Raw genomic sequence first — 288,358 nt, 5'->3', positions numbered from 1 at the left:
TTGGTTTGGTGTCCCTCCAATTCTCGTGGTTTCGCTGAGGATTTTGGAGAATGCATTTACTCCTTTGCTAACTGCAAGAACAGATTTATCCTGCAGCCATGTGCTGAATGATTATACAGGCCTAGAGGGAGTCTGAAAGCATAAACATTTACTTCATAAAAGAGATTCTGCAGACAGGAGGCCAGAGACAGTTGACTCTGGGTAAGCATTTTGTGCACCGTTTTAAAGAAAAAAAAAAAAGCCCTTGTTTGCCAGCAGCCAGAAGGGAGACATGCGCACACTTCACGAACCAGCCTTTGTCACAGTGGACAGAGAAGAGATCCAGAGGGGCCTGGAAAGAGGCTGCCTGTTGACTGAGCTCTTAGTGTGGCACTTACAGCGCTGCCATCTTTACTGCAGATGGGAAACCAGCCCCAGCTCCACCTCTCCTCACGCAGTGCTTCGCCTTTACTTGGGATGGGGAAATAAACAAATAGCTCCATAGCCAGGGAAAACCCTGGAGCTTTGTGTCTCCCATCCAGATGCTGTAATCAGATACAAGCTCCTACTTTAGCCTTTCCCACAGTAGGAGTATCAATGAGGACTTGTCTCCTCTTTACCTGGCTGTTTATTTTCACAAAACTTGTAAGAACATAAAGTTTGTGAGATCTCCACCCTACTGACAAATTTGATTGAAATCCACCAAATGTTGAAAGATGTTTGTCAGTGACTTTCTTTCACACACATGCGAAGCAAGACCCCACAAGCCTTCCTCTCTTGGGAAGCTAGGCTACAAGAGCAGCAGAAGGGAAACACTATACGAGGGGGACACTGCTGCGTTGGCAGTCTGAGAGGGGCTCACCAGCCACCCTGCAACCTGTGGATTTTTAGGAGTGACCTGTACCCCGCTAGTTTTGTGTGACCTGCAACATTTTCCAATAAAGTGGGAATGCCAAGGGAAACCTTGGGATTTTTCATTACAACACCGAATCCCAACATGGAGCAAAGGACCAAAGCAAGAGTCACGCACAAAACAAAACATCCTGTGGCAGTGTCTTGCCATTGCATGCAAATTATTTTTTTCCTCCAAAATGAGTAGTTAGGAGGCTCGGCCCTATCTGCCAGAAAAACTAAGCACAGGTGAAGTTGAAAGAGGGTGTAGCAATCACTTCTGCAGCATCCTCCCAGCCAGGAGCTTGCCCAGGATGGAGGGGCCTGAACCACAGCTGGGCAGCACACCACCGGGATCCCTGCACCACGCGGCTCCTCGGCCGACAACAATCCCCAAGCAGAGTGTCATGCTTGCATGTGAACGGACAATGCTGGGGAAGCTTCTGGTATTTTTTTCTCATGGTGTGGTGAAGATGTGATGGAGTTGTGCTTGGTCTGGACAACCGCCAATTTTTTGCCTTTCTCTATCTACTGTCATTGCTGCTTGACTGTTCAGACTACAGCTTCTGGTGCTGAGGAAGGGGGTTTAGGAGCCTTCCCACCTAGAACCCTTCTCCTCTGCTACCCACCAAGGTCTGACTATGTGGGGATCAGGGGCATAGCATAGCAAGTCTTTTAACTGATCACCAGTCCGCTTTTCCTTTGACGTGTGGATGCATCTGATGGACTGTTTTGAGATTTTAACTACCAATACATTTGTATTTGTAGAGGAGAGCCACCAGGTGTAAAGGCAGTAGATTTGGTTTGGGATTTTTGCCACGAGATCCCTTACAGGACTGAGACTTTTGAGCTCCCAGGTGATGAAAAACAGTGGTTGATCGCAAATACTGCTCTATCTTAATAAATTCCCAAGTCTGTTGAAGGACAGTCACAACCTATGCACAGGACGAGGAGCTGAAGGGCTGGCGGATCATCGGCATTATCATTACTGTATACGAATCCAAGCTGTTGAATCACTGCCCTTCAGTGGCACCTTTCTCCCCATTGCCTTTCCAGATCTCCTTAGTTTTCTGTCCAGATGAAGAAAAAAGGATGCAAATTTCAGGCTTAGTGGTAGAAAGGCTCATGCTCAGAGGATGCACCTAGGAAGCAGAGGGGAAGCTAATCTTCCTACATGCCTGTCGTTATCAGTAAAGATAGACCAGCACTTCCTAAGGGCATTTCAAAAGAAAAGCTTCAGAGAGGTGCTCTGAACCGTTCCCTGCAGGAGCCTCTTTCCCTCTGCCAGGTAGCCTAAGGCTCGCCTTTGTGGAAACCTCTTTAGATCGAGTTTCTTGGGGCTGATGCTGAGGTTTGCTGTCAGGCCAAGAAAATCTTCCTTCACCTGCTTCTACTCAAACAGCCCAAACCTGCCCCAAAGGCGATGAATAGCATCCTCTGTTGTAAAGGCCTAAAACCTGGATCAGAACCAATCATTTAAAGTCATAAAGAAGGATCATCCTACTTGATGAAGCAGGCCTACAGCCCAGGGAAGTTGGGAAATCTCCATCCTTGGAGTTGTGCAGAATATGCCTGAGCAAGGCCCTGAAAAACCTGATCTCCCTGTGCAGCTAGCCTTGCTCTGAGCAGGGATTTAGACAAGAGACCTCCAGAGCTTTCAGTGTGTCCCATGGTGTAGACTTAAGCAAGAAACTCTACTGAAACACAGTACTATATGGTACACATTCCTCCCTGTGGAGAGAGGACTAGAAAAAAATAGCACAGGACAGATAGTGGTGGTATGTAAGTCACCTAAGGAAAGCATCAATTAGGTAGCGCAGAGATGTGTGCAATGTAAAACCTATCCAAAGCAGAGCCAGTGACCAAACATCCCGTTGCCACCAGCACTTCCTGCAGCCTCCATGACTGCAGTTTAAATGACGGCTGCTATCTCGGCTAACTACTGCTTGACAAGACATTATACAGCCAGCAGTGAGTCTGAGGACTTAAAATAGGCAAGGATATGCAGGACCTGAAAAGTAAATGGTCTTCATGGGGCTGTCACTCTCCAACAGTTAACTCTGAAAATTATTAATTTCAGGATTCCCAGGTTTACAAGCTCCAGGCTTCATGGTTATTTTCAGTCACCGCCAAAAAAAACCTCAGTTTCCACATGCATACATTTTCCTCAGACTCTCCCCATTATTGGCCTCATCAACATTTTCTATCAGGAAACCCATTATTTATACTTTTCTGGCAAGAACATTATATTTCATCAGTGTTGCCAGCAATGCCAATTTCCCCTCCTTATGGTTCTATCCTAAACTGTTTTCATTTCTCTCGCCTAGTATTTCTCAGTAAACCAATCAAGCACAAATTCTAAGCCTTTCAGTATCCCTCTTTTCCCTCCCACAATAGTCATTGATGTCTAACCACAGACGTCTGTGATTCTTTTCAATAACTGTAGATGCAGTTGCCTATAAAGTATGCACATGATAGCACAGGGAAATTCCACACACGTTTTCTCCATCTGAAGATATACTGGTTCATATGTTACATTTATATTGGGTCTGGATCGTGTCCTGCCATCATTCTGCAAGAAGAAATCCCAAGGCAGTCAACAGAGGCTTTGCAAGCAGATAGATGACAGAACTTGGCCCTACAAGCGGAATATTGTATGATATATTTCCCTTTCTGTTTGCCAAATTGATGTTAAGAAGGGGTTATGCACTAAGACAGTCATCATAAGTTTCAGAAATAATCAGCAGCCATTTTTACTGAAACCTCAGAAAACACAGCAATTAATCAGAATATCACTGCTTTTTCTGTGAAGTTACAGTTGGTTCTATTTTACTGGCATTGCATCACATAGCAGTTTTTCCACCATGGGAGCTTTGAGGTCGCTATTAATTTATGGAGAAAAACCTTTTTTACTCTTCTTTTCTTATATTCTTTTATCTGGGTTTTCTAAAAATACACAAACAAGCACCACTCAGACATGACATAACTGAACAGCAGATCCAGGCCCCTCTTAGGTTCCAGTGTCCCCTGTGGTCACCAGATGTGCTGCATTACGGACTCAGTCATCCCCGTGGAGGGTGACCAGGGAGCGTGCAAGCGCATTGAACAAGCTGTTCCGTAGGGGCGGGCAGGCTGAACCGAAAGGCGGATAAGATTGACGCTTTGATTTAAGTGTGCTCCGTGGAGGAGCAAAGTCAAAGTAACAGTCCGAGCTCTCCAACAGCAACTGCATTGAAGGGGAATATCAATGCAGTTACCACATCTGCATCTCATTTTCCTTCAGCGTTTCCTGGTCGTACTGAGTTCACCCACTGGAGAGTGACATAACAGCATGAGCCGATGGGAAAGTGTCTTGAGTTGGAGTATGAGGAAAAAACATGCAGAATACACAAATACAGCAAGGAGAGAGTGAGGTGAGATGACTAGCCCCTGCATTTTCCACTTATGAAAGATGATAGGAGACATTTTTAGGACAACTCCTGTCTCCCACACACCTGGAACCACGGCACCGCCAAGCTCGGTCCTTAGCCACGCTCCTCCATCATGGTCTGGCATTGCTTCTGAGGGCTTGCTGTGGCACAGAGATACCTCCTGCTATGGTGTTAAAGTGCTAAAGCACACCCTTCTCCCCTGTGGAGGGTCCCAAAGCGGGCACTGCACACATGTCTGCACAGGACCCAAGCGGGTGTCCCTGCATAGTACCGCACCAGCACAGCAGCTCCTTCAGCTCCCTTGGGCATCTCCAGCAAGACACCCACCTAGACAAGCTCTGTGCCTTCAGGTAGGATGAAAATACAGAGGGCTAAAGCCATCTTATTCTAAATGACTGTTTGGAGTTCAGTGCTCGTTAGATTCATGATGATAGCTGAATTGCCTTTACTTGCTTGAGGGCATCCATGTTATCAGGCCATAAGTCTGTGTGTGTCAAAAGTTCACAAGTGGTGACCTAATTACCTGTCTCTAACAGCGGGGGCTGTGGTATCTGGCAGGCAGCTCATGCAATACCTTAGCACTTAGGTCAAGGCACTAAGCCTTCTTGAATTGCATGTTTTAGTTGTATCTGGTTTCGCAGAGAAGTCATGGACAAAAAATTAACTGCAGCAATGGAGGTAATCTGGGGAGTTTTAAAGATTTCTGTTGGATTTTATCACACTCAGCAACGTGTCTGCTTGAGTTGCAAACTCCCGCTGAGTTTGACATGGCAGGTCCATGGGAATGTGAAAAAAGTGACAGGCCATATTCCCCTCCCACTTAGAGATACATTGAAAGAAACCCCACTGCATCTGAGGGAATTGTGAGATCATGGTCCCAGTGCAAGTGAGAGGGGTACTGGACATTCTCCCCCCAGGGGACCACCGTAACAGCCCACCAGAGATACCTGCCTGTGTCGGGAATGAGCCCCAACAGGAACCCCATATCTCGCCCCACCTTGCCATTTCCCCTGAGCTGTGGGAAATCTCAGTCAGATCTAATCGGTGCTTGAGCATGCTGGCATGGGTCCACCTACAGATACAGCATTTGGGAAGCAATGTCTTGAGGAAACCGCGTCTTCCGCCCTCAGGAAGTGGCACATCACACCGTCCTCCACTACCCGCATCCTTCACCTGGCAGCTCCAGCTCCCCCAAAAGGTAGACCATCAAGGAATTCTCCAAGAGCAGATACAGCCAGTGCTGCTTTGCAGCCTGCCTGTGTCACCAGCAGAAGACACCACTGATAAGATGGGACATCCCAAGGAAACATGCAGACTGACGTATTTCTTTGCTTCTCAACCTGCAAGTGCCACTCGTACATTTGTTCAAATCGTGGCTGCAGACCTGCCTCCCCCCCAGCATTTTGCCCTCGAGAAACAGCGCGCAGCCTGTTAGCTGCTGCCTGGGTCAGGGTGCAGCTGCCAGGGCTGGGTGGGGGCCATGCTCAGAAGTGCTACCTGGTGCTGCAGCTCTGAGTGTGAGGTAAGGTACGGGCTCCACGCCGGCAAGAGTCGAAGCCTATGCCACTGTAGGAGAAAAAACATTTGGGTAAAGAGCTCAGTCTAAAACGTCTTTGGTTTTAATAGATGTGTTAGTAGTTAAGTAAAATTGGAAGCTTTGCAGCATGCTTTTGGGTTTTTCCGTACTTTGCTAGCTCAGTCTATATAGGGAGTGAAGAGGTGCAGCATAAAGATTATGAGGGGTAGGTCGATACAATGATTAAATGCCTTCAGCTTATTTTCATTGTTAGACCAACTAAGCATAGCTAGCAGGTAATAAATCTGAGCTGCAATTAAAAGTCTGCAGCATTTTTGCTGGGTGGAAGTTCAAATTCCCAGACCTCGGTATCACATTAGAGGTGCGAGATTTTACTCTTGCTGTTTTCATCAGCGATGACAGAAACCACACTGGAGGCAGTGATCAGATGGCTGTCCTGCCACATGGCAGCATGAACCTCAGCAGCAGCAGCAGCAGCTCTGTCATTTGAGTTGTCTGTATGTTTTGATCCTGGTGGCTCCAAACACAAACTTTATCCTAAGTCTGAAGGCTGGTCTAAGCTCTGTCTGGAGATCAGCAACTTTGTCTTTCAAACGACAAACTCCCCCTTAGCGCTGTTCCTCGGCATTTATTCAAAGGCGCTCGAGTAGCTTTTTGTAACTTCTAAATCCTGATACAAGGGAAATTAGCCATTGTTCTCCTTCAGGATCCCAGATTCGCTACTATTAGCATTCAAAAATAAAATAAAGTTATGACCAGCTGTGAAAATACTAGCTAAAGAAGTTGCAGATGTTCCTAGGGGAGCTACTGAAATATTTTGGCACCTTTGCTCTGTCATTAAAAACAAAACACGATAGTCGGTTAGGGCTGCAGTGTGAGTTCAAGGGGACAGAGAAAAACAGGAAAGCATTTAACAGTGCTAATAGCGAATGTGGGTTCAGCCCTACAAAAAGTTTTCAAAGCACTGACATGACTCCAGCTCCCAAACCTCATGCTCTACCCTGACTCTGGCATTTAGGTCCTTGAGCCTCAGCAGGCGGCTGCAGAGAAGCCAGGATTGCAGCAAAAGCCTTTGCTGCACAGATGGTCCCGAGTGTGAGCTAGAGACAGCTTTAAACAGGACTTGGCACAGGATAAGGTATGGCAGCAGGCAGGTATAATGCGCTGACAAATGCACTGCTGTGGGTAAACTACTTCTAGCAGCTAAACTTCTTCAGCCTAGCCCAGGTATCTCCACAAGACGCTACCTCACTTCAAGCTAGCTGCGATACTGGCAATGGGGATATAGCCTGAGACTCAAAGGAGACCAAGTAGCTTATAAAAATACAAATAGGGGGCCCCTCAGGCACCTTTGAAATGTTTACTCCTAAGATCAGGGGCTGGGCCATTCTGCATGTTGCAGAAAAGAGTAAATTGCTCTGCCTTAGGCCAGCCAGGAGGAAGCTTCATTCCAAGAGCGAATACTTCCCGCCTCCAAATTCTTTCATCTTTCTCTGCCTGCCTTTTTCTGGCCCATCTCTGGTTTTCCTCTTCTTTCCAGATGCTGCGGGAAACTCTAAGGATTCAAGGATTCTGCCCTAATTCACCCTCGGGGAAAGAAACAAGATACATAGCCAAGTTGGTGAGGAAGATGCAATCAAAGTAAGTCATATGGCCCAGAGATAAGGAGGTGAGTGAATCAGTCATTATGTGACAAGGTAGCACTGGAAAAAAAAATGGGGCTTACCCATTCATAAAAGCCTGCCTTGGAAAAGGAGGCAGAGCCAAGAAGCAGCAGGTGGTCCAGTGCACAGGAATGCTTTACCTGGGAACAAGGAACTTGTGCAACGCTCTGTGCAGAAGGCTACAGGTCCAGGTTGCAATATACACGTGAACTGTAATCACAGAAATATCTGAAGGACTTGCCTTGTGCTACCACTTACTGATACTCCCCAAGTTAACAGCTAGGCTGACATTAATTAGAAACCCTTTCCCCCTTTTCTAATCTCTAATAGGTCATCTAATCCATGTCAAATGAATTGCAGGGGTTTTGAGCAAAACAGATTGTCAAAAGCTCTTTCGTCTACTGGAGAGGTTTGAATAATTGGACATTTTTAGTGGAAAATTAATCTCTGATCTAATAGATGTCACATAGCTGAGATTTTCTTCAACGTTCATTTCTGCCCAGACAACTGAGCACCATGCTGTATTCTCCACAAACAAAATGTCCATCCAAGAAAAAGAGGTTACTGCACTCAGTACAGTACTCAAAATCTTGATATGACACCAACTATGCATGACAAATGCTGGAGAGGAACAAAGTCTACAGGAAGAGAAGAGCGTGCGTGCTCCAGAGAGGCAGAAGGGGCCCAGCCCACAATGTTTAAGCCCAGCTCCAAATTTTCTCAGCGTTACTGCCTTTTTGGATGGGAGTTCGGGTCTGTGTGCATTTCTGTGAAGAAGGCAAGGAAGAAGGCAGGGAGCCTTTTCTTCTTTCCCAAACAACATCTCAGCCCGTCTCAGGCTCACCCGCCAACATCTAACAAGCAAAGACAAACAACATCACAGCTCCACAATGCTTAAGCTTGATTGAATGACGACAATTCCACGTTAAAAAAAAAAAGAACATCAGAGCCTTCCACAGCTGCATCAACATTATCTACAAAAAAAAAAGCATGACACTACATGAAGCTTTGGCTGTGCAAGCCAAGAACCTAAATCAGCCATGGTTTGGAACGAGGCCATTGCTGAATTCTCGTGTAAAGAGATGCTGCCATATTGCTTACTTTCCACTGAGGTTTTCCACAAATTAACAGCTGTAGCAGACTCCCAGAAAACAGCAACTCTTTCCAAGTCTTTCTTCTCTGAAAATGTTGTTTCTTCACTTTATTCTTCCTCATATGGAAGGGGAGAGGAGGGTAAAAAAACAGAACAGCCCTATGAAACAATCCTCCCCCCCCCCCCAAAAAAAAAAAAGACAGACTGTGAGAAAAATTAATCACAAAGATTGCCTGGAAAGAGACCGGCTATCTGTAAAATTAAACCAGTGGTGGGCTCAATTTTTCTTTTCATTATACCAGCATGGTGGGATGGAGAATCAAACTCAGGGAAAATATTTCTGGAGCAGCCCTTCTGATTTATGACCATCTCAGCCGCTCTGACAAGATCAGAAGAGTGCTGGATTCTTTCCAGCTGAGCACCACCAAAGGCCAAATCATTCCTATTTAGGGAAAAACAAAACTTCCCTCTGCTTCAGTGAGAATAGTGTTTGGCACCAAGCACAGAGAAAACTGCCTCGTTTCAGCTGGCTTGCTGAAGTGCAGCTGAGATGGAAAGGTGATACCAGGCTGCTGTGGGTGGCTTCAGATGATACTCTTTCTTCCTGATTTCTTCTTGGACATCACTAGGTACCACATAGTGTGATGCAGAGGGATTCATTATAAATGACAAAAAGCTCTCTTAAAGCAGAACTTACTTGATTTTCAGCATGCACAGATGGCTGTTGACTCACTTGAGAGGGGAGTGATGGAACTAGCAGACTGGCAGGACTGTGGGGACTCTCAGCATTAGAAAACACTGATTCACAGAGTGGATCGCCTTCTGAAGATCTGTGAGCTACAGTGTAGTAATAAGCAATACTTGTGCACAGAGATGGGGCTTTCCAGCTGGTGGACTTGTGGGTATTACCTCCTTGTGACTACCAGCGTGATGCAAAGATGCGGCTTGTTATGGGTACTTGGGTGTGACAGCTGACAATAACACAGGGTGCTTTACAGAGAACAGCAATATAAGGCAATATATGGCACCGTGCCCTTCAGAGACTGCTGACCCCAGGGTCACATCTGTGCAGCTGTGCTACAGACAGACACCTCAAGACCTCTACCAAATGCAAGTCTGCTTTGGGGAGGGCTGAGAGTGTGATAGCAGCATGAGCTATGGTTAAGAGGAGCTTGGCACCTTGGAAAGTCAACTGAGATGAGCCTGTGCCTTTGGTTGATGGTGTTACAAACTCCTGGGTAACTTGCCCTGGGTGTCAGAGGCACGAGCAGCCCCAAGCCCGAGGGCCATCACAGGGCTGTGCTGGCTCCTCTACCCCATCTGCTGCCGGCGTGCTCTGCAGCCACAGGAGCTGCTCATCACAGTCAGGAAACAGGTACCGCAAAGCCAAACTTCCTAATTCCAGCCAGCATAGGATGTGACGGCTTTGGGTCAAACAGCAAACTACACCACATGGCACCCAAAGGCACTGCAACCCGGGGCGGGTACTCAGGTTGCTGCAAGTCCTCTTCCCCAAGAAGCCCTTCTCTCCCCGTTTTGCTCAGCTCGGCAGCTGAAGGCTTGCAAGTTGGACTTCCAACGTGGACCAGGTACAAAAGGAGCTATCAACAGCCGATTCTCTATTCAGGGAAATTTTTCTTCAGGGAAATCTTTTCCAAAAGTATCAGCCTACTGACAGACCAGTAGACCACCGGACCACAGGACTGCTTCTTCAGCTTTGAGTTCAGAAGCCTCTGCAGTCCAGATTAGTACTGACCGCAGTTGCTCAAATTTTGATGGCCATCTCACACCTCTACGACCTCGTAGTGTTAATCAGGTCTCATGTGATCAGTGCTCGCTTCACACAACAAGCTGGAGAAATAAACACATCTATCTCATCTTTCAAGTACAGCCACTGCCTAGGAGTTAAAAAAAACCCCACCAAACCTACAAGTAACGCCAGAGAACAAAGGACCTGATCATTTCTCCTGACCCAGATAAAAAAGGGTTAAAACATCAGTTTACTAGTGAGGGGTTCTGTCCTCGGTGTGCTCTCCAGCCTGAGAGATGTTCTGTCATACCGTTCGCTAATTGTTTCCAGTGTTTGATGTGAGTATTTTTGGCAGTTAGTTTGTTGTGAACTGACACTTATTTTGTCAACCTATCTTCAGCAAAACTGCACCCCCTCCCTCCTTGTAGACCTGTCAGAAACATAAAGATTACTCATTGCAGGTTTCCAAGAAGCTCCTGAAGCCAGCATTCGGAGTTTGCATAACAACCATTGTCGACAATCCACCTACAGCAGCTTAAAAATACAGATTTGAATGGGTGAAGAGGGGCTGGGAGTTCTCAGAAGGACGAGTCAGATTCAGGATTTTATTAATAGAACTGGAGGCGTTCTCATGAAGACAAAAAAAAAAAAAACCCACCCTCTTGTTATCTTAGCTGTCATCAGCAGTCACCTTTTCAAAAACATGCAGGCTAGATGCAGAGTATTCCTGTAGATGAGCAAACAGAAAGCTGCTGCAGAAAAACAAGAGAGCAAGACGGAGAGCAGCAAGCGCCAAGGATCGTTGCTCGGGTCCTCCTTGGGAAGTGCTGGGCGTGCAGCTGCCTGCTTCATGCCTGCTGGCCTTGCTGAAGGGACTTCATTTATTTTTTCTAATATGGTGCCACGCATTTCACCCCTGGAGAGCTAATTGCCAAACAAAGGGAGCCCACCAGAAGAACGCGCACAAAGCTATTTGTGGCACGGGCTCCGGCACTCTCTCCAGCAAAATAAAGCAATTACATTAATTGGAGTGCACAATAGGCATTCCCCAAAATAGCAGATTAATAGATGTGGATCAGCGATGGCTCTTGGTGAGGGCAGGGAGTACCAGGGCACGTGGCGGAGAGGGCGACGGGCGGGCTGGCGGGCGTTTCTGCCACGCTGCTGCAGGAGCACCCTGCCCAGCCCTGCCTCCGCAGCCAGGGACGGGGCGGTGGGGCAGCGTGGCCACCTCCTACCCTGCGGCTTGCTCCTCGGCGGAGAAGGAGGTCCAGCCTCCCCGAGAGACGACAAGCTGCGGCACAGCGGAGAAGGGGCTGCCCCGGCTGGAGGGTTTCCCATGCGCTTGTGCCACCTCTTCCCAGGTTTCGGGAGGAAGGAGGGACACGGGAGGCTGTGGGGGAGATCACGAGAGGGAGGGGCACGGGCAGGAGAGCCCAGAGAACAACAGGGACATCAGAGGCATCATCTGGCCATGTTAAAGACCTCCACTCTGAATAAACATCAACACTCACCATCTTTTCCGAGCGAAATCCCCAGCCTGTTAGGTTCACCATTAACAACAACCCCTGCAACTTTCTCAGCCTTGCTGTTTACACAAGCTAGAGCTTTCATACATAAAACTCTTAAATGAAAACATTAAAGAGCAGCTGGCGCCTCTTGGAAAACTCATAAAAAGTCTGTTTCCAAACAGCATCGCTTCTATACCATAAATTTCTGTATTTCTCACTCCCCTCATTCCTTATTTCTAAAGACATTTGCATGAAAACAGGAACTTTGTTTATTAAAGAGTTCATCTGCTCCTGCTGTTAATTTCCCACCTGAAGCCAGAGTCCCCCGGGTATGACATCATTAGCACAGGCTCTGGAAATGATCATGAAGTCACAAACAGCGGGTTAGGGCTCCACTTGGAGAATAAACAGCGAGAAGACAGAACCTCTCCCACTGCCAAATCCCCAGATCCTTATCCAGTTTTTCCTGGAGCAATATCCCATTGACTTCAGCAGGATGTTGACCAAAATAAGGCTGTCAGCAGTTGGTGTTTCAGCCATTCCTCCTGTCCTGCTCCTACCTCCAGGGCATCAGGGACTCGCCCTGTGCAGCAGGTCTGGGACACGAGAAGCCCTGTCCTGGCATGATGCCGATCCTCTCAGCACCACATCCTCCCCTGCTCCCTGCAACCAGGGGGACACCACCTCATTCCTTATCAGTTCCTATAAGCTTTCCGACTAAGCACCATGATATGTCCCTTTTGCATGGAGGCCATCGCATGGGGATCTCACGCAGTCCAGGAGAGCAGCCGGTGGGATGAGGGAGCCCAGCTGGAGCTGCCCCACACTGCACGGGGGGCTGGCTATGGGGGAGTGGGGCTGCCCCATGCACAGCCATAGACAGGAACAGCAGTGCTGGAGACTGACCGCGGGCACCTGAAGGTCAAGGATAAATACCTTTACAGACAGACCTATAGGAGGGAAAGATCCGTTTCATGTGCAGAGGTAAAGAAACATAGGAGCTAAAATGTCTGCTCGTGTGAGGATGGGAAGACATAGCAAAGACAGCTTTTATTAGAACAGATCCAGCAACACTAATCAAATCTACGTTTTTTACCTCCCGCTCCGCAAAAAGGACAAGAAAATGACTGTGAGTTTAGAGAGCTTCATTAAATCTCTTTTCACATATAAAATCTCTGGTACAGTTGAAGCCCTCCCCTCCCATCACCAGGCATGCACAGCTAACTCAAAGTGTATAGGCCAAATACTACTCTTTTTTAAACTCATACCTATGCATGCAAGTGCTGTATCTGCCATGTGATGGCTCTCTGCATGATGCATGACATATTTGTGACGGGTGTCTGCATGAGTGCCATGATGCTGCGTTGTTGCAGCAAAGAATATATAATCTGGCCCTACAGGACCAGCACTCTCCATGCAGCAGCCTGTGGTCAGCAGGCTGCTTGCCTCCCTGCCTTCCCACCCTGGGCCAAGTCAGCATCTTGTCTGGGCTGCTAAATACTAATACTATTAAGCAGACATCTGAGGATAGATGTCTAAAGATCTACATACCTGTGAGAGTGGGATGTGGCCAAGTGGGACGGAGACACTCTGGTTAGAAACAGGGTTATTAATACTACATGGGAAAGGTGGAGGCAGAATATGGGATTGATCAGATACCGTCGTTAAAGGATTTCTTCAGTTCATCCTTGTACTCCAAGCTTTAAAGCTTTACATACATAGTGCTACATCTTTATCTGGTGTTGGGATCATGAACAGTGTTTCAGAAATACTATTTGTCGAATACAAGCTGGCAATATTTGGTATAGCAGAGGGGAAAGAAAAAGAAAAAAGAGACGTATTTACTCTTGCAAATAAAATCTAAATTCTTCCCTCAGTGAAATCACTGTGATTTGATTGATCACCACCAACCTGCTGCACGGTGACGGTGCTCTGCTTGCATGACCTGAATTGGGCTTGGCCGCTGGGAGACACCATCTGGGGGAGAGCGAGCTGGCAAACGCTCCAGATGCACGGCACGACTGCTGCACGCCCGTCCTCCACTGGGACCGCCACCGGTCCCGCTTCCCCCCGCTCCCCCCAGCACAGCCCATAGGCACCACAGCCTCCAGTTTCCTTTGGTTTGGTCCATTGTTAGAGGCCAAGCAAGTCCAAGTGTTTTCCTTGGCATGAGCCGGCGGTCCCATCGTGCCGTACTTCCTCCGCACAGAATAAGTGTTATTTAACAGCTCTGATTATCTTGGAAAGATGTTCAGGGTTTTTTTGAGAAGAGGAGAATATATTGAAACTGATTGTATTGGCTGCTTGCGCCTGTTTTTTCTGGATGGCCCTCGATCTCTTTGTATAAAATGTGAGATACAGACCTGGGCAACTTTTCAAGAGGGGCACAGTGCCACTGTCACATGCGCCTTGCATAATGGAGTTGTCACCTCTGTCAAGTTAAGCATGCAAAAAAAGGAAATGCAGGCACACTGGGGAGAGGTGTCCAGGCTCTGCGCTAGGTCACCCCAGCGCACGCCCAACCAAGTCAATAAGAATTTGGTCCAAAGCAAGTAACAGCGGGAAGAGCTGATAAAGCTCCTCTGGCTGCTGCTATTTATCCCCTTAGCACACCACCTGATAGCGTAACTCTAACCTGTCAAAGAAGGGTTGCCCTCGTTTCTTGATGTGGGCTTTGAGGATACAGGCAGACGAAGAGTAAATATTTCAGTGCAACCGAAAGTGTCTCTGACTCATCATATCATCATCATTTCTCTGGGAGCCACTGGCTTCATCCTCTTTCTTCAGCTCTTCCCTTAGGACAGTTCACTCCAGGAGCTCTGCATTTTCTTAGAAAATCCCTAATGTTCTCTACAAGAGTCAGTATTGTTCATCTGAAAGAGTGAGCAGGAGACGAGCCCTCCCTTGCTCTGCCTTCCAACCCTTGTTTTTCCATTTCCTTACTTTCAAGTCACAGTGTAGCAAATGTTCAAGGTCTTCCTCCCACCTGCTTCTCCAAGGCAGTTTTAAATTAGCCATGATTTCCTTCTCTTCTCAGCATCTCATTTTTTCCGAAGTCTGTACTATCAAATCCTAACGCCCTGCTTCCCTCTTTGTTATTCGAGGCAGCCCCGCATCGTGCTGCTCATTCATGAGGACACTTCCACCCACTCGGCAGAGCCAATATTCTCCACCTCTGCTCTGCATAAATGCTTTCATCTCCACATTAGCCTAGCTCTTACTTCCAGCAGCTGCTTTTCACTTCAGGGTGTTTTGGTTTGGGGTTTTTTGTGTGTGCGTGTGTCTTTTTTGTGAGCAGCCCTTCACACTCCGCAGGGCTGCCGAGTCTTTCCGAAGCGAGTGCTTTCCTGGGAGGAGGACAGACCATGGCAACAGAAGCGAAGTTTGCTTGCTGGAAAGACCATTTGTTCCTTTCAGTGTGAAAAAAAAAATAAATTGCCGCTAATTCCAAGGGGGCCTGCCCTCTGCTCCGGGCATCTTTACAGCCACGAAAATTACAATGTCACTGGTATTAACAGCGAGAAACAGCAATGGCTCATCCCACTACAATTCCCTTGTTCCCGCAGTGCTCCGAAAAACAACTGAAACTTCAGATTAAATTGAGACGCTCCCTCCCCAGCCAATCCCTCAGGCAACCTCCCCCAGAGGGAAGCTGGGCTGTAGGGCATGACCAGAGATGTGGTGAACCCCCGGGGTGCTGGAGGCCGTGGGGGAGTGAGTCCCAGACCAGCAGCTCCCCCTCCGTGCAGGGGAGGCCTCTGGGTGGATCAGATCTGATGACTGCCAAGTCATTTGACAACATAAATTTGGCCCAACAGAAGCTCATAGACACAATCTTCCACCTGCATATTCTGGCAAACTGGTAACAATGGACAAGGAGAAGGCTGAGGTACCTAACAACATTTGTGTTTCGGTCTTCACTGGCAACCTCTTTTCCCACACCTCTCGAGTGGGTGGACCACAAGATGGGGACTGGGAGTGCAATGTCCCTCCCACTGTAAGAGAAGATCAGGTTCACGACCACCTGAGGAACCTGAACATACATAAGTCTACGGGACCTGATAAGATGCAGCCCAGAGTCCTGAGGGAATTGGCTAATGGCATTGCCAAGCCACTCTCCATGATATTTGAAAAGTCATGGCAGTCAGGTGAAGTCCCTGGTGACTGGAAAAAGGGAAACATTGCACCCATTTTTAAAAAGGGTAAAAAGGAGGACCCTGGGAACTACTGACCTGCCAGCCTCACCTCTGTGCCTGGGAAGATCATGAAACAGATCCTCCTAGAAGCTATGCTAAGGCAAGTGAAGGACAGGGGGGGTGATTCAAGACACCCAGCATGGCTTCACCAAGGGCAAGTCCTGCCTGACCAACATAGTGGCCTTCTATGATGGAGTGACTACATCAGTAGACAAGGGAAGAGCTATGGATGTTATCTATCTGTCCTTCTGTAAGGCCTTTGACACGGTCCCCCACAACATCCTTTTCTCTAAACTGGAGCAACATGGATTTGATGGGTGGACTGTTTGGTGGATGAGGAATTGGTTGGATGGTCCCATTCAGAGGGTGGTGGTCAACGGCTCAATGTCCCGATGGAGACTGGTGACAAGTGGTGTCCCTCGGGAGTCCATACTGGGACCAGTACTGTTTAATATCTTCATCAGTGACATAGAGAGTGGGATCAAGTGCACCCTCAGCAAGTTTGCAGATGACACCAAGCCAAGTGGTGCGGTTGACGTGCCTGAGGGACAGGATGCCATCCAGAAACACCAGGACAAGCTCAAGAAGTGGGCCCATGTGTGCCTCATGAGGTTCAACAAGGACAAGTGCAAGGTCTTGCACCTGGGTCGGGGCAACCCCCAGTATCAGTACAGGCTGGAGGATGAAGGGATTGAGAGCACCCTGCGGAGAAGTACTTGGGGGTACTGGTGGATGAAAAGCTGGAGATGAGCCAGCAGTGTGTGCTCACAGCCCAGAAAGCCAGCTGTATCCTGGGCTGCATCAAAAGCAGTGTGACCAGCAGGTGGAGGGAGGGGATTCTGCCCCTCTACTCCACTCTGGTGAGACCCCACCTGCAGTACTGCGTTCAGCTCTGGGGTCCTCAGCACAGGAAAGACATGGACCTGTTGGAGCGAGTCCAGAGGAGGGCCACAAAGATGATCAGAGGGCTGGAGCACCTCTCCTGTGAGGACAGGCTGAGAGAGTTGAGGTTGTTCAGCCTGGAGAAGAGAAGGCTCCTGGGAGACCTTATTGCAGCCTTCCAGTACCTAAAAGGGGGCCTACATGAAAGATGGGGACAAACTTTTTAGTAGGGCCTGTTGTGATAGGACAAGGAGTAATGGTTTTAAACTAAAAGAGGGTAGATTTAGACTAGATATAAGGAAGAAATTTTTTACCATGAGGGTGGCGAAACACTGGCACAGGTTGCCCACAGAGGTGGTAGATGCCCCATCACTGGAAACATTCAAGGTCAGGTTCGACGGGGCTCGGAGCAACCTGATCTTGTTGAAGATGTCCCTGTTCATTGCAGGGGGGTTGGACTAGATGACCTTTAAGGTCCCTTCCAACCCAAACCATTCTATGATTCTATGGTTCTAGGAAATCTGGCAAGCATCTCCATGGGCAGAGCAGGCTGTGGCCCCAACCTAAAGGATATTGACCCATGGAGAGCTGGCAAAGACCAAATAAACCCCCAGGAGATAGCGGCGGGAGGGCTGGTCAGCCAGGCCACAGGCACACCACACCAACACAGGCCAAAGCTACCTCCACAAAGCAGCTTGGGGCTGGCACAGCGTGCCAGGGCTGGGCAGGCACTGGGCTCAGTCATGGCTTTTCTATTCATGGCCTGGACGCGTCTCATCAATTTGACAATGTCACCTTGCCACAGCCTTGTGGTTTCTCTCCCACTGCCCTGAATTGCTCTCCACCACCATGAAGACCCACAGACACCTCTCACCTCCTGCTCCCGCTCGCCCATCTCTGGGCTTTCACTCTCCAGACTCTTCTTGGCTCCTCTTTTCATTTATTCTGCTCCCACAAAAGGATCCAGGAGCTATAAGTGGATCAACCTGTGGCAAGACCTAAAACTGTCCCATCTTTAAAAAGCCACAAACATACTGCAACCTGTGAGAGCTACCCAGTCCAGCCACAACAGTGACAGGTCTAGCCCTCAGGTGTAAGGGTTAAACTTGCTTGGCTTTTAAAATCCTGTAATACGTGTGTGCACAGAGCTGTTACACTGCATTTTACTCCAAATTGATGCTCCATTTATCTATCCATAGCCTTGGCATCTTGCTGCCCCTACACTCCTAAATCACTCTCTTAGATTCTCCTCATTTAATTTTCCAGCTCTTCAAGCAAACTCTCCCACTAATGGTCTCTGTGTATCTCTGCCTTCTCACTTTTCAAAATGCTGCCCCTGTCTCACCATGCAAACATGTTAAGGCATGGAGCTGAAATGCCATGCCAGAAAAAGCAACCAAGGTTGTTTTGGTACATGCAGTGGTCAGCATGCCCTGCTGGAGAGCCTACCAATATGTAATAATATCCTGAGTTTCTGAGCCAGATGAGTCCTGTTCCTTCTCTTGTCCAAACCGCAGAGACAAGAACATCCAGCCTCTCCGACGTCTCACAAATCCTGGGATCAACGTGGAGATACAGAGAAGGAAAGGGAAAAGCTGAAAATCCACCACACTGCCCAGCAATGCTGGCATTACGATCTGGGACTTTCCCATGCTTGTTGAAGCAGTGATGCCCCTTACTGGAGTGGGCAGGCTGTGACATTTGACTGAAGGCATCTTATCCAGATGCAGTACTTGAGATCTCCTTCTTGAACGTACTGATGAGCCTGACCCACATCTGCTGAGATGAAGAAATCAGAGGAAGGCCTGGGGAAAACAGAATCTGAACACAGCAAAAAGAGACATTTACATACAACAAATAGCTGTAATACCGCAATCCCCTTCTTTTTTTCTGCTTGCTTGCCACACCACTTTGAAAAATCCTTCTCACTCTGCAGGCTTTTGTCCTCCGGGTCAGGGGAGCAAAGGCACGCAGCACTGCATGCTAATTCTCCTCCAATGCTCCAGCGGTGACTGTACATTTCAAACCTACAGCATGAAAGCCCCCCCCGAGTCCCCCAGCCAAACCTTGCTCTGCTGCTCTCCTGCATGGGCACCAGAATCAGCACAGAAACACATCTGCCCAGGGCTGGCATCTTTGATTTATTGATTTATTTTGAATACATTGTGCTTCTCGCACATCTACCTCTCCCCTCCGAGGACACAAGACCTTTGCACTTTTCTGATGACTTCATCCGTCGTACTCCACTCCCACAAGCTATAGGTCGGGGATTGGATGACAGACTTGACCCAAACTGGCTGACAAAGGCTTCTCATCTGCTTGGCATGGCATTCAGAGAAATCGATTCACTGAAGTGTCAATGCTGCATTACATTCAGCAGTGGTTTCCAGGCATGCCGTGAAAGGCACCATCACATCAGTGGGCTTATTGACCCATTCAGTAGCAACTCTGGTACTGAGCATCCTTCTCAGTTCCCCACGGTCTGAAGGCAAACCTTCCCCTGGCCATGTGTGTGATACCGAGTATAAAGAATAAAGGTTTCAGTTTTGCAGAGTTGCCTTCCCAACACTTTTCATAGGCAAAAAAATCACCCCTGAGTTCCGTCCTGAATGACAGCAGTGCCACCTCTTCCCAATACCAAGGGATATTTCAGACTTTTTGCTCTGCAGGCTAGCTGTGTTTTTGCTAGCTACACCAATGGGGTACCGGTAAACACGCAGACAGGAGCAGATACACGTAGAAATGTGCCACTGCTGTTCTTAAAAGGCAAAGCACAAGAAATGACCAGCTCCCTGAATGAGCACCCTCAGATGATGTCACCTTTCCCTCCAGGTCCTTTCATCTTCAGGCAAGCAGGCCACCCCTGGACTTTCTTTTTAATCTTGCTCCATCCTGCCATTGAGCCAGCCTTGTTAATAATTGTCCATTCCTCTCCTCTTACTCACTTGTCTCCAAGCAAGAGGAGAGAATATGCCCTCCCAGCGTTAGCAGCCCCTGTCCAGGAGCGTGTCTCATCAGTGGGCGAGTGTTAATGTCCTGCTGGTGCCCTGACCCCTCCGCCCTCACATACCAGCCACTGGGTAAGGGGGCACTTAATAAGACAACCTCACAGCGGAAACCAGGTCCCATAAATTTTCCCAGTTCCTAAAAGCTGCAAAGGACTATGCCCCAGTTTTTTTCCCCACCTGCCCTGGGCGATAAGGTTGAAGACCCATTCAGGATAGATGACAGTAGATTAACAGTGCTAAAATGGAAGTTAACAGATGTTTTTGCTACTTGTGTCTGAATAAAACAGAGACTCCAACAAGGCTAGACATAGTTTGGCTAAGGATCAGACCAAAGATATCAGAACTTTTCAAGTGCTTTGAATGTTTTAAGGTACATCCATCACTACCTGAAGACAGAGTTGGTTCATTTCTTGAGATACATTGGAAGTGATTTGCAAAAGTGAGCATGAAAACTGAAAGCACCATGAAAATGTGCTCTGAATGGCTGTACTACCCTTGCTATGGAGGGAATTCAGCACAGGGGAGGGAATTTATATACACACACACACATGTATATAAATAAAGAAAAATTCAGTTTAGAGCTGGCTGGCTGGCTGGTTCTGGCTCAGCTCTGGTGCCCCAAAATGCCACATTCTGGGACATTCTGAAATGACAGGCTCTCTGATATGAAAATTGCTTTGTACTTTCATATTTCTGGTCCACAAAGTCTGTCTCTATAACATTTCTCCTATGTATTAACTGCTTTTGCATATGATAACTGTTTTCAAAGCTGAGTTGCATATTCAGCACATCTTCCCGTCGTCGTTTCACTATGCAAATTGCCTGTGTCTTTCTCTTCTAGGTACTGTGTTTGAAACATCCCCCTTCCTTTTTACCTGGTCGGGGGCCCCGGCAGGGCTTGCCTCCCAGCTCCCAGAGCACGGCTGAACACCAGCCCAGCCACTGAACGGGCTGCTTGCATGGAGAAATGCCTCAACATTTTGAGATGGAGCCTTGTCAGGTTGCCGAATAAAAAAAAAAAAAAAACCCTACATTCATTTCTCTCGCTCGCAGGCTCGCTGCTTAGTCAGCTGTTACGCCGCCGTGTAAAACCTTTGCTAAAAGAGCTGTGGTAGAAAATAGCTAATCAGTAAGCCTGAAGTGTCAGAGCTGTCTGGGTAGGTGGAGGCACTAACAGGAAGGCAGGAAACCCAGTCTGTAAGCTCAGGGCTGGGGGAGAGGAAACCGTTTCCATTCAGCACAGAGATTGCAGGGCAACACTGACGGGAGGGCTTGGGCGCAGCCAAAAGCCATTTTTCCTCCCCCGGTTTAATGATTCCTGGTTGCTGGAGCTCGGCACCCCAGGGGAGGAAGCATGGGCCAGCCTACGCTGAACGCTGCTCCTCGCTCCTACCCTTGCAGCTGCGGGGAAGGGAGGCAGAGGATCTATAAACGTATTTCACATAAGCGTGTGCGAAATAACCCACATAAATCACCCTGCGAGGCTTTTGTTAACAGCCTGCTACCTGTAACACCGGCCACAATTAGCACACTAACAACTTATTTACATGTCGTAAATCCACAGCTCACAAAGACCTGTTGTACTGACTTTTCACCACAAACCCAGGAGCTTTGGTAAATTTGTTAAATCAGACTCACCCCTTTCTTATAAAGGGTTTCAGCAGCTCACAGCAGCGTGAAGGTAAATCACACAAGGGCTGCCTTCTCCTCCCCGAGTCAGATCACGGCTCTAGTATTCACCCCTTTGCAAGCGCAAATCCTGATTAGGTCTGGGAATAGATCCTCCACGTGGATCTGAGCGGGGAAAAACAATGCACCGAGGACTTGGATTTAACTAACCCCCTCGGAGCCCCCACCGACACCCCCCAGCCTGGCAGCTGCTTCAAGGCAGCTTTCAGTTTTAATCACAAAATTATTTTCCTGACAGCCCACAGTAAAATTAAAACAAGCATCACAAGACAAAGAGGCCTGACTTTGGTTTACAAGTTTCATGCAACATCCTTTGGGGGTTCTAGTTCGATTCCAGGAAAAGCAAATCAGCAGCTCAGATGAAGCAGATGCACCCCGGAGCGCGCCGAGGCAGCGGTGTCATTGGCTCCTTGCGCCCTGCGGTATGTGCAAGCGGTTACGGCACGTGTCGGTGCCTCTGCCGAGTACCGCCGGTGGGTTACGTTTTGCTGTGTCCGTGTACGCACTGCTAGAGACGTCACTGCGTGTCGTACGTCCCTCCTCCTCGCTGACCAATCCCTACAGGGAAATAAATCTCTTCCAAACGGCTTGCACCACACTCTGTCATACCAGGTGAGCATTATGTGAGGGAAACCAAAAGCAAGTTGTGTCTGAACCTGCAGTATCCACATAGCTTGACCAAGGCAAAAATGTACAGATATATCCGTATACGGACGCCCAGAAGCATGCATTTGCTCCCGTATGTGCAGGCACGTGCTTGCAGAGTGGTCTGAGCACTGCCTGGCACACCAAAGTCTCACTGCAGATTAGGGATGCGGGATTATTTTTCAGTTTCCCAATTGCTAAACTAAGGATTTACCCATCCCTCCATCCCTCCCACAGAGGTCCTGTAAGGATAAACTGAGTTATTTGAACATTTTGAAGGCTGGAAGTACTAAGAGCCAGACAGGAGGGAGTGGTCCGGAGGAGCGAGGGAGCCGAGTGTACATTCAGCAGAGGAGTTGTTCCAGCTAATGCACAGAGAGCTCCCCAAAAAGCCACTCCAGACAATGCCTGACAGAGTGCACATTTCGCGGAGACTCACATATTCCATTTTTCCTGGAAAAGCACAGAGCAGTGGTGGTTTCAGCAGTGAGTACGCCACGTATTGTGCACATTGCATTGGGCTTTGCCTGGGCTCTGACCGCTCAGAGCATCGCAACCCCTCCAACGCTTGTCAATTAACAGAATTTAGGTCCCACCTTTCTCATCCCTTTTCATGCTCTGTTCATGGTAGCTGCCAAGGGTGGATGTTTCCACATCCATCTCCAAAATAAGGCAGGAGCATTCCTTGTGCTTCGTGGGACTCACTGCACATCACGATTGGCATCTTGCGTCAGTGGGACAGAGACCAGACAAACCCCAATGGCAACATGGCATCAGCAGGCAAAACCCCTCAAGAAGCACAGCAATTAATTCGTCTGGCCAGCATCCTACTACCAAAGGGGATGGCAGGAAGAAAATGACCGGTGGGCACCCGCAGCACCCACCAGACTAAACAGCGTGTAGGGATCAAAATACCGAGTACCATCGGGCTCAGCACGGCAGGGCAGAGGGGGCCAGTGGCAGGGAGGAGCGAAAGGGATGGATTTTTCACCCCCATGGCGCTGCCGGCTGAATGGGTGAACGATCCCTCCGTCACGCATGGCCCTCACCTCCACACAGGCTGGAGGAGGGAAAAATCTATGTACTGCAGCCTGAAGAAAATAACCTGCAGTTGAAATCATGCTACCTTTTAGCCCAGAAAGGTGGTTGAGTGGAAGAAGCAAAGAGGGCTGTTCTGGACACTCCAGCAAGCTTTCCATCTCTTCCCTGGTAGAGAAGGACAGGAAGGCTGCAGAGTAGACCACCAGTATATTTGCATTTTTCCCGCTAATTGAAGTTTCCACTCACATAAAACTATATCCTACATTAATACACTGCACTTTCATTAAAATCACGTCACTGTAATTCTTTATGTTTTTATTATGGAATATAAATTAGACTGTCCAAACCAAAAAAGTCATTACAAAATGAAATTCTGGAATGTTCTCCATTCCAACAAGATAAAAAGAGAACGTTTTGAACAAAATAATTTAGTCTGTATATTTTTCTAAACAAAACTGTGTGGCAACCAATGCAATCCTATAAAGACCATTTGTATTAATAAAATGGTATTTTTGCAATAAAAAAAATATTCGTTGGCAGAGTGTTCAGCTGGGTTTATTAGTGTCATTAAGAAACCTCCCGCATTCCCTTATTTTTCAGCAGCTAGAGAGGAGGTACGCTCAGAATTTCATTATTTGAAAATGAGGCAATAAATAAAATAAAAAATAAAGAGCAATTTGTACTCCTATAATGGCTTCCTCTCCAAAGCAGTTTACAAAAAACCTCCATGATTTAACCTTCCCTCCTGTAACGTAGCTATTCCCCCTTTTTATAGCTGGGAAAAATATCTCTTGAGAGAGCCTCTGCTCATTTCAAACGTCTGTATTCTGAGTGCCAAGAGCCTGATTTACCACAGTTTATTGTGCTCCGAATCAGTGACTAGGATAGGTACTCAGTATTTCTAGCAAAAAAGACCACAGGCATCCCACAACAGCTATCCCAGACTCCAGAAATCTGTTGGGGAGCTGGAGTGAATTTGGGACAGTGGGAAACTCAACCCCTGTTCCTCAGCTCCGGGCTTCTCCTCAGTTTCCAGGCTCCAGGACGCAAGAAGCAGTGCCTTTCACCTTGTTCTAGCCTTCTCCAAAAACACACAGGATATTTCAGATGTTTTGTTAAGGGTGAATAAGCGCTCTCTGCAGAAGCACATTAACTGTTTGACTGGCTCAATTCTCTTTTGTCCATTTTACAGCCTCTGCATTCCTGTTGGGCGACATTTAAAGATGCAGAATTCCCGGTATTTAAAAAACTTCTTATTTTTAATGTTTTCTGGTGCCAAAATTGACAGACGTCTATGCACTTATGGAAAAGGCAGGAAAGCAGGGCTGTTTCTGGGGAAGAAATGTTTCTTTCATTTCCTTCCCTCTTCAACGTCGGTTGATATTAATTTTAAACCTGGCTGGCACTCCACAGAAAGGAGAGTGAAAGATCTTGTTCTTTCATCCAAAAAAGTATCAAATAGATGTAGCTCCAATTTTAAAGCAACCCCGCCAAGCCATTTAGTTCCCAAAAGGACGGTGGCTTTCCTAGCAGCACAGGGTTTGCCATATCAGATGCAGCAGACTACCGGATCACAAAGCCTTACTGCTTTATTCTAGCAGTGACCCATATTTCATCTTGTGCTTCAGAGGAAGATGAAAGGCCTCCATAATGCATCCTAAACATAACCATATGGAAAACTCTTGCAGCATTTAAAAAGGATAAGCAAATAGGGTCCCATAGAAATACACTATAGCATTCATTTCTAAAATCCCATAGGGATTAACAGGGCAATTATAATGTCTTTAATTTTCTACAGCAGGGAAGTGTTTTCCTGCCATATTCTACACGCAGTGATGATGAGAGCTTTTCTGCACAATAAGCACAGGAGAGAATGCAACAATATCCTGATGCCCAAACGTGTGAAAAATTGAATCTCTAAACTCTACTGTTTTCAATGCAGGTAGGCCAGGATCCGGTCTGTACCTTCAGAATTGTATAATGACAGTAACTATAAAGATTCGGAACTAGCACAAGGACCGGTGAGGCCATTAATAATAGTAATAAACGCAGTTCTGCATGAGGAAAACACTTACCCAAGGAATAAAAAAAGTCATTTTAGAACATATTATGTCCTCTGTAAAATTCCCACTGCATTTGTACAATGCAGTAGCAATTAAGCAGCAATTCCCCGTCTCAGAAAACAGGCTGCAATCCACCTTGTGTTATCAGATGTTGCTTAGGACATCAGGAATGCTCCAAATGGTGCTGCTCCTCCCGGGCTGCCCCTTGCCCTTGGGGCGCAGGTACCAGCCGGGCGGGCAAGAGCCCGCAGGGCAGGGTCTGCCAGGACATCCCTTGCTCACAGTGGGATGGGGAGAGTCCACAGCCCTGCCCCGGCTGCGCGAGGAGAGCGGGAGGAGCAAAAGCATGACCCCTCTTGCAGGAGTGCACACCACGGTGTTATCTGCAGCATCGCTGCTTTCCCCAGAGAAATGGTCTGCGTGGGAATGGGGGAGATGCAGCCACCCCGGCTGCTACGGCATGAGTCCTGCCTCGCTGAGCACTGCTGATAGTCAGTAACCTTTCAGTCACCCTCCTTCCCATGTACCTCCAGCTGCCATAGGTCTGCAGACGTATAGCTGCATTACGAACAAATATACCAAACATTTCCTTTCCTTTTTTTTTTTTTTCCCCCCTTTTTCTTCTGGGTAACTCTGGACAGTAAACTGCACGGAAAAGGATTTCACGAGTCACCATGTTGCTTCTTGGTTGCACAGCTTCAATGCTCAAATCCTCTCCCCCACAGGTCGTAAATGCAGCTATTGTTTTGCCAGTTGGTGGGGTTACTCCTTTTTTGGAGAGCCTCATGGACCTGCGTGTTGCTGCCAAGGTAATGCATGATGTTACACAGTGTAGAAACCAGCCCCGGTTGTGTAATGATACCCTACCATCGCCAAACAACTTAGGACTGTGTCAGGCCAGGGAGAAAACAAGCCTGGAAGCTAAAGGAGTGAAGATTAAAGCAAAGAAGCAGCATGTTTTTTAATTGTGCCTTAGAATTTCTAATCTAGTTAATGGCCCTTCCAGCCCATCTTGTGTAAAGAAACGAGCATGTGGCATGTACTGAAGGAGGATCAACACTGACACACCGACAGATGCGCGTATTGGCACAAGAGACTAGATTAGGTTTTGGACTGGGTTTTTTCACTTGTTAGCTAGCCAGCAGCAACTTGCTTTTTTGGAGGGGAAGGGAGGGATCAAACAATTGCTGCAGAGGGATATTAGTTCCCTGGCACTTCATCTTCTTCCATTAGAGATTCTTTGCTTAAACAAGAGACAATGCTGCCATTCCTTCCCCCTGACTCACTGGCAGTTCTTTATCCATCTCTGGTTTGCTGCTTTGGAGATTTTTTTTGGCTGGAGTTTGATCAGCCCAGCCTGCCCTTTTATTCTCTCTCTCTCCATATTTTCCAACACTTCTGTCTCCTTCATCACTTCCAAAAGCTCTTCCATGTAGTGGAAGTCTGCAAGTTAACCAAAAGTTAAATTTATTCAGCTTGATACCATGCAATTTTGCTTGCCCGTTTGAGGAGCGCAAGGAGTGAGCGCCTTGTACCGCAAGCACCCCGGCGCACGTGGTGAAGCGCACAGCGACAAAGGTGGCAAGTGGCTGCCTGCCAAGAGGGATGCAGATGATGTTTAAAAGCACGCGGATGAAAGCCAGCTCTGTTCCCTTTCCTTGGGAGGGTCATCCCACAGTTTGACAGAGGGCTGCTCACAGGAGCGGGGCAAGGAGTCATTTAGGACAACCAAATTCTAGCTGGTTGGAGGTGGTGGATTGCAAAAGCCCCCAGAGCCTGGCCAGGATGCTGGCGGTAATGCCTCCCTGAGCTGGGTTAGAGATGCCACGGCAGTTCTCGTTCTGATGGTAGACCGCTGCTGGAGGTGTCGTTCCCTCCTGCCAGCCTCACAGTTTTTCGGAATCCGACTCGCACACGTACACCTCCCGTCCAGCCCACGAGCGCCCAGGCCAGCCCCCCTTTGCCATCTCGCCGCATCCCTGCAACACAGGCACATGAACTGGAGTAAGGGTTTGGGGCAATGCTGGCCACGTCCAACGCTGTAACTGGGCTGCACTTTTTTTTAAACCTTTTGTCTTCTTTCGCTCTTCCCTCCTTTCCCTTCTGCCATGTGTTGCACCTCTGTGCGTGGTCCCCAGCCCGTGGGATCCCGGGCCCCGCAGGGAGAAGCCGCTGCTCGGACACCACATCACCGCTTCGGGGGTGGCAGGAGCGGGGACGGCGACTTTCACCCAGCGAAGCAGAGACACCACAGCCAGGGCTACTCGCAGGGGGACGCCCACGTCCAGCTGGGTCGGTGACGCTCCTGCGGCCGCCCAGCTGCAAGGCTGCGCCTCTTGGGGACGCTATTCGCGGAGCAAAGGGTCGGGCTGGGGAACCATCCCTGCTCGTGGCAGCAGCCCAGGCGATGCCGAGGGACGCGCTTCCAGAAAACGGCAGCGGTCTGAGGAGCCCTTGCGAACACCTGGCTCCGAAAGTGGCCGCTGCAGGGATCAGGGGCACGCCGGCTGCCGTGCCTGCACCCTCCCCGCAGTAGGTGAATGCACACCACTTTCCTAGAGCAAACAAACGGGAGCACCCCAGCCAAAACCCTCCTAGCCTGCAGGAGCAGCGCCAGGCGAGGAAGAGAACAATTCACCCACCTACAGATGAGATCGCCATGAAAACAACCGCATAGGGAAGAGGCTAGCCACTTGAAGGGGCCAGTTAAGCAGGCAATAATGAGGCCTGCCCCACTTCCACCCTCGGGAGAGCCACCAGCCCCCAGCCTGGGGGCTTGCGTGTCCCACGAAGGAGCCAGACCAGCCACAAGGAGCCTCTCCACCCCCTCTGAGGGCTCAAATAGCTCAAATAGCTAACACGCCTCTTGCATGCCCACGCCGAGGGGTCTCGCTGCTTCATCCGGCCAAGCTGCTCCTTCAATGGTTTTCCAGGCACAGTGTATTTATTTTTTAATCGGATGAGCAGTAATGACCAAGACGAAAGATGGTGAGGAGCAGGAGGGGTCTCATCCAGCCACACGTCTCCCTTGGGCCAGCATTAGCATCCCTGCAGTCAGCTGTGCTGAGGGAGGGCTGGGGGTCCCGGCCTGCCCCCAGGGCACAGCAGGCGTGCAGTGGAAAGCTAGTCCGTGCCCACAAAAACTACAGCCTACAGCCAGGTTTGTGCTGCAGGCTTTTGCTGGCACAACAGCGTCGCTGAGGTGTGCGCGGGGATGCAGCCGACGAACTTGCCAAGGCAGGATACACCCGCAGCCCTGGGAGCGCTGCTGCAGCTCCGTGAGGAAGACAGGCAGGCAGTTTTCGGTCTCATGTCTCAAATGTCATCACATGGGTTTTGCTGAGCGTGGAGGTCTGAGCAGAGAGATGGCTGGCCCCTGGAAGAGGCGGCTGGCAGTGGTTCCTCCATCCAAAACTGCAGGTTGTTGGCTCAGGGCGTGAATGGCAGCAAAAGCATCAATCTTTCTGCAGCGAGAGCAGAGGGACACCAGCTGTCAGCTCTCGACCTGACCTGCGGTCCTGAACCCCTGGTTCGCTCCCCATGTGGAGGCAGGACAACCTGTCCTCAGTCACAGCCCTGCTTGAATCTGTGCCCTTCGGGTCCAAAACAAATAACAACCGGTTCCTGGTGGGGCTGAGGAGAAAACAGCAGGGCCATGAGCAAGAGCCGGGTAGGAGCTTCTGGCTCCAAGTCTGAGCAGGCTGGGGAGGAGGAGGAGGAGGAGGCAGCACAGTGACGGGAACACAGCTATACAGAGAAGGGGGGCAGAGAGTGCACAAGCCAGTTTGTAACTGCCAGTTAGGGAACAAGCTATGCATTTAGGAGATGTTTCCTTGTGGCGGCCATAGCTAGGAACCTAAAGGATTAGCAGCATGACAGCGGGAGCAGTAGGCTTCCATCTTCTCCTGGTGACCCACGGCGTTCACCCATAGGTACACTTGCACTCACACACGTGGACAAGCCCGGGGACAGCCACTCCCCTCAAGACTGCAAAATGATGTGGTTTGAAAAGCCCCAGAATGCTGATTCCTCCCTCAGCAGGGACGCAGTTTTCCAGAAATACAAAAATATTCCTTCCAAAACCTCCCTACCAAACATGAGTCCATTGGGGAAAAAGGATACGCTGGACAGTAAAATACTGTAACCGTCTGTTAATGCCATTTGGGATGCTGTTGAAAGAATTTTGGAACAACCGTGAGACTTTTTGGATGCTCAAACACTGAATGAGTCAAAAAATCATCTGTGTCCTACAGAGAAACATTTTAGAAAACAAAGCAATTGGCTTCTAGCAACATGATGTAACCTTGGTTTTTCCTCCCCTTATTGTAAGTGCATCTCTTGGTGTTTGCTTTTAAAGCTGTATCCATTAATAATGTGCCTCTATATTTATTTAGAGATATGTCAAACAAGGAGCGCTTATCCGTAGCTCCCGGCAACCCAACAATTTTAATACATAAACAGCTATATAAATGAGTCTCATAATCATCCAACAAAAGCTTCGGCAACAAAGAACCCCATATGCACACCGTCTCTTCTCAGGATGCTCGAAATTCGGCATCCACTTCAGCAGCCAAGGAGAACAAATAAGCTTTCCAGGGGAACCAGCTCAGGTTATTACAGAACAAATGGAGGAATAAGTTGTTTGCCTTTTCTTAACTTAAAAAAGCAACCCACAAATGGGAAAACATGGGCCAGATTTTCAAGCAAGCTCGGCACGTTGCCTGCCTGAATTACACTTACATGCAAGTGCATGCAAATGCGTCGTTTCCCTCGTCATTTGCCTGAACTGCATCCACATTTTCCTCAAATGCCTCCTTGAGCATGACAGGACACGCATGAGCAGCCTCCCCGGCCTTTCAGAAATCAGAGCATGGGCACGCTGGTGGGAACAGAGGAAACACCTGCATTCCTCTGCAGCACAAATGCAGCCAAAATAATGATGAGTCTGAAAAAAGCCCAACTGAAGGCAAAGGTCAGGGTGCCGGGCCTTTGCAGAGCTGAGGGGGCTCGGCTTGACGCTTGGCAGGAGGGAGCCTTATCCCCTTGTGCTTTTACACATATTTTACTGTGCGAGGTGGGGAAAAAAAAGCCGAATAAAAATAAGCAAACATTTTCAGCTTCTGCTGCAGCCCGTAGATGGGTGACTAAACGCTGCTGGCGATAGCTCAGCCCCCATCAAAGCCTGCTGCCGTTAGCTTTATCCCTTCCAGAGAGACGAGGGTCTGCAGGGGCACTTCAGGGCTGTCTGCCACGGAGGCGAAGGGAGATGCACAGCGGGGCACGACGTGACGCCCCGCTTTCACGGGCAAGCAACCGTGCCCCTGCGCAGTGCCAGCCGCTGCTTTGGGCCAAACCTTGCTCTCGGCCCCACCGGTGAAAAGCTAAAAAACGTGCTTGCCGAAACCTTGCCGGCCTTTTCGCGCGCACCCCATCCCATGAAATATGGATGGTGATGTTTGGGCTGGCCGGGCTGGAGCTGGGGAGATCCTGGTTTCCTCTGGGGAGATGCAGCTGGTCTCCCAGCGGGGCATCACCCACGCCGTGTCCGGGAGAGCTGTGACCGAGGGACCGCACCGGAGGCAGCAAGGAGGCTCTGCCTCCAAGCTGAAACTCTCTTTTCTCTTCCTGGCTGGGAGTTACATGCAAAAAAATTATAACAAAGCACCACAAGAAAGAAGGGGAAGAAAACCCTCAGGAGTTCAGTTTAGACGTCTTTATTTTTTAATCCTCCTCCCTCCGTCTGTCTGATGCCCAAAGGAAAAAATAAAGTGCTTGGACAGGCCCGTTCGGTGCAAGTCCCCGTCCCTCCCTTCCTGCTCCCCCTCGCCGCATCGCAAGAGGAAAAGCACTTGAAAGGCTCTCGGGGGGCGGCAGCGAGTATGTCTGCTTTGCCTCCACTCGTGCCGCTCTTCCTCTTGTAGGTTTTCTGACATCCAAAGAGGAAAAAGGCAGGACCGTCTCCTGCACCCAGGTGCCTCTCACACACACACACAGACAAGCACATTCCCATTCAAAACAAGACTGCAGTGCATTGAACTCGTCCCTGAATGTAACCCTTCCAGCTTGAACAGCCCTGCTGGCTCCTGCCTTGGGCAAGGTTTCAGTTTCCCTGTGGCTTGATGACGTGATTTCGGCAGGATTTATGAGGCTTACAAAAAAGCACAATTAAATCTAAGGGGCAATGGAGGGGATTTTTTTCTTTCTTTTTTTCTCTCTTTTCATTGCTAGCTGCTAGGACCAAGGCAATGAGTTGGCAAAAGTCTGCTGTGTTGGCTGGAGCCTGAAATTCTAGCCAAAAAACTTTGCTCCAAGTCTAGTTAAATTAATTTCCTAAAGTTTTTCAAACATTTTCTTTGCTGTAAGCTGACTGAGAAGCCATTGATATTTCAGTTGAAGAGCAATCAAAATACAGGACCTGATGGGCCAAAGCCATGTCTGCTGTAACTCCCATGAGGCCGGCACCCCAGCTGCCACCAGTAAGGAAACCAGCTGAGGTGGACATCCTGGAAAGTAAGGCAGGTAGGGAGAAGAAGCCAGGGTGGGACCGCAATATCCCATCTGCTTCCATGAGGAGAAGAGCCATCCCTTTGGGAAGGGACCCACTCAGGTCCCTGCCCAACCCCAGGCGCTCAAAGAACGGACGTACCCAAACCCAACGGGAACGAGCACAACCTCTGCTGGAAACCACGCACGCTGGGAAAGAGAAAGCCTGTATCCCAGCTTTGCGCTTTGACTTCTGTTTAATAAATAATAACAGAGTGTGTTGGAACTGTGTCAGCTATGTCATTTCGGGTAAGAAAGACTTGTGTTTTCTAGGTATCAGCTCTGTAAATCCCCAAGGAGCGTGCTGCCAACGCAAGCAGGGGTCACACTGTGTTCAGCAAGGCACGTGCGCGTCGACAGTCACGTGCGCCCAGGCATATGCATTTCTCTCTCCTGTGGAAACTTAACTTCAGATCTCGTGGGCTGATTTTTCTTAATCCAAAACAAAGGTCAAACAGAGAGTACGTGGCTTTGGTTGATCTATGGAGAAATGTAGCCATCAAGCTTTCCAAAAGCATCAGCAAATTCTGCATGTCCACGTTTACACCCCTCAGAAAAGCACTGCGCCCTGCCCTCCCGAAGGGACCCGTTTGGGTGCTGGGCTGGCAGCGCCAGGAGCCAGGCAGCCGGCACAGCACCGGCCATCCCAGCATGGCGCGTGGCAGGGCCACAGCCCGTGGGAGCCGGGGACGGGGTGAGCTCAGAAACAGAGCATCCTCTGAGGATCTCAGCCCCCTTGGATTATCTACTTATTTCTTGCTACATTACTGAAAAAGAGAGTGAGAAACAAAACCCTCCTGACACTTCCAAAGAGGAAATGAAAAGGGAAACTTTGAGATTTCTCATCCCTCCAGAAAGCCCCTTGGCCGGGTGCAAACGTGGTCATCGCAGCCGCCCCACTCGCCACCCGCAGCACCGCCGTCCCGTCAGGCCTTGCACCACCTCAATCCTGATATCAATAAGGAAGTACAATCACTTAACCGCAAAGCCAGTTTCTTTTCTAAGCCCTCGGGTTGCCTCAGAAGGTTTTTAAACAAGACGCTTTCCTGTTTTTGAAACCTGTGCATCCGTATGGTTTGCAGGTTACTCAAATAACCTTATCACTTGAAGCAACGCTGGCATGAATTTCAAAACTGCTTACTGCGGTGCTCCCCTCCCCTCTCCACACATATCTATTTACTCACAGGGAGCCTTATTTACAGTATCTTCTTGCCAACTGCTGACAGAGAAGGAAAAAAAGCCCTCGGTTACACATTAAGCTTTATCGTTGAAGTATTCATGCCAGACGGTGTCCAAACAGAGTTAACTCACTGACCTTAGCTTGGGGTAAGCCACACAAGAGGGAAATTTCTATTGCAATCTGCTTGCACGGGCAGGGCTCACTTCGCACCACCAGCCTTTTCATCTCCTCCTCACCTTCATCTGGGCTAAATAGGCTTTTCAAAGAAAACACGGTTTTGTTTTCAGAAAGCCAAGTGATGCAGAGCTGGTTCCTTGTAAGATCATTAAAGGAGGAATTACCAGAAGGAGAGGTTTGCTGGTAAATGTAAGGCATGGAGAGGGCTGCCTGTAGTATAAATCCTGACCTAAAATCCATGTGGCCTGCAAGTCAAACCTAATTCTTCTGCCGAAAAGGGGAAAACGAAGAAGACTGCCGTACAAGAATATGCTGTACAGAGGGTCTGGAAAATCCAGAGATCAGCTTCAGTATGCCTGTTTTGCACAGCAGCTTTGGAAAGATCTGCCAAACGTAACAGTTTCATTTGACAGTCATCTTCTGGCTTAACTTCTGAGCTGGCCGGTGGCCATCTCGCATTGCACAATAAATGCCTGCAAAATTAATCATAAACTCCCTGCCTGGAACTCCCAGTGCTGCTCTCCTGAAGGGTACCTGCAGCCTGCTCCGAAACCGTGCCAGCAGCTCAACTTCTGTTCTCATTAATGGCCCAGCCGGCGAGGGAGGACAAACCGTCACAAAAACAACCCATGAACTTTATTCTTCCACTCCTGATTCTGCAATCTGCTGGCTGAGCCGTTTACCTTTGTGTACCCTTCATGACAGCCACATGATAGCAAGGCACACAGGCACTTATCTAAACCTCACACTTTGCAGCCTTTCTTCCCACAGTTAACACTTCGCTTGTGAAGAAAGTCATATGGTCAGGACCAGAGAAAGAAGAACCGAGAGCTGCTCTCAGATTAGCACGCCCCGATCCTCTCCCTCCAGTAAATTTACCACCGCTGATTCGGTAGGGGTGCGGTAAGGTCCCCGTGCTGCAACACTGTCCACATACGTTGGTTTTGTCAGAGGGGACTAAGAGGGAAGGTAAAGAGATGGAGTGGATTTGTTGTTTGTGAAAAGCGCTGGCTGGCCGGCCCTGCCTGGGGAGCGTGGTGGGTGCACGGGGCACGGAGCGGGACATCCCTGCGCTAGTCCCGTTCCTGCCACTCCCTGCAGAAACCACATCCCGCCTCCCTGCTCCAGTGTCCCCCTCTGTAAAATGACTTTCTCCTGCCAAGCAAGCTGCTGTGCAGCTGGGAGGGAAAGCCTCCGTGCCCTATTTCTTATCCCCAGCACGCGGTGCCGGCACTCGGGGGATGCCTTTCCCCGCCGCCCCTGCCCCACCACTGCGCAGCCCGTGCTCGGGCAACCTCGTTAATGGCTTTGCACCTCGTTTGCGATGGGGATCTCTCCCTCCGAGAACTCGCTGGGAGCTCAGGCAGCCCCCAGACCCTCTGAGCACACCTGGCTCTCGCCCAGCGTGCACCGGGCAGCCGCCGTCGCACTGCCAGCTCCGGGCTCTCCCGCAAGGAAGCGGCCACCGAATCCAGGGTGCCATCTCTTTTCCCTGCAACCCGAACTGAATTGTTCTTTTAATAAAAAAAGTGAATTGCATTCCTGCTATGTTAATTAGTTCTTCCTATATAATGCTCTTCTTCCAATAGACTGAACGGAATTAATCGTACAAACACCCCAGCAAAGTAACAAAAAAAAACCCAAGCAGGATTTAAGCATCTCCAGAAGAGAGAAAGAATGTATTTTCCTAACATCTCTAATAACAAAACACAAAGAAATAAAATAAATGTGATTAAAACCAGAGATAGCAAGCAGCACACATTTTATTGCTATGTTTTCACTTCTTATTTCTTTTTAACAAGGATAAAAACTAACTTGTGCAACCTCCGCCAGGAAGTGAGTGGATCTTTGAACTCTGCCATCTGGCTAGTGGAATCTGTATTTTCGTCGCCTCGGGTTACAGGTTAATCCTGCCAATTTTTATTATTTGTAGAGGTAGCTGGCCTCTTGGAAGCTTTTATAGTCTCAGTCACAGAGAAGATTGCTGCCGAGCAAAACACAGGCACAAAATACTGGGGTCAGTGTGGTGAGGACATTAAGCAGGGAGGAAAAGAGAGAAGAAGGGAAAAAAAAAAAAAAGATGACAGTTCTGGCTAATCTAAAATTATCCTTTTTATTACAAGAGAAGACGTTGCAACATGTGCTGGCGAATTTGCCTCGCGTTGCAAGTCAGCACAGACAGGAAGGCTGAGCGCTCCCTGCTCATGGTGGAAGTCGAGCCCGAGCATGCCCAGCAGCTGGGGAGCCCCATGTGATGACAACAGCATCCAGCTCCATCTGGTGATGTGCTCCCGGCCCCCCCGGGCACTTTTCCATCTAGTCTTGCAAGCAGCTGGATCAATTTACTCTAGCCTACGGTGCGCTGCACAGGCACAGACTGAAATTATTACTCATGGAAATCCCCTCTGCCTCAGTGCTTTGAACAAGGAATCAGGTAGCTTTCAAGCTCCTGACAATTAATAGCCTTTGGTCGAGGGAGAACAGTGCAAACACGCTGGAAGCGATGGGTTTCAAAACAGCTTGCTTAGTTTCTAGTAAATTAAAGGGAGTGGGCGGTTGAGGTACACAGTAATATTATCCAGTACAGTGTGGTCTTCATTGACGTCAGCAGGATATTTTTTTTTCCTCTCTTTCTCTCTGTCTGCCTGCCTCCCGAAAAGAGGCACATGGAGGTTAACTCTGTGACAGAAGCATGGCTCATACCACCCGGAGAACCTCCAGCTTTCCATCAACAAAGCCAGAGCGCAGATGCTACCATATTGCGAATGAGCAGCACCAAAATATATGCAAGTCATTTCAGAGGAGGAAAAAAGCTGTTGGAAACAGAAATCATGAGGACTTACAGTACGTATTTCTCTTCGTGTTGCATGATTAACCGTTCTGACTAAGACAACACTTTTCCTGTGGCTAAGAACACATCCTCATCTCAGATTTGACTTGAAATAGCGTATTTGACCATGACCCTCCCCACAACTGCTGTGCCCATCCCAGCATAGCTCTGTGGTGTCTGTGACTGTGTTTTCTCAGTCTCACCGAACACATCATTTTCTCTGAGGCCCCCGTACTGGAGGCTGGAGGCATTATAAAATAGCTGCCAGCTTTGCATTGAAAATATGCCAAGAAGTTCAGCAGAAAAATTTTGCTATGCTTTCAGCAAACTCTTCAAAATGCAGTTTCTGCATATGAGCATAAGCAGGTGTACACTTGCAACCTTTTCATACACCGTTATTTGTATACTAAATAAAAGGCGGTTGGACAGCAAATAAAAGGATGCACAAGGCTGAAGTGTTGCAGGTAGGAAAATGGACTCACCCTAGGCCCGAAGATACCACCTTCCAGGCGAAATGTAACACTACAGTGCCCACACTTTCTGTGTAAAAAACATGAAACATAGAAAGTGTTTGGCCCAGAACTTTCGGGGGGTTGCAAAAGACAAAGGGGACTTTTTTATAACAAAAATGTGTACTGAAGCCACTGTGCCAGGTTCTGACTCAACACAGACACATGCATACTTCTCAAAGTGGAAAATTTTTCCAGTAATCGAGTGGACTGAATGAGCTCATCATGACCCACTGAGCAAGTTTTCTTAGTATTCGTTTTGAGCAAGAGAACTGCTTTGATCGGTGTTTGCACTCATTTGACTTTTCCCCTCTTCCCAAACTTTTGTTCCTTTCATGAAATGCCCTTTCCATTAGGCTCCTCTTGGTAAAAGGAGCAATTTTTTCCCCAGTGTGGACACAGGACTTAAATAAATATCACTGAAGCATTAAAAATCAGATGTGTTAATGAAACGATACTGCAGGCATTGTCGCGTTGCAGGATCACCAAGGCAGGCAAGGGAAAAGAGGACTGTCCAGGAAAGCCGAGAGACATGGTCGTTTCACAAAACACCACAAAGACAGACAGTACATTGTTGTGCAGGAGGCTCAGGGGAATGTGTGAAAGTGGAAGACCGTGACTCACTGCAAACAAATTATGTGATCACCAACTTTGGCACACTCCTCTTGTCCTTCCATACCCTGATCTCCTGATTTCCTTACGGTCATCCATGCAATTTGGCAGCATTCTGCCTGCTGTTCTGAGGGGCATTTTGTGCTTCTTGTTTAAAGTTAAGCTATGAAACTTAACATGCTGCTGTAAAGGTTAAGGAAAAAGGTCTTGAACCAAGTCGTATTTGGCAGGAGTAACTATGATTCCCTCGGGGCCATAGCTACGGACTGGGCTTTGCTGCAAACACCGCACCTCGCACTTCCTCGTGTGCTCGCCTTCAGGGAACGAGTCACAGATTTTTACAGACGCACAATGTTAGCCTTTTCTGCAGAGTTGCCTGCTGAGGTCCCTTTGACAACCGTGTCTTTCAGGATTCATTTGCAACCTTCACCAGTGCGTTTTGGAGAAAAATAGTGGAAGGAATTAATAGCGATCCATAATTACGACTCAGCGTGGCAGTGCCCACAGGTTAATGGAGCTCATATCTCCAAGTTGCCACTCCTGAGTTTTAGCCACCAACCTATGCTCCCTTATTCCTGCAAATGGGAAGTCCCTATCGCTTTACACAGTAGACAAAGACAATTACCCTCTGGACTTTGAAAGAAAAGGAGCGTTGGTGAATACGTAACTCTGCTAAGCAGCACTTTCATTTAAAAGAAAACCCTCTCCCATTTTCACGCCCAAGAGACACAGCCCAGGCGGTAGCCTACTTTCTTCCATGGTCTCACCAAAGCATAGGAAAGGCACCCCAGAGCCTTGCCTACACAGCTTCAGGCTCTCTGACTGGGCATTTTAACAGCTCAGCTGTGGCCGCTACAGTCTGCAGCGCGATGTGCCCAGCAGTGGCAGATGAGGTTGAAAGGAAATCCACAGGCTTCTCCTGTTCTCTTTTTCAGCTATGTTTGGAGATGTGGTCGAGCCCTGGCTACATCGATCTGCAGAGCTATCTTCGGACAGCCTTTGGCCACGCCACCACCTGAGAGCAGATCTTGAGCCCAGGTTTTAAGTTCCAGGCAAGGAGGTCCTGGCGGTGAGAAACCTAGCCTGGCTTGCTCAGCTTGGGCTGAGGTTGCCAACGTACACTGGTTTCGTGGCACAGGATCCGACAGCAGTTGCCAAGTCCTGTCGCCCCGGCCACCAAACAGCCACGGGCTGGTCGTGAGTCTGAGCCACCCACGCTGTGGGCAAGGCTGCACCACTTGCCTGAAGGTGGGAACAAGGCCACAAGGCAGAGCAACGCCCTGTCACCTCCAGACAAACGCAAGCAAAAATGTTAACCATTCCATGAGCCAGGCCCCTTGAAAAACATCTTTTGTGATTGCCTCTGACCAACCCTGGTGACAGGCATGCGGAGGGAGAGGGCTGCGCATCTCGGCCAGCAAGCAAAGGGTCCTTTACAGGGACGCCCCTGAGCTATTATTACTACCATGCTCCTTCTTTACAAAGCCTTCAGAGAGCTTTCCAAGATGGTATTTTTGTGACCAAACAAAGGTCAGAGTCCCTGCTATGATAAAACAGGGCTGGTTTGGGGGCAGGTTCAGCCCAGAGAGTCATCTGACCGGCGCAGCTGTGCACAAACCCTGAACCGGTTCCCTTCTTGTGTCTCTGTCAGGCTGGGCACGAAGCTCAGACATCTGCTAGTTCCTGAATTACAGCGTGCATGCAATAACGGACGTGCCCTGCTCAGGGAAGCTTGTGTTTATTATTTTCCAAGCTTTGCATCGACTACACACATAACCGGACCGCAGCATCCGGTCACCGAATCTGATGTGTGCAGCTGCCTTGGCTGCTAAAATGAATGGTGACTTCGTAAGGCTGTGGCTTCCCTAGCAAAACAATAAAAATAAAGGAAAAAATTTGCATTTCCTCTTTTCCGTCTTGCCAAATCCTTCCCTTTGAGAAACTCTGCAAAGTCCTGCTAAGTAGCATCGTACCTGTAAGGAGGGCAGCAGGCGCAGCCGTATTGCCCGCAGCCTACAGCTCTGCTCGCACCCGGCAGAAACACTTGGGGATGGTTCACAGCCACCCGATGGGGGCCAGCGCGTCCAAGGGCTCGTGGGTTTTGGGGGGATTGACGTAAACCCTGAGCCAGCGCAAGGACAACCGGCCCCACGCCGCTTCCCATGGCACCTCCCAAGTGTCGTGTTGAGCACCGGCATAACTGGTGATCTGGCGTGCCTTTCCACCCGCGCTGCTGCGCCAGCCCGGGTCCCGGCATGTTCCCCACCCCTGCTCCCACCCGCCCGCGCCTGCCTGCTGAGGGGCTATTTGCGCTTCCCCAGGAGAAAGCTGCTGCCCTGCTGAGCGGCTCCGAATCGTGCCCTGCAATGGCTGCCTGCCCTGGCAGGAACCGCAGCTGCCAGACCCCGCGCGAGCCGCGCGGCGTGCCGGGGTGTCCCTCCAGACCCGCAGATGCCACCGCCGGGGCGGGCGGCAGCCGGGGTCCCCCCACAACCAGCGCCAGGGGCCAGGGTGAGCTCCCACCCCACAGCTCTTGTCCCAGGAACGAGCCCGAAATCCGCGCTCCGCCGTTCCCTTGCCAGCACCACCAAGCTGCGCTACTTTGACCTTTTCAGAGAAATCTGCCTGGACATTTCGGCTCTGCCCGCTTCGCAGCCTCAGCAGAGGGAGCTGGGCTGACCCATCAGGGCTGAGCCCACTGTAAAGGTCAGAGAGGCACAGCCTGCCCCTGCCGCTCTGGGGGCTGCCGGACCTGCAAACTCGGCTGTCCTCTTCCTATGACAACGGCTGCCATCGCTGCTTGGAAAGGGTACAAATGCGATCCTGTTAATACAACGGGGTTTTTTTCTGTGGTGTCAGATGGGCTCACAGTGACAGGCAGGGTGCTTTGTGCCCGCTCCTTCCCAGAGAAAACTGAGAAGGGTCCACATAAGAAGCTGCTTTTAGGGCTGACCACTTCTCGGAGCTACCTACTCCTGCACTCAAAGGCCCAAAGCCTTGTGCTCCTCATAAGCCGTTTGGATCTGCTTGAAAGAAACAGTAAAAAGCCCCAGGGACTCAGAAATTGTAAAGACACAGCAAAAAAAACAAAACTTCAAGCATGTGAGCACCTCTCCCAACCATACACAAATTGCTTCCCTATTTGACAAGTTTTGAAGAGCAGGTGCATATGCTTTGTAAATCAGCGAGCCTGACCCTGAAGCCATCCAAAACTCATGATCAAAAACTTCTAAGTATTTGAGGCGCAGGTGACATCATTCTCCAAAGGGTTCCTTCATCTAAGTCAACAAAAAGGTAGGAATTTTTGAAGCAGAACAACAGAAGCCCTGAAAGCTTGCTCTGTGTGCCGGGAAATGCGATGCATAATGGGGACACGCACGCATAATCCCCTCAGTATAAATGACAAGCAAAACAGCCCACATTTTCTGTACTTACGGGGTTTAAATGACCTGCAGACAAAAACTCCACCACCTCTGATGTACGAGTGCTCAGAAACAAAATCTATCCCTTGGCCTCTGTGCCTTTTGCCTGCCCTCTTGCACCTCTGCATCCCATCTGGGGACCACAGGCACGGCACGGGGACGTGGCTGAGGGGGTGCTGCCAGCCAAGTGCTTCTGCAGTGCCCCTCACTGTAGTGCCCCACGGTCTTTCAAGGACTGCAAGATCCCTCTGACCCCCATCACACCCCTGTCAGGTACAGAAATGTTGCGACTCCCCATTTGCAGCAGAGAACTGAAGACAAAGACCTCGGGGTCTCGCTTTGGGACAAGTGCGGTGGTTCCCATCACACCTATCATCTGCCTTGCCCAGGCACCGTGGGTTTCTGCCAGCACTGCTGAACTGCTACAGTTCACACTTCGGTGTGTCAAAGTTGCCTGGTACCAATTTCAGTGTACCATAACGTCCCAGAAGGCTGGACTGTGGCCACCACTGGGAGACCTCAGGTTTGCTCACTTATCCCAGCAGCGGTCACAAGGGCTGTGGCTGCAAGAGCAAGTCATGCAGCCAAACAGGACCAGATCGGTAGGGCAAAGCACTCGGGCCTGAGGATATGGCATCCACGTAACACACATTTTAGACGAGCTGCAGTCTGGCCCTAGGGACTGATCCGGGAAGCGGATGGGGTGCTCCTGGAGAGCATCTTCCAGTCTAGTCTCCTCCACAAGGAACCCAGCCTACGCACTCTGAGGCCACTCCACAAGGTGGACAGAAACAGAGTGCGTGGGAGCAGCCAGGTTTGCTCCAAAGGACATCCCCAGCCTGAACTGAGCTGGTAACGCAGGCACTTCCAGCTCATCCATCTGCCCTGGGCATGGAATTGGAAGAGCCCCAGCACCACTGCTCACCAGATACTGACTGACTTGTACAAGTAGCCCAGGTGGATCCAGGCGCCCTGACACGAGGCACAAGCACAGGGGGCACTGGCTGAGAAGGGGAAGGAGAGGGAGCATGTGTTTAGGACAACGTGCTCGCCAGTGCTGCAGAGGAGGATGGACACAGAGGGACGGTCCCTGCCTGTGCACACTGGGATCCCGCAGGACAGCACAGGGCTTTCCCTTCCACCCCATCCCCGTCTCTGTCCCCAGCCCACATCGTGCTCCCGCAGGCTGCTGCGACGGGGGAGGGAGTCGCTCCTCAAACACGAGCACTCGCCCCACAGCCGTGCGAAGGCCTGGCCGTGGGGGCGGACACGGTGCGGCAGGAGCATCCAGCTCAGCCCCAGCCTCCGCCAGGGGAAGGCGGTTGGACGGGCTGGCCTGCAGCGCAGGCAGATCCAGAAAAGAGCTGCTGTAAGAAGGATACGGAATCTCGTCATTGCGAAAGCAGGAGGTGACGGTTCATGCTAAGGCAAGGGGCTCTGGGGTGATTTCACTGCTGGCGTGGGATGCAGTTTGCTGCATGCCGCCCGGGAGGGCTGCGCCGTGGGCAGGCAGCCTGCCCGCCCCGCTGCACCTCCGCAGAGCTCTCCCCCCGGCACAGCGGCCACGGCCACGGAGCGTTGGCCATCACCAGCCAGAGCAGCTAACAGCGTGGCCAAGGCTGTCTCCAGGACCCAGCACCTAACCCACCGCTGCAAGAAAACTCCCTCCGGGCTGGGGTGGTTTGGGGTTGAGATCTCTCCTTGTAGTAGTGTGTTAGGGTTAACTTTAAGGCGGTATCAGTACCTGGTCTAAAGCATTGCTGTAGCTGCAAGAGCGGACACCCTGTGGTTAGACAACCGCCTTAAAATCACTCTCAGATGAGGCTCAGATAAAAACAGAAGTACTAGTTTACAAAAATCTAAACTAGACGGTGGTTACAGAAGTTTATCGGACTTGTCCATGAAGAATAGCAAGGATCCTGATGCCTCTGCCTGCCTGGCACCCACAGCCTGCAGTGCCCACGCACAAATAGATGATGCTTGTCTGACTGTGGCCCCGTCCACGTCACCTGGTTTCCTAAGTGTGCATTCAGGAAGAGAGGATTTGGGATGATGCCCACACTTTTTCTTCTACCTAACACAGCCTTTAGGACTTCTTTGTACTCCAAACTCCCTTCCCCTTTCTTCCTGGGACTTCTCAGTATCCAGTGCAATCAGTAAGGAGCTGGACTTTTCTACCCTTGCTGACCCCCTCTGCTGTGGGGTAAGAACGTTTCCCCTTCCCCCAGGGAATGGGTCAACTCTTGGGCCATGGATTAACAAGATCCCACATTGGCATTGCTGCTGAAGTTCCCACATCACCAAGCCACAGGCTGAGCGTGAAGCATCTCCCCACCAGCACACCTACGGGCACATGGAGAGCCGTAAAGACCACAGTCCAGCATGACAGTAACCAGCCACTTGCTTACCACTGAAGAGGTGGGCTGGGGTGAGCTGGCTGCCCTCAACCCCATTTCAGAGGCGGTGGGGTTCGGTTGCCCTCTCCCACTGCCTGCATATAACACACACGGGCATGTGAAAGTCTGCACTGTTAGACACGAAAGGTTTTTCTTTTCCATTGCACAACTCTCTGCCTCCTTGAACCCAGCAGCTGTTTAGTCACCCCCATCAATGCTTGAACAGGCCAAGTTGCGAAGAAAAATATCTTGGACTAAAACAGTGGAGGAAATATCAATCAGTCAAGGGGCATAAATATTTAAGAAAATGCATCAAAGCAATGGAATGAGAATGAAAGGGGTTAATGCTTGTTTTTAGAGACTTACAGGACTTAACTTGTCATATCTTTGGCTTTATAGGGAAGAACAAAGACAGGAAGATAAAGGCAAACACTTGTGACAAGAAAGGTGGTGTAAAATCAGGAAGGTGCCAGGTAGCACTAGTTTTGTGTTTCATGAAAAAGCAGAGCCATCTCAAACAGCCAGATGCCCATGAAATGTTATTTTTGGACACCACTTCAGAACTGACTTGGAGGGAAGTGTGACATTTACTGAGTCACCTCCACCACTTCCTGCAACACCTGGAGCTTACTTCAAGGGCTCTCATTTAGATACTGAGAACTTGCTCACTGTTCAGGCTGAAAATAACACCATTTACTTTCATTTTTTTTTTCTGCAAAGCTCTGCTGAGAGCATGATCTGTGATGCAACAGCCTTTGGTGCAGCTCCAGTCTCCATGTGCAGTTCACATGGCACAATGAAAGAGCAATTTAAAAGTTGTCAGTCATCTGCTACTTCTCCCAGGAGGTAATCAGCAACACGTAGCTGCTTTCTCCTTTGATCCAGTAACCGGCAATAAGACTTTCTTTTTCCAAGCCGCCCAAACCATGCTGCATCCTGAACACTGAAGAAGCTTTTCACTGTTTCCTCTGACTGCACCAATAAGCTGTGGCCTCCTCAGCCTCAACCACACGCCACAGCGGCTGCAGCATGAACTGAAATCATTTTGAAGGACAGCTCTGAATCTCTGCCTTTGTGAAGAGTCATTCGGGGCTCCCGTGTCCCTGCCTGCTCCTGCCAGAGCCCTCCGGGCGTCAGGATGCACAGCCCTGAAGCGCAAGCAACTTCAGAGACGAGGAGTTGAAAAGAAAAGCTAGATCTAGTTTAAAAAAAAACAACAAAACCCACCAAACACACACAAATGTTTCTTTAGTTTCATATTTAATTTATTTTTACACATTTCTTCTGTTTTTAAATACTCCCCTTGCCGGGGATGTAAAAGTCTGATGAATTCGTAGTGTATAAAACCATTTAGGCTTTAACCCTCCCTGTTTTGGTATACAGTCTATTAATAAGGAAAGGACAGATTTTCCACCTTGTTATAACAGAATTTATACAACATTTCACATCCAATCCAAAAATATTTGCAGTGTTTCTTTCAAAAGCCAAAGCTGGATAAAGAAGATTTTGGCCTTATGAAGACAAAACCCTTCATTAAAAGCCGTTACGGTCACAAAGGATCAGCCACTTAAACCCAAGTGTCTTTGTTGGCAGCGCATCCATTAAAACAACTGCTCGTACAGGATATGACATGTGAATGTTTAGTCTGTGCAAAAAAAAAGAAAAAAGCAAAAAAAGTATCAAATACTAACTTTTTGGGGAATGACTGAGAGCTTTTCGTATCGTGTAGAAATGTCAAAGGAGAAAGAGGAACCGAGTTGTTTGCTGTTAGAAATGTCTCCTCCTGCACCACGCCAGCCTGTGAGAGCCGTACACGCAGAAGGACCATGGAGGTGCTAGGAGAGGATGAAAAACATTCCTTTCTTATGAAATACACCGTTTTCTCAGGGGCCATTCCACTTCAGAGTCAGGCGGGAGTAAAAGTGCAAAGCTGTCTGAAGAGAGTTGCAAAACCATGTTGCTCAGCCCATGCATTTTGATGACAATACCCCCGAGACCTGCCGAGCAGCGGCTCTGCAGCGCAGCAGTGCAATGGGAGAGCGGTGCTCGCCGAGCAAACAGCAAACCTGCTGGTGCAGAGACTGTGTCAATGCTCCAGTTGCTCCGGTGCTTTGGGCAGACTCTAAATTTAAGGGGAGAGTTCATTTGTTTTCGATCTCTCCTTGGTTTCTCTAGTCTGGGATATTGACCAAAAGGCACAGAAAAATGTAATGTGGACAATAAGCTGCCTATTAAAAAAAGAAATATTGCTGCATTAAGCCTCCAGGGTCTTGGAGGTTTCGCACAGGTATGCGACTGGACATTCAGCTCTGAAAAATGAGGCTGGGCAGAGTAAGACAAAATGATCTTCTTTCCAGCTGGACGTATTTTACAGCCTGTCAGTCTGCCACGTTAAGTGGAAGAGAGGAAAGACCAGTTGTGATGTGTACCCAAGCTGAGATTTTCTGATCAACCCTTTTTTTCTCTTTCTACTGGTAAACCTGGGGACTTGTTCAGCCAGCCTTTGAAAACCCAGTGCAGGCTGAGGCTGGTTGTGAACCAAAACAAGGAGAGGGCTGTTGTGGATGACCGTGCTTCCTTTCTTGTGGGACTTGTCAGAAGAAGAGGCATGCTGAATTCTTACTGGAAGGGGAGATTAATCATCTAGGAGATGCAAACACAAAAGAAAAGAAATGGAGTCTATTGAGACACTTCCAGCTGCATGTCCATCCTGCTGTTTGCCCGGCATCTGCCTGGCCTCATGGGCAGGCTCAGCACCCGAAGGTCTCCAGGGCTCTGAAACATGTGAAGCTGCAGGGGAACGGCTTGGTGCCAGAGACAGGCACCTCCCACGCCACCGCCAAGGCAGCAAGATCCTGCGCACCGCCACGTTCTTTACAAAATTACAAAAAAATGGTAATTTAGAGTAAATCCTTCCCAATTAAAGACCATAAAGCTCTGCAGTTAATCAAGTTTATTAAATGAATCAAATTTGTTAAGAACACTTTTATCAAAACGTTTACATTTCTGCTGAGCAGAGATTCATGTGACTTTGAACTGCAGAGTACACAGGTTGCCATGAGAGGACTAAAAAGAGGATTGTGAACATTAACCATGTGAAAAATCAAGCCTCCTCCCGCCTCTCCCAGCATTCGTTTAAACAAAGGAGCTCCCCAGCCCATTAATTTCATCACCCTGTCAGGTATCTTCTACTTTCTGGAAAGAGAGGCATCGCTTACCCACAGCGGGAGGCTTTCCTGACACATGGGTCCAAAGGTGGGGACTTCACCTCCCTCCCACCTTACGAAACATCTCCAAGCCAAAGTGCTGCAAGAGGTCCTGGGAGAGCAGCACCCCTCGCCCAAGCCATGGTCTATCTCCATGGCACATGTCCAGGTAAAATGATGGCCTCCTCTCTCGGCTCTGAGGGTGCCTATAGAAGAAACACGTCTGTGAGAGTACACAACGCAAACATTTCCATAGCTGTCTGGAAGATGAAAGTAACTCAGCAGGGGATTTTTTTCCTTTTATATAAGTCTGCACAGCTTCAGTCGCTGCAGAGATAGGTCCAATAAAGGCCTTAGATGCCTAACTTCTTAATTTAGACACTCAAACCTCCTCTTCAGCTGTCACCCAACCGTGGAGAGGCGTACTGCTAAGAGGCGCTTAAATTACAGTTCCTCCGGCATCCTACGTCCTTCAGAAGAGAGCCGAGCAGGTTGGTGGCGAGGTCCTATTTACTTGTGCCCCATCAGGACCCACCAGCAACATGTCCTCCCAGAGCCTCACTTGATGGGGCTGAGTTGGGAGCAGAGAGACCTGTAATGGCTGGCCACAGGCTGAGCTGGCACTGAGGGTTTTCTCTGAGCTTATGGAGAGAGAGAGGCACCTTCTCACAGTGCTCCACACCTATTTTAGGATAAATAACCTAAAACTATAACCAGTGGGGGTGGCTGTCTGTCCGCTCACTGTAGAGCAAGTCATCATGGTGGGACTTAGACTGAACGCCTCACTTCTGGACAGCTCAAATACAACCTTCGCCTCATATATTCCCAGCAACATAAACACCAACTGGATAACTAACCATGGCCAGGAACAGGGTGTCTGAACCACACGGCAGCAGGCGTGCCTGCTTGCCAAAACGGCAGTCATCACAGCTAGTTAGCACACATGCACACAGAAGGCAGGTTAGTGTGGGCTTCAGATCCCTCTCAAATATTTAGTCCCCCTCACTGATGGGTTTTCTTTGCTGCTGCCACATGCACTGCTATCCACGGCAACTAGTTTGAACGTAGTACCGTGTGTCTGCCCAGCGCTGCAGCCACAATAATGTCCTACCCACTGAGGATTTAAACAGTGAGAGCGCACAAGCCCAGCTAAAAAGGTGGTGGGAATATGCCTGCCCCTTTCTCTTGAAGAGCGTATTCCGGGAGAAGATCTGCAGATTCAGCATTTTGCAGCGAGTTCTGCTAAGGCAAAGACAAACTTGGCATCGGTGCTCCATCTTCTGTGCCATATGCTTTATTCATCTGAGAGTTGTTTTTCCTGCAGGGGAGGGTGGATTGGCAGGTATGGAAAGAAATTCATTAAAATTACTTTGGTTGGTTCTTTGTGCTGGCCACCATCTCCATTTTGATTTTTATTTCTCATGCCCAGAACAATCCTGAAACAAAGACATCCTCACCTGGAGCACAACAAATACTCGCGAAAGGAGTGTCTGAAAGGCCATGCTCCTCGGATGAGCCTGTAAAGGTTAGAAGTTGTGGCTGTAATATTTCTAAAGAGAGCAGTAGAAACCAAGAGGCTGATAATAAAAGTAATATGTGATATGAAACTAAAGATACTGACATGCCGTGCAACAACCTGGGTATTGGTAAAGGTACCTTATCTGCTCATGTGCAAGCCACTTGCCTGGTTTTGCAACAACAGGTTTCTCAGGGGATGCTTGTACTGAGCTACCTATTCTGTTTTGCACTGCTTGTCAGATAAATGGCAGCCTTTTTAACAGAAAGACAGACGTTTGATTATTTTAGGTTCAGGGATTCTGGCCAAATCCTTCCCAAAAGTGGCTGGGGTTGAATAGCCAAAGAAAATTTATGCACTTAAACTTAATGGGGCTTAAACACTGCAAGTAACAACATAGAAATGGACAGAAGCCTGAGGGATAGCAGAAATCTCAAAGACAAGGACTTTTCTGCTCAGAGAAACTGCCAGCAGCTCCTGATAGCGGCCATTATGAATGTATTTGCATGTTCTGCTCTTTAAATGTATGTATTCTTTTCAGTTAAAAAGAAGTCTGCATTCATTCCCAGAGTCCTGTGATCTTTCTGCACCAAATGGTTTCCAGGTCTCTCCATAGGCTGTAGCTAGGTTTTTTTTACCCGTACAAAACAAAGCTTTGAAGGGTTCAGACCTCAAAAGGAGAAAAATTAACCCGGCAGCCACAGGCAAACAGGGTGGGACATTTGGCTCCCACAGCTTTGAAGAAGCTTCCAGTTCACTGCTGGTTTAACGTAATGGTACTGGGGAGCTACCCGGACAAAGCCCTTTGCCTCTCCCCTTTCCCTGATTGTGAGGTTAGGTCCAAAACCTATCCTATTTCCACCTCTAATCCTGCAGGGAAGAAAAAGGTTTCTTAAGAAAAATGAAATCTGCATAGACATCCTAGTAAATGCCCTTCAGGTAACGCATGTTTCACAGGCTGGGCTTAGGTGTCGTTTGCAGACTAGGTTGAAATTGGCTCCTTTCATGTCCTGATGCACTTTGAATATAAAAATGAAGCATCGCCTCCACATACAAAGTGCATATATCATTCCAAAGCTTTTACCTGTCCAAACAATCAGCTCTTAAAACCTCTGCCCGAGTTTCCGCAGAATGCATTAGTGCCCAGAATAACCAAGGGCTGGACTGAGACAGCTCTGGCCCATCCTTCTCCAGAACAGCCTTGCTCACTATTTTAATGCCCCTTCCTTTCCATGCAACCAAACTGCCCCTGTCAGCCTGCCCAGTCCCCAGGAGTGCACAGTGTGGATGTGAATGGGAAGGAATTGTTTCCCAGGCTGGAGAAAGACAAATCTGTAAAGCATTTCTTCTTTTTGAAAGGATCAGTTTGGATTTAGTAATGAGGAAGAGAAGAGTGCACGAGCTTCGGTTTCTCTTTATGATTTCAAGCTCACAGAAGATGTTTCTGAGATGGGGGAGTGGGAAGGAAAACAGCATCTAACAGCTCCTGCCTGGGACTTGGGCAATTCAAGGAAACATACTTGGAAAAACAATCTGTAGCAGCTGCTGAAAAGGGCCTAACATAGGGATAGGAGTGAGTAGCAAACTAGATGCTGATTTATAAAATAAGAGGGCCTGATTTTGACCTGCAGAGAGGTGAAGAGCATCATATAAGAGAGCAGAAGGAAGATGGCTTCTCTCTGCAGCGTGCTGCTAGGACTGAGCTGTCCTCCAAACAGAAAAGGCAATTGCAGGCGCTCGTGTGCCAAAGAGATGTTGGCATATTGGAAAGAATTCAGTAACGAACAACAATCAAATAACTAAAGGGAAGATTAAATAACTAAATAGTACAGTTTGGGTAAAAAAATCTCTAAGAGGGAGATAAAATCATTTGAAGGTGTCAACATCAAGGAGGGAGTGCTGTTTACACAGCTCGAGATGAAGCGTAACAAGAAAGGAAAATGCCTCTTCCTGCAGAAAAGGAAAATGCAGACTGGCAGTAAGAGCTGCTAGCCTCCTGCCACTAATCTTCGCAGCCCTCTCAGCCCCCTACCAAAACTTCTGTCAGTGTAGAGGTTGTCAAGCGAGCAGGGAGGAGTCCCCAGGACCGCTCACAGCTGCAATGACAAGACCTTCCCGCAAAGCAACCTGCCACACACGCCATGCGTGCCACGCACCAGCAGGGTCGGGTCCGGCATCCCCGTCCCCCTGCGCCTCCTCCTCCCACAGGGAAAGAGAAATCCGACGTGTTTCTCTTCATGCTTCACCATTCCTAGAATACCATTTCTCCTCAGCATTTGGTTCAACAGCAAACCACAAAGTAACCGGTAAGTCTGCAAAACAGCAAGTCCACCCCTGGAGCCTGCAAATGCTGTACTACAAACGCAGGTCAGTATTCGTCTGTAGGGATCGGCTAACCGAATGCATTGCAGCAGGATTTCACGTGTACACATACGACTTTTCTCGTGGGGCCATCCACAGAGCCAAAGTTTCTCATGTTCCCTTGTGAGCGCTGTCTGATGTTGAAGTCACTTAACACTTCCCATTAATGACTGCTTTCCGCTACGCACAGCTTTGCCAAAGTTCAGCTGCTCGAGCTCAAATACTCCGTGCTGGATGTCTGCCTCGGGCAGACTCTTCTGGTAATTTTTAGCTAAAATAATTCAACTGTCTCCTAGAATAAGATTAGCAAGATATATGTTAGCTTGCTCTGTTCAAATCGAGAGATTAAGCGCCTCTGTCTTCAGAGGCTGGCACTGATACTCAGCCAGGGAAGGGGAATGTGCCTTCGCAAGGGTCTTAAGTTTTCCCACCTGCGGTCAAGTTACAAGTTATACAAAACTTCACTCTACACGTGCCTGATGGGGACTTGTTTGAGTTTGGCAGATAATTTATCTGAGTACTCCATCTGTTTTGGTCTTGCTGCAGGCCAGGCACGCAGACGCTGGCTGCCGTCTCCACCGCCGCCGAGGGCTGGAGTCTGCTCTGGCATGAAGGCAGAGCAGGGATCCTCTTGTCCTGCACAGCTGCAACGAGGCAGGACGAGGACCCTTCCCCACACACCCTCCACTCACCCGCTGAGAACCGTCCACCCTGGGCATTAAAAGAGGTAGAGTTTTTGTGGGGAAAAAAAATATTTACATATGCATTTGATCCTGCAGCTAAAAGCAACACTATCACGCTGCCTGTGCAGATGGGAGCCACACTCAAATGGCAAGGGCAGTGTTAACTGCCGAGTGCTCGACCCTACAGACTTCCCATACTTCCAATCTACGTTGGGTTTGTGTCATTTCCTTGATTTGCAGACGGCAAACTGAAACAAAAATGCAGGAATCCCATCATGCGGCATCACCGGGCCACCACATGACTCACCGGCAGGACTGGCTTTTATTCTCGGATGTTAATTCCATTGTGCTTGAAAAGCAGAATAACTGGGAATACTGATAGCCCATCAACCTCTGCTGAGGGAGCAGGCAGGAATGAGTCACAGCCTGTGCCAATGGCTTCCCCAAATATTTGCTGACAACAGACAACTACTGCACAGCAGAAATCTCTGGGTCCGCTGCATCCCAGGTTCTGCAGGAGGTATGATCTGGTGGGGAGAGATACTCCCAAACCTGGCTCCTCCTGCTCCTCCTGCTCCTTCCAACCTATCTTCTGCCTTGGTCCTGCTCCCACGTCCAGCTCCACATCTGACATCAGTCCCCCTCTCTGGGGTGGGGGGGTGGTCCTCAGCCTTTGCACTGCAGTAGGGCTCCCTCTCTCCCTGCCTCCCTCCCTCGGCCAGGTCCTGGCCCTAGTCAACATCAGCCTTCCCGCGTGTTCGCCTAAGTATCAGCAAAGGAGCACATCCGAGAGCATCTCCGGGCTCCGGTCCCCAGTACCACAGCGACCCTGTCAGTACGGAAAAACAATTTCAAAGAGCTGCTGCTCTGCACCTGCAGCAGGAGGCTGCAGTGTGCCTGCCGCACTCTCATCTGTGATTTAGCTGCCAGACTTCAACAAGTCTCCACTGAGCAAGTGCCTTCAGAGAATTCAGCTTCTAACTCTTAAGAAGTTTCTGTTGAGTGTCTGAGATCTGAGGCTTTTTTTTTCCTAAGGTTTCTTAGTTCAATTTTTTTTCCCCCCATGAAGAACAACCAAAGGCGCATTCCTGATATCTGCCAAATTTCAAGCCTCTCCTCCAAAGGCAGAAAGTGCTAGAGTTTCTCAACAGATCACTTTAAGAACATAAGAACTTGTTTGCATACGAAGGAAAAAAATTGTTTCTCGTCTCTTTCTTGTAAGCAAGCAAAAACATTTTTTGCTGAAGCTTCCCAGATGCATTCAGCCTGAGACAGATACCCAGCACAGAAAAAAACAGCGAAGCGGTAAACAGTTAAAGTTTTCAGGGGTTTACAGGCAACTAAACATTTGGTCTTATAGGAAATGTTGGATAGCCTTAAAAACAGACAGAGGCACCGAAGTCATCAATTACATGTAATTTAAACTGAGCTTCTGCTGAGCCAGGAGTGGAGATGAACAGAATTGCATGAATTCGATGGTAAATTCCCCAAATTTGGGACTGCTTTTGCACTTTCTAAGAAGACCATGGTGAAGGCACTGGTTACTTTTGGAGGTGCCTGTGCTCTGCCACAAGCTGCCTAGGCAAAGACTGTTTGGGATCTAGACGAGCTTGGCGGGTCACTCTCCCCGGGACCTCCACTGGCTCCCCACGAGCCCACTCTGGGACCCGGAGCCGTATCTCCCCATCTCCCCAGCACTCGGGGACCTCCAGGCAAAGCTACTCGTCCTGGGGGGACACCAGTGGGACGCAGGTGCCAAGCAGACATGTCACCTTGCTCAGCGCTCGGCTGGGAGCTAGACGCAGAGTGCCGCTGAGCTAGGCAGGGGAGCAAGGGCCCTGGCTTCTTGGATTTACCATGTATTGGTGGATGATTTAGAGCCTGGAGTAATGGGGACCTTTACTCAGAGAAGGGTGCTGCCAAACAGAGGGAAAGCTGTGGGTTGTTGTTATTTCAGATCAGGCCAGGAAGGTTGCATCACTTCGCAATGATGCTATGCCATGACTAACCGAGCCGAGCGTTACCCCATTTCCCAGTCTGTCCCACTGCTGAGCATTTCCACTCCCCGCTGGCTCTCTCTATCATCCCATCATCCTAAAAATATATTCTACACACATGCACAGTGCTCGTGCCTGCCCCGTAGCCCCCCCACCCCTCCGGCAGAGCCCGCCAGGCCAGTGCAGCAGCTCTCCCTGCACAGGGCCATCCCACCAACACCCATCCCGGCACCACTCTTGCTCAGGAAGAATCTGCGCAGCATGCACCATCCTCTCCCACCTCATTTTCAAAGCACAGGCAAAGCCTGTTCCTTGTTTGTTTGTGCAGACGTGAGCAGGAGGCAGGTAGCTGGTCTGCAGGCAGACGGGCTCAGCCTGTCCTTCCTCCCTTCCTCTCACCTCCTGCCTTTTTTCCAAGGATGCTCCCAGCACGCTCGCACTTGCAGCAGAGCCGTGGCACCTGCCGGAACACCTCTCTCCCTGCTCCAGGGACAGCTTCGCCTGTGATCGACAAGCAGGCGCCTGCGTCTCACGGTGCTGCTCATCAAACCCCTCTTTCGTAGCCACACCATGATGTCTGGTCCTTGAGAATGGGAACCCGCTTATTTATTAATTTTAGCTGACAGCAACAGAAAGCAGTAGAGGGGGGGAGCGCAGGCAGGAAGAGAGAAGTGTGTTTTCATTTCTGTGCTTTTGATTTTGCCTGGGCAATACAGAAAAGCTGCCCTACTCAGAGAAGGCAGTAGGGCCACTGCTGGGGCAGCAAGGGGGTGAGCAAGCGGGCCCGTGAGCCCAGCAGTGCAGCATAAGGTGCTGTGGCATCGCTCCATGCAGGGAACCAATGCACAAGTTTTCATGTGAATAATTAAAACCCAAGCCTCCTCGTTCTTCTCCGCTCTCCAGGCCCTCCCTGTGTTTCTTCTATAATTCCATTTTCAGCTCTCTCGCTTCTTTCCCATTTTACAGAAATTTTCAGTCCTTAGGCGGGGAGCATCCCTATGCGGAGATGATGAGTTTATAAGGCAGAGGGCTGCAGCAAACGCCTCGCGAAGCCCAGCCAGCGGCCCCTGGCCCCCTTCCTCCCCTCCTCAAAGTTCACACGGTTTAGTATGCAAGCTTCCTGCCGCCTGCCCAGCCAGCTCACTATTCACAGGCAAACTGCGCTCCTCCGCTTGGCTCCCGAAGAAGAATAAGTATAAAAAGCCCTGAAAGTCTTGCTGCTGAGCCAGCAGGAAACTCAAACTGCTCTGAGCATGGGAACCAAGAGAACCACTGTGGCCAGCACAACAGGTATTGTTTGGGAGGAAATCCCAGCAGCAGACACAACTGCCTACGCACACACATATATTATATATATATATATATATATGCTTAGTGAGGGTTTGGAAAAGGGGAAGGTTGGGGAAGTGTACGAGGAGGGAAGAATAGATTAGCAGCTATATCCAAGAAAGAATAAGAGAGCTGCTCAGCCAAGCTAAACAGCTGTTTCACTAGCCAAAGAACTGACCTGTCTGCCACACATTCGAGCCATGTGGGACCTTAGGGTAAAGCGATGTCTTGGGGATTGGTCTCTTGACCTTGGTCTCTTGACCGGTCTTTCTATGTGCCTGTTTTTGTTCGCATCAGGAGTGAGTTTATGAGGCAAATCTCCCATTTGTACCACTTGCCATCTTTCAATTTACATCAGGCAGCAATTTTTTTAACTGGATTCCCTTTGAGTAAAAGAAAACCAGGCGATGGCCTCCAGGAGTGCACCTCCTGCGCTCCAACCTGTAATGAGAGTCCGGTCCCTGGGAACCAGAACGGAGGCAGTCTGATGTAAATCCCCTGACATATCAAGCCTTCAGCACCAAACAGCCACCTCTGTGGATCTGCTCCCGCTGCACCACACCAGCTGCTAACACAGGCACCGTCTCTCTGCAAATATGGTAATTTTAAGAGCAAAAAAGAGAAGAAAGAAGGAAAAGCTTGAATTATGTAACTTCCTTTTTCACCAAAAAGAGAATAAAAGCTGTGGTAAAACAGCTCACAAACCCCACATTCACAAGGAGTCATAATATTTGAGTTTGATAACACTATGGTAGTCTAGAAGTATTGGAATTATATGTCTTACCATCTTTCTTGATAGAGATGCTATAAAGAAATAAACCTGAGAGCAACAGGTCATCCCACCCAACTCAGCATCCCTTGCAACCATTTCAAGGAGCAGCAGCTGTGAAAACCCCAGATAAGAGAATGCATGACCCCAAATCTCATGACCATAAGGATATGGCTAGAAGAGCAACACACATGCCTTGGAAAGTGAGAAAGCTAGCAGAATGAAAGTGCCAAAATTCAAGTCAACATGAAGACATGCAAGTGACAGATTGTCCTTGTGGGATTGATCTTTGTTCCCCAAATACTCCAGACTGAACAGCATTATGAGCACTACCAGCCAAACACCCAATATTTATGGACTGCCACATTTCTGAACTGCTTTAAAGCTTTCTGCATTAGGATTTTACTCACTGCATAGAGAGGGGTCCGCTGTGAAAGTCAGATCTGGACTGAGCTCCAACATCCTCAAATAGCTCCTTTTTGGGGAGAAGAGGGGAGTTGAGCTGGGGTTGTGTCCTGGCCCCACTCTAGTTGTAGGACCAGATGGAGGAGCATCTGTGTAACTGAGGTCATTCCTTTCATTTGGTTAGACAATTTTGGGGTAGGAAACCTCAATGCACAGGCTTGTTTTGGATAAACACCAAAAAGCAGTTTGGGAACCTGGCCGAAACAAGCTAATTCTCCAGAGTCTGTAACACCAGTGGAAAATGCGGGTAAGAGCTTACCTCTGCTATTAGCAGCTTTCCCGTAATAGGTTTTTCCTGTGCTATATGGGAGCTCCAGGGCACTCAGGACTTCTGCAGTGCTCCTACCTCTGAAAAGTCCACTGCAGGGTCAGGAGCCTGCTGAGGGAGGGAGGATCTGAACTCTCACCTCCCGGGCTCCCAAAAGAAAAGCCCTCCAAAAATGAATGTATCTTAACACTGTGCTAGCTGCCTTAATGACGCTGGCATGCAGGCCCTGAGCAGCGATGAAGGCCTGGTGAGCTGTCAAGAGCCGAGCAGTGGGAAAGGCAGCTGGTTAGCGCACAGATAACCTGGGATGTTCAGAGCACAGCCACACAGAGTCAAGAATGGAAAACGTGACCAGTCCTTCATGGCAGAAGAGACAGAGCCACGTGCAGATTATAGTCAGGAGTGTGAAGCTCAGAGCTTCCCACCAGCACTCCTCCCTGCTACGGCCACGTGGAAGAAAACAAACCAGTGCCCCGGGGAGCAGCAGCCCCTTGCCCCCAACTCCCCGCAGCTGCCCGGTTTCCAGTCTGCAGGGTGATGACATGAAGCAGAGGCACTCGCTCCTCTCCTCACCCGTCTCCACTCAAAGAGCACTCTGAGGAAAGGGAATTAAATTGCAGCATCACATTCCAGTGCAGCAGACGGGCTGCATCACGGACCGCTCCTGCCCCGGGTAGCGTTGCATGCCCACTGCACCGCAGGCACAGTTGCATGGCTTCCCCTTGCCTTTGCAGATGTGTAAGTGCAGTGCTGGTCACGGGGAGCAAAGGAGCAGCCCAAGCCTCCCAGGTCTCCACGGGATGAGCAGAGAACAGCCCGTGCCACTGCAAGCGCAGCGGTCGCTGTGTCATCCATGTCCTCCCACGCAAAGCGTAGGGACTGAGGGAGCAGGACCTGCGTCGGGGCTGGAAAGAGGACCCACCTCCCCAGGGCTCCGGAGCAGAGGGAAAGGGGTGAAACCCCCCCGCAGCAGCAGGCTGCACAGGCTCTCACACACAGCCTTGGCACCGCGCCTCCGTGTTGACCAGGAAAATTGGTCGCCGTTGCGTAGAGCCAGATTCCGTCTCCCAGGCCCATTGAGCGCACTGCCGGTGGGTGGACTGCCAGCGAGGCGGACACCCATTAACAGACACGGTGAGCGTTGCACAGCCAGTCCCTCGTATTCACCACCCGCCAGGTGGGATATCCGTCAGTGGCTTCAGGGAGAAAGGCCCTGCGTGTTCGCCGGTGTTTGTTACAGGAGCCCAAAGAGGAGAACAAAACTGTGAAGCAAGACAATACTTCTAATTTGAAGGGGAACATTTCTTCCTCTATTAATTATTTCCCATGCTATTCCTGGCGGTGACCTTCACTGGGAAGGAAAAAAAAATTCAGATTTGTTTTTATATCTTTTCTCCGACTTCCTATACTTAAGCCTCTGGCTAGAATGAGTCACATTTGTATCAGCCATCGCATTATATTATGCTGTATCAGTGCTGCTACCTGTCTTGTCTTCCTCACTATTAGGGTTTGTTAGCATTAAACTAGGCAATTTGCAGCTATATTTAAAGATTACCTGCCTCAGTGGCGGTGCCCATAATACCCTTGTTTCATCTTTGGAAGTAATACCGTGAGGATTACGTTTGAGACTGCTGGCAATCTGCCCTGGACTGAAGGGAAATTATCCTGGTTCTGTGCAGAGAAGTGTTTGCCTCTTGCAGAGCAGGCATCTCTTCTCCAACCGCTTACGATGAAATCCCTTATGTGCACTGCTGGCCTTTTATGTACCCACTCACCCCTTTAGAGATTCCTAGCATTATTTCTGCTCCCTCTGTGCAAAAGAGCTGCATGCTGAAATCATGGCCTCGAGAGGCAGGGAGTGTTACCTCTCTGGGTGGGGGGATGACCTTCATGGTTCCTCATCAGCCATCGGCCCAGCTTCCCCTGCCCAACAACTTAAAGAGTTCAGAAGAAACTCCACCAGGGAAGTCTTAGAGGCTCGCGCCCCTCCGAAAGGACTTCCCATGGAAGGCGGCGGGCTGGTCCTTGGTCTCTCATTTCATTCACACTTGCTTTCTTCCTCTGCTTCATAAACACAGTGCTCGCAAAGCATCATCTTTCGCATGAAAGGGGCACTTGCAAGCAGGTTCCAGACATTTCAGGGTTTTTTTTAAAACGTGCATTTGGATTGCAGCAATGGCCTAAGTCCCCTGCCAGAACTGAAGCCATACCTTGCCAGGAGCTGTGTGAGCGCCCAGGAAAAGCCCTAGCCCTTCGCTACTTCCAGCCTAAAAGTGTAGCAGTCAAAAGTTTAAAAGAAAAATGGTATATTAGAGGTTATAACATAATAACGTGCCTGAAAAAGAGTTTGATCTTCATCCTACAGAATCCCAAGGAATCCTAGTCAAAATGTGGGCATCCCCCAGAGACTGAACATTTTTGCCCCCCACGCAAATGCTGTTGTTATGTGTCCTCCACTGCTGAGGGACTCCTGACATGCAGTATGAGGATGGAACAAATGCTGGCTGCTGGCTGTGCAGAGGACCTGTTCCACCTCTGAGCCATGGCTCATGGCATGCCAGCTGGGCCAGTGCAGAACATACAAACCTCTTTTTTTAAGCAAAACAGCATCATGTGCCTCCGTGTGAAGGCAACTAATTTAAGGCAAATTGCAACAAGTGTGACAAACAGCAGGAGATAAGGAAGACTTAGGGGTACTTCATAAAAGTATGTTTACTTTGCTGACATCCCCAGAAGAGGTCATAGTCTGGAAAGGGCAAAATGTTTTCAACAGCCATTGTTCTTCCTAGTGCAGGTCTACTTGATTTTCCATGACATGAGAACTAATCACTGGGCTTGAGGTTGTATTGCAGGATTTTAGTTTTAAAAAAAGCCCAAGAGAGCCACTTTCAATATATATATTGGGGTCTATAAATAAATAAATGAGACACATGAAAATAAATAATATTTTTCTTTACATTTACTGCCGCTTTCATTACACCATCAGAAATAGGCATGGAATATTTTCAGTGGCTTATTCTCATCCTGAAATAATAGGTATGCATTAACATCCATTGCAAAACCATCTCTTGACATTTGTAAGCTTTGTTGATAGAGGAAAGGAGGCACACAGGCCCTCCCAAGCAAGCTCTTATTCACAGGTACAAACCTTTGTTCAGTGATGAATGAATCCTTTCAGAAATGCTAATATCAGCACTTATACAAGGTGGCCAATGTAAACAGTAACTGCTGGTTCATTATTCTTTTTGGATCCTTTGCCAATTTACAGATCTTCAGAGTTAGTGTTGAAATAGGCAGCATTTTGCTGGAAAAGAACGAAAGTGCATTTCTGAACCAAAATCTACTGATGGGAATAGATGACATAACAACCTCAAGAAAGGGCTTCCCTGTGAACCCCACCAGTGTGAGAGAGGAGGAGAGACAGTGAGAAGATGGGGATTTTGATACTTGGACCATATCTCACTGCTTGCATTCCCCCAGGAGATTTAGTACTACCTCTGAAGGCAGAAGCCAAAAATATGCTTTGATGTATCTTTCATCTAAAGCTATCTATATTGATAAATTACATTTCTGCGGTTGAAGCACTGAACCAGAGATAGGGCTTTTGTTCCCCCTTCTACCACAGGCTCTCGGTGTGTCCTTGGAGAAGCAATGGGAGTTTGTGTGCCTCACCTGGGCCTCTCTCAGCCAAGCAGAGGAGAGACCACTTTCCCACACAGCTGGCATGGAAGAAAGCTCTGTGCATCATGAGATGGACAGGTCCCACCATACTGAGTCCTCCTGAAATCAGTGAAAACAAATTGACACTGGTCAGATTCAAGCTGCCCTAAAATTAATCATATGATTCATTAGGAAACAAATTCTTCAGTTCAGAAATTACCAGCAACAATCTTCTCTTCTGGGCTTACTGCTCCCACAGATGAGCCAAATAAAGGACCATTTGAAAGGTTGTGATTCATTTCAGTGCAAAGCAACCAGCTTTGCTTTGATTGCAGGGGAATGTGACTTAAATTAGGCCAGCTGACTTTGTCCTGAAGAGGACTACAGTGTCTCACATGATCCTTAGCATAGCCCAACCACGGATGGTGACCTCTCTGGCTAAAGCCACAGGACATTCAACTCTGCCCTAGGACATTTGCCCCGATAAAGAGAAAATAGACTGGATAGAAATGGAGTTGCCAGAAGAAACTGTTGAGGGCAACAATAGGATTCCAGAAAAAAGCACTTCCTCAGATCACAGGGGACAATCATCTCTCATTACTTGCACTCTTCTCCCCCCAGGTAACTGAGCACTGCTGGATTAAGCTGAGGGAGATGGGGGGGATGGAGGAGCAAGAAGCAGTCTTTTTTGGTAAGGGAACATGCACAGTAAATAACAGCTGCAAAGGCTCCCTCGTGTATTGAAGACGTTATAATTTGGGGTTTTTCTTCCCAAAATCAGGCTTTAATGGGAAGCAAGTTTCACCCTTTCTAAAGAAGTACTCTACAATAGGCTTGTTAAGCTTGGAAAGTGCTTTGGGAGCCCCTGGGATGAAAGGCGCTCTAGGAATGAAAGCTGATATTTATGATTATTGCTTGAAAGGAACAGAGAGGAACACTAATGTAAAATATGAATGGCTGCTCATGCTAAAAAACATATCGTTAACTTGGTGCCAAAGAAGATAGTCCCAGCTCTCAAACCTGGATGACAAGGATTTAGGAGGTGCAAGCAGTGGAAGAGATTCCTACAAATAACGGCAAAAGCCAACCTGCTATGCAGGGCAAATAGGTGTCTTGTGGGTTTTTCTTTTCTTCCTCCTGAAGTGCAGGCTATATGATCTCTCTCACCCCAGCTCTGCCAGCCAAAACAGACGCCCATTAACCACAGTAAGTACTGCTGGTTTGTACTCCTCTTAAAAGAGGAATCTACAGATCCCTTAGGACAGGAGGGGAGAACAATATCCTTGGTAAGTGGTCAAATGTTATGGATTGGCCTGGGTAGATTCATCTTACCTCAATCAACAGACTAAGAAGCAGAAGCACTCCAGGCTAATGTAAATTAAACTTCTTTATTTTAGAAAGCTATGAGAGAAGAGAATTGGGCTAACAGATTCTGCTCCTGCGAGCACCTACCTGTATACTCACAGCTTGCATAAATCTCTTCTGTTGATTTTACACTGGGCATCTGGCCCCTAATCTGGCACTCCACAGCTCCTAGAGAGGATGTTTTTCCATCCAGACCTGGTATCGAGACATCTTCACCTTAGTCTCCCAGTCTTTCACTTTTCCCTGAGAAGAGCTAAAAGAAAACCCTTTGAGAGAAAGAATTCTGCTGCTTCAGTTCTTCAAAAACAAGCTCAAAAGCGACTCTAGTGCATAAGAAACCTTCACAATAAAAACCCACAGGGTCTCAAGAAGTGATAAATTTTTTTTTAAATATAGCAGAGAGGAACACAGCATGCACCAGAGGCTGAACGCTAATACCATACACATTTAAATTAGATATGAGGTGCAATTATTTTTTTTAACAAGCAAGTGTGATAAACCACTGCAATGAATTAACAAAAAGGGCTGCGTTCTCCAGTTCTCAGGCTCCACATGAAGATGGGATACCTTTCAGAGGCATGCTTCAAGTAGGTTAGTGGGCTAGAAGAATTGGAATGGTTCTAGGGACAGGGAGTTCGCCAATTAACATCCCACCCAGGCTAGCAGCCCTCTCTGTCACTTGGGGCAAGCCTTGCAACCTCTCTGCAGACCAGTCCCCCACTTTCTAATGTGGCTGTGCCCCGCATCAGCCAGGAGCGCGCTGTGACTGTGCTCTCTGGGTCGCTGAAGGCCGAGCAGTGCCCTGGCCTCGCCTCCCACTCTGGAGAGGTGCCATTTCACCAAATCAACACGAACGGGACTGGTCTGTACTAATAGGCCCTCCCTGGAGTGCAGCTGCCATGCTGGCACGTTGTAAGGGGGCGAAGGTCCCCTCGCAGCGCGGGCTGCTGGTGGTACCCCAGCTGGGGCTGGGGTGCAGACCATGCTCCTCTCCATCAGCGCCACTTCCCTTTCCTGGCACGGTCTAATGCTGATGGATCTGTGCTAGAAATAACAGAAAGTCCTTGGCCTTTTTTTCCCTTTCTTTCTTTTTTGCTTCCCTTCAGCTATTTAGGCCAACTCTGGCTAATCACGTTTTCTAACTTAGTTACTGCCATGGCAACCATTTCAACATGCAGTTCATAGACTACCTCTGAGATGTACAGCCCCTTTGAGAAACACGTACACCTTGATGCTTCAGGAGAGGCACTAAGAGAGGAGAACTCTCATCTGCTACACTGACACATTTTTCTACAGTCTTACCTCTGGCAGCATGAATCTCTTCTTTTAGCTCTGAATAGCTCACCACTTGTTCTGTCCCCTTTCCCTCCCCCCAAAACAGGTTTTTTTAAAAACTGACACAGATTTATGGAGATGAAAAAGCAAAGGTGTAGGAAGGAAAATGCATTTGGAAATTCCACTCTCTGGCATCTAAATTCACCCTTGTAAGAATGCTGCAAAGCCTGTCCTGTTACTGCTTCAAAGGAAATCCTGTTTTGTTCTGTTGTGTCACTGTGGAAAAGGAGAAAGCTTTGGGGGCTTGCTTTCTGGTTTTCTTGAACCCCAGGAGAGAGATGGCAGCTCGGGAGTAGGGTAGGTGCTGCTCCTTCCTCCTTTGCAAAATGGCTTCTGTTCAGAATTGCAACTGCCCTGCAACATGTAAAACCACATCTGTGTTTGTCCAAGTGTAGACAGCAAGATTTGAACAGCGCTGAAAAAAAGATCTATCTGGAACACGTAGGTGCATTTTTCCAACAGTCGTCTCTGAGGATCTCGCTCAAGATCTACTGCAACTAGGTTTGTTTTTGACTAGTCGTGATGCCTGCCCCTGACACCCAACCGGCATAGGAAGGTGCTGCAGTGAGGTGCTACACAGGTGTCTGCCATGCTGGTTACAAACGAATCATTTATTCTGCTCACACTTAACACATTCTTCTCTCAGGCGCAGTCAGAGGGGAGGCTCTGGCTGCCAGCACCACAGTATAAAAAATCCTTTTTTGTTTCTTTATGTAATTGTGGCTGTTCTGTGGAAGAACCTGATTGCACACCTTGAATGATTTCTTTTATGTGTTTATGTGTGTAGGTTTCAAATATGTATATAGCACATGTAGTGTCGTGCTGATCCTTATCAGGTGTAATTACACTATCTGTTCCTTTTTTCCCATCTTTTTCTGTGTTTTTAACACTGTCCACTGTCAGCTGGCCAGTAGCCACAAACAAGACCTACTCCCACCACTACCAGCTACTTGCCATCAATAAGAAAAATGCTTCTGCTACTGACCAAGGGAGAGGAGAAATCCACATGCACCCACAAGCAAGCAAATGTCGGCACACCCAAAATAACCCGAGTGGAACATTTGATTTCAGTTTAAATGTACCACTCAGTCCCGCAATGCAAGCTGTAGGAGAGCACCCTCAAACACAGTTCTTCGCACTGAAATTTTCTCTAGGAACAAAATCAGAGAGACAAGCGCCAGGAGTCACTAAGGCAGGCAGATAAATCTGAGCCAGCAGGTAAATAATATATTGCAGTCACCTTTGCCCTGTTATTTTAATGCACGCACATGCAGACACGCACACTGTTTCATAAGCCCTGCATACGCACTTCCCAATCAAGTATCATTTATATATACTATCTTCCACTGAAATCAAACCTCTGAGACTGCTGAAGTTAGGAAACATGTCTTGTGCTCAGAAAGAAACATCACATATAGTCTATCAATTCTCTGGGACTTCTTGACTGTGTATAGACTGCTTGGGGGGACCCAGATCCTCAGCTGTCCTTTCTAATCTGCAACCTAAAGTCAAGACAAAGGCTGGCAGGAGGAAAATATAGGACACAACTGACTGCTTTCAGCCCACATATTTTAATGCTAATGCATTTCTGTAACTGTATAATAAGGATGGACCAAATTACAATAGGTCTGTGAACTGGGAATACCATCTTTATGGCATGTGTATACCATAGGCCCAACTCTTCACTGAATCGAATTTCTATAAACTGCTGCAGTGAATTTGGACTTTCACCTATACCACACCCCGGTTTCCCAATGTATCCAATTCTGGCAGTCTCACTACTCTGTAGGTAAGCATGCACTCTTACCCCCATGTGAGAGAGGGCACAAAGGGACAAAGGCTAGAAATAAAGCTGGAAGAGTCCTCTCTTTCTTATATCACACATTAGGTAACTTGCCTGACACCAGCCAGACTGGCAGCATCTAGAGCAGAAAATCAAGCCAGTGAATCAGGGCACCAGTGGGGGAGCTCAACCATCCATCCCTCCAGCTCTTAGTGCAGTCCCAGTTACAGTTTTGGCCCAGGCCAACCAGCGCTCTCCCAAACCGTTCCCAAGCACAGTCCAGGAGTTAGCATGGGCCAGGACTGTTCCCAATAGGTAGTCTGTACGTGGCCACATGGTTTTGGAGGGCAAGAGGGTTTATCTGTCACACCATGGCCAGACAGCATTACTCAGCCGCAAAGCAGAGCCACAGCTCCTGCCCCTGCCTGGTTTATTAGCACAGACATAGCTACATGCCACCCAGGCTTGTACCTCAGGCTTTGGCCAGCGACCCAACGTACCTGCCTCTATTTTGATCAGGACACATCTCTGAGCCAGCTGTGCAAGTCCTCTCCTCCACTTTTTTCCAGTGCAAAGTCAAACTAACTTCAGCTACAGGTGGCTTAAACCATCACATCTGACACTGAAGAGGCTGAGCGGAGAAGTGATGCAGCCAGTGCCACCTCCCAGCTGGGAGTTGAACCTGCCCCCAGGAGCAGCTCACCCTGCCTTGCTCCACCAGCCCAAAGCCCAGCAGGTGAGCACCTGGGTGTACCTGAATTGTAGACAGGGGGGAACATGGTGCCATGGTTGCCTGTTTCTCCACTGGAAGGGCTTCATATTGACTTCACACTGCAGCAAGCAGAAGAGGTGCCTCACCGGGCACTGTGGCAGTGGCAGCAGCCCAACCCCTGGCACGTGGCCTCCGCGGGACCTCCCTGCCCCAGCCCCAGCATGATGGCCCTCCCCTCACTGGTCCAGCCAAGGAAGGCCTCAGACGTGACCAACGGGGTGCCGCAGGACAGCCGAGGACTTTAATTGCCCAAACCGGCAGTGTGTGAAGAGAGACTGGGCTCAAACCCGGGCTAAGCATATGCTACAGACATACCCTCAGCGACTATGTGGCACAGCCATGAAATGAAGCTGGATGTCCTGAGTCCACCAGTCCTCCCTTCCTTAGCCTTGTACTCCTGTGAATATAAACCAAACTTTGCAATGGCAGGAGAGCAGCAGCATTCAGTTATTTTGCTTTCATTTGATAAAAATGAAAAGACAAGGGTGCCTGCACAGCTGATCTGCTGCATTTTACCTCCAGCATTGTCCAACAGAGAAACCCGACCTCTTGGGAGGCTGCATTAGCAAGCACCCCACCTCAGAGGCAGCACCCTCTGTTCCTCCTCCACTGCCTTGGCAGCACAGCGTCTTCTCTCCACGGTATTGAGCTGAGGAAAGCTGTTGGTTTACAGACTGTGCAGAAACCTGTACTGTGAACCCTTCTCATTTCCTTTGGAATGCAGTGTTAGGCGTTGTCTTGCTTTCCAATGGGATGTGAAAGAGGTTAGGAAGAAAGTTATATCTACTTAAGAAACGTTCAGGTCCTGTTATGTTCCAAGGGAGGGCACTGGCACAGGAGAGAGATCAGGACTGTTCCAACAGGGCAGTTCCTATGTTCCCAAGCAGGTCAGGAGAGATTGCAGAGAAAAGCAAACATTGCAAAAACCTTTTGCAATGCAAAACTCAACAAACAATTGCAAATTGTTTGAGTTATAGCAGAGAAATTGCTTGAATGGGTTTTGAACCCTTTTTCTTCTTCCTAATAATGAGCATTTTCTTTTTTGCAAGCGTGCTCCTGGAATGAGAAGTCTCATAGTTTGGGGATATGTTCACACTGGGAACATTCACGTGACCTTTCAGATCACATTCCTCCTATTTATAAGAGTATTAGTCATACACTTAGAGAGCAGAACTAATACCATGTTTGTTAAATGACTAAATGTGCACTATGAATAACCAGCGGTGGGTACTTAAAACCACAGTTATATCCAAGAGCACACAGAGAATCCATAGCTAGCACACGCTTAGACAAAGCACAAATAATACTACTGCACATAAAATACATTTGAAAGACAGTTTGAAGACAGTTCACTCATAGGAAGAAAGGGCTAAATTCATCGGATATATTATTTTCCAGAGATAATTCACCTAGTTATTCAGAAATATAGGCTAGCTGGCAAGAGTGCATGACAGCTGAAGACTTAAATTTGAAAAAAGTCCAGGCAGAACCGTAAGACGAAGAGGATGGAGCACAACTCTGCTGGAGCTTGGCCATTACACTACACAGAAAACGTTGGGAGCATTGTACTACAAGTTTGCAACTTTGTCACTGGCAAAACATGAGGTTTGGGAGCTCTGAGTAATGCCTAACTTGTTAACGAACATGTTGCTCAACTTAGCTTCAGGGAAAGCACAATACAAGCCATGTGCGTTATTAGCCCCAACACGTTTGTGAGTCCCAGCCAACATAAGTAAACTTTCCGTGCCTCAGATCTTACCAGTGCCTCCAGCAAACTGCCACAAGCAGTATCAGTTCCTGGGTCAGGAAAAATTGTACTTCCCAGGTGCTGAGGACTTCCCTGCTTTGCATGCAGTAATATTAGTGCTTTGGAAAGTGTAGTCAGTGCATTCAGACCATTTTGGTGAAACCATGTGAGTGCACGTATCTGGCAGGAGAAAATCTGGAGGAGAGGAGAGGAAGACAAAAAGGTGGGTGGAACAGGAAGAAGGAAAGTATAGACAGCAGCATGAGAAATGAAAAGAGACAGGCTATGTGCCCCTCTAAAAGAAAGACAGAAGCAGTCTGGGCTGTGTGAGCTCCACGTTTCTGACAGCGCAAAGAATTTATGAGAGTTTTGAAGAATGATGTGCAAATTACGGGCTGGAGCACAGAGAATTAAAGGACCTTGAGTTCCCACCTGCCCCTCAGTTTAGCATTGAAGTCCAACAACGTGCTTCCACACTGCACAGGATGGCACTGGGGGGACACTGGGATGCCTGGCGGCACTACACTTTTGGCCAAACCCTCTTAGGGTGAGGATGGACATTATCAGCAGGAGGTGCCTGGCCGTAGTCGCATGGCAGCGTCAGGGAGCTGCCCCCCCGCCAGCAAACCTCTCTAGTGTCAGCATGAGCAGAGGGAGACGGGCACCATGCCAGGGGCAGCGGCTGAAAGGTTCGGTGAGAAGGTGGCAGCTAAAGGTGCAAATATCACTTCCTCCTTGCAGCCTCCATGAATGGCCCTGCCTGTGCAATACAGAGGATGTTTTGAATGGCAGAGCACAGGCAGTGAATCATCTTATAATCACTGCTGGTGTGTCCCAGCCTCAGTGTACCATCAAGCCTTCCTTTGGGTCAAGTAATCACTTGAGTCTGAATCATCACTGCACAGGTTTCTCCTAGTGCAGGCTGGCACAGTCAGTGAGCAGAGCGAATTGAATGTGCTCTCACCATTTCACCCGTGATCCGGGAGGGCCTGCAAGGCTGGTGCCTGCAGCTTTGCCGTACAGACCCCGGCAGCACGGAGGGTTCCCACAGATCATGTAGTCTGTTGGGCCCTACACAAGTCAGGCAGCAAACTGTTAACCATGTAAGTTATCACTGTTTCCTTAAAAACTCCTCATGGGTCAAAGGGTTAGCACTTTCCCGGGCTAGAACAATGTCGGTAGTGAGCCAGGGCCTCCAAATCACAGAATAATGGAGGCTGGAAGGGACCTCAGGAGGTCATCTGATCCGAGATGCCTAAAAAGCCAGGTTTGAATGCCCCCCTCCTCGTCCTCAGAGTCTGAGCTGCCAACACAGAGGAAACGGAAATCCCGTGCGAGCCGAGGAGCGCTTGTGCTGGTGGGGCCCAGCTGAGATCCAACGGGTAAGGAGAGAGCACGAAGGGAAAATCCAGCAACATCTGGTAGTACCAGAGGGCCACAGGAGAGAGAGTAAACTGAGGGAGAGACCTGCAAAACCAGTGGGGGACGGAGAGAGACACCATGTTCGCTTCCTCTGCTGCCAAGAGGGAGGCAGGAAGGCTGGTGCGGAGGCATTTCACCTTTCTCCCATTTTGCTGCACGTGCACCAAAGCTCCTGCTGTGCAAAGGAGCCACCTCCTGACACCACGGAGGCAAAGTAAAAGCCAAGGTTGCCACAGCTGGAAGATGGAGCAGAGTCCTGGCTCCACCCTGCCTGCACAGTCCTTCCTTCCCAGGCCTTGAGAGGGGTGGAGGGAAGGGGGCAACCCTCATTCCTCTCCAGGCCAGATGGGGGAAGGACTCACCAGGTCTCACCCCCACCCTGTCACTAATATCAAATAATAATAGTATTTAGCACTTCCATAATTACCTTTGCACTCTGGTATCACAGACACAGCTGAATTGGAAGTCATTAAGATCATTATAACGAGCTTCAGTGGATCCTTTCAGTCAGAGGCATTATTTAGCCAGCCCTCATTTTCGTGGTTACATCTGAATAAGCACTCCTCATTGAGGTGAGGTTCACCGATGAGACACTTTGGCATAAAGGCAGCCTGCTACTTGCAAAGGCAGAGTAAGTGTCATTATGCGTCATGTTTCACCAGACTTCAAAATGCCAGGGAAGGTAAGTCAGGTTATAGCTGACTCCACCTTCAACTTGTAAGAGCTGCAAAACTCTTCCCATGGACTGGCACTCGGGGAAGGTCTGCCATGACCTCCTACACACAGCAGTTGTTTTTCAGCAGCTGCCATTCTGGAGGCCTTCAACGGTCAACACAAGCAGCCACCGCAAGCCCTGACTGCAGACGTCAATTCAGCAAGAATTCTTATTAGAGCGGAGGGGGCAGAAGGCCAGCAGCTCTGGGAGCACCTTGCACCGGGAACAGGAGAACCGTGCTGACCTAGTGAAGGTGCTGGCAAAGACCCAGGCTGCTGGCCTGAGCTCAGGCGGAGAGGCATGTGGACGTATGGCTGTGCTGGACTGGGCATTGCTGGGGCCGGTGAGCAGAACCATCTTCAGAGCTGTCTGCAGAACAGAGGTCTGCTCGTCCTAGGTCTATTTTTAGCCTCGCTGAAGAATTCTTTGTTTGGTCTTTCAATAAGAAGCAATTAAGTGCCCCTTTAATTGTGGTTACCTCAGTTCCCTGTTCATAAATGCAAATAAAGACACTTAATTTCTCCCACTTTTGTTTGTCCTTTATGTTTGGGCTGTGAATCCCTTGGGAAAACACCAAGGGCTTCTAGGTGTACCTGTCTTATTAATAATAAAAGTAATGTGCTGGTTTTGTCATTGAAGTAGGAGGAAATGTAGGCACATGGAACAAACACTTGTATTGCAATTTCTAATGTTTAAAAAAAACAACAAAAAGATAATAGAGTGTGATACTTTGACCAAGAGCAAAGGTAAAATCACGGCAGCTGACTCAGTGTAACAGAAAGGACTTGGCAACGTTTCAGCCTGCCTTCTCGGGAACTTGAACATGGGAATATGTTAAGAGTAGCGTAACATATCCAAAACACTGCCTGAATGAAAAAAAAGTTACTGTTGGGCAAAAGCGTTACTTTCAGCAGCAAGGAAGTTCTTTGAGCAAAGCATGAACACAAACTTGTGTTTATTTCTTGGTGTTCTGCTACTGTCAACATTACAAATAAACCAAATCAAGGCAGAGACTCTAACCCTGCACTGCCACCCCAAATACAGCTAAAACGCTCTCCTAATGTGTTTGTGACCTAACCATTCAATCCATCCTCCAGAAAGAGGTAAAAACACAAGACTTGGACAAGACCCAAACAAGCTTCAGCGCAGTTTAGAAATACGGTTAAGACACAAAGCTGCTTCTCTGCTTCAAGACAAACTGGCTGTTACAAAAAACACTGAGGCGCAAAGACATTTCCTGAGCTCTGGCTCTATCTGCAGTGGAAAGGAGTTTCCCATGCCATTTCCTTCATTAGCACAAATATGCTGACAACCTTCTCCATGCTGAAATCAAGCCACAGGCCACTAAAAAGTTGATCTATCCACGCATCCAAATCTACCACATGCTGAGCCAACACGTTTCAATGCCGTAATCAGTACCCAGATTATAACATGGCTTTGTCATGCATCCAGTTGCTGAAACAGACTTTGATGTCCCAATACGAAACCTATTTGTCCTGCAGTCAGCAAATAGAAAAAGTGCCAATATATACATTCAATGTTTTGCAAGTGCTGGGATTGTGTGCTGGCATTTATTGGATCATTTTGACCACTACATGAATTTATAAATATGACCCAGTTGAATTAAAGAAATAACATGATCTGAAGGCCAGATTCTAAGCTTGTTTAATCTGAAATAAACAGGGAATAGCTCATTTGACATCCAGTAATTTACTCTGGTTTCACCATGGAGCAATCAAGGCCACAGTTATCTCTTTAGGCAGTTTGATCCGAGTTTAGTCCTTGACAACAGGACATGTTATAATACGATCATGCAGCAGTCAAACAGAAAAGACAGCTTGCCAATACAGTAAATATTGTAGTATCAGCCCTAGGGAAAAGTTTAGCAACCTTACAACAGGTAGGGTTTAAGCATGTGAACCTGAGCCTTGTTCCTCAGACAATTTTTGCTTTGTTGGTAATGCAGCTGGCAGGACAAACTCTAAAAGCAATTTATGCCTGGCCAGCTCATAGCTAATTCTGAGTGAAAGCTGTGACAGCTAAGCTGTTTCCTCCTGGCCAAGGCAGCCAATTTTCTGTGACTGGTTCAGTAAGTTTGCTGTCTGCTGTGCGGACAGGACACTGCAACGTGCCAGCATGACTGGTCTGACCCCTCCTCCCACATTTCAGTTGTCCCTACAGTAGTGCATCCCACGGTACGCCACACCATGGGCTGCTGCTCTTGGCAGGCGTCTTCCAGGAATTCACCTCCATCGTTACTGGTCTGTGGCATCACTGCCCGCATTTTCCCAGAATCACTTGGCACTGATGTGGCCGGACAGCATGGCAAGTAGCCCTGCCAGCGTAGCTGCTGCTTGGAAAATCTGCCCTGTGGATGTAAGCTGAGCATCTCACTGGTTACCCGCTATAACTCTTTTAGCTGGATACAAGGTCACAGTTGTGAGAGTAACAAGAATGTATCTTTGATGACATTGACATAAATTACCTGTAGTTTCTTGCAAAAAAAAAAAAAAAAGAATGCCAAAAAGTGATGCCCCATGAAGAACAAATTAGATCCCATTTTGTGTCCCTTCACCTGTAGAGAAAGGTTTGAATATCACTGAATTCTGTGCCTGCACCTGTCACCCGGCCCAAAACGAACGAAACCGGGCTGACGGCTATATTCATAACTTTCCCGTTGAGCTGTTTTCTTTCCTGAATTTTATTTTGGTCCATTTATTTATTCATTACCATAATTGTCCTTCAGTAACACAGAGCAGCTTTAAGACACAAATATGCTGTCTTCCAACACCTCAAATTTTCCTTAGGCATTGTCAGTAAAAGCACATCCTCCAAAATCTATCCCAACTGCACAGAGTTCCTCCTGAGCTGGTGGGCCCAGAGGGAAAACTAAGCTGAGGGCCGGTCCTGGGAGGTCCCAAGCACTTGCAACTGGCCTTGGCCTCCGTTTGAGGTACAGGCAGCTGAACCCTTGTAGGGGCAGCTGGACACTTGAGTGGTTATGTGGGGAAAGGAGACAGCTGTCCCTGCCTGCTTGCAGAAGGACAAGAAACAGCAAAGGTGCTTCCTCCTGCTCAGACTGTACCCTGAACCCTTGCTGCCATTAAACAGCCTTCTCTCCCAGGGAGAAGGGGAGGGATGGAATGAAAGTGGGTCTGACCTTCCTGGAAGAATGGACTTATTGATGCTGCGCTGGGCTGAAACCTGAAACTGCTGAAACTCTGGGCCTAGAGAGAGGGAATTGCCAAACCAAGCCCAGCATGATTCAGTAATGCAAACTAAGCCTTGCACAGCTTCCTTTTCCCAACCCCACTCCTTCTCTCTGAAAGACACTTTGCATGTTTTAACCAAATGGAAGCAGCGATCTAGGCACCAAGAAAGCTTGCCGACGCCAGGCTGTGCGTCAGCACAAGCTAGGTAGACGTAAATCAGACAAGGTGCAGGTAGTCGGCTCGTTCGGGAAGGCTTCCCCGAGGTTCGCCATTGTGCTCAAGCAGCGGCAAAAAACCATCTACCCAAGGACTGACACACCTTTGCCTCCCACTGACCTCAATATAAAACTCATATTTGGAGAACAGAACCCCATGAGCCTGGCCTCATTCACACCAGTTTTACACAGTTGCCTCCTTGGGAAATACCCTATCCTTACATCGGTGTTCCCAAGATCAAACCTGGCCCAGCCAGCGCCTCTGAGCACCAACCTCTAGGTCTTTCTTCACTGACAAAAGGCCAACTTCAACATGGTTAGAAAGCTGCTTTTGCTCTCCCCCAGTTACTTTCCATTGAAGATATAGTTTAAGAAGCTCACGAACACGAGGGCACAGGCAGCTTGGAGCCTGCAGACCCTTCGCTAAATGCATGAGCAAGCACCACACAAGCTTTCCCTGCAGTCCCACAGCTGCTGGGCCCTGACCAGGGGGTACCACCAACACAAGGGAAATTTCCACAGTCCCCTTTCTCAGGAGGGTTTCTGCTGCACTGCCATGGCTGAGCTGCTGGTTTAGGAAGTCGAAGCCCTCCCTGCTGGAAACAAGAGCACCACTCTCAGCATACACCACGCTTGAGCTGGCATTGGTTTCTTCCTGTTCTCTAGCCCTTGCCATGACAGCTTAAAAGAAGTTTTGGCCTATGCCTTGTTCACAAACAGCTCAGAAGAAAAACCAGGTCTTAGTTTGCTGACCAAAGGCCAACAGGCCTGACCCCAGTCATTAGCTGTCCAGGCAATTCACTGAAGAATTAGAGAGTGCTAAAACAGAAAATGCCCAAGACCGATGGCTTGAGAGGAGTCTTGCCCCATTTCTCACCCCACAGACAACACTGTGACCAGTGAACATACAGCTCGCTACACAGAATAGATCTTCTCCATCCCAGACGCTGTAAAACACTGTACTGTGGTACAAGCTGGAGCAAGGATGTGGTGCGGAAGTCCCAGACAGCCTTGGAGGCAGGATTACTCATTTATTTATCACAAAACTCAGATGAAATTGTGCTACTTATATTGCTATAGGGCAAGGAGGGGAGAGAGACAGACTTTTTACATTTCCAGGAGACTTGTTTTAGCAACTGACATATGGCGACAGGATTCTCCAAGCTTCCCTTAGCTCAAGAATACAAAATCCTATTTCCCCATAAATCATTAGCTCACTAGCCACCTAGTCAGGTACTATTTAAAGCCCTAGGCTTTAAATGCTTCTTGGCTAGTTCTCTGCATTGCCCTCTGCCCTGCCATAGGGAACAAGACCCTCATTTTGGGAAATAATTTTCAGTTGGCTGAGCTGGCTCTGCCCCAGAGATTAGGTGTGTCTACGGCCAGGGTCTTGAATTGACAAGATCTCAAAGAAATAAGTAGCTTACGCAGGTGGAATTAGGTAGAGATAATGGAAATAAACACCAGCTTGATATTTGAGGAGTTTCTGTGTGCTGTTTCACTTGTGTCTGCTAGCCCACAGGTGCCCTACAAGCTAAGGATACTTCAGCTGACTTGTTTTTTCATGCCACCCTCGCATGTTTCTAAAAGCATCTCTCCTTTTGATCACATGGCAGCAGGTACTGACTTGCTTGCACACACACCAGTGTTACTAGTGACTGTGCGAAACACATGTTGCACAGGTGAGCCCTGCAATATTGTCTGTGGCTGTAGAGCCATCACCCCACCCACACCATCACGTTTTTCTCAGCATAACCCCAGGTACGGCCCTACGCAACGCCTGGCCACTTTCAGATGAAAGCTTGCTCTTCCTCTCCTCCACCCCTCTGAGCTCAGCAATCAGGAATACAGAGGAAAACTTCTGGCCATTTGCGCTCGGGATGAGCAAACAACCAGCCCACACACTGTCCGGCAGCGTGAACACCAGGTTACGTGAGGACATGCCAGCAGAGCCCACATACCACTGCTGGGTTATGAGCACTTCAGACCCGGCTGACTCTGCTCAGGAGACTCAAATATAAACAGCACTTTTCTGGGAGGAGCAGCTCCCATCCAAATACTCCCCCATCTTAGTCACAGGTTAAAATAAATAAATAAACAAAGCTGTACTAATCTCCCAGTTGGCCTGCTCGCAGCCATGTGACTGGTGTCAGCCTTCACCCCAAGGTGAAATATGGACCCAAAGGCTGGGTCCCGTCTTTGCGGTGCTCCAATGGCACACACGGGACGGACAGCAGCCCCTAACTGGGATGGCGGGGACTTTGGCTTGCGGTGTAAGGGAACACCCACCTGGCAGAGAGCAGAGCCCAGCTGCACGCCACCTGCTCCCGGCTCCATCATGCTTACATAAGGGAAATACTGAGTGGGCCAGGACACATTTAACCCAGAAATCCTCACGTGACCACGTGGATCCAAAGCGAAGCAGGGAAGACCTGGGTCTGCTTTCCATCCCACGTGGAGCCACATCTGGGAAGCAAAGCAAACAGGGGCCACTGCGCAAGCGGGGGCTCAAGGAGGCTGGGGAATAGTAGGACTAAGGCAGTAGTTGCCTCTTCCCCCATCCTTTGGTGAGCGAGAATGGCTGTGCTGGGAGCCAAGAGGGCACACTGGGGCAGGATCAGTCTAGACTTGCTCTGTTTCTTGTCCTCCTTCCCACAGCATCTGCTGCTGGCCCCTGTCAGAGGCAGGATAAAGAGCTAAGTGGACCTCGCATCCGGCGCAGCGCAGCCATTTGTACTCCCCTGCCTTGTGAGCTGCGAGTCTGGCCAAAGCTCCTGTATGTGCATAAAAGACAATCCCAGCATTAAATATATTCCCCCTCTTCATCCAAACTAGAAATGGCTCTTCAGCCTACAACATCACCAGGCTATGTTAAAACATCTAAGTATAATCAGGAATGCAGCTGGAGGTCTAAGCATGGGGTGAGCAGCCACGAGCATATATTTTAACAGGAACTATCCCAATGGGCTCTGAGCTACATACAGTATATCTGCCTGTTGCTAATTATATTTACTGGTGGTGGTTGTTTTTTTTTTCAAGCTGAAGATGAGTCAGAAAAAGAAAAAAGTCCTTTATTGTTGTGGAAGCAGAAGGATGTCTCCTGAGGGTGTATGTAATGCACTACTGTCATGGCATGACAATGGAAAAACTGACTGCTGAGCCAACCAAACCCCCATAAATACCTAATGATATCTCTCTTGGCCCAGATTTTCCACAAGTCGGTGCCTGAACTGCATACGAAATGACAATCGATATGAAAGGATCTCTCTTCTCAACAGAGCCAGAATTTAAGAGCCCAGCTGAGCATTATATTCCAGTTCATACAAAGAGATCCTTTTAAAGGTCTATCACAATAACTTAAAGGTGGTGATCCAGCAAAAAAACTACTAGGCCTCTCCTCACCCTCTCCCCCACACCTCCCGCCATTAGCACAAAGAACAGCTGGCTTCAGCAAACAGGCATCGTTATTAATTACAATATGGTGACACAAACAACGCGCGCTTAGGGACGTTATCGGGTCTGCATTCACATGGGACAAGAACTCATTTTCTTCCTTTTCTTCTTCTCCTTCTTCTCTTCCTCCTGCCTTGGGTAGCTCCACCGCCTCGTGTACTTGGCTGGGGAGGTGACCGTGCCGAGCACCTGGCCCAGTTACAGGTATGCACACAGGGACAGGGAGCCCGCTGTGAGAAAACCCGGCCTTAGCAAATTTCTCTGGCCGTCGGCCAGCCTCCGCGCATTGGGCAAGTGACTCTCCCTGGCCGCGGTTACATCAGTCACCACCACCTCCCTCAATGTCATGGCAGGGGAAGTGGCCGCCAGGGGAGAGAGAGAGAAGGAGAGAGAGAGGCAGTCGCTGGTTTTTGAAACCCGCTGTCCAAAAAACATTACAACACCCTCGCCGGTTTCCAGTGGGTTTGCTTAGTTCCTCCCTTCCCGTGAAGACCACACAGGCTTCGCGAGGGCGTTTCGCCCTGCTGCAGAAAGGCGGTCTCCGGGGCCCGCCGCTCCTGGCAGCCGCTCGGCAGCAGCGCGATTCCCCAACTTCCTCCAGACGCTCTCCCAGTTTACACCGAGGGCCAGAACCAAACTCAAAAGCTGATATTTAGGGGAAAAAAACCTAGGTAATTTCTTATTTTTGTATTTTTTTTTCCAGAGGGAGATTCTCCATGCTGCTCCGCCCCCAGCACAAGGGGGAGGCAGGGCTGGAAGGGTGAGCAGAGCCAGAAGCCCCTCATGGCTCCGCTCCCTCCTCCCACCCTCCTCTCCTCTGCCTGCTCTGCTCCCTCACGCCCTGCCGGACCCGCACACCCTCGGCACAGAGGCTGCCAAGCCGCCAGGTCGCAGGGGCCCAGGCCGGGACTGCCAGCCCCGGGGGCACGGGCCGTGCCCGGCAGGACGCCGGCTGGAGCACCACGGCTGGCAGGGCCGACGGCCACGTCCCGCTCTCGGCTACGGCCCCAGTGTAAATTTAGCAGTGACCGGGGATTTGTTCTGTGGGAGGGGAGAGAGCAGACCCTGGACAAGGGGTGGCACTTCAAGGCGACCATCTGGGGCCCGGCATAAGCACAATCACCTTACAAAAGAGAGCACAACTGGCAAACAAAAATATTGCTCCTGGCATGCGAGTACTTCCATATTGATTCAATGCTTAACAACGCACTGAAGTGAGGATGCCCTTTCTTCAAACCCTGCAGCAAATTCACTTTTGTTCTTGGCGACCTGCTGTCTCCTCACCCCTCAGTTCCTTCACCCTGACGGCAGCAGCACCTTCCTAGAGCGGCGTCTCGGCCCTCCATTGCCGGACCCCGCCAGCCTCTGTGCTCCCTCCGCTGCTTCGCCTCCTGCTTAAACTCATTCTAGAGGAGGACCTGAAATTTCTGCAATGACCGTCCCGCAGCATAACCCACCACGGGCCTGACTACCCTAGCAAAAGCAGGGAGAAACGCCTGCTGAAGTCCACGGGGAAGCCTTCACCCGGGAGGGCAGCCCAGCCGGGCCTCACACTGTGAATCTGCCCCCTCAGCCCTGCCTCTCCCGGGACAGGAGCCCATGCAGGTCCGCAAGCTGGCCAGATCAGGGTAGCTTTTCTCCCGTCAGAGGCTCTGGAAGGATTATTTGGCTGCAACGTATCATATGACTTTGTTCTTAGAGTTACATTTTAACTGAGAAAGTTTAACAAGTATGACTTATGGGCTTCTAAAATTGGCAGCAGAAAAATGAGCCGAGGAAGTCATGGAAAAAAACCACAAGCGAGGCCATTCCATGTTATGCACAATTTCTGGGCTCTTTTTCCAATCGTCTGTTTTTTTGGATGGTGGAAAATATTTTCCAGCTACACAGGCCTGGCCTCACTGGGTACGTATTTGTGCCAAGTTTATAAAAAGCAGCTGCAGACAGGGTTGAATGAAAGGATTACACTGCTGTCTGTCTTCCAGAAGGTGCTTCAGTTCACACCCTGTCCCACAGAGTGAGGCTCGTTTCTCAAATCTCCATGAATTTATGTAAGGAGGGACAAAATTTGAACCGCACAATACAAATGGTTACGGCTGTGCATGCGAATGGGCATGCGTGCACATACATCTAGCTAGCTGGCTAGCTAGCAGCGGTTCCTAGCCACTGCTAACGCTGGCTTTTAGCGCTTGAAGTTTACCACCATTCTTCCAACCTCTCCCCACCCTACAGCCCAGTCCATCTTCCATGCATACAACGACGGGGAGAGAACTTTCAGGGTCAAGACCCTGGTCTCAGTGTACCTCTGCTGCCTGCTTCACATATACCTGCTCTCCAGCTGCTCCCACTGAAATTCAGGCTTCACAAACCTCACGTACTCTCCGGCTGCCAGGTTTAAGGCTAGAAGGGATCGCTGTAAGCGTGCAGCCTGACCTCCTCTGCAGCACACTGCCACTGAATTTCAATCAGGAACCAGGGCAGCAGAGGCATAACCTTAATTTTCAGCCATGTCTTGTCACAGCCTTGGCCTGATACACTAGTCACAAGAGGAGAGTCACAAATAATTCTTCACTCTCCTAAACAGAATAGCTACAGGGGGTGCGGGGAGGACACAAACTGAAAGTAAATGGATATAAAAAGGTAAGGTAGGTGGTAAGCTGCAGATTGTACATTACAGATCTGTACCCTGCTGTTTTTGCAGTTGAGTATCTTAGAATAACAGTACTGAGAACGACAGTGTTACATCAGGAATATCGGTCAAGACAATATTTCCTGGCAATTGTTTGAGAAATGCTTTTCTCACAGCTAATTGCTCCCAAGAGGCTGTGTTTTCTCTGTTTTTAGAAGGAGAGCGATTAAGAAAGAAGGTTTTTAAACCTCTGCACCCTGCTGTGGGACAAAGAACTGGGGGGGAGAGGGGGGGAGGAAAAAAGAAAGAAAAGAAAAAGGCACAACAGCTGTAATGTTCTATGAAATGATTTTGTTCTGTTCTCTTGCCGGGGTGGTGGGTGCAATCATCAGTTTGGCAGAAATAAATACAGAAAAAGCAAGAAATTTTACAGGAAAGAAAAGGGGAGTCCCAGCTGCAGGAGTACCACATTGCCATCTAGTGGCACCGGCCCTGGGAAGCCAAAACAGATGGGGCTCTGCAGGCTCTCCATGCCTTCCCCTCGCCTGGTGCCTGTCTCTGGGCACGCTCCCTGAGCATGGGACCCAGTTTCCTTTCAGTGCTTTACAACGAAGCTTGACGACTGCAAACCCCCTTGGTCTATAAAAGATAGGTGTAGGAAGGCAAGGGGAAAAGGAAAAATTCCACCAGAAGGAAGTTTAAGACAAACTTGGCTTTGCTGGGGAAAGCTGGTGTTTACACTGAGGCCTGCAGATTCCCATCCTTCATTGCTGCTGCACACAAAGCTACCACAGCCTCAGCATGTTCTGCGACTGTCATACGGACGCCTACGGCAACATGATGGGCTGGCAGGAACCGCGAGCGCTACCTTGTCCCAAGGAGACAGGCCTGAATCTAGAGCTGATGCCCTGTTCCCAATCGTGTCGGACCAAGCCTTGGTACCTGTGTGCCCAGATGCTATCTGCAGTGCCACCCCTGAAAATTTCACTCCTCTGTGTGCCTCTGCGATGACACATTTCCTTTGTATTCTGAAAAGAATAAAAATGTTAACCTTTCAACACTGAAAAAAAGAAAAGCGAAAATGCTAAGCCCCTTAGCAAAAGGCAGGCACTCCACCTTTGGAAGACACCCAGCAAAGGGCAGCAAATGAATTCTTTGGTATGACCTTCACACAGTGATTTAAAAAGAAGAGCTTTGGTGTATGTGAATTCTGGCGTTCATTGAAAGATGTTAAATTGGAAGGTCCTGGCTGCAGCAGATTTCTATTTAGCCAGTGTTTTTGCACTCCCAGTGCCCGAAGTCTGCCAGAAAAGACCATCATTTGGGGAAGCAATGGAAGAAGCCTTGCATCAGGCATCCAAGACTGCCCACAAAGCTCTGCCTCGTGGCAAAGTACTTTCTGTTCTTGCACTTCCCACTGGAAATAAATGACCGCTCTCACACCTTATGGGCAATGAAAGGTGATTTGCAGCGGACTACATTTGGCCCTGGTGCAAAGGACGGTATTGTCTAGCTAATCATTAGCTCCGTGTCTTTGGTCCCTGAGTCCTGTGAAGCTTCACAAGAGCACAGCTGTACTGCATGTGCCCTAAATGGCCACGTCAACAACGGTGATACTCTTTGGTATCAGCAAAAATACTGTGGTCTTCCAAGAAGAAAGGAAAATGCATTTAAGTTCCCCAAAATGAAGATAAACTATGCTGCTCCAGTGAATCAGTCTTAGAGCAGCATTTCTTCAAAAGCTCTACAAACACTTTGGTGACTATGAATACTATGATGACTTACAAATACTTTGAATTTACAAAATCCCTGCTGCATCAATCAACAATAAAGCTTATGTTGTCACCCCCTGAGACCAAGCACACAACACCTGCAACATTACCAGGAGCTGGGGAGGCAGAATTTGAATGGTAAGATTAAAAAAGAAGCGAAGGCCATGAAGGATCCCGAGTCTGAGCCATTGCTGGTTCTGTCAGACTGCAATCTGTTTCTTAATTTTTTTCTTTGAAATGAGGGTGAGATCACTGTTTCATTGAAAATGTGTTGCCCAAGGTAGGAGACACCCATCTGTGAAAAGATCTACAGTCTAATGACAAATATTATCCATCAGGCCTGCTGCTGCAATATTTTGAGGGCAACCCAGCAGAGAAAACACTGCTCCCGACCTTGGCAGAGTCTCATAACAAACACAATCCTGAAAACAACTGAAATGAAGGGAGGGATTCTACACAGAAGCCAATTGTTTTCCCTGCTTCACATTTTATGACAAAAAGCATGGGGAGAGCACTGCCCCAATATCAACAGATTCCATCCCAGGGTTTCTGTGCCCTTTAGAAAACCAATTTAAATTACCAGCACTTACTTCCACAGTTGCCCAGAGAAGCCAAGGTGCCCAAGTGGTTAGTTCAAGCTCCCACTAAGAACCAGACGGTCTGTTGGTTCTTGAGGGTGGTAGGACATACCAGTTTGATGACCGGACCTTCTGGATATATGGCTACCACATACCCATCTCCTTCTAGGCATATCCTCCTCTCCTTTCCAGATACTGGCTCCAAAGCAGAAAAAGGAGGATGGAGCCATCCTGGCCAACAGGTAACATCTGCTCTAACCACGAGGACTTTGAGCATCAGAAGCAAGTTTTAGAAGGCTGCATTGTTTTTAAGGATGGGTCAACTGTCCACAACTGGGCTACAACTTTCTCTCAGTAAAGTACCTCTCCAGTTTTCAACCATTTTATCAGGTTGTCATGTATTCAGTTTGCAATCCAACACCTAGGATGGACGCTGACTCACTGCACTGCTAAGCTGTTTGCCTTATTTATGCCTGCTTAATACCTATGTCCCAGCTTTCCTATTTGCATGATGGTGTCACCAAATTTCAGGCACTATGGTGTAGACTGATTACTAAGTTTTGACAGAACAGTCAGAGTTCCTTTTAAAGTTGCTATCAAACAGCAAGTCAGATTTCTGAAAGATTGCTTCTTACATTTACAATGCAGAAGCCACTTATGAACTGCAGGACTGCCAGCAGAGTAATTAACCCAGTGCTCTACAGTTCATGTTATTTGATTTCAGTTGGGGGTGGGTTGTGCTTCCAATATTTTCAATTATAGAGTGCCTTTAATACTTTTCTCCTTTTGGTAGGTTTCATGATTTATAAGCAGGTCTATGGTTGATTGAGGTCTGCTTTTTCCTGACGATACTAGTAACTAGCACTGATTAGCCAACCAGTCTAAAAATAATGCGATGTAGAAGAGGAGCAAGCTTTAGGGCTTCATCCATAATTCAGATAAACAAAACACCCACCCAATAACTACCAAAACAATCATACTACCCTAAACCTTACCTTCTCCCTTCCTGTGTCACTGTCCCAATGTCCTGCTCTTGACTGCTTTGGTTTCCATGAGGAAAGGACCATGCAGAGTAAATTACAGGATCAGGACCGCAGGCTGTGAGCTTGCAGAAGCAGAGACTTCATCTTGACAGATTCTTCAGAGTGCCACACACATCTCTGCTGATACAGAAGTAATAATAATAATTTCATGCTAAGAATTCTGCCAGTGCCAATGGCCAGTAGATAACATCCCTACAGAGAAGTAAAAAAGGGCCCTTAGTTCTATCAGACAACTTCTAACATAAGCCAAGGGACCTGATGTTAAAGCTCAAAACTTCAAATGGAGAGATAAAAACAAATGAAATGTAAATCAAATAGCAACCCCTCATTATCATGCAAATTCAGCTAAGTGTTATTATAGCAAACACCTGAACTAGAACTCAATAAACATGGAGGCTGCAACCTGGGGTCAGATGGGGCTTCTCTTCTTTATATAGGCAAAAACTATAAATTAATAATTCTAGGAGTTGGTAGTCTTCATTGCAGTAACTTGCAGGACCAAGCAATTACATTATACCAGGTCAATGTGTGGTGAAAGTAAATTTCCATTAAAACCAGACTGTTCCCAGCAATAATGAGATACTGCTATGAATTGATTAGGCATGTACTATCAATTTAAAACACCAGAGGAGAGTTTCTCAAAGAACATGCTTGCTCAAGAATCCTTTTTCTCCATTTCTCCATTTAATTAGTCACTGCATTATAATTAACAAATTCATGCAATAATCATTGTCATTTTAATCATCAAAGCTGAATGTACATTCCTTCTCATTAAATAATATTAAATACAACAAAAGATGCTAACCAGGTTGTTTCAGAGCTCCAGGAAATGCACTTTTACATACACGCCAAAACAGGCAAAAAGATTGGTTTGTTACAGTAAATTTCTGTATCTTCCAGGCTATCTTACAGGGTGTAACATATCCAGATTGACCTAAGGAAGGAGAAGCATAGTTTGCAGAGACAGTACCTTTTACTAAACAGCTCTCTTTAGATACTTGCCATGTTTTAAGCAGACTTTGAAAAATTTCTTACTAACAAGGTGAATGTTTGGAAAAATGCTGATCGACAGCTACAAGGGCTGAAAATTTCCATTTATTTGTATTGCATAAACATACACTTTCCCCCCGCAAACAGAGCCCAGGAAGCAGAGAAAAATCCCTCCTGAGGTGCAGGAGTAGTTAAGATTTGGTCTCAAGCCAGGATGCCACTACAATACAAATAGCTGCCTCCAAGGCATGAGAGAGACCCCACCAGCTCACTTCAAGTCAGCTACAGGATTGTAGACTACAATCCAGCTACAGGGTGAGTAGATTTTGCCACTTTAAACCGAAATTCGACCAGCAACGAAACTGCATCCTGTCACCAACATATAACATCTTGCCTTTTTTTTTTTTTTTTTTGGTTGACTCTTCTCACATGGGCCTTCACAGCCAGAGTCCAACTCCAGGCAGTCTCAAGATGCAGATTTCTCTTCCACCCCTACTGCAGTTAACAAGTGCTCTCCTTTCACTCTAGTTAGCAAAACTCATACAGAAAAATCACAGCTGGGCGGGGGAAAACTCTTCTCCTGCATGCCTGGGAATGAGATTCAGTTGCATTTTGTTGCAGAGTTTAAGTCGTACAATGCAGCTGGCTTATCTATATACCTGGTTTATGTTGAGGGATAGAGAGAAAGAAAAGGAAAATCCTTCTAATCATGTCATCACAACAAACCAAAAACACAGGATTTAAAAAGCCAGAACTAGGTGTCAGTAGAAACACATGTCACTGCTGCCCCACTGATCCCATCTTATACACTGTGCCAAATTTGTCTGGACAAAATGCTGCATTGCATCACCTCACCAATCAGGAAGATTCTAAAAATTAGGATTTTGCAGGATGAGCTTGCACAGAACATGTGTGCAAAACTGCCCTCTGCTGTTTAGATTAAGACCTGCTCAAATAAATGATAGTGTGACCAAATCTAGTTTTTAATTTTAAGAGTCCAAGTTGTGAAAAGGCAGAACTATCTGACTTCAGCTGTTTTCTGCCTCCATGCACAGTAGAAATTTCATACACGAAAGCCCCTCATAACCGTCTTGCAGCATGGACCATCCGGACAGATTTGCAGGCTCTAGCAACATTGTGCTAGCTGCAACAACACTCCATTCAGCAACTATCGTGCAGTGGGCGAGCACCAACGGACATCCTCTCACCCCAAAGATGAGTCAAGAACATCCTCAGGGTGTAAGGGAAATAATGGCAATTGTGAGCAAGCGCTGTAGGATGACATGCATCTGACAACCCATTAAATCAAGGCCTGGCCTTTACAAAACAGGAATTGGAACTATGTGTCTGGAGTCAAAAGCTTACAGTGCAGAGGCTTTTAAGAGTTCATGATTATTAGGTTACAGCAGTGATTGGAAAACAAGGGAGTGACCTTATCGAAAGCCGTCCGGTAAATATTCTGTAAAACTAGCACCTTCAAGCTCCTACTGCAGGGAAAGAAGTGAGAACCTGGATTTTCTTTTCAAGAAAATACAGAAACCACTGTACTTTGAAAAAGCTGCCCATTACCTAGTGCCAGTATGCTGGACAGTTTGGTACAGAAACATCACAGAAGGGCCAGCTGTTTTCTATGGCTTCACTCACACATTCATACATGGGACATGGCAAACTCTGCCCTCCAAGAACAGCATCAGATGTCCACATCTTCTTCTTTGGGAAGCTCTGTTTTGGTACAAATGCAGAAAACACCAGAAGCTCAGTTTCCGGAGTGCCTCTGATGAAAGCTAGCCCACTCCTTGTGGATTAAGCACAAGTTTCAGCTCTTTCCAACAGGCTTTTGGTCAGATTTGACTGCTGTGCTGACAGGCTTTTATTGATCACTGCATAAGGGACACCGTAAGGTATACTGGTCAGTGTAAATGCACAAATTAAAAACCAAACCAAGACTTGGGTACAACAGAAGCCTCGAAGAAATTATTTTTTTTCACATCAGCCCTTTTCATAGCCATATTTTAAAAAATGCAGAAGCATGGGTGCATAGTACAACATGCCTTTGAAACACTCACTAAAAGCACTTAGTGACCACTTCAAAGATTCCCTTGAAGTTTAACTCATGTTAATTTTAACACAATGGTCATGTAGGGCCACTGTTCAGCCTAAGGGACTTTAAACACACCATCAACAGATGTACAAATGAAACTTTCTTAGAAAGATTCTTCTGGGTGCATAAATAGCTGGAGCTTTACTTTGATGATGGCTGGCTGGCCTCCTACACAGCAGGGCTGGGACTTCTCCATTTTTCAAGTTAAGGGCAACAATAATATTCTGTCATCCCCCAGGGTAAGGAAATTAGTGCCAGATGATTCAGTGTGTGCCTGATCACTCTGGTTTTGGATTCGATTCCATTATCTAGAAAACTTAATGGTGAGACATCAAAGGTAGTCCTGCATGATCATGAAACTAGCCGGGTTTTTTCCTATGAAAGCTGTCTGAGAAGCTCATAACTGATGATATGAGACTGCCCAACATAAAACAAACAGACGTCTGATTTCCTTTATGAGAAATCCTCTTAGTGCTGAAAACAAGTGCCTTGTTCTTGGAGCACCACAGAAGGGAAGATGGCTCTTTCTGGGAGAAAGATTAGTAGTTTTACCTGCAGTAAAATAAGATTACAGATCTTATTCACCAGCAGCTGTGAGCTCAGCTGCAGCAAATCCACAACTGGAATGGCTCAGTTCCACCTTTTTTAATTCACACAGGTGGAAAGAAATACAGTACTATGCACAGCTAATGCAATGGCATTACTGCTACTGATGCACTAACATCCATCATTACTGCTGCACTTCCAATGACCTGCACTTTGCTTATGTCTGAAACCAGTTCTAAATTACAGCCTCCTACATGTGTGGGCTGTGCATGCTAGCTACAGCAGTGTCAGCCTGCCATTGTTGGAGCAACAGCAAACTCCCACTCTAGACAGTATCTTCAAGTCTTCACAGTTTGTAAGGTATTAGCTTCATAAGGAGATTTTGGGGAAAAAAAAAAAAAAAAAAAATCTTAAGCCTTGTTAAAAGGATTCCTCATTCCCACCCTATTAGCCAAGGCACTCAAAACAGGTATCAGAGCTTGTTCTAGCATACTAACCAGGTACTTCTGGGTTACCAAATATGAGAACAGATTTGTACTTAAGGCTTCATTTAAACCTATGCTATCTAAAATTTTGCTTGCATCTAACTTTGCAAGATCAAGAAAACTAAACAGGGTTAAAGTAGTATGTGTGTCTATGATGTTTCTTAAAGCAATGACCATTTGTAGACATAATCAGACTACCACCCAGCCTTCCACTGAAATCAGAAGATTTGACACCCAAGTTTGCCAAAACATACGTAGCTCAGGAGAGCTTTGCCGTAAGCTAAATTATGAATTCAGATTGTAATCATTATACCAAAGAGTGTAGAAAATTGTTCAGGTTGAAGGAAGGGTGCCACTTTGGTCTTATGCTGTTTGGGTTTGGTTTTTTGAGGCAGGGTGGAAGAGTTTGATTTACCTTAAGACGACATTAAAAGCTGAACCAGAAAGATACTCCACTGAAGCGACCACCACCAGCAAGGACAGCAGGTAAACACGCTAACAGTTCTGTCAGCATAACCTATGAATTCTTACTTTTTACCTTTAAGGGTTAGAAAGGAAAAAAGCCTCACTGTACTCATTAAAAATAGAACCTTCTGCAATTTCACAGTATTTTTATTAAGTATTCTACACGCAGAATAACTTGGTCCCTCTCAAATAAATTAAAAGGAAAAGAGAAGACCAGCCACTATCACCTGAAGATTATGGCTACTAAGTTTTACTTTTACCTTACACTACCCGAACAATTCAAGCACAACAAAAAGACTAAACTACAGCCAGCTGTTCAAGAAATTTTTGTTTGTACCAGCCATTAACTTCAGTATTTGTCACGTTACAGAAAGATTCAATAGCACCTCAAATCTTTGAAAATTGTGTTTTCAAGGTGTTAAGGGGAAATATCTCTTCCATGGCAAACTGTCTAAGCAGACTGACTCAGTAAGAGCCATTTCTACTCCCAAACTCAGGTATTTGACTGCTAGGTGACCATAAACTATCCGCTTAACCTCTCAAAAATTCTGTGTGAGGCAATTTAAGTAATGTTGAGACTCACCATTTGGAAGAATCTGCCCTTACAGAAACTTACACCAGGCTGAAATGAGACAGAGACAGATAGGAATGTTGGCTAAACTGCTCTCAGAGTATCTCACTTCTGCTTGGACTATGCCACCTAGTACCTTACTATTAATGTATTGGCATCATTAGCACAAACTATCAGCTGGTCTGAAAGAGACACCTCAAAGCATTCTCCTCCTTAAGTTAAAACAAGTCACCAAGCCAAAAATATAAAGCTACATTTTTAAGTGGTTCTTCTGCCACCTGAGTGGCAATAGGACAAAACCAGAGAACAGTAGAAGCCAGTCTATTTTGACATTCAGAGCATCCATACCATGGAAAACTTGCTTTCAGAAGTACGCTTCTGCTACTCACTTGAGTCTGTATATTACTTGCCTCCTTTTCACTGGCAACGGAAAACTTACCTAAATTCAAGTTTACAGTATCACACCATACCGAAATTTTACAACATCTTTCTAATTCCACTAGCTAGTTTTGCCTGGGGATATTGTCTTACCTTATCAGTGCAGTTTTTTGTAAGACAAATGCCAAAGACTGTTAAAAGCCATTTTCTATGGTCTTCAAGACTAGAGACTGAAATGCTAGCCGCCTGTCTTGCAAAAAGGTTTCAAGCTTTCCAAAAAAACAACCTTCGTGCTCTTACAATCTGCCCCAGGTTCTATTCCGAACAGCTTTATTTCGGACACCTGCATTAACAGAGCTTTCATGTTTGCCAGATACAGTTTTGACTTGCATCACTTTGGATGTTATTGTTCCTGACAGAAATGGAGTTGTCATTCTTTCTGCAGCCAGTCATCTATTACCATTCCCCGCCATAACGCTAAAAATAAATTTTAATATTAAGTCATTTTTAGATCATTTGCTCTGACACCCAAATGTTCTGAAATTTAAAGTAGTACTATAGGGACACACAAGTGCAGATAAATCTTTATTGCCATAACTTTGTTTTTTCAAAAATGAGCATTGGGTTTTTAATAGGTTGTAGTTTTATGTCTTTATATGTACAACATTACAACTGCATATTTTAATAATAATGAAGTTAGTGATACTTTGATAACTCAACACAGTGTATTTATAAAATGAATTCTTATCAAAATACACTTTTCACTGGGATAATAAATAAAATCCTGCGAAACCCACCTACACAAAGTTAATTTTAACTCTGGTAGAACCCGATGTGGTACACAGTCCATTAACTACTATGTTTGCCCCTTTATCCCCCTAGTGATGCTCATCTTCTGGGGTAAGAAAACATTTTTTTCCCCCTGTTGTGGTGTGACCTCATTCAACATCATCTTCAGCCAAGCACTGTGCACTTACAATTCTCTGTAAGAAGGAGAAAAACTCATTCACAATTACATAAAATTGACAGTAGGCAACTGATTATCAAGCAATGTAATTTTACACTGAACATTAAGCAGTGTAATTACTGAGCAAACTGATCGTTAAAAACAGTAATCTATTTGACATAAGTTTTTGAAGTGAGTTCTGCAGAAATTACGTACTGTGCAACGCCTAACAAAGCCTAAGTCAGATAAATAATATCCTATCAGCCTCAAGCTATTACCTCTGTGTGTGGTTTTGGCACTGTTCTCTAAGGAAACATTTTTGCTCCATTGTTTCCCCAGACGTTTACATCTTGTGTACCTGACACCTTTCAGTGTTTTTACTAACTATATCGACCTTAAACCAAAATGTAACCAGGCCTGAGCTGTAAAGAGAGCTGACTGATGCACAGCACTGAGTCTCTGCTTTATGTGAGGTAACACCGTTAGGCAGCACCCTTGCACTTCCAAGATTGTAAAATGTTTATTTCACAATAGACTCACCTGCTAGCATATTACCAACATTACCTGCACAGTACTCAGGCTAAAAAGGGAGAGCATTTTATACACAGAGCTACAAACACTTTTATCATCAGGGAAACCCCCAATCTTCCAAAATTGTCATGTGTTCTGGTGCTAGTTAACAATTTGTGTTTATAGCTGGCCCAGAAGCAACAGGCTAGCAAAGGCAACAGATTAATTCTAATGGACTTTTATAACACTTACAGACACTTGTAGATATATAATAAAAAAAAAAAAAAACCCACACCAAAAAACCCCCCTCAAGACCCAGTGCAAGACAGTTACCACTTTTCTGATCCCCCAACTTGTACTTGGGAAACAGTGGATCTTGTTATAGTATCAGAGCCGCGGTCAGACGTCTCTACTTTAGAAGAGCTTAGCATACCCTACGCATGAGAGAAGTTTTGTATTTCTATTTTACCCTGTTTGCTATTAATGCTACATGTTGTTTTTCATATATACCTCTTAATGTTTCATGTGAAAAAAAGCTTCTTTTAATCTAACCAAACATACAAAAAACAATACTCAAGACCAATGTAGCGGATAAGAGAAGTAGTTCAATTATTTTCAACCCAAAACAACAGGGAACATTTCACATACCTGGCTTATTGTAGGGAGCTTAGTTAGAAGCATTTGAAACACTGGTGGTGGAAGAGTCTGCTGTAGAACTTGTAGTAGCTGCTGCGGCTGTCCACACACAGCAATGGCATTGGTCAAGTGATCAACACCTTTCTCATATTCACCTGTATGACAAATCATAACGTTTTGAAATCAACCTTCTTCCACACTGTAAAGTATTTACATAAAACATCCATCAACAGTGGATTAAATTCCTGAGACTCAATCCACACTTTTCTTTCCTCCTCCCTTGCTGGATCTTCTGAACACAGGAGGTTAGAAACAAGTGAACAGATTTTCCCAGGTGAATTTGACCCCCCAGAAGATCTTAGTATATAAAAATCATCTTCTAGCAAAGGTAAACAAAAATTATTTTACAACTTACCCTTCCAAAAAAATTATGCTATTACCTTGAGCTAGTAGTTCCTCGCCAAGCTGAATCTCCTCAAGAAAAAACTTCTGAACTGCTTCAGCATCTTTCAGATCAGGCAACTATAACACACAGAGTAAAACTGAAGTTGGCCCTTAAACATCAGTTAATAAACAAGTTAGCAGAAAACATTCTCAACTGAAATCAAACACACACACAACCATTACTATAACATTGAAACTGGCAAAAAAAATTAGAAGTGTCACCACTAAGTTAAATGTACATGGAATGTTTTTGAAAATCAGACTCAGGTCTCATATCATTGCATCACAAACCTGTAGAGACAGAGCCTGAAATACCTCTACTCAGTTTATTAAGTAAACAATTTTGTAGCGAATATAAATTCTAAGGTGTGTTATGTTTATCACAACTGTATTTGTTAAAATTGGTGAAGATAAATCTATTTTTTCTTCCAGGATCCATTGGTGATAAGGAAAGAGAAATCAAATACTTCTAGCGAAAAAAAATCAGGTTCAGTTATAGCTGTATCCCATCAATGATTTTTAAGTCTGAAAAGTCCTTGCACATACTGCAAAGAAGAAAACACCATCAAATCACACAGTAAATGTTGTACTTTCTAGTACAAGGCCTCTATCTGACAGAAAAAAAGGAACAACCATTTCATATGGTTATTTGTGAGCAGTAAAAAAACTAAAGACTGCATATCTGCAGAAGTGTTTGTAATGCTGGAATCAAAACAGATCTTTAAACAAATCTTAGAAATAATACAAATGAAACATCTTTCAAAATAGCACTGCATTATTGAACACTGTATTACCTTGGAAAGCCCTGCTCTCTCTTTGGCAAGCTTCTGTTTCTTCCTTCCTGTAAGGATAAAAACATCTTACATTTTTAATTTGCCTTCAGATTATAGTGAATAAATCAAAGTTATTTTCAAAATAAGACCCTGGGAATATATTCCAAATACTGAAAACTGAACACAAGACTGCAACCCACTCTCTGCAAGAGAGTATCATTTAGAGGCCTAATGAGGGCTGGCAGTAGCACACCAACTCAAAATGGCAATTCTCCTGCGGGCTATGGTAAACACCAACCGTGCAGAGCCTGCAGCAGAGCATACCTCACGCGCTAGAGGCATGAAGAACGAAAGAGAATTAAGAGTAATAATACAGGATTTCTCTACAGGATTTCTAACAATGATTAGCCAAAGAAGAACAGCCTACAAGTCAAGGCTATCTAATTTTGAACTATAATGGTGCACCACCAACAGGAACTTTAGCAGCTCACAGTATGTAAGTGTACTTTCCCAGCTGCTTTATAGCAAAGGCTTGGGAACTAGTTAAATGGGTGGCAGTACCTCATCATCCCACAGCAAGAGCAATACTAAAGCATACATTTCTGAAACCTGAGGAAAGCAAACAAACATTTACAGATTTAACTGCCCAACCTAAAGGCATAAAGTTGCACTGTTCCAGCAAAACTAGTGTAATCAAGGTGACATACAGCTTGCTTTTAACACAATTAGGCAGGTGTAAAGATATTTTATAGTAGCAGCTATTCATACAAGAAAGAATAATTATAGTAATACCAGTTATTTCCTTAGAATAATTGTTTTTGTAAGTCATCAGTTCATCAGCTGAAATAGTTACACCAATGTAACTTTCAAATATAGCCTATGGTTAAACAACTGTACTCTTACTATTTGTCCTCAGCGTCAGCTTGGTGAACATCTGTGTTGACAAAGAACAACTGTCACACAGTCCTGATTTTTCTTTTGAGACAATTTTACAAGTTTTAATGGCAACAAGTTAAAAATCTGCAGTTGTCCACATGATGAAGACATTCAGAAACACTGTTTCCTAGTAGTGATAATGTGACATGTGCAATCTATGGACCAGATCAAGTGTTCTTTATATAAAGGGAGTTCACATTCTAACTACACAGTTCACCCTTTTACTTTCTACAATACCCTAATAACCCTTAGCACCTGAATTTCTACAACTTATTGACCTGTGTACATTATTTTACAGCATCATATACAGAAAAATGTGTCATATAGAACTGTAGCATACTATAATTTTATCATTATGGTTGTTTTCAATATTAAAGAAGAATTTATCTCTTCAAAGTTGGTGCCTTCAATTAGCTCACTCCAAGTTTTCTGAAGCATTAATTTGCACAAAACTTTAAACTGCATTACTATGCAAACCAGTTTTGCTAATACATAAAACCTTAAAGATTAAATAAAAAATGAAAAAAAAAAAAAAAGTAGTATCTGAAATGTTTCACTGTCAAAACAAGCCACGTAGCAACTGTAGTGCATTCAGTGAAAGCATCAGTGAAAAGTACAAAGAGTAATAGCTTAACATTTGTACATCGTTTTCAGGAGAAAACTGTGTTTTCTTGGTGTGACTATGACATCTTTTAAAATACTAGAACAGGTATCACTCACCAGGTTAAGCATTCAGAGATAAAGAAAAAAAGACATGCTGCTAACTCTAACTACCTAATAAAAGCTTTTGACCACTGATCACACCATAGGAAATCATGTACTTTAACCTGAAAATAGTAAAGGAATGTGAAGAATCACCAAGATTTTAAAACTGAACACTGATCTACAGAATCTTTCAAGTCCGATTACCATGTAATTTTTCTTCCTCTTCTTCATACATTTTTACAGATCTCTTTAAAAGTCTACTAGCTAAAACTAGTACAAAAACCAAATAGCTCTAAAGGATATTTAGGAATTCTTCCCATACTGGTTGGCAACACTAGTTTTAAAGTATCTTTGCAACCACAGCCAAAAGTTACATTTGTAATACCACAAGCAAAAAGCAATGGCTTTGTGGGGTGGGGGAACCAACCAAAACCTAAAAAACAAACCCCAAAATGTTTTGTTTTTCCCTTGGGAACCTCCAAAAAAATGAAAAACTTCCCTCTTCTCTAAAGACTTTATCACGTATAAAAAAAGGGAAGGGCAATAATCTTTCATAGAAAGAATCTTAATTAACACAGAAATGCATGTGCATCCATCCAAAACAAAGCTGGACTGGGGCTCTCAAACTGCATGTGACTTGTGGGTCCTTCAGGCACAGCTCTTGTATGCGGGGAGTAAGTTTCAAACGTGAACCAAAGGATAACCTGGCATGCTGGCACGGGTTGCAAAAATCCCCAGGTTGCCCCAGCAGCTTCACAACCAGTCCCACAAAGGAGCAGAATGACCAAAAAGCTGTTTGCATCTTCAGCTCCCATCCGTGAAGTCTGCCTTCTGCTCTCCTCTCACTCAGCTGTCCAGGCAGAAGGTGCTCTGAGGCAAAGTTCAGCACGGTCGAGAAATTCTGGCTGTCTCTGAATGAAGAGATCAGTGTCTATACTTGCATACGCAACAGTTCTGGTTTATACATTCAAGACCATGAATAGTAAACACATCTAAAATCTTATCTTAAAATATAGCTGTGGAAGCTAAGCAGCTCCAGATATTTATAGCTTTGCTACCTTTTGGTCCCGAGATTAAATATGGACATGACCCCTAACTAGCAACCCGAAAAGCTAAAAAAAAAAAAAAAAACCCACAAAACCTGCTAAATAAATAAGACTAGGGCATCTGGAATACCAAAGTCCAGCAGTTCTTTGAGCCTCCCAGGAAATGACAATTTTTTTTTTCCTCAAACCTGAATCTGGCCACCTCATTTTTATGATGGGCCTTTGCAAGGTAAACTTTGGTCCTAACACAGCCCAAAGAGATGTAGAATGTAACGGGGACAGCAAAAAAACCCAACCAGGTTCTTCATTTGCCCGCATATGCTTGACCAAGTATGACAGGCAATCCACTGACACATTGGATCTCCCGTCCTTCCCAAATTTTGGTGACATTGCAACATAGAGGCTGAAAAACAACCTTATCCTAAGAATGTCAGCAGAAAAGATCTGCTGTGAAGGTGGTTTCTACAAGTTTTTCATCAAATACCCCTACTATTGCCTGACAAACAGTATATCTTCATCTAAAGATCTGCAACTGGCTGCTGCATTGGACCTTTTTTTGGTCAAATATTTTACAGTCCAAGCCTTACTATCCAACAGTAGAAACACCGTAATAATCAGATCACTGGCACCACTACAGAAGCATCTGTACTAAAGAATCAGTTACAGTACTAAAAAATAAAAATGAAAACAAATTCCTTAGTATTATCTAAAGCCTTGCAACTAAAAGCAGCCCAGCGTGTCACATCCAAGGATCGCAAGTCATACGGTGATGTCCTCCAAATGACAACAGCCATCTCCTATCAAACCACAATGGATTTTTTCCACTTTAGGGAAAGCCTTAATTCTTAATCAGAGCAAGTCTAAGGTTTATTCAGAACATTACTGGATAGAAACTCAGATAATGAAAGCAATGGGATGCAAAAATAATTTTCAGTGCTTCTGCAAAAATGTTATGTAATACACTATTTTCTCTACTACATATTTATCATCATAAAAAGAACATGGCTGATTATACTGCCAAAAATCAAGTTTGCTTGTGCAAGACAAGCACATACCAGTTTCCTATACTAAAAATTCCCAATGAATGACTTGCACTGCAGGGCAAAAAGTACTTGGAAGACACACACAAGAAATATGCGTTTGAGATCCTACATGCGTGAGCAAGGGCCTGAAGATGAAGTATTCGAAAGACACAATTTGCTGTGGAAGAGCTTACAGAAAGTGGAATTAATACGCTGTTAAGCGTCAACACTGGTCACTCGACAAATTCAATCCATTACAACAGAATCAAAGCGTTTAAGTCACTTTTAAATGTCATCAGGTAAATATTCATTTTTAGCCCATCTAGTTATTGACTCTTCCGTCCGTGAAGCTGCTGATCACGTTACGTTTACTTGCCAGGAAAGTTTACCTTAATGGTAACTTCTTATCTTCGGATTAGTTATCAAAGGCATACTATACATATTCCCGTGATGGAAACAACCCAGCACAACAAGTATCAGCTGATCTCTCATGATTCGAGTACCTTGGAGGAATTTGTGTACTGACGCTTACAGCTGCACTGAAAAACCTTCACTAATTACTAAAACTTATTTAAATAAATGTTGAAGATGTGAAATAATGAAGAGCCACAGGAGAAGAGCTCCACATTTTGGATTAATCAACAGTTTTCTCTGGCATTCGTGCTTATCCTGGAAGCTAATAACAGAGCTGCCAGGAGGGTTAAGAATGCAGCAGATGGAAAACCTGAGGGCTGACAGGGGCTTTTGCCTCACCACGGCAACAATTCCAGTGTAAGAGATCATCGCATCGTTTTACCCGGTCGTCTTCCAAGAGCAAAAAAATAAACGTCACCACGCACATGCAGTGGTGAGAACAGCACGGCTGAGCGTGTGGGATAAGAAGATTTCAATAAAAAAAAAAAAGAGGTGAACCGTTTCCAAGCCCAGCTTCTGGCGCGGAACCCACAAGTTACCCAATAACTACAGAAATGGCAGAAAACAGGCTGCGACGAGGAGACCCGTTCCCTGGTTCAGGTGACGGGACGCCGGGGGGCAACAACCAGCGGGGGCTCGGGGCCCGACTCCCGCGACCGCCCCCGGGCGAAGGCCGCCCGCCGGCCCTGCCGCAGCCTCCCGCTCCCCTCTGCCGTCCTTCCCGCCCGGTAACGGCGGCACGGCGGGCTGAAGCGGAGGCAGAAGGCCGCTCCCCGACGGGGCTGGGGGCGGGGGACCGGGAGGGGACACGGGGACGGTGTCAGAGCGGGGACGGCGGCGGCGGCCGGCCCGGGAGCAGGAGGGCGCTGCGGAGGCGCCACGTGCCGCCCCCCCTCCCCCCCGCCCCGGTGAGGGGGAGGGGAGGCGGCGGCCGTTGGAAGGCGGGGGCGCGCGCGGGAGCCGGCGGCGGCGGCGGCCGCCCGGACACTCACGCTCCCGCAGCCGGTTCTTGAAATTCGGGTCGCTCCGTCTCTTGCGGTCGAAGTAGATGCAGTAACCGATGAAAAGGGCCCCGCAAAGGCCCGCCGCGATGGCGCTGGTCTTGCCCACCATCATCGTGCCCGGCGCCGAGGGGAAGCTCCCGCCGCCCCCTCCCGCCCTCCCGCCGCACGGCCGGCGCCGAGCTCCGCAGGCACCTTGGGGCGAGCGGGCGGCCAGAAAGGACCCCGCTCGGCTTCCGCTGACGTCATCAGCCAGCGGCGGCAGAGGGCGCCTTTCCTAGTGCCTGCGGGGAGGCCGACCGCCGCCGTGGCGCATGCGCGGGCGGGACAGCTGCCTTACCTCAGCCCCCGGGTTCTGCTGGGGGGGGGCGCGCCCCGAAAAGGGGCGTCGGGGGGCTCCGACACGACACGACACGACACACGCAGCCCCCCAAGGAGCGCGGTGGGGGCCAAACCACCCGCTCCGCGGCCGGCCGGGAGAGACCCGCCTGCTGCGAGGTGGGGACAGGCCGGCCTCAGCCCTCAGGCCCGAAAGACCAAATTAAAAAAGAAGAAAAACGAAACACCGCAAAAAACAAACCAAAAAAGCGCCTAGGTAACGGTTTGCATCTCGCCACAGACTCGGTCTGCGCACCAGCCACCTTTTCGGTAGTCGTTTTGAGTAATTCCACACGACTCCAGAAGGAAGACCTGGGGTGACCCCCGCAGCAGCAGGACCTCGGCGGGAGATGGATCCCCGGGACCCGGCAGTAACGGGACATCACCACGACCGGGCTACGGACACAAACCTCCTCCCGCTGCCTTCCAGGAGAAGCCAGAAACCCCGGAGCGAATACTAAGAATGACTACAGCTGTATTAGCAAACAGGATTTATGACAGAACGCTCTTGTATACATCAATCTTTGTAACAATACTGACCGCTTTTATACATTTGATTTTTTATCAGAAAATTGTTTGTTCTTCCCAGCTTTATTCCTAGGAAGAGTTCTTAGTCTTTTCGGTTTAGTGCTCTTCTTTAACGGGACTGCTTTTTCACCAACAAATGAATCATTAGAGCACCTCTTGTTTTTTAATGTGGTATCGACTCTGTCCTTAGGAGCACGAGACTGATCTGCACTTTTCTGTGGTGCTTTCCACTTCTCTCCACAGCGCTTCACTCGTATCTTTCTTCCCATCAGAACAGTCTCGTTGAGTTTCAGAGCAAGATGTACAGCATCCGTATTCTACAAGAACAGACATTCCGTTTAAAAGCAGCGTCACTTCCAATCGCTTGCTTTCAAATAAACAGTCGCCTTTCTTTAATTGTTGTAAGCAAGATTTTACAAAAAAGAGCGTGCAAACTGCTCTATTTATCAAGTGACACAACTGCTGTGCTCTCCTCAGAAACACCAGCACACCCATGTAGCCCATGCACCAAGGCACAGATACCTGAAAACGGGCTACAAAACAGCTTATGTGAGACATGAAAGACAGAGGCAGAGAGGTGAAGGAGAAACTGGGGACAAAAAGGTATTGGGCTGCAGGAAATAAACTAAGGAAGATGAGGCTGGGAGACTGGCATGAGAAAGCAAGCTGTACTGAAACAAAAACAGAGAGCAGCAGTAAGCAAACTGGCTTCAGGGAAGAATTCCACTCATATTTTGACACATAAGAAATGGGAGAACATTGTAGTTATTCCAAGTGAACTCATCTGTCCCTCCTTTAAGCCTTTCCCTTAAAGTTCATTTCTTTCACCCCAACATTTTACAACTTTTCTTTGTACACAACCTAAAATAGCTTGCTTTGTATCTGCTTCCACAGAACTGGTCTTCCAAGCTGCTTTTAGCACACACAACAATGCTACCATTTAATGTCATATGCAAATCCCCAAAAGTGACTAAAAGAAAAAAAAAAAAATTAAAAGGCTATAAAGGAAAATCCCGATTCAGATTTTGAAGAATTCCCAGTGTCCTGAAGCACGCCATTCATACGTACCTCAAAGAGAACGTAGCCGAAGCCTTTACCCAAGCCGGTCTTTCTGTCTCTCACAATTCGCACTGCTACTACACCTCCGCAGACAGAAAAGTGTTCTCGCACAGCATCGTCACTGATGTCTGCAGGCAAGCACAAAGAAACAGATGCCTCTTCAGTCACGACACACAGTTTTAGAAGCCTGGCCCAAATCCAAGTATTTTATATTTACCAGTTCAGGTACACAAACATATATATTTAAAAATATACATTAATACATAAATATGTATAGGTACACAAATATCAGTGGGTCAGAAAAATTCCATCCAGTTAACAATGCAGACTTTATAAAGGGCTATTTACTTTGACAGTTACCGATTCACTAACCTTGAAGAGCACAACATAAATCACAAAGAAGAACAAAGGCAAAGACCAAAATAAATTTTTGAAATAATTTCATTTGTGCTTTGAACATAGTGGACATTAAGGTTCGTGCTACATTTTTGTAGCTCCTCCTTATGCCAGAATCTCTTTCTAAGAATTAATGCTGATGGTAATGAACTTGACCAGGCAGTTCTTGGGGTCCAACGCTCATTGACTGAGCCGTGAATTTTAGCTGAATGGGGGAGAAGGGGTTTACAGTTTCCAGCCACAGTTGCTATATGATTATTTTGATAATAGCCACATCTGTGAGGCTTTCTCAGTCTCAGGCCTCCGTGAACAGACAAGCGTGATGTACCAATACAAAAATAAAGGTTATTCTCTTTTCTGTATAGGTACGCTTCATAATACAGTAAATTCCTTTACACTGATATACTCGCATCTCTTCTAAGGGGAGGGGCTGAATTTAATAGTACAGGTTTAATTACAGCAATAGGACTTAGATATGCTGAGAAAGGTTCGAGCTGCTGACGACGTTTTAAGAGCACCGCAAACATCCAGACTGTTCTTTCTGCAGGACTCACAAAGGAACGTACAGTACTGACACAAGCTCTACCCAACAGGCACCACAATCAGGTTTGTCACCTATCCAGATTATCAGGCAGGTCAAGTTTTAGGCTGAAGTCTAAAGCCTGTTTGTTTCAGCGTTACCGTCAGCAGTACACGATACTGGCTCTGCGTCAGGCCGCAGGCACAGGGCATGCCTTCAGCCTGTATACTGAGGCATCCACACCACCCTCAAGTAAGATGCTCGTCCCAAGCATCCCAACTCCATTAATACCCTCATACAGACCACACCGGATGGCAATCCCTTCATCTACTCTCCAGTCTACTCAGAAGCTGCTGAATATTCATCAAGCACTGATCTCAACTATACAGTAAGCACCTCCACACGGGTAACAACCGATTGCCAATAGCTGCCTGGAGAGAGTCACTCAACTCTGTGGCTCACAGACAGCATCAAAATGAGAAGCCATCACTGTGTTATCACTTGGAAGTTGTTCACAAACAGGCACCAGTACACATTTAACAGTTCAGAAAGCTGTGGCCTATGCAGTTTGGTCATATTTATTTAAAAAACGTCAAGCAACAACAAGAACTAAAAGTGCTTGCAGTTCTAGCTACAATAAAGAAAACGACCTGCAGAACTTGCCAGAAATTTACAAGCCCCTTAGGTGTTTCAGTTAAAAAATAAAACTGCTGTTTAAAAAGTTAATTTCAGCAAGATATTTAGCTACCTAAACATGCTACCCTAAATATCAATAAATAAAAAAACCCTAATGTCAACATATTCCATAAATGTTAAGTAATGATGCATAACAATCCATTTCAGACTTACCATATGAGAGATTTCCCAAGAAAACGGATCGTTTATTATCATGCTAAAGAAAACAAGAGGTACAAGACAGTAAGATATTTGTTACAGAAAAAAAAACAAACAACCCCCCCCCCCCAAAAAAAAACCCCAGAAAACAGGTTTTCTAGTCACGCATCTTACTTACCGAATTGGTTTTTGATGCAATGTCAACTCTGATGTGAAATCCACTAGCAATTTCTGTTCCATTTCTTTTGTAGCCAAAAGCAAAAAGTTTTAAAAATGAAATGGGTAAGCATTAGCTAGTGTACAATACCACTGCATAGCACTATTCCAAAAGCAAATTTACTTTAAGTTTGAAAAAACATTTTCTTCTGATTCGAGCAAAAGAGAGGAGTTGGTTTAAATTTATCTGTAAATCTACCCCTTCAACATGGAATGAGGAACAAAACTGAGACTTACTCATTTAAAGCCTTAATGGCATCACATTCTTCCTTAAATACAACATAAGCGTTAACGAACTTCGCATTAGGGTGCACCTTATGCCTGGAACATGAAAAAGACACATATTGTTTAAATAATTCTGATGGCGTGCAGTGCACAAGCACTTCTTGTTAAGACACATTTATGCCTCCTCTGGTTTTGTGCACAGTAACAACTTCCTTTCTCTTAAAGGTCAAGCCAGCCCCTTACATCTAAGGGAGTCTCACTGTACTTCTTAAACAGCCTGTATCTGCACCCTGATCAAGCCTCCTCAGCTCATAAATATATCCAAAGAAGTTAAAGACCATTAGCATCTTCCTCCTTCCTAAAATAGAAGAAATGCAACCTAAGATAACTAGTACTGGTACTAGTATACCAGGCACATAATTCTTTTTCGCTTGTCAAGAAAACTTAGATATACACAAAGGTAATTACAAAAGTCAAAGAAACACAAAACAAAAAAAATGAATATACCCAAACATGTAACAACCAACACTTAAAAATTATTTTTGCCTTGAAAAATAAAGATGAAATTCACAAGAGGAACCTACTTTATTGCTGCTAACTTTTTGGATAAGGTATCTTCTGCTGGAACCTTTAAGAAAAAAAGAGCTTTAGTTAAGCGGGTCTAGTATCAATTTATCTCAAATATTTGTTCTTGAAGACAAAGAGGAATTTAAACATGTACCATTCCCACCCAAAGCAATGTAGCCAGTACAGTGAGCAAATGAAGGAAGTGGCTATTCCTAGAGATGGTCTAGAAAGACCTCAGAATGAGACAGCTTGCTTTGACTTCATCTGTTACCTTTCTTGAGTTCCCAGACTGTTATCTTCAACTATTTTACAGAGTATGCTGATTTACAATCAACAGGTCTTTGCTACTATGATTTAAAAAGAGGTAAGAAATACCTTAGCTAAACGAGCAATAATAAAGGCATTCTTCTTCCAGAGAAAATACAGCTCTCATACTATCAACTGCTGCTACAGGAAGAGTAAAACGTGATGAAAGGAAAGATGCATCTGCAGTGCCTCTGTGGCAAGATCTCCAAGGCTTCTTCTAATGGCAAAAAATACACACCCAAACCTGCTTCTGAACTAATGAAGATACAAGCCTTATGAATACTACCCTTTAAGATCAAAAAATAATTTTGTCGTATAGCATTAGAGGAAATAACGTACCAAAGACCGGAATCGAATGGATTTTATTTGTCCATACTCTTTAAAAAGAGACTTCAGTGCCTAAACAGAAAATATTACAAATATTCAATACATTTTTGCATCCTGGTAGTAAGAATTATTGTTGAATATTTATTAGTAAGATTGTTTTTACGCTATTTTCATTTTACTTACACAAGGTCCGTTAAAAGGCTACTAAAAATACGCAAGTAATTTGTAACTGTTTCTATGTTTCTTGTGGCAGCTTCTTATTCTACAGATTGCCAAAACTGAATTTGTACCCCTTACTATGGGAGAAAGCATAAATCTAACATATTTTATGCAACAATCTGAAGTATTATTTGCATTCGAAATCAGAAGCAAACTAACTTTGTAATTGTAGTTCTCATTTATTAAGTAATTTTTCACTGAAAAAGAAACTAACCAATTCTACTAAAGAAAGAGCAACTGCATCCACTGCTGTAAAAAGCCTAACTGCGCTAAAACAAAAGAGATTGCCTCTAAAGGTTTCCAGTAACGAACATTATCTCCTACTTTCCCAAAAAGTCATTTTAGTCACAAATATGTGTGACTTCTCAGCTATAAACATCCCCTCAAACTAAGGACTGTTATAATTCTTTTCATTCCTTTAGCTGACAGAATCCAGTCACATACCTGCACAGTACAGTTGACAGGCAAGTTTCCAACAAACACTGTTCTTCTGTTCACCATTTCATCAGTCACCTTTTTTTCCTTTTGTTGTTTCACAGTAGTGCCTGTATCTGAATTAACAACGCTTTTGGTGATGGCATGAGAGGCCCTTTTTTTTTGTTTTGCTTTGTTTTGAAGCAGTTTTTGCTCCTCGTCTTCATCCGCCTGCTCCAAAGCGCTCTCTCTTGTCAGAAAAAGATAAGCAAATTATAGTTGACAGGGAAAAAAACAGAGTTTTTGAGGTCAAAGAATTGAAGCCTCCAAGATAAATATCTAACTTACATTTTAAATTATTATGTTCAACATAAAGTTTCAAACATTATTTTGCTTATTATGCATTAAACAAACATATCTGACCGTTCCGTAACACGGACTTGCTGTCCCCAGGACATTGCATTTGCTATTTAGTAGTGCTAATAAAGAAAGAATTCAGAATTAAATAATTTGATAGCCTCTAAAATTGAAGGGAAAGAAAAACCACGCCACAAAATCTTTGCACGCTAGAACTAAGGGGAGATTTAGTTCTTCCCAGTATCCAGGACACTCAGGACAAACAATCCTTTGGGATCCATCCCTGCCCAAACAAATCTCTACCTATCCAAACCTGCTGTAACAGGACGCGCAACAAGCGGATCTGAAGAAGCCTCTGGAAGGCCACCGACACCAAAACAGCAAACAAGTTTCACCACACAGTGCCAGAGGGAGGACAAGGCGTTAGCCTCGGGCTACACTCAAGCAAACTTCACTGTACAGAGACTAGCTTCCCGCCTGCGCTGACAGCGCGTGCGCCTCGGTTCAACCCCGAGTATTTGGGAGAACGGACAGTGCAACCGAGCAGTTCTGTGTCACGGCGGAGGGCAAGCGCGATACTGACATCTAACTCTGCCCGGCACCTTGCTGCTGCTGAAACCGCCTCTGCTCCTTCCACGGCAGGTCTGCCGGGTAAAGCCAACTGCGGTTAGAAAGCATCACCCCGCGCCAGAGAGAACTTTTTGCCTCGATCTACAACCTCCAGGCCTGCTAGCTCTCTAACAGGGGATTTGCACTTCACGGACCTAGAACTTCAAGAAGTTGGAAGTATTTACTACCTTCCGGAGCAAACTGCAGGAAATTTTCACAATCTTCTTAAAAATAATCTTCTTAAACGCGAGGTTCACAACAAATAGTAGAATAGAACTTTATTGTTTCACTAAGCTCGTAATCTTATGCTTAATCTAGATGTTGGTTTTTTGAATCTTACTATAAAAAGGTATCACCTACCCACCTGTTTGCCAGTTTTTTCTCTGCCTTTGAAAGCTCCTTTTTTCTGGCTTTCTTTACTTTTACAGGGGGTTCTTGTGTGACAGACGAGTTCTGGTCTTCCGACACTTCCTCCGCTTCTTCCGTACGCTTTCTTTTCTTATTTTCCTTTAAAAAGAAAAAAAAACCAAACAACAACTAACTTGAAAAACAAAACTCCAGACCTGCCCGCTCACCGGTGCGCCCACCCCGCTGCCCCCCCGCATTTCCAGCCCTGAGTGGATCACACCCGGCGACAGTACCCCCCCCGCCACTCACCCCCGTCACGGCCACCAGCACCGGCGGGGCGGCGGCGCTGAAGAGGCGGGCGAGCGGCGCGGGGGGGGGCGGCGGCGGCGGCGGCCCTCCCCGCGCAGAGGCTGTCCGCCACCTGCCCCACCACGTACTCCTCCGCCTGCGCCCCCCGCCGGACCCCGCCTCGCCCCCGCGGGCGGGGAGGACGGGGTGGGGGGGCTCCATCGCGCGCCCTTCCCGCCGCCGCCGGTGCGTCCTGCGGCTCCGCGCCCCGCCGGCGGGCGCCCATCCCCGATCGCCGGGCGAGGGGGGGTGGCGGGAAACGGACTCGAGGCGCGTCACTTCCGGCGCGCGGGACCGGAGCGGGGCGGCCCCGCGGAGGAGGGCGGGGTCGGGGCGCCGGGGTCGCCCCCGTGGCGCTCCGTTGGGGGGGGGGGCGGGACGGACGGACGGACGACACGCGGGCGGCGCGGGGGCGTGAGCTTCTGCCCGGCTTCGCGTGGGCGCGGCGGCAATGCGGGAACGCAAGACCGCAGCTAGGGTCGGTGCACGCTGTTTGGTCGGTTTTTTGGTTTGGGTTGGGTTTTTTTTTGACGCGTGATACGTCATGTATTTTCCGAGACCCTCGGCTCCAAGGCTGCTGTGCTCGGTTCCGGCTGAGGAGGGAGACGGGAATTAGGCGGTGACGACCTCCCTTCTGTCGTCGCAAGCCGTTTCTACTTAAAACGGCCTCGGTGGCTGGGAGCGCCGCAAGAGGTTAAAACCCACCGGTGCTGTTGCCTACGGAAAGCGTAACTTTCTTTGGCGGAGGCTGCTGCGGAAGCCCTTCTTACAGCGTCCTTTCTTTTGTCTGTCTTCAGGAGTGCTGTCCAGCCCACATCCAGGATGAAGTTTAGGAAAAACAAAACAAAACCAAAAAAAAAGAACAGAAAAAACGGCCACACAAACCCCCGTTAAAGTCTGGGCAAGATGTTCTCACCGTCCTCGAGGGCAGATGAAATGGAAACGGTCACAAAGTTTGGCCTGCAGCGGCCGCCTCGCTGCCAGACTGAAGGACAGCGTGCGGCAAAGGGCCTGCTCAAACCGTTCCCTTACGGTGCACAATCGCCACGGTGGGTGACTTCACACTGACATTTCTAGGCAGAAAGCATCCTTCTGGTGCTCGTGCAGCCCCTTTTAGAGCAGCTCACCTCGAGACAAACCTGGGAAAGGATTAGAAAAGGGAAAGGGGGGAGGGGTGTGAAAAGCAACCAAAACACAACGGTTTCTGCAACTTGTTGGTCCGAGATAGACTTGGTACGCCCTACAAACAAAATGGGGTTATTACAGTCTTAAGTTATTACACCACCAGAGAGATCATCCCAAAGCATCACCTGGGTGCTCAGTTTCCTTCTGGATTGCTTCATGCATCCCTGGGCTCCACAGCCAGCTTTTAAAGCATGTAAGGATTTTCCTGATGAAAAAAATCCCCGAAACCCAGTACTTGTGGGGGGACTCGAGGACCGTAGCCTGGGGGACAGGAAAAGGAGGAACCAGTCATACCTCCCCCCCCCCACCTTTGCTCTGTAGACAGTAGAGAGGCAAGTGCTCCGGATGAGCCTGCTGCTGCAGCTACATGGATAGGACTGGATAACTGATCCAACTGGAAAAGACCCTTTTTTGTTAGGTTAATTCTCAAACAGACTGTTTTCCATCCCGGGACACAGTGCAGGTGATGCATAAGGAAGTTTGATCTGTTAACTAACTTTCTGAAATTAGGCACCTAACTGGGATCTCCTTTTAGACCTGCCTCTCCTGAATGTAATTTTAAATGCTAGATGATGTGATAATTGGAAAGGCATAGAAAATTACCAGGCACTTAAAGGCTGAAGCAAATACGAACAGCTCTTCTGTTGTAACATTTTACACATTTTCTGAGCTGCCAGCATCAGCAGTTTTGTTGGCACCAATGTCCAACTGAAGGCAAAAACAAATAATCCGGCTATGGAATAAAAGTAAAGCATTAAGTCTTGACATGTGCACCAGGCATCTCGTGTCTGGCCTTCTGGATGCTGGGAAAGGCAGGGACCCTCATTGATGGGGTCAGCCCAAGAGAACACACAAATTCTTAAAAACTGGCAGGTGACTGCTGCACTACTTGTATGGGCTTTTCCAATCTACCTTCACACAACAGAGCGGTTTTGTAGGTGACAGGTGGGGCAGAACAGGCTGCACCATCAAAATACAGCAAAATTACATCGGTCAAGCGTTCCACACTGGCTGATAGCAGAGATTCGCAATTGCTGAAGCTCGACAAAAGGCATGCAGCCTCCAGGAACCCTGCCAGAGAGTGAGTGTGAGCCCTGCGGCGACAGGAAAATTTCACCGCATGATGGAAACTACACAGTAACAAGTACGTACAAGCATTGGTGGAGACTGTAAACAAAGGGAGTCGGGAGCAATGCAGACAGCCTTCAAGCAAGGCATGCTTTCTCTCAGCACATGTGGATAGTCTACACTCAGCTATTCCCAACACGATCAAACATGAGACGTGCAAAACTGATGCTGTCGCTCAGCCAAGGTGTAAAGGATGAAGGAGGGGTAGTTTGTCTCACTTTGCCTTTCGGGTCATGGTCCGAGCAGGGACTCAAGAGCGTGGGCACAGCCCAGCAATCCCTGCAAGTGGGAAACCTTCTCGGCTGTAAGCACAGCATGCATGCCAAGCAGGGAGCATGCCCACATTTAAAAGCTGCATTACAGTATGAACCTGGAAAGCAGCTCAGATTTGACTTGCTGTAACATGGGACCAAATTGCCTGGCTAACAGTTTGCCAAAGGCACCTTCCTCTGTAACCATGGGGACACAAGTAACACGAAGCTGGAGAATACCATTTGCAGACACACTTCACAGAAGAGGTGCAACACAAAACATCCAGAACAGGTTCTTGACTAGTCATTAAACTACATGAGAAGTACAACAAAAATTAAATAATCCCTGTATTAAAGAACAGCAAAAATCCCATTTATGCAAAAACTCAATTTGGGAGTGGGGAAGTGACTAGTGATCCCTGTTTTAAACAAGTAAACAAACAAATCCTCTCGCAGAACATGAGAGTGAACAACTGTCACATCAAAGCAAAAATGCTGGCTCTAAAACTGAGAGCTGATCAAGAACTAGTAGCGAGTGGACAGCTGAGTTTGCTCTTGCTTGCTCAGATGTAGCTGCCAGTTAAATCAATACCAGTTACGCCTTCTGAGACTGAAAGGCAGAACTGAACATTACAACTCTGATTCTGCTAAACTTAAACGTATGTAAATAGCCTCTGAGTAGCCCCACTGAAATTATTAAAATTCCTCCTGTCAGTCTCAGATCACTGGTAATTATTAACACGGTCAATGTTTCCAAAGCTTATTGTCGTTTGTTATTTATCAGTCTCATCAGTAATCTATCATTTCGCAGGTGTAACAGTATTTTGGTCAACTGAACTACAGCCAGACATGAGGTAAACAGATAACACTAAAAGTTTTATTCCAGTTTCACTTCCACGGAATCTGAACTTGAGGCAGTCGGTATTAGAAGTCAGCAAATATCTTCGGGAGCTTGCTTTTACGTTTTCAAACTATCTGAACTAACATGAATCAAAACTCATCTTTTTTTCAAGCGGCGCTGCCTTAACGATGTCAATGGGCCACGCTCTCCCATTCCACTGAAAAAGAGGATGAATTTCAATTAATCACCAAGAGGAAAATTAGGCCAATGTACCTGGTCTAGTTTATCTTTTATATGCCTATTACACCATATTGAAGATCATTTGCTAAACTGATTCTGCAGCTTGATGACATTTTAAATGAACACACTATAGTTGCTTAATTAAACTGTTAGAAACAAAATCAGGGATTCACAAACTATGGCATTTTATTTCAGAGGCCTTTGCTTACATTTGTACAATATATTACATAATTCTCCATTTTCTGCAGAACCTAATATATATTTTATAGCTTTTTTCTATAAGCTTTTCCTTCAATGTTTGTCAACAAATTTTTACAGTCCTGTACAATTCTGAATACTTTGAAACCATTTTCAATAAAATCAGTTAACCTTAAGCACACACTACGAAGACTGAAAATGCTTTTCTTAGAAAAGTCAAATGTAAAGGATTCTGACACTCTAGCATCTACAAACAAAATGCTTTGAATTCTTACATGTTGTATTGCCAGAAAACAAAGAAAAACATGCCAGCCCCTATTTCCCCAGGCAAAAGAAGTACACAGAACTACAATTAAAACAGTAAAACAACCTGTACAATAAAGTACTGTGTATTAACAGTGCCAGGTATTAAATAGCTTGAATGAACACTTCCGCAATATACAAATGTCTTACAAAGGTATATAATTAACAGGAGAGAGCTTGGGATCCATACAACATAAAATCAATACAAGTGAAAACAGTTTGAAGTTGGTTTTGGAATTTGTACAAGGCATTTAAAAAATTAAATGTCTACCACTCAGCTTGCTATGTATTTTAAAAACAACTACCCTTTTGTGGCAGTGTTCATATCAGCAACCACAAATTATAACCTCACACCTTACTCCGTCTTGAAGTCCTCTCCTTGAAGCTCGTAATAAAATAAGCATTACAAATGAAATATTTGTTGCTTTAAGGGAAAAGAAACATTTACAAGAAAACACAAAAATATAACTGTTATAATCCATTATGAATAAATATACACTTTAAACTGGCTAAATACAATCTTTATACATTAAGATTTAATACAGTTTGTTAGCCATTTTCTTTCTTTTTCATAATGTATTTTATCAAAATTAAAAAAAAAATACTGTTTTATAGAAAAATGGCAAAGTACAGTAGTTTCATTCCAATTAATGGGTTCTTAAAACCCAGAGTAACCTATTTAAGCCTAATTCAAACCTGTAAACATTAGTCAGTCTTTTTTTTGTTTTTTTTAAAGGAATCCTCGTATTTGGTTATCAGGACTGATGTCAAACATCCTACTAACTGCAGGTTTTGAATTGAATACATGTGCTTGACGTATACAATTAAAGCCACTATAAGGTGACTTAGCAGTTAAAAAACAATTAGCTTGTACAAATGAAAATAGGTTCAGTATTTGTCATAAATAAATGGAAAAATATCAAATGTTCCAGCTTTAACAAAATACCAGGGAATACAGTAAGCCTTACCACATTTATTTAGATCAACCCAACAACTATATGCTTATTGTACTGTCTCTACAGGCAGTGAACAGCCTCCATTTGCCACAGTGGAAGGCCTTCGAGTCACTAGACTTACAATTCCCAGACAAGTTGGAAACAATTATTGCTTGAGGAAAAGCAGTTTGTTGTACTTTTTCTTCATAAAAGTGCACTTAAGTGCAAAGTTAGCTTGTCAAGAAACAACTTTAAATACAAAATAGTGCTTGTCTGAATTTTGTGCCACTGTGCAGTATAAAAAAAAAAAAAAAAAAACACAAAAACAAAAACAAAAAAGAGTGGCCCTCAGCAGCCATTAAGTGCAAAGTGCTTTGGCAAGTCCTGCTGTCACCTGCACTCAACTGACATTCCATTCTGTGATGAACTTGACATAGATGGTTCTGCTAAAGTTAACATAACTGCAGCCGTAATGGAACTAGAGGAAGGTGATGAGGAGGAAGATGATGTAGTAGCAGCACCTGCACAGGAAGAGGAGAACACAGGTTATAAAAATGTATAAATTAAGCAATAAAAACATTTCCCATTCAACAACAAGCATTGGTATATACTGACTCCAGCAACCAATGCCCAGTAATTAAGAAGAAAAAAGCCTCCATTCCCTAGTTTTTGTGGGAAATACTGAGAGACAGCTTCAGCCCTGTGCAGGACAGCATGGCATTGCCCCTTGCAGCCCTGGTTCATTGGCCACCCAAATCAAGGGCCCAGCCGGAGGACGGCAGAGTTCATTCCTGACCCGCAAGCACAATCAACTCTTCCCTTTCTTTCCTATGGGAGTCAGCACAGGTAGGGCCTTGTCCCAGCACTGAATCTGCACATACACCCTGCTCTGGCAGGCAAGAAGCAACTGCAGTCCCCGTGTGATGGTTGCAGCCACAAAATCTTGCTACACCTGGCATTTCAGTCTTTCTTCTTACACTCAGTGAACTCTTAAATGTGCACATAAACAAGATGGAGAAAATAATCCTTTTAATGCTGTTAGAAGCAGGCACACTAGAACATTCCCTAGAGCAACAGGTAAAGCAGCTTCAGGGAAATAAGAGATTTAACTGATGGTCTCCCTTAAACTCATAAAATAAATCACTTATTCTAAGGAGAAAGTACTAACTAGACACACAAGCGGATTATTGTGTAACTTGAAGAAAAGTCCCAAGTTATTAATAACCTTAGATACTTTGTTCACTGCTTAGTTTATTTTTCTGTACATTTTCTCCTGTATAAAGTACTTCCGCCTAAACAGAATTAAACAGATTGCATGCTTTTTTAATGTTTTTCCCCTTACATAGTCACTGGATATCTGAACTGTACCTTCTAAAGGTCATAAAATAACTGTATACAGTGTTTTTAAAAAAGCAAACAAAACCACACTCCTAATAGCACACAACTCCCTAAAAATTATCCAATTCCTTTTAACCCCTTAATAACATGACATGCAGTTTAGCCCCCTGAAAGCAGAATTTAGTTCCCAGCACTTACTTTCCCGCTCTTTTTTCTTTAAGCGCTTTCTTCTTCGGTCAATGGAAGCCACCTCAGATTTCAAGGACAGGTAATGCTTTCTGATTTCCTGCAATTTTTCTTGGAGAACTGTTATGCGCTCGGCACTAGTCAAATTTTCCAAGTCAGCTGCAAGTTAAACAATCTCTGTTAGTTATTGTATTGCAGCATTTCCAAAACTGTCTGAATTTCAGTGAAGTGGGAAGTACTCAAATCTTAGTGATGTGCTTGGAGGTAGCAGACAGCAAAGCCAAGAAACGCAATAAACAGCAGCTGCTGTTGCTATCACAAACTGTTCGTTTTTTATTATTTTTTAAAATAAATAGATACACTTTTTTTTTAAGGAAGTGGGAGAGGAAGAAAACGGATGCATTCCCCTCCGCATAGGAAGGAAAAAAAAAAGAAAAAAAAAAAAAAAGACAACTGGTAAAAACATAGGAGTCAAAACTAGCTTTGAGCCTGTTGTTTTGAGTCCTTGCTAGAGCTCAGTTTGGCCTAATACACTAAGAGGGTCAGTCTTGCCCAACTTGTCTTGGTTGTTACCAAAGAAGCAGGTTACAACACAAATCTGAATAGTTGTGGGGTGGTTCTAATTGAGTTCACAGCACATGGGCCATAAGGTGTAACTATACAGGACCTCCTCGCTGACATCCCACACAGGGATGTCAATGGACATAGCCGGCACAGGGGCTACCCCTCTGGCTGTTTCCAGCTGGGAGCTCTCCACAGCATGGCACACAGCTCTGAAGGGGCACAGGCAGGAGGGACAATCTCTGTTCAGTCGCTTTCAACCACAGGTAAGTCACACTGGAGACACTCCATTCAAAGACATTTAAGAATCATTTAAACTACCGTGGGGTGCAGAATGCACCTCAACCTATAATGAAGGTAGCACCAAGGACCAAAAGCCACAACTACATTAGGCTGTGGGAAGATGAGGAAAGCTCCGAAACCTTGCAAGTGTCTTAGACCTCTGCAACAGCAGGAAACATGTTAAATAGCACTCCAAAGTCCAACTCCTGCCAAGCAAATTTAGCACATGCAATGTAGCCAAGGTAGAAAGAAAGAAAGGAGCAAAAGCTCTTTAAATACGTTGCATAGGAAATCTGCCCCATGAATCTCAGTAGGCCCGTGAATCTCAGCAGGCCAGTAAATGACAAACACCTATTACATTACACAGTCCTGAAGAGCAGCAGAATGTAACTTGACTGTGGAGAAGTACTAGGAGAAAAATACTTTTAAAGTAGAGTAACACCAAGATTCAGGGCTGGAGAGAAAAAAATGCAGGGTCAGATTCTCTCACTGCAGAAACAGCTGCCTAAGTGGAAAATTCCCTGGGCATGAAAGAACACTGCTGGCAAAATAAAATAAAATAAAAATAAAATAAAATAAAATAAAATAAGAATTCAGTGCACGTGTCTGCACAGCGTGCTGTGCCAGCTCTTCCCTGTTCCCTCTTTATGTGAGGAACAGCAGCCTTCACGCAGCCTGGGACAGAGCACAGAAAAACACACAGCATAATGCTCTGAGAACTTCAGAAACTTGACATACACTAAGGTAATCTGTGAATACTGAATGAGATACTATGGATTACTTTAAGAAGTAATTTAAATCAGTCACACTACACAGTTTCAATTTGACCTTTAAAAGCAAAGAGAAAGCAACTCATGCAATGCTATACACCCATGGTCAGTACTAGGGACAACAATTTGTTGCTGACTATACAATTAAACGCCCAGACGCTGTAAGAGAAGGGGCTAAAAATAACAAGCTTTTGTTTTTAAATAATTATTTTCAATTGTTTACTTATTGTTGTATTGAGGAAGAAGGCTTCAATCACCTAATATTTTATCTTCTCTTTTCTCCCCACTGCAAATAATGGTGCAACAGCACACATGCGGAGGCAATTAAGAAGTCACATTAATATCAAGACATTAATAAGCTACTGAACTGTTTTGCAGATAGGCAAATGCATGAGCCTTTCAATACTGCTCACCCCTAGCTATACGTGTACCTGTAGCTGACTAACACAAACACACTGAAAGTTCTTATTACTAGAAATAGTAAACATGTCCTGGTTCACTAAGGCAAAATGGAAGGGGAAAAAGCTACAAATCAAACATGTGTCTGAACAATAACTAGAGAATGAGGAGTAAAACAGAAAGAATATGTCAACAGAAGAAGCACATATAGTGGGTAACATTCGTGCCAGAATGACAGGTCTGCACAGGATGGTAAGAACAAGTCAGCACAGCAGTCGAATCTACAAACAGTATTAGAAGAGTGCGATACAGGCAGTTTCCTGCACTGCAATTGCAAAAAAAAAAAAAAAAAAAAACCAACAAAAAACCACCACCAACAACAAAAAAGATTTATTTTTTAAATCAGGATTTATCACAAAATTAAGCAAACTGAGGATGGAATAATTTTAGGGAAAAAAAAAACAAAACACACAAAATTCAAAAAGCCTTCTTATACTATACTGCAAGACCACACTAGGCATGTTTTGAAGAAAATACTTACACATTTGAAAACTCCATTTGTAAACTTTGGGTAAACGATTATTCTGTTCTTTGAGATCAGACTCCTTCTCTCCATTTTTCCCGCATTTTCCTGGAGACTGTGTTCTTGCGGGTGATTTGGTTTGGTGAGATTTCATGCCAGTAGAAACCGATTTTGCTGACTGAGACTTGGACACACTTTCACCAGCAGATAGTTCCTCACTGTCACTGCTGTTTGCTGAAGAAACAAGAAGATATATTGTTACAAAACAAAACAACCTTCGTGCCCAAACCAAAGCTTATCAGAAGCTACCCCTATGCTGATTTTCATGTAACAGGAGTTTGTTTGACCAAAATAGTCAGTCTAAAATGCTATAATCCATCCTGGTATAGAAGCCTGGCACACAGCTCTTTGCATCACCAGTGCCTAAATACAGGACCACAAAACAGGTATATAATGGGGCCTCTCTAATGCTGGCATGCTGTGAAAGGGAAACCTTGCACTGGAAACACCATCCAGCTAGTTTCTGTGCAGGCAGATTCATAGCTATTATGTGGACCTATGAGAACCAAAATCCTACAGAGCTAGAGGGTGGATAAAAGTACCAGACTGTGGCTCCACAATCCACCCTGAACACTGCTAAGTATATTGCTGAAAGTGCGTGCAAGAAGGTAAGGGGGTGGTGTAGGGACACATATCTTGTAAGGAGATTCATGAATACAATCCAACTGTTCGAGGTCTGTATAGGGAAGTTGCACTCTACTCTCTGAATGGTTCAAGACAGCATCATACTTGTTATTTTAAAACCATATCCATAAACAAACTGCTTACATTAGAAAATAAGGCAAAGAGGCAGTCCAATGTGTCAATGTAGGTGTAAAAATTAACCACATATTTCTGCTTATGGGGCTATACTTTTTCTAAAACAGTTAGCAAGACTGATTGTTATGTCCTATCTCCTGTTTATCTTTTTTTAATATTAATTTCTAATACAGCATTCAATATAAACAAACCTTTATCGCGTTTTAGAGCTAACTTTTCACTGTACTCCTAGGACGTGTAGCAGAAATGAGAGTGAACAATTGGCCTTTTTCTTAGCCTTATGTCACCTTTATTTATTTTAGGTTTTTTGTGTTAAAATGACTAGCAATAATCTGAATTTGCATGACATCATCTACAAAAATCCTCAGACATGATGATCAAATTCTTTAATTGCAGAAAAACATCTTCGGCTGACCCAAAACAGAAAAACCTCACCTCACACTGAAAAAAACTTTAACTATAAAGCAACAGGCTAAACTGAACGCAGTTTTCTAATCACACAAAGGAGAGTAAAAAAATGATCTAAAGACATGATTTATGAATAATGATTGAAAGAATGAAGCTTGTTTAGTATTACAAAAATAAAACTGAGGTGGAAGCAGGGGCAAGAGATTTTAATTCAACAGAAGTCTAGGGAAGCACTGGAATAAAATGCCATGGGGAGCTGCAGAATCTCCATCATTAGAGTTGTTTTTTAAAACATGTTCAATAAATATTAATCAAGAGAAACTTATGCCTCAGTTGTACCTGCCCTAGGTGTTGACAAAATGAACCCCAAAAGTCTCTTTTGCTTCTGGTCTTTATGATCTGGTGATCTACATTGGAAAAACTGAACACCAAGTTACACATGGTATGACAGAACTCAGCTGGCTGCAGAGCTGCTGTTGCCTGCTGGCTTAATGCAAAGGCAAGAGTCGAAGCTGCCACAAAAGCAGCTTTAACTGGTAAACCTGAATTTCACAAAAAGAATTTTTTGCTCACAACTGACTCCACATTTTTTCTATTTGTTGCCCTTATTACATACAGCAGTGCCTGAAGTCTAACAAAAAGAACGCATACGCACCAAGAACCGTATGTGATACAAGAAACAATTCTAGCTTTGAAGTGCTTGTATCCTGACAAAGACATAGGTTGAGAAAAAGGGATAAATTCACCAAATCAAAGAGAACAATGGCAAGGCTAAAAATCGTGTCTTAGTTCTGCAAATTCAGTTTGTTTTGTTACTTTAATTCCTGGGGTGAGGGAAGGCATAAGGATTATGCAAGGAGAAGATTAGTGAAATAGAGTGAAAAAGGATGAAAGAATGTGAAAAGGAGATCAATGAACATGAAGGATGGGTGGGGTGAAAGCAAATACCAGACCAGAATGTACAGACTTTTACTAAAAGCTGTTAAAAGAAAGAAAAGGTGGCAGGGAGGAGGAAGAGAGAAGAAAAAAGGCAGAGCATATGCTTTCTATCCTTGCTTTAACTACATTTTTTAGAGCTATACTCCCAGCTTCACTTTCTAGCTGACTGTTCCCTGGTATTTTTTATTAACATTGAGATGAGGCAGTAATTGATCTAGCTGTCTCCTGAACACGTGTGCATATGTCTCTCTAATACACCTCTACTTTTATTAAACTTCTCTTCCCCAGTACTGTGGTTTCTATTCCAATTAGCTTCTACAACTACAAAAAAAGCTACAAAAGCTGCCTTATTTACTGAAGATGTAACAGATGATACAGGAAGAAAATAGAGCCTATATTCTTGTGGAATTATGCTCATATTTGCTACTGGAAGAGATATAAACCTCCAAAAACTCATGTTGCAGAAAATACAAAGTATAATTTCATCCAGGTCCCAGTCTTTCCTCTAAAACATGCAGCTATCGTGCCGCAGATTCCTGTCCCGATTCTACCAAGTGTGAAATACTCGCTTTCTTAGTTTTCCCGAGTTACACAATATTAAGGACCTCTTAGAAATAGGCCCAGAAATAACACAAGACATTTAAAAACACTTTGGCATTCAGCAAGAGTAGTTTCTTCATTTAAACAGTATTAAGAACTCCCTGATGAGAACATTTTGCCCTAATACATTTTTTATTTCCAGACTTCATCTCCTACAATCGTTCAAACAAATGAGACAGTACCTTCACACATTCGTTTCACACTGAGCTGCTGTACTTACTAGTTTTACTCTTCTTTTTGTTGTTCACAGATGTTTTGTGGCTTCTTTTCTGCTTTTTTGAGGAGCTTCCTCCTCCCTGAGCATCTTTAAGTCTTTTTTGGCCTGTACAGACTATAATTGGGGAAAGAAAAAAAACAAAAAAACAAAAACCCAAACAAATTAAATAAATACTTGCAGTGCTGTGTGTTTGTCTCAGAAAATACACTTCAGAGCTTAAGTTTGTAGGCAACAATGGAACTGTTCCTGCCTATCCTTACTACGCCTCAGCTTTCTACTTATATTGACAAGAGAAGGTGAAGGAGGATGGAAGGCAGACGAAGTTTGTTGGTTAGAGTGCACGTGTAAGATGACTGCAAGTAACCTTCCCATATGCACCATCAGAATTTCTCTTGAACCACATGGATTTTTAATTTTTTCAATACTGTAAATTAGATAAGAACACATTTATTGGAAAAGCTTATCAAGAACTACTGAAAAATGTTCAAAAATCCTGTCACACTTGGAAGCTGTGAGAAAAAAACTGAAACTATCACTTGTGATCAGTAATTACATTAATTGAAAGTATAAAAAAAAAATCTTAAATAATGTTAAAAAACAAGGCAACAAAAAAAAGGCAAACAAAAAACCAAAGGAAAAAGACTACTGGTATTTGTGACTACAAGAGGAAAAAGTAAAAAAGAAGATTAAAAAAATTCTAGTACACCTGTTAAAAGAACAAATTTTCAGAGTTGTTTAAACATTGTTCCACAGCCACCTGACTTAGATTGAAAATTACTCCTGTAACAAAAGTATTTACATTAAGAAACCTAATTTTCTAAAATAGGCAGCATGCTGACAAAATCAGAGAGGAAGTTAAAGTCTAATGCATGTAAAAGTGATGGTGTGTAACAGTGTAAAACTTTTTTCATGTGGCAATAATTTCCTTTTTAATAAAAGAGCAAACAAATTAAGTTCTAAACCTACGCATCTATAATTAACAAAGCAATACAGGCATATTTATTGAGGGCTACATATTCGCCTGTGCCAAACTCTCTCCTTTGTTTAAGGAAACACATTTTGTTGCATTCTTTCAAATGATAATGCAAACAGAATGATGAAAGTAACACACCTTAAGGGCATTTTGAGAAAATTCAGTTAATTATTAACTGAAAGCTGTTGAGATGCAGAAACCACTTCTGTCATCTCAGGATTATATTCAGACTTTTTTTTTTTTCCTTTGTATTAATAATTTTTTAGGCACTTCAACACAGTGAAAGTAGCTATACTTTTGATGGAACTGTAAAAGAACCAGTGACTTTCACAAAAAAGCTTTTGGATCCAGCTTTGCAAACAGTCAAAAAGCAGACAGCAGTACACTGACATCACATGCACAGGTATTCGCAGTGTTTATTATCCCCTATGCTCTAGTGGCATCAGAATAGGAACTTCAATCTGCAAAATCACATCTGAAAGTGAAACGTAGCTAATAAAGTCAATGTTTGTTATCAGCTTGACCTGTATTTTTTTAAAACATTAATTTCCTAAGATGCAAGCTTGAAATGGTTGCCTAAGCATGCAATAATTGGCACTTTCTCCCCCCAAATAAACAACTTACAGAGAATTAAAATTTTATGTAAGAAACAGCATCTTCTACTTGTAGCAAGGTACTCAAAATGTATCTGTCTTGCTACAATAAATATTCCCTATACAATGTATTACAGTTTGCTCTGGGCTTTTCTTGCCAGGTCAGGTATAAACTTTATTCTTATATACTTTATTCCTTTATTATACTGAAACCATCACAATTCCTAATGAAAGGCCAAGAAACTTCCTGGCAGACTGTATTTTATTCACTAGATGATTATACCATTTCCACACATTTGAAGTAGACAGCAGGCTACTACTTCCTCCAATAACTAATTTTCCAGCAGTGTAACCATAACAGAATGAAAATACATCAGCAATGCTAAAATGAGAGCTGGTAAAGTTGAAGACAGCTCTGTTTACCCTTTCCTTTACCTTTTTCAGTATGCTCTGGCTCTGGTTGATTACTACTGCTGGAGCTGACGCTGGCATCAAAACCTGTTGGAGAAATATTTCCTTCAGACTGGAGGTCTTGCAGCTCCCCTGCAACACTGTCCACCTCTATTGTGCTATCTGTTTCACTTTTAATGCTTCGTATCTCTTCTTGATTTGGTGGCAGCCTCTCAGAGACAGTGACACTGGACTGATGTCTACTGGACTCTGTTACGGTTACAGATGAAGGCGATTCAGGAGTTGTAGGAGGAGTATTTAGCACTGAATTACTGCCACTGCTTGGGAATTCAACTTTCTTTTCACCCACTTCAGTCGTTTTCTCCTCAACAGGTTTAACGTCCACACTAGCTGGCAAAGATTTTTCAAGTTCAGAGCTAGGCAAAGAAATGTCTTCTTCTGCGAGAGTCTGAAGCTGCTCCTCTGCTGCAGCATCCTCAGGAGCAGCGTGTGGAGGGGAGGCAGCAGCTTCAGTGTCAGAGTCCGAGAACAGTTCCTTCAGCGTTTTCTTCGGCCATTGTCCCTGAATACTTGACCAGACATCTTTCCGATCCTTTGCTCTGGTGTTCTGAAGTCTCTCATCAGAGTTATTTAGAAGCTTTATTCTTTTCTCTCCCACTTCAGAAAATCCTGAGTAGAAAGTACTTGTCCGTAAAGACTTCCTTTTCTCTTCTAGTCCATTGTACTTTTTAGTTGGAGTGATTTTCAGTTTAGATTTGTCTTCCTCATCTTCATCCGAGGAGCTGTTACTGCTGTTTTCTAAACTAAGGGAATCTTTGTTTTTGGACTTCTCATCCTTTCTATTGGGCGACACAGTCTTTAAAGATTCCTCTGCAACACAGTGTCTTCGTTTACCACGTTTTACCTGTGGTTTTGCTGTTTTATCCACTACCTCCTTTTTTACATCCTTTCTCTTCTTTGTGGCTTCATCTTCTCCATCGGAGTCAGTATCTCCAGATAACTCTTCCATCTCTTTTCGCAATCTTTCAGGAGACTTGGATCCCAACTTGGGCACTACTACATCTGTCAGAGCTTTAGTTTCTTCTGGAAGGGATGAACTGCTCTGTTCTTCTTTTAGACAGAGTTCGTTTTTATCTTGGCTTACAGCTTCATGTTGAGATTCTTCTTTGCCATCAGCATGTATATTTGGGGCACTTTGGTCATCTTCCTGCTCACTATCATCAGAACTTTCAGAAGCTAATTAAAAATAAATAAATTAAAAAAAAAAAAAAAAAAAAAAAGGGAAAGTTTGTCTTGATTCTGGTTACAAAGAATTCTTAAAAGAAAACAACTAAAGAAAATGGTACAGATACGATATGAACAGATGCTACAGGGATCTCTAGTAGTATGTATTTTAAATGAAACCTCCTGAAGACTTCAAAAATTTACTTCCTGTTCCATTAGAAGGTATAATGGCTAGACTAGAAACTAGGAAAATTCTGTATTAAACAGTACATCTCCAGGAATTTCTGAAGAGGTGGAGAAAGCATGGAGTGCATCAATCCATAAAATACAAACTTCTGCATAATTAACCACAGCAGAAATTGAAAGATGTGCTTAACAAAGACTCTGAATATTTCTTATGGGTTACAAATACTACCATTATCTGCCATTTTTCCAAAGCCCAAAACAGAGACAGTATTTTCCCCGGAGAATCCACAGTCTAAAAGGACAGAACAACAACAAACACACTGGGTAATGTCTAACAAACCAACCTGATGACCAGCCTGGAAAAAGGCAGTGAAAGCAATAATGAAAGGCAGTTGGAAAAATATATGAACAATAAGAGTGTAGGACAATAGTAAGAAAATTCAGGGTCAGGACTAAAGAAACTGAGAAAGGAAGAACAAAGATATAATGGAGAAGGAATCAACAACAAGCCCATTCAATGGGAAAAGATACGGATACAAGGAAAAACAATGATAATTGGCTCAAATATATGGGTAACACCTTGATTTGTAACATCCATTTTTGTTGGCATAGCTAGTTTAACTCTTCTCATCCTACCTCCCATCTGATTCTCAATTCCTCACTAAAACTCATCACCTTTTAAAAGATGATAACGTAACCAATGACAGAGAAGAAAAGCAATACTGTCAATGAAATTCACGGAAACAATCAAGGTTGAATTAACTTTTAAAAAAAGGTTTACTGAAATATGACAAACTTAGAGAAGAGCACACTAACAGAGAGAAGAGGTGTACAGGACAAAATACCTCGAGAAATGTTGCCTCAGGTGTTTCTCTTGGTTTATTTGCTTTAAGATAGGCAGGATCTTAAATGCTACTCTAAGATGCAATCTGAAAGCAAGTTTTACATAACCCTTTCTTTCAGTGTTGTTTGCTTTTTTCTAACTAAACATTCATGGTAAACATTTTTGCCTAAAGTTCCAAGAACTCTATCACTTAAAATGGACTTCTAACACTTGCTTTTCTCATACCTTAGAGGATCAAAACTACACTACTATTATAATATGAGGTATCGAAATTTGTCATTTGAAATAGAAGCCAAGACCACCACATTTAAAAAAATAACCAAAAATAAGGTCCAACCTCTCAACCTATTTACTCTGCTGTGCCCTTCAAAGGAAAGTTGAATACAATAGCATTAATCATTCCAGTTTAGGGGAAAAAAAAAAAAAACAAAAACAAAAACCCCTGTAAAAAGTTTTGAGCAAGCAGCTCTAAAATTGGAGGAAAAAGAAATAGTAAAACATTAGAGCCTTTCACATTTAAAAACAAAAACCTGCAAGTAACAGGAAAAAAAAAGTTAATCCTCCGCATGAATCTGTGGACTTAAATGATAAAAAAATTGCATACAATTAAGAGCATTTCTGGAAATTAATTAGGTAATATGGAAAACATTTAGCTTTCCAAAATATTAGAGGGTGTATGTTGAATTGTGCTGAATTGTGCTTTTGTAATCAGAAGTTAATTACAGATTAATTATAGCACTAATAATAGTGTCATTATCATCACTGCTAATTGCTTTTTTGTTTCTCATTTCCTAAGGAAACGAAGCTTAATAGATTATGTTGACTGTTATTCTACCTACAAATTTGGAACCCAGTGGCCAATGTCATCCAAGTTCAAACAAGTCTGAAAGATTATTAAATTCATACAACTTTCACAAATATTGGTGGTTACCCAAACTGCCTATACCATATAGGATTTCTTCTTCTGGAGACATGCGCTAAACTAATGATGAAGAGAAGCAACCAGTTATTATAATGCTGCTGTAAATGTGTGGGTAGGGGAAAACAATGTTAGGAACAACACACGAGCTAATAGGAAACCTAGCTTTATTAATTCTGTTTTTCAAAGAAAAAAAAAAAATCATGGGTCCTAAAAGTTACATAAATAAAAAATTAAAAATTCAGAAATAATATCGGAAGTAAAAATGCTTTGCTGTGTATCAAACAAAAAAAGGATGGCAAAGCAAAGGACATAATTCTTAAGACCGTTAACGTACATTGAATGCACAATACCTGTTTTCAGAAACTATGAATATTGCTTTTGTTCAAGGGTTATTTCTGGAGATGGTGTTATAATTAGCCAGACAGACTCAAGTGTACAGTTGCATCAGTTGTTCAACATTGTCATTTACTACTGTTTAAAGGCCATTTACATAATTAGAAGAAGTTTAAGTACAATACCTTGTAGCCCATTAATGATAGAAGTAATTTCTATTGATTTAACTGGAGCTTGTTCGTTATTTTTGGCTTCAGCGCTGTCAAGTTTGGACCCAGTCTCTGGTGATGTGCTGGTGTGAAAAGGTGGTTTTGACAAACGTCGCAATTTACAGTTTTTAGGAGAATACTTCTCTTCCTTCTCTTTGTCAGTTTTATTCTATGTGGAAGAAAAGATTCAAAACTCTTCTCATTTGAGCATACATCTTAACACAGATTACAATTAAGCAATGCTTACAGTTATCTTAAACATTCAACCCGAAAAGGAAAGCTTTCCTCTTTGTTTAAAAGATTACAAATACCTTTCTACGGCCCATGCCAAGACATTTCTACTGAAGACAGGAACTTTGTCAGCGCTAAACAAACGGGAAAGCAAACACAGCCAGCACTCTAGGAGCAGTGGCACCACAGGGTGCCAGGCTCGGCAGTGCCAGGGCAGGGCTACAGCACCCTGCTCTGTCACAAAGAGCAGGGAGTTCTAGAACAAAACTCAGGTTCCAGAGGTGCCACTGTGCTGCGGGGGGGCAGGAGGGAGCGCTGACATCTGTGACAGAAGGAAAAGCTTCCTTGCATCCCACTGCCCAAGGAATATATCAAAACCTAAGCCTAAATATCAGTTTTAGAAGAATGAATTTTGAAAGAAATGCTATGAAATAAAATGATAGTCACATACATATGGACTAGTCATAGGTTTGCTCTCCAGAATCAGCAGAGGGAGCTCCCAAATCTCACCACCCAGAGCTGGGTCCCCCCACTGATGATAAAATGGATCCCTCTCATTTATTTTCAATAAATGCGTACATTAGTTTAATAAAAAAATACAGGAAAGCAGGAAAGAGAAACTTCCCCTCCCCACTCCAAAGTGAAAGAACAAAACCCTGATGAAAAAAGTTTTAGTTTTGAAAAGGCTAGGAAGTTGCTTTTACTGTCAAGCATTTGTAGGCCAATCAAAAAAAGGGGGGGGGGGGGGGGGGGGGGCGGCGCTCAGTACTTAAGAAAGTATTAAACCAAAGTTAGGGGGGGAGAAAGAAGAAAAAGGGAGAGAAACTACCTTTATTTTCTTTCGATGCTTAATTTTTGGTACATTTTTATCAGCTGGTCTCACTATCTTGTCTGCCTTTATCCATTCATCATACCTAAAAGCAAGAAAAAATTGTACACATTTATGGTTTTAAACAGATAATCATGACATCGTAAGAGAAATTAATGGAGGAAAATTATTAGCCATATAAAAACTGAATTGGAATTCAAATAAAGAAGTTATTTGTGTACTTTTCAGTATGTGAAGTTTCAGCAGAAGGTTCAATTCTTCATATGCTGGGACATATAGGACGAAGTTATTTTACACTGATGGGTAAGGTAAGAGTGAAAGCTGCTATTTTTCGAGTCTCCACTGAACAGCAAGAAATCCACATATACAGGTAAAACAATGATAAAAGAATGATAATTCTGTATGGATCCTCAAGAATATACCTACTGTAAAACCTTAACAATAAAATAATAATAAATAAAAATAATAACTACATTAAAATGTGACCAGTTAACAAATATAAACTCTTTCGAGCCTGAGTGTCTGCAAAGTGGTATCTGAAGTGACTAACACTTAGGAATCACTAACTTTTGAGTCACTAACTCAACACTAACACTTCTCAATTTGTTTTCAGTTAAAAGTTTCCATTTTATATCAGAATGATACTAGACAAAAACATACTAAATAGCACCAAGATATTAACAACAGGTGCGTTATTCTCTAAGGCTGGACCTGTTAAATACAAATCCAAGACCAGAGAAGTACATTATTAGTGAGAATATACTGTAACTAGGGTACTGTACTTGCCAGTTTCATTGTGTATTTCTGAAAAATCTCAAGAATCAATTCAAACAAATTTTTTTTCTCCCAGTAAGGATAATCTGCTGTCCTACTTCAGCTGTGAATTCAAGAACCATCTGAGTAAGAAATAGGTCAGTTAAAAATTAGTATGTATTAACTTTTGTCTCAAGGTACAGCCACACAAATTCTGATCCCCCTAGGTAAACATGAAAACAGATGGGAAGAAACCAACTTAAAAAAAAAAAACAAAAACAAAAACAAAACAAAACAAAAACCCAAACAAAAAAAGACAAACAAAACAACAAAAGAAACCAACAAAAAAATCCCAAACCACACACACGCACAGAACTAATACAAGATGGAGCCAAGCACAATGCACTCATGACCATGCTGGCTTTCCAGCTGGGCTCACATGACTACCATTTTTATATATTCAACAACTGCTGATACAGTCCCAATTCAGCTTCTTTGCAACTACTGCCAATTATATCTACAATATTGACATATAAATTTAAAAGGATTAGAGAAAAATATGCAAGTTTCCAACTTGCTTTCCTGTATCCTCTAAGTTAAGATCTACACAAGGAATTCCAGAAGCTAAATACTGTATTTTATTAACTTAAATTTCACATAATAATACAGTTTTCCAAAACAATTTCTTGGGTTTTTTTTCCCTCCATGTGACAATAAAAATCACAAAATCTAGCAGCAGACCATGCAGACTACAACATAACAAGATTACCTACACTGCTGCAGATACAGCTGTAATTGTACTATTGCCAGGTAACATGTAGGTGAACAGGCTCAGATTTCTCTCCAAAACTGAAATACAACTCTGCAGAGTAATTTCCAGTATCGAAAAATCCCATATTCTGTGAGACTGTGGGAAACCCTATTTGAAGTAATCTTTCTTCAAGTCAAAGACATGCTTTCTAGAAGGAATATCGCTAAGTAGACTGCTAAATGGACTTTGCAACCCACATAAATGTAAGAGTATTTCATTAGGTCTAAATGCATGCAGGAAAACAGCACTAGGACTGGACAAATACAGGGTGAAAAGCGATTATTCTGACAGTGTCCTTTCTGCCTCAACCATGTTGCTATAATACAGAATTTGTATTCTCTCATTCTATGCATTTCCAGTAAGAAAACAATCTTCCTCCTATTCAAAGTCTGCGCACTGCACACACTGTCCATGACTCAAGGTAATGGCAGTGCCTGTTGGGGCAACAGCTGATAGACTAGAGGGCATACTGAAGCGAAGGAGAGAGGAAGTACAGAATCTTAAGAGAGCATGTGTAGATACCACAAGGTCTTAAATGTTACATATTAGAAGCAGTGGTCACAACTCCTCATCTCAAGGAGCACAAATTGAAAACCTACGCGTGACAGACAGAGTTCCTGGCAGGAGCATATCCTGCTTTACTCCTGACTGCACCTGGAACAGCAGTCAGACCCTGGAAGGAGGCCCAGCGTCACAGAAATCTTGAATCTTCTCCAGGGAATCAGATCCCCACGCTTCACACCTTTGCATGGCACGGCTCTTTTCACTACTCACACATCAGACACATTTATTTTGCCTAAACCTGTGGCAACTGGACCCCCGGCTGAAACAGATCCTGCAAAAGGGATACATCCCAAGTCACAGCTGACAACCTGACCCTAAATTACATTCTCCTCTACTGCATGACAGAGAAGCACCCTGAAAGCTGTACAGCGCACCAGATGCCAAGCTGCATCTGAACAGTGTGTGTGACTTGGACTAGAGCCTTTCTTTATAAGAACTGCACCTTATTAAAATAGGAAAACTTACTTCATCTCTAATCTTGCTTTAGACAGCCTGTTCACAAAACAAAAGAAAACCAAAAACATTATGAAATAAGTTCTTCAGCTCTCATTACAAGAAGTATGTGCTTCCAGAAGACCTGGGTCGTTTTACTGCAGTGCCGTCTTCCACACTTGCTTACCTCAACTCCCTAAAGCGAGCAGCTGGGTGTGGAGATGAAGGAGGTAAGATGGGGAGGTGTTCCTAGAAGAGTTTGCACAGACTTGTTTGAGAACCAAGAGGAGGGATTTAGTAAGAAATTGTTATTTACTTATTTTTAAATAAGGTTTCATATGAAAATCTGGAATCCCTTCAGAAGAAACATCCCCTTTGCCTTACCAAAATGAAGACAAAGATGAGCCAGTAAGGAGAGAACCTTTTCTGCCTTACTGGTTAAAATGAATGCCTGCCAGAAAGGTAGGTTTGAACTGGAAGGAAGGAAAAAAAGAAAAAGGGAAGAATGAAATGAATAGCTATATAGCAGAAAAAATAACTGGCACTTTGCATAAAAGTATGTACTAATTCTATTACATCCATATGCACTGATTGCAAGCTAAAATAAACCACAACACATTCTTACAGGTTGCATAGTCGCTCCTCCACAGAAGTACTAGCAGGGAAACAAGGAAGAAAGTGTACTTTTCCAGCCTCTAGATTTATACTAGCAGATGTACCACTTTCTCAGGAAGACAAGTGACCTCAAGGAACTAGCAAGCCTTGGCCAATTCACTGAAAAGTTCCAGTATACTGTCTGTATCTGCTAACAAGGAAGAATCAAGTGTTTTCTCTGGCTGTGATCAAAGAAAGGAGATTTAGTCTTATAACCAAATACTGGAATATTACATGAGGACTCTGATTTTTTTATTTTAGTAATTCTCCTGCCCTTGACATACACTACTCTCAAGAACCTGAAATTTGGCTACATATGTTCCTTTAATTTCAGTGGTTGACTGTTAAGTACAAGATTTGTATATTATTAATGCTTCAAAAAATCAAGACAGAAATTAGCACTTTCACATTCAGATTTCTGAAGGAAAGAAACAAGTGTCGAAAGTAGTAAGTCTTAGTTTTATACACCTGGAACATTCAAGAATAACATGTCTTGTGATATTATACCATACAAAACATAGAGTTAGAACAACCTAAAGTCTTTTTGAATATACACCCTCTGCCTTTAATTACTGGGAACATACTGCAGAAGAAATTAAACTCAAACACTTATACAATGAAATTTTCTTTGCACTGGCAGCTGAAAATTAAAATTATGACAGAAGGAACTGGCACTGTAGGCCCCAGGGAAGTTTTAGTTCCATATAAAGCATACATAATTCAGAACATGACTGGCCTGTTAGAAAAAATAGTTTCTCTCATAGGCTTTTTCTGGCTAACACGTGGTAACATAAACAGTTCTCTCTAACAGGGTAGAGATTTTTACCATTCCCTTTCACTACAAGTCAGGCTCCACTGAACACTACAGTTCTTTACCTTTATCAGAGACACATATCACCTGAATCTCAGGAGCCAACAAGATCCTTTAGCATAAAGTAGTGCACCTGTACAATGCTGTTAAGCTATACTCCATTTCTGTATTTTCTATTTAAAAAAAATAAATTCCACAGTGATTAGTGTCACTGGTTCCAGAGAGTTTTAAAAAAAAAAAAAAAAATTAACAAAGATGAAACCAAGTTTACCAAATTCCATTCCAAGCACCCCAAAGCGTGTGCGCGCGCACACACACACAATTATTCTGAATCCCAGACCGATACTGAAGTTATCTTGTGGTAAGAAACATTAGTAGTTATTTAGGATTCCTGCTCAGACTTATGGATTTGAAGAACAGGCCATTAAATAGGGTACTGACCAAAAGGGGAAACAGGAAAGTCAACCTGAAGAGGCAGGAGAATGACAGAATTAAGAAAATCCTGGATGATTAGAAAATCCTAGTTTGGTACATCCCATGACCTAATGTTACACTACTTGTCGCTGCTAAACACTAAAAGTAAACTACAATGAATAAGGAGAGGAGGGAATTGCTACCTACCCAAGTAAACCAGTGATTTTTCCAAGTCGTGACTGACTAAGAGCCAAATCAAGTTATTATATCATACGCAACTTGTTTTCACAATATTAAAATATCAAAAGCATTTAGATGCTGCCTTAAACTCAGGCTTACCCACTCTTACTGTCAAATCCAAAACTTTTAAGCAATTTTACTTGAATTAAAAAAATTAGCCACAGTAGCAGAGTTCACACACAGTCCCATAGCTAAATCTCAATCACTGTCATCTTTTTCAGTGAAGAATCCTACTCTCCCAGCCCCTTTCAGAGGGCTCTTTTGAAACACCAGGTAAGAATATAAATGCAAGTCCTGCTGCCAAAAAGACCAAACAACTCCCCTCACCTCTCAAATGAGTGCAAGTTTACTAAAAATGCTTATCAAATATATCCTAGTCACAGAAATAATGCCTCTGATATCAATCCACATATTTGTTTAAAAGGCAGAGGGTTTTTTTTTCTTTTTTTTTGAAAAAACAGAATCTTGATTTCTCCTTTAAGAACCAGGGTGCCAGGATCTCCAAGGTGAAGGCTCTTTTTTGACTTCTCATTTCTTCAGATTTAAAGTGGTACTGTTCAAATAAAACTCTGATCATCTCAACTCATAGCATGCATAATAGCATAGTATTTACCCAAAAAGGAAAATAACTTCTATGTTTACACGTGAATTCCAAAACAAAGAGTTTAAAAGCAAGAAGCCTCTTGGAATGGTACACAGTAATCCTCAGCGAGTAGGATGCAAATTTCCATAACTTACGCTCCTAAGGAAGTCCTCCCCAATAAAGATCGAAACCCTAGTCACATTCCAAATTCCAACTTGAACAGGCTGCATCTCCGCTAATATCTTGACTTGATAGCCAATTATGCTTACAAATGTTGCCTGAAGACAGTTTATGTGAAAGATCATATTCCTGTAGATCAATATATATGTAGATCAAAATTCTACAAAAGATAGATATCAAAACTGGCAATATCGAGATGTTCCTCCTCAGCAGTGGCTTAGGTGGTCCTGGAAATCACCAGGCCTAGATGCAAAGAGGTATATTCAAGGGAGGGAGAGAAGTATCATGCTTCTGTAATTGTGACCTTTGCTAGCAGATCTTGCTAGCACTGAATAAATGAGATTTGTCCTGCCCTCTTGGTCAGAGGTAGGATGGTAATCAAAGTCCAGATGACAGAAGGTCACAAGAGCCTCAGATTTTCCAGAAGAGGAAAAATAAGTAAATAAAAAGTAGAGCAGATTTGCCTCAGGCTTGTTTTTTTTTAAAGATCTATAAACACAGTAATAAAGTTTAAAAGATGACAGCTGAGGACAATGAGCAGATACACTGAAACTGAGGAAAAAAGCGGGAGACTAGGTAATTGGCTTAAAAGCCACTCAGAAGCTTTAGTCTTCTCTACTGTTTTCAAAGTTGCTTCAGATTTTAAAATGGCAAAAAAATCAGTCCAAAATGGCAAAAATATATTTATACGTCAACTTATTTCTATTAATGCTCTATTAGAGACAATAAAAAGCATATAATCCTGCATATATTAAGAAAAGCATAAGAAGCCACTAGGCTAAGAAGAGTCTTGTTTGGAAGCTTGAGGCAGCCACAGGGGAAGGAGAGGTGGGGAGGGGTGGAAATCAGATCTGAATGAAATGCAATTATTTGCTGCACACTAATTTGCCCCTAAGAATCTTGTACTTCTCTTGTTAAATACCATACTGCTAGCATACTCTTTGCTTCGCTGAGAAGAGTGTGTATACAGACTCAGCTAAGTGCACTATTCAAATATTGTATGAGATAAAATTGGCTTAAGAGAACCAGAGGAGGAATTTATGAAAGAGTGAGCTGTCACTTGTTGTATGGAGAGATCTAAAAATAAGATGGGGAATGAAGGAAGCCTTCTTTGAACAAGTCATTTTAAGATGATTTTCTAAGTAACTAGAGTACTGCATTTATATAGTGTTAAAAATCTAATAGTTTCATACAGTACAATGACCTTCACAGAACACCAACACTGAAAGTTTAGGACTCCAGATGTCTATTCATTTAGTTTTTAAAATACACAAGGGTATTTTAGAAGTAATTCAAGAAGTAATCACTAACTAAAACTCAAGTTACCTCACGTTCCATCCACAGTAGTGCACCAAGTAAAGGACTTCTCCACCTTCGATGTCAGAATCTTTAATACTAGCTTCATACATTTTTTGATTTTTCCCTCGTCCATACCGCACTTGGACTTTCATGCCTGGTGGATAGCATTCAAACTCTTCTTCCTCATTGTTATTGTTGTCTTCTTCCTCCTCCTCCTCCTCTTCCTCCTCCTCTGCTTCTTCTTCATCTTCATCTTCTTCCTTATTCGTGTCATCTCTTGAAAGGTTTAAAAAATTGTAGAGTTAATATGAGATACTTCATAAGCTTTTCAGTTCCAAACCACATATATTGATAAATATCGTGGATGCATTAGAGACTGGGAAACAGCAGGCTCCAAATATGTGAAACTGCACTATGGCCGAGTAACATCAGCAAAATAGGATATAGCAATACACACAAAATCCAGTGACTGTAAGGTGCAAAAATGACTTGACTAAAAGAAAAAAAAAAAAAGAAATCCATAAAATTCTGTATGAGCAGAAGATGTTCAAACTCATCTTTATATGATTCTTTCATGCAGTCCCTTTGTTTAAATACTGTTTTTTTCAGTTCAAACTCATCCTTCTCCATATAGAGAGAAAGTTCCCTAAATTCCATTTTTCAACCTGCAAGTTTTACAAGTGCTTCTTGAAACTTGGTTCCCCAAAAAAATCCTTGCTTTATTATAATAATCTCTATCTCAACACCTTGAAGTGACTGCAAACAAAACCCGATTTTAGGCAAAAAAAACCCCAAACCACCTTTATGCAAAATTATTTAGCAAATCAAGCAACCTGTGCTAATTGATGACCTTGGTACTCCTTGCCAATTATGCTAAAAGTCTTCTAAATATAAGCCAAACTTGCATTTAATTATTATATAAACACAGAAGCAGGTGTTCACCGTTTTCAAAAGTAAGCTAATTTGGAATACATTTTTAGATATTTGGACCAATTTTCAGAAACACTAAGAACCCACAAATCTTGCTAGTCTCAGTCAATGGCAGCTATATGGGCTGCTCAGTGTTCTGAAAATTACCTCCAACCAGCTTAAGAGGCAGACTACATCAAAAAGTTAACAGGGGAAAAAAATATCTTAAATAGCTTTACAGAACAATATTATTGGCCCTCACATTATTCTAATCCCACACTCTGTGCAATACAAAACAGATTAGGGCCACTTACTAAATTCACAATAACTACAGACCACTAATAATTTAAAAAACCTGAGACATGGAAAAGGTGTGTTTGGATGCATTACAGACTGGGTAGGAAAAGATAAGTGCTGCTCCAAGTCTGATTCGCACCGATATTTAAGTTAGCCTCACAAACACAAAAGTCTGTATTAATAATCTAAATCTTTCCATGAAATTTTCAGTAGAAAATACTCAGATAAACCAAGCTACTTTCTCTCTGCGAAAGGATCAAATAGCATTTTAATTATTCAAATGCTTCTTTGTAGAAGTAAAACTGCAGTATTATTATCTAATTAGCTGGCAAAAGAGAATTTAGAACAATAAGCTAAATTCAACTGCAGCATAACCACACTGATTTTATGAAATTACTTCAGAAACTAGTGTTGCCACATATATATATGCACACACATAAATATATACATATATATATATATATATGTGCACACCACAAGACAAATGCTAAAAATTCCCTTTGTTGGTGTATTAACTAAATCAAATCACAGAAGACACATCTATTCAGGTATACATGGCATGGACCCGACAGTTTTGTTCTGGAAGGCCAAGTTTTTCAATTTATTATATACTTTCAGTGGGCTACTTTGCTAGTGAAGTTAATACCAGACTTAAAAACGCAAGATAAATGAATGAGGTTTGAAAGCTCACTTCATCTCCACTACACATCATATGGCAAAATTCACTTCCCAAAGAAATCAAGAATAAAGGTCCCCAAAGACTCAGATGAAAAATTCCTGAACAGAATTCCACAGCTAACAACAAAAAGCACCAACCAGTAATTTAAATGCTTTAAAATTATACTCTCTGCTGCACTAAATAAAAACTCACAGCTAATTTCAGCTTAACAGTTGTTATGATACAAAAGCTAAAAAAACTTGGCATCAGGAACAGAAGCACCGCTGCTCCAAGAACAAGATGAGCTCATGATTTCCCATTACTAACAAGACTTTTCAAAACTGTAACGAACCAAATTTTGCCAGAATTTTTTTTTTTCCCCAAGAACTAATGGCACAATCCTCAAATGCTGTCTGCAAAGAAAAGCATGCCTATGAAGGAGATTCAGGATCTTCCAGACAATGACAATTACGGTGCCAGTGGCTCTTTGGAAGCTGAACAAGTTTTGGAGTCTCTCACACCTTAATCATCCTATGGCTTCCTTGGTGTCCCAACACATACTCTACAAAGACTCCATGACAATACCAGAACTTCCCTGGAAGAGATGCGTGAAACTCTCATTGTGAAGTTGAGTAACTTGGATGGTCAAGTAGATGTGAAGAGCAGACTGTACGCAGGTGGAAGGAATGTCAGGAAGCAAAAGCAAAATGGAAGCAGAGATGGCTGCAATTAAAAAGTGTTCTAAGGAATGATTTGGTTAGCGATCATAAGCTGGAGATTTTAGGAAACCAAACAAAAGCAAAGAACATTCATCATTTTGGAGCAGAAAAAGCAGCATACTCATATAGGTCCTGGAACAACAACAACAAAAAAAACAACCCAAAACATATTCCAATGGTTGCAAGGAAGAAAAGAGACTGGTTTACAAGGCCATAAAAAGCTCAAACCTGGCAGTACAGGTGAAGGAGAAGCCACGACTGCCATGAAACAGAGGTTTGTAAGAGAAAATTGTGATTGCAGCCATCCAGCGTGCAGTCATAACCTCATTTGTCCATGTATGTATGCAGGAGAACACTGGATTTCCTTTAATACTATTTAGCCAAAATCCTATGGGCAGGGCGGTGTGGAGAAGAAGGAAAGAAACAAGCCTCTCCGCAGCAACTTAGAAACAGTACCAAGCAATATTTGCCACAAAGCTGCAACAAATTGAACAACCCAAGCAGCAGCTGATGAAACAAGGCAGCAGCAGATGTGCAGGCACACTGTACAAGAGACACAGCAATACAAGTGTGACTGTGTTCCAGAAACCAAAGTACTACCAGAAAGCTTGTCAGGAGGGCTCAAAAGCACTTCCAATTACAACTACAGACTAAAGAATACCCTCAACCCATCTCCCACGGAATGGGAACACAAACCTTCAGAAGCAGGAAATTAATGAATTAAAATGCAAAAAAATATTTGTTAATAAAGTAAAACCATTAAAATGTTGACATCATACAAATACTGCTTATCATTAGTTCCAAAGGACATTGTGAAATTGTTAAAAGGCTAAAAATACTGCAAGTGTTCAAAACTACACATATGGCAGGTAATTCTCAATCAATAGAAAGATTTAACACCAACGAGCCCATAATAAGGGTACGTATATCAATGAATAAATGTTGTTAATAGATGAAATAGCACATGCTATTACACCACTAAATGAACTGCAATATCACACAAACATCTTTCAACCCACAATCTCTGGCACTAAACACAGCGTTGTCACAAAGCCGGGGTGAAACCTATGAGACAGGGTGTGATACGGAGCATTAAATCTGCCTCCTAGGATCCCTGTTTTGCAGCAAACCTAACCTTACTCCAATACATTTACCCTGACACACCATGCTGGCACACACAGCAGGTGAGATGGCAAATGCAAGATTATTTTTTTCAGGGGTTATTCTAAAACTTGAGGAAGCAAGATTATTTCAATTATTGGTTCAATTAAGTCATTACAGTTAATTGAACCACTAGCAGAAATAAACTCCAGTGAAATTGACACTTCAAGTTTAGCAATTAGCTTCTATTTTTGTTTCCCTTCTTTTTCCCCTTTTTTCATCCTAGAGCATTACTTAACCTCTACTTCACATAATACAGAGCTGGAAGATGTCGAGTCTCCTTCACACTCTGACTTTCTCAATCACAGCTGTATTAAGATGCCCTTAAGTTTTAAGGCAGAGAGGCCGTTAAGACCTGTACTTATGCCATGACACTAGAATCTCATCTTTAATTAAACAAAGTAACAGAACCCAAAAAATTCACCAGTATTTTTTTCCCTCTGAAGTTGCAAAGAAAACCTAAAAATAAAAGCTCCAAGGACTTCTGTCTACACACAGGGAAAATCTGAATAAATGCACAGTTATGGTCCATCATTCTGAGGGAAGGGGAAAGGCACTAACTTTATTTGAATCACATCTGAGAGTAGTACATTACATGTCAACCATGCAAGCATGTACTCCGTAACCAGTGTGTCATTCTGCTGCTACAGAGAAGACAAATGAAAGGACCTCATGTTATTGCTTCTAATCATTCAGTCAAGTTTTGTTTTGTTTTTTGTTTTGGTTTGGTTTTTTTTAAGTATTTTGAAACATTCCTCAAAAGGATAATGGATGGTTCAGAAGTCTGGCTGAGGAGTAGAGCACTTTTCATTTTTATAGCACTGGTTCACACTCAGCTTGAAAACATCTAGTATCTGATGAATGTTTAAGGCCCACCCATGCACTTAAGTCTCAGTGACAGCTACCATGGTTAATAACCTTCGTAGTGACCAGAAGCTATGTAAAATGTGATGAGAGAACCACTTTTTCCACATCAAAGACACCTCCCTTCCATTCAACATGATGCACACACAGGACTGGTACATTTACACTGCCACTCTACCCTTTATTGTTGTGTCATTAGCAGCTTATTGCTGTACCAAAAGCGATCCTTATGTATACGTATGTATCAGTGTATATTCCATATTAAGGAAAAAAATAAATCAATTAGACTCCATTTCTGAAAACATGACTATAGAAAAACTTCCTTTCCAATACAAAAGCAGCTGTAATACATAAACAGAACACACATCACAAATAAGAGCATAGAAATTATGTTCCTATAAATGGAACTACCCAAGTACACTTCTCAAAAATGTACTTTTTTACATACACACCAACAGTCTAGGATTCAGAGCAGATGTTCACACCAACTGTGCAATGAACACAAAATTTCTCTCCCTTCTCCCAAGCTAATCAATTCCATATAAACCTAAATCAGACTGGAAAAAACTATCTCAATATATAGTTCTCAAAACTAATCCAGAAGCTAGAAGATATGCCTTCTGTATCAAATCTCCTTCATTCCAAAACATTTTAACCTTCCTGCTACCATTTTAGATTCACCACCATAAAGCTTTGATATGTCATTTTAACAGATAAGGAACTGAAGTAAACATTGCCTCTAACAATCTGTTATCTCCCATATGTGAAATGGAGCTTCTGACTATTACATAATCCTGTTGTAAATGGCTTTCAGAAAATCCCCATCAAGTGTTTCCAGAAAATTTAACGCTTGTACAAATAGAAGCCATCACCAGCACAGGCACAGCAGGTAGTCACCCTGCCCTACGAGGGTAATAAAACCTAGTAAAACCCTCCACGTGAAACAATGCCCATCTTAACCTAGTTTTCAACTACTGCTTTTATTACTCCTAGCTCCCTCCTACTGCTTATAGGAGGGAAAATGCTATTACTGCGTGTAACGATACATATAACAGCTCTAAGATTAAGATTTTTCCCTTGCATGTGAATGAATGGTTTAACTCCATTCAAGATTATTAGCCAAAGAGGTTTAGCATTTTCTCCTTTTGATGCTGTCATTGACAGTACCAATTCCCAGAAAACCATACCATGAAGACCTAAACCAGCAGTATGAGACAGCCAGAAGTGTTTTGGTTTCTAAAGTATTCTTTAAGAACATTTGTTCATGCATTCCTTGGAGGAAATAAAAAAGCAGGCAGTGTTCAAGAAAAAAAAAAAAAAAAAAAAAAAAAAAAATCCAAGAAGTTTCATAAGACCAAGCAAGAACTATTTGCGAGTACCGAAAATGACGGCCTCGGGGTAGGATCCAGAGATGGCAGCCCCTCCTGGTGTTACAGTTAAGGCAGCACCTCAGCCAAAAGAAGGAAAACACACGAACAAAGCCTCTTGCAATCTTTCTGTACTGTAACTGGGATTACTTCAAAGAAGTTTGCCTGGTCACCTCAAAAATCCAAGTACTACCAATATACAAGCCTGATGCAAATTTTTGTTGGAAAGCAAAAATTATTAACCGGATTTTGAGCACTTAATCTTTCAGTTCAGTACAAAGTTCCTGACAGTTGCCTGTCCCAGGTGCTTTAGAGCAAAGTGTTAAAAAAAAACCCAAAACAACAAAACCACAACAAGCACAAACAAACAAAAAACCAACAAAAACCCCTTGGAGTTGAATTAATCATTTGAGAAAAAAGTTTCTTACCAGTATTGGCTAACTAGCAATTAACCTACACTTCAGTTCACAAATTGTATCTACTATGAAAATTTGAAAGACTTACTTTTTATTTTACTAGCTTATATTAAAAATGCCACACCTTTTAAAAACTCTGCTAGGCTCCTGGCCTCAGTCTCTTGGGAACACATTTAACTGTCTACATTGTTCATTGTGCAGGAAAGCCCCTTGGTTCTCAATTTGTTGGCTTTTGACTCAAGTCTTTGAATAGTTCCAACAGATACTGTTAGATGCTACAAAGAAAAGTTGCACCAACTATGCAATGCTACATTTGAAGATGTTACTTACACAACATCAAGTTAGCAGGAACTTCAAAATAAGGAGGATTTTAAACTTTCTTGTTTATTCATTGGGCAAGAACAAATACTTTTTTTGTACATTAGGGAAAAGGACAGGTTTACAAAGCCATTTCTGTAAAGATCCCTCTGGGACAGACCAGTGAGAAATAACACATTACTGGCCTGTTTTTACAACTAGAAGCTGCATGAAACTGTATCTAGCACATGCATCTCCCACTAGCCACAGAAACAACAAGAAAAGCATGTATAGAACAAGGAGCAAGCTGCCTTTGAATCTCTATTCTCAGTGTTCACAGATACACAAGCAGGCAAGAAACAGGCCCTCCAGGGAAGAAAGGAAGAGAACCACATTTAGCCTTTCTTCCTCTTCATCATATTGTTAAAGTCTGTGCAGAAGGGACCACAGGATTCAAGTGGTAGCAATCTCAAAGGGCTGACACACATGGGATTGCACGGAAGAACAAAACCTGTGGAAAATAAACAACCCTGGCTTCTAGTAGTACTTCCTGAGATCTGGAAGCTGGGAATTAGATCCAGCCCACCCAACAAAAATTCAGCAAGAAGGAACCCAGAAGTTTTTCTGCCCTCTTGGTTCCTTGTGTCTACATGCAAATAAGCTACATGAAGACGCCCAAAGTCCTACAGACATAAATTCAAATAGCAAACTCTACAAGTTTGCCCTATGTAATATTAGATTTCATTTGTTTGGCTATTTGGTTAGGAATGTGAAAGAAGATGGTCCATAGCTTAAAAAAGGTTCCAGGAATACATTTTTAAATACACTGACAAAAATTCAGTCCACAGTGATCTATTTTGATTACATTTTGGGTATTTTTTGTGTGTGTGATTCATTTTCCACCTACAAAAATGCATTTTTCATTTTGTATTTCAGTTCAACAAGGAACTCAAACTACAGCATTTCCCACTCTGTGTAACCTTTGCCACTTCTACCCATAAAGTTGGGGATAGGGGGAGTTCATCTAGTACAACATCCCCACAAGCATTCCAGGCTTACAAAACCCCTTTATGCCTTTATAGTATAATCACTAAAAAACATTTTTTAGCATTTAGGATGACAGTGACATTCTTAAAAACTCTTTAAAGCTGATAAAAGTGCATTTTGTACTTCCTATCAATCTCTGAGGGAAGAAAGGAAAAGTAATCATGCTAACAGCACTACTACAGTACTACTCCTTATAAATACTTACAGACTGCTGCTACAAACTGCTACAAATGTTTCATTTTTGTAAGTTTAACTTATTCCTTGAAACATATCCCCAGCGCTGACCACATCACCACCTACATCTATTTTTAGAGCTAGGCTTTCTATCTAAGCAATTTGTTACAATCTTTCATGAATCACAATAGCAAAATACTAGTTAGAAGAGTTTTTACTGGATGAGTAGAGAAAAGCGCAGAGAAAAGAACTCACTCATTTACAATCAGATGAATTGGGTAAAATTAAGAGGAAACAGTATTTTCCACAGTTTTTTGTTGTTTTCATAAATAAAATACTAAGAAAACTCATAACAATTTTTAATGTCATAAATAACCCAAATGGATATGAATCAGGATAAAACCAAAATGAAACAATGAAAGATTACTGAAAAGCAAATGCAGCTTATAATTTTATGTACCATTTACTACAGCAGCATGGTAAGTATTAAGCCACTGTACTTTCCAGGTATATAAATAAAACACAAAGTAATGTCACAAACATACACACATAAAAATACACAATTTAGGGAACTTCAAAAACTGTTATTCTCTAAGCAGCACAAAGCCTTCCATCTATTTAGTTACATATTTTGAAAGTAGCATTGTAAAATCAATCTTTGATAATTCTGAAAATCTAGCAAACCTGTTACAGTACAACTCATCTAGCTCACCTTAAAAATGGCAAATGTAACAAATTCCAGCAATTCGTCTTTTAAAAAAGAAAAATTCACATAGGATACAAATGAAATCACATCCACAGAGAAAAGACTCTTCTAACAGACTTCAAGTAAACTTGATTTTTCTGTATTCCAAATTTCTGAGTTACAGAAATGGCCAACGTAATCTCACTGAAAATATTTAGGAAAACAAAAACATTTTACAGAAGGATCCTCCCAGAATCTGTTATATGGAAATCAAAACTCTTAATAAAAAAAAAAAAAAAAAAAAAAAAAGAACTATTACCAATGAATCAGAAATCAATATACTGAACTATGCCATACTGTCACAACTCTTAATAGGCCAGAAAAAACATTAAGAGTTCATGATGTTTAGACAGAACATTAAGACAGCTGATCTACTAAATAGCAAAGATTGCTGGAATGAACAAGGAAATTAGTGGTCAGGCAACAGCTCGTATTAAGTATAAAAAACCCCATCCCTGATATACAGATTGCTGTGAAAGTATAAGGAGGTGTCATTATCTGCTTTCCCTCTTGTAATAGCTTCTCCCTTAAGCATCTGTTACTGTTTTTTGTTGAAGACAAGATACTGTATTAAAAAAAGAGACCTTCAGTCTGACCTGTAACAGCCATTTTTGTGTTCTTATCACTTGAAATCATACTGTATGAGGGTGCTAAGTGCAAGAACATAAATTGTTAATAAACTGGGGATTAGTGAGGACTATATTCTGTTTTAAATTTCATATTTTTTTGTGTGGCTGCTTAAAAACACTTGTGGGGTTGCTTATTTTTTGCACTGAAACAGGAAAACCTGCCCATTCCATAAAGGAAGTAAGAGATCACCTGCACACATCCGTTGATTACATGGCCCTGAGCATCCCTATTACTTCAATCTTCTACTTCCAAAACTCCCATCTGAAGGACTGCACAAGAGAGTCCTGCCAGTATCACGCCTACTCAAAGGCAAAGCTGTTACTGAGCGATGCAAAGGACTTCCATCTTTTCCCATGTTACCTATAACACACCACTGTCCAACAGCAAAAGCCAGGAACCACAAGTTTGTGATATACTTATACCAAAATTAAGTAGACAAATACTACTGGCAATGGCTGCAATATTTTTGTCTCAAATCAAATAGTCACCTGTGCCTTATACGTTCTTTTCTCACTCAGCTTATAAATATTTAGGCCTGGACCCTGCAAAAACTTAAGCTGTTTTTGGTTTGGGGGTGTTTTTTTTTTAAATTAGATCCACAAACTTCAATGGCCCTAACAATGACAAAGTTAGGAACACACAGGTCTCTGGAAGAGGCAAGTCTAATTCCCAACAGGGACGTCAGATTTGAAGTTCAAATTACAATAGTAAAATTTAATGAATGAACATCAGATGCCTTAACTGATTATAAACAGCATAACTTACCCTGATTTTTCTTTTTCTTCAGCGTCTGCATTTATGGTAGGGCTTTCCATTTCTTTAATCTTCTCCTCCTCTTTATCTTCTAGTTTGATTTCATCTTCAGTTTTGATCACATTTAAGTCCTTTTCTTGATCAGGCTGAGTATACACAGAATCTGGCAAATTTTTTTTGTTTCCCTAAGATAATAAAACCTTTAGTTAACTTGCAAGATGAAATAAAAATACAAAGGATTTAAGAAAAGGCAGACAAAACACACTGAAGTCATACGAGTAAAAAAAATCTAGAGTCTAGGGCTTGTTCTAAAATTATAACACCTCCACTGTTTTTCCTTCTGAAAATCTCAAGCTAAACGTAACAGACTTTGAAGTTGCAGGCAGTGTCCTAGCCAGTTTTCTCACAATGACAGAGGCACTCTGCTCTTAGACCTGAACTCCAAAGCAATCCCTAAGATGAACACTTAACAGGGTGTCTTTTCACTTATGAGGCAGAGATCAGTACTGGCCCACCTGGTATTCACCCCGGAGCTAATACCAGCAGACAGACCAGGGCTGGCTGCCACTTACACGCAAAAGCATTACAGTTGTGCTGCACACTGACTTGAGGAGCTACACTGCTTCCAGAGCAAACTGCTAAGCCTGCACAGTGCAGCACTTCAACTTATTGCCCCGGACTTTGTTTGCTAAAATCACTGAGTCAACGTTGGATTTTGAAAAGCTATAAACATTTGTCTCTCTGGACCACTGAACTACATTAGACCACTGTGTACACCATACGGCCCAGGTCTCTGTAGAGCTTCACTGGTTTCACTGGAGCAGAGAAATAAAAGCAAGATTTAGGAGGGCTTAGAAGCATAGCTAAATGCAAATAAAAGTATCAGCACTGTTAGTTAGTTGTGAGCACGCATTACCCAGGTCAGGATAAAGCTGCACACTAATTAGTCTCCATTTGACCTAGGATGCCCCCAAACAAGTGGAATCTTGCAGCTGCTTCCTAACAAGTCAGACATTTTGACATCATGATCCCCTAAAACAGGCACCTCGGGATAAATATGGCTCAAATGTGTTGTTCTGAATTAGGTTTACAGCACATTTTTGTCTTGTTTTAAATCCATTATGGAGATTTCAACCTTGACATGAATTCAGTGTTATCAACACACCACCTGACTTTATAAACAGGATATAACATGAACATTAAAATATTTTACCAGAACAGAGGGCTTATCATTTTCTTTACTTTCATTATCATTCTCAGCTAACTTTTTTTCTTCTTGTACTATTGCTACTTCCTCCTGCTTGCGCTCCTCCTTATCCATTTTTATTTCTTTTACATCCTGCTCTGGTTCTTCACGCATCTTCGTTTCTTTCTCTTTTTCACAGTCTTTACAAGGCTTGCTTGTCACTTTCTCTGGCAATGCCATTTGGAATTCAATGTTAGCTGATGTACAATACTCTTCAAAACCATACAGATATCTAAAAGAAAAAAATTGCTTGTGATAAGCAAGTTTGTTTCGAGAAAGAACATGCTACCTAGCAGAAGCTAAACATGAACAGTATGTTTAAAGCCTAAAAACCTGTATTATAACCAAAAAGTTACAGACTTTTACGTATATTACCACTACCACAGGATCACTTCCATTCATTTTAAGGCTGTTTTAGCACAAACTTAGTAGCTTTATTACTTACTTTTTGTATGCGCATTTAACATTATATCCTGCAGCTGAATTCAATACAGGGATCCCAAGATCTTGATAAACTTGCTTCCACACTGCTCCACTTTCAATCTGTTAAAGAAAATGAAGTCATGGTTTTTGAATTAACTCACTGACACAAAGACGACTAAGTCGACAAAGTTTACAACTTTGGAAAATAACTATAAGTAACTTCCTCTGATCTATAAAATTACTATTTATCACAAACACAGTATTTCACTATAATGCAAACCGTAGTCTAATGTAACTACTTTAAGCAATTTAGCATTTCTGCATTTCAGTAAGCCACAGCAGGCTTTCCTCTCTGGGTGGCAATAAAACAAAGGAAAGGAAATAGAAATCAGAAAAATCAGTACATCATTTTTATTTTATACTTAAAGTAATTCTTAACTCATCAGAGCTAGAACTTTAATTAAATTGAAAGAAAAAATTCATTCAAAGCATTAACAATACTGAGACCTGGCAGTACTGCACCAGAAACAGTGGCTACTGGTCTTTCATTATGTCCTTAATATGCCCTTTGGTGTCACAGTTTTGTGACAGTGTGATATGCTCATTTCTAACCATCTGTGAAGGTAAAGCAGATGTACTGCAATACCCAAGTACAAGATCCTCCCTTGTGTATCAGAAAGGTATCACTGCACAAACATACCTCCTCAACTGACAGGCTAAATTTATGGGAAGCAGTCCAAAGCAGTAACAGAATCTGCTTGGCCATGAATTCCGTATGCTTCAATTACTGGTCCAAGACCAATCCCACTAATCCCAGTCAGCAAATGCTTCTATATACTGCCCAGAATAGATAGGAATTAAGGGCCCCGCATCAGACCTTAAACTAGATTACTTGTCTTTGAGATTTTATTGAGCAGCGACTCTTTTCACTTTCTGAGGTAACAACTTTACCAAACATTTCTTGAACTATCACAGAAACACACATGCTGGCTGATTTTATGCAGCAATAATTAAACATGCTGAGTAGATGTGGCATTTATTTAGAATGTAATTAGTTTCTGGTTCCTGTTAAAGCATGTTTTTCAGAGCTACAGGGTGTCTTACGTAGCTGTAGTATTCAATTTTCCTATGTCTAAAGCTCCTGTGTAAGACTCTTCTTTATCACTAAACAAAAATAAACAGCATCCTCAGATTTTATGGCTCTGGAATACTCATCATACTAATACTCACATTATCAAATCCTCCAAGCTTGTGTACAAGTCTGAATAATTTGAAGAGATTCAAATTTCTATATCCTAATACAGGTCGTTTGTTAATAGGAGTCCCTGTGAACAAAGACAGTTATTACAGTGGTTTGAAGTATTTTTTTCAGAATAACATGAAATCCACATCATATGCACTACTACACTATTAAATACAGCATTGTAAATCCCTCCCTCTGACCACCTCATGCACGTGGTGCATCAAACTAAAACCCAAGAGTCTTAATAACCCATTTTCCCTGTAGTTCAGTAATGTAATTTAATTCATACATATGCATTCTTCCATATATTACTGAACATGCACAAATGATGCAACTTTTCTTGCTACCTATATTATACATATTTTTATTTCACCCGCTGAAACAATTACATCTAAAAATACCAGCGAAGTCCTTTTACTACAATCAAAATACCTCCCCAAGAACAAATCCCACAATGCTTCAAAGAGCTGAAACTTCCTATGCTACTGTACTAGCAGTAGCTACCACATTGTCAACTCTTGTAAACAGTTCAACTCATCTTCACAAGTAATTAAAAAATATATTAATTTAACTCGTTATAATACTAATTTAAATAGAATCACCTTCACCCCTGCCTCCACAGACATTGTACTTGCAGTGTATAAACACCTAGTAAAGATTTGATATAATAAATGGCATTTGTTTTTAAAAACATTTCAATCTACCTTACTGATAATGCTCATGCATTTAAGTGATCAGGACTCACACAAGAAAAGTAGCACAAACTAAATGCTTTTTCCCATGATCCTAAGAAGTAGGAGGTGGTTAAATTTTATTTTATTTAAGTATTTTAAAGTTATTAAACTGAGCATATACATTAATATGATTGAGGATATTAAATACTTGATTATACACACTCTAAGTAGAAAATATACTAGGATATATGAGGTATTAACAATTCATTTCTGGAAGCAGGAATAAGTGACTGTATTTTAGGAGAAGAGTCAAATGACAGACTTATCTTCTAAGGAGCGGGGAAGTCAGAAGTGATGAGTACAGTCTCGCTGTTTCCAAAACAGAACTGCAAAGCACTACTAGTTTACAGACTCAATTCTTTAAAGTACTGCTAAGCAATACATCTATCTTCAGCTTCTACAATTCAAAGATTAAGATGCCTACCTCTGTCTTCCATGAACTTGTACAATTGCTGAAGAAAGTTCTCTCGTTCTTCGGGAAACGGCTCTATTTCCTCCTGTTCAAAGTAATGCACACAAGCAAATTATCACCATTTTGAGTTACAGTCCTTCATTAAGAAACATACGGCAGTTGTAATTTAGGTTCAAATGTTCAAGTTTTTTTTACTGTAGTCAGCAACAGGACACCATACAAAGAGAAGCATGCTCTCAGTACTATGCCACATGGAAGTAACTTTTATAAACTACAAACAGTTTTTCAAAATATATAAAGCAATAACTGTAAAGACACATTGAAATTGAATTTTTGATTGATCACTGAAGTATGATAACTGATATCATCAATCAAGATGCAGTCTCAATTTTGTCCATTTATGCAGAAAGTCTCGGAGACACCACTATTAACGATCAAGAGACTATATCAGAAATCTCAGGTTTATTTCTATTGCAGTTAAGTGATTCCTTGATGCCTGGATACACTAAGTCACTTTCAGGGATGAAGTGAAAGAGAAAATAGTGCTTGCACTTCCTTAGGAGTTCTAATGCACAGTACTGGCAAACCGCAGCCAATGGCACTGCATGCATACTGCCATGGGGTACCGGCTGAATACATGGTGAGCAGGATCAATCCCAGAACTGAAGTAACAATGGATATTTTGGATGTTCAGTTCATTGCATGAATAAACCTTTGTATTAGATTTACTTAGATTGATAAACAGTGGAGTTTCATAACAAAGCACTACGGCTTATTTTATAACACCTCCTAATTTTCTTAGGAAATGCGACTTGCCACAACCAGTAACAATAAGATATTAATATAATGAGAATTCTTCGAAATTCTGATGACTAAGCTACTTCAAAACAATATGCCAAATATAAGTTAATTAATTTTCTGCATACTTTTTTTAATACTAGCTGTAAAGTTTCAAAAAAATAATTAATAAAAGTTATTCAGTAAATCTAAAAGAAATTATTTTTCTTCAGTGTATTTTCATTCCGTGTTTATCTTCTCCATCCTTCAACAGCCTCCTTATACTAAATATTAAAGCTTCACCTACCCTGAAGCAAGGGGACAAAACATATTGTCTTTAAAGTTACAGCAAGACAGCTGAGGAATCAACAGAAACAGAGTATCGTTATTAAACACAACAGAAAAGAAAAAAACCAACAGAAAACAAAAAAACCCACAACATCTGCCAAAGCTATTTAATAAAGAGATGGATGGCTGAAAATAAGGTCAAGGAAGGCTATAACTATTACCAGTGAGTAGTTTTTTTACTTATCCTATACTACTACTACTCCTCCATTAAATCCACTTGGAGGACATATCAGAGCAAACAGGCAAAAAATGAAGAACCAGTATTCATAATATGCTGAAACAGTTGTCATTTAGGTATAATTATCAACAGAAATGCAATTAAAACATTCCACAGTCTTGCAAAGGCAATGCAAGAGAAAAGTCTCTGCAAGGGGCATTATGTGATGAGCATCTATCTGATACCTAGTATACCAGCAAAGTTCAGAGCAGGCTACTTCAATGAGCAAGAAGGAAAGGCAACCAGTAGACTAGATACATCCTCACAGGGTGGGGGCATCAGACATCAGGCATATCTAGCAATTCTTCACCGATAGGCACAAAGTGATGCTGCAGCCTTGCATATAATACAAACGCCTGGTTAAGAACATTCACATTTCACAGGCAAAGGTGCTAAAGGAAACACTGCTAGCAAGTAAAGGATTCAGCTTGCAACCGTAAAACTTGAATATGACCATAGAGAACAAACAACTTGAGTGGAATCAATACAGTTCTGGAGTTTGCTTTTGTTTGTTTTAATCTCACATGACAGGTACTTGGAAAGGACTTTTACCAGCATACGCTGGATCGTGGCAAAGAGATCATGAGCACCTACTGGGTTTCTCATGTTCCTCACCAACAAGAGAACACCTACCGTAAGAAAATGGTCCCACAAAGCATTTAGGGGAGAAGGGGGTGGTCATTGAACTAAGCCTTCAGGAAACCCAACAAAGGGTTTAAGAAGGAATGTATGCTTTTTAAATATTAGGGGAACTAAAGCAATGGTGATGAAGAAGCTGAATAAAACACTGCCACTCCTTTCTCACCGTAAGATCCAATGCCTGAAGAAAAAGTTCTAAGAAAGTGTGCTAAGGGGGGGAAGCTTAAGACCCTGCATGTCTCTGAAAAGCATTTTCAACTGTCTCAGAATCTCTACAAAATCAGTTTGTATTATAGTATGATAATAATACCTGTTAATAATCCCTGAACATTTACAGAATCTCTTAAGTAATCATGAAGTTACACCACAAGGTTTCCTAAATAATGGTTTGAAGCAGGCATGTAATAGTCTGTCATCTTTGCTTATTTCTAAGCTAGACAACCATAGTGCTAGCAGGTCACTCTGCAGTCTCTAATGTATCTGTCCATGTCACAAAGGTAAAAGAAAGTGGCTTATACGTATGATAATGAAGTCCAGAAAAGCAGCAACATGCTTTTTGCAACACATAAAATTCACATCGTATTATACCCCAGCACTAAAAGAGAGGGTCTTTGTCAACTCTTTTACCTACTGTCAGATTTAGTAATGGAAAGAAAGGCTGTTTTCCAGTCTCTTCCAGTTGGGAAAGAAAAAAAAAGGGAGGGGGGGGGGGGGGAAGGTGAGGAGAAGCAACTCCTCACTCCTCTTCTTAGAAGAGAGTTAGAGAGGATTTGCATGTCAACTCCTATCTCTATAGGATAGGAGCAGCTATATGACTACATGAAATATATAGGAACACCTATAGGAGTGCGTGTCAATATATATATAGGATAGGAACATCTATATATGAAGCCTGCGGTGACACAAGTAAGAGGCGAGTTTTTTGTTTGTTTGTTCTGGTTCATGGGTACCAGAACCACATGGATGGCCTGAGGGCCACCAGTGAGAATATTTCATGTCCTGGAAAGCACTAGAACAATCTGCACATGGATAACAAATTCCTAAGAGCAGGCCCACAGGTCCTGTTTGAGAAGAGATGCTGCTTGATAGCCAGGAGGTTACAGGCACAAACTAATTTTAAAAAGAGGGGGAGATGGGGGGGGGGGGGGGGGGGGGGGGGGGGGGGTGGAGAGAGAGAATAGGCTGCAGAAACTGCTCGAAGGCAGGTGGAGAGAAGGCACACATGCCATTGACAACTGAGGAGAGAGAAGAAAAATAAAATAATAATAAAAAAATATGCTAGCTCAGCAGGTGACTGAAACATTGGATACTGGAGAAGAAATTAATCACACGAGATGTCACAGTAAATCCCAGAATATTTGCCTGAGATGAGATCTTCATGTCTAGCACATGGAAAGACTAGCTCATACAACATCACACGCAACTAAGAGGAACTAGAGAGAAGGTGTACAAATTTTTACAAACACTGTAGCTAAAGACTCTGAATTTTTCACCTAAAAGTAGTGAGGGAATGAGCACTATATAAAGACTGTGTGTCAACCTGCATAGGTACAAACCTATCTACATTGATCATGCCCATGGCTGGACATGAACCTACTCTGAAAGTTCAGGAATTGTACTAAGCCCAAGGAAGTACTCCCTGCTTCTCAAAATAACTGGGCTTTGTAACTTTTGATCAGAGCTGGATAATCTCCTGTGAGCTTAAAGAAGAGGCAGGATGACCTCATCAGCATGGAAAGGCGGCAAAGTTTTTACTTCACACCTTTGCAGTCTCCCAACAAATCTTAAAATAAATAAATGAACTAATAAAAGATGGACCACCATCTTCTGGTAGGCCAGAGCCACAATCTCCAGGGAGGAGGTATTGAGAGAAAGGCGATAACAACCATTTAAGGCCCAAACCAGTTCAGTTTCTCCTTTACAAGTCCACTATCGATGGGAATTTCAGTCTACTGCATTACTGGCAGTTGCATAACAAATCAGAGAACAGCTCTCAAACCATACTGAGAGAAAAAGTGATAATGGGCAGATACAGATTTTGAGTACCACCAGAAGGTATAGAGGAAGTAAAAGATTCAAAAGCCTTTCTTCCAGCCTCACAGCCAGCTGTGAAATAAAGTTCTTTCCACTAATTTTCTTCTTTCCTCTTGTCTTCGTTTTTTTCTGGACAGGAGGCTGGGAGGGAAGAACAGATAATTAGAAAACCAAGCATGAGGTAGGACTCGAGAAGAAAGGTGGAAGAGGAGTGCATGGACTAATGCCTTAATTGAAAGCTCTTTTGCTTCTTTACATCAGGGTATCCAGAGCGACAGCTTGTAGTGAAGCAATTCTTCAGTAGACCAGGATAAGAGAGAGGTACAACAACTCAGATTTCTTGGTCATTATCTAAAGGTTTCAAAATTTTTCACTTTTCACCACTCCAAAACCAGTAAACTCTTATTTTCTACACCTAGAAGCAGGGAAAGGACAGTCCAAACTACTTGCAGTATCTGCTTTACAAGAGAACTTACAGCTGTAGGCCTAGCATAGCAATTTGGGGGCAGGAAAGGGCAAGGTAGAAGGGGAAGAAGGAGAGAGTGACAGAGACACCAGGGAGGAGGAGACAACAGCATGGCCATGCGAGCATAGTTTGGTTTATTTTTCCAATATGTCAAGAACGCAGGTCAGTAACAGCTTAGAGCTGCCTCCTCAGATGGAGCTCCTGTGTAAAAGGTAGCAAACTTCCCTGTGGCTTGGAATGTGTGGCAAGTCACAGGTACGTACTGGGCTAACACCTCTACAGGCAGGAGAAAAGTTTATCACCATTTATGTGAGCAGCTATTTACAACAGCATTTTCAAGTTGATATTTTTGCATTAACTGATCTTTGTTATGGAAAGCTGAGAGGCAATAATGTTGCCTATGTTAACATGTTACATGTTCCCAAATGTTAAAAAGACCTACTTAAATATTACAGTCTTGCTAATTTTTATCAGCTGTGTATCTATGCCCTTTACTAACTTCACTTGCCTCTTCCTCACTGCTGTTATCCTCTTTTTCTTTTTCATCCTCTTCCTCTTCTTCAGCTTCACTGCTGGAGCTGTCTTCTTTCAATTCTGTTTTCCAGTTACTAGGAACAGTTCTGTTTTTACGGAATTCAAGGGCTTGGTCAAAAGCTGTAAAAGGACCGGCATTTGTTAGCACTGCAGGGAGTATCAATTTGACCAAAAGTTTTAATCAAAAAAAGTAGTCGAGGAGAGGGGGGAGGCAGGGGAGAAGGAGGAAAGACTGCTAATTAACAATTCCACCCCCAAATTCCAAGAACCTCAACAACAGCCCCATGTTGTCCATCCTTATTTGTCTTGCCCAGCCAAACTGGCCTAGTGTCCTCTGCACATCAAATTATTCAGAGCTATTATTAGGACTATTACCATGTTAGTGTCTATAGACACAAATAAGGATCTTCTGTATTAGGGCATATATGAAAATTTAATTGAGAGAACCCCTATTCCAACACATTTGCACTGTGGTTTACATATATTGAACAGGGAGGAGAAGGAGGAAGAAATAAGCACAAGCTAATTCCAAGAGTTTGATCACACAAACTTCAACTTTCAAATGAATCCACAATTCCAGTTTCTTGAGAGTGCATAAAGGCAACAATTATAACTATTAGGGGTACTATGGTGAGAATAACTCTATGAAGGTCTAATGCAAAAGGCCAAATACTAAATAACCTATAAAGCCAGTGTGTGTCGATTATATCCTTGTTTGGCATGTCTACATTTAAAACAAGTGCAGTAGAGTAGGGCATTTTTGTTTAGGGTTTTTTTGGTGTTTGGGGGTTTTTATTGTTGTTGGGGGGGGGGGAATGTTCTGTTTTGGGGGGGGGGGGGGTTAAAGTTCCTCTAGATTTTCAGAAGTGTTCTCCTTCAACACATTATGCTACAGGAAAAGATACTGTATTTTAGCATTTTTAAGACGTGAACCAATCTACCATAAATTTGGTCCAATTTATGTAACAAAGTAAATACACACACATGTATTTTCTCACAGAAAGTTATTTTTACCTTGTTTTAACAAAGCATCAGGCTTTGGTGAAGTTTCACTGATCTCCCGAACATCTTTTCTTGGCACAGAAACGCTAGATAATTCAGAAAGTGTTAAAAAAAAAATTAAAATATTTTAAAGCTAAATCAACAGTATAACACAGAGCTATCACTAAGACTATAACACACTTACTAAACATACAGAAGAAGCATATGAAGTATATCTTGACAGTTCTATAGTGTTAGTCTAGTACGGTATTAGTCAGTTAGTGGATTAAAAACAAAAATTCTACATAAATTTGGTTAGACCATTCATACGCATTCAGTGCATATTAAAGAAAGCATTCTTCTTCCACTAACAGGTAGTTTCTGGAATCTCCCAAATATATATTGCTTAACAAAAACCTCATGTTAATTTAGCAAGTAACTACTCACCCACAAACAACAAAACCCTATCTTGCTCTACTGTGGCTATATCTAAGGAAGCAAATCTGAACTGCAGCTTTGGGGGGTGGAGGGGTATGTGTCTGTGTGCACACATGCTTATGTGTGTTTCTCCAGTGACGTGCATTGATGCCTGAATAACTACCAAATGGTAAAGTGATAGCCTAGACTTAGTAAGTAATTAAACCACAATGAAACTGTTAAATATTTCTATATCCTTTCTGCAAAAGCATTCTGTTAAATTGAACCAAGCACAATAAATAGCTGCAACTTTTTAAATAAAAACTAAAACCTAGAAAAAATAATTCTATTGTCACCCATCAACCCCTGTCCCTGACCAACATGAGTTTAAGAACACAAAGTTCCTTATTCTGTTGCAAATACCATACAGTCTGGTTTTCTAGGTTTCTTCTTTCCTACTTTGAGTAGTATTACAGCTCTTTTCAAAGAACATGATAATATGTAGTTGTAGTCTAGACTGAGATAAACAATGGGACTTACTACCTCAAAAAAACATAAAGAGAATTTCTGTGTGTGTGCATGTGGTGTACATGCATGCATACACTCACCCCCACCCACCCCTTTCTGTAGCTGGATAAGCTTACGGCCACATCTCTGAAAAGCAGTGCTCTATTCCAACCAGAGCAGGAAAGTCTCAGGCCATTCCCAAAGTCACTAAATACTGCCACCATTGTAACAATCAAATTAAAACTAAGACAGATAGGTTTACGCATCCCATTATTAATAATGACAAAGTTCAAGACTAATTTCATCACAATGTAGGGTGTCAGCAGTTTTCTAAACATTAGAAAAATCTTGGCAGAAACTTACTGAGCTTACTGATGTTATTAATACTTTACCCAACGCATCTCATACTACACTTCACTTGACTGGTAGAGATTTTATTCAATTATCAACCTCTACGTTCCTACTCACAATTTGCCATCCTTGAAAGAGCGAACGAGAATATTGTCTTTTTTCACTGCAATATCATCACTACAATCTGGACAAACCACCTGCAAAGATATTACAAATGCAAAGTTTAGAGAGAAAAAACAAGAGAGTAATAGTATATATGAATGCTTCTCAAAAACCTTTGAGGCTCATTTCTCTTTAGCAACACTGACATGAGAACAACTGAGATCCCTCAAAATGCAGGAGTGATGACCTCCTGAAATTACTGAATGCATGAGTTCATGCTTGCTTCCTGGAGGGAACTGACAGCTGCTGCCAGAGACATAAGTAGGAACAGCATTCTGACAAAAGTTAAGTCCCTGTCATGCCGCTATAGCTTATTCTACTCCTCATCCTAAAAGGACAGAAATTCCACCAAGTGCTGCCACCTGAGTTAGACACCTCTTCTGAAAAACTTCCAGGAATTGCAAGGATGCAATCACACACAGCTTCAAAAACAAAGTCTTACAGGACTTATGAAATGCAATTTTATAATGGAGGATTCATAAGTTATCTACCTAGGAGAAAAGAGTGCCTCAAGTACAAGTATTATGATAGGTTCTTTAATTCAAGAAGTAGACTAATCAAGTCTAGCACTAAGACAACATACTAATTATTTGTTGCAATTTAAATGCTATTTAGGTTTTGTTAAACCAGTATACAAGTCGCTAATCAAAAAAGCTTCAGGAATTTAATAAAAAACTATATATTGGTTTTCCAGAGATACAGAACAGAAAAGCAACCCTCCCCATCACTCATCTCTCTTCTCTCAAAATGTGTGTAGTTCTCTGAAATTTAAGAAAATTCTGGCTGCTATGAAACCCCAAGGAGCAGCAAATGACTGCAGCCCTAATTTAGCCCTGGTAAATACCTCTTCTCTCTTACACCAACTGCTTTCAGTCCTACTTTTTCCACCAAACACACAAAGATACTGCATGACCAAAGTTTTTTTTCCTCCTTACATAGGTCACCAGCCATAGAGCATTTTAAAAGGTAAAGTCAAAAGCTCCAACTGATTTGGAAGCAGAGTTGCATATCACAGAGCATAGGCTAAATATGCTTCTCAAGAAAAACAAAACTTAACAGCCTAAGTCTCCAAATTCAATGCATTCTACAGTATCCAAAGAAATTACTTTACAAAACTACAACTTACTAATTGAAAGGCAGTTTGAGATATAGTTTGCAACAGTGTTTTAATATCAAGGTAAAAGACAGCGATTATCATCCCCCATTTGGAACAGATAGGTACAATCTCCTAGCTCTATAAAAATGGAGAAAGGCCCTTCTGGCTTTAGCTGTTGGTTTTCTAGAAGCATCAAGATCTCAGTAATCAGAAATCCATTCAGAGATTGGAAAACAGCTTACCACAACCTCATCTAGTGCCTTCACATCAAGCAACATCACCTCAATTTTGCTTGAATCAAGTTTTCTTGATTTCCTTGCAAAACAAACTCTACTGGAGTCATAGAGGATGAGAGAGATGATCCTATGTAAACTCTATTTCCTGAAAATGCTGCAAGCAGATTTCCTCACTGCACCTTCCAAAAGCATTTAAGTACACATTAAAACTAATCAATGCTATAAGGCTTACTAAATCACACTCTGACATAAGGAGCAACTGTCAGGCCTTTTTACAGTTACAATTACACACTGCTGTCAAACTCCCCCCCCCCCAAAAAAAAACAAAACCAAAAAAACACCCCCAGAAAAAACCCCATGCATGCAATCTTAAAACAAGGTAGTCAATCACGGGGTCCTCAGAATAATTTTTACCAAATTTAGACCTCTACAGATTTATATTTATAAGTGACAGGCTATCTGGTTATAGGACTGATATCCAAAGTAATCAGTTTCCACTACTAATCTTAACTGTTACTTGCTATAAAGGTTTAGACTAATCCCTGAACTTCTTTTCACATAATAAACTTGCACAATGTCCTCTGTGCTTATACACAAAGCGCATCTGTACACAATATCATTAATAACAAAGTAATTCTGGGATACATATTCTTCAGCATATTAAACCTGAATTTTCATTTCATTATTCACATAATTACAATTAGCATAATACAAAGTTAAAGCAAAATTTATCAGTAATAAGATAAAATTACTTTGTTGATACAGTAGAGGTAACCTGCTTACAAGCTAAAAAGAATGGAGAGGCACAGTTACAGGGGAGGGAATTAAAAAAAAAAAAAAAAAAGCAGCTATTTGGGGCATAGATCTACTCTTTGGCAAAACCCTTCAGGTTAAATGCAATATGATGTTTACTTGCAGAACTATAAACCTGATTACTAAAATAACAGTTAATCTAGGATAAGCTATTTCAGAGCTAATGAGCTCCACCCTTGAACTTTATCCCCCTACTGCTTCTCATTCATTGCAGGAAGCTTTCCATGAAGAATGAGCTATACCAATCTCCAAATGAAAGCCAAAGGAGTAACAGTGTTTATCTTTAGTATACCTTGAAAGCATAAGCAACAATTCAGTTAAACTTTAAGGTCTGACCTGCAGCTATCCTGAGTAGCACTACATTAGTCACATGCAAGCCCGATACCTACCAGAGAGGCTGCCATGGAAACTGCTGTCATGTGCATGGCTAGAAGGGCTAACCCAACATGGACATAAAACAGCTCAAGCCAGTCTAACTGACCACTTCTCAGAGTGCAAATGTGAGGTAGGCGATATTGCATCGATCTTGATGGCAGCTTTCAGTAAAGAAACAGCTCGATTTTCTTGTCTATTACTGAAAACCTCTGTTAAAGCTATCTGTCATTAAGATGAAGTCTCCTTGTTGTGTATTCTGCCCTCTCCTTTGTTGTAAAAAGACTTCAATGACTCATTCTGTCCCACCAACTTTTCCAAAAGAAGTCCTGCTAGAAAGCCTCTGGACTACATTACAAGACACAGGAGGTGACCAGTAGAAAGTTGCAACTGAGAGCTACTGCACACACCATGAAGAGTTAAATGTTACTGTATGGCATCTTTTCAAAAGCAGAGCACAGGTCTTCCTGAAACTAGATAAACATTTAAAGCTTTCATTGCTAGGGAGAAATTATTCAAATATTTACAATTAATAATAAAATAAAATAAAAATTAAAAAGCATGGTACTAGAAGGTACCACATATGGAAATATGTTAATTTCAAAATATATCAGTCAGTCTATATGCAATCCTTAGACTAACAGTGATACTTTATTAGACGTTTATTTGTAAAAAAGTGTCTTTAAAACAGAATAAAGGAAGATAGCAAGTATTTGTACTAAAAGACTACAATGTTGGTTTAAAGGAAATTTATTGGCAATTCTCCACTACCTCCCACAGAAACAAAGAAAAAACATTTTATTTTATTATCAAATGTATTTATATTGAACCTACAAAAGTAATATCTACGTAATCACTAAACTTCCCCTCTCTTTGCACTTCTTTGTATTTTCTTCCTTGATAAAACTTGAAAGCTCAGAAAAACAACATGCAATAGCCTAGGAAAAAAGCCCTGAAATTTTAGTTCAATAGCACTAAACACACTGTTGAACTAGAATTAGGTCAATAAAAGCTCTGGCTGTTTGGAAAAACTAAAGCCATGTTAGCAATCACTTTTGTAAACAAACATATTTAAATATGTAATATTTCCTTAGACTATTATGATACAGTCCAATTTGAAGAAACATGTTAAGTTCTAATAAAAATACAGATTAATCCATCAAAAATTTAAAAAAAAAAAAAAAAAAAAAAAAAACAACAAAAAAACCCCAAACCACCTTTCTTTGGTGCCTAGAAAATGAATGAAACTTTACAAAATTAAAATAAAGATTAAACTCTTACCAAAGCTGGAAACCACAGAGCTTTCTTTTTATCCACACTGAAGCAGTCCACACACACAACTTTTCCTAATAACTCGTCACTTTGTTTCCTGTCATCTTCATCTTCATCGCTGGAAGAGGATGAAGATTCTTCTTCAGGACTAAACAACAGAAAAAGACTTAAAACTCAACTATTCAAAACTTGCCTATTATAATTACAGGAGATCCAACGCTCATTGTCAAAGAGGCATAAGTAATAGTGACTTGAATAGCCTGTTAAGTGTTTTAGGATAGAAATGAATAGAAGTATTTATAAGGATATTGTAGTAACAACTCAAACATTACAAACTCAGAAAGGCGCACCTACATGTAATACATGCAAAAACCAAACAAAACATCACCATGCATCCATATGGAGGAATAGAAATGCAGTCAGGACATTCAAAATGAGAATTCTGCCCTAGTGAAGCTCTGTTCAAAAATACTATTGCAGTTGTCGTTTTGGACCAACATTAAGCTAAACAGTTTTGTCTTTCCTCTTAATCTCTCTATGCTTTTACTTTAACAGCCATACAGAATAAAAAGCTATTTTGAGAGAGGACAAATATCTGAAGAAGAAACATCAGCTATGAAGATGAATAGCAAAGAGAAAAAGAAGTCTATTTATCCTGAAACAGTTCTTTAAAAATGTGCGGTGAAGCATTTCAATGACTGTTTCAATTTCACATTGAATGAAGTGTTGGAATGTAAGTAGATGGGCAAAGGTGCAAATATAATTTGATTAAAAAAAGGTTCTGGCTCATTGTTTCGACTGTTCCAGTACAAAGTTGCACCTGGTTTTAACCATATGGGGAGTCTAAATGTACAAAACTACTCCAACTAAAATTACCTGCAACTGATTAAAAAAAGAAAAAAAAATCAGCCCTCCTGGGTCTCTCTATATATTTTATTTACTAGTCACTTGAAGGTTAATTCTCAGAAAATACACAGCATGTTCAATGAGCACAGCAAGCAGAATTTTAAAAGCTATCTTCCATTTTTCACATAAATACTTTTGAGTACAGAGTTCGATATTAACAGAAGACTCACAGTTAGCACTTGTGTAACAAGACTGATTTACAGTCTAAGGTGAATTTCCATGTTTCATTTTCCCCACCCTAATTTTATGTCATCATTTGCAGTGCTGATAAAGCATTGGGTTTTTTCCCCCAACATTCTTTCTTAAAGCAGTGATTTCTTTTCAAGTACAGTATGAAAGTCTTTCAGGCTGCTTTCTGGGGTTTGAGAATCTCTTGTGCCAAGAGAAAGAAGTCAAGGACTAGAGAGAAAGCCAGGACTATTTTAGAGCGATTGCAACCTAGCTCAGTTATACCAGTACCTGTGGAATTTGTCTTTTTACACAGTTCAATCAGTATTAATCGTAAGATAAAGATAAGTGTGTTGTTTCTGCCCCAATAATGTCCTGTACAGTTAGGGAAACAGAGGAGACAACCACCCAGTCACAGACACCAACGACGGTGCAATCACATTTTCTGTGGTACATCCCAGCTTTTTCCCTCTTTTTCCTTCAATACATCACAAATTAGTAAATCAATAATTGAGTAAATTTATAGTACCTCTACATATAGAGGGTAATATTTATTTCAAGCTATCAAAAAGACAGAGCATGAAAAGGTAACCCCAACCACTACTACCTCAAAACTTTAAAAAAAAACCAAAACAAAACCAAACACCACCACCACCACCACCCAAAAAAACCAAACAAACAAAAAAACCCAACAACAACACAAAAAGACCTCCCCACCCACAAACAACAGACAGTGGAGTATTAACACTAGTTTTTCAAGATCACAACTACCAAGAATTTTGGTACCTAGGAAATCAAGGCACTACTCTTGAACTTTGTTTTTCTATCAAACACTTCGCTGCAAACCACAATACTGTACACCTATTTCTAAAAGCCCTTCAGAGACCTTGTAGTGAGAAACTAAAGCTCTACATGAGGATTCTAGTACCTTCTACAACAACTTCATATCAGCTGGACAAAGACTGCATTGTAATGGTCTTAGTTCGAGTCCAACACATCTATAATACTAATATTCTACTACAGAGAAGTTTCTGAATATAGCTTAACAACGCCTTTCCACTTGGTATGCCACCTTCTTTTTACACTTAAATAACAAAAACAAGAAAAACCCACTTGCCTACACCCAGTACTATTTTAAATACTGATTACATGAAGACTTGTTGTAATTCTTGCATGCAACAATACACATAAAACTGACTTTCAGTCTGAATGCTAAACAACACTTTTCATATAGCTTCCTGTTTTTTGAATAAGAGAAGCCTGACCGTAATAAAACTCCACAAACACTGACAGCTTCACAATTATATACAGACAGCACAGATATAAAGATGTTAAACTTACATATGATTGGATCTCCTTCCTCTGTTTGTTTTCTTTCCTATGACAGGAGTCCCAAAGTGTTCAGGATTTGTGAGTGGAAGCTGATCTAATGTCTGTTGAAATGAAAAAAATACATATACATACACATACAAAAACCCTGGCATAAGTTACTCTCCAAACTCTAAGTTTGTATAATCTGGTTAAAGTAATTTTTGTCAATAGAGAGACTTTCTCATTACAAAAGAAATACAGAAGTACAGCAGACATGTCACTGCTTTAATTTCAGAGAGTAATGTGTTTTGGTTGGTGGTGGGGGGGGGGGTGTCAACACTTTCTCCCCACCTCTGAATAATTAACTTTTGTGCAACACACATAGACAATTCTTCCCAGAAGTCCTGCCTTTGGACCATTCAAACACAGAGAATTAAGTATCAGGTATTCTGCTGACCTGGGATACTCCATCTCTACAGGATGAATTTTCTGCCTGTCCTATCATCAGACTAAACACCCAATCATCTACTTATAAATGAACAAAGGTCCCCTATGAAATGAAACTGCAAGATAACTCAGTAGCAGCAAACATGACAAGTTAATTGTATTTTTGTTAGTAATTCAAAATTTGATATGGGCGAGAAAAAATCTAAAACAATTTAAAAGATGTGCTATATTGATAATTGAGAGGGTGCTAATTGATGTTGTATTACCATCAAAGCAAAAGAGAGGGAGAGAAAGAACGAACTTTCTCTCTTCAGGGAGAATGCTAAAGCATCAGCAGAAGGACTTCACGGACATGCAGTATCTTCTTTCCCTAAGAATGCTGTTATCTGTTTAAATTATAACCATTCCAGATTTGAAGGCTCCTGGCACACAGAGTTTTTTGTATATGCACTTATTCTTGTTCTTTGAAAGAAGGCATAAAGTTTTCCAAGTAAACGTGGTCCTCCAAATTACACTTCTGAGTCGTGTACGAATTTTTTAAATGTGAAACACTAACAAGAATCTCAAAAGTATTCTGTGTCAGACAGAACTGAACATAGAGACAATGAAATTGGCTTTTTAAATCTTAAAAGTAGACACATGATTACTTCTGAGTGTCATGGACAACCCAAAAGATCCCCCATACTTGGGATGTCAGAGATGAAGCTAAAGCAACATCAGAACAAGACAATCTTGTGGTACTGGTCTAATTACAAAGAGAAACTGGAGATGCAATTTTCCCTGCTGAGTAGCTATGCAATCATGAGGTAATTATTAGAAATGCACAACATGTGTTTCATTGAGGGTTGGTGACAATGGAATGGCGTATCAGTGACTTCTGGCAAGACATCAAAAGCTAAGACAATAAGAATGATAAAATAGAAAGTAGGAGTCACCTGAATGTAAGGTTTCTTTGAATCTGACAAAATAATCTGAAATGACTCTCATTTAGCCAAACTGGTTGCAAAGTAATATATATATAGACCAACACTTTCAGCCTGCTTACTCTAAAGTAATACTCCTGAAACCACATTAAAATCATATTTATGGAACAGAAGTAATCTAATTTTCAGGAGTGCTGATCATTAATAACAAAGAATTAATCAAAGGAACACAATCTTTAAAATTATGGCATTTATATCTGAATCCAGATTTAGGCATCTAATTAGGCCCTCTTTACATGTGTTCAAACCTGACTGGGGATTCTAGAAGGCATCTGTACCTTCACAAAGAACGCAGTGAGCAGGCAACAAGCTCAGCTGGCTACAATAATAAAGCATATTTATGTAGAGCAAAAACCCCCGTCCTCAGTAGCTTTCCAATAAGCTAACATGTTTACATAAATTTGCGCATCAGTCCACATTGTCTTACGTAGTAAGAAGGAACAACCCTTATTCTGAAATTTTAACTATTTGAAATTTGCTACAAATGTTTGCATATTTTAATATGCAAGTCACCTTTAAGACATGAACCAGCTCCAAAATACTGATAACTGTCTTCAAATTAACAGGTAACAGCAACTTATAATTTGCCTTTTAAAAGAAAAGTACGGATCTTTCAAGTTTATCAGCTATTACAAATTAGACTTGATCATCTGCCTAAAATCCAGCAGAACTTAATTCTGTCCAAAGATGTACATTAATTTTTTCATGTACCATGTTTTGATTTTTTCCAACGAATACTTACAGATAATTTTTTTTATATAAAGCAAAGTAGTGGTGTGATTGCTGGTTTTTTGTGTGATCTACAATCTGTGAAGCACTAATAATAAAAAAATGAAAAATATGAAATGCAGATTTTGTTTCTGAACTTACAAATCTGGTGAAAATTAACTGTATTTCTTGATTTAAAAAAAGAACAAGCCAGACTCTGTAGACTGTATTTTACATAATCCCCATTTTTAGTAGCATGGATGTACATAACATACTGAAGACTGAGGTACTAAAAATACCACTTTTAAATTTTTCTAAATAAAAAGTTGTCGTATAAAAATTCTTCAATTACCTCACTTTCAGCAAAATGTCTTTCTCCTTTTAAACACAGGGAAGAGCGTCTAAGAGTCTTCTCATCACCATCATCAAATACTGTAACCAGGTAAGAAGTAAGGCAAGAAAAAAAAGATTATTTTTTTTTTTTAAATCAGGATATCAGTATGTGATTGATTTAGGTGTCAGAAAGAATAAGATCTACATTCCTGTAGACAGTCGTTACAACAAAGCTGTACCTAGATACTGCTGCATATCCAGTAAAGCATTTGCACAGATGGACCAAATACATAAGCTGCTGTCTCACCGTAGCTACTCCATGCTTGCATATGTTAAATGTAATCTTAAGTAATCAATAGTTGAGCAGGCAATTCATGGATCAGGACAGAAAATTAAAAATCAATGCAAGCCAGAACTGAAAAGCTATTCTCCAAACATTTTCAATTTTTACAGAACTTTATTACATAACCAGAACTCCTACAATATTCGACTGGAAGCTATGCTTACTATGAAGAAACATAAATGGATATTTTGAGAAAAAAGTTACAGTTTAATGTTATATGGAAGTTCAACATCTTTCTCTACTAACTTCATTCAACTATGCTATAAAACAACAGTCATATCAGCCTAAGGAAGATAATCATCAAAGTGCAGACAATCATCAAAACCAGCTGTAGAGAGAGAACCGTGGAGCTCCTGGTTTCTAGACTTTCTGCTACCTCAGCTATCACTAGGTCAACTGGAAACAAGTTCAGAATACAGTTGGCTTCAGCTACATACTCTATCCCTTTGAATCCTGACATGTGCTGCACACATTCAAGGTGGGATCTTCAGAAGCTGATAAACTGGTCATATAAAAAGAAAGCTTTTGTCGAGTCTTCTACAGGTACTTAACAGACCAATACTTGGTGATAAGTTTTAATTCTTGGGCTATGCTTGCACTGTTCAGTGAGACAAGAACTGACCTCCTCTCCCTCCCCAACTGTGATAACAATTCTATTCTTGTCCCCACACTGCAGCGACCTTGAAGACTTTTGGGGGCACAAGAAACAACCCCAACATTAGAAAAAATATTACATTAAAAGGTAAAAGTTTCAGCAATTTCTTAACATGTCTCTTTCACCTTCATTCAAATCTCCTCTTCTGTCCATCCACAGTACTGCTGAGCCTGATTCTGTCAGTCTCCTTAGAATTGTGGCAGAAAACTAAAAATATGTAAACACTTCCACAAACAAGAGTCAAAATAAGAGTGTTAGGAGAATGGCTGTCAACCAGCAAAAGATGCCTGGCAAGATTAAAGAGATTAATGTTCAGCCATGTCTGGCTTTCAGATAGTGGGTACTATACTCATTTCAACATTTACTAATTTAAGTAAAAATATACAAAAAGCAACAAGGTCCATCAAAATTCTTGACCAGTATTTATTTGATAGGAAAGTAACTTCTACCTAGTTCTGAGAATTTTTCATCCCTATATAAAATTCAGTACTGTTGATAAACAAACTTTCCCTTGTAACTACCATTCCCCAGTCTGTGTTTTATACTACAGTAACTTTTTGAGTACTGTTTAGTGATAAAATATCAGTTATAGATGCAGATCTGTCACTTCAAAATTTGTTGGAAAGTATCAAGGGCAAGAACTACACAACAAAACACAGATTTGGAGCTGCGTCTCAAATGGTCAACGCATAATTAAACCCCCCCTTGGTTAAGTGAAGGCAGCAGGTTCCTAATTCAGTTCATGTTAATTAACATAACAGTCTCCTTACATAATGACAGACTTAAAAAAAAAAATAATCTATCCACTTCAAGGGATAAGCTGACTACAACAGAGGTAAACCTATTCAGAGCTAGGTAGGTAGCTGCATTATGTATCCTATGTGGTAATCTGCTTGTGGCCTCTTCCCTGCCAGAGGGATTCTTAATCTTGTTCCATAACATGAATACTTTCAAAGGAAAAGCTTCACCTCCCTGAAAGACTTGGGTGGCCAGCACAGCACATATGGCTGTAATGCATATGACATTCTAATCTAATGGAACATCCTCAAAACAATCTACTGAGCAGACATACAGGAGTGTAATGCATTTAAAAACATCTATGCTGAAACTGCAAGGAAAAAGAAAAAAAAAGAAGCAACTTCATGCAAATAAAACCACTTTGAATTCTGAGAAAAAGCAATGTAATAACAAAAAAGTGCAGAAGGGGATAAGAGTACTTCTGAACATGGATAATTCTGCATTTTTAGTAAAGCAAACAATACTATGATTTTTTTTTCCTCCTAGTAAACACAGAGTTAAGAATATTGCTTAAACTTTCTAAAGACACATTTATATGAATGATGAAACAGTATCTAGTTACCAGGATTGGGATACCTTGAGCTTTTTGAAGAACTTTTACAGGCAAATAAACAAGGACACTTGATGTATTTATGTAACTGCACTATATTAATTTTAAAAGGCTATACCAGTTGGGTTTTTTTTAATTTAACTTGGTTCCTATCTTCCTTTGGTAGGAAAGTAGTAGCACCAAAAAAGACATATAAACAATCTGATGTACAATTTCTAGTCAGATATCTTATGAATATAAGACAGACAAGGATGCTTTTAAAGCAACCTTGCCCATACTTTTTAAAAGAGTTCTCATGCAGCCCAAAAATGGTTATTCCTCTAAATTCTACATGTTGCTGCTGCAGCAGCATAAATGGTCTTCAGTAACAACTTCTGGAAAGGTACTACTTCAGATCTGTCTGTCCCTTCACAAAGTTTTTCACTAAATCATAGTAATTTTATTCACAAAATCATTAACAATGGAAGTAATTAGAAACTTCCCAATAAGTGCTAGGACAACCTTAGATAACTGCTGGTTAAGAGGTGTGCTAATTCTGAAATCTGGTAAATGGCAGCTATCCCTTGAAGTAGGGCTTTCACTCAGATCTGCAAAGTCATCACCGTCTGTAAAGATAATTTCAATCTCATTCCACTCACCTTCATGACAAAGATTATTCTAATCATCTGCTGCTAGAGTCACGTCTCTCTCAAAGTGCTGTGCTACTTTTACTGATTTTGCAAGGTCAACATGCTTTTGCCTGCTTTTATCTACAAAATATTGTTTTCAGTCTCAACTCTTACATCTCCTCTTCCTATTTCTCAAGTTCAGGATTTTTGACAGATATCTACTTTGATTTACACACTACAACTCCATGACACCCTACCTTCAAAATTTAATCCACATAGACTCCTACCTTACTCTTCTTGCTGAACTGCTAACCTCATGCTTTCTCAGAAACATAAACATACACATACAACATAGTTCTAACACCAGCTATACCATTTGTTCTTAAAAGCTCTCATATCTGATCCACTTCTATATTAATTACCAAAACACTATCTATAAAGTTAATCTTGTCTTTATACCTCATGTTTCACCCCATCCTAACCTGGTCTCTCCTTTACTCCTACATTCTACTTCTCCAACAAGAAAACAGATATTTTTTTCTGCAACACTTATCTAGAAGGTCTTATCTAAACTTACAGCTCTATTCCTTTCTAAAAAGACTATGACTAGGAAAAGTTAGTCTTTCCCTAGTTGTTCAACATCACTTCACCAATAACAACCCTTAATAACTCAAAACAACCAAGTCTTGCTAATGTTCTTTCAAGACCTGGTCTTCATCTTCCCATGTCCCAGTTATCTGCCAAGGAGTGGAATATGTAGTTTCTCAAGAATCGGTACACTTTGTGTAGTACCTTTAAGACTACCAGCACACAGATGGAATGAATATACGTTCTTCTACAGTTGACCAGTTTTCCCCAAGACACATTGATCTACTGGTACACAGCATCAAAAAGTAAACCCATGTATATAAAGCCTTTAAAAAAAATACTTAAAGGAAAAAAAAAAAAAAAAAGCTGTATTTGCTTGTGGGCATGTGGATATATCATCTAAAGTCTGAAATGTCACATTAGAAAATAGGGAAAATGAACAGGAAAAGACTTTTTTAAAAAACAAGCTATGTCTGTTTTTACAGCAGCTGTTATCAGGGCAAAGTCCGAGAGTAGGGAAAAATAAGTATTGCAACTTCTGTTTTACAAGCACTTCTTTTCCCTTTTTGAGGAAGTAGCATACTTTGCTTCAGAATATTTAACAACAGTATATTAAATATCTAAGAAGTAGTTACCGATAATAGAGCAATTCACTAGGTCTTTATTTGGGGTCCCAGTTCCACATTGTGAAGAGTACAGTTGCTTATAAAACCCCAAAATAAGAAGTTTAGTTTTGGTGGGTTTTTTATACAAACTTTGAGTACCTAAGCATCTCCAAAAATCTCTCTCACTGTGCTTAAGACATGTCCAGGTCACAAGCTTATTTTTAAGTCATGAGTATTATTCAAATACATAACTATTTCTCTTACCTACAGTGTACCAACTTGCATCTGTTAATTTGTTGATAACTGCTTCCTGGTATGTTCCATCTGGATTCTTCACTTCCACAACAGTTCCTACCTAAAATACAAAAGCCACTTAGCACTGGAAAGCTTCCAAAACAGGCAATGAAGTTAACACTTTTGTATTTAGCAGAGTTAATTTCTAACCTGTTTCTATGTTAAATATACCATATAAATATACCATACTTTTCCAGCTTCACTTGAATGTATTTGTATCCCTTAAAACTTCTTTCTTTCATTCCTCTAAAATCAGCCAACTAACTGAGCTGATTATTTCCTGCCAGCAGGTGGGGAACAAGAACCAATGTCAGTGATGTCATTCTCTTGTGTAAGAGCTTGCCCATCAAATCCTCCAGCTGAGTTTTCCAAAGCAACGATGACTAAAAATCAGAGCCAGCCAAACTTCTTAGCTTTAAGGCCAAAAAGAACAAAGAGGCTTGCATCAGCCTGTATGCTGCATCACCTTTAACTACAAAGGAAAAAGTTAACATGAAGAGTATACTAACTCCAGCTTTGCAGCATTACCTTTTATGCTTCATGATCCTATCCGGCCTGTGTAGTAAATTGCACCTTCCACTTTCACCCCATACTGCATATACACATTTATGTCAAATACTGAAAAAGAATGCTTTTCAAAATATAAAACAGATTTATTACCTTTAAGGGACCCTTTATGTGGTCATCCTGCACTTCCACTGTTGAAGAATCATGTCTAAAAGTTACCTAAAAAATATAATTCAACTGACAATCACTTGATACAATTGAACAGCATAAGCACATGCAGATGTCAACGGCCCTTCTCTTACTCTCATTTTACTGTTAGTCACCATAATCATTCCACTTGCTGAAAACTGTGTTTCATTTATATATTTTAGGAATACGAGGAGACAATTTCTCAGTTGTCAAAACTTCTAAAATATTGTTTATCTTTCAGAATAGAAGCATTACCTCTAAAGGAAGTGACAAACAACAGTTTGCCAACAGTGTTTCATGGCTCAAAACGATCTCTGCAGTTCTCTTAATGATTTGAATTGTACTGCTCTAGCACCACACAAAGAAAGGAGAAAGTTTCAAGAGTTCTGAGCATAAATAATTTTTAAGAAACATTTATATTTCAATGCTCTGGAATCAAACATTTTTAACACCTATATCTAACCCCATACTCACTGGGGTTTTTCGCTTTTGCTGATTAAAGTGCATTTCCCTCACTCACGGTTGAAAGACTCACAAAAAAAGTACAGGACACTGCTGTCAACTAAACAAAATGAAAAACCCAAATAGCCTTTCAGTTAGTGTCAGCCTAGCCTACACAGCTAGTTAACAGCTGCTAGTCAACTGGAAGTACATGTATGGATGGCTAACTTTCCATGTCATTGGCTGTGTCTAATGCTACACAAGCTATCCTCAGAAAAAAAATGGTCTAGAAATTCAAACTTATGATTAAGATATCTGTATCAGATGCTACAGATATTCACCATTCATTTCACTCAAAATTAACTTGGTCACACTGAAAGTCACAGGATCCTCCTATCAATTACACCTGAAGTTTTATTTCCACTGTGATTTTAAAATTCAGGGAAACAGAAAATTCTGGCATTACATTTTATGTACATTTTATTAACACACACAAATTATGTTCTGATGTTCACCAGAACATACTTCCTTGGTGGAAGTATATGATGTTTTATTTAGTATGCACAATAAGTTAAGAATGTAACATGAGATTCAGCCATGTAATAGTAACTCTCAACTAAAGCAATCCTACGTTAAATCCAAGGACTTGGTTCATGAGTGTACCCAAGGTTACGTTCTCACTATTGCTGAGTTTCTCCATAGCACACACCAATAGCAAAATTTCCTTCAGAACAACAGCGTCCTCTAACACCAATTCTCCTACTTAGCCTCCTCAGGAAGAGAGTTTAAGGAGTTTTGTAAACCTTGAAAGGAGCAAACAGCTGAGAACAGCACCTACAACTAGGACTAAGGAGAGCCTACCTTGACTGGCTGATTAGAAAACAAATGCAGTAAAATGCTTTACTGCCTTCCAAGTGCTACTTCATGACATAGTCACCTTGTCCATCTTCTGTTGGAACCACAGCAATACATACTGTTGTAAAAGTAAGTTCTTTTTAGAGCTGTATCATCCCACCTACTGATGGTAAATACCTTCTGCCCACCAGACAGACAAAATCATACTTTGTAACCTGAAAGCCAGACAAAGGATTCAGGCTAGCAATTAATTAAGCAAAGACTACACTTCTGAACTTCAACCTGACAGATACAGATATTTATTGCTCTCTTTTGGGGGATTTATCTAGAAATCAAAAGTTCAGTTCAGATGCAAAGTAATCTGAAACCTGTGGTCACTATTGGATCATATGAAATATCCAGTATATCAACTCTGATTTAGAGACATCTGTTTTTATTTACTTTCTGTAATTATCTTAAATGTATTTTACAGCAAAAAGGAACTCTATCCAAAACCATGAGCCAGCCACAATGTACTATGATGAAAGGTAAACAAAGCAAATCACTATTGTGTATCCAAAGCAAATCACTATTGTGTATCCCAGAATGTTTTTTCTTTTTAAAGATGCCTTGGGGCTTTGACTCTTTTTGGGGAGAAGATTTTTGACACCAATGCTTTTTGCTTCTTGAGATATTCATACATACTCAAAAAAACCTACTGGTTATTAACAGAAATACTCAAACTCCAAACTCAGTGTGACACCACTGGCCTTTCTTGAAGCTGAGAAAAGCAATGTCAGTATTTGTTATAGGGGGTTTTAATTCCCATAATATTTGTCAGTGTGGATCCTTTCTGTCTCAGGCAAAAGATTAAGACATTCACCACACCATCAACCTGTTTAGATTCAGTTGGAACTTCCCTTTTCTTCACCATCCTGAAAAGACAGTCCTGGTAAGGCTCTATACAGCAGATGCTTCACTAGTTTCTGTTTAACAAAGACCTACACAGAAAACAGTTTCTTCTGAAACTTCTGTGGAAGGTGCCCAAATACAAGTGGGTGTGGATGATGGTGCTAATTGTTTTAGGAGACACCATCAAAATAAACTGGCTTATATACCTCTCTAAGAAAAGCTGTAACAGATCCTATGAAGATGAAGTGGACTACCACTCTTCTAATACCAAAAGTCTTCCCTTTAGTCAAATTTGTCCTGCCTTCAACACTTTTCACAAGTCCAGGCAAATCTTAAGTTTTACTGCTTTCCATGGCAAAGTGTGTAATGCAGTTACATTGTTAACGTAGAATTCCGTACTGTGTACAGAACCTGCCGAAGACTGCTAAACTGTGAAATACAGTACCTATTGATACTGAAATGATAAATACAGAGCACTTGCGTTATAGTGAATAAAGTTATTAAATTATACTGGTGATAAAGTTACTATGAAGGTATCCCTCAAACTATTCTAGGAAGCAGAATTCAACAGAAGAAAGCAGGTAAAAGGAGACACGATTAAACGTATTTTACTTGCCTGAAGATGACATACTCCGTATTGAAAAAATTTTGTTGTCATCCTCCTTTCTCAACAGAGCATCTAGTTATAAAACTTAAATGAAAGCTTCAAACTAAAATTGATACTGTGAAGTTAACTGACTTTCCTTTTCCTCCAGTAGTTCTAGGAGATTAGGGCATAAAATACCTTGGGGCCGGAAGAAACTGTTAAACAAGCGGGAAATAAATGCAGCAGAGATAAACTACGAAAATTCCAGACAAAGTACACCCGACAAGAATCTTGGTTGGAGCTAACACTGGGGGAAGTCTGCATGTGCCAGAAAGAGCTGAAAAGATTTTTAGAGAAAATCAAGGGGTCACTGTTAAGTTTAGGAAATATACGTTCCTGGTGGAAGAAAGACAATGTAAACAAGTTACTGCACTCACACAAAAAAAACCTCCTCAACCACAAATCACATTACTCTACAAAGCAACGACAGTACTGGGGCTTAGCTGCCCTAAGCTATACAGTAACAGCGAAGACGCACACACACAAACTTGAATCCACAGGGCTTTAGGCACAGCCTCCACAAACAACTTACAGTAAAAATTCTATGCCATTTCATTTCAAGATCCTTCTGCAAAACTTTGCAGTGACCAAACTGCAAGTAATAAACCCATAAGAAAATATTTATCAACAAAGAAGTGCAAGTGGCCCTCTAAGAAGGTGGGCTGAAAGGCCTCTGAAGAGCTGAAAGGAGTTAAGACTTCACTGTTATAGGCACAACACAATTCCTGTACTTAAATACTGATATTTAACAGCTTAAATACCAATACCTAGTTGCTTAAACTCAATGGTGCTGTAAAGCACAGACCAGCTGATGCTGTTAAAAGTTATGACTAAAGAAATTAAAAGACTACATTAATTTGCTCTAAAGGCTTTTTAAAGATGTCAAGTTTAAGACTAACATCTTCTCATTACAGTTAACATTATTATTAAGTGACAATAGTCCTTCCCACCAAGGCTTTTGGAGATAGCCTGCTCTCTCCCTCATACATACTAGAGGCAAAAATCGCCCATAGCATGAGGGCAGATTCAAGCAATGCATGACAATTTATAATGGAGACTCTTCTGTAACAGGTTATCACCACTCACAATTCACACATTTTCACTTATATTTACAGTAGATATAAGAAAAATATTCTGCCACTATAACTCTGTTGCAGAGCAACAATCTAATTTATTTTTCATAAGCGCTTTTGATCCTTGCTCTGTTGTATTTCTGTATGAGGTTAAGAAGCAGAGCAGAAAAACAGGACCTGCTCCCAGATTAGAAGCTTTTAGGGCAACATTATCCAAACAGAAATATAAGGCCATTTTGCAGTGTAGACTTACTATAAGCCCAAACATTGTTCTCTTCATTTCTAGAAATGATACTTTAAATTTCCCAGGGATGTTAAAACATATCTCTTGTATTCCCTCTCCACAATTTTTATTTGTACTGCATGCGGCTTATATTGATTCATTCAGTCATTAACTAGTCATCATATAGATTAGGTGAGATCCCCTGCTTGCTATTCTGTAGGACTCAATATGCCAAGTCTTTGCTGGAAGACAGCAGGGTTTCATCTTATTCCTGAAGCATTATCTAGTTGCCACTGCTAAATGGCAGTGACCTGTGCTCCTGAAGTAAAACAAACCACATTAAACCTACTTTGAGGAGTTTTAGCTGTTTCCTGATAACATTCTCCCATACATAAGCCTACATTTGTCATACTTTGATCAATTACTTTAAGGTCAGCCTATGGCATTGAAGGCCACAAATACTGGATGTAAGCAGATGACAAAGCAGTGAAAGAAACAGAATGTATTTAATTGCGTGGGGGTGGGGGGAACCCCTCCCCTCCCAACAAAAATAAGCTTACTGTTATTTCAAAGACTGCACTGCCAGCCTCCAAGGAAAGGACAGCCTCTTAGATGTCTTGAGGCTATAAAGAAGTTTCACATTGTGCTGTTTTGAACTTTGATGATGGGGGTTTTTTTCCCCCAAAAAAAGCGTTCGCAGGAAAACCACATACCTTGACTTTGACAAGTCTCTTTGCTGTCTTGATCTTGGCTTCACAGAAGGCTCCTCTATACTTCGCACTCACATCAGTGCCCACTGTTAGATAGGGAGGCTCATCAATGGCCTGGAACAGAAAGGAAAACAACTGGGTTTTGATTACTGGACACTGGCAATATAGCTGTCATGGTCTCGCTAGCTCTTGTGGACAAAGCATTACAAAACAGCCCAATAAAACTTAACTTGACAGCATATCTGTATCACAATGACTACCGTAAACTGATACCTCAGTTGTCTGCAACCACGTACACCTCCATCCAACCTCTGCACCATCTGAAGACACAGCAGATGACCAGTTCTGCTGCAATGGTGAAGGCCAACCAAGTGTTCTACCTTCTCCTTTAGTTGCCTCAAGATTGGATGAGTCTCATGAAGACACTGGTGTTCATTGTCCTCAAATAATTAAGGTTCATTTTTCATTAGTAAGTAGAACAACTCTGAAGAGACTTTGCTTTTTCACTTTTGAATAAAGTAAATTACATAGGTGGGGGCTCACCAGGAGAGCGGCCCAAGGGGCAGAGCACAGTAGGATAGTAACAGTAAGATAAAGGCACAATGAAGGTGAAGGGCCCAGACAAAAGACAAGCTTCTGTAACAAGCAACAGAGGAACAGGTAACACCCAAACAGGGAAACACAAAATAGAAGAGGAGGGAAATACGTATTTTTGGGGGCAGGAGAACATGGGTCTAATTAGTATGCAGAGTGAGCTCATGAAGGCTCTGTTCCTTCAAAGGAGGTCCATCTTCTCTCATACAGCCTCTCCTAGTGTAATCTGGGGGAGGATATTCTAGATAACTGAACCACCTATCACTTCATAGAATATGGGTCAGAAGAGAGAAGGCAGAGGGTGACAAGCAAGAGTGAGGTATGTTTCCAAGAGCTGCAATCCTCCATGCAGCCCCAAGTAAGAGCTGGGAAGAGAGATATAAGCCCTTGTCTAAGCCCACATCATGTTTCTGTACCCCTATGGATTCAGACACAGCCTACAAGAGGCAACTGGCATATCCAGGCTCTTTGTTGGAAGGATATAGAGGTGATCTCCTTCGCAGGTCTCAGAGCTACTATTTGACACTGAGCTGCTTGCACTCAGCAGCAGGTAATTCCCACTGGCTGTTTCCAGCTCAAATACATCAGAAGTAAAGGCATGCAAGTATGTACCTGAATGCTTCAATGCATGATTTTTCAGAAATTTGTTTTGCGAAACTTGAATTTGAGAGACATGAGATGCTACAGTGGTTAACTCCATATTAATGATGTTTTTACCTTGACTCTGTTCAAGCCTACCTCTCATTTTCAGGTAACAATATATTTCAGAGTACTAGAAAACTGTTACCAATTTGCACTTGTTAAGACCATCAGAAACATGAATGCTCTAATGAATCCCTCCCTCTCTTTCTCTCTCTCTGCATGCATGGTACATGACTGCATGCAGAGTAGTAGGATATACTACTCTGGTGGTAGTATATCCGTGAACACATATCTGTTCCTATTCTAGAATTAATAACAATAAAACTCAACTGATATTAATGAGGTATCTGTTAAGAGTGTGGGGATTCTGAAATTCATTCCCTCCTTGCTTGTCTAACAAAGTAAATGTACTTGCCTTCAAGGCAGGCTCCAATGCTTTTTCTCTTACTCCACTTGGAAGGATGCTGAAACAGGGACTCAGTGATAGACTTGGTTTTGCTTTGTACTCTCAGTACAGTGTACTAAGTAGTGGCTGCTTCACGCAATACAAATCTGAACATGGGAAAGCAGCAATGTATTCTCTTGCAAAGTCAGTAAAGCTCTAAGAGGGGAGCATCGCTCCTGCTCTCCCCCGCTCTTTAGTGAAGAAACTCTTTCAGCACTACAATGTTGATAGTCTTTCATGCCAGTTCATCTTCCATGCTTAAAGCGTGGAGTATTGAAATTACTTTAACAAGACAGACAGATCCCAGATGGGTCCACACACATGGACATAGGTAGAATTCTCCTATAAACAAACACTTCAAGAGCTGGTTGTGTCAGTATCAGTCTATACCTCCTTATACAGCCAAACAAACTATCTGAAAGACCAACTCATAATGTTAAGTTGAACTTACAGAAAAAGAAGAATGCTTTTTCTTCACTACTACTGAACATTTAACTAAAAAAAAAAAAAAAGATGTCTACAATGCTGGGAACCAAGACAATCTGAAGTTCTGGTCTTTGTTTGGAAGTTTATGGCAGAGGAACAGGCAAGTCAACAAACAAACTTTAAAACAGGATTTTAAATTCTTATTAAGAGTATAACCACCAATATTAGTGATTACTTTATCACTACTCTGGCTTATTTTTTAAAAGCCTCTTCCAAAAACAATATTCATTTGAAGAACGAACAGCTGTAAGAATTTATTTCTGTTACTACCACACAAATTAACATCAATCCCTAGCCCAAATCTCCTGAAGTTACTTTTACAATAGCTAACTCCGTTCACTGGAATGAGTTATTTGTATTTACCATTGTAAATAGAGTAATTTCAAAAGAATAGCAAATATATGGACCATTTGCTTACCACTGTAGGTTATGTTTACTAAAAATACAGTACTGGAGTGGCTTTTGAGAGGAAAATTTATACTGATGAAAGGCATTTCTTTAATTACCACTATGAATCATTATACATTTTAAAATAACCATGTGAAATCTTCAGTGGTTACATATAAGAAATTTTTCTGCAATTTTATTATTCCACTGCAACAGAAATTATGTGGGCTTTTTTCCCCCAACTCACTCAACTGAAATTTTCAAAATACTTCCCTCATTCTGACTGATAGTATCAGCTGAAAGCCCTAAATTAAAACAACTAGCAAGATGTGTTGCATCACAGAGAATGCAAACCAGAAAAGTAAACAGTAATGATCAAAGTCTGGCATTAATTTCAGATAATCCTTACCAAGACTTTGTCATTTTCACAAACTCTAAATGAGTCACCTGTTCGTAAGCAGATTTTATTCAATTCCACCAAAATTAGAGATTAAAATTAAGTACATGGCTATTTTTACCTTTCTGTTATCCCTTCTCTGCTTTGTGCTTACGTCATTTAATAGACACCCTTACACTCAGAGTGAATGTATCTTTGCCTATTTAACTTTGACATGCTTTGGCAAGATTTGTTTTTATTCTTTCTTTGCTTTTCAGTGCAGGTTACTAGAAAAAAATAGTATGTTAAAATGCAGCTAAAATCTGAGAACATAATTCAATAATCTTGGAAAAGGTATTACAAGCATATTGAAATTCTCTTAACAAGAAACACTGCAATGGTCTTTAAGGGGAAGGGGGAGACACAACGTTGGACTACCCTACAATAAGAAGTTCTGAGCTTCTTAAAATTATTAAAGACTTCATTTTGAGATGACTCTACTAGTCTCATACGTTACTGTCTCCAAATCTCTGGGCTGAAGTCTCAGCCTTCACTCTATTTTAAAACAAGGTAATCTGAATCTGCATTTACATTTTATATCAGAACATAATATCTACAAACTATAAAGTGCAAGAGAAGAATCATCTTTTCAGTAGCATATCATAAAACCATCAATAAAGTTTTGCTCAACAGGAAAACTGAAAAGTATGCCCAGCACATGCCATCATCTGTTTATAATGAGATCATGAACTTCTTTCATTCAGAGCAGCTTCAATATACATCCCAGATTTCTTCTCTCTCAATGTTTCTATGTCTCTATAAGTCTCTCGAACCATCTTTCCATTCACACAGGAAGAAGGAAGAAGGGAAAAGTGAAGCTGGTGATAATCTCTAGGTTTGCTTTTTTTTTTTTTTTTTTTTTACTATTGGCAGAAGACTAGTATTTAAGAGCCTCATCAAAACTACTCACCAACCAGGCACTTATGTGAGGGATCACTATTTTGTTTGCACTAACGACTGAGGCTGGGCTACCAGAAGGGGAGCAGGCTCTGCTGGGTGACAACAGGAGACGGACGTCCTTCTCCAGATGGAAACTGGTGGGGGGCTGTACCAGAGGCCTTGCTCCCCTGGGAGTGTGGGGCCACAGCCAGGCTGGGGGCACGGAAGGGCTGTTTTGGAAAGAGACTGGGGCAAGACCTTCCCCAGCATTTGCTGAAGTGGGGTGCTGACTACTGGAAGCTGAACATTACCAGCGGTTTGAGCAGCTCCCCAACGAGCCGCAGCCAGCCGGTTCGATGCTCTAGCTGCGATAAGGCTGCCGGCGGAAAACGGAGCCCGGGTGATTTTGCTCAGCTCGTTAGGGACGGCAGAAGAGCAGACGGGACCAGCGTTTCTCCGGGGACCTGCCTGGCAGCCGCGCGGCACAGGTGCAGGGCCAGCCCCGCCGCGGGCCCTGCCGCTTTAAGAGGAGGGGCCCGAGCCGGGAAGCTGCCAGAAGTTTCTGGCTGCCCGAGCCGGGGCCGAGCGCTGCCGCCCGCCCGCGCTCCCCGAAGGCGCCCGGGGCTCCGGCAGATTAAGTGCGGATTGCCGTTAAACTAAATTTGTCCCCTTAAGGCGATTGCCGGGTAAAGCCGCACGCAAGGCTTCCCGGGAGCAGGCTGCCGCAGGGGCCGTGCCCCGCCGCCGCCGGGCACCGGCAGGGCCGACCCCCGGGGTCCGCCCGGTACCGCTTCCTACCCTGCACCTCGGCACGCCTCGCCCGGGGAAACCGGAGCGGCGGCGGGCGGGCGCTGTCACCGGGCGGTAAGGGCAAGCGGCTGCCGCCGCCTTCGCCCGGCCAGCGCCGGCCGCGCCGCTAGCTCTGCCGCCGCCGGGACCTGAAATCCCTGGGAGCCGTGGCTGCGGGTGCAGCTCCTCCGGAACAGCACCAAAACGCCTAGGATGCGGTGTGTCATCCTACATCGACAGCCAAAAACCCACCGCAACAACTCCCGGCCTTCTCCTGGGTGAGCAAGAAGGGATAAAAAGAAAAGGGCTTCCTGCCGTTTTGCACCTCCCTTTAGGAAATCCAGACTAATAATGGGCAACCGCCATGCTGCTGCTACTACTACTACGTAATTTTGTTTTATTAATGGAAAGAGGATGAATAGTTTCTTTGCTATCACAATTCACGACTGCTGTGGATGGACAGGATTTTCTATATGCAGCACAGGCTGCCGCAGCTGAAAAGCTGGTTTACCACTTAAATAAGGAGCAGTCTCTAAGTGACCAGTCAGCAATTTCCACCAATTCAGTGGCTGAATTTTCTTTGGCAGGCAAAGCGGGCTGCTGGAAGGGTTCCGCTCCAGCCTTCGAGCTGATTATACTTGGAAGGACTGATAAATGGCTAGATGCCCACAACATAAAACAACCTGCACATCTTCTGAATCTGGACATTTACATGCGTATTAATAGTTCTGGTCTTTCAAGGGTGAGGGAGGAAACACACAGGCCCCTCCAGAGCACTTTGGAATAAACATTTTAATATTGCAATCTAAAATGGTAGCATCATGCTTTTACATACCTTTTAAGGCTGTTAAAGAGGTCAGTTTTCCAGTTTTTCTAGACATTTAGATATTTTCCATCTACGTGGGATGAAATCATCCTCACACCTCCTCTTTCAACTGTGCTGCATTACTATATTCAAATTCCTTTGTAAAGTCTGTCATGCCATACAGCAGCTGAGAAAATTGCTTTACATTGTCCTTTGCCTATAAGGACGTTTAATACAGTGTGTGTGAATATATTATTTCTGTCTCCTAATCTGTATTCCTCTGCACCACACACAGGATGTTCCAAGTAAACCACATGAAAACAAGATTAAGCGTTCAATCTAGAAACATAGCAGACATGCTTAGCAGGAAAGCCTGCAGGACTGCTTTCAGATTAACAGGCAAAGAGAAAACTGGGTCTGTACCTTCCCTTTGTCCATCATATATACAAAGTTTGAAAAGCCAGGATTTCAGCTTGTATTAAACATTTAAAAGTCAGTATTTATCTACTCTACAAGACTCCCGAGTCAAGAAACTAGTGAAACATTTTCAAGAAGCAAAAAAAACCCAAACACACAAAACTCCAATCCCACAACTACTGAAAATAAAGGATTGGGTTTAGCTTTTAGTTTTCAAATGGAAATTTAACATGTTTATTTTCAATAACCAGTGTTCAGAAAAAGCTTATTAAAGATTCAAGACCCTCTCTCCCCCCCCCCCCAGGCATCCAAATTAAAAAAGAAACATCATAAGGCTCAACATCTAGGTGTTTCTTCTCATTCACATTAAGCAAGATGAAAAGTGGCAAAACTTTTTTCTGCTGTCAACAGTAATTTGAAGTTATCTTTCCAAAGGAAATGTTTTCTCATGGTTTCAGCATCTTCCATAATTTAAGATGGAGGCAACCAGTTTGCAAGAGGAAGCATCACATACATACTCGACTATTCCAATTACAGTCATCCCCAGTCCCACAAATCAGTGGGAAAACCTACCAATAATACCCGACTACTTCAACCAAAAACCCAGCCAGATCCTTAAGTCTTATAATGAAGGGCAAAAGTTTCACATAGCCAGTAACTTAAACTCCCATTCCATCCTGCAGAATTAGCAGCCACCCCAAAGTCATTCAACAGGGTTTCAGAAACTTTGGGGCAATGAAGGCTTGAAAAGACTCAGTTTTCAAAAATAGCATTTTTTTGAAAAACAAGGGTAAATCCAACATCTCCTAGACAAGTTCTGAAGAACTGTTTTCCTGAAAACAGGTGAAAAAAAACACAAAGAAACCATTAAAAAACTTTCTTCCCAATTACTAAGATATTTAACTTAAATAAAGATTATTACCTTAAGTATTTTCAAACTGCAGTAAGTTGCACGCAATAGCAGTGATCTGCCCACACACTGCAGAATCAATCTCTTAATAAACAAAACTACTGAGTGTAATTTAGAGTACAAGATTTTGCTTATAGCTCAACCTGCCATGGTTAGGAAGACACTCAACTTCACAGTAATAGACATCTTCAGGAAAGAACTATTACTATAGCACATTTAATATAATCAATTTGGCAAATAATATATTTATAGTTGATTTCATATAACTCATGTATTTTCAGAGCAACAAAGATGAGAAACTTCTAAAACCTTTCTACAAACCTTATGTTACTGAGGCACATAACTCCTCAGACACAAACGCAATATCTGAAACAAAGATTGAAGCCCAGAAGATAAAGAACTCCTTTAAAAGAGTAAATCCACTGGCCCATCTTCCACCTCCCAGAAATGAGAACACTGCAACAGGAAACAGGAAGAATTTTTCTGGAAACTTGCAAACTACAACATAGAATGAAGGGCAGTGATGTTTTTCATATGAAAAGGCTATTACATGAAAGGCCAAGAGTAAGAGTGTGCTTTAGGCAAATTTTCTTCTGGCTGAAAATCAGGTTTTGGCTTGATTTTTTGGTTCTGTTACTGTTGTACATTTCAGAGAAAGGCAAAACCAGTAATTTTGAAATTTCTAAAGGAAAATGGTTCAATGTTATCAACATTTTGCCCACAAATCAAAATTACAGTAGGAACATCATGATCAAACTGAACATTTCTAAATTAAAAAAAAAAAAGGGGGGGGGAGCTTGTAATGAAACCTATTTCAAGTTTCAATTTAAAATCTACAGGAAGTTTCAAGTAACATTTCACCAGTCTTGTAAGCAAACATTATACAGCATATAATTGTGGCAAAAAGGTTTTTTTCCCTTTTCTCTCTCTCTCTCCCCTGCTCCCCCTGCCTCAAGTTCGAAGTTACCAGAACCTAGCAGACACATGTCTGGAAGTACTAAACCAACTTCTGACAGCTTTAGCGTTCTCTACAAGTGCAAAGGGGGTATTTTCTTTATTTCAAATTATTCAGTTAGATCAGTTCAATGCCTAGCTTAAAGTCCTTAAAAACTTGAAAAGGTGCAAAAGCTGATTTTCTTCTCTGAATAAAAATGAGCTATGTGGAAAGGATTTACAGGTTCTAAGATCATGCAGGACCAAGTGACCCAAAACAAGAGGTTCAATTCAGTAACCACAGGTAATACTTCCTTTATTTAATGCATCTGTTTTAAATGCAAAATGGATTTTCATTATTTTTACTTATCTGTATAAAGTTGAATTTGTATGGAACTAGTGTCGTGGTTTAACCCCAGCTGGTAACTAAGCACCAAGCAGCCACTCACTCACTTTCCCCCCAGCCAGTGGGATGGGGGAGAGAATTGGGGGAAGAAAAGTAAAACTCAAGGGTTGAAATAAGAACAGTTTAATAGGACAGAAAGGAAGAAACTAATAATGATAATAATAACAATAATAAAATGACAAGACTAATAAAAGGATTGGAATATACAAAACAAGTGACACACAATGCAATTGCTCACCACTTGCCAACTGATGCCCAGTTAGTTCCTGAGCAGCAACCCCCCCAGCTTTATATGCTGAGCATGACATCATATGGTCTGGAATATCCCTTGGTCATTTGGTGTCAGCTGTCCCGGCTGTGTCCCCTCCCAACTTCTTGTGCCCCCCTCCCCCCCCCCAGCCTCCTCGCTGGTGGGGTGGGGTGAGAAGCAGAAAAGGCCTTGACTCTGCATAAGCACTGCTCAGCAGCAAGGAAAACATCCCTGTGTTACCAACACTGTTTTCAGCACAAATCCAAAACATAGCCCCATACTAGCTACTGTGAAGAAAATTAACTCTGTCCCAGTCAAAACCAGCACAATTAGTAATCCCATTACTTTTGGGGGGGTTTTTTTTGGAACTACGCTAAATTGATGGATACAGAATTACAGAAGTATTTTAATTTTACTCAGAAAATGAAAAAGATTTCAAATTAAAATATTTAAAAGTCAGTCTATCCTAATCATTGTCAAAGAGCACCTTGATTCTCCATCCAGAAGTTTACTGAGTGGTATCTTTTCCAAACATTCAAACTGTAATCGCCTCATTTCCTATTCAAAACAGAAAATCCAGAAAGGTGACTTTGCTTAAAAAAATACAGTATGTAGATTTATTTTTTTTCCCTACTACACTGAATAAAACCCACTGAATTCTGATTCAGTTCCTAATTTGGTCACAGACTTCCTGCACAACGATGCAACCCAGCAGGCATGTACCAACATTCAAGTCTGCAGAATGGGGCTAATGCATATCTTACTCAAAGGCGAGTAGGCATTTGATGCTTCTCTAGCACTTTCAGACCTAAGAATGGAAACCCATATTCTTTCTATCACTATAGCATATCACTCTATAAAATGTTTTATTTAATCAAACACTCCAGAACTGCTGATCAGTCTCTCTAAAAATAATGCCAATTCTTTACAATTCCTTCTGTAGGTCTCTTCTCTTGTTCTGTATTGCTGAAAGACCACATGAAGGAAAGGTATTTTGAATGCCTGCTCCCACAATATCGCCTTGAATATAAAGTCTTTTTCAAAGTAAATCATTGCTATAGCTACCAGGTTGCAATTTTTCTGTAAGGTTTAACCAAATATTCAAATTATTTAGCATTAGATTTTAGTACTACAAATAGTGCAACTTCATTAATTTTGGTCAGACTTCTTTTGTATGTTCCAGGTGAAGTCTGAACATTAAGTTTCTACATATGTAGAAATAAAAAAGTAACAACTAACTTGAAATAATGAGCTTCTCAATGAAGACTTCTCTTTTAGTCACAGATATTTGAAAGATGTCTTTCAGATTTCATGTCTTTAGTGCAAGAACAAAAATGTATTCAAGTATGAAGAATTTTAAGGCAAAAAAGGAAGCAATCAATAACGTGTTATTAGTAGGTAAAATAATTTAGTAAAAAGGACGTCCTTAGTACCTGTTTTGCACTTGAAAATAAGTTAGATTAAATCTTTCCCTTGACAAACACTCTTTTTCCAACTAAAAGCTTCAGGTAATGCTTAGGAGCATTATTTAAATTACTAGGTCTGGATAACTTGCCTCAGTTTTAAAAATGTGCCACAATTCTGTCTAGAGATGCTGCTCATGTTATGAAAAACTTGGGATGTTTCAAAGCACTGAAAAGAATGATATGATAACGATATGCTTGTGTTACAAATGGATTGGAACAAAGATTATTTGATAGTTTAATCAAACAAACCAGTCCAGGCTGTTCCTGAGCAAAATAATGAAGTGACTAATATAGCATTATGTGAAGTCTGAAAAAAATCAACAGTCAATGAAATCTCAAGAGAAAAAAAAAACCCACTGTTTTTAAAACAATTTGATAATTTTTTGGCAGTATTTCTAGTTCCAGTCAAAGATAATTTAATGATTGTTTACTTTTTAATAAGTTAGTTCTAAAAAAATTCAGCATAACAGTATACAGAACAGGAAAACCTATGCATGTGAAAGGAATTGTTTGTATTCTACAGAAAATCTGTTCTAGATAACTGATAAAAATACTGTCATTTTGCTTGACAGAAGAATATCGTACTTTAGATACTAAAACTGATAGCAAGAATAAGAATGGTGAATAGAAATAAAAATCAGATCATTATCTTAGAATGTTGGGGTTTTTTCCACTGAAATCGTAGCATATTAAGCTTCTGTTTATTATCATGTATTTTTAAAAGTATTTTCTATTGTGTAAACTTCAGAAGTAAATTCATACCAAGTTGAAAAACTGAACCTTAAAAACACCAAAACAAAACACCAAAGCAAACCATAAACCATGACTGTCTTTTCTGCAAATACAAAAGAAAATGTCTTGCCTTGGTTTATTTCTGTACTTAGTACAACACTTTCTAAACTAATTATTGGGAAGGAAAAGGGGGGAGGATTTATTTTTATTCCTAGATTAGAACAGAAACAGAAAGCTGAAGGGATGACGTACTAATTCAAAATCCCCCAGCAGAATGAGATTTCTCAAATGTTGACCCAACTCAATTCACTAACTACAGCTATGTTTTTTCTTAGTCTTATAATGTTTAAATATGTATTGATAAAATTCTATTTTGAAATTTTAATAATTTATTTTTAAGATGTTATTTTGTATATTTGTATGAAATCATGACTGTAGCTGATCTGTAATTTAATATAAAGGACTTTTTTTAATATCACATTAAAATATAACAGAATAACACATTAAATTACATCATTACTCTGGTTAAAAAAAAAAATCGCATAGCCTTTGGATTTGGTTTTTGCCACTGTTGCTAACTAGGAGAACAATGGGGGAGTACCAAAAGTAACATCAAAGCTACATGCAGCTGTCCACAAATATGAAACAAAACAATGTAAATACGAAACAAAGTGAAATTACAGCATTTTTCTTATTAAGAATCAATCCCTTCTAAAGACAGATAATTTAGTAAATTAAGCACAACCAATCTACACATCAAAGCTATGCACAAATCCAAGCATTCAGGAACTAAGAACATGTGCACTGTGGTTCTACAGACAAAATGTTTGTAGCAGATAGCCAACTGTACACAAGAGTCTGCCGAAAGCACAGCAGTATAAAATGTCTAACACCATACAGCAACACAAGAAATTTTAGACAGGAGAGGGGATTTTTAACTCTGCCACGCTCCCTCAACTACTGCCCAGTCATTCAGTGTAGAACTGCTGGCCAGGGACAAGACATTCAGAAAGAACTATGAAAATTAGTTTAGAAAATACCTACAAAGAGACTGAAATAACTTAAAGTAATCACTTTATTGAAGATTCAATTAGGATGGATGAGATTCCTGGGATAAACAAACAAAAACTTAATTACACATAAAAGGTTATCAAGGCCATTCCTCTTAGTAGGATCGTTTTAGCTTTATTATTCATAACAAATGTCTGTCATATGTATTCTTTAATTCAGGAGTGAATATTCCACACTGCCTGCACACAACATTCCAGTGCTTACAGAGTTTTTCATGATATCTCATCTAAATATTCCTTGCTGCTGTTATTGTCTTATCAATACTGCACATGGACACCTGCGTGCTTCTGCTTTGCAGCTTTCAAGAGATGCAACTCCTTAGAGTAATCTCATCTCTAAAAGTAAAAAAAAAACAAAACCCCAAGTTGTTGTGTAAATTTTACCTATAAGGCCATATTTTTAAGACACCCTGTATTTCTAATTGCTTTCCTCTAGAGTTTAATGTAATTACCCCACATATTTCTTCAAGTTGGTGCCCAAAAATGGACACAGGTATGGCCTAATTGATTGCAAGAGAAGCAAACAGATTATTTCACACAATTTTCAAATAATACTTCAACATTCCAGCATGACATTTGCCTTTTTGGCACAACTATGACATTGCCTCATGTTCCATTTATTTTTTGGCTCTTTTTCCCCAAGAACTGCCCCCCAGGGGAGGAGGAAATAGCATGCAGCATGTTCCATTTTCAATAGCAGCTAACTGTTAATGTGGCACATACCATACCATGAAACTCTAGCAAGTGTGCTGACTGTTGATGGCTCCCCAGCTTAGCCTGCTGGCTGTCTTCAATCCCAGACACTAAAACCTTAGATTAAAAGGCAGCTAGTGCAAAGTTTTCAATTCTGTCCTGGGAATCCTGGCTTATTGAATAAAGCACCCATCTCACTCCTCCAGAGGATCTGGACTACTGCAAATCTGTGACACAAACCACCTCAAAGGAAATGGGATGCCTGAACGAGTCATAGGTGCTTGCAGACAGGTCCTGTGCTAACCATCCAACAGATTCTACTGTACTTCATAAAGTGCTCTTACCTGACTAATTCTCTTTCTGCCCAGCAGACAGAACATCCAGTCCCACATGCCTGCACATTCATAATACAAAGGAGACTTCTGCAGTGCCATCACTCGTACTGACAAGTATCACAAACACCCACAGGTTAGCTAGCTACAGTCCTTCACCAGATTTGCCCTACAGTGTCAGACTAAAGTGCTCGTTCATTGCATAGGAAAGAAGCAATGTTGCCAAGATGTTGTAATCTTGCAGTCTAGGGCATTAAAAAAATCCCATGGCTTCAGGATGAACAGAGCTTTTAGGTTTAAAAAAAAGGATGTTAATATTCTGTATAACTAGTTACTTGAAGAGATCATAAGGGTTGAAATAAATATTCCATCTCTTCGAGGCTTTAAGTCAACAGTCTTACTAAATACACATTAAAGGAATGATCAAGCAAAGGTCGAAGTAGTAGTTCAGACTAAGCCTAATCTGGCTATAGGTATTCACACTCAAATTCTGAATCAACAAGAACTCCCACAATTAAAACAAAATATTGTGATAAAGGCAGCTACAGAACAGGAAAGACTTCTGAAGAGTTATCTGTGCTTTTCAAGATTCTGTGAATTACCCCGTATACTAAATAGCCAATCAAAGCGATCAGGAAAACCACTCTTTCCTTTTCCAGCAAAACAAATACCAGCTTTACCACTTCTGATATGCGCTGATGTGTGTCAAAACTCAGTCTTCCACCCCCAGGCACTTGTGTGATGTCTCAGACAGGAAGTATGCACATGGTTTCATCTCTGGTTAGAGCTCAACTTACTTATCATAATACTAATTTTAAAAACACACTGTACACAACTCCGCTTGGCAACAATCTGTTCACTTCTTTAGTTTTAAAAGCTCAACTGTTGCAGTCAGTCCCCACTTCCTCTCGACAAATTATCTAGGCCAAAGCTGGCTGCCTTGTCCTCATATTCATTGCTCTGAAATCCTGCAATCTTGTGGCTATTACAGCTGTGGTTTTTTTAGCCTCAAAGGCATCCCATTATAATGGATTAGAATTTCATAATGCATTTTTCTTAGTACTTACAAAAAGACCTGGTAACATAGATTGTAGTTAATACAGTTGCTTATTAGATTTCTGAAATGGCAATATTCATAATGCTTTATCTGTTAAAAGGAACAGATTGAATAAGGCCTTTATATGCAGGAGGGGAAGAGGAGAAATGGGGGCTATTAAAATCAGATACCTTTTTCTTTAAAGTGAGAAATGACTAACATAGTTTCTGCTGTACTTGCAACCCAAAATACATAACTACCTGTATAAGAATCAAAATACGAATGTCTTGTATAGAACTGTATGAGCTAACAAAATAAACAGCAAGAAGCAAAGCATCACAACAGCCCTGAATGCTGCAAAACTGACAGGAAACTCTAAAAAATTAAGTGCTTTAAGACCTAACTGGTACAAAAGTAAGTATATGGCTTCTTTATGTTAGAAATCTAATCCAGCAGAACTGTTCTGAACATAAGTCGCACTTGTTTATTCCTGGTAGCTTTGAATGATGATCAGGATGCAGTTTTGATCATTGTGCAAAGTTAGAAAACCAGTCTAGTAAAAAGGGTTGAACCAATTCAATCCTTTACGAATAAAGCCAGGAATGCTAGGATAAATATTCTAAGATCTCTGCCTACCTGCAGAAAACAAAAAAACGTAGCCATCAAAAATAAATCAAATAAAATGGGTTTAAACAACCGAAGTTCGTGACAGACACTACCTACTGCCAACAGTAGTTCTACATTTCTGAAACTGGGAGGGGGAGGTGTGTGCTGCTACAGGATCACCAACAGTTAAAGAGATAGTGTGTTCTTTCATGCTTCTTTCATGAGTTGAATTAACAACTTACGAGTGTAAAAGAGGAAGGCCTTGGCACTCCAAACTCAAATCTACAGGAATGATACCTGCATAGCAGCCACCACTACCGCAGCAGTTCCATGCAATTCACATCAACTTACGAGTGTAAAAAAGGAAGGCCTTGGCGCTCCAAACTCGAATCTACATGAATGATGCCTCTCCCTGTCCATCCTCCCTTTTGAATCAGTTCTGGTACACCTTTGATTAAAGGCTAAAGTGTTTCAACTCACCAATTCAACAAATAGCTGTTTGCTTCTTTTTACTTTTGCTGAACTAGTTTTCTTCCACTTTAGTGAGTTAAGTAATTTCACTGTAAGATCAAACACCAGAGTTAACAAAGTAGAAGAGGAGAAATCAATGGGTAAACTGGCAGTCTGCCTCAGACTACAACATGAAGTAGCACTCCATAATCATTGTTTAGAATTTGTAAGGTTCTTGCAAAAAAATACAGAAATTTCAAAAACTAGAAAATATTCCTCTTCCCTTCCCCATCATCTCATGTGTGTATGCGATAGCATTTTCTATATTTACCTTTTCATTGCACACTCTAGATTTCTAGTGCCTTTTTTCCCAAATTCTAAAAATTAAATGTATGAAGCCCCTAGCTGGATGAGGAGGATGACATTTACCACACTACTTGGGGTTTTTTTAATTATTTTTTTTTAATAACTAGGTAATCAAGCTAACTATCTCTTCTTCAAATGATTCTCTAAACTGGGTTTCATCCCTGAAAGCAAGTCAGAGGGCATCTAAAGAACAGCTTTCAGTCCAACATCTCCACTAAATCCCTGAAGTGGCCTTAAACTGGCTGAAAGCACTTCAGTACTGGAGTATAGGAAAGGTCAAATGCAAGTTTTTATTCAAAGTCTAATCTACTTGGATAGCACTCAAAAAAACAGTTTATGTTAAGTTTTATATCTACTGCACACTATTTGCAAACAAAGCAGGTATTAGCTTTTCCAGTAAAACATTTTTTCGTATTAAAAAATATTGATTCAGCTGAGCATTCTGTAGGAATAGACTGAGTGTTGATTTTTATAGGAAACTAGCAAAGCACCATTACCACTATATTACAGAACCAAACAAAATAGTTTTGGTTCTTTTATTAATCTTTTTTTGTAAAATAAGAAGTCCAATCCTAAACCGAGAACTAATTTCAAGATGAACTGCAAAAATTTCAGAATTTCCCATAAAATAGACACGGTGGGGATAGTCCTGTCAAAAATAACTAGTTTGGCTTGACATTCCAGGAAGTGTGACATTTAATGACTGGACTACAGAGAACTTGTACCAAGACGATGACCCAGTGTTCAGACAATCTTTAAATGGCCTTCAAGGAGCAGAGATCTACAGTAGAACAAGAAAACTGTCCAGAACCATACAGCTGGACAAGCAAGATTCCTCAGAACAAGTCACTACTTTGCACAGGAAAGGATAAACCTTAACTCCATCAAGTTTAACAGCAATGGCAGACACTAAAGTGCACTGGATCCAGAAAACCTGAGTTTCAGGTTACATCCATAATGGCAAAGAGATCAAAATATGAGAAGACATATTCTTTCAATAGTCTCATGGTCTTGTGTGGATTTAACCTGGTGAGCTCATTAGCACCATTTGACACAGTACATGCACTCAAAAGACACACTACGGTTACAGGAATATGGCTATGTAGACTTCCTCCCCCCTTCACACAGCCTGACATTGCTATTAAAAAAATTCAACTAAAGGAAGGCTAAATATCACTATAAAGATAATTTCAGTCAATTACACCTCTGGCATCTAGTTTCTTCTGCAAAATTCAGACTTGGTGGAGATATAGTCATCTAAGTCCCCATTTCAGTCTATATTAAATTAAAAGCATATAGCACAAAGATATCTTACCTACAGAAAAAGTTCTGTTCTCTCCGCCAACTTGCCTTTTACTTTTCTCCTGCTTTTCCAATAGGTTGTTTTCATCTCACATAAAAGTGTAAGCCTCAGATTCACTAAGATCCAAACACAAGTAACAGAACCTGAAGATGCACTTCAGAACAGTCAAACCAGGCTCTCCTTCACTTTCCAGGGACTTACTCTGCAGAGCTGTCCTCAAGTTTCTCTGCTGGCTTCAGCAGATTTAGCATACACAGACCAACAGTCCTTCTTCCTTTCTAGCTCAGTGCCAGCAGTAACTTTTAAGATTCTCATTTTGCAAACCAGACAAACTCAAACATTTTTCATTTGTTTTGGGTTTTGGACTATCTTTGAATTCACCTAGATATAAACTAATCCCTAGACTTTTCCTTAGGTTTTAGTATAAGCAAATCCTTATTTGGAACATTCTGACAGATCTTCACTTCTGGTCTAAACTAGCCTTTTATTCCTAGTCAGTAGCCTGCTATTCTTTAGTCTCCAGGGGAAAACATTACACAAGACCTAACAAAACACGTCTCATTTGGACAAAACAACTAATACACTTAGAGTGGAATATTTTGGCTTAAAAGTAGTTCGCCTTTATGTTTGGCTTTCCTGGAATTCCCTATGCCACAATTATGCATTTGAAACAGCTAATATAACAGACTAAAACTGGAATGAAATTCAAAGGCAAGCTAGCCAACAAACTGAACCTTTTAAAGAACTGTAGATAATTTCTAGATATTAAAATATACACATATGGGGGGGGCTATATAAATAAATGTTACCCTGACCACTATTACTTTTGCAGCATAAATTTTGGAAAGTAGAGATTAAAATATCATGCTTCATAGGTATATCTATACTGCGCTCTTTGCAATGTATCTGGCATGATACATTCTAGACATATTTTTCAGAAAATTTTCAAAAAAAAAACCCAACAAGCTTGCTTATCTGAAATGTATCTTCAGATCTCCTTAAAAGCAGGCTACAGAACCCACAGCACCTGCAGATCACTGTTCAAAAACCACTGAATTAAAGACACTCACAAGACAGCTTTTGGAGTCAGACACAAGCGAGGTTAAAGAGAAGTGAAGTATTAGCATGACTATACACATACTTGCACTATGCAGAAGCATCCAAGATTCTGAAACAGATTCAAAAGTTTAGTCTGTCACTACTATAAAATGGTCGGTTAAGTCTACAGAAAGCTCCCAGTCAAGAAGAGCAGACAGTAAGTCAGTTAAGACTGTAGCTATATAATCTACATAACCAATTATCTGAGCCTGGGAGAGGAAAGAACATTTTCTGTTAAATCTACTGGTGTTTTCTTACCAGCACCTATTGGGCCACTGTTGACACATAATATATCCACATCCTTACAGAATAAAGATGCCTTAACTAAGCTGGACACTGGATAGCTAGGGCAGCACAGAAATTAGTACAGTGAGTAATTTATCTGAAAAAACTATGGTAAATTATAACTCATGCTGAGCTTTGTACTCTGACAAGCAAACTACTTCCATATTGGCACAGGTATCTCTGCACAACATTGCACTGTAAACTTCCCAAGAGAAGCACCAAGTGAGTGAATCTGAAGTAATCCCAACAAAAATCACAATGCTGCTTTCCCAAATCATAGCACAAGGCAACCCATACCACAAATCAACTCCTGGTTGAACTACTGTGGGTGATGTTAAATTTGAAGAGCCTTGCTGTGGCAAAATATTCTACTGAATAAACTTTGTTTTCACTAATGTAATATTCTGCCAGAAAAATATAGACAATTATTTTTCACAGTACGCTTTTTTTTCAGACAGACAGTTCCTCGAACTGTTAGGTAAATTGTAACTCCCTCCCCCACCCCCCAAGTTGTGAAAAGCCAACAGCTTATCTGCATATCCCACTTTCCCCAGACTAATAGATAGAAAGGCCAGGACTATGTCTTCTGAAGGAGGACGTACATAACTCAGTACAATTTTACATGGTTAAAAGAAAAAAAAACCAAACATGTTACAACTGAAATCTTAAGTCCATAATTCTAATTTTTGCCTTTTTTCCCCATAAAAACTACAGTGTTCCTTAAGAATATTCTTCTATGAGCTAGTTTTACAAGTTTCCTAACTTGTAGGAACACAGTTCATAACTTGTAGAAATCTAACAAATATAAGCACACATACAAACTCCTCTCCCATCTCAACACATTTTCTGAGAATACTACTGACCAAATATTCCTGCGTGGTCAGTAGCAAGGGTATTATAAGAAAACTGATCATTTCTCTTTTTTATCCCTCTCCACAACAGTCTTCCAGAGTTCTTCTCTACCTAAATGTAAGAGTTCAGTATTTAAGCTTTAGGTTTGTGAAAGGAAGTTTTGGGAAAACAGCTAAATATAATCAATATGGCAATTATCCAAACCAGAGATGCAAGCTTTTCCTGTTCAACTAAGTTCCACTATTTGAAAACCCTTTCAAGAATTTTCCATCAGAAAATACCCATAGCAAACCAAGAATACAAGCATTAGAAGTAACACAGATATTAAGAAAAGAGAAATAAGCAGTTGAAGACAAGTTTAAGAGGAGATTGTCAAGTGCTGCATAATTATGAATAGTTTTAACATGTTTTAGACATGCGCTACACAGAAAGTAAAAGTGCCACCATAGTACTATGGGGAATAAGAACAATATACAAGCAGCTAGTATTCAGCTAGGTTACCTTTCAAACGATAAGAAATGAAAGGGCCTAAATTACTTGTTTCATACCTTTTATCCAATTTAACTACCCAGAATGCTTCAGCTTCTTTGGCTACTCATCGCTGCACCTGTTTCTAAAACATCTTCAGCTAGCTTAGCCTGTGACTAATGGCAGCCATTTCCAGGGAGTGGCTATTTAAGGAAAGATCCTTGCTCTGATTCCACAAAACTCTTCCAACATATTAAAAAATAGAGAGTAAAATTTTTGAAGTTGCACAGGTGATATGAGATTCTATTCACTGCTTTCAAGTGTGCTGAAACTATTCTGTAAAGCCCAGTTTTTTTCTTAAAAGTCTTTAAGCCTCTTATACTAAAACCTTCATTTTTTTAGCCTCTTTTCAAAAAGTAACATTTAGGATTACTAAAGTGAAAGAGAAGAAGTCTATCCAAGTTTTACTTGATAGTCTTCTGTACATCAACAATTCTACTGTTACTTTCCACATGAAACCTCGTTCTGTTCTCAAAAGTTCAACAAGACCTCCCAAGAGGTCTTCAGTACCCAAGACAATGCAGCATTCTCACAATGCCTGTCAATAAAATAACAGCGTCTCTGTCAAATCAGCAGGTTACAGTATCAACTACATACAAAATTCTAATTAATTATAGTTTTATGATCAACATTTTTTTCCCTAAGCCTAAGAAGATAATTGAAGAGAAATTCTGAAATACGCAGCTTAAAGAATAAACATAATCTTCCAATACTACCATAAGACTGATCAGCCCACTGTAGTATTTGCTTTCGCAGAAATATTGTGCATCACCACTGCTAGAAGCAGAATACCCAGCTAGAGTTCACATTGGCCTTTCAAAGCAATTGATGTGTGCCCACATACTCGTTCGTGTACTTGGCTGGAATGTTGTTTCAGTGGGCACAAAAGCTGTATTAAGAGAAACTGCCAGACAAAAGAAAATATGTTGCAGTTCATTTAAGACTAAGGAGTTTTCCTGTAGTCTCTTTTGCAGATGGCATTTAAGTATTGCAGTCTATTTTTTTCTTCCCAAGTTTAAATCTGAGCAAGCAAAGTAACAATATCCAGCTATAGCAGTAAGATAGCGAAGTTCTGAAACTGTATCTGGAAATGTCTGGAATCAAGCACCTGAAGGATTGTTTTTTTGGTTTGGGTTTTGGTTTTGGTTGGTTTGTTTTTTGGAGGGGGGGTTCTTTTTGGTTGTTTTTAAATACATATTTCTATAAAGACCATAAAAGCTGATTTGCTTCCTCAAAATTCCAACTAAATAAATACAATATACACATCTAGAGAAACTTGATCAGGCCAGCTTAAGTATCATGACTGATTTTTATTCCACATAATAGATGCTATGTTTGATATTTATTGTCAAACCATAATTAAGATTTTATTATAACATTTCAAATGTTCAATTAAGTGCTGTTGAACAACAAGTTATTCCAGTCAGAAACAGGTAGGATTGCTCTTTATTTTAATGCAAAATAGAGTAAGTATAATTTTACTGAACTGAAATCAGTGCTACTGAAGAGATATAAATTACAACATTCCACTCATTTAAACCTGACCTACTACCACTTGAGTTGCTATCTAGATGCTACAGATGCCATGTACATTACCAGTGAAAAAAGTCTGTCATAGCAGGACATACATCCATCTCTCTTACCATTGATATACTATTATTATGCTGTCATCAACAGAGGATTTTTCTTACTATGTAGAATGTAACAAAAGCAACTCATTCACTTTACTTGCCTCTAAAAACCTGAATCACCCTACACTGTAAGTATACATACAAATATATACTCTGTATTATCTGAGAAAAGTCAATGTATGAAATAAACGATTTATTTTAATACAGTGAAATATGTTTATCTTATCAATCCAAACATTTTGGCTAGCATCAGACAAAGTAAACTGAAATCAGAGTATCTGCTCAATAGCCAAAGAATTACCAACAAAGAAAAACTGAATTACTGCAGACAGACATCTAATATACATACTAATATTTTCTGGAACTTAATGTTAAATTATTCCAAGGAATGCAGTTAAAACAGCAGCCTCAGCAGCCCAATTCCAAAATGGATCAAGAATAACAGAATATATTTGAAGTGTGACTCTTTGCAGGTTCCAGCCCATATATCCAATACTGTCCATCAACAGGTAACATCATCTTTTGTACTACTTGATTTTTAGGAATGTAAAAGCTGCACTAGTAATCTGTAAGTAAAGGAATGAATCCAAGCTTTAACGTCTTTTAAATTGTCCAACATTGCAGGAAAATAGGCATGAAATTCTGCAAAGAAGACAAAGACACTGCACAGTTACCCAAATCATGTTCTATGGGTAAATGTATGTGGATTGTCATTATAAAGTTCTGGAAGAGCACCTCAGAATAAATCTGCATTCACAAAATGGAAATTACTTCAAGTTGAATTATTGTCTCCATTTTTGTCTCTGTTTCAGGCAGCAAGGTATTGGTACATATCATACCCTAATTTTTAAACTCTAGGGCAGTCTTACTTATGCTAAAGTACTACACCATCTCCCTTGATGCACATCGAGCATGACAACCTTCTAAAGAAATTCAAGTGGAAATTTATAAAATTATTGCTATGTTTTCAAAAATGCTTTTATATTTATGGAAGCACAAAGATTAAGAATTATATATATTTTATTTCTAAGTTTAGTGATGTAATTTGAAGTAACATTAATTTAATATTACAGCAACATCTGTCTTTCAATAAGCAGTGCAGCAAAAGAAGTTAAAAAGGGAAAACGCATATACCATTAGAAATTCCTGAATTCTGAAATGCTGGTATAACGTACTCATTTCCAAAATGTTTCAACCCCTTATTATTTCTCCCAGGAAAAGAAGTTACATTAACTTAAGTGTCACAGCATTAACAAAAAGATTAAGCTAACACTCTTTCACTTAAACACGCGTACAGGATATTGGAAAGTCTATCTTCCACCACTATAAATTAATTTAAAGCATTCTTTGTGATCTTAGAAGAATGTATTCTACACTTATCTTTAAGAAAACATGAAGTGAACTATTTTAAATGTACAAATAAGAGATTTAGCACTTGCAATCTGCTGTTGAGAGGATAGCTGAAAATCTGAAGAAAAAAAATTGTCACAGTGGATCAGGTTGCCCTGCCACAAACGGAAACACTTTCTTCAGATCAGAAAAGAATGTGAAAAAAACCAAACAAAAAAAATACTCCCTATTACATTACTTATTACCAGCTGAAACCTTGCATCAGATACACCTGGTTCTGAGTTTTGCTGAAGTCAAATCCCATTTCCCTGCCCTTAGAAGGACGGTGTAAACAATGAACAATAATATTAGAACAACTTCTAAGAGGGAAAAGGGAAAGGATCCCAGACAAAGGCTCAGTGAGAACCCCAGTTCTTGGAAAGGAAGGTAACAAATGTCATCCAAACTTTTGCATTAAGTTTCTGGTAATAAGCAGAAAGTGTTGTACATCTTACTCTACTATCTCCAGCTGGCATTAACTCCTGACTGTCACTGGGTCTCCACTAATCTACCCATAAATATTTGGGCCTTCTTAACACACAAAGAATCGAAAGCTTGACTTCTATTCCCTTTGATTTCCTTATCAAAGTAAGAGTGATGCAATTTCTCCCCAATTTATTGTTTCTGACTGTTTTAATTTGGAATAAAGGTAGCACAATTGCTTAATTCTTCCACCCATTGGTAAAAACACCTATTGTCAGAATGTATACGTAAGTATTAGTTACATGAAGATTGTCACCTTTACAGCACAGAAATCTAGTATTTATAAATATTCTTCTCCAGAAAACATTAACGCCAACTGTTTCTCTAGTTTGGGGGGAAAAAGACGTTGTCTTGGTATTCTTCCAAAGTATTGAATAAGAACTTGGGGGAGGAGAGGAAGCAAAGCGTATGTTGGCCTCCTTAAAAAATACTTCAAATACTTTCCTTTTTGAGTCTAATACCACATCTTCTTTAAAACCTCTCCATCTTTTGAACTTGAAATCAATGTTTATCATACCAAAAATTAAATTTTATTTGTCACCTTCAAGTCACAGCATCAATTCCATTTAATCTTTACACTCAACACCACCTAGAAAACACGGACTTCAAACCTATAGAAAAGTGCAGCGTTCTGGCTAGCAGTCAAGCCTAGAAAAACCTCTATGGCAATTTCACCTGCAGACAGTTTACAAAATGTTTAGCCTAATGACTGCAAACTGCTAACTTGGCAGAGGGATGGGGAAGAACGCGTGTTCACAAGCAGTTTAAACCAATCCAAATCAGTCTCGGTGTACTTCTGCTTTCCTCTCCTTTCTTCCTCCACCCCAATCATAGGGATCAGCCAAGTCAAGGACTGGCTGCAACTGAAGAGTATATATATCTGATCGTTGTTGAGTTAATTTCAGTTTGATTAGGTCCACCTTGGGACCACACAAATGGACTGCTGGCACAAAACACAACAAGAAAAAACAGCGAGGAGTGGAAGAAAGAGACAAGACTGCATTCTTCCATGACCATACAAACTTAATTTGACAAACTACTTTAGAAACCAAATCCTGTGCTGTAGGTTGTTGGGGGGCAAACCAACAGATTAAACAATGAGAAGAACAGCAAACTCACTCTTCTGCCCAAGAACGGTGTTATTCACCAGTCAGTCCAGCCTGAGTGATCTGCTCTGCAACAGAGCTCTATAGATGTTTGCATTCATGCTTAGCTTAAATGACAACTGATGAATGCTGTCTCCAAATAGCGCACTCTTTAAGGTGGTCTGCAGATGTCACCATCAAAGACTACATAATTTGGGAGCTCTGGATGCTAAAGGTCTTTTCCTTGGCATACTGACTACCCTCTTCACTCCAGAGCACATACAGGCTCAAAGACAACAGCAATGGGAGCAAGTAACTCCAGGTTAACTGGAGATGACTACTGCTTTTGCTGACAGTAAGGAAAATACCTTCTCACAGTTAGGTACTACAGTGTTTCTGCTTAGCTCATAAAAAAATCTTCATAGTGCTCCCCACAGGTTCAGGAAACCCCAAAATAGTACTCCACATTCAATTAATTAATATACACTCACTCAGGAAGTCACTGTCACACAGTGGTTGCACATAATGCAGGCAGGTCACCTGAGTCCTAGTTTTCTACAGGTAACTCAGCAACACCCTCCACCACCCTGCTCTGACAGTCTCACAGCTGCCTTTCCAGAGCTTGCTTACAAACACTTCTTGCTAAACAGGTCATGACTGCTTTATATGCTGCCTTCCAAGCCAACAAAAAAAAAAAAAAAAAAAAAAAAAAGGCACAATAGTGCTTTATTCAATTTCTTCCCTGGTTCAAACTAATCTTCAGAAGGAAAATAGATGTCTTGTCAACTACAGAATATCAAAGCGGCTTGCTGTCTTTTCCATAGTTGAATTCCCTGAAATATGCTCTCATCTGGTCATCCCATGTTAACAAAAAAAAAAAAAGAACAAAAAAAACCCAAAGCCAACCACCCAGATTTCTGACTTTCTATCAAAACCTTTTAAAATAATTATTCTAACACTTATTAAATCACTAACATTTAGTTTATGCATAAGGCTAAACAATTTTCCTTAGTTCCCTGGAGGCCTTCTGAAATCTTCTAGAAGTCTTTAAAAATCCATTCCATGCACACAGAAGCAAATATCCAGTAAGTGGTAGTAAGCACAGTAACTGGACAACTAAATCGGAAAGGCAGAAAAGAAGTATTTGTTACTGAAGCACGTCAACTAAAAAGCAAGCAGCATACAAGCCCTGACTTACCAACATTTCTCAGCTGTGACCCAAATCATACTTAAGGCAAAACAGTTCAAGATCCATGTTTATTCCGATTTGTACATTTCTGTAAAAACAGCTGAAGTGCCTACTGTAGTAAGTAGAACAGCAGAGAACCTACTATTGCATTTCACACCAGGTTAACTACTTTCAAGTTAAGTATGAACTGATAATTAATCTAGCATTTGGCTGCCTCTGTATCACACAAAGATACCAAGTAAATTCAAGCTCTAGGTATTTCTGTAAAATGTTACTTTTTTCAAATGAGGAAATCTCAATCTCCCTTTATTTTTAGTCTTCAGCCTATTACAAAAGCATATCTTTCTAAGGAAAATGTGTGTATCTGTAGGACTTAAAACAAAAATTTGAAATCAATTTGCGACAACAGTATCATTTCCACCCTTCTCAAAGTTAGCCCCTTTTTTTCAGTTTACGTGACCAGCGAAGCAGTCAGATTAAGTATCTGACAGTGACTGTAAAGCTTAATGCCTCAAAACCATTGCATTTTGTTTTGAAAGGCTTCTCAACTACAATGCAGAGTTTCTTTGAAAACACAGACACACAACGTGTATCACAGCATGCTTCTGCACTACATGTATACTTGTTTCAGATTACAAAGTGAACTGAACAACCACCTCACAGTGTTCTAGTGAAGCTATGCATATTCATTATTTTGTCTACTAACATTTTTCTTAGACAGTATCCTGATACAATAGTCATGCTGCTGTAAGAGCACTGATCCAAAAACCCTTCACCAACTTTGAAGATAATAATACAGGCAACTGAACTTTTCTAATGCTCATAGTTTATTACAACTGTAGTCTTCTCAGCCTAACACAGCCTTTTTTCCACTAGGTGGTCTAATTAACTTTGAGTTCTTATCAACACACTCAGCTACTGAACAGTCACATACTAAACATGCAGATTTAACTTCAAGACTTCCATGTTGTTTAGCCACTGTAAAATATACTAAGATTGGCATTTCAAAAGTGCAAATAACCAATTTCAAAGTAACATAGATTATTCCAACATGACTTGTAATTGCTTGGTGCAAGTGGTGTTTGCTTTCCTTTCTACATAATTATGCAAGCATGAGGAAGTCAATAACTGCCTCTGATCACTTGTTCAAACTGGAACATCAGGACAGAATTTAAGAAAATAATTTTTCATAATGCAAAAACAAATGACAGGGGAAAACCACCTCTTAAGACTTACCTGTTCTCCTACCTCCAGCACAAAAAATACTCTAATGGTATTCTTCCTTTATAAATCTCCATTCCTGCTGTAATTCAAATAGTTAACCAGAAAGTGAAAGGTCACTACATTCCATGACTGGTTTCCAGCCTGCATAAGAGCAATAGGACTTTCAGCTGACTTGTGCTCGAAGTTGGAAATTAGCGACTGAAAAGTTTACCAGATATTTCACTTTTGTCCTCTGCCATACTGGCAGAGAATACGAGCAACAGGCTGACTGGCTTTAAAGGAAAGCAGTTAGAGCATCAGTGTGTACTAGTGATCTCTGTGGAGAGCTAGAGAGGTCACTAGGAAAGACTACTGAAACCAAAATGTAAATTCAGGATGAATTAAAAACAGAATAAAAATCCAGCATAAACTGTACACACAGCTTCCTTAATTTGTTAGTGTGGCAGCTTTGAGCTAGCACTCAGGAACATCTAGGGCTACCAACCAGAAATATCTACAACCATTAAATATTTTGTATTTTATAGGCTGAAAAACTTTAACATACAAATAGCGTCAAAACATTTAAACAAGCATTTCAGATCACTTAATTCATAGTGCATTGCTCTAGCTTCTGGGACATCCACTATTTTTATCTCCAGCCAGCAGTGAACTTTCTAACTACAGTGGGTATACTACCCTCATTCACATATTTAAATAGCAAGCAAATGCCGCGATACATATTCAAAATCTCAGAGGCTATTTACAATAGTTCTTGGTACAAATCATTGGTGAAACCGAACTTGTATTTCTTTTTTTCTTTAAAAGCAGAGACTCTGCTTTCCTGGAGTTTATTTCCCAGCTTTGGGGAAAAAATAAAAACAAGTTATAATAATGTTTTTATATATATTGCTACCTACTTAGTAGGTAGTAATCTGATGGTATGCAATTAGTTTTTAAATAATCAAACAGATTCTACATGCTTTCAAAGCATACTTAATGTGAAAAGACCTTATGCAGAAGCTGCCCAAGTTAAACAAAACAGCTTCACTGCAACATACGAATTGTCCTAGCCATTATCTATACAACTGTATTAACTACTATCAGAGGTCATTCAACACAGGAAAAAGCCTGATTTAGTAGAACATCACAATAACAAGCACAATTATGTTAAGACTTGAATACTTCTTGTACGACATATTTCAAGATATTTCAAGACTGCCTTCAAGTGGTCTTTGCAGTCCACGGGAGGACTACTTAATAGGCTAAAGTTACTAATTTATACAAGGGACTTTATTTACTTGGATTAAGTTGGGTTACTGCTGGGAGAACAATTACATCAACAGCTTTGGAGGTGGTAATCTCTTAGCAGGCAGCACACCTCTCTTGTCTCAGAGGGTTCCGAAATGCAAGAGCATGAGTGACTTAGAGCTTTCTATCAATACGCCTTGGCACTCTTCCTAAATATACCTCACTGTGTTTTACAAAGAATGATAAACATTCTATCCATACTACACAGATGGGAAAAATGAGTCAGTAAAGCTAAATGAGTTGTTCAAGTTCACCCGGAGAGACAAAGATACTGACAAGGAATCCAGTTCTAATGCTCTGTGCACCGGAATACACAACCCTCTGCACATGAAAGAATGACCAAGGCATAAATCAAAAACAGAGGCCTCAATCGTGCAGTCAGCAGCAAGTCTGCAGTCAGCAGACTCAAAGTAAGACTAGGCCTTAAAGCATTAAATTCTCTACATGCTGAAGTGTCCTTGAGGCATACTCTTTCAATAACTTACAAAATAAATGCACACAGATATACAGTCATATTTAAACAGTATCTTGATCTAGTATAGTCAATGTTACCTTGTGGTGATACGAACAGAAAGCTAATAATTCTCTTAAGCACTCTCCGTTACTGCTTCTTATTGGACTAACTTGTATCCTTGTAAGCTTAGAAAATAAATTACAAATTTAAGCCAGGCAGAAAGACTGATGCACTGTATTACTCCTAAAATCTTAAAAAAACACTCTTGGTTAGACTGTTGAATCTTAGAAATTTCTTTTCAGCTACAATTCTGTTAAAAGTTTCACTGTAATAACTAAAGTGTCAGTGTAATGACTTACAGATTAACCTCACTTAACATTACAGGGCACAGTAAATAAAGCATTGGGGAGTTACCTCAAGCATATGTAAGTTTAACCCTACACACATACAAATCGCAAAAACTGCAGGCTTAAACTTAGCATTTGAACACCCTGACAGAATTAATCCAGATTTAAAAAGTAAATAAAAATGCAATAGTAGCACAAACCTTATCAAAGAATAAGTAAGCTGGGAGCTTTTTTTTTTTAATATGGCTCTATTAACAGGTTTCTGTATTTGCTACTTTAAATGTAAGCATTTGTTATATGTTCAATTCAGCCTGAAGTGGGTCTCTATCACTATTTCACAGAACACTTTGCATTCCACTTGTGATTCGACCTCCTCATCCTCCCAACTGTCTATCTACATATTTATATGGCTCTATAACCACAGTATCTGAACCTAATCTCTATGGTAACTGTAAGATTTGTTTACACGGAAAAAGAGTATTAGAAATGTATGCAAATTTAGCTGTCATTTAAATAAGTGGTTTTCCTTCTGGGGGAAAAAAAGCTCCCTATACTGCCTCCTATTTCTCTTGCTTCCATCTCCTGTATCCCCACCAGGCAATGAGCCACATTTGGAAAGCTCCATATCATACTACTTCAACAGCCTGTTGTTGTAAATTCATAAATAGGTTACTTTTAATGAGAAAGATGTGTGCAGTATTTTAGATCTTAACACTTGTTAAAGAAAGATCAGAGGGAGGGCAATTAAAACATCATTTTTTAAAAGATACTGTCATTAAGTCACCAAAGTAAAAAAAACATGCTAAACCTTTAACAGCTGTACAAAAAGACTTAGTTTGCTGCTCAGCAATTCAGATCAATCTAGAAATTAAAACAGTCCATATCATTTACCATTTCCAACAGTGAATATAGTACTAGGTACACATTTTACATAATACTCATTCACAGACAGTAGGCACAACTCTGATAGTGCAAGACCCCACATACAGACTGCTCTTTTTTATTAATAAATACCAAAGAGATGATGTATCACAGGTTTGTAACAATTATTTTTTATAAGATTTACGGTATTTTGAAATGAGATTTACTGCAGCCCAGCAGGAGTGAGAGCTGAATTACATGGGGGTCATGGTAACATAAACAGCTGTTTGAGCGAGACATATCAGCAAAATGATTAAAAAAAAAATAACAAACCCAATTGTTAAAAACTACTTTTAGGTACACTGATCTTTGCCACACGCAGAAGAAATCATTCTATTCCACCAATCCGATTTTTTTTCTATTATACTTGCATAATACATTGAAAATAAATAGTCTAGAAAGGCCTAAGAGAAGAAAAATGAGCGACAATGAGGTATGTGAATACTACAGAGCACTAAGAAGAAAATTAGAACCTGTTTGAAAATCCTTCTGCACCTTACAGCAATCATTTCACTGCAGAGAATCTCTTACATGCACCTTCCCTGATCATATCAAGATTATTCATTCAACAAAACTCCTATTAACAAATAGAAAGTAAGTAAATCTACCGTGTACCCTCTATTCAAGTAAACGCGGTTGTATAGCCAGCATTTCCCCTGCAACGTTACTTTCTCAAGCAGGGCGACTGTCCCCTGCTCCTCCATGAAGCAAGCTCAGCCCAGGCAGCCATGTCCTTATTCTCCTACAAACAATGTTTCTGAAGGAGAACAACCCCCCCACTCAGCGAACTTAACAGTTTTTCCCCCAGCGTAACGCGGCGGAGCAAAGCCTGCCCCACCGTCAGCAAACGAGCTAAGGCACCGAAACACAGCAGCGGGGGCGAAGCAGCCCGCAGTCTGGATCTGCACCAGCACCGAGCCTCGCACCGGGGTCGGGACAGATGGACTGACAGATAGGACAGCATTTCTTCGTGCAACCCTCCCTTCCTTCCCCTCCCAGGCACACAAGCGAGTGTTTTACCTTCATGATGAGCTCAGGCTGCGGTAAAAGCCTCGATAGGGGCTGAGCGGCCGAGGCTGGACCTGGAATTTAAAACAAAGCGCTAAGGCACCGCACCAGCCGCTCGCACCGAGCGGGGGGAGGGGAGGGAGGGATCGGGGTGGGGGCGCCGGGCTCCTCCCGAAACTCCCCCTTTCCTTCCCCGGATCCCCCCTTTCTCCCCGGTTAACCCCCTCCCCTCTTTCCTCGGCCGCTGCTTCCCCTCCAGCTCCCACACACCGCGGCTTCCCCTACACTCGCTGCCATTGACGCCATTTCTGTCAGAGGAGGAGAAACTTGCCACAACAACAACCCACCCCCAGCCTCCTCGGCTGCCGCGGGGTGGGGGGGGGAGGCGTCCCCGGCTGCCTCCCCGGGGCGCTGCGCCCCCTCCCCAGGCGCCAAGCGGCGGGAGGGGACCCGCGGGGGTCCCAGCCCTGGGACCACTCCCCCTCCCCACTTTACCGCGGGGAGCCGGAGAGAGGGAAGAGGGAGAGAGGAGGAAGGGAGGCTCTTCCTCCATTGTAGAAGGAAGAGTGCCTGTGTGCGCGGCGGGGGAGCGGGGTGTCGGTAGCAGCCCCCCCCCCGACACACACACACACGCTTTTTTTGTAGGGGCTGCGGCTCCGGATCGCGGCGGCTCCTCCTCTCCCCCCCCCCCCCCCCCAAATAAAGGAAAGCGCTGACTCCGCGGCAGGAGTTTCAGCAGCAACAGCCGCAACTCCCCGGCTCGGCGCAGCGGGTCCGGGCGGGGGGAGGGAGGGAGGGCGGGAGGCGGCGGAGGGGAAGAAAAGGAAGAAGAAGAAAAGAAGGGAGCGGGGACGGGGAGGGAGGGGGGCGGGGAGAAAGGGGCCCGACCTGCTCGGCGGGGACACGGAGCGTGTGTGTGTGGAGGAGGGGGCTCCGTCCCCTCCCGGCGGAGGGGGCTGGAGAAGCCGCCGGTCCCTCCTGCACGCAGGCGGCACCCGATCCCCCCCCCCCCCGCCCCGCCGCTGGGTGTTTGGGGGGGGGGGGGAAGGAGGATCGGCGAGTCCCGCCGCAGTCTCGCTACGAGGAGAAAAACAACCGCCCCCCTCCCCCCCCGCACGCACGCCCCGCCGCCGCCGCCGCCCGGCCCCGCGCCCCCCCCCGAGGCCCCGCGCCGCCTCCCCGCCCGCCGGCGGCGCTGCCGGTGGAGGCGGGGGGGGGGGCTCCTTCTCCGGCTCGGCGCCGTTACCTTTGTTCCGCGGCGCCCGCCCGCCCGCCCGCTACTCCCCCGAACTGAGGCGGGGGGGGGGGGGGGGCGGAGGGAAGGGAACGGAGCGAAGCCTCCTCTCAGCTCCAGGCCCTCTCGGCCGGCCTCGGCCCCCGCTCAACGCTCCGGCAACGGCTCTGCTCGCGGCGGCTCCGCGCGGCGTGCGGAGGGGCCGATCCGTCCTGCGCGGACCCGGCGGTGGCGGCGGTGACTGCTCGGCTCGGAGCCTCTCGGTCCCCCTCCCCCTCCCACACCGACTGACTGACTGACTGACTGACGGGGGGACGACGGGCACGCCCCTCTCCCCGCCTCCTCCATTGGGCCCCGGCCCGCAGAGCCCGCCCTTCCCTCGGCCCCATTGGCCGCCGCGTCGGAAATACTGACATCATTTTTCTCCACTTCTATGGAAACTGAGACTCGGCGCCGAGGGTGCTCACGGGTGACGTTGTTCTCGCTCGCCGCTCGTACCGGCCCGAAGAGCGGCGCGGCGCGGCGAGCGGACTACACTTCCCAGGGTGCACCGCGCGCGGCCGCCGCGAGGGGACGGGGCCCTCGCCGACTGCTAATGAGCCGAGGGGGCAAGGCTGGCGCCTGCGCGGTGGGGCGCTGGTGGCGCATTTTCCCCCAAGAGGGGAAGGTGGCGCCCGGCGGAGCGGAAGGGGGCGGCGCTCCTCCCGCCGAGCGCTGCCGCCACTCCTGGAGCGGAGGCTGCTCGGGGGAGCGGGGCGCGGCTCCGGCTGGCGGAGGAGGCGGCGGCGGCGGCGGCGAGGTGAGCGGTGGCTGTCCGGGCTGAGGCGAGGGTGCGCGGGGCTGTCCCGCGCCCCCTGCCCGTTAGCCGGCCGTTGCTGGTGGGAGGCGCTGTCGCCGCCCGGCGCGGGCTCCGAGCAGTGGAGGGGGGCGCGCTCCTCAGAGGAGCCGGTCCTTCCCCTCTGCGCGGGGTCGGGCGGCGAGGGCGAGCCCGGCGGCGGGGGTTGGAGGAGGGGAGCGGGGGGGAAGCCGGTGCCGCGGCCGCCCCGCCCAGGAGGGGCTGGCGGGCTGCCTGGAAGGGGGCCGGGAAGGGGCTGAGGGGAAGGGGGGGCCGGAGCCGGCGGCCGCCGTTCGTGCTGGGTGGCGCCGGCGGGCAGCGGCGCTGTCGCCGGGGCGGGCTGACTGACTGACTGTGCGCTCGGGGGCCGGGGCTGCGCCGGGCTGGCGGCGGGCGGCGCTTCCCTCGGCGGCGGCTGAGCCCGGCTGCCGACAGCGCAGATGAGAAAATGGGGGTGGACGGCGGGTAGGGGGAGCGAGGAGCCCTCGGCTCTCGGTCTCGCTTTATCTAAAATGGCGCTGGCGAGGCTGGGCTGCTTGCCTTTGGGTCGTGTGTGCAGCTAGAGAGGCTCTGCCGCCTCCGTCGCGTTCGCATCTCTTGCGTTGAACTCCGAAAAATGAACCCTCTTTCCATGGTGTGACCGGGATGTTTTGGGCGGGGGTTAGGCATCTGCAAGCAGGGTAGCAGCTTCATGTTCTTTGTGAAATGTGGGTTTTAGTCTGAGAAGCCATTCAGAAGTAGCCACGGCTTCTGCCCGCTCGTTTTCTGTCTTCGGGTCAGCCTGCAGCTTAAAACCCCTTCCTGCCTGTGTGCTGTCACAGCATAGTGCGAGGGCTTTGACAGCCCAGGTATTGTTGTCTGACTTCTGTAGCCTTCATGCTCAATTATATCTGGAAATCCTATTAAAATCGAAGCACAATTCCAGCAACAGTATGTTCTTGCTGTTCTGACATTAGTGTTGAAATTGCAGCTATGGAAGGCTGCTTATTTATTTAGCAGCATCTTCAGGGAAAGTGTATGGTTATCCTTCCACCTGTGGGAAGTTGCCTATCCTTAAGCTGAATACAAGGTTTTGTTCGGAATCAGCCTTGGAGGGGTTGTAAAGAGGACTCTGCTAATTAGAATGAGAATGTGGACTAGGGTGACAAGCATCCTGTCCAAATTACATTTGGATTAAGAGCCTTGATAGCCTCTTTGAAACAATACACATTCACAACAGTTTTTGTGTATTCCTTCTGAAACAGACCTTATCACTCCTACATCCCCCTATTTGGGGCTTTTTTTTTTTTTTTTTTTACTTATTACAGTGAAACCAGTGTCTCAGTGCACTAAGTTCTGTGATGGAGCCGATTTAAGAACTTTCTGGATGGTTCCTGTTGCACTACAGCTTTCTTCCTTTGGTGGTTTTCTCTTATTTTCCGTGTAACTGTACTGTGATTGGAGTCACTGAGATGATGATGCTTTTTAAAATACCATCTGTATATTTAACCTGGACCATTTCAGTGATCATATTCCCCTAATTTGGGGGAGGGGAGAATATTCTGCAGAATGGGATGGAAGGGATGGGGTTAGAAGCTGTTTTATGAAGTTCCAAAGTGAAGTTTTTTCTTGACGTGTAACCTAGAATTAATATGACTTTCATCCACTCTAGGAAGCTCCTAGACACAGATCACAGCTTCAAGTATAGTATTAGAGTAGTTCCAACTTATGGAAGCCCATGTCACCCCTTATTCTAGTGTCTTGTGTGTTTTCAAAGAGATTGTTAGAGAGAAGGTTTGTTGCAGTCCAAAAGACAGTTCTGTGGGCTCTCTGTTGTGATTGTGCGGCCTGTGCCAGTAATGGCTATTCTGTATGCTTACATGGGGATACTGAAAAATAACTGAAAAAACTTAGTCATGCATGAATTGAAATGCAGCAAGGCTGTGTACTGGTTTAAAAGGAAACTGGTTTTAAAGCCAAAATGGCCTTAACTGCTTTAATCCTTTGAATAAGTGTACATGTAATCAATTCTTGCACTTACTAACAAAAGGCTTTGCATTCCCTTTCATTTATTGTTTAACTCCTGGCAATTTTACTTTTTATTAGGAAGTGCTGACTGAGATCTTGTCTCTAAATGTCCTTGCTGAAAAGACTTTCTGCAACAGTGTAACTTCTGTAGTAAATTGGTCAGTCACCTAGGCAGGAAACCCTTAATATCAAGCGTTTTCCAAGTGTGTCAAATGTGATAACTTTGTGCAAAAAGCAGTAAGATTACAAGTCTCATATCATGGTATTCTTGCTTACAGGCCTTTATAAGGAACTTCATTTATGTATTTTTTTAACCAAGTGTCCCTTTCTTTGTGTAAGTTTGGGGGAGGTTCTGCTCACTGTTCTTGTTTTGGTGGGTGTGTTAGACATGTAGCTCACTGATGAATAATCAGACTGTTTCTCTTTTCCTTAGCAGAGGTCACCTATCACTTCATTTAAAGGTAGCATAGCATTCTAGAAAAGTTTGACTGTAGTGATTTAAACTAAGTTACCATCCACTCTTTGTCTGTTAGAGCTTTTTTGCCTCCCTTTTAATTAAAAAAAAAAAAATCTTGGCACTGGTGGGAGAAGTGCCTGACTAATTTTCTGCTGATAAGCAGATTTCAGGTGGACTCCTACTAATTTTGTGCCAGCAGATGCAAAAAATTTAGTTTGTTGCTGTGTAATACCAATGAATTTCAAGTTAGTTGGGGATTTTTGACATTGTATTGATGTCCTACAGACAGGCAAGAAACCTCTGAATGCCCTGAGGAGAGACGGAAAACTTTAATATTTACTTTTAAGCAGAAACTTTTACAGAGAAGCAATTCCAACCCTAACATCTCTTCCCAGCTCTGTTGCATAGCTAGGCACTTTCAATTCCAAACCATCTGTGTGGCTTTTTGACAAATAATAGTCACAGGAGTTGTTAAGTTGATAGTGTGTCCTTATATCCATCTCTACCAGCTTCTTTCTGCTTAAAATATCTGGGGGTGGATTGTGATAATCTTTGATTTCACTTCCTCACTGAAGTCCTTTGAGACTTACCCTTGATATGTAAGGGTACAGTTTGACAGCTGACTCTCAGTGGCAGTGCTTAAATCAGGTGTGGTGTTTAAAAGCAGTTCCTATCCCTTCAGTTATACCAACAAGCTGAAAACAAAATAGTCAAGGGTGTAAAATCTGATTTAGATTACCATGCGGCCTGACCGCTAGTTGTGCTGGCGTACCATGGGATAGGATGGAAAGGCTGTACTGCTTATTGTGGCATTACAGCTAAGAAACTATGCAAAGCTTTCTCAAAAGGTACAGTCTTAGGACCATTTTGTTGGCAACTGTGTTTGCTTAAATAGCCTTTCTTGCCCCTGAAGTGCTGATATGTTTGATTAACATATGCAGTGAAGCAAGTAAAGGAATGGATCCAAACCTAAGCTTGGACAATAATTATTAATGCGGATCAGTTCCTATGTTTGGACTGCTGCAAATGCTTATGGGTGTGGAGGGTGGGAATGGGAGTAGACAGGAACTGATTGAGCTATACTGAAAGGGAAAGGTTGTGAATGTTGAGGAATACCAGTTTGTCCAGGAAGCGTAAGAGGAAGCAGTGATCTTAATGCTGATCTTCTGAGCTTTTGATGGGAAAGTATTGCTGGATTGTTTTAAGCAAGTGTGGAACACAGTTTATTCCACTCATGTTAACCACTCCCCTTAATGTTCCTACATTAAAAATGCATCAGTCCATACTTATAAATATCACTTTAAAATAGTTATTTTTGTGGATAATTTATGTGACTATTCAGTTGCTCCAGGGGCAAAAAAATACATCCTTTCTAGGATGCTAGCTAAGTAGCTAAGAAATGATGCTGAAGTAGCATGAGACTTTATGCTACTGCTGCAGTTTCTGTCTTAAAATGACATTAGAAGAATTGTTTTGAGCTGCTGCATCTGCAGTGCAGCAAGTAAGGCTAGAGGTGAAAGGACAGAATATCTATGATAGAAAACAGTATGAAAAAAAATGCAGATATAGATGACCAAAGGTATGTGAACTGAAACATAATCAATAGAAAATTGTTGAGCTGTGTAGGGAATGGATCCTAAAAGATTTATCATGAGAGTCTATGATGTATATAGTATATGGGAAAGTGTGTAAAGATGTCTGTATGCTTAAACAGAGGTAAGAAAATGGTATGTTCCTGTTCTGCCTTCTAAAACAGGACTGAAGAATTCTATCAGAAGGCTGAAGCCAGTGTTCACCTTGTTTAGGTTGCCTTGGTATGAGGTATGTTTTATGCTCTTAGGCATCTCCACTTTTGTGTGGGGAAAGCATTTAGGGAGGTCTAATCAGGTTAGTCGTATGAGGTTTTGTATGTGCTGAGTGTCTTCTCTAAAGACTTACAGTGAAGCTTCATTGTTGTGAATGCTAATGTTTTAAATACTTTATTATCTAAGCCCTCTAATACATATAAAAGAGCAAACAAAGTCTAGGAGTTGGTTTGAACTATTCATGAATAATTAAAATAAACCCCTGTATTTAGTACATATGCTTGTTACTTTTCTAAATGACATCTGGAAAAGTTTATGTAGTAAAGCTAGTATTAACTGAAGGTGTCATGTTGAAAACTGGAATATTTGCACCTAACCACAAAGTCAGCTGACTTTTCTTTAATTGTATGCATCTATTTTTTACTTCCCTAATTTTTCCATCTAAGTAGTGTTAATAACACTTTCTTTAACAGTGAACTACCTCTTATGAAATAAAGAAATGGATGGGATGGATGAAACATCTAAAAGAATCCTAGAGCCATACCAGTATTTACTTCAACTACCAGGCAAGTTTCTTTGTACTGTGTTGTTTTTAAATATCAAAATTGTTTTTATGGCAACTTTTGTCTCGGGAAGTATAAGCCAAGAAGTTTGTCCGTTCTTGATTTGTAGATTTAAGAGTAATTAAAAGTAACACTCTTCAATATTTGTTCTTCTTCTTGTAGAACCACTCTTTTTGGTGAGATTGGTGCAATAGCTCTTTAGTCTGTTTGTGTTGCAGTGTAAGTAGTATTTTAGTTACTCTGTTCTCCATTCAGAGTAGCTGACTTGCTACTTTTTAAAACCGATAAGGGCAAGTACTGAAGACTTGATCCCATTCTTAAACTCAGGGCTGACAATGTTTTGTTCTTTATCTGCTTGCTGTACAGGACTGAATGGGTTGTGGGTTTTTGGTTTTGTTTGGTTTGGTTTTTTTTTTAAATAGCCTGTTTCTTTGTGTAATTTCTTCTCCCTGGTATGTGTAGAGCCAGGTGTTGTTATGGCCAGTTTTGTCTGTCCCTGGATTGCTTCACTTGCCAGAGGATGAACCAGTTCTTGTGTGGTATCAGGTCACTAGCAACACATTCAGGTGAAGTTTTCAGTCTTGAACAGTACCTCTTTTAGTAGAATTCAGGAGGCAGTTTGATAGAGAACTACTGTATGGATATGCCTCTCAGAAGCCTCTTTGACTAAACAGTCAGATTGCTGTGGATTTTACTTGTACACCTAAAGTATAAGAAAGACCATACAAGCCATCAGAGTGACAATCTTTGTAAAAAAAAAAAATAGTGGTGGAACTACTTTGTCATTGGGACTATTGCATGATTGCCTTCTGTCCAGCTTATACTGTATACTGGTATAGTTAAGGAAGATAAAAAATATGGAAAATAATTCTGACCAAAATTTTATCTGACTAGGGTAGGAGACCTTCTGTCTAGACAAGTAGCATAATGAATCACAGGCACAGTACTAAGTGGCTTTTGCACATCTGCAACAAGACCTGTATATCAGCAGGGTGGGTCCTAATTCATTACACTTGTGTGTAACTTCAATATTTATCTCTACAAATATCCAGGATTGTCTTGTCTACATTAGTGATTTCATTTGACTTGGCAGTTAGCACTACTTGAGTTGAAAAATAAGAAAAGGAAAGAATTTCAGTAACACACCTTTTGAATGCCAGAAAGCTCGTTTTCTATTTCCTCACAGTATATTCCATTTGGGTATGTTGAACTGGGTGGTGGTTTTGATAGAGAACTACCTTGAGAGCGAGTCTATGACATTCCAGAGAGCTTTCTGAGAGCTAGTCCTGAAGAAATTTACTTTCCTCCGACACCACCTTTAAGTGTACTTTTTGTTTGGTTAGATTATCTCATATAACCAAGGTATATTGCAACACCTCTGCATTTTTAACTGCTAAATATTTTTTAAGCTATTGTAGGTACCAGCAAAAAAACCCCTCAGCTTCCTAGTAGAAAACATATAACAGGCAAAAAGTGCCAAAAAGAGCTTCCATAGGCAGAAGTGCTTGACTAATGGCTCTTCAGTTAGCTTTCACTTTAAATGATGTATCTAGAATATACACTTAACCTTTTCACCTTGACTCCTGTGGTTAAATTACTATGTGAGTTCAACCCTGATCACTCTATACTGATGGCTTATATAATGTTATACTTACTGACAGTGCAAGCATTTTATATCCTATACTGCTAAAGTATCATAAATCTGATTGTCCACTTTAACATGTTGATCTCTTCTTAATTTAGTTTACATTTTGGAGAAGGGGAGAGACAAGATATGCTTCTCTCTATGCAGAAATGGTCATGTGATTCAAAAGGGAAGACTTCTCTTAAACTAGGCAGGTAAAAGTGGTGTACCTGTGGAAGGCTTCACTCAGGTGAAGCAGTGAGGCTTCACAATCGTATAGCTGGATGGTTTACTGTTTTTGAAACACTGGCTTTGCCCAAAGTCAGCTATGCCAAGTACAGATCAGTAGGAGCTGGTTACTTGTGTGAACCTCAGAATCAGTATGAGCACCAATGCTTGATGAGGGGGAAAAATTGGGCACATGCTAGCTGTTCATAATTAGGGTGGAGCCCAAATGAGATGCCTGAGCTAATCTAGCAAGCTCTTGCTGAAAGAGGCAGTTTCATCCCATCTTCTTTATGCTTCTGGCAGTATTCTCCAGCTTCTTAACTTGTGCCAGTTCTCAGCTTGTAGACCAAATGATTAGGTAGTATCAGTCACCTAACCTGTTAAAAACTTGCCTGGTTAATCTTCTCTCATCTTGTTAGTGAGCTGGCACATGGGTGGGGGACAAGGAGCTGTTTGTGTGTTGGATCAGCTTGAGCTCTGAGGGGCTTTTGCAGAAAGCGTGGCTGAGTGTCAAGTATGTCCACTTATGGCCCTGCAATAGTCCAGTTGCTTATCTTTTAAGACTAGTTAAGAAACAAACTCTCCAAATGGTTTCGTAACCTATGAGAACTTGAATGAATTTAGATACATATCAAACTTTGTTTACCTAAAAAGGGATTGTGTAACAGTATTAAGGTTGTTGGAGGGGGGGAGGTCGGTCCCTGATAATGTTGTCTTTAGTGTAAGAACACAAATTCTTATAACTCTTAAGGATTAATCCCTCAATACAAGAAATTGATTACTCTGCTTTCCATTAATGAAATAGGACTTTTAATGGTAACAGTTTCGGGATGATACTTAAACTAAGCTTGTCTATTTCTTTGACTTCAACAGCACTAGGATAGAGAAGCTACTGGACTTAAGGCTTTTTCACTATGTTGCCATTTTAACTGCTAGTATGGTAATTAATGTGTATTCCTTCACTAGCAGAATTCAGTGCTTGGGAGAACATACATTCTGAAACAGTAACTTTTCTTGTAAAAACTCACTGCAGTAGAACATTGCCATACTAGCTTATAGTGATGTTGTACTTGAGTCTAGTATTCTGTCCTTTAGTCTCATAAACACAGTGCAATAAACAGGATTAACTTTTACAAATTCCAATGTGGTTTGTCTCAAAAATGGCCTGATTCACACATATGATGAATCTTTTATCTCCGAGTGGCTGAGTTAACAGCAGTAGCTGTTTTTGCAGCACTAAGGAGTATATGGAGTTTCAGTTGCAGTAAAACTGGTATGGTCAACAGCTTGCTATTGAAAGGGCTAGATTCTGATCCCATTCATGACTGTGCATCTTCCCTTTCACTTCCCTCTGGTCTTGGCTGCAGTCTTTCCTGGGCTTGTTCAGCAAGCTAAACAATCAAGACTGGCTTTTGTTTTTCAGCTTTGTCTGCTGGGTTGTTGAACTTGACCAGCTTGGTGGAGTTAAGCGCCACAGGGCATGAACCTTACCACTGGCACAACTACACTTGGCACATCAGAGGCCTCAACTTAAGCCAAGTTCCTGAGGGAGGCTGCAGCTCTCCAGGTTCTAAGCTGCAGGGCTGCCTGGGGGCATCCACTGGGCCAGAAGAAAGTGATGTCCCTGCCCCTAAAAGGTGTGGAGTGGTGGAAAATGTGTGTCACCAAGCAAAGGAGCCATGGAAGGGGGTCAGCAGGCTGCACAGCATCAGAAATAACAAAAAGAGCAAGACCATGCAGGTTGAAGAGCTTGAAACCTCCAGGTATATTGAAGGGGGGGCAGGAACAGTCTGTGCATATCAAGTTGGGAAATGGATATGCTCACAGTGGTGAAGGCTGGGAGCTGATGGCTTCTGGCACCAGGAGAAAGATTCCTGTTCCTCAGGCAGATATGCAATTGCCAAATAGGTTCAGTGCACTGAAGCTGGAAGCTCTGTCTACAGCCAAGCATCAGACCAGCACCTGGTGGCAGCAAGTGATAGTAGTGGGGACACTGACTCCTGCAGGGGACAGAGGCCTCCATCTGAGCTTCTGTTTTGGGGAGCTTTGCTGCTTCTGGGTAGCTCTGATCAGGGATGTTATGGAAGGACTGCCAAGGTGTGTTTCACCCTCAGACTACTTAACCCTGCAGCTCTTCCACTTGAGCACTAGTGGATATAGCAAGGGGATGCCTGGAGCTAATTAAGCATGACTGTGGCTTTTGGAATGAGGGCCAAGGGCACAGGAAGCCAGGTGGCTTTTCTTGATGAAGCTCAACCCCTTTCCCCTTACCATCAAGAGGAACAGAGAGATCCTGCCTGTCAACAACTAGTTAGTTGCACAGCTGATACTGATAGAGATTTGGGTTTTATGACCATGGCATTCCCGTTGTAGATCAAGGACTACCAGGAGATAGCATCCCCCTACCCAAGTCAGGGCAAAAGTGTCTCTGCCAATAGGCTGAGCAACCTGGTGAGAAAGGACTTAAACTAGAAATTACAATAGAGGGGAATGCCTATACACAATAAGGTAAGGAGATGGTAAACTTGCAAACAAAGGACAAGAGACACCTTGTAATCAACAGAGCAGAGCTGAAGGCAGCCCATCCCAGGTGTATGCACTCAAACAAGGAATTATGAATGGGACAACATGATGGGGGAAGCTCTCACTTTTTCTGGGAAATCTGCAGGATTGGGTGCCTCTCTGAAGTGCCCCTGCACAAATGCATACAACATGGGGCACAAATGGGAGGAGTTTGAGGTCTGCATGCAGTTGCAGGGCTGCAGTTTTATTGGGGTATCTGATGTGGGATAGCTTGCACAGCTGGAGTGCTGCCATGGATGGATGTGGACTGCCTGGGATAAGGCAGTCTGGGATAGCAAGGAGTGGGAGTTGCCTTTTATGTGAAAGAGCAGCTGAACTGCATGGAGCTCTGCCTTCAGTCAGATGATAAGCCTGTTGAGAGTTTATGGGTTAAGATTAGAGGGCAGATCAATAGGGGTGACACTATAGTGGGTCTTTGCTCCAGACAGCCTGAGCAGGAAGAAGTAGATGAGGCCTTCAGACAACTGGAAGCTGCCCCATATTTACAGGCCCTGGTACTCATGAGAGACTTCAGCTACCTCAGTATCTGGTAGAAGAAGCAACACAGCAGGGCAGAGGCAATCTGGGAGGTTTCTGGAATGCATTGGTGACCACTTGCTAACACAGGTGATCAAGGAGCTGATGAAAGAAGGCATTATGCTGGACCTCACACTTAGAAACAAGGAAGAATTGGTTAGGACATGAAGACTGGGGGCAACCTTGGCTGTAGTGATGTTAGGATGATGGCATTCAGGATCCTGAGAAGAATGAACGAGGCAAAAATCAGGATCACAGCCCTGGACTAGTTAACCCGATTTGGAACAGGGGACTTAAGCCAGACAATTCTACAGTGACATTAATCCATCACAAGTGGCTACCCAGGTTTAAAAGCGTATATGCCTTCTCTCTGCTTGTCTTCCTGCAGTTCACTTTTGCTGGCTGTAGTGTTCTTATAGCTGTGTGGGGAGGTCTGCTTGGGGAATTTATCCATTTAGCCCTAATCCATCAGAGGACAGAGCTAAACATGAAAGTATACAATATAGCTGAGGTAGTATAGTAGCTTGCTTCCTCCAGAAGGGCAATGCCCCCTTCCTCTGGCTCTCAGCATCTGCTGCTTACCCTGTACTAACTCTGGTAGATCCATTTCATAAGCTGACTCAGTACATAAAGCTGGCAGAAAGCTAACCTAGCAAAAAGCAGACAGTTTTCTGCTGGGGTAATGAGTTGAATTAGCTTAGCGAGGCTCTAATGAGGGCTAGGTTAATAGTCCCTTTGCTCTTTCCCATGCTGTTCTCACCCTTCTATGTACCCTCACTGTAAGTGGGGTGCTGCCCTAAGGGCATAATTTGTTGTCACTTTAATGCAGCAAGAGTGAAGAAATACTGATCAGGAGCCTGTCCAGAGCTGGAGGTCTGGGTTTGGGGACTGTACCCTGTCACAAGACAATTGTGTATAGAGAGAAGAAGTCAGGCCGAGGTTTTTTTTTTTTCTTTTTTTTTTTTTTTTTTTTTAGAGAAGTATCTCATCTGTCTGAAGAGGTGGGAGGGATTGTCCTCAGTACAACATCTTTAATCTAACAATCTTTGTTTCAAGGATAAGGCGGTTACATTCTTATCTGTAGAAGGAATTTCATCAGAGTGAATCTGTTATGTTTTGAATATTTTCTCACCTTTTCCACCCAGCATTACTAAGGAGAAAAGCTTTCCATGGTTGCTGTTTGATTTGGCTAATATTGGGGTTTTAAGCAGATTAAACCAAAAGCATTTAGCATAACTTTGATAAAACCTTGGTGCAGCAATGTTTATTATTATAGCTCTATACAGTAGGTAGAACTTCTAATTTTGGAAGTTAGACTTCTGTATTCTTCAGTTTTACAATAGCCTGCTTAGAATAATTAACAGAGCGGTGACATGTGACAGTGAAGAAACTGAATAATTTTGCCAGTGTTAAGTTCTACTCCTTATAATTTTGTCCTAGTGTCCCTGGGTTGTTGTCTTGTCTAGTTTGGGGAGAGAAGAGGTGTGGCAAGGAATAGAGGCTTCTGCATATAGGCTTTTGAGACCAGTATTAGAGAGCTTTGGTCTTTTGCCATCATAGCATGGCTGTAGGCATAAAACACACATACAGAAAATTGCTGTAATATCACATAGACTGGGTATGATTGACTTCAGAACAAGATAAAACAGCATTTATATAGCAATAATGTTCCTTTAAAGGGGCTCACACAAGCAAATCTGCACCTATAAAAGGAAAGATGAATGCTTTGCTATACAGATAGTAGGTTTTTGTTGAATAGTCAGTGTCTAGACAGCCCTGCTAGTCAAGGTAGACAAGTCTAACAATTCAAATGCAGTCTGTACTAAGGAACTGAAGTGCCTAAATCCATTGTGCATGTTAATAATCCATTTAGAGTGTGTGCTAGTAGTTATGTTCCTCGTGATAAAATAACACTTGTTGCTGAACATCCAGCATTCCATAAGCATGTTTTCTAGGAAGCACATTCAGAAAAACAGAATTAGCTGCCTAATGTGAAAAAGTAGGTGTTGTCTATATGAATGTAATTTAGAAGTGAATAAACAGCTGTAGATAAGGTACACTTCCTTAATGAGATATTTATCTGAGTAGTTTTCTTTATGGAGGTAGTGAAATACTTGTTAATACTTAACTGGCAAGCCATACAGTTTGGCAGATGTTTTTAACAGTAATTCTCAATATTTTTGAGCAATCTTTTCAGTTAACTCATGCAATTATTTTAAAGTAAAATATTGAACCTCTGATGCAGGGCATTTTGACTGGTGGTCACAAGTCTGTAGTGAGTCGGATCAGAGAACCCATCTGGCCAAAATCTGATCTAACTACATGGGGAAAAAGGGGGGGAAGGCTGAGTGTTTGAAGTGTTTTAAATCCTTAGTAACTGCAGGAGATGTTGTCAGAAGCAGGTCTAACTTGAATTAGTGGTGGTGCTTAGTTAATGTAAGAGGCTTTTAAACTCTTGGGTACTACTCTAACTTTATATTTAAATTTGAGCTCTGGCTACCTGTGTTAAAATAGTGAACTTCTAAGTCAGTGAATTACTGATTTAAATAAACAGATTTAAAAAAAAAAAAAAAAAACTTAGAACCAGCTATGTACTTTCCTGAAAGGGAGCAAACCTGATGTGGGGAGCTTAAAATATCTGTTCTGCTGTTTGAGAGACAAAATAATCTCTCCCTCCTGCAGAAAGGTGTTAGTGTTTAAAACTGAGCATAGAAAACAAAAATGGAGAACACAAGCCAATGATAGTGTACGTCCAGGTAACAGTGCCTGTATCACAGGACAGAGCCAAAGGACAAAGCTGTGGGGGGGAAAAAGCATCTTTTCATTAGTCTCTTCTAATGAAAACCAAAAGATGGTGGTGATGGGAAGCCATGGAAATCTTTGAGAACTGAGACAAAAACTGAAGCCTTCTGAGCCAGGGAGGAAGGTTATCACTGTTCCCACAGAGCCCAAATCACAAAGCTATTGCTTACCTGTTGGTGACTTAGAGAAGGAAAAATCCTCAGTCCAGTTTCTCCAGGGTATATCACTGCAAGTGAACCTACCCATTTTTATTATTCTGTTCTGTATGTGCTGGTTACACAGCAATAGAGAAGCCTTAGGGAGAGATTCAAATGTTGAAATTTCTTCAGTGCTATGTGCAAGATGGCATTATCAATATGAGGACTAATATTGCAGAATCATTAAGTTATGCCTCGGTAGATCTTGAGATGAGTAATATGGAACCCACTGTCTAAGTTACACTGCTTTGAAGTTTATTTAAAACTCTTTCCAAAGGCCTTGTTGATGTGAGCTACATATGCAGAGCTGTTTGTCTAAACCTGTCTTGCAGTAATTCAAAGATCTTATGCATAGCTGAGCTTCTCAAAGTTCAGAGCAGCATTGTCTCAGTGTGGGTATGGGGTGACTTTATTTCATATTGATCATCAGTAGACACTGAATAAATATTTGTGCATTACTCCTAGCAATTTATTAAAGAAAGCTGGCATCAATAATTTATACGCACATAGGTTAACCTCTATTAAAATTAACTCTGTCGTGTAAAGTGTGTCTGGATTGAATAGTAATGCTTGTTTTAACACTAAACTTGGACTTTCAATCTTGTCTTTCCTTCCTTGAAACGGTGACTGATTGGCTCCACCAAACTAGATTTAGCCAAAGCAGAACAAATCCTATTATTTGTAGGTAGACTTCTTGGGTATAAGATAAATGTCTGAATTCTTGGAAAGTTCTATCCTGTTCAGAATGTTCTGTTCAGATTTTTTAGAGTTGTTTAGTAAGTATATCAAATGTCACTTTCCTGTTTTACAAATTGTCAGTAGCAAGTGAAGAGTACTACAGAAGAGAGACCTAAAAATGGAGAGAAATAAATATTCAACAAATATCTGTATCTTCAACTAATAATGAATCATAATTGAAACTTCTTAATCTGTTACATACACAAAATCAATGTGCCTGGCAAACTAGGGCTTACTTTCAGAAGTAGTAAGCTGATCTGTACAGGTTACCAACATACTCAGGATCACTTACTAATTAAACTGCCAAAACTAAATACAGTAATCTGTAAATGTGTGCTTTGCATATTACTGTGAAATGTTTAAAACTGAAGCTGCTGATAATTGATGTTTATACAATGAGGAAACAAGCTACACACTGTGATATTTTTTCCACTTTCTGGTGATCACATTGATCAGTTTACTGGTCTCAAATCAGCTATAGTTAAGACAAACTGTTGTCGCTAATAATGAACCTTTTGTGATTTTTATAAATGCCTGTAATATTTTTATTGTAGGTAAGCAAGTGAGAACCAAACTGTCACAGGCCTTTAATCACTGGCTGAATGTTCCAGAAGATAAAATACAGGTACTGGCTAATTATTTTTAAAGGGCTGTTATCTTTCTTCCAAGACTACCGATAACAGATGATTCTCTTACATAGCATAAATGAACAGAAATCTTTAATGCACTAATTTCTGAATATATTAAAGTAAACTTTTAGGAAAACAACTTTAGTGCAAAGCTTTGACTGTGATGTAACACTGAAGAAATTACTTCCATGACTTATGTACAACAGTTACTTCCTTCCAAGTGTGCTCAACCTTTTAAGTTGTAGATAAGCAGCTACTTAACTCAGTTATTAACACTGAGTTTTCAATGACTTATGAAAGAAGCTAGACAGTTACTTTGTAAACCACACAAATATAGGGGTTGAAAATAAAATCTTGTGATTTTGATACAAGAATATCAAAGACAGCAATTAAATCAATTTTATAAACCACTTCTTGTTCTGGGCCTAAAACTGTGGGCTTCGTATCACACACTCTAGAGTCCCTACTCTAGGGAGTTTAATGAGAAGCATTAAATTAGGAATTCTCCTTCCCTTTTGCTTTTCTGTTGGATGAATCTGTGCAAGATGTGTGGCTGTGTATTTAAACACTGGATTGTCAAATGAAAAATTATCCTCTTGGTTAGACTACAGTTTTGCTAAACTGCATATAGGGAATGCAAAAGATTCTCTGTGTCCAAGACAATGTAAGGAATTAAAATAACTAATTATGTTTTTTGACACTTACCCAGCTAGTTAATTTCATTAATTGTTGGCAGAAGTACCTTTTAGAGTTTGTGAAGGAGTCTTCTTTAGGGTGGCTTAAGAGTGACACTTCATAGCTGTCAAGGAGCAAAATGGTTTTAAGTGATTTAATGAAGGAAGAGGCTGCATTCATCATCTAGTAACTCTTGTTTTCTATTTTCCAACCTGTCTATGTAACTTTTTAGCCAGACTTATTCTGGCTTCCAGCTAGACACATCTTACCCTTTGTGCTCAGCTACATATCCAAATAATATACAGGTTGCTATATAATACATTTTGTATACATGGGTTTAGTCCAATATCATAGATCAGAATTCAGAGTGGAAGAAGCCTCTGGAAGTTATCTAGGATAGCCCCCTGCTTAAAGCAGGGCTTGCTCTATAGCTATTTTAGGCTTCTGGTGGCCTTGCTGAGTTTTGAAGATCTGAGGATGTAGATTCTGCAGCCTCTCAGGGCCTGTCTTCCTGTGCTGAACCCCTGCTGTGATAACAAAATCTTCCTTTCTGTCCAACTGGGATTTCTTATACTGCAGTCTGACTGTTGCCCTTTTGCTGAGCACCTGTGACAGTACAGGTCCATCTTCTCTCATGGTCTATGGTAAACTAAAGCTGCAGTGCTTCTGAACAGAAGTTACTAGTTCTACATGTCACTTTTAAACTGATAATCATGTAACCATTATGGAAAACTTAGACTGCTTGTTTTAGTTATCTTTATGAAGAAAATGGATGCTTTAATGTTTCCTTTACCACTTAAGCTGTTTGTGATAGAACTTAATAATTTTTGGGGGGTCATTTGAGTACAAACCCAAGACCCTGTTGTCTTTTTAATCTGCATCCTGACACAATTGTTACTGCTTTTGTGCATACTTGTACTAATTTTAATAAGTTAAGGTTGTTGAAGTCTGGAAGACCACCTCTAGTTATCTTTTTGACATCTCGTAATCTTCTTAAGATGTCCCAGGTGTCTAGCAGCCTGAGTCCCTCCAGCTATTTGTATTTCTTCTATTAAAAATCTAAATTCTGGCACTCAGGACATTTTTCTACTTTAGATAATTTGTCTACATGTAGTTCATTTAGGTGATACAGTTGAGGCTACTCTTCCTTGGTAGTTGATTTTTTGCTATTGGCTGCCACCATTTCACTTTTTTCCCAGCCAAGTGGTCTCTTTTTATCTCCACTTAGTGTATCTCTAGTACCCATCTGACACTGCACTGAGACACTTCAGCTTGTTGAATTAAGAACACTGGGTTTGTCAGATGAACTTTCTTCTAAGAAGGCACTGAAATGGCCTAGTACAGGGCCAAGCAAATTTTAAAGCTCTTGCAGGTAAGGAGGTAGAAATGTATGTGTTGGAGTGATAGTGCAGCAGCTACTGATTAGATAGGCTTGGGTTCTAAGAAAGCATAACACTCTGTGCTGGTTCTTCAGCTTTCATTATGAAGAGCAGCCTTTTCATTTCCTCACCTACTTCCTGATGTCTTCTAAAATAAGCTTTTTCTGCTGTCTGCACTTTTTTTGCTCCTTACTTTCACTTTGAAGCATTTTTGACACTCTTTCCTTAAGTTCACAAGAAAACTTAATTCAAACAGAGTCATGAAGCACTGTTTCAATTGAACCTTAAATTTCTAGAAGGTGCAAAAGTTAATGAAACTGACAGTGATATGAAATAGGCTAGCAAGAGAAATGCTAGAATAGGCTTATCCAAGGAATTCACAGAATACAGGGGAACTTTCCTGTTAGTACTGAGAATGAGAAGGACATAATGGACTAAAAGAATATTCAGACAAATAGGTATGCAAAGTTGCTTTCAGTAAGTACTCCATCTTCTGATTTAAAGTCAATGGGCAACAACATGTCCTTACAGGTCAAAGTAGGGCTCACTTCTAACTGGTAGAGGAGTCATTAGTTCTTAAGTCGTTCTTGCAGTCATATCTTGGACAAAGCTGGGGTTTGGATTTTAATCTTTGGGACAGTGGTCACTGAACACTAGGTGGCTTGCTGCTCAATTACTTTTTCCTACAGCACCTACCAAATAGGACCATACTAGGTACTTGCCACTATTTAATTTAGTATTTTTTTAGAAGCAGTTTTCATGAATGTTGACTGAGTGCAGTGTTTGTAGCTAGCAAGTGTAATTGGTTCATTAGCTTTAAAATCATACCTTAATCAGATGTGTTTTGCAGTGAGTTTAAGCATGTAAAACCGCATACTGTATAAATTTATTTCCATTTAAGCAGGTGCTGAATATACCTGCTCCTTGCATAACAGCTGTGCAATAAAAACAGTATATAGTGTTGAAATCCTTTTAATTCTTGTTGAATTGTCCCGCTTTGGAATTGTTAAGGTTCAGTTTTAGTCAAATGTAGTCAGCTACAAGCTTGATGTTCTGAACAGTTTGTGTACCTCAGATGGTGTATGATATTGGTCTACCTAGTAGTAACAAGTGTGCAGGAAGCTTCCCAAAAGAAGTTGTAGCTGTTGCCTTTCTGCCAGGAATTTTCCAAATGATGTTTCAGAGAGAATAGTATGTCCTTTAAGAGCTCAGTACTGAAAATAACTATACAAAGTGTGGGGAAAGAAAGATGAACTCTCTCCACTTATCAAAAGAAGGTCTACAAGACAAATGGGTTTGAGTATGACAACTCATTAATGACAAATGTGTGTAATGTGTTAAATACCTGACACTCTTAAGAACTGACTTTGGAAGACCTCAGATTAGTGAATCTGAACTTGAAAACCAACACAATGTTGTGACTTTTCCTCTATTCATGTTTCTAATAACAGTTACTGCATGACTCCTAGACAATGGTGTATTTTAGAACTGTAGCAACAATTAAGAGGAGCACGCAAGTAGAAGCACTTCAGGGAGTAAGTCCACTTTGAATCTGAAAACAGTACACAAAAGGCAGACCACATGATCCAGGACTTAGAGCAAACTGGCTGATTAAGAGAATCATAAATCTGTATTAATGAATGGTAAAAGCAAGTGGTCTAAAGGGGAACCTCAGTGATAGAGAATACAATTCTTTAAAACCTTATCCATTTTAAATAAGGTCTTGCAAAACTGGAGGTTAAATTACAGTGGGAGAGTTAATAACTTTTTTCTTCTTGTAATAGGTTATCATTGAAGTGACAGAGATGTTGCACAATGCAAGCCTACTTGTGGATGATATTGAAGATAACTCAAAGCTACGACGGGGCTTTCCAGTGGCTCACAGTATCTATGGAATTCCATCTGTAATCAACTGTGCTAATTATGTGTATTTCCTTGGCTTAGAGAAGGTTTTAACCCTTGATCATCCAGATGCTGTTAAAGTTTTTACCCGTCAACTTCTGGAACTCCATAAAGGTCAAGGCTTGGATATTTACTGGAGGGATACTTACACCTGTCCTACAGAAGCTGAATATAAAGCTATGGTACTGCAAAAGACAGGTGGTCTCTTTGGATTAGCTGTAGGCCTCATGCAGCTGTTCTCAAATTATAAAAAAGACTTAAAGCCACTTCTTAACACACTTGGCCTCTTCTTCCAAATAAGAGATGACTATGCCAACTTGCACTCCAAAGAATATAGTGAAAACAAGAGCTTTTGTGAAGACTTAACTGAGGGCAAGTTCTCATTCCCAACCATTCATGCGATTTGGTCAAGACCTGAAAGTACTCAGGTGCAAAACATTTTACGTCAAAGGACAGAGAACATAGATATAAAAAAATACTGTGTACATTACCTTGAAAATGTGGGTTCCTTTGAGTACACTCGGAATACATTGAAAGAGCTTGAATCTGAAGCCTATAAACAAATTGAATCACTTGGGGGAAACCCTGAACTTGTCGCACTAGTTGAACAGCTGAGCAAAATGTTCAAAGAACCTGAAAATTAAAAATTTAACTCCTGGGGGTGGATTAAAACCCTTTTTAAAATAGGAAAATAACCAGACTATGAGAGGTGTGATGATCAGTCTTGCTTAAAACTTTTTCTTGTAGCCATGTTACAGAAATCACTGTTAAAAACAATTTGTCACTGAGTATTGAAATATATGCCCTATTATCTATACAGTCTTAACTGTAACTGCTTACAGATAGATGTCTTTGTTGAAGCAGATGTACCAGAACCGAAACAAGCATTGAATCTAAATGTGATCATCTTTACAAAATCATCAGCATTATTTCAGGCCTAAAACTCTCATATCTTTAACCAGGCTACTGTAGGTTTCTGGCTGAAATTCTGTGTTAAGTGAAACCAGATTGACCTGAGTGTATTGTGCATTTTCAGGCAATGCTCTAGTAAACCAAAATGTACAATGTTAAATAACAAAAGATGCTTGCACGTAAAACTGTTGTGTGATATTTCTAAGTTAGACTTGTGAAGATCAGATGGATCAGCTTCCTGAGTTCTAAAGTGAATATCCTATCCAGCTGCTGGGGATATTTTCAGGGGAATGCAAATCATGAAAGATAGTATTTTATATGCAAATAAGACTAATGTTTAGTCTGAATCGTACCGTTATAAAGATTTCTGAGTACCTTGGAGAAAAGATTCCATCACATCAGCAAAGTGTAAATTTGCTGCTGATTCCAGCTCTGCAGTGAATAATTTTGACTGCCTGGTTTTAGATCTTTAAACTGTCAAATATTTTGTAGCCAGGGACCTAAAACTATGCATTAGAGCTCATGCATGTGTCTGTAAATAGCAACATAGTAACCTGCTACTAGAAGTGGAATGGGATCCACACCAGGTAACTTCAGGACACCATAATTGGTGCAGGTCTCTTTAATCTCTGCTTATAATTGAGAGGGGCTTCTCCAGGAGTTGATTCATAATTTGTACTGCATTCCTGTTCTGAATTGCTATCTGGAGGCATGTTATAGGTCTCTCCAAAGAGACAAGTTCTGTCATTTTTTGCTGAAACAAAGTGCAGCATCTTGTTCTACAAGCTATAATACCACTTCAGTTTTGTTAATTGCTTAAAGAGTGCTTTAAAATTATGTACACAGACATACTGAAATAGAACTGGAACTGAGAGTGAGATTGAGGAGGGAGGGCTGATAAGTGACAAAACCCTCTGCTCATCTATGTAGAAATATGTATATGAAGGTGAACAAAACATAAGCAGAGACATTTTTCTTCTTGGCTGGGATGGCTTTAATTAGGTTCAGTTCCCTTAGTCTTCAGAGCCACTTAAAGCTTTGCTTTAGTGTAGGGAGCTAATGGTTTGGATCAAAGGTACGACTGGTGCTATCAGCGGTGGTGTTAGCTCAAGCATAGTCTTAAAAGAAATGGCCAGAGATACTTGGCTTCTGACAGATAAAGGATAGTTTTATGCAGGTGTTCATTTACTGTACCTGGAAAGCAGGGAGAGTCATGGTCTCAACCCACTGTAGACAAACACTAACTGAAGAAGGTTGCTCTAGTGTCTTCCCTGGGCAGTTAAGATTCTTCTGAAAGTGATCAAGCATGAAAAAACTCAGGATGACTGCCTTTAGTCAGAGACATTATGTAGTTATAGATGATAGCCCATCCCTTTTATCTGCATACTGAGGAGGAATCTTTGTCTGCTCTGTGATTAGGCACAGAATAATAGCTTTTTCACTGAATGGACCTGTTTGCTGGGACTGAATAGCTTAAAGTTGGTGAAAGGTGTCTTTTCTTTAATGTTAATGACAGTGAATTGTAATTCCTTTTTCATAACTTGTGGTGCTTAGTAGTAAGCCTGTAAATCTGTAATGGTTTATGAGAAAATACTATCAGCAGCAAACTACAACATTTATTTTGTGCTGTGTCTTGGGAGTTTCAAAGCACTGTTGCAGCTGATGTTGAATGGGGGAGAGTACTGGAAAAACTATTGTCAGGAGAATCTCCTAGTCTTACTGTAAAAGATATCCTTGTGCCTATTAGGATATAGTAACTGACATATACAAAGTGAAGTGTACTTAGTGCCATTTCTTGTCTGCTCAGTTGCTGGATGTAAACAGTGTTGTATAATCAAACTTTCCCTAATGAGGTAGCTTTTCTTATTTTTGTGTAAAACTTTTCTACCATTGGAGTCTTCTGCTATGACATCACTTCTTTGGTTCATTCTGGCAACTCACCCCAGTACTTCTTCTAATACCATATTTTGTAGAATGTGCCTGCATTAACTTAGGAGTAAGTACCTTGGAAGTTTTCCAGCTGCAGGCCTTTTAAACCACAAATGGGTAAGAAGGGAAAAAAGCTGGACCGGCAAGAAGCCATACAGCTCTTACTCTTCTGCCTTCAAGGCTTTTGATACCAATATTCAAAGCATAACCTGAAGGTATATCTTAAAAGGCCCAGAAGCAGGGTATCATTGCTCTTCACTTTGGTTAGGATGAACTGAGGCCTCTGAGGGTTTTTCTTGATGTATTCAGGAGCTGGAAGAGGCTGGGATCTTTCCCCTTCATCTGTTAAGCAGGTAGAGCATCTTTAAGTATTAAGCATCAGCAGTGATGATGCTCCGTAGTCGAGGTAGACTTTATATTTGGTGCCATAAGATGAGACTGTGCATCCTCATCAATATTCTCCAATATTCACTCTGGTACAAGCTCCTGGTGTTAATACATGTTAGGAAAATAACTTCCTTAAAGCAGCATGAGAGTTCTTGTGGCTGCAGAATTAGTTTAGTTGTGTAAGTGCTGCTCTCTCTTGCTATGCCTCCCACAACACAGGGAGTAGGTTTTTTTCCTGATCTTCACAAGAGATGCATTGCTGTGGAATGCAAATCTGAGTTGCAAGTGGAAATGCCCATGGGGAAACAAAGGGTATGCTGGTTTCAATGTCAGTCCCTTTGAGCCAGAACTGTTCCCTTTATTATCTTCCTACCATTGCCAACAAGTTCTACTTTGATCAGGTTACCAGTGCATATAAAGAGAAATGCAAATACTTTGCAGTCTCTAGCATTTCTCTCTACCTCAATCTGTTTTCTGATTGTGTGCTTGCTTGGATGTAAGTGAATGCTGGATGTAAATGAATGCTGTCACCTGTCTCTCAGTGGCCAGCCATTGGATGAGGCATCTGTCTCTGCTTCTTCAAAGGCTATCCCTATCAGCTATAGTGAAAATTGCATCATTTCAGGACCTTCTTGAGGAGATAGCTTGTCTCCCACCTCTCCCTTTGAGCTCAGGCTGTTCAGGTACCTAGTAAGAGCAACTTTGTATGTATTGGCCAATTGCTGATACAAACAGCCTAAAAATGTGAGTGGCAGTGGGAAGGTACCTGTTGATACTTCTTCATGCTTTCAACTTTATGGTTGATTTTGCTAATTATTAAATATCTAAATGACTCCATGTACTATGGAAATTTCCTATATTTATGGCTTCTTTCCCCAGTTATTGTTAAAATGCTAACATGGTATGAAAACATGGGATTTGTGGGTTTTGGTTTTGTGGGGTTGCGGGGGGTGGGGTTTGTGAGGTTTGGGGTTTTTTTGCATCTTCTTAAATAAAACTGGTTTGAACTCTAATATGTCTTTTACCACTGAATTGGGCCAGGCATGTGCAAGAGCTATATAGGCTTCCATTGCTCTTCTTTGTTCTGTCTTAATCTTATCATTTTACATTTCAGGTTTGATATTTACTATGTTCTTTGTATTATTTGCTCAGTACTTTCATTGTAATTCTTTTCTCAGCTATATTTGTATTCTGCTACTAATACCATAGCACACACAATACTATCAAACTCTTTTTTGATCCTGGACAAACAAAATAGTCTGGGTCTGCTTTTGAAATGGTAAATCTTGGCTCGTCATTTGCCTTCATAAAAGTAATCCAAGATTTTCTGCACTCCTGAAATGCCAGAAATGTTTTTTCCAAGAAGCTAAAGCCTGTAACATATATTGTTATAAATTATTTTTGTCCTATATAGCTTGAGCTCCTTTCCTTCTGCTACCTGTTTGCTTTCAGCACCCATTTTGCTTTGGTGGTAATGCTTATTAGGCCTTTCTGTGAAACAACTCACTAGCCCTGGGGGAGAGGAGTTAATTTTTGTCTGGGTTAATGAATTATCCCACTCAGCAAGAGCCTGATGAATGTCAGAGCTGGCAGGTGGACAGAGGCTAGAGCAGAGCCAGGGAAGGGATTTGAGAGAATAAGAAAACCCGTGTTAGGCTCCTGTGGCTGCCTCATGTAACTTCACCTCATTTTACAGGATCTTCTTCACTTCGTTAGGAAAGAAAGGCTAAAGAGCATGGTTAGTTTTTCTAAGCTTCCCTTTCTTGCTTTCCAAATTGAATGTAAGAGATACTGAAGTTAAAAATTATTTATTCTGATAGTTATTTATATAACTTGCATATATCATCTTAACCTTTTGATTAAAGGTACAGGTAAAACAGAGTACCTTGTTTCATTACTATATCTTTCTTTAACAATTTTTCTGTTCTTGAAGCCAGGGAAACATAACCTGCTACCTGCCTACTTGACTTGATTGTTACCTCATAGTAACATCCTTCCTGAATAACTTTTATCATAGCTGAGCACCAGTGTTCACCTTTTCTGCAGCATTTTTTAATTACTTTAAAGGCACCTTTGCGAGGTGTGGCTAGGAGTAATCCATGATTCATTAATTCACTTTCATTCAAGCATAGTATCTGTGAAATTTATAGTACGGATGCAGGATAGACCACATGAATCCTGATAGCGCTCCCTCACCTGTATGCCCTATGGAACAAATAAGTTCTCACTTAACTCATTGAAAAGGCATTTACTGAGCATCTTTGTTTACTATAGCATAAAGAACCATGGGAGATACCCAGAGAAAGCCTAACACGATGCTTCCAGGGAGAGCACTGCAAAACCTGACATGAATTTTTGGGGAAGACTAACTCTGATGTAAAGGGAAATCATAGTTAATTTTCTGCTTTTGAACTCCAAAACAATCCATGAAAATACTCTCTACTCTGTCAGTATATGAATTATATGCTGTCTGTAAGCAGTTGCATCTTTTCTTGATCACAGTAGATTATTGTCACTCTCTTCATAATGTTTCAGTTGTTATTTATGGAGCATATGGTACAAGTTACTTAATCACTCAGTAAAGTAATTATTGAAGTCTGTAAAAAGGAAAAATGGCAAACATTTTTAATTATGCTGTCTTGAAATACACATAAAAACTGGCCTGTTCTCTTGCTATAATCTAGTATATGTTATTCTGCAGTGAACTTCTGTTATGCCTCCCTCAGCTAACAACTTTCACCAACTTAAGTTATTAAAATCAGGCTGACACCAAGACCATGTGAACAAATTAAAAGGAATAAAAAAGTGTTTGCAAGGAAAAACCCTGAAGTTCTCTAAAAACAGAATTTCAGATAATTATAGAGTTAATACATGAAGCATGGAACTAACTCCTACAGTTTTTCTGTGGCTTTAACTGAAGAACCTATTGCTACTTATGCTCTCTTCTTTTTGGGGCTGGGATAGGGTGTACAGGTCAAAGTAAAAACCATATGGAGGAATTGTCATTGCTATTCCCAGAAATGTAAAAACTGTGCTATAAACCTAATCCCTTATATTTTACACCAACCAAAATGAATGTTCAATAAATTCTGAAGTTAAATCCTTTTTCACTGAGGTGCTTATAAAATGCAGAAGTAGCAATTCTAGGTAACAAAGTGAAAGTGTTAAATGGGACTAGTTGTTTTATTAGCATTGGGACTGTCCTGTTTCTTGTCAAGTACATTGGATGTTCTATAGCTATTTGTTTATTACAGTGCTAAAACAGAAGAAATAAGAAATGCAAAGAGATAGAAAGAATAAACAGTAAGTTATGCTGTTCTCATTATCATTTTAGAAATACTAAATACATAAGTTCAACAATATGCTTATAGATTCTGAGAATGGCCAAATCGCCTATCAAACATGCTGCTGGGATCAGAAAGAATGTGTGAAGTATTTTCTTGTTGTCAACACCTTTCCTGATGTGCAGTCAAACAAAATGGAGCATGCTCTCAGGTTTGTACTCAGGAACAGTGAGTGAGTCAGAAAAGGAGAGCAAGAGGGCTTACTGCCATTGTTTCTGCTGTTGTACCACTATCTATGTAGCTTCAGCATCATTCAAAACTGGAACAGATTGTTTGAAGGCTGCCCTCTGTGGGAGGTGAATGGGCTGAGGAACCGAGATAAGACAGCAACATCACCAAAGATGTGGAAGGACTAGAGTATGTATTTTTTTCCAAAGACATTAATTGGCCTAAGACATCACATCACCTTTGGCAAAGGAAGACCCTAAAGTAAAGGCACAGAGGTATTCACTAGAATGTCTATTTGGGGAGCAGCTGCTTTATGCCAGACAGTAAAGCATGCTGTCAAAGCCTGTTGCTTGAAGATGCAAGCCATCAGTGTGCCTAAGAATTTACGTATTATCCAGATTATGTTGGTTGGAGTATACTAGTGTTACCAAATACCTGTATCTGAATTCTGTAATCAGTATCACAGAATCAGAGCAGAGAGTACTAATATGTTGCCTGCCAAAAGAGTGTACGGAATTATTTAATGTAATAGAAGTGGAGGCACAGCACTGAAATAGCTTCTTGATTACTTACTGTCGTGGTTGTTTCAGTCTTTGTGGTCCCAAAATTCAAATGATTTTGTTTGAATTAAGTTGTTATGAGGTTTGAGCTATGAAGCAGGTCAGAGATGAACAAATGAGGAAAATGTCAGCTGGGATACTTTAATTTTTATAACCACCAAACTGTGTGAAAGCTCTTAGATCTTGTCATAGCTGTGTCTATGAAACTGAAAAGCTCTTACTAAATTTCTGTTCCCCAGCACTTGCTACTTCAAGAATGCAGTCCAGTCTTTCTGGATTTGCTGTTAATCTACACATGCTGGATACCTCAATTCTTTTTTTGTAAGCCATGTTCTCAAATTGTTACATCTCTTCTCTGGATCCTCTGCCAGTTAATTGATTTGTTCTCAAATAGTGCGTGTTTAAATAAATGCAGTAACAACTGTAGCAGTGCCAAATACTGAGGTAATACAACTTTTCTGTTCTGTATGCTTGCTTATATAAATCCAAGCAGCACACTCGTTCCCGTGGCTGGATGCTGTACCATGGGAACTTGTTGCTGCTTGCCGAGCTGTCTGTGTTCTCCTCAGTCACTGTCTCCCGGGAAAGTGCCCCAGCCTTTAAATGTGGCCTTGCTGCCTTTGTTCAATGTGCAATGTGCATTTAGGCAGAAAAATGCATAGTGCTTGCTTGTTTCTAAACGTGCTAAGTTTAGCACTGATGTTAGCTGAAGGGAACAGACTGGTGGTTTGATCCTGAAGAGGCCCAGCCAGTGCAGCCTGAGAAGATCAGGTCCTGTGAAACTGCGCTGCTCGATGATGATTTATTGCTTTAGTTACTGGTCAGCCACGTGCTGAATCAGTTATAACAGTATCTTGCTCGATATCAGACTGACAGTCGTGTATGGCTTGTCTACCACACGCCGCTTTAAAACGTTAACGCGGCAGCGGTTTTCTGGGGGAACCTCCTCGCCTGCCCACCGCACGTCTGCGGGTCTTCCCAAGCTGGCCGAGCCCCCGGTCCCAACGCCCGCGCACGGGCCCTTGCCAGCGCTAGACCTCGGCGCTCCGCACTGGGCTAGGCCGCATCCCCTCAGCGGCGGCCGGTAACGACCGGGACGCTCCTCCCGCCCCGGCAGACGAGCTCGCACCCCGCAGCCTCTCCTCCGGCTCGTGCCGCCGGCGGCCGTGAGGCCGGGCGCCGCGCCGCAGGCCTCCTCTCGCCCCACGGCACCTTGGGAGGTGTAGTCCAGGGGCGGCAAGTCCGCGCGGCGCGGCTCCCTCGGCGAACCGCATTACCCAGGGAGCATCGCGAAGGCGATGACTTCAGCGAGGTCGGAGATGGGGGTAGGCCAATAGCGGCCAAGCTAGGGCGGTGCTGGAGGCTTGGGGCCAATGGAAGCGCAGCGATAGGCCGGACGGGGCGGGGTGAAAGCCGTCAGCCGACGCAGGACGGAAGAGCGGCCGGCTGTGCCTGCCGCCCTCGGTGCCGGCGGTCCGTCCCCCAGGCGCGGGTGCGAAGAGGACGAGCAGGCGTGTGGGCCCGGGCCCGGGGCTGCTCCTCCCGCCCGGTGCGTTAGCTTGTCCTCCGTCTGCTGCTTCTCCCGCGGCCGAGAGTCGGTGACTGACTTTACCGGCCGCTAAAGCCGCGCGCAGGGACGTTTTCTCGCGGGGCGGCGGCCGTCTGTCCTCTCGCCGGCGGTGCCGTGAAGGAAGTGCCCCGCTCCCTCACCCGGGCCCGCCGTGACCGGACCCCCGCCGCGGCTGGGAGGGCGGTTTGCGGTCTGTGGCCTGAAAGGCCGACCGAAGGAAGGGGCTCCGCAGCGGGGCGGGGGGACACAAACGTCGGCTTCAGGAGTCCGGCCTGCTGCTGGGCCGTAACAGAGCAACTGGAGGTAGGGGGGCTTATGAAAGCAGTGGTTTGTGTGCGTTAAGGGTATCGCTTCTGTCTCTGCAGGTCTGTGGGCAGCCCGGGCTTCGTTTTTCCCAGGATGACTGCCCACGTGCCTTCTGATGCGCTGGGTCGAAGGGTCTTGTGCGGCACGGAGTACGCAACTGTGCACTATGTTGGCGGCGTTCCTCCTACAGCAGGTAAACTTTACCGTAGTAAATAACCTTTACATTTAATGGTTGTTTTCAAAATTCTAATTATGTTCTTCTTAATTAAAAAAAAAATTGTTAAGTGGCAATCTACAGATTGTTTTTTGTCTTGTGGTTCTTGTGTAAATATGGCAACTTCTAGATAAGTTGTTGGCTTTTTTTAGAAGTCAGAGTTGTCAAAAGGAGCATAAGAAGTACTTTTGGTTGAAATTGATTATGTTTTTTATTACAGTGGAAAGAATTCAGTGCCTTCCTTTTTCCATTAGTTTTCATGAACAGTCTGTTCCCTAATCTCTGTGTACTGACATAGTCTGAGAAGGAGAAAGGCAGCAGGAGATCAATGGACTAGGCGCTGCTTTGATAACATAATTGAATTCATGATGACAAATAAGACTCAGCCCAGCTTGCTGAAAGATCTGACCAGTCTGATTGTGAGAGCACTGTATGTCACCTTTGAAAAATTGTGGTGACAGGGTGGGGAGATTGCTGATGCTTGGAAGGAGACTAGCCTTGCATACAGTTCTAGAAGAGGCAAGAAGGATGACCAGGGAACTGTAGACTCATCAGCCTCACTTTAATTTCTGGAAAGATCATGTAGCATGTTCCCTTGGAGTCCATTTCCAAGCCTATGAAGGACAAGATGGTAGCTGGGAATACTCGATACTTGTAAAGAAGAAAAAGTGCTTGGCAAACCTAATTACCTTCTGTGATGATATGACTGGGAATGTGGACAGAGAGGATGGGGGATGTACTATTCCTTGACTTTAATAAGTCTTTTAACAGCGTCTCTATAAAGAATCTTGTTTGGAAGCTGGAGAAATACAAGCCAGATGAATGGACTGTTAAGTGGCTTGAAAGTCTGGAGGTCTGTCAAGTGGGGAAGTTGGTTAGTGTGGTGGTTGCCAATGGGCTTGGTTAGTGTGGTGAAGAGAAAATTAAATGGCATCTAATAGCTGCCTGCAGCTGTTTGACAGATGATTACAGAGGTGACAGAGCCAAATTCTTCTTACTAGTATTAGATTATATAATAAGGGACAATGGCCACAAATTGTAGCTGGAAAGGTTCAAACTGGACAGCAGGAAAATCTTTTTCTCTGCAGAAGTAACGCAGCACTGGAATAGGCTGCCCAGATAAGTTGGAGTCTTTCTATCCTTGGAGATTTTCAAGACCTGGCTAGGTAAAGACTTACCTGGCTGACCTGTTTTAGTGCTGGTGATAATCTCGTGCTTTGAGAGAGAAGGTTAGGCTAAATGAACTTCAGAGATTCCTTCCAACCACGATTTCTATGGCTATGATGCCATAAATTTGTAAATGTATCTACCATATTTTTCAGGAATTTGGCTTGGCGTGGAATGGGATGATCCTCAGAGAGGAAAGCATGATGGTACTTATGAAGGAACACAGTATTTTAAGTGCAGGTGAGTTGATTCACAGTGTTGGTGTGTTGTGCATATTGACAAGATGGTCATGGGAAAATGCCCTTTTGCAATTTTTAGGGCAAACCCTTTTGTTAACAGTTGGCTGATATTAAAAAGATAAACCTGAATGCTGTGACTAGCTATGCCATAAAGGCTGTTGCGTTGCTATTAATCCAGTCACAGGGATTAGGATATGGTAAATACTTAGAAAATACAAGTCATGTTTTCAGAGGTATGTAATAAAATGTGACTTTTGGATGTTATTAACGTTACCTTTAGTAGGTTTAGACCTTCTACCTTAGTGAGGAAATCAGTATGTCCTACTTACCTGCCTTAGGTAATTCTGAAGTGAAATACTGGTCCATATTAACTGTCTCAAATATAGGTTAGATTTGGACTTAACATGACTTGCATGTATCTTTTTAAGGGAAAATACCAAGTTCCTGATAATGATTTGGATTATATTTGTATCGCTGAGGAATTAAGTATGTTCGCTTGCATTTAATACATGCAAAACACAGTGTAGCTGTGGGTTTTTTTTTAAGTATATAGATGCATTACATTTAAGTTTAAAGACTCAAGCACTTAACATGTTTGAAATTGGGGAATATAGGACTCCAGGGTTGATGCTAACAGCAGCAAGCTGTTGATTTCCATGTCAGAGGACACTGCAGCAGCTAAAAGTCTGTGAGTTAAAAAAATAACTGGACAAATTCATAGAAAAAAAAAAAAGTCATCAATGGCTCTTAAATACTAAGGGCTGCTAGCTCAGTAAGTTCCTGAGCATTGAAGTGGTGAAGGATGAGAGAGTATTCTGAGGCGATATCATTAAAATATTTGCCCTATTGTCGTATTTTTCCCAATCATTTTCTATTGGCAGCTTTTGGAGGAAGGATCTGGTGTTACATGGATGTTTGTTTTGACCGCTGGATCACAGCTAGTCTTACATTAATGAGATGAAACGGAGAGATTTCTAGGTCTTTTTCCACCTCCTGCTTTCCAAGGCTTGTAATAACTGTAAAAGGGCAGTTTGACTGCAGTTTGTTCCTAACTGTTCAAGTGCTCATTCAAGTGAAATGAATCTGATGTAAATCAAGTCCTGTGACATTGAGCACTCAGAATTAATAGAAGGCTTTTGAAGGTATGAAAGAAAGTGACAAACCAAGAAAATAAATTAAAAGTTGTCTGTGGTCTTGCTTTTGGATGTGTTTTTGCTTTGTTTTGTTGGAAAATGTAAGAAGAATTTCCTCTGAAATTAATTCCTCATGTTGATTATCTTGAAAAAGTTAAAGCCGTCGATGAGAGGATAAGCAAGTCATCTTTTTTTTTTCAACTTGCATGTAAATGAAAATCATAAAAATAGCTGGATGAAGTCAGCCCAAAAATTTGTCTTGCTTAGTTTCCTGACTCTGACTTTGGCTAATAGCAGATGACTGGAGATGTGTGAAAGAACAAGAAAAGTACATAGTGACAGTTTTCCAGAGTCTCTGTAGCTTTGGCTAGTCATGGTTCAAAGATTTTTCCAGAGCCAGAGGTGGTGTATTTGTAAATGTACTTTGTTTTGCTCTCAATGGATGTTTCAACGGAGAAAATTTGTTATGAGAATTTCCTCCAAAAGAATAACTAAAAGCATATAGTAACAGTGCATGCATTTGCTAACTTTTGAGTATGTGTTTTCAGCTTGTGTAAATTGTGATCACTTCCATTTTTATGAGTAGATGAGTCTTGTCACCTTCTTCTATCTGAATATATGAATATATGAATCCATATCATATGGATTTAGAACTGTTGCTGTAAAATGTCACATAGAAGGAAAAAAAAAAAGAGATTGTGGGGGAACTAGGTCTAGTTTTTTATCTGCCAGAAGGTCTTCTGGAGATAAATGGAATTCCCTGGTGTAGCAAAGGAGGCTGCTGTACTTGTATTGAGACCTGAGAGCAGTTCAGGGCTTGTTAAAGAATATACTTCATTATCAGTTCAGATCAAAGTTGTTCTCAAGCCAGCGAGTAGAGCTGTTTGGTCTCTGACCAAATTTATCTATTTATTTATCTATAATTTACTTATTTAATAATTTTAAATTAAAAAGTAGCTATTTTGAAATCCTTTCTGGGAGTACTATCTCTTACCTGGAGCCAAACAGTCATAAATGGGGAAACGGTAGATTATGTTCAGTAGTGCAGATCAGAATTCTTAGTATGTATCTTCTTAACTTCCACATTTGTGTAAGGTGGAAGCCCTGGAGACCTCATTATCAGAAAATGAGATGATAAAACGAAATCCGTTCTTTAGAAAAATAAATAACCAACCCACACACACACCTGTGAGGACTGGATATTTTTTCCATTGTATCTAATAATAATAAAACAAGGCTTAAGGAGGATAAGCACACTTAATGCAAGAAAAAAAATCAACATTGCTGGATTTTTCTTAGCTAAGAAAAAGAACGGGAAATTATGGTCTTAGAGCAACCATGTCTTTTGAATGAAGGTATTAGCAGAAGTTGCTTCTTAAATGCTTTGAATTTAATTGAAGCAGTTTCCAAGTTGAGGCTAGTTATATTCTGCTGTAGAAGAAATAATAAAAGTAATTGGCTGGCCATTCCGAATCTCTCTGGACAGAAGAAGCAATTGAACGTGTTGTGGATGTTTTTCAGAAACTTCAGCGCTTTACATTTGTGTGTGTATATTATCTATGTACATGTGCCCAGACTCTTGCTTTTCTAGCAACCATTAGTGTGCTCCCAGGAGATGAGATCTCACATAATGATCTCAATTCTTGTTGTAAGAATCAACTTTCTGAGTGAAGCTGCGTATACCTGCAACAAATTTAAATGTAGTGATCTTTAAATATGTTGTTCTTACAATACCTGTTCTTTGTTATCAACTTTGTTCCAGTCAGAGAAAATCCTTCTAGAGTCTAAGAGAATACATAATAGTACCAGCAGTCAACCGTGACTCACAGACATAACTTTCTGTGTGCAGACTACTTTGTAGTTCATGTACCGGTTGTGAAGATGTAGGCAAACTTAAGTAAAAAATGGTTACCTTATTTTACCAAAAAGATGCTAAAAAAATAAAAAAACACAACCTAAAATCTCACCTCTTTACTACTACTGTTTGAGCGTGAGGGGGAAATTATGTTTCTTTATATAATGTGTATACACATATAAAAATAATTTTTTTTTTTTTTTTTCCCCCTCAAACCTTATCAGTGAGCCTACTTTGCTCACTCCCTGAATTCTGATAAGCAGAAGCAGCTGATGGAGTAGCTTGTACTGTAAACAAATGCAATGAAAGGACATTTTTTTAACTCCCTTTTAAGGTAATTTTGAAAAGAATGCTTTAAAAAAAAAATCTTAGAGTGACATTTCAAAATAAGAACATAAGAGGAAAATAAAACTGAATTTGAGATTCTCATTACCAGAGGATCTTCTTTGTAGCCCTTATTTGGGCAAATCAGTAGGTCTGCTTACAGCTATATGTGGTCTTTGTAGGAGGTTTTTTGGAAATATAACCTAAACTTTTATGTTTCATGGCAGTACGTTTATCTGGGTCATATATTATGTGGTGCTAATTGAACTTCTTAAGAATATGTGAACCAAAGAACAAAACAGCCGTACTTCAAACTATGTTGACGTCATAGGCATGTTCATCAACTCTGGATTAGCTGGCAATGTATACTCTAGTGGCATTTTTGTGAAAATTTTTTTCTCGTAATAAGGTCTTGTTTCCTGATAACGGACGAAGCTATTATTTTAGCTGTCAGTTGCAGTAGTGTATCATGTAATTAAAATAAGCTGTGCTCTACAGTCCTTCAAGAGAAATGAGGAGTAATCAAGCCTAAAATAGTGTTAAAATTTATATACAGCTTTTGAAACATGAGTATGCTTTCAAATAAGTTCTTTCACATAGTTATATGCATGCGCTCCCCTGGGAGATGTGGGTTACAAGCACACACACCTCCCCTGGGAACGTGAGTGCCTTAGCCGCACACAGCTCCTGTGGGAGACACTGGTGCTCCAGCTTCTGCGTCCCTGCGCTGCTTCCTGCAGTCTAGTAACGTGCATGCTGGTGGAAAGCACCCCCCAGGTCACACTGAGGTGCGGGGCATATATGTTGCTCCCCACGATGTCTGTCCTTGCTGGCCACAGGCTCACCTCGGCGTCTGACTAGGAGGCAGCTCTGTCTGGCCTAGGCAGAGATGTATGTGCTGCTGGTGGGGTGACTTTTGACAGCATCAAACCAGCTTTTGACTGCTGCGCTGGTGTACCCTCTTCTTTCCCCCCACAGTTCAAGCTTCTTTTATGCTTCCTGTCAAGTGGAGTCCTTCCTGCCCCCAGTTAATCTGGCAGAAGGGTCGTCTTCCTCCTTAGTCCTCCTCTCGGTCAGTTTTGGGTATTCCATTCACACATAGTGTTTACACAGGCATTGCTGTTTCAGCAGCTGGTTTTATCCTTGCCGTTTTGCTGGGGAAGATGTGTGGATTACCCAGCAGTAGATGACATACTTCTCTACTTACCCCACAACATGGGAGTAACATGCTGCTGTATCACACATTTAGAGTATTTTGAGTCATCGTTGAAAGGAACACATCCCCCCAGCTAAGGAATATGTTTTGTTCTTCACAGACCACTTTCCAGGGTGGTATTTCAGCAGATACTGTTACTAGAAGTATTGACCATGTTAAATTGTAATCCATTTCCCCAGGTTTGACTTTCACAGCAAGCCAGAGAAACAGAGGGAAGTATAGTAAAGCTTGTTTCTGTGATGTTTTCAGCCTGGCAGAATTGCAATTGCTTCTCAGATCTTTGTGGTCTTTTTCCCCCCTTGTGTTATTAAGTTTTCTTCTGGTGGGAACTTTGACTTTTGTATACTTGTGCAGTCCTGAAATGCCAAGTTATCCTGGCAAAAGCGTTACGTGGTTTCAGTTTTTCCTCCAGTCAGTTTTATAAGTTGCGTGTGGACATGTTTTTAAATATACAGACAGCAGTTGTGACCAATCAGATGTTACTGTTTGCATGAAATTTATGCTCCTGTCCAAAAGAAGATCTGTTTATATTAAATTAGACTATCTCTCCTTCAAGAATAACAGATTCGCCTCCAGGAATATCTACTTAGAGCACAAACAAACCCTTCAAATACAGGAAGATGTCAGTATCATTTTAGTGTCTATGAAGAAGAAGCGATTGCCATCTAGCAAGGGGAGAATGTGTTCCCAAGATTCCTTTTAACCTCAGAAGATCTCAGTGAGGAAGTTTTGATTGTTTCACTGTGTGTCACTGTACCCATCAGAGACTTCTGCTCTCTGCTGTCAATAGAACAGTGTTGAAACAAAACTTTTGTCCCTAACCACTATTCAAACACTGTGCTCCAGCAGAACCTTAAGATAGCATCTGGAACTGCAGATGTCTGTCTGTCTTTCTTTTGTGAAAGCTCAGACTCAGCTTTCAGGTCTGTTTGACTAAGGTAAACTTGCAAGAACTTCAAGTACTTGCTGATGTTTGCAAAGCTTCTGCTGTGCAGTCAGGAATTTGATACACCATAGCACATTAGTGTTAGGTGTCACTTATAAGCATTGTTTGATGCGACAGCTGCCACAGACTGTTCTAAAACTTGAAGGGTTTTCTTTACTGCAGTGTGTAGATTCTTCTAAAAGATGTCTGGTCTGCTGAGCACTTTCCCCTAAAAGGAAGAGATCTGTTCAGAACCTATCTAGAAAGATGTGCATGGATTCAACCGGCTATATTTTATGACACCTTATGAGCTTTGTAGTGTGTGTGCTCCAGTCATGGTGATAATTGCCTTGAGGTAATCATTGCAAACAGCCGGTACTGGACAAAGAAGCCCTTCCATCCACCTTTAGTGTCTAGGCTGATATCTCTCCTTGGCTCAGAAGCTTGCTTCTGCAGTCAGACAGCTCAAGTGTGTAACTGTTGGCAGAAGACAGTTTATGTACTACTGCATTATTCTTCGGGTACTGAGAAGTGTATGTGTGTGACATTTCTCTAGCGTATGAAGCCATCGTGTGCCTGTAATGATGAGCAGTGCCACCACTTTTTTTTTACATTAACAGAGAAGAATGATGCCAAATTTCCTCTTTATTCAGGGAAATGGTTAACCAGTGGAAGCTGATAGCTAATCTAAATTTTAATGAATATCTTTCAAGGGCCCTGGGCATGCTAGCAGATGGGCTGTATTGCTTCAGGCTACTGAATCATGAATAGGAAGTGTCCTACAAGCTGACTTCTGAGATTGGGGTCAACCTCTCTATTCAGTAAGAAGTGTCAGTATGAACCAGAGCCAGCTGGTTGTCAGAGTCCCATTTGGGCATATTTCGTATTTTCTGCTTAAGGAAATTGGGGCATATCTTCTACCACTTCATTTCTGCACAGTGTATTGTCCTGGCTGCAGGACATTTTACACACATGGGAGCAAAATCCCTGTTCTCAGATTTCTGAATGTTTAGCTTAAGTCAGGTTGATCAGTAGTCCACTGGTTCTTCCATCTCATGAGATGCATGCTGGATGACTCTTTGGATTAGTATTTATCTCTTCAGTTCCCAGTTATGGAGACTGATTGCTAATAGGTGTGCTTCTTCATGAGTCCAGGTGCTGTACATTAGTTGTCTGATATGTACATATGGCTTGTAGGGTTCATATTCCCTAGCGTGCAAGTTAATACAGGCAGTGTATTTTAGGGAAAACGAGTTACAGGTTAAGTTACCTCTCTCCTTGAACACAATCATTTTGCCTGAAAATAGGTTACTATTGCAGTCTCCTTTTCTGTACTTCTCTGTGACAGTTCTTGAAAAAAGTAGATCAAATTAATAGAATGGAACCTTAGGAGAAACTTAGGCTGTGGAACGGATTTGAGTGTACATTAGATAAGATAGCATGCGTAGTGCTTGGAAGTGATAGGAACAGGAGAGAGGAACCCTCTGATCTTGCTGTGATCAAAACAAAAAACAGAAGGGTCTTGAGAGAGAAATGTACCATACTTTTCCTGTAGCTTCAAATGACAAGAAGCAAGGTAGCGTTTTTTCCTAGGGATAGAACTGGCTCCTGCAAAGACAATGAGGAAGGAGATGCCAATAGAAATGGTGACCTGAGAAGACAGAAGTGGACTTAGGAATGGGTATGTTGATGGAGAGACCCAAAGGGCTTGTCTACACCAGGGATAGATGGCATGACAGGAGGGGTGCAGATGTGGGGGTCTAGATTAGCTCTGGTGAGAGAGTTGGGGAGAGCAGAGAAAGAAAAGTAGCAGAACTGTTGAGTGCAGAGGGATGGTGATGACAAAATGGGGAGAATCAAGGTGATAGGAAAAAGGACAGGAGGTGTCAGAAAAAACATACAGCAGGACCTAGGGCGAATGACAGATAGACAAGAGTACAAGTTTTCTTTCCAGAGCCTGCACTATCTGCCATCTATGAAGCTGTTTGACTTAATTAAATACAAAAGTGATATACTTCACAGGTAAGAGATGTTATAGTTAAGATGGTGAAAATGTCATTTACTGTTTTAAGAAGTGGTGTTAAGAAAGGGTCACATAATTTTTACATTTGGGCAAGTTTAACAGTTAAACTAGCCAAATGTTTGCAAGCTGTGAAGAGCTTCAAAGGAGTGGAAGAAAAGACTTAAGGGAAGGTTACTGGATTAAAAATGTAGAGAACTGAAAATGCTTATCAAACATGAAAGTACACACTGGATTTACATTCTCTAAGAGTTTGCCTTTCTGCTTGTCTTGTAATCATTGTGCTCTAAACTTAGTCACTACAAAACTAGACTGAAAATATTTTTGAAGTAAATAGTATCTAGTTTCTACCCAGATCTTTCTTTAGGATATGAGAGTACTTTAATAAGTATTAGAAATGCTAACGAATGAAACTGGTACAGGCAATTTCCAGTACTGATTTTTAAATAAAAATGTGAATATATGATGCCCAAGCTATTCCATCGACTTGTAATAGGTCCATAGGATTCAGGGTCTCTAGTTACTGTTTTTCTGAGAGAATTTTGAACTCTGTAACATTGGTGGTTTATATTAAGGTTTGCTAATTAGCCACTTGATGTTTACATGCTGTTTTGGAAAGAGGAGTTTTATTTACATAAGTGATTTCTTCCTCCTGGGTACTTTCCAACCAAAGTCTGTACTCTTCTCAGCTGGAAGGCAGACAGGTAATCATAACTACCAATTTTCTTCCTGCTGTTTTCTGACTGATCCTTCTATCAGATCCTCCATCTCTCTGTGATACCATTCCCACAACTTGTCTCTGCCAGTTCTTCCTAGGTACTGTGTTTCCTTGCTAAGTTTGATAGAAATTGTCGAAGCAATTGCATGGCAAGAAATTGTCATGCAGTAAAGTTTTTTCAGTGCTCAATAAAAACTAAGAAACTTCATAGGACTGTGTAGAACATACATTAGCTGGATAATTCTGTTGAATATTCAGTTTCAAAATGGTTACCGAGCTAGTACAATATTGTTACCAAGTTAGTATCAGAATTTTTAAAAGTTTGAGTTTGTATAAGAGTTCCAAGTGGTACGATTTGCATCTTGTGTCATTTGTGTGGATGGAAGGACAAGGCTGCGTTCTCTTAGAATTACAGGTGAATTATTTAAGTCAAATATAATGAGGCAATGAGTATTCTGAGTATTCCTATGGGCCTTAGGCTATGGGTACGACTCTGGACACATATGTTGTATGATTTAGGTAACTTTGTGTCTATCCATAGGTAGAAACTTAATTTTCTGGAAAAACCAAGTTCATAATGAGTTTGGAAACAACAGAGCAGTTATTTCTAATAATGGCACTGACATTGTAATTTTGATGTGTAGGTACATTTGGAGATCTGGTGCTTCAGTTCTCGTGGCACCTCACAATGTGAACCTGTTGGGTCAAATACTATCAAAGATACTTTGCAAGTCTTACTTGGTCTCACTGAGTGGGAACAGTGATGTCTAAAATTAGCCCGTAGAATTGCTTTTTGACTGCTTTCGTTCCCAGTATTTTAAAGAAGTAATAAGTAGTACTTTTGAGACGAGTCATTGTTACGATAACTTTTCATATTTCACCTTTTCCGGGCTGCTTTGTTCTAGGCATCCTAGAGGAGGATCGTTTATCCGGCCAAACAAGGCAAATTTTGGAGTAGATTTTCTTACTGCAGTAAAGGATCGGTACGGATTGAATGATCAAGGTGATCAATATGGAACAGAGAATACATTAGTATTTGGAAAGAAGACTGTGGAATTTGTTGGCATGGATTCTGTTGCAGAACAACAAAGGCAAGTGTAATATATGAAAATCTAAGATAGACTCTTAGCGGTTGATTAGTCAAGTAGTAGTTCAACTGTAAGGAAAGGAAGCTGGCTGCCTTGCATATAATATTGTCATATCTCTAAAAGTAAGCCAAACTGCACTGTGGTGGAAGAGACAAGAAATCTTCCTATTGTGGCTTCATAATTTACCTGTTTTATGGATAGGAACTGGGATTATGTCATGTTTGTGTGCTCACAATCCTCATTTTGATTTCACAAAGTAGAAGGTGATGATATTTAGGGAGGAATGACCGAGATAAATTATCATGATATTGTCAATAATTATACACATGCACGGTCCTTTTTAAATAGTTGTATTTTAATATTTTCTTAATATTGTACATTGTTATTTCATCTTTGTTTACTCGTCTCAGTAATGACTTTGTAACTAAGAGAGGGAAAGCAGAAAGTGACTACTGCTAGCGAAGAAGTCTTTAACTCAGTTCATGTCATGTTCGTTTATCTGGAAGGGTAAGAAAGGAAGTAACTTAATGATGAGTAATAGATCGCAGTTTTAATGACCTCCAGCAGTAGAGAGGTATCAGTTCAGGAGGTGGCAATCTCCTTTTGAGCTGATTTTCCACAACTATTCTCCCTTTGTCTCCAAGAACATACTAAGCAGTCGAAAATACTCTTTTTTTTTTTTTGTCTTTTTTTGATTAAGTGATACAAAGAATGCTCAAATAACTTAGAACCTCTTGCAAAAAGTATTACAAGAAACCTGTTTAACTTGGAATCTCTAATTAAATTCTAGTTTTCATAGCTATATTTTGTCTGTTTTGTGACTTTCTTCAGTTGGGTGGGTTTTTTGGGGGGAGGGGGTTGTGGTTCAACCAGACGTATTTTGTAGTAGCAATGTAAAGGCAAAAAACAGAGGAGATGTGTCTGGTTTCGAGTAAGAAAGACACTGATATGTAGCAATCTGCACATTGCTAATTCTAAAGGAGATGATATGTATGAAAAGGGTATTATTTAGGTGTAACAACCAGGCATTTATGCAACATGCCTATTTCTGTTTGAAGATTACTTAACAGAATGTTCTTTCTCCTTTAGCCAACTGAACCAACTGGTAGATATCTCAGTTCGTGAGTGTGCAGTGAGCCATGCTGGTCAGAAAGAGGAAATCAGCAGAACATGTCCTAGTATCCTTTTTTGCTATATTACATGATATCACAAATAAAGTATATATTTTAGCATTCCAAGTGTTTACTTCAATGAATTATATTTGTTTCTGTTTATTAAAAAAGAGTTTAAAAATGCAGTTTATATTTAGAAGCTTAATGCAATGATTACAGAGTTAAAAAGTAGATATCTACAATTTTGAGAGAGAATGCAACTTGTGGATAAAAATAGAAATTTTGTCATAAGTTGCTACTGTAAGTGCAATTTCAGAAGGCTCCAGCAATGGGTTGGTTTTTTTAATTTAACTCTAGAATAGATAACCCCATAAAAATCCAACTGATAATGTTCTGTAGGCACCAGAGGTTTCCAATATATAATAAATAATGTATTCGATATAATGTGTGTTGTAGCAATGTTGTAGAAGTATAAAGCAGGTATTACTTGTTCATTTATAAGGACTGGTAAGAGTTCCTGTTGATACAGGAATTAATCCATTTTAGGATCTGTAAAGTTAAGCTGTTTTATAGAACTGTAAGCCATTTCTGTAACTGAGCAGTAGTATATCTTAGCCCAAACAAGTGTAATCTATTTCTGTTTATTTGATTCAAAAACAAACCCTAATTTTAATTTCTGAAAAAGGAAGTTCAGATTTGAGATAAGTTTCTTAATGTGAAATTTCAGATATCAGGCATATAAATCTATCAAAAAATCTGATATCATCTTGGGAGACAGTAACAGCTATTGCTTCTCAAGTTCAAAATCTGGAAACACTTAATCTCAGGTATAAATATTCGTATTTGGGTTTCTGTTCCTTTGGGGTAGGGACAAAAAAGAAGAGGCTCTTTTAGATACGGGGACAGCTTTCTAAAGGTAACTGGATGCCTCAATACTCATTTTAGTGGGAGCTAAGTTTTTAAATACTTCTTGTTTAAATCTTGTCCTTAAACAACTCCTGTGTGTGCTATATTTTTCAGACATCCCTTTTCAAGGAAAGACTAGGACCCTAGGAGTTTAGCATCTGTATAAAACTAAATTGTGGAGAAGTGCTTGGGACAGATGGATGTTGACTGGAGTTTGTAAAATTAGAAAAATCACAGTTGTCTGAAAAACAGAATACAGATTTCGGCCATTAAACATTTACAGGGATTTAGGCATTTGTCAATGTGTTCTGCATAACAGATTTCATCATTTTAATGCAAATTGGCTTGTTGGCTAGGGAGACTGTAATAAAATGCATTATAGATTTTTACAGGGTGCTGTAGACTCTTTTAAGCAGTTAGAAGGTAAAAAAAAGTTACTCAGAGTACTTTTATAGAAATGAGGAAACAGGGAGTATAGAAACTTAGGTTTACAGCTTAATAAGGTGCCCTTGTATACTTCTGTGACATCTAAGACAATTAATTCTCTTTTAAATTTTAAAGCTTAGTTTGCCCCAAGGCAGAACTGACTTAACGTTCATGCATCCACTTTGCATGTGTGCAGTGAGTCAGGTTTGCAGCAAGGAGGCCACCTTCACAGCAGACGTAGCCAGATTTGCTGTGTGCATGTGCAGCAGGTCAGACTCTCTGGATACTCGTGCGCAGGGTCTGCATGGCAGTGGCAGGGTGTGGGGACTCTGCTGGCACATGGGCCCCTCAGAGGAAGCCAAGACCTTGAGGTGGCACCGCTGCAGGAGTTTGCAGCCTGCCTGTGAAAGTGCAGTAGTGACACATCCTCATCACTTAAAAATCTCTCTTAGCATTTTTTAGTTAGGTTTAGCAGTAGCTATCTGTTTGCCTTCTAGGTTTGCAAACCCATTTGGGTTTTTTTCATGAGCTTAGAGATTTTTTGCTACATAGAAAAAGTATAAAGTAAATATATTTTCATTTTCTTTTAAAGTCATTCCAAGTGTCTTAAGACTTTATCTCTGGTTTTTATTATTGATATATTCTGACTGCCCAGGCAAGTCTTTATTTAGGAGCCCACTTTTGTTTAAGAATGATGCTTTACCAACAGTCATGCCAAACTAAAATATCCATAATGCTTTAATCCCACCTTAAGTATTCCGAGACCCAGTCTATTCCTGCCGTGAGATGATGCTGTTAAGAACTGTAAACTAGGGGAAAATCTCTTGTACAGTGATGACATTGGAAAAGGAGGGAGGATGTTGTGAAGTAAAGCTGCAATTCCTTCAAAACAAGAAAGAATTCACAAAATAATTTCAAAATAAAGAACATTTCTAGTATACACCTATACACTATAGCTGGCACATGGCAGAATAATTTTCTGGTGTGGACTAGCACAATAGATTAAAGTTTGTAAATAGTTAGCAGCCTAAACCACTAATTTTGAGAAGTTAATGTTATAGGTGCAACTTCAGGAAGTTTGTTTTATTGTCAAGGTTAACACCTTGACTGCTGACTCTTCAAGTGGAGTTGTTCAGCTGTTTTGGAGGTCTTACTAGTCATTGAAGACAGCAGCAGGGCAATAGGACTGAAGGCAGAAACCCAAAATAAGACCTTTTTTTTTTTTTAGAGTCTTGGAGATCTGTGTTGAGATTAGCAGCTTCCAAAGCCTTCATTGTACAGTAGCTAAAACAATTGAAAGTGATGTAAGCTAAATTGAAATAAATACCAAGTTAATTTGATAAAAAAGTGACCCCAGGTTTTTTATTTGTTGTTATAGTTAATGTGACAAAAATGTATTTTTTAGAATAGTTGTAGATTTTCCATTTTCTTCAATATTTAGCACTGAACAGCTGTTTGCAACCTGGGTGCTATTTGTAAATCTAACTTTGCCTAGAGCGTATGTTTTCATGATTTATTATTATCAGCATGCATGAGAACACAGAGAATTTATATTAATTCACCTACAACAATTTTTTTAGTTTTTCATCATTGAGAAGTGTAGTCTAGACTGAAGGGTTTTCAGAAGTTATTTGTGATAAAATTGGAAAGCAAAATGGGATTGATGATGGAATCTGATCCTTATGACTACAAAGTGAAATAGTCTGAATTTGGTTTTTATTGTTTTGACCTGTTTACTTGAAAAAAGAAAGACATTAGCAGGTAAGTCTGTTACTGAATTTTTTGTGCAAGGAATGTTGGAAGAAGAATAAAAGTGATTAGCCATCCACCTGGCTCTCTAAAAGCTTGCTTAAATGGGGATATTTAACCCATAAGTATGTAAGTGTAACTACACTGATAGGTTTTTATCATAATATGCAGGTAGATCAGATCTTAGGAAAGAAATAAAAACTTTTGTTTGGGGGTGAGTAATGAAAACTAATTTGAAGACTGCAGATTTGAGAATCTTTTAACTGTTTTATAGTGTTATATTGCTATTTAGAGTGGATTTTACATCCTTTTGTTTTACTGGGGACTGGATAGTCATGTAGGCTCTTTAATTTCAATTGACACTAAGGAGTTTAAGCCCAAAATCTGACTTTGTTTCATTTAATAGTAATGAAAATCATTCTTTTCATATTCAAAACTTAGGGGAGGAAAAGGGGGGAAGGAGGCCACAGATGAATAACTATGCATTCATGAAGTAGGAAAGTAAATTAAGGAGGAGTACATTTTAATATAACTAGACAATATTTTATAATATTTTAAAATATGTGACACCTTGGCAGTGACTTTTTAAATTTCTTTGTGTAAATTGTTTTTCTTTCACACATAATTCCAAATTAGTCACTCAAATAAATGCAATTATTCATTATGCTGATAATTATGCTTTTCACACAGTGAAAACAAAATGAAATTTCCATCTACATCAACTTCTGTATCCAGTGTATTTTCAAAATTGAGGATTCTGGCACTTAATCAAACTCAGATAACATGGACAGAGGTAATAACCTTTTGTGGTTTCATTTTTATTTATGTTGTTAGGTTTTTGAGGCAAGGAAAGCACAATGAACATTTATGCATTATGTTATTCTACTGAATGTAATCATCCTTAGAAAAGGTGCTACGGTGTAACTGTATTAGTTACATATTAATGTAGTTCCTACATAATGTAGGAAGTTATATTGTCACAGGAGTCTAATAAGAAACATTTAACTTCATCCAGGTTTGTAAATTGCCAAGTCAAGATAAAGCAGTTGGAGTATAATATAATTTCATGTCCCAAAGGTTTGGGTGAATGAAAACTTCTTGTTTCCTTGTAGTTATTAAAGGCTTATGTGTATTTTTATGCATGTAATAGAACAAATGCAAATGGAAAGAACGCATGTCCTTATGACACAAAGTACTTGTTTTGGTATCACTTTGCATCAGCAGGAGATTTGCTTAGTGTGTTTGCACATACTGACAATTCTTGAAATACATGAAGCCTGGTTATATGCAACACAGATACAGCACAGAATAAACAAAGCTCTGGCTTGTTCCAGGGGCTGAAACATGCAAACATTTAAATGACTCTCCCCTAATACGATGTCTTATTAAGAATGAAGTCCTGTTGTCAAATATGTTAGCAGTGGGCCTTTTTTCAGAGATGGGGCTTATGAAGCACATCTCAGTAGTGCCATGTTACTTATAACGGCTTGTAAATTCCAGCCCATTATTTGGATTTCTCAGGAGCAGATTTTGTATGTACTGCATTGTGAAATTACCTGAATTTTCACATACTTGTTGCCAGCTACTATCCAGTAATAGAGCACTTAAAAAACTGGGGTTTGAGTTAAGTAGAAAGAAACTTCATTCTCTTCTCTTGCAGCAGGGCTAGAGGAGGGTCATTGCTATATTTCAGTTTAGTGTCCATTCACTGTGCTCCTAAACCATCAGTGGGGCTTATGCTAGGACAGTTGATAATCCTTCCATAATAGCAGCAATATGAATGGGGAAGTGAATGGAAGAATTAAGTGGCTACAAACACTTTAAATGTCATCTAGTGCTCATCACAGTAAATCTGTGCATTGTGGTGTTTAAAATGTTGGCAGCTGCCAGCAGTTCTCCTCCATGCCAGGGTGGCCGAAAGGCTGGTTGGAGCCATTGCTTCAGGCAGATTAGAGTTCTCTAGGGGTAGCCTTCAAGAGAGAAGCTCCAGGTTAGTCGGGGCAGTTTAAAATTACGTAGCTTTTGCATTTGTTTTTGAAAGTCTGCTCTAGCTGACGATTCATCATAGGTGATAAAGACATTTTTGGTTCCGAAATCTTTTTTTATAAAATTGAAATTTGCTTGATTCATTCCTTTAGAACTGGGAAGACATAAGCCTGTGCTTAAAAGTGGTGTTCCACAGCAGCCAAACAAAAGGGAAAAAATAGAGACCTACCTGACATTAATAATCTGTGAACAAACCACTTGAAAATGTAACTGCTTAAGCTATATGGGGAGTTACTTGGAAAAGTCAACTTTTTAATAGAAAATAATAAAGAATATGATCCAGGCAAAAGAGAAATACGGTGATTGTCAATGGGAATATAAGCAAAGTCTGAAAATCCTGGAAATGTTTTAATTAAAATTAAAACAATTTAATGGTGAACAGCATTTCAAAATAACTTATTGCCATATGTAAGAATATATGGCATGAGATAGTTTTAAAGAAGAGCAGACTTGTAGTGTTTTTTTCATTTGTTCCTCCTCTGTTTTGTAATATTTTTCACAGTAGAGACATGCTCAGCTGTTCTGCAGTTCTGTGTAACTCCACATTTACATGCCTTGAGCATCAGTTTTCCAAGAAGTTCTTTCATTAGTATATTATATGCATACATCTAAATACATCCGAGATGTCTATTAATATATAATTTTAAAAGTTTATTACTGTATAATTGCCAATTGATTATTCAAAACGTAATATATAACCTTCAAGGGGGAAAGATGTCCTGTAAATGTCTTACAATTAGAAACCATTGACTTAGAAATTTAATTAATGCATTTGAGGGTAATGAATTCATATTTATGGCTCCAAAACCATTTTTTCTTATTCAGCATTTAGATCATAATGTTGTATTTGTCATTCTGTTTTCAAACTAAGATCTTATATTTATAAAATAATCTACTATTATACAGGGTAAAAGAAAAATCTGGGTTAGAGCAGAGGTGCAGGATCATGTTTCTGACACTTGGGAAAAATTCTTGGCGAAGGGCAAGCATATGGTACAAGCTTCTTATAAAGTAATCTGAAATTCTGGGGCTTCCTGAGCTGGAGACTATATATCTGTATTTAATTAATACTTGTGGATTTTTTGTTTCATGGTTTATCTAACTATATTAAGAACACATTTGAAAATTTTTATATCCACATCTTTTAACATCAGTTTAATTATGTGCTGTATGAAAAAAAAAAAACCCTTTTTGGGTTTTGATCTTGCTGCCTGATCATTTCATTGAATAAGTCCCAATATTTTATATGCAAGTAACTGAGAACAGCTATTCTCTGTTTCATAGCTTTGATGATTCTTGTTAAGCTTCTTTGTGCCTTTCCCATTTATGTTATTTGCTTCCTGGGATAAAGAGGCTAAAAATACAGGAACATCATGGACTTACATGGTGACAATTGTTTATTGTCTTTATTTCTTTTGCAATAGGTCTTGGATTTCAGTTTTTTGATCAGCAGTGGCTACTCCACTGGCTAGTCACCCCAACCTCCCCACCAGCTATCCACAACAAGCCCCCAATCTTTCCTGAATGTTAATTCGATTTCAGACCTGTGAACTTTTGTTTCTGTATGGAAGCTGTTTTAAGCAACAGTTGAAAATTCAGCAGTTTGAGTTTCTTAGAATTGTAATGTGACTTTCATTTGGTTTTGGCAATTTTCTAGTCATTTGGTCAGTCTATTGAAAAGTTTTCTGATACTTCAGTTTTGTGCAGTTTTTCTATTCCATCCATCACAACGCAGGGCTTTTGTGGGGGAATCCCCCAAAGGTTCTCTGTAGTGAACATGCACCTAATTTCTCTTGACTGTGCAGGCTTCTTTTCATGCTTCTTCATCACTAATAGATAAACTATTTTGGTCTGTCTTGTTGACATAGGGAAGCACTATCCAAATTAAAGAGATAAAATATTGGTGTGTCCTGCTTTTGCTCTGGAGCAGGAAAAGTATCTGAATTTATAAGTTTACATGTGTTGCAGATATGGCAGTGTTACCGAAATCTGGAATAAAACTCCTTAACACCAATGTGAAGTTAAGAAGCAGGCACTTCATTTATCGCAGCACTGGGGACACGGGGGATCACTCCTCCAAAGGCGTGTCCAACTTAGTATCAAAATCCATCACTTTTTATAGACCTTTTTCTGTCAGGTCATTGTGACATAAGCTCTTTACATAAAAATGCATACTATGCTTGTTCTTAAATTTAACCTTTATAATGGTTGGTCCTTTGATTATATAACCTTATCAATATTCTTATTTAAAAACAATCATTGGTCAGTTACACTTAGCTCTACTGATTGGAATCTTCGATACTCAAATCAAGATGGGAAGGGTAAGGGGGTTTCCAAGCAGCAAACTGGTGTCCGTGACAGTTTCCTTAGTTTCTTGAAACAAAACATAGAAAAACCAGTAACTTCCTGGTGAGGTTTCTATGGTTAGCTATTTCAAACTTTAACAATATTAAGGTTCCTATAGTCATAGTTCCTAAAGTTTCTATGGCTACATTTCAAACTTAACAATCCTATACATTATGCTTCACAATGTTACTTCTTAATCAAACCTAACTCTACTATGTGATAAAATTTTGATTTCTTTACCAGAATATTTGCAACAGCAGCAGGATGAAGTTTCGTATTTTTTGGTGTGAAGCAGTTGAGCCCCAAATCATATGCCCACACTTGAAGAGATCTCAGTGTTAATATTTCATATTGTATATATAATGAGACAGTTACATATACATCCAGCTGTATAACTTCATACAGCTGTAATGGAGAGAATGAAGAATAGTTGATGAAAGGAGGCTTTTTGGTGTGTAGGATAGTGGACATTTATAGGAGAATCAGTTAGCTATATACATAACAAATTGAATTTGATTGTCCAGATCTCTGACCTTCACTGCTTTGTAACCTTTGTAACCTCTTTTAAAACAAGCTTTAGGCAATTATGCTGTGCATGTGTACATCTGTGTTCTTGCATTTCAAAAACTTTGAATCTGCTAGCCAGTTACAAACACATTTTGAAAAGAGGTGGGAGCTTAAAAATAATTTATTACCTACGGGTTCCAAGAAAATAGGAATGTAGATGGAAGAAAGAGCCCCTCTAAGTTTGCTAACCGAGGAAGGAGTAGCAGGATGAGCTCACACTTGATTTGACTCTGGAGAATACACACAAGAAAAACCTCAGAGAAAAAAACAATTTGCGACTCAGAGGCACAAACCTGTAGAAAACCAGCCAGTTCCAGTGCTTATGGAACCCCCATTTTCTAAAACTGCAAATTTTTTGACACTGTCACAATTGCCCACAAAACTGGGGTTTATGCCAGCTTTTTCTATTGCTTTGTAATAAGTGTTTATTTTTAAAAGTTGTGTTATCTGCTGTAGATGTTTGTAAAAAATAAATCTTTATAAAGTAAAATCATTATTTTAATCTAATTTCAGGACATAAGATTTAAAACAAATGCATCTTTGTTCAATTTGTAGCCTTTTTGAACTAATTTGTTTTCTTCAGAGTACTTGAAAACTTCAGGATATGTGCTGACTTAATGCAATTCTTGGTTTTTAGTGGTTTCATGTGCTGGCACAGTCCCATGACAGAGAAGCCTTCAAGCTCTGATAAATTAAGACATTTTAAAAGTCTGTCAGAGCCAATGAGATGTGCAGAAGTTCCAGAACCATTAGCAGTCGAGTATATACTGCCATTTCCTCACTTCATCATAGGGAAAATCTGATCACTCCAACCCCACTGAATAAAATAAACTCAGTTTCCAGGTCACACAGTCTGAGGTAGGTGAGCTGCTAGCCTCAAGCCTGGAACTGTAGGTCCTGTGACTGTGCAGAACCCCTTTGATGTCATCTGTGCTGGTAGATCCAGACACAGGAAAGAGCCAGCCGGAAGAAAGGGAGGGCTAGGCAATCCGTAATACTTGTTTCCCTGTTTTGGGGAGCTATGGCTTGTTCTGAACGTGTTCTGAGGAGATCTGCATAAAGTATAATTTCTGGAATAATTTTTCCCAACTTTTGTTATATTAAATGAAGTTTTGCTCTTAGGTTCTTCTTTGTGCTCCAGGATGGCCAGCACTTGAAGAATTGTACCTTACTTCTAATAATATTACAGTTTTGGAAAGGTAAGATGAGTAATGTCAGTCAGTCGTTTGTGACTGATGTACTGCAAAGTTACATAGCAGATAAAGTTACATTCCTGTAATGTTTACATCACCATGTCATAATTGTAAAATAATGCAAACTTCACGTGATGTACTTCAAAACATTTACAAATGCACACAATCATTTGCATGCAGTTATATACTTAGAAAACTAGTGTTTTCATTAACAAATAACTTTAAATGTTCTGTGTTTGTGTTTGGTTGGTTTTTTTTTCCCCACTGTGACAGGCCTGATAATGTCCTGCAGACCCTGAAGTTGTTGGACCTTTCAGACAACCAGTTACTGGATGGAAATCAGCTGCATCTAATAGCACATCTCCCCAGGTAGCTGTTAAAACAAATTTGCTGGGAATTCTTTGTCCTTGGCTGTTCATCTCCATAGTCTTTGTTGACTGAAATATGGTAGTTTTGATTTTGCATGGAAGATTTATGGAATCTTGAAATGGAGGCATTTTGCCCTCTTGAGGAGAGTAACTGAATTATTTAATGGAGCTATTTTAATCTAATCTTATTTTTGTTGTATAGTAAAACATTCTTAAGCTGTATGTATGTTATTAGGTTTTCATTATATACTTATGAAAGGGAAGTGGTTTATCACGTTTATTAAGTTCTTTATATATTAGTATGCACAGGGTTTTATCCAAGATGACAGGACTGTAGAGTTGGTGTGGAGTGGCAAAGCAAAGGAGCTATGGAAGTTGTTTCTTAAGAACAGTTTTCTGACCATGACAGTGTAATGCAGGCTCAGCAGCAGCTGCACAGCCATCTCAGGGTGGTTGGAGCCTGCAGAAAGCCGTTGGGCAGTTTGTTGGAAGGTGTCACTCCTGAGGCTGACAGGCTAAAGGTCGTGGGCGATGGACGCTTGCCATGAGCACTTTACACCCCTGGTGCCTACTTATTTGTCCTTTGTAAAGAAAGCAAAACAAAGAGGGGTTGGAGGGAGGTAAAGTGTGGTGATAATTCTTCCCTGTCTCTGTTATCTGCTCTTGATTATTAACTATGGGGAAGGTTACTGTTGTTACTTGACTGGTAGAGGTGTGTGGCACGTCCTCTGCACAGGCACTCCTTTGGAAGTTTCAGTGCTTTTTTGGGGTAGCTTAAAGGCTTTGAAAGAGATGTTTGGGGGGGGGGGGGTTGTTTGTTTGTTTGTTTGTTTTTAATTTGAAGCACAACAAAAACCCCCAAACAGTATAATTCCCATACTGCCGTGGGTAAATGTATTTCTGCTTTCTCAAAAGAATGTCTGTGGCAATACCCTTTACACAGATTGTTCTGGTTTACTCTACTCTCAATAGCAGCGTCTTTATGGTAGTTACAGGCTTGAGCTATGATTCCTTGCTTTGGGGGGTTACCATCCAGGGAAAGTAGGTGTGTGTTCCTTAAGCACTTCAGTTACAGTGACCGGAAAATTGTGGGACTAATATGATGGTTTTACTATTTGCAGAATTATTATCTTGCACTGTACACCAGAATAGCAGCCATGATTTTAATTAGCCACAAGCTATTTAAAAATATCGTTTGGAAAATCACACCGTTTAAATCCAGGAGCCATTTTGAAAGCTTGAAATTATTGCACTTTATTGTCTGAAAAATTTATTCCCTGAACACTCTGCTGAAGTCTGGGTACTGTCTGTGAAGCTGCTGTTCATTTGTCAGTGATTATGCATCATGTCAAAAGTTTATTAGATCTTTGTGTAAAAAGAAATGGAGGCAGTATTTCTTTACAAAAAACTTCCCGTACCATGTACAGTAATCATTGTATCTATTAAATTTCAGATTAGAACAGCTAATACTTAGAAACACTGGAATATCTTCTATACACTTTCCTGATGCTGGATTTGGTATGTAAAAGGAGTAATTTATTTATAGCTTTGTAATTCTGTTTACAAGACAATAGTGAAAACTTTAAATAAACTTACTCTTTTTCCTAGGATGCAAGACTAAAATGTTTCCTTCACTAAAACGCCTTGCAATAAATGACAATAAAATATCACAGGTAGGTTAGATTGTGATAGTTTCACATTTTGTAAATACACGTATCTTTGCTTAAGAGTAACTTGCAGTTTGCTTTTTTAAAATTTCTTTGATCATATGTGTAAGAAAGACCCTGAGGTAACTATTGAATACTTTGATCAACACAGAGGCATAATTTCAAAATTTAAAAACATTTCTTAACATCTCAGTTAGTTAAACATGTTTATGGTAGCTAGTCATATCCCTCTGCTACCTCATAATTCCTCTCGCAGAATTCTAATGATCTAAAATGCTGAGTAGTTCCTTGTTTGTTTATTTTTTTTAACTTAATTAAATGTAATGCAGTTTTTTCCTTAGCTAAATGAACAGGATGAAAGTTCTTGGTTCTGCTGACCAAAAGAATAGTTTCAGTCATGGTCATTGTACAGCAAAAGTCAATGTTGTTGTGTATTGTTCTGAAATGAAGTATGTTTTATGTTTCCTCCAAAGACTGTTCCCTTCCATTTCAGTGGTCATCTATCAATGAGCTTGATAAACTGTCGAGTTTGCAGTCACTGCAGTGTCACAATAACCCTTTCATGGACACAGAGAAGAACCCAGAGACCCTGAGACAGCTAATTATTGCCAAGATAAGTCAACTGGAGGTTTTGAACAAGTCTGAGGTACGTGATATTTCAACAAATTGCATGAGTCTGGAGAAAAACATTAAATCATTACCTGAGGAATTGTTTTCAGTTTCTTTTAAGACTACTGTTTGTTTGGGCGCAGGAAAAGTAAAGTGATGACTATTCCATCACCTAGTCAATGGGGCATGCTGTAAGGCTACAAGATCTAGCCCTGTTTGTGAACGCTGCTGACTCAGTGGGGACTAGGACAAGATGGAGGAATGGTGGTTTTTTTCAAGCGCCTGAGTTGTGTTGAAGTTGGAGGACTGTTAACAAAACCATACTCTGGCCAAAAAAATAAAAGAAAAAGCAGCATAGTTGAATCTGTTTCACTGACAGTAATACAAGCATTTGCCTTCTGTAATGGGAGAACAGCATTATCTAAACCAAATCAAACTTTCAGCAAACATTTATCATAAAAGAGAGCAGAAGCAGCCTCTGTTCCATATCTACAAAAAACCTCCTTGCATCATCATATGCAGTAACACCTTTGCTTGGCTATTCATTTATGGATCAGTCAGTACATGGAGGTGGGCGTTGTAAGATTCTTAATAGCTTTAAAATGTACTGAATATATGGATCAGTCAGTACTTGGGGATGGGGTTTGTAAGATTCTTGGTTGCATTAAAACATACTGAACACCCAAGTGAGAGCAAGGAGTCAGTGTCATTAATTAGATTTTCTTCTCTGGAAAGTTGTATAATTACATTATGTGCCATTCCTGTGCCAGTACAGATCCTTCCTGCTGAAAGAAAAGGAGCAGAGCTTGATTATCGCAAAATATTTGGAAATGACTGGCTAGCAGCTGGTGGGAATTGGAACCCAGAGAAAAACAAACCAAGTGAAGAATTTCTTGCTGCCCATCCCAGATACTCATTGCTTTGTCTTAGTAAGTACAGAAGTACAGTAAAATTAGCATTTCCTCACTTCTGGCACTGCAGTAGCGCTGGTTCGGTCTCTCTTCAGTTTTCCTTCCCCTTGATGGTTCTGCTGCCTCAGAAAGCCCACCCTTTGGCAGGCCTGTGCGCAAATGGCTTTTGCTTCCATGGGGCAGCTGCGTAGTACTGCACCCTTCTGGGCACTGCTGCCTCCTGGGTGACACCTGTGAGCATCTGCCCTGTAACTCTACTGGTGAGCAGGCAGTGGCTGTCTCCACCTGGGGCTTCTTTAAAGCAGCACCTCCATGTGCCTGTCACCTGCTCCACCCCATCCCATGGGCCTGTACACCTTCCTAAATGCTCTAGCAGTTGAAGGCTCATGTCTGCAGCACTTGGTGTTGCAGGAGCCTACCACTTTGTATACTTGGTATCCCAGCTGCTGAGGGAACTGAGGCAGCAGGATCACACCTGACCCAACACCACCATGCTCTTGGGTCTACTGCTGAGGTTTAGTCTTTGAGGGGTTCATGTCTACCTGCACTTTCCTTCACACAGAGTATGGTGCACCTGAAGAAGGAGAACTGAAGGGACAACAGCCTTTGACTCTGAAAAATCAGCTTCTGAGTAAGAAAGAGGCCAGAAATGGTCAAAATTGTTCCTTCTGCATTTAAGATATTTTACAAGCTTAGTGTTTCCTGGGTGTATATGGAGAACAAAAGGTTCAAAAGCCTTTGAGATGTCAGAGTTCCAGCTTGTAATTCTGCTTCTCTGAACTGTGTAGTGATGAGTTTGACTAGATACCTGCTTCTGTGTGCTGTATCTCACTTCCCCCTCAAGCCAAGCCAAATGATTTTCTTAATTAAGACTTAATGGAGAATAGCGGTGATCAATACTCCATTCTGACAGTGTGAATGGCTTCTCTACAGAAGACATTTGAGATTTTAACCTCAATAGCTGTGCTGTTTCCTGATAATTTTTTTTTTTTATAGCTTCTTCATTTTAAGGCAGTCAAGAAAAATAGGGGTAGCTTTGGTATTGGGGCTGTCTACACATTTAAACTAGGTTACATCCCAGACTTACAAATTCACTTAGCTTTGTTTCCCAGTTGATAGAAGAACTGAACCTTTTTTTTACTCCATAGGCAAAATAGTATTTTAAGGCTTTACATTCTATTGCATTTAGGTGGAAGACTAAATAGAACAAGGAAGGTAGTTGGCTAGACATAATAGAAACCTTTTTTAAGGATCAGTCTTTTAATCTCTGTAAAAGAATTAGGCTAATAACTTCCTTAAAATGTGTTTGTACAGTGCTTTTGAGATAGTGAGGGTCAAAAACCTGCTTTAAACTAAGCAGTTTCTTTTAAAAAGCTACCTAGAAATTAAGCATTTTCAGGTAAATACTCCTTTTGACCAAAAAAACATGTTAAGTATTAGGGAGTCACTTTTAAAATATTTTCCCTAATTTACCAAAGATGAATAAAAACTTGATAATTTTCATAAAAGTAATTTTTCAGAGAATGACTAAATGCTACCTTATCTGTTCAGATACAGGCTACATCCTATTTTTTTTTTTTTTTTTTTTTAGAAGATCAGGCTGAGCTAGGGGAAACAATTTGTAATAAAAACAGACTAGAAAGACTCTTGTGCTCCTGACAGAACAGGGCTTAATGTTCACTCACTAATGCCTCACTGTTCTTCCTTAAGCTTTGACAATTAAGTGTCCTGAGAAACCTGAACAGAAACCAGTAGAGAAAAAGCTACCAGGTAAGAAGTCTTGGCTTTTGTTTAAGCAGTTGATTTGTAGCTCCTTTTCAAATAACTGTATTAAAGAATGGCAGCTGCCTCTGGCTTTGTCAGCTCCTGCAGATTCTCCCCTGAAGCCTGTCATGTAAAGAAATGACAAAAGTAGAAATTGTTGGAAAAAGTAATTATTTTTCTGACCTTCATACTTACTTTCAGTCCAGCTTGACGTTGATGCTTGTCTTATGACCTCTGCTGCTGGTTTCACGATCAATGTGTCTGAGGCAATCAAAGGCTAATTAACTGGTATGAAATCTAGTGGATGTGCTAACCAAGTAACAAGAATATAAAGTTGTAAGAGCCAACTACGTAGTCCACAGTTCTAGATACTAAGGTCTGGTATCTAATACATTGTTAGAAATCTAATTCTGACCTGCATCAAATTTGTCTTTTGAAGTTTTAGTGCCTGTAGGGAGACTAGAATGAATAGACTTTGTTCTAAATCAAACTGATGTTTTGGAAAGATGTATCAGAATGGAGTCTGAGAGAAAAGACTTACTCAAGCTTTATTCTAAAATAATCATCACATTTATTATCACAAGTCGCATAAAATCAGATAGATACAGCTTTTACAAAAATGTTTGATAGAAAAATATTTGTCTAAGTACAATGTGTGGTATTACAGGAATAACTCACTATTGCTGTGCCTTTAGATAAAGCTTCAAAAGAAGTGAAAGTTCAACCAAAATATTGAGTATATCTATTGCAAACACAGTTATCACCTCTGGAACAAACTACATTTACTCATTCAAGATCCATTACAAAAAATATCCCTTCATGTAACTGACTTCATAATATAAACCACTCTACAACGCTGCTGGCAGTTAGTTTGTTTGGGACTAACTAACATAACATCATTTCTAAGAATGGCACTAGTTCCACAGTGACATTCATTTAGTTGTGCCAGGAGAGCCAATTCCTGCTAATGAAAACTTCAAGGAACAGTTGCCAGATGCAAGTAGTCAGAACCTGACTGGTATGTGTCCCAAAGGTCACTTAGTTTAGCATGTAGTAAATACAAACTCAAAAAAAGTAAATTATGAAGCCGTAACACTTTAATTTGGTATATGGGATCAAAGCGCTTAAACCATAGTAGCATATCCTGTCCTATCCACCAGAGATTAAACCATTTTCAATTTGATATTAGCAGTTATGGTTTCAGGTACCAAAGACATTATTGCAGTGTTAGAACTGAAGCAGCAATACAGCCTTTCACTGTTGCTGTAAGCAAGTATAGTTTAAACACTAGTACTTTGCTACAGCTCAGTGGTAGCAGCATTTTTCTAGTAACTTTTCTTTCTTCCCCCTTGACAGAGTCTATGACTATTCAGCGGGTCAAAGGATTGCTGTATCGCCTACTTAAAATTCCTGGTTCAGAACTGAAACTGTCCTACGAAAGTTCTAAAGTGAGTTAAAAACGGGTAATTCAACAATAAAATACTGCATGCTGCTAGAGGTCAGTAGGATGTTCTAAAATACTACCTAATCAAATTGATTTCACTAAAGGAGGGCAGTCTTCATGCTGTAATTTAGGGCCTAACTTCATTCCTGTAATACGACAGATCCTCCCCGACTGCAACTGTCTGATCTGTAGTTAAGTTTACATGAACAGATTTCAGTTTAAGTCTGATCAGGGTTTTTTCCTTTCTTATTCTAGCTGGAAGGAAAAGAAGTTGAACTAGACAATGACTTAAAGCCTTTGCAGTTTTACTCAATAGAAAATGGAGACTGTGTGTTAGTACGGTGGTAAGAAGGGACTCTCTTGACAGACTGAAGGAAAAGCCAGCACCGGAACTGCAGAAGAGTTACAGACTGCCCGCAGACAGTATGGACAGCCTGTGCCTGAGCTCACGTATGGGAAAATGTGAATTTCATACATGGCACCAGAGGGCTATACAATAATACTTTCAGCTCCTAAACTTAATCGTCAGTCTCCATGAAAGCATTTGCTTTTGGCTGAAGTGTCTTACTTGAGAGATACCAAATAGTGCTTAAACGCTTCATTTAAATAAAACTCAAGGTAACCCTTTTGCTAAGATTTTATACTACCTTCCCATTACAGCAGTGAGCATTTGTTTTACTGATCTGAGTACATGATTTAATTGTGATCTCTTTGCTTATAATAGGACAAAATTAGTGCTGAACTGAAAGAGGCTACTTGCTCTTTCTGTTTTTGCCTACTTCCAATGACCTTAAAGCAAACAAAAGTGAAACAGCAGTAATTGTAGAAGTATCTACACAGCCTTAGACTAAGGTCAAAATCTGAAAGACCTTTATTCTACCCTACAGCATTAACATACCACAGTATAAATAAGTTCTCAGCATACTGCAAGGCATTGCTAGTTATTTTACATTCTTTCTCAATCTTATTTTACTTTCACTTGTGTACTCTCAGATTCATATCTAATAACACATTGAGCTATCAGAAATCCCTCCTCATCAGGCCAAGTTTGCAGTACTTCAAGATTTGGTATAAGCAAACTTTGATACTGTTTTTTTATCTAAAATGACAATGGTATAAACAAACTAAACATAAATCCTAACCCCTAGCTGTCCCAGTCCCTGCACAGATGAGGGCAACGCCTCAGACAGCACAGAACCTGCTGCAGCAAGACTTACCAGATGCCCTGGTGCGGAGCACAGCTCTCCACTGGATCCTGGTACAGCTCTATACTGAGTTAAGTCAGTAGTACTTCAATTTACAAAAGACAGGCTAGTTGGCATTCTTATGTGCATTTATTAATTACAAGTAGGTCTTTGACTTAATATAAAAAGGAATTTTTTTATCTTAAACATTTTGGTTTTTGTCAGATCAACATCTATACTATAGAAAATGAATAGTATCAGTCCACTTGTAATTATCAAAAGGGATGTGCAAATATTGTTATACTTTAGTTGAAATCCAACATTAAAAGATACCTTAAGATTCCTTATTGTTCCAAGAATGAATCCAAATGTACACTTTTCCATGATCATTATACACTACCCTGTTTTCCAAGGCAAGTCAAGTCCATCATCTTTCCTCACATCTACAAGGATCTCCACACAGTTCCTTTAACCTCCAGAGCTCTCTCAGTTCCTGTGGAGAATACTGGGGGGAAGACAGCATGCCACTCTCACATGTCTTCTCACACAACCAGAGACTATCCTGTTAGAGAGAAAACCACTTCAATAGTTTTTCTCACAAAGAATTTAGTCTTCAACAATCTTTACTTCCATGAATCAGGTTTTCCTTGTTTCTAGCAACAAACTTTGCACACAGAGGTCACCAAGTAGAGGTATACGTCCCTCTCTGATCTGCTAGACCTATTCAGAGAACATGGGGGGGTGGGGATGGGGGCTGCTGAGAGGGGTGTGTGTGTTTTCTTTTAACTACATCTTCACAAGTTTTTTTCTGGATTTTAATCCAATGCCTGTTTCCTTTTTTTTTTTTTAAGAAAAAACATTTCCCCTATTTTGTGCTACTTGGAGCAACAGGCATGTTCTCTTTCTGACAGAGAAAGAGAAATCAGAGAATTCCTTCAGACTTACTTGATAACGCTTGGGTCCTACTGCTGCCATCCAGATGCCCATACTCACATCTTCACCCTGAGACAACACATTAAATTAAAAACCACATATATTAGCACCAGGAAAGCATGAAGCATGACTTTGTGAACTAGAATAAGTTGCATCGTGTACCAGCAGTAAAAAATGGTAACCACAACAAGCTATGTCTGACTGTTTTAGAGGTGTTAAATTAATTCTCCCAGCTTTCCTGTGATAATACATTGTTCTTAAAAGAAGAGAGTACAAAAACCAAGGTTACCGCTCCAGAGGTTCTCAGTCCAATACAGTTGTGCTTTGACCTAGAACAGACCCTAAGAGTAGCAACCAAAAGCCCTGCAAAAAGCCAGCGCTAACACTTGAACAATGTTCTTTCCAACTCATCTAGTACACATGCTGCTCCCCGAGACCAGCTTAAGACAGAAAAACTGAACCAACGCTTTACTACCTGGTACGTCTTTAATCTTTCAGAGTTGCTTGCCAGCCACTGAACAATGTCTTTGGAGATGACGTAGCCAGATCCACAAGCAAAGGCTGGATACGCAGGACTTGGGTACTCCAGCTCTTGCCATTTCCCAGTTCGATCAACTGCCCAGTTTAGTCTGAAACTGAAGACCATGTTACACATGAGATGTTTATACAAAGCCCTCTGTGAAACTTAATAACACTGCTAACAACTGAAGTAACACTGACAGTAAACAGTATTAAGAGGAAGAAGTAGAAGGTGATCCTAATTATAGTTCCTAACCTTATTTCTCTAGGGCACACATCTAATAGAACACAACAGGCTGAAAAGCATAATTATTGTTTGGTCTCAAATCTCAGGTAATAAGAGAAAGTTTTCAGAACAGAAACAAACACAACATTGACTGTCAGGTCTTCAGCATGTCTGCACCCACTGCTGGGTTTTGATCCAGGTGAGCACAAGCGTCCTCACCTGTGTTCTGTAACAGCACATCTGTGTCTAACCCCCTTTGATTAATCAACACGACACAAAGTCAGTGCCTCCAGCAGGCATGCTGTTACAGCAATGTTGCACAAACCATTTTCCTGATAAAACCAGTGGCTGCTTAAAAACCAGGAAGCAAGGCAAAGTACTGGTTTTTTTTATATACCTTCTCTAAGCTGTTTTCCAACTGAAACTCAACAAAGTGGATGTTCAACAAAGGCTGCCATCACTGAATTACAAAAAACCTTCCTGGCAGTCATCTTCTCTGAGGAAGATTGTACTTACTACTAGAGGCCTGCAGAAGGCCAGCAGTGCTCTCTGTCTGCACAGTCTTTCCACACTGACTCTCATCCCCAGGCGGGGTGGCACAGTTAGCTTTAACACCCTGCCACACCATACGGACCCTGCGGACCCTGCTAAGCTGCTGCGTCAGGCAGTGAGAACCACCCTGTTCAGGAACAGGCTGGTATTGCACTCACCTTACAGGTACTTCAGGCACTCACAGCTACGTGGCATAACTACATCAATGCAGCAGGTTCTCCCCCTTTTTGCGAACAGGTTCAAGCATCGCTGAATTCAGCCATGAGCACAAGCAGCTAAAAGCTTTAGTGAGCTACTAAGAGTTATCACCTCAGACAACAGCCCCGTAAGGGAGGAATTACAGTTGAGTGGCAGATCTGTTACCAGACTCTACACATTCACAGCTGAAGCTGACATGTTAAAGCACCAGCGAGATAAAAGTCATATCTGATACCTGAATTCACTTCAGACTCAGTATCTTCCACTCTAGCGAGTCCCAGCAGGAAGGGTGCAAGCCCCTCCAGACTGAGGGGCACCTGCTTTGCTAATAATTTCATAATTCTGCAGTGATTTCAGCATTGTTCACTACACCTCACGCTTGCTTTACCTGAAGACTGTGACTATTAGCGAATTTACGCTTGAAGATGTCACCCCTACATAAAGCTCTCTAAAGACATACAGAAAAGGTGATGTTTTGTCCCAACTCTTCTCTCCCAGCACAACTTGTCAGTTCTTTTGTCAGTAACCGAATAAAATTACTCGATACCTTAACACACCATTTCCACAGCAAGACTTGGCAAAATTAATTTTTCAGTCTGCAGAAGAAAGCATTATCAATCCTCCTAAGTTCATTCAATGGCTATTCTAAGGCAAGCTGTCGTGGTGTAACCCCAGCCAGCAACTAAGCACCACACAGCCACTCACTCACTCCCCCCCACCCAGTGGGATGGGGGAGAAAATCAGGAAAAGAAGTAAAACTTATGGGTTGAGATAAGAACAGTTTAATAGAATAGAAAAAGAAGAAACTAATAATGATAATGATAACACTAATAAAGTGACAACAGCAATAATAAAAGGATTGGAATGTACAAATGGTGCACAGTGCAATTGCTCACCACCCACCGATCGACGCCCCATTAGTCCCCAAGCAGCGATCCCCCTGCCCCCACTCCCCCCAGTTCCTATACTAGATGTGACGTCCCATGGTATGGAATACCCCGTTGGCCAGTTTGGGTCAGCTGCCCTGGCTGTGTCCCCTCCCAACTTCTTGTGCCCCTCCAGCTTTCTCGCTGGCTGGGCATGAGAAGCTGAAAAATCCTTGACTTTAGACTAAACACTACTTAGCAACAACTGAAAACATCAGTGTTATCAACATTCTTCTCATACTGAACTCAAAACATAGCACCGTACCAGCTACTAGGAAGACAATTAACTCTATCCCAGCTGAAACCAGGACACAAGCCTAGAAATACATTACTAGAACATGAAGCCTGTTATACTCAACAGCGTATCTTACGTCCCAGGAAAAGGGGAGGTTCATATTACAGATGAAACATATCTTCACAGAAAACTTCAAGTATCTGAAGTTTCTTTTTGGCCTAATTAAGGTCAAGAAAAGGTGCCATTCTGAACTGTCGCTGCTTTCCATAGCATGGTAGATGAGGCAACTTCAGTGAACTGCCTTTTCCTTTACAGCATTCATATTAGATTCAGTGTCCCTCAGAAACAGCTTGGTACATTCTACCCCATCATAAATTTGGTCATTTACAGACATGATCAGTGATCTGTCAAAGACGGCTCTCTCATGCCTGAGGGTGACTAGTCTTTTGACTGCACTTTTAAAAGAACAGAATAGCAGTAACTTAAGTATATTCTCTCCAAGATGAGCCAAAGTTCTGAAGCAGGATACCTGGACCATTTGGTTTGCCAGCCTGTAGTCCTGAAATGCTCTAGATTAGCTACATAAGCTTTTTAAATGGTGATTTAAAATTAATGAACAAAACCACTGCACAATATGAAGTGGCATCAGGAAAAGGCTATTAACCAACAGCACATGTAAGTACTGCTCAATCCAAAGCATTCCCTTCCCAGTTTCCCTGAGATCTCATCCTTGGTTTCTGCCAGAGCAAGCTGATAATTTCAGAATTCACAATGATAAGTTTCTCTAAGAATACAGGAATTAATTATTAACAGATTATAAGGAACACCAGACAACAAACAAGAAACTTGTCTGAACTAGAGAGAGCTTAATAAGGTCTAGGTGAAGAATGCAAACTTTGAGTTCTCAGACACATGCTCAGAGGAACAGAAGGAAGGGAGACCATCAATAAAGTCACCTCAAAGGCCAGATATATTAACCTTCTGCTCAGGAAGTTAAGGTCTCCACACACCATAACAAGCTCTCAGAGAAGCCTAACAGCATTTTGTTTGCACTTTCACCAATGCTCAAGTCTAAATATACAAGATGTCATGGAGTTGAAAGGTAGGAGAGCTTGGAAGTATCCCCCCAAACCACTCAGAAGACTCCTGTACACTCAGTCGTTACCCACAAAGCTGAACACATAACCAGAACACTCTGGCCAAGGAGCAGGCCCATGGCAGGCAGCAACACAAAAGTAGGGACACCCACCATTGCATAGGTGGGGACACCAGGGAGAATAAGGGCAATCTCTTTGGTATCATATCCTCAGCTGTTACAGCCAAGAACATGCTCCAGAAGAGCTTTCCCTACATCAGCTGCAACAGCAGCCCAGGCAGCTTACACCTAGTACTATTTTTCCTTTAAGTTGGTTTCCATCTTGTCACCAAGTTCCCGACCTTTTACATTGCTAGAATGAACCTATCTTACCTTCGCTATTAGCCTTGCCTTGTGGTAAAGGTAGTCCCAAGAAAATTTAACAGGCATCAGGCAATCAGGGGTTTTGTACAGGCTAGAGAACACATGCCCACCACTCAGATCTTTGAGATCATCACAAGATAGCCAGCTATTGCACACACTTCAACACACACACACGCTTCCACACACCTTATTAAAATCACCCTACGAGTAATCAACAGTCAGTACCAGATTTGTGAAGCAAGACACCTTTAGCAGCAAAGGCCAGCTTTTCTTCAGTAAGAAGATGGCAACAGGAAGACACATCGTACCGTTGTGCTATACTGAATTTTATAGCAGCATAGCATTTCTGCTATATTGGATGTTATACCAGCATAGCAATGCATTCCATGGATGGAAGGGAAGAGATGGGCTATTTTGATCCTCCTAGTTATTCACAAGTGTAATAATACAGGCTGGGGAACTTCACTCGAATTCATGAATCAGATCTACCATTTCAGACAGCAGCAAAATGGGTAGCAATGCCTGTCATTCACAGCCTTCAAAATAAAGTACAGGCTATAAAGGCAATTTTGTTTCTCCTGTTTACCCCACTTCCTCAAGCCCACACAAAAAAATCACAGTGGCTTCAAAAAAAGTAATGTTTACAATTCTAGTATGTACTTGCCTTTTAACTTTACTGTACAGCTGGAATACTTTTATTTACTTAAGTACCACGACAAAGACATACAACACATTTTAAAACTAGGTAAGATATTCAGCAAGTTCAACTCATTGTAAAGGCACACTCTGGAAAGCTATTGTAAAGGATTGATTTCTGTATGCTGAGATTCAAAGTTCTACACATACAAAAGTCCTGCTTTTTATAACTAGCTTCCACAGGCCGAAAAAGGGAACCCACATGAAAACAGACTTAAAGCAGTAAACCGTTCACTAATGACATGGTATCTCTTAAAGACAAGTTAAAAAAAACAACTCACTTTCCCCACCAAATGTTTGGTCTGTCCAATTTTTTCTGCATTATCCTGTTAAAAACAGCCTCCAAATCAATGTAACAGTCATCATCTGTCTTCAGCAACAAATCAAAACTCGTTGATTCAACTGTCCTGTAGCCAAAAAGAAAAGTGATGAGAAGCTGAGCTGCAGCCCACAAACTACAGTTACGCAACAGAACACTCCACAGGGGTTTTTTTGGGAAGCAGAGCGGGAGGGAAGAGGGAAGGAATGGCTTTCCTACCCTTGACTTTTAAACATTTTCCCTATTGACAAAGGCTGACTGCTTGTCCTATAGAAAGGAGATGGAGCTGCATCCTATGATGATCTTATAACATGGATTTGTGTATGAGCTGAAGAAAACAAACTTGAAGTTTTGTTCTCCAGGACAGATGGTGGATTTACTAATGAATCAGTCTTAAACAGTATTGACCTCAGAAGGGTAGGAATCCCTGCTGATGATGGCAGCACAGCTGTTAAAAGCCAGTGGCTACATGTCAGTAGCCTACTCTTCAGGATGAGACAGTCCGTTCAAGGGCAATACAACTGTAGAAGGTTGTAAGAAACATCTGTGGAAACAACTTAGTACTTACTCTCAGTAAAGCACCCTTCAAATATGAAAAAAGTAATCTTTAACTGTCTGAAATAGTTGAATATCTGTCACTTGTAAAACAACCCAAGAAGCTTAAAGAGGCTAGGGATTATTCCTGGGTCGATTAACAAACATTGATTTTAAAGGTAATTTCTCTTAACAAGAAAGTCATTTTCCTTAAGCCTTTTATTACTAAATTTTGAAAAAATTGCTAACCTGTAAGAAATTATCACAAAGATCTAAGTGTTGACATTTAAACTCCCTTTTTAGAACTGAAAGCATGGTTCAGTTTTTCGGTTACATTTGTAACCATGAAATTTGTTAAATAAGAGCATTATCTTGCAAGCAACTAAAACTGTGAGCTATATTTCTTACTCCACAGCAACATCAATTAATTGAAACAGTTGTCTCAGAGTAACAGAAAGAATTGCAAATTAGAGATAATAACTTATTAGATTCACCACAGACAATGTAATACACTATGAAAATTCTTCCTCCCAACCTTCCATCCCCCCTGTACACAAGCTTCTTATACTTCCCCTACTCCTGTAGAGTACAGCATGCAGTATTAGGCTCCTCAGTATAAGAAAGATATGGACATACTGGATGGAGAGTCCAGCAAAGGGCCACCAAGGATTAAGGGCCTGGAGCATCTCTCCTATGAGGAAAGGCTGAGAGAGCTGGGACTGTTGAGCCTGGAGAAGAGAGGGCTCGGGGGGGAGCTCATCAATGTATATAAATACCTGAAGGGAGGGTGTAAAGAGATGGAGCCAGGCTCTTTTCAGTGGTGCCCAGTGACAGGACAAGAGTCAATGGCTACAAACTGAAACACTTAGGTATACAAGCTGGCCAAAAGCCATCCTTTAAAAGACTAAAGCTTCTAGTTTTCAGTCAGAAACAAATTAAAAGAAATTACAAGGAGACATGAAAATTCTCACACCTGGACTCTTAGAGCAGAAGCCTGTCTTGCCAGCTTATGCTTATTTGAGGCACCAAGGGTCAGCATTCAAGAAATATAGATCCTGTTATTTTACTCACTACATACCCCCAAAATTGAGAGAGAGAAATATAACTTAATGAAGTAAATCATATAAGGTATGTATTTCATGGAGCCTGTCAGATAATGTAACATGCTGGATCATCTTGCACTACAAACAGCAACATTCCTAAGAGAAAATACTTTCAACGTACCATCGGTAGAAGTTCAGCAGTTTGGCTGGAACATTTCTGTAAGTGTCAATAACATCTACAAAAACAATATCGTCATAGGTACCACTTTCCTCCTTCAACAAAGCATCTTCTTTTTCAAGATTTTTTATGTGACTTGTAAACCTTTCTGGGCGAGTATGGAGGCTTTTTAATAGAGCATCACCTTCTGAAAGAAACAGCACCCATCATTAAACAAAGATGCATATCTACATACTATTTCACATGTTTCTCTTGGATCATACACAACATACTGACAAAATGAATCTGAAGAAGTGTTCAACTCAATGGGGTTATGAAAATCCTACAATTAATTTTAAAATTTCTACGAAATGTTAAAAGTTGCAGAACAGCAAAGAAGTATATTTTTGCATAAGGTCTGATACAGAAAGTAAAAATGTGTTCTTTTCCTTTTCAGTAATAAAAGGATTCAAGTTTTTAAGAGCTGTCCGGGACTTCACTATTACTCTTACTGGTAGAGTAAAGAGGCTACTGTTGCATCAGTTACTCCTAAGCCTATATATCTAGCATAAAAAATAAACACCCAAACAAAAAAAAAACGCTATGCTAAGTATAATCAAATTGGCATTGCTTTGATGTAGCACATCACATAGCTGACTGCAGGTAAAAGCTAAAAAAATATTGCAAGAATACTGAACTTCTTTGTAAGGAGGTAGTTTGTGGTACTGAAGAACTTTTTGACAAACAGGATGGAAGGGCTTTAGCACACCTCAGTTCAGGTTCCTACACAGATGACAAGACAACAGGACTGCCCAATAATATCTGCCAGGCCTAGCTACAAAAACACAGGAACAACACTCTGAAAGTCACTGCTTATGTTGGCTATGATGGACAGATAAAAATACATCAACTCCAGTGCTATGTGGCCAAAATCTTAGACATTGGAACGGGCTCCTATAGACTCTCTGAACATTCTGCTGAAATAGGTGTAAAACAGCAACGACAGGGGTGGAAAAGCAGGCTATGTTAGGTAGTCACTATTTGTCAGTTAATATTAAACATCATGACACAGTACTTCTAACAGTAGCAGGACTGGAAAAAAATGTGAAAATTATCAGGGAGAGTTTCATTACACAGTATTTTTTAACTTGGGTTTGGTAACAAAAAACAAGGACCGAGAAGACAGTCTAGATAAAAATGGTATTTCTGTTAATAAAAAGACATAGGGATGCAAGTCAATTGGAGTGGCTGACAAAGGGCAAGCAAAGAAACCACATCAGGACATTGACACATTAGGCATAAAAAAAAACAGGAAGAAATTAATTGTTTCTACTAGAAGAAAACTTAAGGTGATCAAGTTCATAGAGATAGCACAAATTTTAGCTCAGAAATGTAATTTAAAGTTCCTGTTTTATCATAACATCAAATGTGATGCTACGTTTTGTAGACTTACCTTGAATAGTGTAGATAAAACCACCTGCTATTCCCTCCACACCTTCTGTGAGTTCATGTGGCAGTGAGCCTTCCCCTGCCTGCTAGAGACAAATTAATGGAAAGAGATAAATCAGTTCACCTCTCATTACTGATGTGTTTTTCCCTACGATTTTAAGATGTGAAGTTTTCTGGCAACTGAGAATGAAATTAATTTAAAGCTCTTCTGGTTTAGGTACCCGCATAATGAAAGACTAAGACTAAGATCTTTAACTGTAAAGTTCTGTGGCATTTTTTGAAGTTTCACCTAAAACTAGCAGTACCACTGAAACTTTCAGAAAAGTTGTTTCGAAGTTGAGAGCAAAATGTAAAGTTATTCTGGCTAAATTACAACAGCACAGCATGTTTAAGCAAGCAATGTTTTGACAAGAAAAAGAGCAAAAGAGCGCCAAAAAGCAAAAAAAACAGGCTTAATCCCATCAATTGGGATTTTAGCACAGGATTTTTGACCCACATTTTGCCATCTCTGATATACTGATACTGCTTCACACCTGAGAAAGACAACAGGTGGACTTTACTCCCTTCAAAATAAAAGAAAATGCCACTTACTAGCATCATTTTTTGCATTCCCCTGTCCTTTTTCCAGGCAAAGCAAACTTCCCCTCTGAGACAACAGGAGAAGCCCAACTGAATTAACGATTTACAGAGAAACACAGGAAAGCAAAATGCTAAATACCCAAGACTTATAGAAAAAATAGAAACATGGTAGAAGGGAAGGTGAGGTGACTCACTGTAATGACTCTGAAAACACCCCCTCCATCATTCACCATCACTTTATGAAGGTTTCTTGAAACGAGGCCCTGAAGATCCTGGCTTTCCCACACAATGGTACCTTCAAAACTCTGGTAAGAGAGCAGAACACTGTTATGCAGGTATTCAAAGACTTCAAAGGATAAAAATCAAACAGCTTGAGGTTTCTTTTCTTTTAAAATAGTCAACTTCACACAACATATAGCTTAAACGCACAACACATGTTTTACTTACACTTCAATAAAAGTAAGTTACACATAAAAGAGATACATCTGTGAAACTCAAACTCAGTAATCATTCTTTTAAGACTAATCATGAATCTTCGTATTAGGAACATCAAACTTTAAACTTTTAACAGAAGTCTACTGTAAAAGTCTTTGGCTTTCTAACATCATTAAGATGGCATTTAAAGGTGACCTGAAGTGAATTTTTAAAAATCAACTATAAAATCCTGCATTACAAAGAGAATACATTAAAACAGACTTGGAAATAAGTACTTTTTAGTTATCTGCCAAAACCAGAGATCAGAGACTCAACCCTGACATCAGCAAAACTCAAAGGAAAATGCAGCCACCTTTATCCTGGCAAAGCTGTCACAAGCTACTGTAGGAGAGTCACAGAACTCTGACCTCACATCTTGACTGGTAGGGAAAGGAGGAGAAAGACAAGTGAGTATCTTCAAAACTTTCCGGGTTTAACTGTCAGTTTAAGTTATGTCACTCCATGGTGGGTGGGTGGGTGAGTGTGTGTGAGTGTGTGTGTGTAAATTCTTGCATTTAAAAGCATTTCATCTCAACTTGAAACTAATCCACCTAACAGTCCAACTATTACCCATTTTATGCAAGACTTTCCTGAAGACCCCTGAGAACTTGCAAAGGGACAAGTGGTATGTTGTACAGATAAGAGTACTGATAGTATTATATTTTTTAATCTTTTTAAAGCAATTTCACCCTTATGACAAGGTAATACAGAGTAGTTGTACGGTTGTTATACTCCTGACTGCTAGACGAGCACATTCTGTTTTGTTTCTCCCAATTTCATAGAAAAACACTAGTAGCTAGTGTGGACCTTGGAACAGAGAAACAACTTGTTTCAACTCTTTGTAGATGCATCTCTGTTGCTGTAGAAAGTCTGTTTACTTGTACTAACCTCTCAGCTCTTCCCCATTTTAGCTTCCTTGTACTCCAGAAACCTTCTGCAGAAACTCCCCAGTTACTGACACACCATTAAGTGTAGCTTAGAGTTCAGCTCAATTCTTTGCTTTCCTCTGGAAGCAAGTCTTAACATCTGCAGCAGTCTCGGTATTTAATGACAGCTGCGTATTTCAGAAGTCTCCCACCTATTATTTATAATGCCACCTTTATAAGCTAATAATGGAGCTAGTCAGTGTTTATTCAAGCCCGACTTGCATGCTCAATACCTTCCCCTTCTTTGTTTAATTACCTGTCAGTTATCAAAACAAATAGACCACTACTAAGACTTTTTTTAGTGGCAGGACCCCTGAACACCCTGCACAATAAAATCCACATGCTGAAGTTCCCTATTTGCAGTGGCTGTCATCTCCCATTCCAATGTTTTCTGCTGTAGGGACTGGGCTCTAATCCCACTTCTGTGCCTTGTTTACAGACACAACCTTTGGTAAGTTCTTTAGTGAGCCTGAGAATCCTTTCACTCCTCAGCAACCAGAAACATTAAAATTCTCACCACTGACTATTATTGATACTGACTCCAAACATGTACCAAGAGTCTTAATCAGTTATTACCAGTGAACCGCAGCACAAGGTGTCCTCAAGCTGCGAACTATCATTATTTTCCAGGTTGAAAGACTTGTAAGCAAATTTTCTAATGACTTTAGCCTTCAGCTATTCTTACTGTAAGCCGCTTATTGAAAACTGAGGCCTGAAAATGCTTACAGCAAAACATTATTGGCACACCTGAGACTACATCATCTGGTTTTCCCCATTTAAATTCCAGCCTTGTTGCTGCCAGAGCGCAGTGACATTTACAGTGAATACCGAACAGGTGTACTGACATAATGCAGCCCTGCTGAACTCCTTTCCTAATGTTTAACAGTGCTGTGCTTTTTGTTTTTCCAACCACTCCCCATTAGTAATACAGAGTATGCATAGTACAGAGTCCCATTTTCATGCAAGTGGCCCGTGGCTTTTTGACAAGATAAGTGCATTGCTAAGACTTGGCTGTAAGGACCCCTGTGTGAGTTTTAGTTATCTGCTAGTGGTTCTGTTCTTCTGCGCTTTCAGTCGTTCCAAAGCTGAATGATTGATTCTGTCTTTGACAATCTGGCCTGCCAGATGCTTATTCTAATGCTGCATTTCCCTCCCTTTCCCCAAGACAAGCAGAAAGAGCAGCACTTCAGCTGGAAGATGAATGAAGCTCTTCAGCAGTCTCTACAATCCATTACTTCTTGAAGGTGGAAAGGCAGAGAATAGATATTGTCTCAGAAACCATCTTGTGACAATTAAACAGTTCCCTAAATTTACTGCTCTCAAACAAGTAGATAGGAACACGTGGGCGTTCTGTCTCCTCTGAATCATCTTGTATGGTTCAGCATCCTAAGTATCACAGGAGAATACATGCTGTGCATAAACCCTATTAATCTACATTAGAAACATCATGTTATCCTGTAAGCATTCAGCGCATGACACGTATCAGATTAAGGAAGCCCGCACAAAGAAATATATGAATACTAATATCCCCTTTCTAAATGAAATACTTCCCATCTGCCTCTCAGGAAAAACACAATCATTTATAACAAAATTACAACTGCCTAGAAATTTAGCATCTCGAAACAAAGTCTTAAAGGGAAAAGGCTTGCATGTTACACTACCAAATTACTGGGTAACCAATACTCTTTTTAAAAAGAGTAGAAAAAACCCTGAATCATTTTGATCTCAAATTAGATTGTCAAAACATACGCACAGAATACTGCAAGAGGTCTGCTCACCCAAAAGGTCTCCTGCCAGCCTAACAAACTTCCACAATATTCAGTAAAAACTATTTAAGAAGATAAACCAATTAAGAGGATAAACCAATTGATCAGCTGCAGATTCCCCTTAAAAAGAGCAGGTTTCCAAATGCATTCATTCTTATAGAGACAGGGGAATAAATCAGGGATTAAACTGGCCCCAAATGTCCTCTCATCCCCCTTCAGTCTTGTCTTGCTCCATTCTTTCATGAAACACTTAATTTCTTGCATAACAAAACAACCCAGACCCAAAGACAACTTACAGAAATAGGAGCAAGGGTCCAGTTATATAGGAGAATATTTAAATGAAGGTAAACAGCCTAAAATGGCAGCTGACATATCTAATGAGAGATCACTGGTCCACCAGGAACAATTCCTCGTATGTGGGAGGGTCTGCTGAACTAGAATTCTCATTCTGAGTCAACTTGTATTCACGAAACTTTCACTGTAACAATATCAGGTTTTTTCCTACCTATATTCTGTTCCTTCTGTGTTTAATCACCTTCCTTCCTAAAAAGCCACAAGTAGGTTCTATATCCCTATACCAAAACACTACTCTTGGACTGCACCCCCAATCCCAAAGAGGATTAAAAAAAACCCCCAAAACTTTAGATTCTGCCTCATTAGCTTAGCTAATGGTATCTCAGGACAAGCAAGAATGCTAACACTCATTACTGTCCAAAAAGCAGTCTTCTCCCAAATTTCTGATTTCTGAGGGGCACCCATTTAAAAAAAAAAAACAAACAAACAAAAAAAAAAAACCCCACACAACAAAAAAAAAACACTTCTGCCATAGGATGTTGACAGGTTTTAAAAACCCAAATGTCAGTCTTCTGTGCATCCATTTAATGTTACAGACAGACCCTAGTAAAGATCTTCTTGAAGGTCTAATTCTTGTATCCTTGCATGGTTCAATGAATGAAAAATTCCTCACTAGTGCCGCCAGAAGAAATAACCAAAATCTCAGTAGCCCTCAGTAAGAGCTTCTCGATTACAACTATTCAACTAATACCATCATTGCAAACATAACACACAGTATCTTGCTGTTATATCCAAGATGTCAGAAGCAGAAATCTCTCTTCCAGCTGTTCCCTAGAAATCTGTGCCATCCTCCCCTCCCTATCTTGTGTACTAATATCTGAAAAAGCAGGAGGGAGAAATAACCATCCCATTCTCTGGTAAACTCTCCCATAGAATTGAAGCAGGTACAATTTTCACTCAGAAACTGAAAAGGTTTCCGAAATTGCTATTTGTCAATGTAGGTTTTTTTAACCAATTTGTATTTTTCAGGCTTTGCTTTATAACTACCAGTGATAATGAGATGGTGAAAAAGAAATTCTGGATTTCAGCATATCCCCTCAACTAACATTCTAGAAGCTTTCACTTGCCTTTTTCTGTCTCAAGCAAAGGCCAGTTTTATCAGTCAGTCTCTCCAGCTGACTTAAAAGAACTGCAGGCAGTTCCGATACTGCACATACCTCTGGCAAAATGAACTGCTCTACTGGCTTGTACCATAATCTGTTCACTTGCACTCCACAGCTTGGTGGACTAAAGCGAGCACTGAAGAGAGCTTCCTGTGAACAACAGAAAAGAAAAAACAAACAAACAAAACCCACACATTAAAAGTGCTGTGAGATTATGCAAATCTTCATCATCTCAATTAGTTACAAAGGAAAGAGGCTTATTGATTGTATAAAACTTAGTGAAAGTTTTATTCTCACAACAGTCTCAGACTCTACAGAATTTGAGTGTTGGATTGATACAGTGGAAGCAAGCAACAATGGAACAAGAGTGCAAGTTCAACTAGAATCCAACCCACAGAGCACATCATCTGGAAGACTTGGACTCATCTCCCAGTTTACAGACTTTCTATCTTCTGTTTAAACAGCTGACTACTATTAATTGCAACAGAGGATGCTGAACCCTAAAACTTAATTGCTACTATATTACATAGGCCACCAAATGGCTCTTAGATAATAACAAATGACATAAAGATGACATTGCCAGAGTCCCAATCTTCAGAAAACAGTGTCCAAGCACTCCTATGATACTAATTTTTCTCCTTCACTGGAAGTAAAAAGCTAATGCAGATCAAGTTACTAGGCTCTCAACGTTTAGAACTCTAGCATTTAGCAAAAATAAATCTGATTACAGTATACTACTTCTTTTTTTTTGCTATTATAAATGCAACTCATTGAAAGTTCATCATAAAAGCCATACTTCAGTATATTTTCTGGACTTAATTTTAATTATTAGCTTAAATTTAAAATTCTTTCTACTCTAGCATAGCCAGAGTCTTGAAATTGGCCTATCAAGTTGTTGGTAGAGATAAATGCAATATACCAAATGCAACAATCATGCTCAATGACTTTTTTTCCTCCAGGTTAGCACTAAGCTATTCTATCAAACCCATAACAGCTTGGGAGCGGGGGGAATTATCACTGAAGTTTGCTTATTACCTGTAAATAATACCAGTTTCTAGAAATCTCAAAATGTCGTGCCAGAAGGCAGACAATAAAAAGTTACAGCTGTCCTGCATCTCTCTGCTTGAAGGCATCAAATCTGTCTTTCTGCACGTGTTTTAAATATATTCAACAGTTTATTTTTTATTCATTAATACCCATCAATACTTTAGAACCTCAAATGCAATCAAAATTGTGTCTTGGAATTAGATATAAGCGCTCTTTCAAAAGGACATTTAAATTAACTCATAGCATTTTTTGAATTTCATCTTTTCCTCATCCGGGATATGTGTGCGTGTGTATGTATTTCTGTGAAATAAGAATTTACAATGCAACAGAAGAAAAATATAATTCATATGCTTGTCAGCTAAGTACTTCTAAATCATCAACACATCATGTTGCTTTCTGTAAGAACTTAATCCACAATAAAGAGACAACGTGCTTTAGTCCACTTTCAAAAGATAACTACAATACTCTACCTCATGTTCTGCCTGGTACAGTTTCACAGTGATGTTCCTCTGGAATCCCACCCCATCAGCCTCATAAAATACTCCGAGACTGGTAATGACAATGGGGTAAAGTACACGAAAGTTCACACTGACAATTCTGTCTTCAGACAGCACAGAAGGTACGTCCTCAGGGAGACTGAATGCTTCAATTTCCTGATTCAAAACTGTATGAAAAAGAAAGGACAGAGGTAATGTGAGAAGACTTCATAGTTCTTGAACTGGATACACACAGAGCACACTAGATACACGCAAAACGTTCTGATGAATTAGCATGGCTCGCAAGTGCACAAGGATAATCAAACACTGGAGGAGAAGAAAATACAACTGGCTGCAGACTGCAGCAAGGAGGAATTCAGAGTGATGCAGCAATCTGCAGGCTACCAGCAATTGCAAATCAATGCCTACATATCCACAGGAAAAAGACTAGAAACACAATAAATCCACAGAGTGAAGACAAAAATGCTATTTGACTGCATGAATATCTGTATATTAGCATATTAAAATAATTATTCATGTGTCAAAATGGCATACACCTCCACTTAATTTGGATGCCTGCTTTCTGGCATTATTGCCTCCCTAAGCCCTGAGGTACCATTTATTCTTGGGAGACTGGTTAAGCAGTGGATGTTGCCATTCAAAGAGAAAGTAACAGAAGCTTCATTTTATGGTGAATCATGGCTTAAGTGTCAAGCAGTCCTTTGTTAACTTGCAATTAAAGAGCAAAAATTAAATAGAAAAAAAGGTGACAGGAAGAACTTACAATTTTAGTTAGGAATTTTTGTATGGCAGCATTTCATTTTTTTCCCCGTGGTACATTTCTTAATTGCTCTCCCTCTACAGCAGAATCTGAAAAACCTATCAGCCAGGCTTGCTTAGAATTCACTTTGTCACCAGCAAAGTCTATCTGACACTCAAGACTCTGGCACCTTTCTACTTTCTTCACATATGACACTAGACCAGATCATTCCGGCTCTCTCCAACTTCATTTTACACAGGGATTGAGTAAAAATGTACATTATATGGGAGAGACTGTCCCCTGACACAAGGAAAATGCAAATCCATTAGAAGTCAATGGCCTCCCCTTACATCCCCAAGATCTCTCCCTTTCATGCCTGCACATGGTACTTACAGGAAGATCATGCAACTGTTAAGACAGCAAGTTCTAGGCAGCACTTATTTTCAGGACTGGCTGACTCAGTTAAGCACCCCAAACTACTCTCAGAAAAGACGACTAGTTCTAGTTCAGCTCACAGTATTTTTAAAAGTTAACTTCTATACCTGGGTTACTGATGTTCAGAAGTTTGCAGGAGTATGGGTCTTCTCTGTCCTCCACTGGCACAGCACAACCATGCGCACCTATTATAAACTTCACAAGGACACTAAAATAATTTGGTTTTATTAACACCAGTTCTCTCCCCTCCTCCCTCCATCTTCAACAAACTTATTTCATCGCAACAGCCTGTCTTTCACAGGATTGAGATTTTGAACCCCTGAAAAATCAGTAATTAGAGTCTGTATGTAGAGCAACCACGTGAATCCCTTCATAGGGGCTCAATTCCAAACCTCCATTAGTGTTTTACATTTCATAATGAGGACACAGGAAGATTGGCAACTAGGAATGTGATTCAAGACAGCCAGCACACTAAACAGAAGAAGACCTAAGGCAACACTGAAGGATCCTGAAAACCTGCCTTTCCCTGCCTGGCTTTGTTACTTAATTCAAGATTGTTTAAATATTCTGCATTCAAAAGGCAATTAAAAAAATAATAAGAAAAGAGACACATAGCATCAAAGGAGGAACAAGGACCCCAGACTACTCGTTACAATGAAATGTCTCAGTTTTGCTTTGCAGCAAAACAGCAGGTTGCTCTTCCCAGCCCCAATCATGGTTGTGCCACAATCGGGAGACAAGAAGCAGTACGAAGAGCAAGAGGGTCCGCTTTAGCCTAGTCTTTCACCTAGCAGCTAAATATCCTCCTGGAACTCCATATAGGCTATGAAAGGTCACATTTTTAGATGACTGAAGTAGCTATGCTTCACTCCAAACTGCATGGTGACACCACATTTGTGAACGGTAAATGGCTCAGTGCAAGGCAGGTACCAAGATGTGAGGCCTATCAAGATGACAGTGTTTCCATGAATGAACTGCAGCAGAAGTTTCTCAGCAAGAACAGAGCTGTCTGTAGACTGTCAGGTCTATGCAAGCAATGAAGGGTTCTGCTGGTCACTCACACTGCAGCAGTCTCATGCACCTGGTTCAGTGGGAAACAAACCTGAACTTTACAGCTGAGGCTGTTGTGAGGGTTTTTTGTGGTTCTCACACCAAATGTGATCCTGCCTGCTTTCAAGTATCCTGGATTACTAAGCATTTCAAGTTGCATACCATACAAAGTGTACATTGCAACACAAAAAAGGCAAAGTCTTATACATCACTAATGAACAGTGGCAACTAACTGCAAAAACAAACAGCAGCGAACAGTCAAAGAATTACGTTTTACTCCTTGTATAAAAAAATAGTTACAGCCCAGAAAAAGAAGTATTCTTATAGATTACTAAACAGACTGAAAAAAATTATCAGAGTACAAGATGCTCACAAATAAAGCAAAAAAAGGAAATACTTCCCAAAAGAAAGGATTAGATCAAGATATTTAAGCACTATAGTCTTCCCCCCACTCCCCCCCAAAGCCCCAAATTACAAAACACTAGAGATTACCGTTGGCTCAGTGCAGGATGTTGTTTCAGGTGCTTGAACCAAGTGTTCCTTATAACACTGCGCAGTTCATGATTGTGTCGAGCTGACAAAACACCTACAATAATATCATAATGTTTCAGCTTCCACTGAGGAAAGAATGCCAGTGGACCTAGAAATAAAAAGCGACAAAGATATATTATATGCACATATTACCATAAGCCTGAGTTGCAAGCAACAATTAAAATGCATCTTAAAAGCAAGAGTACTGGGAACCTGAAACACTAAAATCAAGAAGCAGAATTACTATTGCATTCTTGGTTCAGAATCGGGGAAACATTTTCAACATGCCAAAACCTTCACTAGCAATCTAGGAAAACTTTACTGCAATGATCTAAGCAAGTCACTGCAGGTAAACAAAACTAAGAAACTGTGACTCACAAGGCAGGCAAGAACATAAGCCTTAGTTTTGACTGACAGCATCTTCCATTCTTTAAATATTTGCCTGCCTGTCTTATGATCAAACTGCCCCCTGAGAATATGCTCTTGCTGGGCTTCTCTTTCCTATCAGCCATCAGAAACCTTGTGGGCAAGACGCAAGGTCCTACTGTTCCCTCCGTAAAACTCTTGAGACAGTCTAGGCCTTCTGCTTGCTCATTGATACCTCCTCCAGCATGATTTATCCTAAAGCCTGGGGCTTGTCATCACTGGTACCAGGCCTTCACTATTAGAATTCACCAGTATTCTACCTAGGAAAAAAAAAAAATATTTCAACAAGGCCTGTCAGATTCCAAAATATGCCCATTTCCCCCCTTCTTTTTAAAAGTGCTGGACTACCTTTCTGCCTCATCATTTCAATCTAGTATGTCAAGGCCTATCATTTCCAACCTTTTGAAGTGTAACACCACTCTGCCTTCACACAGGGTATTACATCCCTACACAGGGGAATGCTCTGGCTTTATTCATAGCTGGATGTCACTGCCAATACTTGTAATCCACGATTTAGCTTGTGCTGTTTTAATTTAGAGATCATGAAAGCCGGACTTGATTTCAGGTAAGATTATGACCAGGTATAGACCTGAGAAGCTCTGACTTAGAGCCTGCAAACAGTCAGGCAAGTAGCTGAAGTGAATTTGCTTAATTTAATTTATCAGACATTCCAGAGTTAAGAGAGATTTATATTTAGCTTTAGTAAAGGATTGCTTTGTACTCATCTCATTTTTTTTTCCATTAGGCTGCAGATAAAGAAAACAAATGTAAATGCGAGGGTCCTCTAAACTACTGCATACGGCATAGATAAGATTTTTTAAAAATCTAATTTTAAAAAGACAAAAATATCGCCAAGTCTGTATTGTATACTCCCACTAGAAAAGAGTTGAATTATAATCCAGATTCTACCTTCTGTACCAGCATCCCCTTTTTCCACTTTGAAACTGAGAAGATTGCTAGGTCTTGTTACAACTGCCCACTAACCTAGGGCCTCACAGCACCCGCCACAAGAACTGCCGAGCCAGATCACACCAGACAACCATCTAGCCTTACATTCCACTTCAGTGTGCAGCATGCAGTGGAGAGGCCTTGGCCTTGCTCTGCTCTCTGCTGAACCAACATCAAGATATTTCAGAATTTTTTTTTTTTTTTTTTTTTTTTTTTTTTTGGCTTTAGGGGCTATTGATAATGGCTTGCACCCAACTCCCTAGTCCCAAAGCCAAATAAAACAGTGCTCTGCAACTGATTCTCAGAACAGTAGAAGAGCAGGGAAAGTAGAGTGATGTTTCCACAGGCAAACCTTTCCCAGTCTATTTCCCACTAAATATTTTAGTTCTAAACATGCAAACACTGATTTTCTGAAAAAAAAAGGTTAAGACCCACAGTTATTTAAATTAATCTGTACTGACAACAGCTACAAGCTTATCAATAACTTAAGCTGAACATTAACCTATTAAGAGAAGTTTACATCAACTTATGCTCACGACTTAAAAACCCAAGCAGCAAGCCACTAGTTCCACTCCTTGGTTTTTCGCTGAAGTCAACTGTTACATCTCTTATAACAACCATACACTGAATTGGAAAAAAGGTTCAGGAACGAGATTTATTTGCTGACAGAGCAACAGACCTACTACCCTGTATAACATCTGAAGAAACTTGAAAAGTCAAACACATTGCTCAATCCAAATACAATTTTAGTTTTCCTTTATGCTGGTAAATACCAACTATCCAGAGGCTCTGTATGTCTTTGGAGGTCATTACATAGCCAAGATCCGTCAGGTCTTGATAACAGCAGAGGTACATAAGGCAGCCACACGTTTGTAAGACTACAACATTATAGCAAATTCCTCTGTAGTCTCATAATTCCTTCTCACATATCCCTTTTCTTTCCCTGTTCTTCTTCCACCCTTTGATTACTCTTTAAACAGCCTCTGCAGCCTTAACCACAAGCCTTCCAACATAAATCACATAGGAGGACTAATGTGTTTGTAGACTGCACATGAGGTATTGTTTACACAGATTTGGTTTTTAAGATACCACTTTTAATTAGAAGCAGAACCATTTCATTAAATCAAAATTAAAGAAAAATAAAACTAAGAGCAGAAGTCTATGGGGTGACTTGACTCAGAATAGCATAAATTGGCTTAAATCAATTAAAAAAAATAAAAATAAGCTACTCAAATCAAATATATATACTTTTAATTAGCTTATATTTTAAAATGAGTGAAGCTTTTCCTTATGAACCATTCATGTGGGAACAAAGTTAATGTAACAGATGCTTCAGAATGAATATCCTACTGCTTTTAGAACAGACAGCTCTTTCTTGTTTTAGGCCATCTTCAGGCTTAGTAAGGAAGCATTACAGTGGTCTATATTCAGAAGATTGTCTTCTCTGTCCCAAGGGTTATACCATTTTACTTTTAAAACCACTGAAAATGGAGAAAAAAGAAAGCTTACTTTCACAAAAACCTAATGAATAAGCTCTCTGCTTGTTAGCAAATGTTTCTACTTCCTATGGAAAAGTAGGAGTAACAGTTGCTAAACTTTCAGGAAAAGAGATTCATATGTCTCTTGCTCTGAACGAGCACTATTAAACAAACCTGGGACATAAAGTGAGAGGCACAAGGGAAGAAAAGACTAAAGCTATTATTCATTTATAAGGATAATTCAGATATGTGCATATATATGCTCTGATGCAGCATAATTTAAGAGAAAACATTGCTGACCTCCAAGTCAATAGTAACAATTTATACAAGCAATCAAAAACTTGCCACTGGGGACCAAACTTATTTATCTTATGTTCTACTTTTGTGCATTCTTAGGCCAAAATTTTAAGTGTTGGTAAAAGGCTAAAAAATACATACTACATCACTCTTACCTCGAGCCGGTTGTGCAAGATAATTAAGCCTTTAAATTTTCCAATTACAAAAACAAATAAAAAAACCAAATCTGTACATTTTGTGGGTTGGGGGGGAGGGGGGAGAAAAAAGCTACATATCACATTCCATGATAAACCCTATAAGTGCTGCTAACCGAAGGGATGCAGAAGGAGAAGAAGCCTTTCCAATTCAAAGGTCACACTATCACTGATTGCTTTGCTTTTAAATTCTTACTGTCTTAAAGCTGCATCTCAGTTGCATCACACAGCCCAAGACTTCTCAGTGGAACATAAGTAGCCAAATGTGCAATGCCTACCCTACACTCTTTTAGCACCAGCAACAAAATTGCTTTCACTTGGCTGTTTTGCTTGAGGCTGTTAACCCACAGCAAAAGCTACAAAAAACATGAAAGGAAGCAGCCCTCTCTCAGCTGCTGAAATCCATTTAATTCTATACAGCAACTGTAAGGAGTACTTCTGTCAGCTCTAAGACTACTGAAGTCCAGTCTGCCAGAGTCTTGTTTCACATGGTTAGTAACAAGCTCCTACTGAAGCTTTCTTGGGCTGTGATATTTGTAAGGACAGGCTACCACACAATTGTCTGATGTCTGACCATACATGTATTTCTATTAGTACAGTTTTTCACCTCAGTATGAGCTGCAGTAAGCTTTCACAGGATTCTTGGTCACTAGTTTTCATGAAACTTGGTGAAAACGATGGTCTTCGGGACCTCCACCTGTCTGTCAAGCTTAACCGAGAGCTACCAACAGATCAAAGTTAGGAAGAGCTGCAGGAAAAGGTAAACAAGTGCATATAGAGAACACAAAGCTGTGCCGTTAGAAGACAAGGCTAAAGATGCAGAGGTGTGTCTCCTGCTAAGTTGGCCATGGAAAGAGGTCACTGCTGACAGGCAGTCTGCTGGCCTAGTCAGATTTTAACCACATCAGCAGCAGTCAACAGCTCTTGAAGTTTTTCAGAATCCCAAACTACAGAGATTAACATGCATCTCTTCTTCCTGTGAGACTGATTCTCAAGTAAAATGTCAAGTTAAGCTGTTAATTATATTTACTGTCATTATAAGGAGATGAAAAGATTGAGAGATCATTTAGCTTGATTTTGTCAACAAACAAGGTAAATATGATCTTGCTGAACATATCTCTACTGGTGAGTCCCCCACCAACTACTAAATTTGGCAGTCATTTTCAGTCAAGTTCGACATAGTGTGCAGTCCCCAAAGTGATTAAGTTCCCATGTTTCGTGGAACTGGACTGGACAGAGAAGAGACTCGTTGTTAGTGCCTGCACTGAGAAACGCAGCAGCACAGGGTTACCTGCATTATCAGGCACCAGATAAACTCCACTGGAGACTGCTAGCATGAGCGAGCTCCACGGAAGGCTGGGCTTTCTATCTTCTGCTACCCATGCAGCTACTTTTTCTTAAAAAAAAAAATAATCAGTGAATGGAACTAAGTAGGCCAGGCAGAAGTTATTTAGAATATTCTCAACTAATCCACTTGATAAGATAAGACTAGAAAGGAACAACACCCCTCCAAAAAAAACCCCCACACATTCCAGGTTGTTATCTCTGCCTATTCTTGTGACTGCAACCACATTCCTGTTTTTTAATGCCTTTTTCTTCTGTGCTGCTTTGTGAAAGATCCAAACAAACACGAAGGAAGGAATTAACTGAATATAAAGGTTTGTATTCAGAGAATGCTGACACACTCAGAAAAAGGACAAAGCAAAGAGCTTTCCCCCTCTCTAATCTTCTTCACTTAAAGTAATCTGCTATAGCTCATCTGCATTACACGTTTCTCTGCAAGCAGAGCTACACGACCCCCCTGCAGTACCTACTTTATACCAGAGCTAAAAATCGCCAAGATGTGCACCCCTGGTTTCTGCGGGAGCACGGTACTCCTTGAGACAGACAAGCCTTTAGACAAGCTTTTAAACAAGCTTTACAGATTCAAAGAGGAAAACCTCTGTAGGCAGTTTTTTTGTTTTGTTTTGTTTTTTTTTTTTTTAACATCAACAGCATTCCCTTAAAGAAATAGGACAGCAGGGTCCTGATTTGCAAAGTGACAGTAGTAATACTGGTGGGATGATGGTGCTCTAAACACCATTACTGATACAGCACTTGCATACTTCTAGACAAATCTGGGAACAATGGCCAAAGCATCAGAAGCGTAGACACAAAAGGAATAAAGCAAATGCTTTTTGCAACACTGAAACTGTTCCCCCCTGCCTTTTTTTTTTTTTTTTGGGGGGGGTGTGCCGGGGTGAAGGAGGGCAGGAGGAAGCACAACACCTTTATCCTTTGAAAACTAGTTAACAATCCCTGATGCCACTGAACAAAAACCTGCTCCCAGGGAAGGCTACTTGCTCCCTTCTGGCCTACTCAATGGGCAATTTGGAAGACAACTGGTGAAGAGCTTCCTTCAGCCACAAGTCTTGCTCTCCAACTCTGGCAGAACTGGTACTCTTTGCCCCCTGCTCCAGCACCAAAACACAAAAATGCAGCTCCAGTGCTGCTCATTAGTACTTTGCAACATCCACGGAATAACTGCAAACTCTAAAAAAAAAAAATCCCAATTCAGTTGGAAAATACTGTCAGCTTTGTTGTGGATTCTTTGTCAATTATTTCATGCCCATCAAAGGTGAGGGGATTGTTTTTGTTGGGGATGATCCATTGCTGGAAAACAACGTTATAGTAAGATCTCACAGATGAAGGCTGGGGAACAACTGGCAGAACTGCACAGCTACTGCCAATGCAAAACGTGACCTGTTGATGGAAGGTTTCGATTTCCAAGGCCACCAGCCTATTAGTCTTTACATGCCTACGAAAGATGAAATAACTTTGTGACCAAGCATACTAGTCTCTGACAGACAGGCTTAACAGATTTCAGACAACATCTTTTCTTAAGAAAGTATCACATTTTGGCAGACTTTCTCCCTACAGAGCACGGCATCACTCAAAACCTCAGAGGTTGTTTCTGCATTACGTTATTTCAGCACTGAAAAGCCAAAAGCAGGTTAAGCTCTTCCTCCTTCTCTCTCACCTGTTATGTACACAGGCTAGCTCATGAGGGGGACAGCCCTAATTCTGCAAGGCAGATCACTAAACGCCAGCCTGACCAACCCTGTATATGGTTCCATTAGGCCAGTGCCTGAAGAAGTATGTGCTGAACCACAGGACAACAGATGGCATACAAGCAGTTTCTAGAAAATGGTGGTTTTTAATCTGTTGCATAATTGTTCACTAGTAAAAGACTGACTCTAACAAAACCAAAAGGGCCAATTCTTAGCTGCCACACACCCCCAGAAATGTAACAGGAATAACGTATTAAAGGGCATTAGCATCAGCAAAGTAGCAGCATATTACATTGAATGTGTGGGGCTTTCTGATCAGGCTCTGTAACCGAAGCCCTACAGTGAGTAATTTCCTACTCAATAAGACTTCTGCCATCAATTAAAACACACGATTAGCAACGAATCCACCTGGAGTGCTAAAAGCAGGTCTGTCTGTTCTTTCTCAAGTTTCTGAGGTCATTTTATAATTAGCATTTATCTGAGATTTTTACAAAAATTAACTAAAGCTTCCTACACACGAACTTCCTTTCGATAGCACTTGCTTGTAACCAGTTGAACAAGGACTTCAATTAAACCTAAAAGCACATTCTTGCACAAGTCTTGCTCAAAAGTGCGAATTACAGTCCCATTAACTGATGAACAAAAAGAAGGCAGGGAGCCACCAAAGTCAGGACACTGAAGCAAAGGCCAGTGTCTTTGGTCTCAGAACTGATCCTATTTATTTTTTTCCAATTAAAGAGTACTGTCTACAAGAAGCGTACTCTATCTTCTGTGACACCAAGGTGAAAGTCATCACGAACACAGAGAAAGTCAGAATACTGCACAGGAAGAGACACAACCAAGGGCCAAAGCGTGCAGGCAGACTACAGGCCTTTCACATGGGGTAGTTAGAAGAAGGTCTTATTAAAAGAGGTGCTTCCAACAGAAGAAGAGAAGTAGATGGAATGAGTGAAGACTGGAACACTGTTTACATTTAAAGTCATCTGACCTATAGACAGTAAAAATTAGCTGCTTTCTGGAAATAGAAAGCCTATTTTGCCAGTAAAAGTTAGAAATACCTAAATTGCTCAGCTTAAGAAAACAAAGGTTTAAAACCTTTGATGTCTATGGTTACATGATGGAGGTGTACTTGAAGGAGGAAAAAAGACCCTTTTAACTGAAAGGCTTAAGAACAGAAGGGCATAAACCACTTGCAAGCAAGTTGAGGGCAGAAACGAGAAAACACTTATAATCAGGACAACAAAATTCTGGAACAGCCTCTTCCTAAGACTGCTAGGAATCCAAGCAAACAAACAAAAAGCTACCCCAAATCTTCACTAAATAAATGTAGGCTGCCCAGCTGCCATTTTAAGACAGAGCTCAAGCATTGCTTATTAGAAAAAGTAAGCAGAATTGATGGCCAGAGATGTCTATTCCAGTCTTGTGTTAGCGAGTCAATGACGTCAAGGTAAATAATCAGCATAACAGGTTATCAACTTTTTAACAAATTTCCATTTGCGTGAGTGTGTGTGATGACTATTGAGAGGGGAATTAAACTCCTCAAAAAATAGAACTGCTGTTCACTCTGCCTTTGACCTCCACTAGCAGCTAATTTTGCAGCTGTTGAGGCACTACACAACTATTGAGGCACACAGACACTACACAGAAATACCAAAGGATACACAAATAATGCATTTTTATGTCACAGCTATTGTAAAATACTGTCCCATGACCAGATTTAATTTTTATTCATATCACTGATTCCAGGTAGTAGATAATAAAGAGCTGCTGGAGCAGCAAACAAGAAAAAAAAAAAAAAAAAGATATTACTCAATAATCAAATGAAACAAGACTGGCTTTATCAGGCAGTACCAGATCCTCTTAAACAGTTTCAGGTTCAAGAAGCCTTTTAATATATAGGGACATTTCTTACTCTTGTATACAAATTCATTAATGTTCCTAAAACACTCTGAATAATAAAAAAAATATAACACAGCAGACATCAGAGATAGAAGAGGTCCCTTAGCTCATGCTTCTTTCCTCTGCCAAGGCAGCCATACCTACAGCTTGTACATTTCACAGTACTTTGAAGGCTAAGAGGCAATCTCTTCCTTAAATTATCATGCAAGGATCAGGCCTACAAAGAGCTAGCACATGTACAGTGTTGAACATTTTCCTATGGAAGTTCTCTTTTTATAACAGGCATCAGTTTTTCTTTCCTCAGCATGAATACATTACTCAATAGGTTACAACTAAGTACCACTAGCACAAACAAAATGTACACTTACTCTTTCAGTATTAAAAAAAAAAGCTTTTTTTAAAAATCCCAGTTATCCTAACATTATCCAATGCGACACAGTTTCACAGTAACAAACACAAACTTGAAACAGCGAATCTCTGAAGAGCAAAGCTTCTTCCCTCCCTTCCCAACTGAGAAACTTCTGGATTTTCTTTAGAAATATTTGTTAGCGGAAAACACATTTCTGCAGGAAAGGTCACCGTGAGATTCCACATTGCCACTTCTAACTCCAAATGAATGCACTGAAGTTACAAAAGCAGCACCGTGAAAAATGAGGAACAAAACCAGCCAGACAATCCAAACGCACTTCAGACTATCAACTGGAACTCCCGTTCTTTTATAATTCAAGTGTGCAATGGCCAGAATACAAAGACATACATACATACAAACAACTCTGTGGCCTTCAGGCTATGCAAATGCACTGACCTTGCTCCTTTCACACCTGCGTTATTAATTACCACTGGAAATCAGCAGACTCTCATTTCCTCACAGTTGTGCACACTCTGCACAGGGAACAGGCACCGGTTGCAAAGTGTGGCTTTGTTAGTGAACAGGGTACCAGGTCGCTAAACAGAGTTCTAAGCAGATCTCAATTTAAAAAACCCACCGTTTTTTCCTTATAATTTTTTCAGATGTCCTGTAGAATATTTCTTAATGTTCTCAAACAGCTCCTATGGGTAGTTGGCAAAAGTTTCTGCCCCAACAGATGCCTGTTTCTACCAGGCTTGCAGATTTGCGGCCTGAAGACTACAACTTGTCTTATGAGGAGCACAAGGTGTAAGCAAGCCCTCAGGGGTCTGAGTTCACTTGTGCCGATCCTGTGAATAGCTTTTTGCACCACAGGGGTTTTAAAGACCGCCAAGGCGAACACGGCACAGCGCAAAGAGCTATTCCTAGGACTGGGAATGACCCGACCCAAGTGAAACGCGTGGGAATCTCTTCCCCACGCACCTCAGCGGGAGCGGGAGGGCACCCGTGGGGCAGGAGGGGTTCAGAGGGGGCTGCCGCCCCACAGAAAGTTGCGACGCACCCTCGGCAACCCACGGACCGCCACGGCGGTCGGTACCCCCGGTGTAAACCGCGGAGCCGGCGCTGCTCTCCGCGGCTCGGCCTAACGAGTCGTTACCTCACGATGAACCCGCGCAGGCACTCCGGGCGCTTTTCCCCGGCGGGCTGTCGTCGTCCCGAGCGAGCCCCGGAGCCCCCCGAGCCCGGCAGCCGGCAGGCAGACCCGCTGCCCGCAGCCACAGAAACGCCGGAGCCGCCGGCACGGCCGCGGCGTTACGCAGCAGGGGGGCGGCCCGACCGTTTAACGGCCACAGCCCCCGCCCCGCACACCCCTCTTTCCCCGCGGCTCCTCTCGCCTCCCGGCCCCGTTAACTGCCCCAGCCGCCCGCGGCCCCAGGCACCCCCCTTCCCCACCAGCCCCCTGCCCCCGGCCTCTCCTCACCGGGCTCCTGGGGGCGGGGGAGCCCCGCCCGCCCGGGGTGCCCGTGCCCCGGGGCAGCCGCCGCCGCCCGCCCCTTCCCTACCTGCCGGCTGCCTCTCGGGGCCGCCGGGGCAGCTGAGCAGCAGCCAGAGGTGCAGCGCGACCCCGACCGCACAGGGGCACAGCAGCACCAGCCAGTTTCGCATTGGCCGCCGCCGCAGCCAGCCCCTTCCCCTCCGCGCCGGCCTCTCCCAGCGGCGACGGGCCGACTACGGCCGCCCGCGGCCCCTCCCCGCGCCGCCGCTCGGCCGGGCCGGGCTCCGCCGCCCCGCGGCCGCCGGGAGCTGCAGTCCCGCCTCAGCCCCGGCGGGCAGCGGGCGGCGCGGGCGGCGGCGGCGAGCGCCTACAGCCCCCACAATGCCGCGGGGCGGGGCGGCCCCGGGAGGCTGAGGGGAGCGGGGCCGGCTTTGCCGCGCACGGCGGGGAGAGCCGGGCGGGCGGGCGTCCTCCCCCGCGGGGAAACGCCGAGGAAGCGCGGCTTTACCTCACGTTCTACACGGCAGGGGAGCGTAGGCGTCGGGGGCGGTAGCAGCGCGCTATCCTCAGGGGATGCCGCCCTCTGGGGAGCCACGGGGCTTCGCCCGTGGCCGCCCTCGGCCCCCCCCCGCCCCGCCGCCGCCGCCGGCCTCGCCTCCCGCCGGGCTGGCCGTGCCCGCGGCTGCCGCTGCGGTGCAGCCGCAGAGGGCTGAGGCGCAGGGGCTGCGCCGGGGCAGCGGCTGGGGGAAACCCTTCCCCGGTTCATCTGTATTTGTGCAACGCTACGGTTCTCCGCTGAATGCCCCTTCTCAAAAGTCGTCGTGTGGGCACAAAGTAGCCTTCCAGAACAATCCTTTGCTAATCCAATAAAGAGGAGAGAGCGCTTCCCTTTGGCAAAGAACCGCAGCGGCACTGCAAACTGTTCCTGGCGGGTTTCATGCCAGCGAGGAACATGTTACTTGACTGAAATTCTAGGGGGGATTTTAGACAGCCCGAGTGTCCTTAACTGCGGCTGGATCACGGCCAAGAATCGACGGTAGCGTTCTTGTTCCTGCAGGAGTGCATTTGGAGATGTAAATAATCCAAGCTCAGCTTCGCATCTTACCGACAGCCACCGCTTTGAGAAACTGGGTAGCTACGGACCGACCCGCCGAGAGGGCAACCGCCTGCAGAGCCCCACGCTGGCGAAAGAGGTTTGAATGGGACTCGGTGGAGGAGAGCATAAGATTATCGGCACCTTGAGAAGTTATTTGTCTCTGCTCCCTCTGAACACCAATAGCGAAGAGAAATGTTTCCTTGGACTCCTGCAGGGTGAATCTACCTGAAAAAGTGATGTGGAAAAATAAGCAGAGGGTTCTGAGAAGTTAATGTATAAACTAGAAGTTTATGTGTAGTAGCCGTAAGGCTTAAATGAATGCTTGCTGGCGCTATTCTATCAATCAGAAACACATAATTTAGTAATAGAACCTGATACGTATGAAGTATGATTGAAAGAAAGGATTGAGTTTTTATGAAAAGAAAAGTTTTCAAAAGAAAATCGTTCTTAAAATCCCCAAGCTGTGAAGTGTTTGCAAAATGCTTAAAGCCCTTACAAAGAGCTTCATTAAGATTCATTTTTCATCAACTGGAGTGAGATATTAGAAGGAAAACTGATGACTTCTTTAACCTTTATATATTGGGTTTAAACAACAAAAGGGAAATGTGTTGGAAATACATCAACTTTAATTTGTTTGCATACTTACACATATTTAATATGCAATTGAGTGTGTACTTGTCAGCAAATAATAGTACTAGGGAAAGCATTTGCACAAAAAATGCTGTTGTTATTAATCACTATTTACATTTGACTTGCCTTTCAGCAGGTTCAGCTGCAGAAATAAAAACTGGTCCAACTGCTAATATTACTCTATATTTGCCTATATTCCTTGTAGTCAATACATTAGGTTCACTCCCCAAACTTTGTCCCAGGCCAGGTGAACTGATGGGGA

At 42.0% G+C, this 288,358-nt stretch overlaps 6 protein-coding genes, 2 long non-coding RNA genes and 1 other non-coding gene across 37 annotated transcripts; 3 read left to right on the top strand and 6 right to left on the bottom strand.

The window, feature by feature from the left end:
* Positions 1–44,290: 44,290 nt before the first annotated feature.
* LOC115350424 lies at positions 44,291–60,749 on the bottom strand. Its single transcript, XR_003926430.2, has 4 exons — positions 59,524–60,749; positions 59,316–59,423; positions 46,268–58,947; positions 44,291–45,692 (listed from the first exon to the last, which is right to left on the bottom strand). It is a non-coding gene; the product is annotated as an uncharacterized LOC115350424 (long non-coding RNA).
* Positions 60,750–87,452: 26,703 nt separating this feature from the next.
* On the bottom strand, positions 87,453–95,545 carry TOMM20 (translocase of outer mitochondrial membrane 20). Its single transcript, XM_030036064.2, has 5 exons — positions 95,305–95,545; positions 90,211–90,257; positions 89,413–89,494; positions 88,985–89,127; positions 87,453–87,863 (listed from the first exon to the last, which is right to left on the bottom strand). Exons 1-5 carry the CDS (start codon positions 95,426–95,428, stop codon positions 87,819–87,821), a joined length of 441 nt encoding a protein of 146 aa, XP_029891924.1. The 5' UTR covers positions 95,429–95,545; the 3' UTR covers positions 87,453–87,818.
* Positions 94,476–94,610, bottom strand: LOC115350538. Its single transcript, XR_003926489.1, has one exon. It is a non-coding gene; the product is annotated as a small nucleolar RNA SNORA14 (small nucleolar RNA).
* Positions 95,546–96,167: 622 nt separating the features above from the next.
* On the bottom strand, positions 96,168–103,214 carry RBM34 (RNA binding motif protein 34). The gene is given in 11 exon segments (XM_030036063.2): positions 96,168–96,536; positions 97,288–97,406; positions 99,044–99,086; positions 99,207–99,270; positions 99,482–99,565; positions 100,054–100,097; positions 100,682–100,741; positions 101,333–101,552; positions 102,633–102,775; positions 102,926–102,997; positions 102,999–103,214. Coding segments are annotated over 11 exon segments (1,341 nt in total). The 5' UTR covers positions 103,191–103,214; the 3' UTR covers positions 96,168–96,236.
* Positions 103,215–103,372: 158 nt separating this feature from the next.
* Positions 103,373–103,814, top strand: LOC115349742. The gene is made up of 2 exons (XR_003926225.2): positions 103,373–103,442; positions 103,762–103,814. It is a non-coding gene; the product is annotated as an uncharacterized LOC115349742 (long non-coding RNA).
* A 2,963-nt stretch (positions 103,815–106,777) lies between these two features.
* Positions 106,778–200,307, bottom strand: ARID4B (AT-rich interaction domain 4B). Of its 6 annotated transcripts, none has more exons than XM_030034329.2 (24): positions 200,193–200,307; positions 198,959–199,020; positions 168,736–168,846; positions 163,858–163,923; positions 163,168–163,258; positions 158,776–158,855; positions 156,316–156,407; positions 153,910–154,048; positions 150,067–150,146; positions 148,708–148,781; positions 147,668–147,813; positions 142,691–142,763; positions 141,520–141,614; positions 140,312–140,409; positions 139,834–140,098; positions 138,633–138,805; positions 128,611–128,859; positions 121,843–121,927; positions 120,759–120,951; positions 117,089–118,300; positions 115,091–115,201; positions 112,123–112,338; positions 109,582–109,728; positions 106,778–108,566 (listed from the first exon to the last, which is right to left on the bottom strand). In XM_030034329.2, exons 2-24 carry the CDS (start codon positions 198,962–198,964, stop codon positions 108,436–108,438), a joined length of 3,933 nt encoding a protein of 1,310 aa, XP_029890189.1. In that variant the 5' UTR covers positions 198,965–199,020; positions 200,193–200,307; the 3' UTR covers positions 106,778–108,435. The 6 variants fall into 6 exon arrangements, with proteins under 6 accessions (XP_029890189.1, XP_029890190.1, XP_029890192.1 ...); XM_030034330.2 differs by lacking the exon at positions 200,193–200,307 and adding an exon at positions 199,835–199,999; XM_030034332.2 differs by lacking the exon at positions 200,193–200,307 and adding an exon at positions 199,664–199,789.
* GGPS1 (geranylgeranyl diphosphate synthase 1) lies at positions 200,306–225,448 on the top strand. 12 transcript variants are annotated; one of them, XM_030034339.2, is made up of 5 exons: positions 200,306–200,417; positions 200,960–200,979; positions 205,758–205,850; positions 215,090–215,160; positions 219,003–225,448. In XM_030034339.2, exons 3-5 carry the CDS (start codon positions 205,784–205,786, stop codon positions 219,762–219,764), a joined length of 900 nt encoding a protein of 299 aa, XP_029890199.1. In that variant the 5' UTR covers positions 200,306–200,417; positions 200,960–200,979; positions 205,758–205,783; the 3' UTR covers positions 219,765–225,448. The 12 variants fall into 12 exon arrangements, with proteins under 12 accessions (XP_029890199.1, XP_040984283.1, XP_040984282.1 ...); XM_030034340.2 differs by lacking the exon at positions 200,306–200,417 and adding an exon at positions 205,236–205,300 and having other exon boundaries at positions 200,792–200,979; XM_041128349.1 differs by lacking the exon at positions 205,758–205,850 and having other exon boundaries at positions 200,312–200,417.
* Positions 225,449–227,815: 2,367 nt separating this feature from the next.
* On the top strand, positions 227,816–256,931 carry TBCE (tubulin folding cofactor E). Of its 5 annotated transcripts, none has more exons than XM_041128340.1 (17): positions 227,816–227,969; positions 228,356–228,489; positions 229,833–229,917; positions 239,013–239,198; positions 240,285–240,373; positions 241,035–241,134; positions 244,079–244,181; positions 249,470–249,546; positions 249,814–249,909; positions 251,362–251,426; positions 251,517–251,581; positions 252,069–252,221; positions 252,960–253,113; positions 253,658–253,726; positions 254,806–254,865; positions 256,216–256,307; positions 256,671–256,931. In XM_041128340.1, the coding sequence occupies exons 2-17, from the start codon at positions 228,390–228,392 to the stop codon at positions 256,767–256,769; spliced, it is 1,593 nt and encodes a 530-aa protein (XP_040984274.1). In that variant the 5' UTR covers positions 227,816–227,969; positions 228,356–228,389; the 3' UTR covers positions 256,770–256,931. The 5 variants fall into 5 exon arrangements, with proteins under 5 accessions (XP_040984274.1, XP_029890334.1, XP_040984276.1 ...); XM_030034474.2 differs by having other exon boundaries at positions 256,559–256,931; XM_041128342.1 differs by lacking the exon at positions 256,671–256,931 and adding an exon at positions 255,061–255,147 and having other exon boundaries at positions 256,216–256,354.
* On the bottom strand, positions 255,407–286,636 carry B3GALNT2 (beta-1,3-N-acetylgalactosaminyltransferase 2). Of its 9 annotated transcripts, none has more exons than XM_030034467.2 (13): positions 286,438–286,635; positions 280,869–280,973; positions 276,196–276,343; positions 274,761–274,861; positions 273,453–273,646; positions 271,990–272,085; positions 267,507–267,617; positions 266,738–266,819; positions 265,309–265,489; positions 263,513–263,638; positions 258,896–259,055; positions 258,433–258,489; positions 255,407–258,049 (listed from the first exon to the last, which is right to left on the bottom strand). In XM_030034467.2, exons 1-13 carry the CDS (start codon positions 286,538–286,540, stop codon positions 257,915–257,917), a joined length of 1,599 nt encoding a protein of 532 aa, XP_029890327.1. In that variant the 5' UTR covers positions 286,541–286,635; the 3' UTR covers positions 255,407–257,914. The 9 variants fall into 9 exon arrangements, with proteins under 9 accessions (XP_029890327.1, XP_029890328.1, XP_029890325.1 ...); XM_030034468.2 differs by having other exon boundaries at positions 266,738–266,816; XM_030034465.2 differs by having other exon boundaries at positions 265,309–265,492; positions 286,438–286,633.
* Between the last annotated feature and the right edge of the window lie 1,722 nt (positions 286,637–288,358).

Source organism: Aquila chrysaetos, chromosome 13, assembly GCF_900496995.4.
Source record: "Aquila chrysaetos chrysaetos chromosome 13, bAquChr1.4, whole genome shotgun sequence".
NCBI classification, from domain to species: domain Eukaryota; kingdom Metazoa; phylum Chordata; class Aves; order Accipitriformes; family Accipitridae; genus Aquila; species Aquila chrysaetos.
This window is presented reverse-complemented; position numbering and strand designations above follow the sequence as displayed.

Bases quoted from the DNA above. Each gene is read 5' to 3' on its own strand.
- TOMM20 (XM_030036064.2), bottom strand. From the start codon at position 95,428: ATGATGGTGGGCAAGACCAGCGCCATCGCGGCGGGCCTTTGCGGGGCC. The intron at 89,495-90,210 runs GTAATACAGTGT...TGTGTGTTATAG, and splicing joins AGAGAGCAGGGCTTTCCAAG to TTGCCTGATCTGAAAGATGC. The intron at 89,128-89,412 runs GTAATAGCATAA...TTTGTCATACAG, and splicing joins CGAGGAACTACTAGCTCAAG to GTGAATATGAGAAAGGTGTT.
- TBCE (XM_041128340.1), top strand. From the start codon at position 228,390: ATGACTGCCCACGTGCCTTCTGATGCGCTGGGTCGAAGGGTCTTGTGC. The intron at 240,374-241,034 runs GTATCCTTTTTT...GTGAAATTTCAG, and splicing joins AATCAGCAGAACATGTCCTA to ATATCAGGCATATAAATCTA. The intron at 254,866-256,215 runs GTAAGAAGTCTT...CCCCCTTGACAG, and splicing joins AGTAGAGAAAAAGCTACCAG to AGTCTATGACTATTCAGCGG.
- GGPS1 (XM_030034337.2), top strand. From the start codon at position 209,318: ATGTCCCTGCCCCTAAAAGGTGTGGAGTGGTGGAAAATGTGTGTCACC. The intron at 209,463-215,089 runs GTATATTGAAGG...TTTTTATTGTAG, and splicing joins GAAGAGCTTGAAACCTCCAG to GTAAGCAAGTGAGAACCAAA. The intron at 215,161-219,002 runs GTACTGGCTAAT...TTCTTGTAATAG, and splicing joins TTCCAGAAGATAAAATACAG to GTTATCATTGAAGTGACAGA.
- B3GALNT2 (XM_030034465.2), bottom strand. From the start codon at position 286,540: ATGCGAAACTGGCTGGTGCTGCTGTGCCCCTGTGCGGTCGGGGTCGCG. The intron at 265,493-266,737 runs GTAAGTCTACAA...TGTTTCTTTCAG, and splicing joins TTTTATCTACACTATTCAAG to AAGGTGATGCTCTATTAAAA. The intron at 258,050-258,432 runs GTAAGTCTGAAG...TCTCTCTAACAG, and splicing joins TAGGACCCAAGCGTTATCAA to GATAGTCTCTGGTTGTGTGA.
- ARID4B (XM_030034335.2), bottom strand. From the start codon at position 199,499: ATGGAGGAAGAGCCTCCCTTCCTCCTCTCTCCCTCTTCCCTCTCTCCG. The intron at 199,021-199,216 runs GTGTGTGGGAGC...TTTAAATTCCAG, and splicing joins CGAGTGTAGGGGAAGCCGCG to GTCCAGCCTCGGCCGCTCAG. The intron at 154,049-156,315 runs GTAAGTTTAACA...TCTGTTGTTTAG, and splicing joins GGAAGGAGATCCAATCATAT to TCCTGAAGAAGAATCTTCAT.